The following is a 279,927-nucleotide window of genomic DNA, read 5'->3' as shown; positions in this document are numbered from 1 at the left end:
TGTCAAGCACTGTGCATGATAGTAGGATGGACAAACAGAGGCTATTGCTCAAGCCCAGGCCCTACCTCCTACTTAGTTTACTAGTATGGTCATACTCATCGAATCTGATTTTTCCAAAGTGAATTGTGTTCAACATAACTCATAGCAAAAAATGACTAAAACTAAACACTCTAAAACATATAAATAGGTGTTGGCAGTGGATGATGGACAGCTGCCAGACAGCATTTAGCAGGCAGATACAGCTAGTTAATGTAACCATTATCTGGGAGGTGAGCTGTACATCTGTGCCATCCACACATTTTCTTTCTTAAGCCTGGTCTAAGATCACCTGTATAAGTAGGCAGCAGTTCTATCAGGTTAAGTTAAAAGGAGAAGGGCCATTTAAGGAAAAAAGAACCCAGTGCAACCAATACAATACTAATTAACATAGAAAAGGAAGTGGTGCTCAAGCATAGGGTGACACCTTTCTTTTGAAGGTGACTAACACAGGACTGCTCCTCCCTTAATTCTCAGTCCAGCCCTACATAAAATATGGGGATGCTTGGACTTGTGCTACCTCTATGTACAGAGGTACTTTTCACCCCCGGTCAAAATAATTATCCAAGGGAACATCTTGCCTATGGGTACACACTAAGAGGTACATATGACTCAGAACCAGATTAGAAATGGTTGTGTGAACCCTCTGCAGCATTCATCCCTGCAACAGAGATGGAGAAATAAGGAGTATGGTTATTTTTTTTTCCATGGGCAGGTGACTCCTATTGGATTTCTGTAACTTTCCCGTGAAGATTCTGGTCCTGCTCCTAGACAGACATCTAAATTAAAAACAAACTACAGATGGAAACTCCCTTTCTCCATGGCGTCCTAGCTCATATTAAGGTGTGTATTTAAAGATGTATAAGAAATGTCCTCAGCAGCTTTGCAAAAGGCAACTACTGGCAGTGGCAAGTACCTGAGAGGTTTTTTTTACAATTTTATTCCTCCCTCGGTGCTCAGAAAGTCAGAATTCCTCTGCTTAATCCATATGCAAGGCTCATCTCCAAGCATGTCTAACCTTATCAAAGGACAGGATGAAAAAACAACAGCCTACCAATTGGAAAAGCCATTTAACCTATGTCTAACCTCAAGTTCTAATAATTTTCCTTTTGACAGCAGCCCATCTTTATCAGCAGACTACCTCAAAAACCACATTATATTTTTCATGGGAGGGAACACAATTGCTACAGCTTTTGTAATCTTTAAATATTCACTGAAGAGAGAATAGTGCCACAGCCCTTTTACTATAATATACAGATGTTGGTCCCACCACTGTCTAAATTAATATTTAGGTATGACATATGGAATTCTTCTTATATTATATTTTTCATTGAGTAATTAAAATAGAGATAAAAATAATTTTGTAATATCAGGTAACAACAGCAGTTGTGCAGATGCATAACAAGTTGAAGCCACTTTCAAAAGATTATGTTACTGTTAAAGTGAGTACAACATTTCAGTAAGTCTGATGCGACATACCACAATGCTCGAGGGATTACGTTGCGTTTTACAGATTAACTTTTGCCAGCCTAGTTTATATTTCCTATTGCTATTGCAGGTTGCCATTCCTGGGGAAGACCTTTCAGCTGCTCAAAGTAAGGTATGCAATCTGTTGTTTAACCACACCTTCCTGAATACAGGAAGAAGCACTGACAGGGCTTTTTCATATGCATTTTTTAAATGTGACAGTGCAGACATATTTTGCAGCCCATTGTTCTCCCAAAAGGTGTGGCAAAGTTCATAAACTAAAGAAGGAAATAAAAAAATTCTATAAATAGCATGTGAAATGTCTAAATCTCTTCGCTGCTTCTAGTTGTCACAGAAAATGGCTGAGCAGTGGCTTCTGTTTTCCTTTCTAAAATTCTTGGCAGAGAAAAATGCTAGTCATAGCAAGTGCCAGCATTTTTCATGGAGATCCACAATCTCCAATGTCAGTGGGCCTGATTTGCCCACAGTTTGAATACCTCTCTACTCTGCAAATGAAATATCTTGCCGAAGCCTCTGAAAGCCTGGTCCGTAGTATGCTAACTTTGTGTATCTTGATCTTGAATCACTGCTGTTATTACTTTACATAAAGAACACAAAGAGCTACTGATAAAATCAGTTATCTATAGAAAATTGTGCTAAAAATACAGCTAAATCAGGTGACATCTATGTGGTACCAGTTGAATGGCTGTAACCAGCTTTATAATTTATGTTATTGATAAATAGCTTATTTGTTAATGAATTATCTGTTATCTGTTAATGAATTATCTGAATTACTTTTCTCTCTATTTTAATTACTCAAAAGAAGTTTCATATGGGTGGCTAAAGAAACGAAAATCATATTCTGACCAATAGAAGTGGGAGTGTGAGAATTATGATTAGATGTGCTTTTTTTCATCAAAGAATATGAAAGACTATAATATCCCCATCACCTAAAAATCCTCACTGGGAGACTTCTGGAACAGAACCAAGTGTTGATCTCAGGGAAAGCCATCTTGTTAGAAGATGTTAGAGGAAGAGAAGATAAGGGGAGGAATCTTCTTCCTGCTCCCTATCTTAAATATTCTGATAGGAACTAATTGGTCATAGGCGCTGTGAATACATACGAGACACACCACACGCACACACCCAAGGCTGTTCTTTTATGGTGCAGATAAGATGATGTGTCAGATCTGCCCCATAAAATGATATCCATGTGAGGTACTTCAAATTACACCTATCTGATAGACTAGATTTCTCTCCTTGTCCTGGTATTGTGCTGGGATTATTTGCTAGGGCTAAGTAGTCTTTTCTCTGCAACGATGATCCTTTTTTCTATTATTTCGATCAAATTAGTTGACTGAAAACTTGGTTGTCATTTGAAAACCTATATGGAAATTTTGTAGCAATCACAAAAAAGCCCAAAACCACCAAAACCAGTTCACCAATATCCCACCTATTTAATGAAATCTTCATTTGACAGGTGGGTTCCACAGTTGTGTTGCTGGCACACCTAACTGCTATGCATGCCAGCCAAATGTAACAGATTGTGATCCTGTTCTCTATCCACATCAAAGCTAAATATGACCTTGGAAGAAAGGTAGGTTTTTTCCCATTCCTGGAAGATGCTGGCTCTGGTACAGTTAGCACAGAACAGTTTTCTGTAGAAGAATTGTTAGAAAATGCATTCCAAAATCAGTAACTGGAGAAATAAGACAAAGACAAGAAAATGGGAATCAGAAAGGATGGAGTAGGACTTAATAAAGGTTCAGGGAAGTACAAAAAGATTATCAAAGACACAAATTACTTCTCCACACCAGGAAAAAAAAAAGTATCAGCTTTTATTGTGGTGAAGGGATACCTGAAAGGTGCTAAGTGGTCTAAAATATCACAAACAGTATGAAAAGTGTGCATTTCAGTTCCCCCTAATGCAAGAGCTATTTGGCATCAAAATTAAACTAGTAGGGAGAAAAAGGAAAATAGAAAAGGGAAAGAAAAGAGATGCTTCTTCTACAATATCTATACAACCTGTCCTTGCTGCAAGAAGATGTTTATAATACCTTGTGAGATGCAACATTTTATTTGTATACATGTGTATCTGAACTTGTGTGTGTATATGTAGTTGTGTACATACAAAGATACTTATGTGTGCATCCATATATAAAACAGTTCAATGAGAAACAAGACAAGTTTGTAGAAGAGAAATCCATCAATGGTTACTAATTAAACAAATAATACTTGGCTAAGACCCTATCATGTAAACTGATAGAAACTGTAAGGACACTTAGGGAAAGAAATCTGTATGCTTTCCCTGTTCTTCCACTCTTTCTTGAGCATCTACTTTTGGCCATGGTTGAAGTCAGAATGTTGGGCTAAAGAGTCTTTTGGGATGAACAAGGACAGCTACTCTTGTGTTATGCCTCCATTGTCAACATTTGTATAAGGCACATAACTAAAATAGCATTAAAATTATTTCCTAATTCTGTTGATGTGAACAATTAGCAACACAATCAAAGCGATTCAGCATTGCTATTTGAGTTTCTTCAGACTGAATTTCTTCTCTAGTTACATGAGAAATGTGGAGAGTAGGTATATATTTAGAGAACCCTGTATTTTATTAGCACATATTTAAGACCCTTTACTTACTCATAAATACCTTTGCAGTCAAATAGTATTACTCATCTGTTCAAATAACAGATAAAATAGAAGGCAGATTTATGATATGTGTTGAAATGTAGGTCATCTGCAGTAGTAAAATAGAAAATGTATCACAGAAGTGTCATCTTCCCTCCATGTTCCCCTCCCAGCTTCTCTAGAGAAGAATTCAGCTGTCTCATTGTCCTTGCTTGTCGACAGAAGTAGAAAGATTAACAGCATTTCCAGGTATATTCCAAAGAATAAATTTCTTGTACAGATTTCAATCAATCACAAACAAAACTATGTAAAAAAAAAAACAAAAAAAAAGGAAAAGAAAAATCTCCTGAACTAAGAGACCTGTAATTAGGGCTTCAATGGCCTGAAGCACTGAAGAAGTAACTGAGCTCTCTTGTCTTTACAAAACACTTGTCCTTCCATAGAAACTGGCCAATAGACTGTTACAATGGTGAGAAAGTTAGTGCATTTTATGTATCAGCTCTCCTTCCCTTTTCTTCTGTGTAAATCATATTCTTCTGCATAATTGCTTTCAAAGCTGTGAGTACCTTGGAAAGAATGTTGGCAGAAACAATCTTTTACATGAGTTTTAATGTTCAGTACCCAAAGAACTGAGCTGAAGGTTTTTTTCATTTGTTTTTGTTCCTGCGGTTATTAAGTGTAATGAAAACAAGGCTGGGCTTTAAAACTGGGCAATTTCAAAATAATTTGGGTCATATTACAAAGGAAAGATCAGAACAGATTATAATTATCTGGATGTAATCATAAAGTCTCAAATCAGTTCCTGACGTTCCAGATCCAGCCATGGTGCTGTAGGAGCATACTGTGAAGAACCCAATAATTTCAAGTGTGAGTTGCTCTGGATCCTTGTGCAGGCTATTAGCCTGAGAAAATTAAATGTTAATTAATGCCTAAGTAAATAATCTGAATTCTACTCAATAAAAGCAGAAGCCAAACTGGTGACAGCTATTTTCAAATACTCGTTTCCTCAGAACTGGGCGAGACTTTCCATCATAGGCCCTATTTAACAAAAAAGCTAAGCTACATCAAAAGCTAGGCTCCTACCTCTACATTTGTCACTTAAGACACCCCTAATATAATCTCGCTCTAATGCAGATGACTAAAGTAGGTCAGAGCATTGGGCTCTACAGGTTACTATTTCTCCCCACTTTCTTGAAAGGGAGCCTAAGATGACAAGTCAGCTGTAGGCATCTACACCGTAAACACCTAGACATGTCAGATGAATCCCATATAATGGCATGATTTCAAATAAAATTCCTGCTTTTGCAGAAAGCAACGACTTCTTGCCAAATTAAAGGCAAAGGAAACAAGCATGCAGACTTTTTTTTTCCTCTGTGTCTAGCCAAAACTCAAGTCATAAAGCTCATTCTGCAGCCTCAGCAATACTACACCTATACTACATCAAAATTTGTCTCATTCTTAAGCAAACGGCATGTCCTGTGATGCATGGTAGAAAGCTTCCCTACTGCACTGTGGCCACTTACACAAAAAGTGTGACAAGGAAACTATAATCTGGCCATGTGGGAGTCTGACCCCAGAGAAACTGCAAGATGAGAGAAATCAAAAGATCATTGTGCTTTCCTGAGAGTCACATCCCTTTCATTCACAGGTACAAAGGACATATTCCTTCTATTTTTAGAATAAATACACCAGATCTTTCTGGATTTGAATCCCCTAGCTATAGCAACAGTAAGACTTGAATTTTGGGGCTTAGCTAATTTACTTGTTGGTAACTGTTTTTATGCTACTCAAACCAACGAGCTGCAGACAAACCAGTATAAATGAACCTCTAAGCAGAATGTCCATAGGATTGTGCCTAAATGACAGTATTTGAATCTTCTTAATATTCATTTTGACATATGCAAATCCTCATAATATTTGAAACTTTTAAACTCATACTGCTAAACCCAGGTTGAAGCAGAAAGCTCAGAGTTAGCGAGCTATGTTGTAGCTAAATTGGTTGGGTGTGTGAAAACAGCCATCACACACTGGAGAATAAATTGCTGGGTTTGGTTTTTCTTGATTTGCAAGTTGCTATAAGAGATGCATGTTTCCCAGGGAGTGGTGAAAAGTAGGGGTGTGTTAAACAGGTTTAAGAGCATTTTAAAGAGACACTGTCAGGTTTGAGACGTAATAGATTCTGTGTACCTCCTCCTTCCTTCCAAATAACATTTCTTGTTTCTGTGATTACAAACAGCTGAGCTGAACCCTACCTCTCTATTTGAGTGATACTGCAAAATCCAGTGTAGCAGTTACATGTCACACTGGTCACTCTCTCTTGTCTTTTTTCTCTTTTTGCCATCAGTCAGGAAATGAAATTGCCAGAATTGTTCTTTGCTCTCCTTGGCGAGCAGATTCACAGGCCATCAAGTTCAGACAATAAAATCTTGCAGTTTTCTTTAAATATAGATGTGGTCAGAACAAGCAGCACTTGGATAAAACTATTTCTCCACTCACAGTGGTACAGAAGTTATTTGCTAGTGTTGCTGGGGCCACTGCTTTAAGATCTGAAATAACCCAGCCCAAAGACTGGTTGTAAGTTCCCAGGACCTTTGGCAAAAGTCACATAATTTTGAACCTGAATTTTCATATTTCTCGTAAGTTTTACATGGAGAACGAACACAATTTAAATCTTTTATACACATAGCATTGGCTTTGAGCCTTGGAGAACTACCTGCTATTTTCTCCTTCTGGGTATCTTACTGGAACTAAGGATAATTCTAATTGAAAATGAGAGCAATCTTTCTTAAACAGATTTCACAAGAGATGACTGGAATACCCACTTCAGTCTCTTGCTTAGTGCAGCAGAATAGAATTAGCAGAGAACAATGTAAATACAAACGTCAGCCTACCATTATTGCAAATAACACTGAAGTCTATGCTTGGAAGGATTTAACCTCAGTCTCAAGGAAACATTTTTAAATTACATTTTTCCTTCAGCTTGTAAATATGCTAAATTTTGGATCTACCCCATGGCATTATACTATAATGCTTACAGTGCAATGTGACGTTCTGTATAACAGAAACATTCAAGACCAAAAGGTCCAGTATTTGGTTATTTGAGAAAATACATATTTTAAATTCCTCCTTCCTAAGGTAGTAAGAGAGCACCATGACACACACAAGAACCATTTTTAGTCAGACCAAAACTTGGTCCATGAAAAGAGCACAGCCTGGATGTGACTCGCAAGTGCCGTTGCCTGGGAGAAGCAGAGCAGACAGAGACTGAAGTTTGGAAGCAGGTGACAAGGAAACTGAAGAGGAGCTGAAATAAAAATGAGGGAGAAAGATGATGAGAAAATAGGGACAAGCAGAAAAGGATCTAAAATGTCAAAGATCAGTCTGATCTCATATACTGACAATGCAAATCTGACCAGAGCCGTGCTCATGAGTTGTTTCAAGAACTGTATCCTTGTATATGAAGATTAATGTTTCCTACACTTTTTGAGCAAAGATAGAGTGTTTGTATAAAAACCAGAACAATTATTTCCTTGGAAATTTTGCATTTTTTAGAAAACATCAATGCAATCAAATGAAGAGAGACAGGATGAGCAGTGATGTCACATGAGAACTATGTCATGGCATGTCAGCTATTACTTCCACATGGCTTGTGATTTGGGCAGAATAACATCTGAATTATGCTCCTGAAGGAGCAAATAAAAGCAAACACAAGGGATGGTTGTTTAGCTGCAAACAAGGAAACACAGAATTTGATGACAATGCCACAGACAAGGAATCCTCAGAAGTTCATGCAGAAGGGCAAGTTCAATTATATCTTTTTAACACATTTTTCTCAGGGTTTTCAGAGGTCAGTCAAAGGTATAACTGCAGAGACTAACCATTCAGGAAACAGCACAGAGATTGTTACGCATCAGTCATTTATCTAACTGTACAGTTCAGTGATCCAGTAAATCAGTGTTGACAATAGGTTTTGCAGTGAACAAGGAGGGTGTGGTTTCATTATCAGTTTAAATCGATCTTTACCACATTCCCACCAAAAGAAACGGTTGTGCCTTCCCTATCTTGCCTTTGACTGTGCTCTCCATGCTCTCCAGCTGGTTCCTTAGATCAGCAAACTACTACATCAGCTTCCCTCTCATCTACAAATCACACCTAGCTCAAATCTCTATGCATACATACATTATTAGAAACATAACTGGGTAACATGAATAATTTGTCAATTATTACCCATTCATCTTCTTTTCCTATGGAAAAAAATTCTGATCTCAGCATTCATTTTCATATTAGTGGTCTTTGGTATCTTTCAGGCACTACTGGGAAGAGTAAATCTTGAGGATGGGATTTGAATGGCAGGCACCTCTACCACTTTAGGTATTAAGGAAGTCATCTGAACTCTAAAGCAGTCAATGACTCAAAAGAAAAAATGACATACTTTCTTATGTTTCTCCACCACTACCTTTGAAGACAGACTGTACTAGTTTTGCCTGGGATAGTTTTCCTTCTAGTAGCTCATATTGTGCTGTGTTTTGGATTTGTGACCAAAACAGTGCTGATAACACAGGGAAGTTTTAGCTGTTGCTGAACAATTTATCTTCACAGCATCAAAGCCTTTTCTCTTTCTCACACCACCCCACCAGCAAACAGGCAGAGGGTGTGCAAGAAGTTGGGAGAAGACACATAACTGAGACACCAACTGAGCAAAGGGATGTCCCATACCGTGTGATGTCATGCTCAGAAAGAAAAGCTGGGGAAAAAGAAGAAAGGGTGGACATTTGGAGTTAGGGCATTTGTCTTCCTTAGTAACTGTTAGGCATGATGAAGCTCTGCTTTCCTGGAGATCACTGAAAACCTGCCTACTGACAGGAAGTGGTGAATGAATTCCTTGTTTTGCTTTGCTTGTGCACATAAAATTAATAATCTTTGCTTTATTCTCTTTAAATCTACCCATGAATTTCTCACTTTCACCCCACTTTTACCCTTTGGATGAAGATGATGAATAGTATTTACCCCAGTATTAAGCACTGGGATACACCACTAGTGACTTCCTTAGATTAGATTCAACCATCTAAAGCACAGGCGTTTCTTCTTCTTATGATGTGTTACAATTTCTCTTCTCCCTAAGTGGTATGTACACTCTAAGTTCCTACTTCCCCACAGTGAAGACCAAGCCAGAATTAATACATTTGAAAAACAGTCCAAGCTCACTCTCTGTAATTACGTACATCTTCTCTTTATAGGACAGTGCTAACTTGCTTCCTTCCTCTTTTTATCCCATCCTTGCCACATCCCATCTCTGACAGCCGTGGTAGGTAGAAAAGATTAAGTGCTTCCTTGAGCTCTTCACTTAATAACAAACAAGAAGGAAGGAGGTAATCAGCCATACATTGGCAACTCTATAATTATAAAGTCAATGAAATGTAAACTAACTCAACTTCTGCCTTCTAATTAATTTATTGTAATTACTAAAATGTACTGATTTATTTTCATTCTTTTGTTGCAACAGAGATGACTATTACAAAGTTTGAGAAAAAGAAGTACAAGCCCAAAACCTGAAATTCATACACAGGAGGATGTTTAAATGTGAGTATAAATTTGTACTTGAAGCTAAGTAGTTGAACATAATAAACAGGCATATTATATTGCAATGCTTCCACTGCAGCAAATAGGATTTAGTCACTTGCAGTTTTGTGCAAGTAATAAAGATGTTGCTCTGTGATGAACATTCACGCTAATCTGAATACGCAGGCACAGGATCTCATCAGCAGTAGTAATATGAAAGGAAATTCCATAGCAGCTTTGATCTATTCAACAAGGTACAGAATATGCATTCAGGCAAATATATGACCACATAGTAGAAGCAGACATCATAGATAATGTACAGATGAGGGAAACTTTAACCACTGCTTTACATATTTTAATTCCACAGTAAGCTTTGTGTTTGTAAAAAATAAATACCAGTTTACTGAGCTTAAATATGGTCATGGACAAAATTAATTTTCCAGATGACAAACTTTTTTTCTACAGTTGTCATGAGCAGTGTGCATACAGAGAAGTCCCAGCTCTGGCCCCTGAGCCTCTAAACACAAGCTAGCCACATGTCCCTTGTATTACTTTCTCCTCTATTTGTCTTTGATGGAGGGGTCCTTAGTCAGTACTTTGAAGTAATGATGGTGGACACCTATCTGTTTCTCGTTCCAGATGGATAGAGCTCAGAATAAGGCACCTACAAGCCAGATGTTACACATTTTCTTCCCTCAGTATTTTTGTACTGACCACTCCTAGGTGACTGTGCAAACACAAAGAGAATTTCAGGTGGCTCCATATTCTGGGTTCTCTGACCTCACACATCACTTAAGGCAGGCAGAGGCAGCCTGATTCAGACCTTTGCATGCCCATGGAAGTGGCAGACAGTTCACTTCATCTTCTGCTTATGTGTGACCTTCCCTGAACTGCTCTAATGTTGTTGGGACCTCCATAGGCTGTCCACATAAATTGAGGGAGAAACTCAGGACTAAGGCAGATGCGAGTTCTGAAATCCTCACAAAACAGCACCAAATGCAAGGGGTTAGATTATTTCCTTGTAACAGATATGAGGAATTATCTGCTTACCTCTATCAGTAGATAGGGATTGGCAGTATGTGTGCTTAGATATGACCAGGTGTGAATATTTATTGGTCTTGGGCTGGGGTTTGCCGTAGCTATTGCTGCCTCTGCCTTCCAGCCCCATGCAGTGCCTCCAAGTCACAGCACCTAATACAATTTGTTACCCTGAGGCTTCAAGGAAGAATCAGATTTGAAAGCTTCTGCTATATTTTGTGATCACTCAGTACAAAAGACAAAAAAATCTGTGAGGGTTTTTTCATTATTTCTGGTACGATAAGATGAATCTTCAGGAGGCTGCTCAAGCTGCATGAACAGATTTACTATCTTCATGCTAGAGGGAGAGTAGTGCCTTTACTTCTGACTGCAGGTCCTTGCACCTTCCTCTGAGCTCTGGGCTCTGTCAGAAACAAACTACTGCCCTGTGTGGTGTATAGGTCTAATCTAGTGTGTCCATACCTCTATAATGCAAAACACTAAAAGTAGAAGTACCCTTCTTTCCACCAACTTTCACAACAGAGCAATTGAAAATAGGATAGAGCCTTTGAAAAGTTACAAACATCGAAGTCAGGTTCCCCCTCACTTTTAACTGTAATAATTGATTTAATTGATTCAGTTTTCCACACTCTCTCAAAACACAAATATTTTCATCCAGACACTCATTAGCCCAGAGATCACAGAATAGCACAATATACACAAGCCTGAAGGTGTTTCATACTGCTAATTTAATTTAATCACAATCTATTAGGCATTTACATAAATACAATCCTACATGGAAGTATGTTTTTATTTTGCCAAGGGCAGTTCCTTGAAGGATGATAGGGTAAGAAATACTAAACATATTATTACAAATAATTACTTAGAGGTGAACATACTAATTTTAATTATATTGGGTACTCTTGAGGCTTCCCAGAGTTTTCTACCTGTGCTAGTTTATAGTTGCTTTTTGATACTGGCATTACTTGTTTTCTCCCTTAACAGAGTTATACCTTCCACTCCTTGGAAGGACACTGTTTCAGACCACTCTGCCTGAAGTAATATGAAAATTCAGATAGTCTTCATCTCATGGAGCAACTGCAGAGAATAAAACAGCCCTCACCTGACTGATCCAAGACAAGACCCTAAGCTCTTCAGAGGTTGCCTGCTACAGTGCAGAACTACATCCACAACAACCCCTTCTTTAATTTACATCTACTACCAGGTGATTTTAGGATTCAAACTAAAGCCAATCTATGTGTCAATGAAAGAAGCTCTCTTTCAGGAACAGGGCTCTTGGGTAACAACAGATAACAGTAAAATAGATGTTCATTCTCTGCTCCATGTATTCTCCATTTAAAGTACTATTCAATTAAGATTATTTCACAAATAAGGAGAATTTGCCTGTAAATAAAATTGTTTTTTCTATTCAAGTAAGAAGATTGCACAAAAGACACTGGCCCAGACTTAAGCCATTCTGTAGCTCAGAGTTCACAGTAATATTCACAGTGGAAAAAAAAATCCAATGTTTTAGAAAGGTGGTTCTGCTAGAAAACTGCTGACTTATAGAGTCCTATGCACTTAGTCTTTTGAAAGGTTAAATAAATTGTTCTATACAATGAAATTTAAATCCAAAGCTGTAACTCAAAACCTGCAACCCAACTCTTTTCTCTCTCTAGAATAATGTAAATTCCATAGGCAGGCAGTTGTATTTGCAGCTCTCTAGCCATATTCATCTATGCTCTGCGTAGGTACTTGAGTGGTTTGGAGCAGCAAAACCAGGTGAGGAATACCCAGAGGTGATACTCCCCTGACAAATACCTGGGAAGAGTTTGGTGCAACACATGTTTTCAGAGGCTGCCTAACCCAGCAGTCAGTGCTGAGCACTTCAAAAATCAGAGTTGCCGCAGACGGTTTTATTATAAAGTAAATGTGATCACGACTGGTGCAGTAGCAAGGGATCTCTCTTCTTTTGTTCATAGTTCATGACATACTGTTTCCTTTGTGATTTGTATCCAGGAAAAGAAGGTGGCCACAACTGTGCTGCCTCCTATCTAAGGAACCAGTTAGTACACTGCCTTGAGTAAAAGACACTGAAGTTTCTTCGTCTGGGCATTAACTCATTTATATTTTGCATCTGGTCAAAGAGAAAGCACAAGGGAAAAGCAGGAGCTGAAGAATTTTTTCCTAAAGAAAATGCCCAAACTACAAATTCTGAGAGCAGGAGGTTCTATCTCCCTACACATCAGATGCTCAGAGAATTAACCATCCTGTGTTTTTCACGTGGTGCCTGTGGTACAGCTAAGAGTCATAGAATCATAGAATCATAGAATAGTTAGGATTGGAAAGGACCTCAAGATCATCAAGTTCCACCCCCCCTGCCATGGGCAGGGACACCTCACACTAAACCATATCACCCAAGGCTACATCCAACCTGGCCTTGAACACTGCCAGGGATGGAGCATTCACTACCTCCCTGGGCAACCCATTCCAGTACCTCACCACCCTAACAAGAAAGAATTTCTTCCTTAGATCCAGTCTAAACCTCTGCTGTTTAAGTTTCAACCCATTACCCCTTGTGCTATCACTACAGTCCCTAATGAAGAGTCTCTCACCAGCATCCCTGCAGTCCCCCTTCAGACACTGGAAGGCTGCTATGAGGTCTCCACACAGCCTTCTCTTCTCCAGGCTGAACAGACCCAACTTTCTCAGCCTGTCTTCATATGGGAGGTGCTCCAGTCCCCTGATCATCCTCGTGGCCCTCCTCTGGACTTGTTCCAACAGTTCCATGTCCTTTCTATGTTGAGGACACCAGAACTGCACACAGTACTCCAAGTGAGGTCTCAGGAGAGCAGAGTAGAGGGGCAGGATCACCTCCTTTGACCTCCTGGTCACACTCCTTTTGATGCAGCCCAGGATACGGTTGGCTTTCTGGGCTGTGAGTGCACACTGCTGGCTCATGTTCATTTTCTCATTGACCAACACCCCCAAGTCCTTCTCCACAGGACTACCATGAATTTCCTTTTTGCCCAACCTGTAGCTGTGCCTGGGATTGCTCCGACCCAGGTGTAGGACCTTGCACTTGTCATGGTTAAACTTCATGAGGTTGGCATAAGCCCACCTCACAAGTGTGTCAAGGTCCCTGTGAATGGCATTCCTTCCCTCCAGTGCATCAACAGAACCACACAGAACCACACAGCTTGGTGTCATTGGCAAACCTGCTGAGGGCGCACTCAATTCCATTGTCCATGTCAGCGACAAAGATGTTAAACAAGACCAGTCCCAACACCGATCCCTGAGGGACACCACTCGTTACTGATCTCCAGCTGGACATTGAACTGTTGACCACAACTCTTTGAGTGTGGCCATCCAGACAGTTCTTTATCCACCGAGTGGTCCACCTATCAAATTGATGACACTCCAATTTAGAGACAAGGATGTCATGTGGGACAGTGTCGAATGCTTTGCACAAGTCCAGATAGATGATGTCAACTGCTCCACCCCTGTCCATCACTTTTGTAGCCCCGTCATAGAAGGCCACCAAATTGGTCAGGCAGGATTTTCCCCTAGTAAAGCCATGCTGGCTGTCACCAAACTATTTTGTGCTAGTTGTAAGAACAGGTAAATAAGCAGAATTGCGGCATCTAAATTTTGCTACAATGATGAATAAAATCCATCTTATAGCTATCAGAGTTACTGCCATGCTTGTGTTGTATGACGTGCTGTTTGAGATAAGCAATATCTGTAATTTTTACTTTTTTGCAAGCATATTTAACACAAAATATGAGCAATTTATTTTGTCTTAGAACATGAGATTTAAAAACATCTCTTTTACCGTCTATATATGCTTGTATCTGCCCATAAGCCTCCTGCTACATTTCACAAGGGAGATCCATGAGTTGTGTCTTCAGCCTCTTGAAAAATAATTAATCTCATAGCTCAGCACTAAAATGTCTCCTTTTTCCTTCCTGCAGCACAATTGAGTTTTTGAATCCTCCAGTTCTGTGAGTAGAGTTCTATAAAGTGTGAGAAGTACTTTATAGGCTGATATACATGGGGAAAGACTCACCAGATGAGTCCACCTCAAAAACTTCCAGGTTTTTTAGCTACCCCCCTTTAGACTTCATCTTGAGCACACAGTTGCCTGTGAGAGTAATGAATGCTTCTAAATGACCACGGTGTGGCTCTTTTTATTTTTATGAGTTAATTTCTCTTCAGTTAACAACAGAACTCATAAAAATTACATCCACAAGAGGGATTCTCACATTTAGATCAAATAACTGATCCTCTTGTTTCAGAACAGATCATGCACCAAAAGCAGTATGACAGTCTTCACAGACTTTAATCTGGGAGCTGGTGGAAACACCTTTTTATAAAAGAAATAGTTAACTATTTCTTACTATACCCATTTGCTTATTTGTAATGCAGATTCCCTAAAAACTGAGACCGATACTGATTTGCAGTTAATTGATTCTGGAACGTACTTACAATTTAGTGCAATTTTCAGTTTGAGCACTAGGTGGAAACAGAGCAAAGAAGATAAGATTCGTTACGAAATCTTCAACACAACAAATGGAAGCGCTTTCTGCAACGCACATCCCAGAAGGGAGAAATGGCAGCTTAAATCTGCTTCATTTTACTGGGGACATCTATCGTCATTTCTTGCACACAAGAATAAGAAAATATTCTCCTTAGTATTCTTAAAGTTGAATTTTAAATTTTCTTTGCTTTCCGATTGCTCTAAATGTTGCAATACATGTATTCAGAGTGCTCAGATATATTTCTATTGATTGTTGTTCAAGCATTTCAATGGAAATTCGTACCTGAATTAGCTATGTAGCAATTTTCCCTCTATTGCTAGTCCAGTTTTGAAACACTTTAGGCTGAACGTATGTTCAGAGTGAGCTGCTGTTGTCTGCTGCCATTTGCTTGTAATAGGTTGTAAATAAATAAAATAGTGAAAATATAAATGAATGCTTTCCGCTCATTTGCTGAATGCTTACGCAACGAAGAAAGTACAGCTAGAAAAGTCACCCTAATTTTACTTCTCTGTATAACCCAGTTCCTGGATATAAAAATAATTTTACTCTAATTCTATTTTTGTTTATTTATTTTTTAGCTGAAGAAAGAGAACTGCAATGATATTTAGCTTTGGGTGGTAGCCGTCTTTTAGATATCATGTTGCTTGTGGAAAACTCCAGACAAATCCATATGCAGAATGCAACTGCAGCAATATCCCTATAGAAATGAGGAGGGATGATGCAGCACTACACTGGAAGCCACAAAGCAGAACAGAGTCGCATAAGAGCAATGCTGGTCCAAGCATGCGTGATCAGGATGGGACATCCCAGCAGTCTCATCTTACTTCCAAGAAATTATTAATCTTAGTGTAAGACCATTCATATGAAAAGATACAGTCATGACTTATGCAGTCTCAAAAGAGACTGACCTAGTCATCCCCCACCAGTTTTGCTACTGTCCACAGAGCTTGAAAGGTCTGGGTTAAGAAGCTGGGATAGTAACATGGGACATCTCTAGTTTTATTTAAAGTTCATGATATGCTGTTTCATTTCGTGATTGATACTCTATTTATATCAAGAATTAATACATAACAAGGTGATGGGTTTCCTGCAATATTTTCACTTCTTTCAGATTCTTCTTAATTTTTTAATTAAAACACTGGTGACCACCAATAACTTGTTTTATTTCATTCTGCATGTTTACACAAGTTCTGCCTCTTTGCCCACCTTTTAATGCAATAAGAGGGCAGATACTATATTCACAGGCCAGTTTTACAAACAGTTTGAAACAGATTTCAACTGCCTGAGGTGACTTAGTCAAATGGCTTGGATGCCAGAGCTAGTATTCATACTGGTGGAATGTGAGTCAAAATCTTATATGAACTTGAAACCTGTTGAAGCCTGGGGAGTAACTGAGCCTATTGTTCCTGATCCAAGTAAATAGAACCTTCTATCTACTGGGTAGATATATTTGATATGTTAGATTTAATGACTTAGAGGACATTTTGTAAATGCTGTAGGAACAAATACTAAGCTAAACTCAAAGAGTAAATATCAAGTAGGTACACAAGGCCTATTGTCTGTATTCCTGCAGAAAGTGTGTGTGATGGGTATAAGGAAGCTTAGATAGGGCAAGATATAAATGCAATTATAAAGTAAAACCTTCTGGTTTGGAAGGGGGTTTAGGATTCAGTTCCCATTGCCATTGAATTAAACCTACCAGTGGGATACTGTATACTTCCTCAAAAATTTTTGAAAATTAAGAAAAATAATAAAATCTGTAGAGCAGATAATGTCTTAGGTCATTGTCCCTCACAAGATGATCTCAATTCTTATCATTAAGGTCATTTTTTGGAAGAGAAGGCATGTGTTAAATAGTGTGGAAATCTTGCAATACAATAAAACAATGTCAGTCATCTTTCAGTTACAACTGAAAGGTAATGAACTCGTAAATAAAATATATCAATTACTAAATGCAGAATAGCAACACAACTTTAAGAAACTAAGTTCTAGTGTATGGTCAGTATTATTTCTCCTTGAAACAGTGTCAGAAGACACCGGCATGTCTTTGATTTGTCCTATTATTCCAACTCTGATAAGTATGTAGGAACTGGATTTTATAACCATTGGACTTTTTAGTACAGTCTAGCTACACAACTGAATAGTGTCCTGATGCCAACTTAAAGAAGTTATGCATCAGTGCTGAAAGGAGAAGAGAAAAGAACATTTCAGGACATCAGAGCTGAGATTACAGATGGCAGAAGTTCATGGGAAATGTTACTTATAAATTAATCAGAGGTTGTATGGAAAAGTCCTGGGGTAACAGTTGGACTTGATGATCTTAAAGGTCTTTTCCAATCTATTTGATTCTACGATTTTATGAAAACACTGAAAATCAACACAAAAGCTCTTTTGTTTTAAAAAAATTTATTTCAAATTAGTTCCCATTTCCAAGTTCCACAGGTAATACTATAATATGGACTTACCAATTTTGGCACTGAAGAGTATCTCGGGAGACCTTTCCAGATGCAAAAACTTCCACTGCTTATAAAGTTGCTAAGATATTGACCACTCAGTAGAGGACTCCTAATGTGCCTCTGGTTACTACTTCTTACTTAGCTAAAATCCTTCTTCTAGCAAGATTCAAATATCAAGTGAGAGCTAACCGAAAGTTTGCCTCTGCTGTTCTCTATCTATCTTGCTGGCAGTTGCTGTTGGTGACTGAAAGTGTTACTAGGAGTGGTTTTGGCTTCGAATAGGATAGTTGTGAGTCAACGTGGGATAAATCCAGACATGCCCAGCTTTCCTCCTGCTCTGTAAACAAAGTGATCCGATACAGAAATCTGACTTTGATGATCTTTAGATGTTATAAATATATCCGCCTTTCTGACACATAAAGACTGTCTTCATACTGAACCCAATAGGCATGTGACACAGGCTATTTTTTGAGGCACTCTAAATTGCAATGACTTCCTTGCCTGCAAGGTCAAGCACGAGTGATAAGCATCAAGAGAGAGATCCTGGCTGCTCTAAAGCCAAAAGCAAAATCCTATCTATCTCAACAGAATAATGGCATTGTCCCAAGGAATTGCACACCACTTTGGAGGAGGCTTCCCACAGAGTCCATTTTCTTCCTCTCCATCTTACTCTTTTGGCCACTTTGCATCTTCTCCCATTTTCGCTTCCAGGCAGTTTCTCCTAGCAGAAAACCCCTCATGACAAATTTCCTTGTCCTGTTCCCACTGTTACCTCAAACAGGCTGCATTTATATTCTGGTTTGGTCAAGTTAAATTCCAGATAATAGAGTAATCTCCAATCCTTACACACTATTTTTTTTCAGGTAAATTACTACACCAAGGTCATTCAGCTGAGTTCTTTAGAGCATGTCTTCATGCTATACATTATGCAGATAGTAATTTGCTCTCGTGGGTTAATATCAAACATTACAAATCTTGGCAGTGTGGAATATCTTCTGCAGACAGACTGGATTTTAAGCACATGACCAGCAGGATTCTGTGTTCATTCACTGAAGCTACTAATTGCCACTGTAAAATGGAATTGCATATATAAAATTTTAAAGGAATATATTCCACAGACAAACTGAAACTGAGCTTTTGCAACAGAAGACATCAGGAATATTTCTTTCAAATGTATGAAAATAAGCTGGTTATAGACAGAAACAGACATACACAGCCATATTCTTTGCAGACTCTATCTAATCCTGCTATCTGCAATAAACTGAACATACAGAGATAAATCCAGTTTTCAGTAGGTTTGTAAGAATATTCAAGGACAAATGTAGACATGGAATTAAAGAAATAAGAAGACTGACTCCAGCGAAGACAGGACTTCTCCATAGTGTCACCTACTTATCCACTAATGAATCTGTGGGGTTTTGTCCATACAAGACTGTAGAATCACAACCATTAAAGAGCACACTTTGATCTGTACCCTGACATCCTGCAAAGACCATTGAACTGCTCTGAATTTTGTTTATATTAGAGTGTGTTTTTTTAGATAAAGTGGATAATATTATAATTTATTAGACAGTGCAATATACATTCTGCTTTATCACAGATAATAGAGAACTTGTTCTTAGCAGCAATGCTGCATTTATAACAGCTATTTGCAGAATTTGTATGCAGGGCATAACAAAATTTGCCTATTACTCAAATCAGGCCATGCAACTGGCAGGCCATGGAAGAATTCTCAAATGGTCCTCAGCTCATTTTCCATCATCCTTTAACAGTGTAAAATTTATTTGCCATTGGATCTTAGAGTAAACAGCTATAGAGTAATCTCTCCCTTAGTTGTCAGAGTTTGACAGCCCTTGATTATAACATAAGCATCTTAGATGCAGAGCTGCTGCTTCAAAGATACTTTCAGAAGTACAAGCCAGAAGTCGTTTATCTGTGTAGTTTGCTTAGCTTTTGGAAGCTGATCCTCATCTTTATAACTAAAAGGCACTGAAAGTAATTTATTTTGAGCTCTGTATGCACAGATGTATGCATGCATGCACAGACTAACTACTTGTGTTTTATCCAGTTACCACGTCAAATATCTTTTAGGTTATTTAACTAGACTGATGGACTGAATGATATTATTACAAGTGATTCTTGGATAGCATAAGCTATGACAATATTGTACAACCAAATAAAATAGTATCTGAGAATACTCAGTGGATAGTACTGAAAATACCACTTATACATTAATATATTAGGTTGACACAATAATTTCCCATCAAACTAGTTCATAACCAACAATATTTTAGAATATTTAGCACACTTGATAATAAAAGCATAGTGAATTATTAAGTAGCAGTTTTAACAACATTTTAATAATGTAACAGTGTCTATTTAATGTCAGTAATGACTGTAATTCTACAAAACAAATACTGCCTGTGAGTCTGTGATTCTCGGATAGTAATTCAGGACATGTTGATTTTATAATGTCAGTTCTTCATCACCCCATCAAAACCTTTGATTCAATGCCCCTTGCAAAATGGCAGAAGTTCAAGAGCATATCAAGGAGTGGAGAGCTTAAAGCACACACAGTCACTAACAAGTATTATCATGTACTCAGAATAATTGCTACTAAAAAAAGCCAGCAGCATTTTAATCTTAATTCAGAATAACTACATTAAGCATCTCTCTGACGTTTTTAACTTGAGGTACATAAAAACATTTCACTTCCCAACTGGAATGGAGGGAACTATTGAGGAACTCTTATTTACTGGCTTTTCCTCAAAGTACTGAAGAAATCACAACAGACTTCCAGTTAGAAGTAGACACAGCTTCTCTTTCACTGTATAAAACAATTTAAAGCCAAGTTGGATTTTGACTGCTAAAGTGTCTTCTTATAGCTGTGCTTTGAATAGACGCCTATTTATTTGGCACATGAAAAATGAAATCTCATTTTCCTACACCAAATGTGCAGAAGCCTGTGACTGCTTTGTGTTCATAGTGTTGTGCATTAACCACCTGTACCATGCCGTCAATGTCTCTAAAGAAGACTAAACTCTAATTATAAGCACACATACTATATATAAATTGAAATAGCCTGCTTTTGGTCTTGAATAAAGAAATAAGAAAATCAATTAGTCCATTACAATGCATTACGGACACGTGGTGTTTTAATACATTAATAGAAAAAATGGAAAATTTGACCTCAGGTGGTGGGATTTTTTTCTCTCATAGAGAGAATATATGCCTTCATCCATTCTTCACAATTTAAATGAGGCGTCCTAAACCATTTCAAGCCAAAAAAGTACAAGTGCCAGTCTTAAAGAAGGCAAGAAATTCTTGTAACATTTGCTGTGAACAAAGCCAGCCCCAGTAGCTAAACCAGAAGGGAATATAACGTAATTACTTCCAGTGCTCTCAGGGGCCTTGCTCATATTCCTAACCATGAGAATTAAAGCTATGCTTCACTCTTCTCATTAACTAAGCTGTTTTTTTCCACAGGTGTGATGTAAGAAATAAAATTATGGAGGCAGGAACTGGCTTTGGGAGGACTGTCACTGTGTCACTTAGCTTCACTGTGCAGAGTGGGTATATGTGAAAGCCGCTTGTTCACAAAGTAGTGGGGAGAAATATCTTTTCTCTTGCTTTGCTAGTGGAGAGCGTGCAGGCTAGCAGACAAAGAAGTCAGCTGGTCACTTCAGCTTTGCAGATCTGGTGATCTCACCCTCTCCTCCCACTATTACAGAGTAAAGAGCTGCTACAGTTTGACTGATTGGTTTCATTTTATTGCCTAGTCTCCTGACATATGAGAGAAAATAACATCCAGTTCTTGGCTGCTTGAATTAATTTTGATTTACTGGACACAAGCCAGCTGGTGATGACAGTGCTTGGGATAATCTTCTCCCTATAGAAAAAAGAAAACGATGCTGGACAGTTACATCAGAGCTTTTTAGCAAGGCATTAATAAATCATGTGAAGATTTTTGATACTAATGATTACTCACAAGCAATACTTTAGATCTCAAGTTCCCAAAAAAGAACCAGGTGCCTAAAAGCATGTATTTCAATGATTTCTTGTGAATTGAGAATGTTTGCCTACTCTGTACTCTTTGATGGTATGAAATGAATTAATCACTTATAAAAATACTATTAAAAGGTTGTTGTTTGATTCAAAGTTATACTTGTATGTAAGCAGAACTGGTACAAATAGAATCTGCATCATTGTAAGAATCATTACTTATGAGCAAAGTGCCTAGGTTCATTCACTGCTTATTTGATAATAGAGTTGAAATTTGCCTAGCAGGCAAAAATAATGTTGGTAAACACCCCTGGTGGCTAGACTGATTATCTGCAGAAACCGATGCTGAAAAAAATCTACATGCACAAAATCTATGTAAGAAATTTGTGAGAGAAAAAAATGGGGAGAATGTTGAATAAACTATTTCAGAACTGTGTCACTTGATCTACCTTGCTATTTAGTGCACTGGCAAACTGCTGCTGCAGAAAAAATGATACAGTTTGGGTCTTGTGTTTCTTCATCACTTTATGGCTTCTGTCCAATTCTGGATGTTCTGCCACCCCGTTTCTCTCTTGCTTTAAACAAAAGCCTCTTTTTTGACCAATTGTAGCATGTGCCAAGACACAAGACAGATGATCCAATGGTGCAGTTGAGCACCCTCAGAAGACATCTTCTTACTGTTGGGGAAAAAATTATCTCTGAACTTGTGATTAAAGAAAGGATTTACTCTTCCTTTATTTATTCTCATACTGCAAATGAAGGGCAGCTGCCTCAGAATGTCCACATACTCTTAATCCAGAGGGAAGATGTGTGATTAATGCAAAGGATTAGGCAGGGGAAGATACAGATTTTTATTCTTTTCCTCTACTGTCTCCTGGACAAGTCCCCCAGCTGTGAGATGCATTGCTTCCACTCCTTAGTGGAGTTGGCAGTGGTAAATCTCCATTAATGAACAGAAGCTTTAGAAACAAAATGAATATTTATGTTTGATTATTCACTGTTTTCAAAGGACATTCTCAAGTAACTTTGGTCCTCCTTTAGAAACAAAAGCATTTCACTACTTTACAAAGAAGCTGCAAGGATGGACAGGAAGAACACCATGGGATACCTAAATTTCTGAAAATTCAGTGCCCCTAGCAGGTGTCAAGCTACTAACAGCAGGGAAGGTGGAAAAGGGGTTGAAGAGTTCCCACTGTTTGCAGAACTGGGAAAATAAAACCAATTTCCTCTTCCCCACTGTTGGGAAGAAAGTCTCACTACAGATGTCACCACACTACAAAATATGTCTTTGCTGCCAAAGGGTTTTCAGGGGCAGCCTTACACTAACATGTGCTGGCCAGTGCATCCTGATACCATTTTGAGATGGCTTTTTATCAGTGTGGAATTGCGTTTCATTCATTTATTTACTGACCTGGCACTGAATTAGTCTCAAAAGGTATCTCCTCACTGCTAACAAATAAGGGTACGTGGTGGGTATGATCTATGTTGCCTAACTTCTCAATGTGGATTCATTGTGGATCACACACTAGCTCTCTCCAAAGCAAATCTGCTAGAGATGCAACAAGCCACAGGCAGGGGGGACGTGAGCCAGTCTGTAGCAATATGGGTTTGGGAACTGGTCCTTAGCCCTCTTCTTTTAGCAGTGTAAATGCAGCAAAAGAAGGAGGGAAAGGGAAGGCTTAGGATGGTGGGAAGGCTTTGGATGGTGGGAAGGCTTTATATCTTTTTTATTTTCACGTCAAACTGCATGAGTAAATAAAATGTATGAGTTAGAGCTATACAGATACTCTACAAAACAGCCTTCAAGACTGACATATTCTGGGCTTCTTTTTCTTTTAACAGTTTTTACTGTAGTAGAAATATGTGCTCCATCTCCACCCCCGAAGAGTTTCTGACATAACCATCAGGGCTGTGTTAACAACTCAGAGTGACTCAGTAATATTCTTCTGCCAGATCAAACCAAACTGTCCCAAACCAAGCACAATGACGTGTCAGTGAGACACTTCAAATATGCACTTCTGAAAATAAACATTATCCCTTCATTCCTATGACCTTACAGGAAGAGTCACATCTTAAAGACAGTCTTGAAATATTTCTAGGAAAACAAAAACAGTGATCATTATTGGCCAAAGTTATCCCCCTCCAAAATATTATTTAGCAATAGCAGTTTAAATGTGATAATAGATTTATACCAGAAATAACATTTATTGATATTTTTTCTAAAGTCTATTTTTGTACAAGTGAAATGACTCTATCCAATGACCATGCATGCAATATCACTCAAAAGAAAAAGAACAAAATGAAAAATAAACCCATTCACTTTATTATATGGTTCTGTCATCGTTTCTTCTAAATCTCAGAGATATTTATGCTTAAACAAGAGTCAGACACAGTTCATCATGTTGTTTCAGCTCTACATTCGTAGCAGTACAATGTCATTAGTCATTCCCCGAACCACAGCCATTAGTGATTGAAGTGACCTTTTAATGTCATCACGTCGTACCCTGGTTCCTACTATCCATGGCAACAGACTAATGCCAAACACACAATTATGACTTCACTGCAAAATGTAGCAAAGGAGAAGATGATTTCCAGTTGTAAGCTAAATTTCAGAAGGCATAGGCCTAGCCTTTGCCATCCAAATGAATGTTAGTTGCATTTCATCTTCAAGTCATTCAACAGTCAAGACTTTACTTTGGTACCTAAATAAAAGATTGGTTGTTTTCCTTGGGCAGAGGAGGGAAAATAAAAATGGACAAGTCATAGAGAAACTGGTGTTTGATCCAGGAAGCTTCCAAACCAATGACGGGTTTTTTTGTGAAGCTGATTGGAGGGACGTGGTTTATCTTCCTTCTTTACCCTCACCAAAAAACTGAAGGTCCTAGGCTTGTGGGGATGGGGGGTATAGAAAGGTGTGAGTCCATTCAAGATAATGTAGAGCTCCAGCTTGAACTGCATCCCAGCTGTATCCCCCATCCCCCTGAAGGAGCCACTCTACTCTACATCACTATTGTAACATGATGAGAATAATAATCAACCCTCTTTTATTTGCTACAGAAAATTAATTTCACTCACAAGAAAAAATTACATAGGAGTTTGAAATCAAAGCATAATCACATCAAGATCATGCATCAAGAACTGAGATGTGTGACTCAGTTTCATATCTGGACCTTTCTCTCTAATAGAATTTAAATGAAAATTCAGAAAGAATTAAAAACCTCATGATTATGGCAGGGGTTTAAAGGTCTATAGCATCTCATCTCTGGTATAAATCCACAGGCTATTGCGGCCAGAGTCCTGTGATATTATAGCACTAGCTAAGCACAAAGGGCTTAAAAAGACATGTGTGAAAGGGAAATTATTTTGTAATTGAGAAGGTTCATTCCCCAGTGACATTGCAATAATCAAACAAAACAAGAGAGATACATTCGTAGTTTTAAATTTGTCTTTATTCAGACCAATTCATAATGAAATAAAAGAGATATACTGAATTAGATAATTTCCCTTCAAAAGGACCAAACACCACTGTGTAAGGAATTACTTAGGAAGCTGTCCCAGAGCTTTGTAAAATGCAGTGTTGGGAAACTGAGCATCTGTGGTTTTATATTTCAGGGATGATGCAAGATTTTTCAACCTTTAAATTACAGCTTGTGCAAGCAGTACTCTGTTACTTAACTCTAACAGATTTGCAGATGTGTCCATCTCCAAGGTAATGGCCATTGCATTTCTGTCATTCAAAAGGCTGAGATTCAATGTAAAATCAAAGAATGAATTAATCCTACCCTCTCATTCTCTAAAAGGTTTAAACACCAGTTGGAGGGATTCTAGCAAAAATGATTATAATAGATTTTTAAACAGATACTCTTTAAAGGGTTTACAGAAAAAGGTAAGAATTATTCATCTCTATTTTAGAAAAAAAAAGACACAAGAGGGCTTTACTTGAGCCAGTTATACAGGCAGTGGGTGTCAAAGCTTAGTATAAATCTGGTCCAAGGTCTAGGCCTTACTATTAGTTCCCTCCCCCTCTGCCCATCCCGTGAAAAAATCCAATATGAGAAGATAGACAGAAGAAGGAAAGAAGGGAAGAAAGGGAGGAAGAAAAAGGAAGATTGGCTCTGGAAAGTAAGAGCTGACAATATTTTATGACAAGGCTAACATACATTTTTCTTTGTTGAACATGAAACTGACAAAAAGCTGCATATGTTTATAATTGATAATATCTGCAGTGATGTAAGCTAAAATAACAGTTCCTTCTCAGGAATGAAGGCTGAGTTCAATGAAAGGACATAACATAGTGTGTGTACAACCGCTGGGAAACACCGACCGGCATTTTCCCTTTTGACCTGACACGACAGTGCTACATTTCAATAGGAAACATTGCCAAGTCTCCGTTCAGCATGAAAACAACATCAAGGGAAATATTCTGTAGCAAACAAACAGAACTAAAAATTGTTTCAGTAAAAAGGAGTCATGCTTAGAGCCAACAGCATCTCTGAAAGTCTGTTTATTGTGTTGCCTCAAATCTGACAGGCCCATGATGAATTAAATGAACTACAATTAAAAGAAGTGTTTGGAGTGAACTAGAAAGGCTTTGTTTCCTTTTTTCACACTAGGACTCAGCTGATTTTGTACCTCATCACAAGATGCAAGGATGTGACTCTGCTCTACTTACTGCATGACAAAATCATAGAAAAAAGGCCATGATAAAATTAGAAATAGAAATCTTAGAAACTTAATATTATGCAAGTTACTCCTTAATACAGTAAAAACATTTTTTTGTGCACTTCAGCTTCATGATTTGGAGCTTGTGGCTGTCAGTTTACAGGAATAAATCTCAAAGGTGAGTCAGGTTTGTGTGGGGCTAAGATAGACTGCTGCCTCAGCTCTCTTAATAACCTCATTGCACTGGATTGGAAAAATCAGGCTATTAATCTGCCCTCTCTGAAATAAAGAAAATAGTATCTCTTACTTGTAAACACAACAGTTTTTGCCAGTTTGTTGAAGGTGTTAGTTGAAATGAATCTTCGGAAAATGAGACTCTCTTCAGTACTGTTTTTCCTGCTGAATGAAAATTTCCAGACTCTCCTTTGTAAAACTCTGATCCTTAAGACATGTTTTATTTCCCAGAAATGACAGAGAACAAAACCACTGTCTGTAAAAAACAAGAAGCACCACTGTCCCTGTGGAGCAAACCCAGACTTCTCTCCTGAGTAGAGAAGGGTACACTGAAGAAGTGCTTTCCAAGGGATCCCCACCTCACTTGTACTGACACTTCCTGGGCTGGAAGGGGAGAGATGAAGATTCTCCACTTGGAGGTGCTCCACCAGCTCCAGAAGAAACTGTGGATCCAGTATGACATCCAGGAATATCCTTAAAAAGAAATCCACCTGATTATTATGTCTATAGTGACAAACTGACAGACCCTGACACTGCTATTTTGCCATCTACTGTTAAACAGCTAGAACAGACCCTGGTATGGTTCTGGCTCTGACCAGCTAGCAACCCAATAAACAAACCTTCAGCATATATCCAGGGTTAGAAAAGGCTGGGGACTATTTCCCAATAGGTAGCTTGAATGTAGCAAGCTTGTTTATGAGACTTCAGTAGTACAAACAAGACTATTCTACACCAGCTGGCCAGGGGACTGATGCATGGATTCTGGCACTGCTGAATTTACAAGTACAGGAGTTGCCCTTGTGTCTCATGTGTTGATGGGACAAAATCCGTAATATTTACTGCTAGGAATGGGATGAAATCAGTATGACTCCTAACATTAATAGCACTTGTGGAAGGGCCAGGAGACTTAGAGAGGTGAAAAAAAGACCCAGTTTATATCCTGTGGGTCTGTAAGGGCCAGTGATTTCAGTAGTCATGAAAGCAGACGGAGTGAATGGATGTGCTGTTCTGAGGAGAGAGAGGAAACAGCATCCCCTGATTCCTCCCGCCTCTGAGCATTTTGGACATTTAAAAGTCTGAGGATTTTTTTATCCCACAGTGTTTGCAGATGTGGGAAATTTTCGAGATTTGAGGTTTTTTTTTTTAATGTTCCTTTCTATTTTGGTAAAGCAGCTTTCCATGCCTTTGGGAAATGTTTGCATTATAGCAAGCTGAGGTGAGCTTTCCAAGTCATGGACCTTTGCTATAAATTCAAAATACTGAACAGACACTCCCAAATTTGCCAATTTTTAGACAAACTATTATGGTAAGTCAAGGGCTAATCGAGCAGATTATCGATCATTAATCGAGCGAATGTATATTTATTATATCATCACTCTTTAAAATCCTTAAAAATAGATTTACAACTTGTAGACAAAGTTGAGCAGCAAATTCAATAGCAAAAATAAACCCGCTTTAGTAATTTGAATTTCCTGGAAACGTTAACCTCCTCTCAAGCTGCAGTTACAAATCCTAAGCAGTCAGGATGGCAAATTCTAATAATTGCTTTTTCTCCTAGAAGAGAGCGTAATTTTGTATCATTACAGCTTTTTGAGATTATTCAATTAGCCAGGTTAAAAACCTGTTTCCATTCCCTTCAAAATTACTCTGAAACAAATAAAGATTCTTTCAATTGCACTTCTAAATGAAGAAAAAACGTATTTAGACTCATTAGTTTTAAATTCCTTCCCTCTATCATTCTTACCACAACTAAGTCAAAAGAAGCTATTAAACACTGTCCCTTCTTTAGGAATTCATTAAAACAGATTAAATGCTTGGTTTTGACTGTTTCTCTCATTTAATTAGTAGATAAATTTAGTTTTGGTACACACTGAATCACTAAAGCATATTAACAGCTATTTCAGCAAGGTGTTAATTTAAACCCCCAAACAGAAAACATTTTGCATGTCCCTGAGCCAAAACTGATGTGGATGTTTTCCTTTTAAATAAAATGAGCTAAATTAAATGTTGATTTTATCTTACATTTACTTTCACTGAAGTTTCTACATTTCCTGTACTAACCTGTTCTGCAATGGCATTTTCACTAATAAATAACACACTAGATTCTAATGAAAGATAAAAGATCTTAAATAATTTCTTACTGCTGTATGAAATAATTGCTTCACCCATTACCTCCTCACCACATCTTGATTAAAATGCCACACCTATGTAACAACTCATAACAACATTATTTAGAACGGACATATTTAGGGAATGTAGGTCCCCCTAAGCAATTTGTTTCCAGCAGGAGTCTCAAGAAATTATCATTTTAATAGAGATATCTTGAATGTGGGTTTAAGATGGTCAGAGAAGAGAAACATCTATGTCCTAGTTTGTTGGTGTCATTTCTTGTGGCACCTGCTGTCCTGATGGCAGCACTGCTTTTGAACTCAGCTCTACAAGGATGCTGTACCTGGCAAACACAGGTTATGGGTACATCTGAGCTGTCAGTTGGGCTCACTCCTATTGCTCCGGATGCTCCACTACATCCTGGAACAAAGCTGATCCTGACAAGTCTGAATCAACTAATGAGTTCATACCACAGCAAGCCAAGGTGTGGAACTATGTCAGGCTACAAGGTGCCAAGTACCACAGATACACCAGAGATGTGAATGTGAAGTTAAAGATGAACAGAAAGACATCCTTCAGGACTACTTTTCTTCCTACCTGAAAGTGGCTGGGGTGGAAACAGTACTGTGACAGAGTGTATGCCTCTGTACCCAACACTACAACACCAAATTTTCTGCTTTACTGCCCCAAAAGTCATGTAGACTCACCAGTCACCTTCTGGTTTGGTTTTAACATCCTTTACACGTGTTTATCTTCCATACATATCCCAAGTGTCACACTAACTATATCCTTATGCCTTTCATCTGCTTCACCTCCTTAAGGGTCCCAATCCAGTAACTGATCAGAAAATAAATCTAACTGCAATAAAGTGAGGTTCCACAAAAACAGCAATTGAGTCTTGTAATTTTTCTTCATGTACCATCCAAAGGCAAATTATATAAAAATCAGAGCACTCACTAGGACCTGGGACATAGTTCTACCTCCCTCCTGAGCCTGATGGAGGCTCAAATCCGCATCTCCTGTCTCTGAAAATGTAACCTAACTGTTGGGCTAAGGGTCATGCAGAGAAATGAAAAACTGGCAGTTTTCTAGCTCCAAACACTAAAAGAAAGAGCATCTGAATCCAGAGCAGCTTCATAGTGAAAAGATTTATCTCGGAGGTGGAGAAGGTGGGTTTGACCTCTGACTCCCTTAGACCTAAAGCAGATGAGGGGCCTGAGTCTCAGTTTCTTAGTGCTTGGTTATGCGATGAAATGATAAAAAAGGGAATGCCTCTAGGAGGTGAATCTTAGTGGTGAATCTTATCACAAGTAAGTAGAGGTAGTTATCCCAGAGAGCATGAGAGGACTTCAGACTTAATTTCTGAGCCAGCAGTGTCTCTGCTGTCTGCTCCCTGCTCAGACCACTGGCTACTCTGGATCCCTTACTGAGGCATTTCACTGTTTAGATAGACTACACACAGAACATTAGATCCACCAGCGTGCTTGAAAGGTAGGTATTTTGCCATCTTTATGCCTGGGTTCCTAAGACCTGGATTTATCTGATGTCTCTGGGCATTTAACTGATGTGCGTAGAGGTTTTCAGTAGTCTATTAAGAGCCTGGGCTCTAGAAAGTGTCTCAAGTCTGAATTACTATCTGTAGATGCCCCTGGGAACCCATTAGACTTCCTAGACTTAGGTGCATGCCTAACCTCACACAATACATCTCTAAGACAAGCAAGACACCAAAGCAACTGCCTGCCTTGGTTTGCAGATGAATAAGCTACAGTTGCAGAACCCAGAAGGGAACTACTGTGTGCTCCAGCAGCTCTCCCCTATCGGGGCAATTAGGAATAAAGGACTGCAGAGCATGCTAACTTATCTCCCACTGCTGATTAGTTTGCTGACAGAACTTGGTTCCTAATTTAGGTATTCTAGGAGGCCAAAAGGGAAATAGAATGAATAGGCGCCTTTGTATTTATCAGATCTAGTCCTGCACTGGATTATATCACTTGAATCTGTATCACAGAATTTTCTATATTTCCCTGCCTGGTACATGAACAAATATTTCAAGCTGCTGGAAGGATTGTGTTTTGTTCTTTTGCTTATTTAAAATATAATAATTTACATATATACATAGATGTGAGTCAGAGACCCATTCTTCTGTTTATAAGCTACAATGTGATTTAAAAAAAATGCATTAATTTATTTATAATTATTATATCCTTGAGCTGAAAGACAAAGGATTAATGAAAAGTATTTACTGATGGTATGTGACATCAAAAGTGACTGGTTGCAAGCAAGGTTAAAAAATATTCTTCTAACTTCATTCTATATCTTTCTTTAAATTCCAATGGGTAAGAAGAGGACTCCCTTAGAAAATTGGGTTTTTTCATGTGTTACCTGTTTTGAGTTGAAAATTCCAAAAGTTATTGCCTTACTAACAGGGAGCTACATTTTGGCCAAAGTGCAGCAAAAATTGGAGGTCACTGCAAAACTTCATCTTACAAAAATTAATTGCAAGGACTTGTTCAAGGATGTAAGCTCTTACCAGTTGGGTGACCCAAGCCTGCAAATTAAATTCCATTCCTGAAGAACAATTCACTTTTATTGCTCAGAATTACAAGGAAAACTAAATAAATTGTTAGATATCCCACAGCTGAGCTAGTGAGAACTTTGGAATTGCTGTCAGGTACACTGAATGAGTTTGCTGAACTACCTGGCAGTGCAAATAAGACCACAGTGACACAATAGGCCTTGCACTGACTTTTTTTGGTTTAATTTAATGGGAACATTGTTGAGACTTGCAATCCTGCAGAGGCAAAAATAAGAATAATAAAAAAGGCTCTGCAATAAGAAACAAGGCACAAAAGCAACCATAGAGCGCTTGCTGTGCCAAATCAGATAATGTAGTTGGCCTGGTGGTGTCATATCGTGAAGTACTAGTCAGTCTTGCTTTAAATGCTTGCTCAATGCAGAAGCACTATTACACTTAGAAAGTAATCTAAAACCTGCAGCACCTCAGTTGTCTAGGTAGAGACCTTTGAACAGCATCAAAGGCATCAAGGGACCCCTGAACTGCACTGCACAAAGGGGTGGGTTTAGTCCATCCTTTGTTTTCTGGTCCCTCCTAGATTTTCCTTAGCTGAGGTACAAAGAAGATACAGAGCTTCATTCTGCCCCTCACATCTACCTCAATGAATCTTCTAATAAGCCCTTGTAGAACTTATCCCAGCCACAGTGCTGACACTGCAATGTGTACTTATCAGTAAGGGGTTTGGTTTTTTTTTTTGCTTATCTAGCTTCATCCTAGAAATTCTGTCTTTTAAACCATAGATATAATTCCATCGGATAATAAGGTAAGGAATATTATTAGCAGTTAATACTGAAATTAAATAGGCATGTCCTGGTCTGAATCTTACTAAGTTATTTTTCTACAAGTTTGGTGTTTATATATTTACATTCCATAGGCACATGGCAAACCACTGTAAACATTTATGGTCCTTTGAACAAGGAGACTTGAAAATTAGGAGAAAGTAGGTTTCCAGTGTTGCAAGGAAGACTGTGAACACTTGCTTTCCTAAATGAAATGTGCCTATTTTCACTTTGAAGGCTTGCCAGGTGGTAAAAGTGAATTAAAGTACCTGGCAAACACAGGTTATGGGTACATCTGAGCTGTCAGTTGGGCTCACTTCTATTGCACATGTGCACATGCTGGGTCTTTCATGGGATGGAACAACTTGGTCTCCACCCAGCTAAAACTTGGAACTGACTCAATGATAAAACCATCTCAGGGCCTGCTTCACTAAGCATTATGGGTGGAAGCAAGCCAGCTCCCACCACCTCCACCTGGCCCAGGCTTCCAACACCATGCTACTAGGCAGTGAGCTGTCATAATATATAACTCCTTATGCAAACACACCCTTGGCATCACACACAAATATACCAGTGTTAGAGATGCCTGTGAGTAAGTGGCTGCAAGGGATAGCTGCTGCCTCCGTGATAGCCAAGTGCTAGAATATGGCCAGGCTGCTCAAGGGGGTGTACAACAAGTTGCAAGATGAAATTCACTGGTTGGAGGACTGGGAATCCATCTCTGGAGCAGGTGGTAGTACCAACACAGACACAGTCATCCTTTTCTTGCTGGATCCTTACAGACAGAGGTTGTACACAAGCCAACCCCAGAAAGCCTGCAAGTGAGAGAAACCTAGTGTTGCCAACTAATGAAATTTATTTGAAGCTCCTTTCCTCCCAAGTCTTAGCTTGAGAACTAGTATCAGCTGGTCTTGTACTGAATGCCTTGCTTACTTGACTGGGGGGAGGAGGGTGTTGTTTTGTTTTTATTTTAATGAGTGAGACGGCCTGTTCTGAATGCTGTAGATCAGGTTTGGTTAACTAGCATTGCTCCAGGGCTTCACGCTGTGTAGGGATTCTGGCCGTGCACAGCTTATTTCTTGTTTGGTGACTCCTCCCTAATTCATTTTCCACTTTCACCCCAGTGCCTATTTCTATTTTCTGTGCTTTTTGTGGTTTTGTCCAAAGGCAGGTAATAACCTGCTTTTTTTTAGGATCCGAAAACAACTTTGTTATTTATATCTACTCTTATTTCTAATTGTATTTTACTCTTCTTTATGTCAACTCTGTGATAACTTGCAATGCCCCATCTCATAAGAATGCAAACACCTTGTTCAAGGGTTAGGGTTTTTTTTGGGGTCATTAACAGCTATGATGAGACAATAACACTGAACTCTAGAGAAGACTAGTAGGCATCATCTATTCAATACATTACTCAAAACTGGTACTCTGTAGCTTTATGAGATATTTTTCAATCAAGGTAACAGAATTTATTGCAGAATTATTGCATTTGGAATAAATATTTAAAAGAATAACAGATGACTTTTAAAATAGTTTATTAAAATCCACACAAGAACTGTACCACTTTCTTCCTTTCACTCAGTAATACGTTCCAGCAAACCCTTCACTGAATCATTAGTGTAATGTAAACCCACTGTGTGCAATGCTTTTCTTTTACTTTCTTTTATCTGTATATTTTTTTCTATATGCTAGTTCCATCACTAATGGAGGTTAAAACAGAACTAACTGAAATTCCTTTCAAAATGCCTTACTTCTTCATTTTTTACTGAAAGGTAATCTTTTCTGATTTTGTTAATGAGATAGCTTACCCTGTTGGCATTTTAATTTAACTTAAATTTATAAGCCCTTCCTGCTTTTACAATGTTTATAAATTTGGCGGCCTGGGGGGGTGGGGGTGGGGGTGGTATTTGGAAGCTTTGGAGCAGTCCTTGCCCCTGCCTCAACACTCTGAGCAGCTCTCTAAACTTTTATGGTTGTCCTTGCCATTTTACATTGTAGTCCCTGATCTCAGATTTCATGAACTCATTCAATCTGTCCTGGTTTTGGCTGGGATAGAGTTGATTTTCTTCCTCGTAGCTGGTACAGCAATATGTTTTGGCTGTAGTCTGAGAATAATGCTGATAACACACTGACGTTTCAGTTGTTGTGACGTACTGCTCATACAAAGTCAAGGACTATTCAGCTTCACCTGCCCTGCCAGCAAGAAGGCTGGAGAGGCACAAGAAGCTGGGAGTGGACACAGCTAGAACAGCTGAACCAAACTGGTCAAAAGGATATTGCAGAGCACCTGATGTCATGTCCAGTATATAAACTGGGGGGGGGGGGTGGGCTAGGGGGAAAGCTGGCTGAGAGCCAGATGATTTTATTAAATACAAATATTTTACTATAACTGGATACATTATTTCTCATTTTTTCACTCAGTAACACTATCATAAAGAAGCAGGTAAAGAATCTCAGAGTTCAATGGATGGGTTAACATCTATATTCTAAACTTGTTTTCTAATCAATCTTCAAAAGCCCATCCATGATGGTTTGTTAAACAGTGATTACCTAAAATTCTCTCACAAGAAAATTATTCTGTTACTAAGTCTTTCATGCTCCTCGTATGCTATAATCAAAGTCTATTGAAACTTCATTTCTCATTCATTTTATCTTTCCCGAGACATCTTCCCAGCCAGGCTTTACTTTCACTTCACATAACATTAGCAGTGCACATAACCACACTATTCTCTCTGTCTTGCACCACCTGCTTTCTCCTGCGTTGTTTAGCCAACTGTAATAAAATGTAAAAGCCCTGGAGTGACAAGAAGCTAGTGCTGACTTTCTGTATTGGTAGGTTCAAAACTAGACATTAGTATCATAGTTGTGAGGTACACACAAGCCAGCAGCACACTTTGGTAAAAGATGCCAAAGATGGCAAACAGCATCTAGAGCTGCATTAACAGAAGAGACAGCATTTGTTAGACAATGTGAATAATACTGTGTCCAATTTTGTCCAATTCTGTCCCTCAGTAGAGAAGGCATCAATAAACTGGGAGGAGTTCAGTGAGGACAACCAGGATGGTTGAAGCTGCACTTCCCCCATGAAGAGAGGCTGAGAGACTGGGGCTTGTTCAGCATGGAGAAGAGATGGCTCTTGGGGAACTTGACAGCAGTCCCTGGTACCTACAGGGGTGACAGGAAGGAGATGGAGTCAGGAGTTTCACAGCACTGCATGGCAGGATAATGAGTGGCAGCAAGCATAAACTGATGCAAGAGTGGTTCAGGCAGGATATGAGGAAAACCTTTCTTCCCCATGAGGGCAGCCAGGCATGGAGCTGGCTGTCCAGAAAGGTTGCACTATCTCCATTCATGAAGGAGACAACTGGATAAAGCCCTGAACATTCTGGTCTGATCTCAGAGCTGGTCATGCTTTGAGCAGGAGGTTGGATTAAAGACCACCCAAGGTCATTCACATCTGAATTATACTATAATTCCACGATTACAAAGATTTGCCACAGACTAGTATAATCATGTTATATCATTGTCATAGATCCCCCTATTAAAATTGTTCAGACTTACCATTTAACTAGTTAGCAAAAAATACTAAACTTATAATAGTAATAGCTCATGGTGAGATGTACAGCTCTCGCTCATTTCATATACCCTTTGCTATTGTGTAGAGACACTAGAGCACATTCATGCTCTTGTTCTTTGCCTTCTGTCTCCTAGCAACTCCATCTGCTGCCTTATTTTGTATGTTGGAAGTACAAGTCAGGTTTCTTTTTTTTAGTTCAGGGAAAGCTGCTCCTTCCCTGCTTCCAACCTCGCTTAACGCACAGTTTTATATTTTAGATACTGGCACGCCTTTTGCCCAAATAGAGTTCATTTAATTCTGCACTCTTTCACGACCAGATCCTCTTTTCCACAGATCTAGGTGAGTTCTTTATCCATGGCTTCTTGGCGACATAGGAATTCTAGTGACTATCAATATTGTCAGTTGCCTCCAAGACTCGCTAATCCACCTTGGGTTTGAAGGAATGTTTCTGTTGTTTTTTACCCCTATTGTTTGGTCTTTCATGAGCTATAATTAGACATTCTCTGGCATCCATAAGTCACACAAATCTCTATTACTCATTCCCTGGCACATGACATATTTCCTTGCCAATATTTGTGGAACGCACTGTGAACTGAGTGGCACTGAGAAGTAGGTAATAAAGAGTGCTTATCCTGTACATGCTTGTCAGTTACACATCCATTAAATTTAACTCATCCAGCTCCACTATGATATTTGTATCCTTGAGTACAAGCGATTAACCATCACTGCAACATAATCTCTTATCCATCCAATGGATAAAACTTCATAGTATTAGGTGATGGATAGAAAAAAGGAGGGAAAAAATCAGTCTGCACTTGGAGGATGACAGTGTCTCAAGAGAGCACATTTCACCTTCACTTAAAACATTTGATAATTTGCACATAGAGGGGTGACTTTTATCCACAAAATAACACGCTGATCCTAAGACTTCTTTGTGGCCTACAGAAACATTGTGATGACTTTCATACATTTTCAGCAGAATTGAAGCTACCTTTTGTTTCAGAGGTCACTGGTTCCATAGCGTGAGTATTCCCCCTTCGATATCTTTAGTCCTTTTCATAGCATGTAATGTGTATGTTATTTAGTCATCTCTCCAAAGCTCCCCTGTTGATCTTTTCAACTACATCAGGCATTGCCTTTTCTGATATCAGCAAAAAATATTGTTGGGCTGCTCAGTTCTGGATTGGAGATTATACCTAAAATTTTAAAAGATGGGTTGAGAGGGAAAAAATAGTATGTCTTTATTGAATCTAGGTTAGATTGCCCCCTAAAACAGAATCTAAAATGAGACAGCAGCAAGTGCAGCAGCTAGAAAGAATTTTTTCTGGTGAACATTCATGAAATTTAAGCTTTATAAATCATCATTCCTAAGATTCTCTTTTGAGCTATAGGACTGAATTGTAACACTGAAGCTTTATTGATGTATGGATTATAGCAGTTTTAGGAGAACAGATTAAAAGGAAAAGCAAACATCAAAGTGTGTAACAATACAGTAACCTTCCCTTATACACTGCACAGACAGTTTAGCTGCAGTCCAGCCAAAATATTTGACCCCTTTATATATGACTCCTAATAAGGAAGGGTGAGTTTCGAGAAAACCCACACAATAAAGGTGTCCAGGATTTTTATTTTAAAAGCATTTCTAAGCGTTAGTTAATGGCCAATGGTTAACAATACAGACAATTGCTGAGTTGGTATATAGGTTATGTACTCATCTATAAAACTCCACCTAATTCCAATATTCTCAAGCTCGAATATTGCTCATTGCCCCTTATGTCATTCTGGGGTCTATTGAGGTTGCATTGTACAGAACCAATAATCATATAACAGTTAGGGTTGGAAAGGACCTTAAGATCATCTGGTTCCAACCCCCTGCCATGGGCAGGGACACCTCACACTAAACCGTATCATCCAAGGCTTCATCCAACCTGGCCTTGAACACCACCAGGGATGGAGCATTCACAGCTCCCTCGGGCAACCCATTCCAGTGCCTCACCACCCTCACAGTAAAGAACTCCCTCCTTATATCCAATCTAAACTTCCTCTGTTTAAGTTTGAACCCATTACCCCTTGTCCTATTAGTAGAGTCCCTGATGAAGAGTCCCTCCTGAGGTACAAATAGAAAGAAAACAAGCATGGGATACAATATATCTGAGGGTTAACTCCTGTAGTTGCCATTAGCAACAACAAAATTAACATGTAAAATGGATATAATAAAATATATATTTATTTTAATTGACAGAGAATAGATTATTTTAAAATAAACAATCCTAGCAGGAAAAAAGATGTAACGAAAATATGATCTTTCTAAGATTTCTTTTTTAATTTGCACAGCTGCAGTCTTCTGCCATAGCGATCCAAAAGAACATTAAATACTAGGCAGCTGACACTTAAATCATATATATCTTCTAGTTCTCAGCTCAGCATCTGCTACATCATTTTAGAGACTTGAAAGTGTCTAGGAAGAGAGACCAAGGATTAGAAAAATGCATGTTTTAAATAGAAAGCATGTATTTTTTAATGACAAAAGACTATAGGCCACATTTCATTGCTATGACACAGCAGGACACTCTGAAACTCTCATTTTAACAGAAAGAAAAAACTGTCTCTACAATAGCAATTTGGAGGCAATGACTACAGGAAAAAGAAACTTGACTAGAACATGTCAATTTTCATTATCAGTGAAAATGAGCATGTCCATTTTTCCAAAAGAAGTAGTAGTGCAGACAAGCTGTTTCTGAGTGGGTAACACCCTTAGGTACCTCCAGAAATGAGCTCAGGGAACCAGTTGTCTTTCCTGTGTTGCACTGATTTGCAGTGCCAGAGAAGAGTTGTTATTTCAAGGGTTTCCTCCTTAAAGTGAAAGGATCTGATTCTTCTCGTACACCTATGGAAATCAGGGGATCAAGACAATAGAGTAATGCCAACATTAAGTAAAGGATGAGAGACAAGAGCGCGAATATTGCTTTATTTATTATCCCTTTCATTAAAAGGATTAGAGTTAATTAGCCCGGTCAGTAGTCAAATTAAGACATTCCATGCATATCTATTTAACCTTTCTATTATGTTTGTCTAGGTTTTGTCTCTATCTGTCAGGGTTTCTATATTAGATGACTTTGGCCCACATCATTAGAAAAATCAATACATTTTATTTTAGAATCAGATCAAAACACTGTAGCTCAAAAAAATCAGAACTGTAAAGCCTATTTAAAGCCTTTCCTCTGCTAAGGGAAGTTATACATTTCTCAAAGCACTTTATAAACCTCAATACTAGACTGCAAAAACACTGAAGAACTAAAATCATATTGAAGCCATATTGACAGCCTCTAGACCTTAGGTGTCCACACTGCCTAAGCAATGTGTACTCCCTGTTTCTATTTTGAATGGGTTAACCCACAATGGTTTTGCCATAGAGAGAGCTAACCCTAAGCTGTGTGGATTTCAGCCAGTCCATGCCATTTGACTCCAAGACGAGCCACAAATTTGACCCCGTTTGACCCCAAAACGAGCAATCAGTACTTCACAAAACAGACATATTCAGTGAGGCTAGAATTTAGAGGCTGGCTCTCAGCCCCCAGAATGGGGTGAAGTGGTGTGATTCCTTCACAAGTGCTCAGGGGCTAACGATGCACATGCTAACTAGTCCAGTGTGGTCAGCATATAAGTTTTCATGGAGATTTTCCTAAAACTGATGAAGTTACTGAGGCAAAAGAATAAAGATCCTTTTTCTTCCTCCAAAATTCCTGTTGAAAAAGAACAATACCCTTGTTTGTCTGTTTTTCTAGCCAAATGAGGAGAGGCTTGGTCACAGCTGGAGCAAGTGCCTCTCTTCAGTCAGAATTCATCACTGGGAAGAATTTACTGATAGTTATAAATTAAAAGCATGTCTCAAAAGTCATTCCCATTTCTTAAAAAATTGCTGGAGGGTAATGGAGCTGTGTTAGGTGATTTTGGCTGAACTTTCCACATTTATCCAAACCATTTCCATTTTTTAGACAGTAAGAAGGTCGTCTTGGCAAAGAGGGAATACTCTCAATCCTTCCTGCTCAATAAAACAATTACAACGTGGCAGGGAGTGGCAGACAGCACAAAAAGAAAACCTGGTCTCCAGTTATGTTCATTACTCTGGATCCTAGTTTAATGCAGGTACTTCATGTAACCCAGTGTTAAATTCCTATCTTTTTAAGATTACTTTTCCCCCATATTTCTTACTGACCAGTTGTAGTAGCTCTTTATTTAGCTTGCTGGGGTTTTATGCTCCCCATTAAGAAGCCCTAATTCTACACAGACATGCACATGTACATGTACACATAAACACATACACAAACACAGAAATACCTGGTGTGCTACAGAGGGATTTAACTGGGCAGCAATGTCCTTCCAGGCACGTATTGTAATAGCACATTTTGCTGTGAAACCAGACCAGCTGTAGGAAGCTAGTTAGGTGTTTTTCAAAATGTTAGTCACGTTGCTTGGTTACAACACATAATATTTAAGAACTTGAACACAATAGACCTAAGTAACCTGGTGCAAGAAATCATCTGAAAAAGAAAATCCTGTCCATCCTACCACAGAACTCCTGTTTTGGACAAATACAGACTAAATTCTACAGAAGACTGCATTTTTGCCACTCACTTTGATAAAACAAGCTTTTTATGTTACACCCTTGTTGACAGTTCACCCACTTTGAACAGTAAACATGACAACTCATTTCGGAAAAAGGTGAATTTGCACATTGATTTGAAAACTGTGAAGCACAAAGTCCTTTCCAAAAATATCTGAGGGTTTTTGCTCTCAGTGTGGCAGGACTTATTATTCCTTCTCTCTTCTGCCATTAAATGATACCTGGGAATAAGAATTCAGTTTTACAGTGCTAAATACATACCAACGATAATGAATGAAAGATCCTCAGTTTTGACAGGTTACTTTTATAGCATTAATTTACTATTTCCTTATGAAATATCTGTACACTACACACTTAACAAGGATGTCCATAATCATTCAAATATTGATACAAACCTCTGTCTGTTGCTATGATACTGCATTCATATTCCCATTTAGGTTCTAAGAACATTTGCTGTGTTGTTTGCTACAAAAAAAAGGCAAGAGAAAAAATGGCTAGTTTTATTTTCTCTCCTATTTAAGGAGAACCTAAACCAACTCATTATACTCCTCACCCTCCCTTTTCTTAGAATTGCAATGCTGAAGATCAGCATTGGGTGTGCCAGTTTATTTTTAACCTAGTTACTATAACATTGAACATTACTAAATAAAAATTACACATAAACTCATATGATGAGATCTACCTGTCTGATAGAGACCCAGCTCAGGAATGGTTAATGATGGTTTTAATTTCCTCTTCTATCTGTGCCCAACCTGACAATTAAAAGCAGCTGGTAGAATTGGGGAGTTGGGTGTGAGGATTTTCTTAGAGGTATCTTGCTGGTCTTGTGGGTTAAAATGAAAATATGGGGAAAATAACTAAGTTGGGAAGCTAAACAATAGGGGTCAGATAAGGTCCTGCTTCCCTACCCCCTCCCCTTTTTTTAACCATTCCATTTGAAGCTCGCTCTCTGGTTTGGAGTAGGTTCTTGGACTGTTTCTCCTGTATGTTACTCTGCAACTATTTTAAGGTAAGATGCCCTATTTTGAGAGGGTTGGTGATGGAGCTGCTTTAGCCTGAAAATGTGTATCTTGTCCAGTACAGCTTTCTGTTCCTCCTGAGACTGAAATGCATAGAGGACCACCTACAGCTATGCAGTGTAGCTCTGACTTTGTTGTGCTTTACCTCCTTTTCTTCTTCAGTGGGGTAGCCTTGTCATTTTTTCTCTTTTCTACAATTTGGGTAACTCTGGTGGGTGAAAAGTATTAAGCAAAGTGGTTGTTCAGATCACCACAGGAATGAGAAAGGTCTGAAAGGGAGCAGTGATCTTGGAGAGGAAAGAGGGAGGTGTACCTTTTTGCAGCATCTCAACCGTTTTTTTCTGGTTATCTGTTGGCCCTGTCTGTAGTTTCCTTAGATCCCTACAGATCTTCCCCTACCCTCTCTTACCTTACCCCCATGGGATCCCACCAGCTTCCTAAAAACCTGCTCCTCCACATAAATTGTCTGTACTGCCAAAAATGTTTGAGTTAATTCTGGTCCTTAGCCAGAAGGGAAGAGGTGGCTTTGGAGATAAGGCAGCAAAGGGCTAACAAGCATCACAGTGGAGAGAGGTCAAGCTGGCCATATAATTGCCCAGATTATATAGTAGGCATCTGCAACCCCAAATTCCCTGTTGGATGGGGATTAATCCTCTAATTATATTGACAGGAAGCATTGTGGGTGCTTGTGATAAGCACATGTAGAAGAGATCTTGTGGAGATTGTTGGAGTTCTCTGTAAATATAAAATTGAGTATTTCTCCAGTGACAGCACTAAGCAGTCTGCAGGAGGACACTTAAGCTATGTAAGAAATAAGCCTGGGGATTGAGGACTTCTGTAGGAATAGCAGTGCAGCCACCTCTCATAAGATCATACTTTCAGAACAAAGGTGCTGTCTAAAATGGATAAATTTATTGTGTAACTATTGTGGCATAACAGCATTAGCAGTGGGTTGTTACACTGGTATGATTATGGGCTTCTACAAATGCACTAGTGAATTTTCCTGTGCAAACAAGCCTTATAGAGGGACGTGCAGTATCTTTTATTGTTCCCCAATGAAAAAGTGAAATGTAAAAAGAGGAGTGTGCACAATCTGTCCTTTGAAAGGAAAAACAGCAGTTCTGAGTGTCCCTCTTCCTCTTAGGCAGACGCAAAGGACTCAAAAGCAAGCCTGTTGTATGACTTCTTCAGTGTTCCTTACCCCTCATGTTAATTAATGCATAGCACTGAGGAGGAACTAAATCCTGCTTGTTTTACTAGAGCAAATGATCCCATTGACTTGAATTAAGCTACCTGCAAGATTAGAAATATAAGGATTAAGACCTGGGTGTAGCAAATTTATTTCACTCGTTTTTCAAATGCAAATAGTTGTCTCTCAACTGTCAGCTTGATTGCCTGTTGGTTGTTTTAGTGCAGTGAGGCCCTGATTCTGCTCCCTGATTGCGTCTCCTAAACTGCTCTGTACCACAAACAGGCTGCACAGAATAATTGGCAGGGCATTGGAACAATAGGTGTTCTAACAATTTTTTAAATATACATATATATATTGATATATAAATATATCTCAAAAAAGACAGGAAAACTTTCTAACAAGGAATTTGTTTCATTAATTAGTTGAATCCCTGAGCTTCCAGCTTGCAGTGTGGTTTTAGACCTTGTATCCCTTTAATGTAGACAAGACAAGCTTTTGCTCATCTCTCTCCCCCTCTGTGATACTGAGAGATACTGATACTTGATATGCAGCATGGGAAGTCTTGCATTATTTTACAACTGATGCAACTATCTTGTGAAACCGCTTTGCAGCTCTTTCATTAGAATGTCTTCACTGAGTTAAATACATTACTCAGTGTTAACTATAACCAAGAACGTATTTTGATCTGAAATGTCATTTTAATCTGTAATCTATCATTTTAAGAGATTTAATAGTTATTTTGGGTGGAACAGCATTGGCAAGGTATTGTTGGGTTTTATTTAAATTATTTGAAAAATGCAGAACAAGAGTCTGTTACTGTGTTTATCAGAAGTCTCCTAGTGTCTTGAAACTCTGCCAAATCATTCCTAATTGTATGATGTATACCTTTTCTTTACCTTTACAGCAATGCTGAATCTTTCCTCAGCTTTTCTTCAATCATTTACTTGATCAGCCACTAAAGCTAAAGTTTAGCTTCTACTAAACAAAAAAAAACCCAGAACTACAAAGTTCCTCCCTTGGCCTTTATTAAAACATTGTTAAATAAAAAAAAAATAAAATAAAATTAATGTTATGTTTCACTGAAAATTACTGCTAAATGAAAGCAGTGACATGCTGTGATGTTATATATCGTACCACGGAGTTGAGTTCTAAGAGAAACAAATGAAAACAAACAAAAAAAAAAAGAGGAAAACCAAGAAAAAAATCAACTTAGTAAAGCACATATAAATATTGAGGCTGTTTTTAAGAAAATATGATATATATGTTGTCATTTAGAGTGTCTCAAAATTGTATTTTTAAATAACATGCTCTAAAATAGAGATCACTTCTCTACACTACAAAGTGCTTTTGGCTTTGTAGCTGGATGAGTGACTACTGCCTGTATCCTTCTGAACCTAGAAATTATTTGAAAAATGGAGCTCACTAGAAGCAGCACATTCTGTGTAACCCTCAGAAACTGAGAGATGCTCCACAGGGTGTTTAGATGTCAGGCTCACAGCTGTGTTTGCCTACTTGGATTCTCCAAAAGTCAGTACCCCTGTGTATCTGCCATCCTGCTCTTATTGAAGAGTGAGAACTCAAAAGTTGGCATGGTTGCCTGAATCAATACCTTCTTTCTTGAAGCTTTAATGTTGTTGGTTGTTTTAATGTCTTGCCAGTACAACCTTCCTGGCTTTGGGTTTATCATTGCTCTGTCTCAACTTGGCAGTGAGACTCCTTTGAGGGAACGGAGACGGTGCACCCCTTAGAAGATAGGAACCTAAGATGCCAAATCATCATCAAGTTTAATAAAAGAATAGGAAAAAAACCCAATAGATTATCTGGCAGTTCTAATTTTGCAGCAAGGAATACTGTGGAGTGGGACATTTTATGCCCATGTGCTTTCTGCAAGAGCATTTGCTGGACCAAGGGGGGAAAACCAGGCAGTACTGGGGTTGTATTCAGCACAGTGCTGTCATGTGCATGGTCACATTTCCAGAAATACCACACAGCAATTTCTCTGTGCAGCAGGTGGAAGAACTAATCTTATGTGGCTAATCATTATTTCCTTCCTTGTATTCACAGTAGTACATGGATGCTATCATGATTGTCAGCATTTACCAGCTGTGGAGAAAAAGAATGTCAAACACCTGGATCATTATTTATTATGATTGTAATTTGTAATGATATCTGTAATATTTGCAATTCATAACTCTTACTCCTGATTTGTTTCCTATCACGTGAAATAAAACTATCAATCATAGTATTTATACATCACTTCTCGGGAAGAAAGTCTTGGGAGTGTAATATTATTAGCATTGGTAATAATTCCTGTGACAGGTAAATATGAATTTATACTGACAGCAAGAGTAGCAACCTGGGAGAATGACTGAGGCTTTCACAGTTAAATTCTAAAATAACTTCCCCAATTCCTGTGTCTTTCCCTAACCTGCTAATTTCAATAACTACCAAAAAACTTTTTCTTTTTTTTAAATGGATTATTTGTAATATTATATATGGGTATTCTCTGTGCTTTTGTGCTTATTTTGCTTGAAACAGCACACTGGTGCTTAATGTAGACACCTGCTACTTTTAAGAGAAGAATAAAGGCTAGGTAATTTTTTACTACTTAAAAAATATATATGCTGTAATTAACAAAACATAAGCAAAAAGCTTCACGTGCTACTCCCTAGAAATGATCTGTATTTTAAAATAACTTCAAGTGAAAATACAAAGACCATCTCATTTAACTTAACTGATTTGCAAACAGTCTTCAGGCACGGTGTTCCATCCTACACATTAAATTGGTCTTTTAAAATATTCATAGATCTAAATTAAGTATTTGAAATAATTTCCATTTTGAGTCTCAACATGAATACTAAAATCCCAAGGCAACTCAGAACTTTAAACCATACTTTAAATTTACTGATGACTTCTTAAAACTATGGTAATGCTTGGAACTTAAAACACAACCAAACTTATTAATAGTGACCTATATTTTAGAGGAAAAATTATAGACAGATGGTTGGCTTTTAGATTAATCTTACGAATGTCCTTCTCTTCCAGTTACAATCACAAAGAAATTCTGCATCTGTCTTATTGCCTGTGTTGAATTGAGAAAGGAAAATATTTATTGTCTCTTGCATAAGTTTTAGATTTATCCTGTCAGCTGAAAATGAGGAGGAATCACAACATGGCTTCATTACTTTCCAGTGAAAACAGGGAAGACGGATGAAGCTACATGGACCACTTGTAGTACCAAATACAAGTACACGCAGACTATTTTTATAAGAATGTCTATTTCAGCTACACAGCTCCACACAATCTCAGCCCAAGCAGATTGTTAGTTCTATGCAGAACATACCAGCTCAGGTTCAAAACCAGCTTTGGCAGTCTCTGCATGAAAATATTGTAAATTGGGCACTCAAACACCCTGACCTTTTGCTGCAGGACAGAAGATAGAGCACTGGCACAAGGGCAACTGCAAGTTTCGAAAAAGGTGCTGAAAATAATGTCAATTATTTATGTGCACCTTACCCACACGCCACCACAATTCAAGGTGATTTTTTTGAGTGAACATCATGCCAGGAACTTCCCAGAAAAATCTACTGCACCACATTTGTTCTGTTGCTAATGCTGGAAATCTTTGTAACAAACTCAGAGGGCAGATTCTGACAAACTAGATGAGATTAAGGTGACAATTCATTTCCCACAGAGGTGGGATGGGTAGATGAGTTTATAGACTGCAACACCTTCCGTGAAGATGGATAAGAACAAGATGTGGCAAGTCTTTATTAAACTTAGAAAATATGCATGTCCATGACTTCTGAAATTCATTTCAGATTTTTTTGCAGTTTATACCATAGTTCTACAGCTATTTGTTTTGAGTCTAAAAGGTTAAAGTCAACTTCAGCCTAATGAATACACTGTATTACAGTTTTGCCGACTTCCACCTACTGTTATAGAAATGCTAAGAACAAGTAAAAAGATGAAGAGATATTTTTTATGAACACACCTGGGTGCTGTTCTGGGTACTGCAGTGTTGAGTTAAAAATAGTATGCAGTATAGCAAGACAGTACCAGATCTGACACCCTTTGCCCTAACAATCCTCCAATGCTGTTCCAGTAGGTATTGAATTCTTCCCTGTCACTAACCTTTAGAAGTCACCATGCCTGCCTTAATTTTATTCCATTAAAAAAACATGCTATTGGAGCCATATCACAGCCTTCAAGTTATCTCAGACACTTTCAGTCAGAGTCAGAGGCATTTGGCAGTATAGATGTGGTCATGAAGTCAAGCCTTGCAAACACAATGTGGCAATGAAGGACGAGGAGAGGGAAGGCAATGGAATTATAACTAGACACACTTCACTTCTTGTGATTGCAATGTGGTCAGGTTCTGCTTCTCTCACTTGTCATTTCTCACACCCCTCCAGCAATTCAGGGATAATTAAGCCTTTCCCTCAGCTGAGGCTTTGAAAAATTTGAAAGTCTATCTCTTGCTTAATGCAATAATTTTGTCTCTGCAAGCAGGAAGCCTGCTGCTGTAAGAAAAGACAGTTCTGAAGGACAACCTGCTTGCAAAAAGATCTCTTCTTAGGCAAAGCCAGAAGCCCTTTTGGTCTTCCATCAAAGAAAAGTGTTTGCCTGTTTTGACCTTCCAGAAGTTAAATATCCCAAGATGGATTCAACCATATTACTTTTCAGAAATTTATAATTCAGTGTTTTACTTTTTACCCAAAGATCTCATTCCTTACATTCTTAAGGGGTTTTATTTAATTAGAATTTAGCAGGGGTCTTTCAAACATCTTACAAATGTTTTATAATAGATCTGAGTGTGAAAAAGCTTCTTGTTTTTCATTGTATCAGAATTACACATTCTGTTACCCTCATCTCATGGTTGTTATCTCATTTCCATCTAAGATGCTTCAGAGGGTGGCCTCTAGTTGCAAGCTTGAATAAAGCACAGATGTAGCATGTGCTTGTTTACTTATGTTCTAAACTTGAATGGACTGTCAGTGAAGTAATTGCTGACAAATGAGCTCAGGATATAGGGATGCAGACATGCTCTCTCAGCTAATGTGGTCCACATTACATAGTCTCAAATAGCAGGGAGTAATGGTGCTTGCAAATGATCATTCTCACTCTGGTTGGGACAAGGAATTTTGCAGCAATAGTACCTTCCCAGAGAAAACCATTGATACTGCAATTCTTAGTCATTTGTCTCCAGGATGCTTTCAGGAATCTCCAAGGGAATTGTTAGCAGACTGCAAAAATCAGCTGTCAATTTGAAAGATCCCCCTTCCTCTTTTTCTCCTCTGCAGGGACCAATTCAATGATTTCCATCAAAGATTAGCTTTTAGCTGCACTTCGTACAAAATTCTCACAAAAAATAAATGAACAGAAATAACATTCATGAGCATGTTACTACCTGTTTCCTTTTTTTCCATTGGATCATGGGATGCCACATGAAGCAAGTCTTATTTTAACAACACTATTCATCTTCTCTATTGAGAGTTGGCATCAGATTTTCAGAGGTTCGAAACATAGAATGTAAATATGTATCATCTTATGTATGCGATGTCTGCATTTTCTGCATTATTAATCTCTTTCCCAGAGGAAGGTACAAGCTACCCTGCTGCTAAGTCATTAATGAACTTCTGCTATCCAATTAATCAGAGGAAATAGCTATGGGAATGGTGTCTTGAGAAGCTACAGAGGTATACCCCTGAAACATGCTCGATTTCTAAACTTTAGTGTTGGCATGAAATTCCTAATTTAAGTTTAGGTCATTAACCAGCCAGGTAATTCTGATCCAGTGTCAGGATTAGATGTCTGTGATGGGACATGGGTCTTACATCTTCTAGATGTGGGAGTCTTAATCCTAAGAGAGGAGATGCAGGTTTGAACTCCCTGAGAGATACCACAAATCTCCTGCCTCAGCACTTCTACTTTCTCAGCCCAGTTGGCTATCTAAGAGCTGCCTCCCACTGTTCTTCTAACTGCTGATGCAGTGCTTATTTCAGGAGAATTATTGATGTTGTTACTTAACTGCTGATGTTCCTAGACCAGCAGAAATATGCCCTGTACATGGAATAACAAAAACACATGTATGTTGAGGAATGGTACTGTGTAATTGTATGCTTTTGTCTATTCAATCACAATTGTCATAGGAAATAATTAAGATTTCTATTTTTGGATTATAGTTTCTTGTAGCTAGGAGTTCTATAAATAAAAGGTAAAAGGAATTATTTCACAATATTTAGTACAATAAATTGTTAGGTATTAAGAACCACTCCCATATCCAATCAGAACAGAGAAAGGTCACACATCCAGCTGGATAGACACAAGTTTTATAATTTGAGGCTTTCACAGTAGAACAGTAACTCATGTAAAAAATAATATATTAAAAAACTAAACAATTAACCAAAGTCTGTACTTTGCTCAGATCCCTGAAGACAGGCCTATCTACTCCTTTCACTCTAATCAGCTACCGAAGAACTTTCTCCTTGTGAGCTCCTTATATTAAACTGTAGCCTTATTTACATTTTACAACACATATTGTAAATTAGATCTAGCAATGGATGCTTGGTTCATTGAAATAGTTTTCAAGCATCTAGAAGGCACTCATCAACAGATGTTTTGCTCAGTCAAGCTTTCATCTTGCAGTTCAATGTTCATGATGCTTCATGAAGGATTTCTTATTAGAATGTATATTTGAATGTATGACATGTCCTCTAATCACAAGTAAAGCATGTGTGAACAAACTAATTTGTGTGCAGCAACTACTTGCTACTTCTGATTTATAGATGACTGAGACATTAAATTAGAAACAAAAATGACATCTTATTATTTGAGTTGCCAGTATCGTAGATATTTATGAATAACAAGTCAAAAAATGTGGCAGTATCTTGGCTAACCTTGACTGATACACATATGCAAATTATGATATTTTAAAATAAGCAACAGCAAAAATTACTCAGTTAAGCTAAAATTTAATTGCTAAACAAGAGTTTACATAAATCTCATCCTAATCAATAACACTCAAGGATATTTTAACAAAAGAAAACCATTAGAAATAAAAGAGTTCTTTTGTTATGCAACAAAAAATGTTTAGCTAAACACATAGACCTTTATATTAAATAGAAATATCAACTCATTTTACAGTGTGATACTGTGAAATGATCATCTCCTGGATCATCAGGACATGTTAAACTGATATCAACATGTCACCTTTCTCCTAACAAACTTTACAAAGCACATATCACACCAGAAATGTGTAAATCATTTCATGCCAAGTACACCCGAAGCTGCTATGTCCCACCTCATAAACATTTGTGGAAATTATTCTGCAAGTACTGCATGAGAAAATTCAAAGGAATTCAGTCTGAATAGACAGAATTATAGCAAGTATCAATATATTTTTATGCATACAGTCTTACAGTCTTTTACCTGCTGTAGTCTCCACAGGGTCTTAAAAAATTCCACCTGCTTTGATCCAGCTACACAAGCCAATCACACCTCCTCTGCAGTACATTCCAGTTAGAGTAACTCCATCTCTTATCAACGAAGTTTCATTTAGGCTGTTAAAAAAAACATAGAAAATATCATTAATTTTAAGTTAAAGAAAATAATACAACTTTTAGAATACATTAACTATGAGTCTTTGGTATTATTACATGATTCCACAACATATTGCCTTGTATTAACCAAAGCTAAAATTTCTCTTTCGAAACTGTAGAGAGGAGACTCAAGGGAAGGCATACAATGATAGAAGATGGCAACATGCCATTATTCTTTTGTTGTCATAGGCAAGAACACAATCATGTGCCCTTTAAGCTTTGTTATTCAGCCTGCTGCTCATATGGATAACACAATCAACCACTTCTTTCAATCAAAGGAATGGAAACAGAGTTGTCTGCATTGACAGAGGCGCTATGACTAGACTGAATTTGTGAAATCCAGCTACTATATGTCCCAGACTAACATGCAGTTCTAAGCTTCAAAGATGAAAATATTCTGTACTTTGCTCTACACTTACTGTCTTCTAGCACATCAAATTACTTATGAATATGTCGAAAACAGTGGACCAATTGATTAAAATTTAGAGAGATGAAAGATTTAATTTTACTGCTTGCTTTAAAAGATATCTTTAGTGTGGCAGAAATTTATTCCCTAGGCAATAGCTTTAACTTATTAATATATTTTACTTCCTACCTCACAAATATAGTGCACACATACTGCATTATTAATAGCAATAGTATTACTACAAACAGCAGTATACTTGATAAATTCCATTTATTCAACTTTGAAGATTTCTTTTCCTTTTGTAATTTTTCTAATGCTCAGTCCTATTTACACCTGCTGGTTATTTCAAGAGAGCTAAGAGCAAATTCTCTTGTAAATTCTAGGAAATGTTTTAGTATTCTTTGCCCCTTTTTTAACTCATCTGATTGTTTTTAAAAAATAGTAACATCTGCACAATTGATAACTGCCAATGTAAATTATTTTTGATTTTTAAAAGGCAGATAGAAATAGTTTCAGGCAGTGGAGTGATCTTGCTGAGTCTGTGTTTTTACTGTCTCTTCTAAATTGATTACAGTATTATATCAGGAAAAGGGGATTATGGCTAGATTCAGAGAAAGAACTTTAGCGCATCAAAGCACCATTACATAGACTCAGAGTCTATGTAATGCAGAGTCTGCTCTTCATGCAGAGTGCTTGAAGAGCTGCCTGAATTTAGAGCAGTAAGTAGGCTATCCTAAAGAAAGCTTTTTAAAATATATTTTAAATAACTACTACATTTGCGCATGAAATCCCATTCATCTATATGGAATTCACAGTCTACATTTTTATGCTACTAGTGTGTGTCTCCACTCTGTGTATTAGCCTTGCAGATGGAGCCTTTCCCTATGATGTAGAAGATGCATGTTTCCTTCCCTTGTGTGCCTGAGATCACACATACTTTGTACGACAATGTGTAATATTTAAGCACCTTGATTTACAGGAATTACTCAGGGTGCCAGAGATGTGATGGGTACTAATGTGGCCAGTGGGAAGGTCTAGGTGTCTCTGGACAGCAACCTAGGCACTGAATAAGTAACTAGCCTGGAACAGGGGTGAAAAGACACCCATATAAATAAACACACACAAGAGATCTCTTTCATACTGCAGATTGCATAACTATAGCCACTAAGGGCCTACAATATCTGACCCTTCGTATGAAGTAGGCAACTAGTTAGGCAGGTTTGACACTTAAAATATGCCAATGAAATTCCTCTTTTTCATAAGGACTTAACAATTGGTACAGTTTCCTTCATATAGGTCTTTGATTAGAAAGACAGCACAGGTCCCTCCACATCATCTGGGCTGAAAACCCCACTCACAGGATTACTGAGTTGTCTGACGTATCGTCTATACCTCCATTTCACATTTTTGACTGCAATATATTCTGCTTTCCAGAAGAACAGAGACACCACTCCCCAGGCAAACTAAGATACTCTGATAGTGGGAAGGTGTTATTATGAAAGGTGATCTGTGCAACTGAATCACTTCAGGCAGCAGAAAATAGGAATTCAGGTTTGCAGTGTCTTTCCTATGTGTTGCAGTGGTGAAAAAAAAGAAAAGGCACTGTTGTTCAAGTCATGTTTTTTTGAGAATGAAATCACTGACCTTCGTGCACACATCAGTGCAATTTAGACAGGTTAACTCTGACTAAAATGCTTGGGTGATTAAGTCCATGTAAGGGACCTTTTAGGCAGATTTTAGCCACCTCATTATCTAATAACTCAAATAGTTAAGTTGCTCAAAGACAGAGATATCTCATAAGTTCTAGACAGCATGATCTTTGAAGAGCTCCTGGATCCTCTCTTGAGCTTAAATTTCAACTGATTCCTGTTCAGAGCTGAGCAAGTCATGGGACAATACATAGTCCCAATTGTCCTTGGCACTGATTATTATGTAAAAGTGTTATATCTATACACATAATAGTTCTGTTTATAATTAGAATATTTTCCTTATAGAGAAACAAACTCATTTTCTCTTCACAAAATGCAGTGGCAGAAAGTTCATAAAGAATAAAAAAAAAACCCAGAAGTCAGTGTATCATCATTTTCTGTACATGCCATATTCAAAGAACCAGAAGAGTCTCTCATCTGTCAAATGCTGAGCTTGTGCTTCAGAGAGTTACTAATGAAAGTAGACTGTAGATTATCAGTTTTCTTGTTCTATTTTACTGGTTTCAATTTATTGTCAAGCATCAGACAACAAAAAAAAGTATTAATAGATATACATAGAAGTTAGGTATAAAAAAATCAGCAAAATAAAGAGATTACCATGTTGTGCATATGATCCCACTCATGATGACATTATTTAAGCAAAGGTCTTGTTCATTTAAAAATTTGCCATTGGTAACTTAGCTAAGACAAGTTTACAAAGAAAAGCAGTGGGACAAACAGATTTCGTGCATGCCATTCAATCAGAGTTGAAAATGCAAATATTTTATACAATCACAATTCACTGTTGTTCCATTTGGATTAACTATTAATATGAAATCAAGAAATAGTTTGTTATTTTGAGAGGCCAATCTTTATATAACTTTATGATCTAAAACCCCTAGTAAAAGCAAAAATACAGTCCATCTCACAGAATCCTCATCTAGACTATACTTTGTTTGAATATTATAGAATTATAAAATCATAGAAGAGTTTGGGTTGGAAAAGACCTTGAACATCATGTAGTTTCAACCCCCCTGCCATGGACAGGGACACTTTCCACTAGACTAGGTTGCTCAAAGCCCTGTTCAACCTGGCCTTGAACACTGCCAGGGATGGGGCAGCCACAGCTTCTCTGGGCAGCCTCTCCCAGTATCTCATCAACCTCATAGTCAAGAATTTCTTCCAAATATCTGACACACTGTCTAGTATATCTCTGAATATTAGGCAGTGAAAGCACTTCTGTAGAGGGTTCAGTACAGTTTCACAAAGCCTTATCTGAATATTTATAATCAAGATGAATTATGTAAATACAGTCTCTGCTCTATTTAAGAGAATGTTAATACCTCAAACTTGCCTTGAAACTATTTCAATCATTTGTGTGGAGAGCACCTTCATATTTATGTCACTGTATACAGAGCTAATCATACTAAATATTTTACACTCCCCAGTATCTTGTGTGACTCAGAGTGGAGTAATCTAATTCTCCCAGGAAGAAATCTCACTAGAACATCAGCTCAAGGAGTAAAAATGCAGAGGCCTCACATTTAAATACATGAAGGTATTCATAAGACCAGGCTTTGAATTTCAGAAATAGATGAAAATCTAGCTTAATTTTAAATCTGTTCATCTGAGATCATAGGCACTCAGTCTTATTCTGTAAAAGCTCATCTACAGTACAAACCCACTTTCATTCCTTTAATGACAGCTAAATAACTTCATGGATCATTCATAACCTCTTATTAAAGAGTTTTGACTTACAGCTTCATGTGTTATGGACTTAATGCTGATATTTTCAACACTTGACTAAATGTGTCTAGCCTAGTAAGAATGTTCACTGTCTCTACAATGCAACGTATCTCAATCCCTAGGGATTTTTTCAGTTAATTTCTTAAATTTCATTAATTTGCTTAGGGTTGATAAATAACTCTACAGATCTCAATCAGTTCAGGTATCTAGAGATACCCAATTCCTCCATTTTGATTACTGCAGATGCCACATATATGAAAATATAAATACATGCATGTCTAGACATTGTACAGATTTATGAGTAATTAAATACACAGATATTTGTTCAGTTATACAAATACATTTTTTGGGGAATGGTTTAGAACTTTATATAGGGGTGGGCCCTGGAGTTGATCTCAAGCAACTTAATCCTTTCCTGTGTCCCAAGAAATGATCAGCTAAGCCTAGTTTAACAATGTAGTCTAACAAGGGACTGCTCCTACTGTCCTGGAGACAGAAAGTAACAGTATTCACAGCAGCATTCCAGAAGCATCCTCAGTTAAACAGCCTGAGGATCAAGCAAACACAGTAGCCATCAACTGGAAATAAAGAGGGATTTGAATTTCTGCCACAGGCTACCTTTCTTGGCTGCTGAAGAAGGATGTCCAAGAAAGAAAGACTTCATAGTTCTGGAGAACAGACAGCTGAAACTTATCGTAACCATCAGATGATAAAAGCAAAGATGGATAATCCATGGTTAAACACATCTGCTGTTAAACCAGAAAATAGGTGGAAGAAGAGGCGGTACATCTGACTTAAAAGCCTGAGCACAGGAAGACACCTTTCTCGAACTGTGGATATCATCCATCTAACATGATTGTCTTAAAAATTAAAGAACTGAAAAAAGTACGATTTTAAGTCATGTTTGGTTTGTAACCAGAAAACCTTCATAGGGAAATTAAGGCCAAGCCAGCCTTTTCTGTCTTATACTTCTGTAATTGATTTTTTTCTACCACTGTATAAAGCTTCTCAATTGTCATTTTATAATTCAAACATAACTATTTCAGTCTAATTGATTCCTGTCAGTCAACATCACTTTGAATTCAAATCATGCCATCCTTGATGCTTGTAGACAGATGTATACAAATGCAGTAAATATCCTCTTTGTCCTTGATACAAGATATTAATGGTAGCAATAAATAGTGTCCAGCCCAGGATGGGCCTTTGTGCAACCTTTCTTGATATAACCCTACAGTTTGACAGCAAGCCATTGAAACCATTCTTCCAAGCTTTACTTTCGCACCTAGCTACGCAATCACCTTACAGTGGGATCATCTAGATCCCTAGCTTCTACGTGAAACTGTCATGTGAAATGGTGCCTAAAGCCTTTCAGTGGTCAAAAGAAATTATATCTGCTGCTTCTTCTTTATCTATCACCCTGTTACCCTGTCATAAAGTCAAATAATTTGGTTTGACATGATCTGTAATGTGCAAATTGATGAAGGCTGTTATTTTCCATTTTGTTTTCAATGAGTTTATTATAGTAGTTTTATAGGCATGTAAGTTAGGATAAACTGTATGTAGTTTCCTGGTCTACTTTATTGCCCCTGGTTTTGAAGAATTAGTGCTATTTTTGCCCTTTTACAGTCTTTTGGAACTTCATCCATTCTGCATGAGTTCTCAGATATACATGCTAATGGCTCTGAGATGGTCCCATTCAGTTTGCTGAACCTCCTACTGTGAATTTTACTTGGCTGAGCAGATTTGAAAATGACTCATGAATCTCTTCCCTTTTCTTTTTCTCATATTACAATGATTCTCACTTCTATTTCCATATGTGTTAATTGTATTAACCAATTAGGCTTTTTAGTGAAGTAGAGGCTAGTCCCTCACTTCTTCACAGGGAAATGCATCAGTTTTTGATTTAAGAAAATGCCTAATTGGTGGCAAGGAAATGCAGAGAGAACCAACAACCAGTTTCCACCTCGAAGTCATCCCAGTCCACTTACCTTGGTCAGCATTGTTCCTATCACTTCAATTCTCTTCTGTGCTCTCCACCATTGGATTTTACTATGTCTATCCCGTTGATCAAGGCTTCACAATAGTGGATTCACTTACTTTCTAAGAGGGTCTGCAAGCAGGTGTATCCACCCTGGCTTCAAGTCCTGCAAATCAAGGCCTTGTTAATCTGGCTTCCCACCACTATTATCCTGTTCTGTGGTTCCTGCACATTACCCTCTCCCTTCTGCCGTGAAAAAGCACTCTTTCTCACTTCATCTGACAAATTTTACCTACCTGCTCCATCCCACTCTTAATCACATTTATTCTCTTCATTTTATCTGATGCACATGAATGTACTCAACATCCCCAATGGGAACCTAACTTTCTTCTTCTGTTATAATTGTAACTACTCAAAGTACATTATTTATTCAAGAACTCTTACCTCAGTATCATGTCTCTTTTCCTAGCTGGTCATAACTAGCCCTTGATTTTTGAGACTTTTTTTCCCCTCAGTATTACTGGAGCAAAGTATAATCATTCAGGTTTCCAGCTGATGTTCATTGGTCAGATTCCTTTAAATTCTCTATTTTTTAGAGTACTTTCTTGTTAATATCTTTAGCAAGCCCTCAGAAAGCTCTCAGGATGACCTATAAATACTCAGTCCAAAGATTGTTGTGTTTAGATTTTTGCATGATATATGTCCATAGCATTTTCCTTTGCGAATACATTTCTGATAGATTTATCCATTCTTATAATGCTAATAGAAAGGAATGAAAAAATGCACCACATTTAAAGAAATAGGCATTTCTTGATTATAAAAATGGAAACATAGTTTTTTTCTCATGTTTTTATCCAGCTCCTTTCATCAGCCTTCTCTGTTAGCAATTTAAACTTGAAGTATGTTTTTTTTCCCTACTGTACTTCTAAAGTGGGTCACTTCTCTTATGGTCACAATCACCATGATCTTTTCTCAAGTTCTAGCCACTCTTTGAAATTGTTTTGCTCTATTCCACTATTTTTTTACCTGGGTTTATACTCTTACTATGTTATTCAGATACATGTTCCCAAAGCATATGAGGTCAATATAGGTATCAATTTTAAATAGTAGATCAGTAGTCTTATTACAATATTTTCTTCTCCCTCTGCTGCTGCAATATACTTTCATCTGAAACTTTTGCTGAGGAAGAGAGGAAAGAGGAAGACCTAAACTGGCAATTATTCTAGGGGAGGCACAAAACAATACTATATAGAAAATTAAGAATTAATGTGTGAAAAATAAAAATATTCAAGAGACAAATTTCTCACATGACTCAACTCATATTAAGTATGTTCACACCAAGACAGCTATGCAGGCACAGCTTCTAAGCTATATTACTGAGCAATACTGATGCCAAAAAGCAATTAGACACTTGTTGCTAAATTGTTAAGAAATGTTAAGAAAAGGAAAAATAAAAAGAGGGGATAAATAAAATGAATAATTTTAAAGCTAATAACTTTTGTATATTCACCTTTTATATAGCTCCCTGGGAAATGACTGTAAGCACCCACACAGAAGGCCATGCAAAATTAAAAGGTGTCTAAATAATTTTTTACGTTAATGAAAAAGCCCACTTAGTGGTAACAAATTGAGCATATCTCTATTTGCAAGCATGATTAAGAAAAACAGCTGAAACTGAAGAGTAGCAATAATAGCAAATGTCATTAAATCTCCTTGTTAGCAAATACTTGTTCTCCAATTAATTTCACTGGTATTACATGTGTAAATAAAACAAGTAGTATTAGGCCCAATGACATCTCTTAGGCTATGAAATAATCTCCGAAGGGAGACTGGTATAAACTCCTTTGCTTAACACACTAAAATGCTGCAACATAAAATACTGGAAAAATGTTCTAATGGACAGCATCTAAAATATTAGATGATTCACCATGAAAGGCCTTTTCCATTTCAATTTCTTTGAGTCAAGGATCTATAAAACTGATTAATTTCCAGGGACTATCACCCACATTTCATTCACCAGCAATTTCTATTATCATTACAAAACCAAAGTAAGTAATAAAGACACCAGTGACATTTTGCTAATTATCTGTAATTAAAAGGCAGATCTTTTATTCTAATGCTGCCATGACATATAACAATTTCTGAAAAACACTGATTTGCATATAATTTTATTTAAGCAAAAATATGTCACAATAAATTTTGATGTTTGTCTCTAGAAATAAAAATAGTTAATTTATTAGTTTATGTTCTCATTCTAATCTAGTATGAGGATAAAGACCCAACGCAATTCCGTCATATAATTAGATGATGCAAGACCAAATGTCTTCTGTTGCATTATTAAAAAAACCTAGGGAATATTGTTAACTAACAATGGTTCAATATGTCATGTTCCTGTGAATGGGATTTATAGCTGCATATACAGTAATGTATAATTTGGAAGTAATTGATTTGTAGTAAAAAAATAAAAGCATTGAATGTAAGGTTTTTTTTCAGACATTTCAGTTGTTCATAATTTTATCTAGTCTATCGTATTTATCTAGCTTAGAAGGGTTCTTCAGAGTTCTGCACTTTAATATTATCCATTAAAAGAATACAGTATTATGTCAACTTCCAATAAAACCACCCAGTAAAAAGAATTCAGTTAAAGGATTTCAATTAACTAAACATAATTCACAATATAAACACAAGTTTTTAAAATTAATCATATCTTTGAAGTTGCAGGACACATATCTAAGTCTTAAATACAATAACATTATGACCTAGTTCTACTCAGAACATGGGTAGAGAAGTGAAAAATAAAGTGGGAATGTCTCTTATATTCCATACATAAAATCAGTATTTGTTAACTGGAATTTATCAACACGTGCACAAGATTTGGTGAGGCTTACTCAGAATGTGAAAAAATAATAATGAGACTGATGAAAACAGAGGCAACACAAATGAAAGTTCAGGAAGATATGCTAATAATAAAACATCCATGTTAGGTAGCATTCCAATCAGAAGTAGCATCTGGTAGAATACCTGCTGTCAGAAACACACAATTGAAAAATAAGTATTAAAGAGGGTGAGATTTCCTTGTTTTATATAACATTAAAGTTATATAAAGTTTCTCATAATTCTCATGAATGCAAACTATTTCAAGCAGGTAAATCTTTTGTCTAGCTCAACAAAATTTTAGATTAATTGTATAACTGTTTATTAAATACATAAAGCATTCGAGTGTACAAGTAGGTTTAGGAATTACAAAAATGTAGCAAATTAATTGAAAGAATTATGAACCAAATTTCATTTCGGTATTGAAATTGTTGAAAGGCACACTTTCTTCTAATTTTCCTTGTGGCACTAAAAATATCTGGCTTGCTTTAGGTTTTTTATACTATAGCCTTCTACTGACTTAAACTATGAGAAATGTGTACTTCACCTTACGTTTTGTTTTGAGCTTTGTTTTCCTTCTTTCCACCTTTCCCTACCACTGCTGCTGACCATACTCACTCACTGCTTTTTTAAGCCAGAAGCGTATTCTGTACTTTCCCAGTGTCCTAGCTTGCCTATGCTATTGTTTATATTTTTAATTGTAGGAACTGGTCTTGCACATACCAAGGTCATCAGGAGTTTGGAACTGAATGGAGTAACAATAGAGTCAGGACTTCACTTAGAAAACTGTGCAACAGTCTTGTATTAAAGTTTCAAGTGACACTAAAAGGTACTCTTGTAAATTCATTTGGAGTTGAGTGGTTGGCAGGAAGACATACATGGTCAAAAATAGACTCTGAATGAGACAGGTCAGAAACAGTGGTGGAGACCAAAAAGGAAAAAATAAAAAATAAAAAAAATCACAAAGCAAGGAAGGAAAGAGAAAAGAGAAAGTAGAACTGCAGGAAGAAGAATATAAAACATTCTATTAAAGGAGTTCATAGTAACATTAAGGAAGCTAGTTTATTTATAACCATTTTTGATTTTCATGCCATTTGTTTTAATTAAAATAAAAGAATCCTGAACTGGCAGCCTTAAACACTTCTGACCAAGGAAGAAATTTTGAGAAAGAATTTTGTTTCCTGTTTTTTATTTTAATTTGAAATACTGATCCTGTTTGTATAAAATGTTCTGAGTTGATAATGTTCAGAACCCAAAGTTTAGTATCACTGAATTTAATACTGACCTTTAAACACATTTTATAATGAAGTTGAAATTCCTTATCACATGGAATCTCCAATTTTCTGTATTTTCTTTTGCTTTGCCGTGCATATTATTTGTCTTTGTGATCTATGAAGAACTTACACAGAACTCGTTAATACTTGTCTTCTTGAAAGTGTATTGACATTAGTATACAGTGTCGCCTAGGTAGCCAAGCTAGCTGTAATGAATTAATCAATCACATTGAATAAAAATTGAAGAAGGTAAAACAACCTTAATCTGCCCAATACAAGGGTAGCTGTACAACCAAAGAAAAAGATCACTTTCCAGCACCTGATTAGGAGAGATGTTTTGAGTAACTCTTTAATAGTACCCTTTGATATTAACTTTGCTATGTTTGATAGTAATGATGTAATAAAAGTTCACTGTCAGATGCAATCCTAAAGATAAAATTCCAGTGGTTTAAGAAGTTACCACCTTCAGCTTTTAGTTTAAGGTTATATGAAAATAGACTTGAATTACAGTTTTTTGATTACTCAAGCTAGCCTGGCTTAGTGTACTTTAAGAAATCTGAAGAGAATACACTGCTGCTAACATGGCCCAGTGCTGACTTTTTAACTGCCTGAACTGAATTCACCATAGGCTCTCTCCATACGTCTACCTTCAGTCTGAAAAAATGAATGAAATAATTTTTTCCCTTAAGCAGTATTATCTCCCATCTCAGAAGAGTATGAGATATGCATAAACACCAGTGACTAGTCCATACCGATTTAACACTCATAGACAAGTCAGTAATTGGAATACCAGTCTCTGCCCTCTGAGGTCCTAGCCAGTATACTAGGTTCAAAATCCCTCTTTAATTTATTTCTCAGCAGCATAATAAAGAATGAACTATTTTCTGCCAAGTAAATAGTGCAGCTTTGACAGAAACACTTTGCACCACCATCTTCCTCACATCCCGACAGTGAGGTCACTCTTCAGAAATAGGAGCTCTTGGTTTAAATCAGTGAGTCAGTGAACATGAAATTTGAGACACCAGTACCAGCTAAGATAGTGAAATCTGATGATGATTCTTTAAGACATACATGCCTACAACTTTTGCTCTGATGTGATGATACTGGGTTATGAATGACTCACCTTCCTATCTTGTGGTGTTTTTATATATATATATATTTAAAAAACTAATGATATAAACATGTATTTCCTGGTGAAGAGATTAATTCTATAAGTAGAAAACTGAAAAGTAACAATGTAATGTACCATAAAGAAATATAATAACTTTCTCTTTGTGACACTATATGTACTATATGTACTATAGGCCTTAAGATTCAGCCCCATTTCAAATCTCACCTATCTTTAATTAGGAAAATATGAGGCCATTCTCCATCTAAAATTCATCTTAGCTTTCTAAACTCAACTAGCTTGGGGTTTAACTTATAACATAGATGGGTTTTGATTGGTGTTGATTGTTTCTTTCGTAGTTCACTTCCATGTGATTCCAAAGAAGCTCTGTTTTGCTTTAAGGTCAGTAGCTGTTATCACTTCCAGATAAATTAAGAGATCATTTCTGATGACTGCAACCATTCATAGTACACAGCACTTTCTATTTCAGAATGCATGACTAATAAACTATCCTTTAACATCATTATTTTTCCCCCTAAATGGTAACATATACTTGATAATAAACTTTTGCAGTCTCACTGACAATGGAAGGATCCTGCCACCCATCTCTTGCAACATTTTTTGTTCTGTATTTGCAAGTAGTTTGTTTACCTTCCAGCTTTTTCAACAAGTATTTTGCCCTTGTCCAAGTTCCACCAGCATCCCGAATTGGAATATGACTGCAGACCCAGACAGCTCCCAGAAAAGCCTATTAGGTATCTAGATTAACACTTGGATCTTTAGAAGCTGTATAAATTAAATGTCTTCTGCACTCATCTGAAATGGCACTTACTCCTCCTTCTTTGATTAGCCTCTTGGATATCTCATGTATTCTCAAAACAACGATGAAATAGAATCAGAAATTGCAAGCAAAAGAAGTTCAGCATCTTGTAAGCAAGAACATGAATGGCTGTGCATGGATTATAGAAACTATGCGACTGTGACAAGAAGAATGTTACTATGACATTAGGTTTTCATTTTGGTGGCCATCTGAAAACCCACATAATTTTACTATACATAAAAAGACACTAATAAACTATGAAGATAAATCCATCTGACTTAAATTTTCCTGTATCAGCTAGCCTTGGATATCATCCCAAAACATGGTTTAAAAGACAGTAGAGTAAAATAATTCAGCCTACACCTCTTTTTAAATAGAACATGACTTTTGCTTAATAGAAAAAATAAGAGATTAATATTGTCTTTTACATGGAATTCAAGCCTGTACACTCCTAATATAAAAAGACATTTCTGTGCAGCCTGTGCAGGGCACCAAAGCTTCAGAGAAGAGCAGAATTCAGGTACATTTCAGAACTAAATTTCTAAATGCTTTTATCCCATAGCAACATGTTCCATGAAGCTCCATGAAAACTGGTTCCTACTTTGAAACTCCAAATTCCTTCCTTTTACAGCATAGGAAGTTCAGGTCATTAACCAAGCTTTCTTATGCACTGCTCATAGTCAAGGATGCTTAACAGTACCTCAGACATATAACTTTAAACAGATAAGTTATTTATTGCATACAGCCTTTGTCTGTAACAGCATTTCTCTTCAAAGCCCATAGAGCCTTAACATTGTAAGCCTCTTTGTGAATTTCACGTATTAGAGTAATACTGTTTTTATCTTTTTCTCCTTCAGGAACAGTGACAAAACCCTCCTGTCCAAGGAAATGCATGTTTTGGTTATATCTTATGTTTTAATTTATATATTACATGCTAACACTGATAATTAGCAGGCTAACACCGGTCCTTTCCCACTCCCAGGGATTATAAAAAATACATTCAACCTTTGAATCTTGCAGAAGTTAGCAGTTTTGCCTCCTGTTACTGTCAGACCTGTTCAACCCAGAAATCAATGAAGGTTTGAAGAATATACCTACCCTGAACACACACATATGAATGTTTATGAATGAGAAACAGCTCTAATTTAAAACTATGCGTGCAGACAGATGCCATGAATTATTTTTAGTAGTTACGATAACATCTTGGGTAGAGGCCTAGAAAGCACTTACGTATATACTTGTACATATAAATCCAAAACTGAGATTCTCAAAATCTTCCCTAGGTTTCTGCATAGCCATTTAAGTTCTGCAGGTTCCCCACATGGTTTGAGTTTAAATGAGTGCCTAGAAGTGCAACGGTCTTAAACAGCTAAGTAATTTGGCCCAAGCCTAGCTGTGATCAGCAATTAATCAGTCCTCTGCCTTTGTCCGTGACAGGCTCAGTCTCACAGGCAGTGCAAGGCACAAAATGCAGGTGTGGCAAATCCTGTATTTTGAAATAGGTTAGTGGAAGTGGCAGGCTATCAAATGTTACATCAGGGAATAGCTAATTGATAAAAGTACCTGCCCAATGATAAATGATGGAATCAGATTCCTCACAAAACGGAATGACATTTCTTGTAAAACAATCTAATGGTCATATGATTCTCCCAGGAAGAAACTCATTTATCATTTTATCATGCAACAAACTGAGGTTCTAGCTGCAATAGCTGGCACCTCTTTAGGAAATGAGATGGAAAGCATCTGCTCTCAAAACAGACCATCCGCTGTTTAGGCTGATTCTCCCTAGACAGAGATTTGAATCCCTCAGGGAAAGGATGGTATTCAGCTCAAACACCTATTTCTTTGCCAAACAATCTAGCATCTGTAGTAGTATGTAAAATGGTAACATCACATGGCACACTCTGCCAGAACAGTAAGAAGAGGCATCACTAACGTTTCATTAGGGTCTTTCTTTGCACTTTAAGAAGGGGCTAATTCACTTTGTGTATTAGGCTGCTCAGTGTGATTGTAATTGATTAGGCCAATGGGGACATTTAACATAAACATGCCTGATGTAAACATGTGGGATTCAACCTGCCAGAATCTAGGTTTCTATAATGTAGGTGGTCTACATGTTAACAGAAATTTGAGGGCTTCTATTACTTTAGTAGAGAGACATTTTGTCCAGTCAATGGACTCTAGAAAGCTATTAACCTCATCCTATGAGAGTGTAACGGCCTGTAAGTGTGGACACCTACACTTGATATCTGAATATCTCCAGTTCTCGATAGCTATCTATTACATCTAGCTTTAGATGTAATATTATTAGGTCTAAGACACCTAGTTCACACATAGACAACAGCTGTAAAATTAATCACAGCTGTACCCTACTCTATCTGCCTAAGAAAAAAAGCCCAAACAAAAAAAACATGATGGAAAAGAGTCAGCCATACCCATGTGTCTGGAATCACATGAGAATAGGTTCAACACTTTCAGTTGAAAAATATCCTCAGAGGTGTGTATGTCTATAATGGCAAAGTACAGAAGCCAGGGAATCAATCATACCTATTGAGCAGACTCAGTAGGTATAGCTCCTAGAAAGGAGACTCTTTGATTTCATAGAATTGTACAAGTTATGAGTCTGGCCCCATTACATTTGTTTAACGATCACCTTTCTTGGCTTAGAGAATGGTCCTATATCAAAGGCTGGCCTCTGATTCACCTAACACTGAATTTACTCTGTTTGGAGTCAGATAAACCCAGAACCCTACACTGGCTTTACATCAATGCTTTCAGCTCTCACTTTCTGTTTGTGAGAAAAAGGTTTTCAAGTTTTCCAGAGATTGCTGACAACCCTTTTAAGACTTGAAAAACCAGTCAGTGAGTCAAGTTTGGTGTGATGCTAATTAGTAATGATAATTAGTGCTTTATATTGCCTTTTATCTTCAAAGCACTTAAGAAATGCTGATGGCATTAACTCCCACAACATCTTCAGCCTTGCTGAGTATACCAACAGTTGAGCAGCTGATTAAATAAGAGAGCACCTCATTTTCTAGTTTCTACCTGTGCTCTGTAATATTTACATAGACAAAGTGCTCCTGGAATAGGCTACTAGTGTGAAAAGAAACTGTCCATACTGGAAGTTCAGAACAAGATGGATAAATTCCCTAAACTCAAAAGTGATACAACTGTTCTACGTATTTATATTGTGCTTACATTTCAGGGTGTATAATGCACATTATATTTGTGACTCCTCCCTTAAGTGCTGGAATACTCCAGAACTCCAGACAAAACATCATAGGCACTTCATTCAGGGCATAAATTCCAGTATCTATCAAAGAACCCAACAGCTAGATGCTGTGAAACTATTTTTTCAGAGATGGCCTTAAAGATTCATAGAAGTGAAGGTCTGGAAAGAACCTCAAAGATCTCCATGCTCAATGCTCCTAGGGAAGACCAGAGTTTATTTTTAAAACCAAAAAACATCTTGACCAACTTTCCTTCTAGAAGCATTAACAGCAAGGTTACATCAGGCTTCCAAGGGTGGAAATATCACTACCTATCTTGGCAATCTGTTTCAGTGCTTAACAGTTTTCACCCTGAAATATTTTTCCCCATATTCAGTTACAATTTTTGCTATTGCAACCTGTGACCAATACTTCTTGTCTTTTTGCTGTGCACATCCTACAAGAATATGTCTCTATAAGGCCCCTTAAGGTTACTAAATACAGTTATTTGATTCCCTTTATCTTTCTCCTTTCTGGACCCAGCAAATCCAGTTTATTCATCCTCATATATGCTCTGGACACTCAATTCATTTAATGACACTTTGCTGGACTAAATTTCTCTAGTACTGGGATGTGCAAAGCTGGACATAATACACTAGATGTGACCTTCAGAGTAAAAGGAAATAAAGACTTCCTTTGATCTGCTGGCTACGCTCTTATAAAGGTACCTTGTTATGAGATTGGCCTTCATGACCACCAGTGCACAGCAGCGATTCACATTCAATTTGTTGTCCACCAGCACCCCAAAGTCCTTTTCTGCACTGCTGCTGTGTCAGCAGCCTCTATTGCTGTGTGCAGTTGTTCTGTCTCAGATGCATGACTTTGTATTTGCCTTTCCTAAACTAAGTTCTGGTCAGTCCATTACTCCAGTATGTCAAGGTTACTCCAAATGGCAAGCCTTTCCCTCCAGCGTACTCATCAGTGTCGCCCTCCTCCCTCACTGCCCTTCTCCTGCCGTTTTAGTGTCATTCACAAACTTGCATTGTTAAAGGTTTCATCATCCAGGTCATTGATGAAAATATTAAGTAGAATCAGTACCAATACTGGGCCCTAAGGAGTATCACTGCTAGTTAGACTTCAGTCTGTTTGACCACCACCCATTCAGCCTGGTGTTCTAGAAACTTTTTCACCCAGTTTCTAGTCGACTCAGTATCTGATTTTAGGCTATACGTTTGTCATAGGAAACTATGTCAAAGGCTTTGCTTATTTTGAGGCAAATGACATATACAACTCTCTCCACCCGATCCAAAGAGTCGGTAATATCACAGAAGGCAGTCTAGCATGATAAAGGCCTTGGTAAATCCATGCTGCCTGTTCCCAAACATATTCTTATCCTTCACATGCTTGAAAATGGCTTCCATGAGATCTTTCTCCATAATCTTCTAAGAGACTAAAGGGAGGTAGACTGACCTGAAGGTCACCGTATCATTCTTCCTGCCTGTTTTGAAATGGATATAACATCTGCCTTTACCCAGTCATGGGGGACCTCCTTCAATCACCATGGCCATTTAAAGATAATAAAAGTGGCCTCAAAGTGGTATCAGTAATCTTTTCAACCTTTCCTCATAGATAAGCTTTTCTAATGCTCTTATAATTCTTTTGATTTCCTTTGAATTCTCTCTAGTTCACCTAAAGTTTTAGAAAAACACAGTGACCAAAACAAGACATGGTGTTCCTACTATTACATACCAGTACATTCTAAAATGAAAAGCAACATTGATTGTTGACAAATGCTCCATTTTTGATTCATGGTAGCTCCCACACTAGCTAATAGGAGACCTCAGTGAAGTCTGGTAAGGCAAAACAAAGATATTTCTGATTCATAATACAAAGCTCACATTACCAGGCAATACCTTTCTCTCGGGAGAGATTCAGGTTTCTAAGATATTGAGTTCAGTGAGATCTTATGATTTATAGCATCTGTCATGATCAGAATGGTAAGATTCGGTGTCCTTGACCAAGAATTTTTGACACAAAACTACTACAGATGAGCTAACAAAAATAACTCATTTGTTATAGTAGGCTCGTTATCTATGTCTGCCCTACCACAAAAATGTAAAAATATTCTATTTCTTCCTCTAATTAGGTCACAAAAGTACTTTAGCAGCTCTGTTTTAGTTAATTGCATCTAATGTTAAAGAATTACTCTAAACTCCAAAGTCTCTCCATTTATTTAATATAAATTTTAAATACCACAAAACAAACCCATACCAATTAATTAATAATAATGATCCTTGTACAATAAAACAGAGAATACAACTAGCATTGACCATCATAACAACTGCTGAAATATGCATTTAATATAATTTATTTTGATTCAAAATGTTGTGGTGGGCTAACCTTGGCTAAGGACTAAACACCCTCCCAGTTGCTCATTCACTCCCTGTCCTTAGTGGGACAGGGGGGAAAAGTGGGATGTGAGAACTTGTGGGTTGAGACAGCAACAGGGAGAACATTTACCAGTTACTGTCATGGGTAAACCAAACTCAACACAGGGAAAATTTGATGTAATTTACTGGCAATTAATAGATTCAGGTAGTGAAAAACAAAGATAGACATTAAAGCTAAGCCCTTCTTCCTTTCTCACGCACAACTTCACTTCCAATGCCTCTACCTCCCCCACCCCAAGCAGAGCAGGGAGTGTGGTGGGATGGTCAGTACATGTTGGTGCCTCTCTGTTGCCTCTCTGTTGCTACTTCCCCCTCATACATTTCCCCTGATCCAGTGTGGGCTCTCCATAGGCTGCAGTCTCTCAAGAACATCCACCTGCTATATCACAGTCCGCTTCATGACTGAAATTGAATTTCTGCTCTAACACCTGAAGCATCTCCTTCCCTCCTCTGACCTTGGTGTTCCCTCTGTTGTTTCTCATTCTTCTCACCCTTCTCCACTCTCTGTCCTGTGGTTTTGCTTTGCCTTGTCTTAAAGATGCCCCGAGGCACCAGGATCCTGGCTGATGGGCTCAGATGTGCCTTGTGGTGGGTGGATCTGAGTTGTCTGGAACTGGCTGTGTCTGACATGGAGCCTCACCTCACAGTGCCACACACTGCTGAAACTGCCATGGACAAACTTGTACACATTGAGTTAGAAGGAACATTTAATTCTGTCCTTTCACTCAGCAGCTGATGATGTCAGATGTTCATCTGACCATCTAGTTAAAACAGCAGTTCCATTTTTCCCAGACACATACCATCAATGACCATATAGCCAGGAAATCATTTGACATGGTCTTTGTACAAGAACAAGCAGGCTGTCATAATCTTAAAAAATCATCTGGTCCAACCTTACATGGGAAAGGGAGCTTAAATGAAATTATCTAGCGTCCTGTTCAATTGCATCTTGAAAAGCTCCAGTGATGGGGACCTTACCACATCCCTGAGGAGGTTGTTCCAGTGAATGATTGCTCTCACTGTAAAAAATGTCTTTCAGTTTTTCCTTTTTTTTAGGATGAAACCTCTCCTGATGCAATTTGTACCCATTGCCCCTTGTCTTCTCTATGAAGCTTCTTGTAAAGAGAGAGCCTCCACCCTCTGTAGCCATCCTTCGTATACTGGAATACTATGAGATCCCTCCTGAGCCTTCTCTTCTCCAGGGTGAAAAAAAACCCAGCTCTTTCAGTCTTCCCTCACAGGGCAGATTCTCCAGCCCTTTCATCATCTTTGTGACCTTCCTTTGGACCCAGTTTGGATCCAGTTTGTCCACATCTTTCTTGAACTGTGGGTACCAGACCTGGACACAGTACTCCTGGTGCAGCATAACACATGCCAAGTTCAGTGGGGTGATTACATCTCTATCTCTACTAGTAATGCACTGTAGACACAGCCCAGGACCCTATTTACCATTGTTACTGCAGCAGTACGCTGCTGACTCATGGTCAGCTTGCTGTACATGGGCACCCCAACTCCTTTCCAGCAAGGCTGTTCCCCAGCCACACAGATCCTACCATGTACCCTTGTATCCTGATCCTTATTATATCATTCCAAGTGCAGCACTTTGCACTTGTCTGTTAAATTTCAAACAGCTCTTGCTATTCCACTCTTCCAGCTTGTCCGTTCTGTCAGATGGCTGTCCCTTCTGTTGTCTCCACCTCACCACTCAGTTTGGTGTCATCATTAGACTTGGTGAGGGTACTTTTGATCCCACCGCCCAGATAATTTATGAAGATACTGAATGAGGCCCAGTATCGATCCCTAGGGGTCCCCACTGGTGACAGGCTGCCGGCCTGAGTAAAAACCATTGATCACCACCCTCTGAGTGTAGCCTTTTAGCAAGTTTTCTACCCATCTCACAGACCATCCCTCCAATCTGTATCTTGACAGTTTGTCTAGGAGAAGGCTGTGGGAAGCACTGTCAAATGCTTCACTGAAGTCCAACACCCACTGTTCTCCCCATGTTGGCAGAAGGTGTTATTTCATTGCAGAAGGTGATTGAGTTAGTTTGGCATGATTCACCTTTGATAAATCTGTGCTGACTTTGCAATCACATGCTTCATTTGGGTAGTAATAGTTGCTAAGAGGACTAATTCCATTATTTTCCCAGGAACTGAAGTAAGACTAAAGGGCCTGTAGTTGCATGGGTCTTCTCTTGGGGCTTTCCTGTAGATGGGTATTACAAATTAAAAATGCTTATACAAAATCAAGCTTATACTGACAAATAAAAAGTTTTGATTTGTCTTACACTTTCTAATGATAAACTTGGGGAATTATATTTTGAGTGTGTTTATTAGTTAAAAATTGTTTAATGAGCATTTATGAAGAAATTCAGTGTTTTGACAGTTATTTTTAGTCTGATCTATGTTGTAGGTAATAAGTTTCATGCTAATGTCAGATATTAACACTTTCATGTTTATTTTTAAATAATGAGTTTATAAATGTACTACTGGTTGCAATCAAAGATGGAATTCAAGCAGATCTTCATATTCAATAAAATGATCCATAGAAATCTATTTAAGTTGTAGAAGCAACATCTACAGTCGTTTATTCCTCCAACCTTCTACTCACAGAGTTTCCAAGGTAGCCATATAAGAAATAATGTGTCGTATTTTGTATGATATTGAAGTAAACTGATATGAGATGACCACTTTTTATCTATTCTGCCATCTGCAGGTGAGATAAACTTTATAAAGAGCTGCCATCTGAAATATGTCTGCATATTTGGAACATCCTGGGCATATAACCTTCATAATAATATAAAAGCCCATCTAGAATTTTCAAAATGGTCTAAATAGTTAAAAACAGAGCTGTTTTTTTTTGTTGCTGCTGTGTTTTTTCTTTTTGTTTGTTTTTGGGGGGTGGTGGTGTTTAGGGAGTTCTTCATTTATGCAAAGTTATTTTTCAGCCTTAGATTTACAATGAGAAGATTCAGGAGCAGAAACATGAAACACCCATCTCTATACCCACTGAGTTAGCAATTCACACATCCCCTCTCCAGCACAGCACCAAAGTGTCTCTCTGGCTTTGTCAAAGCTGAGAGATAATTAAAAATCCCCCAAATATTGCCATGCAACTGCCAAAAATGTATCAGTAGAATATATACATACCGTAGTCCTCTCTGCATCAGAGGGTTGTATCATTACTTTGATACATGGAAGGTGGAGGGTGCTTGAGTTCCCATTTACACAATGGATGCCTCTGGCCTGCTACATTGGTCTTTTCTAAAGTAATTTTCTCTTGATGCAAATGAACTACCTCTATCATAAACTGATTTGTTCTCTGTTTTGTTTGGGATTTTTTAAATTTCAAAACAATGAGCCACAGTTGCGCCTGAGAAGTTAAGGGGTATTTTGTATTGCTTCATTATTCACAACCATGCTTGGCCTTAATATTTAGAATAGTTAGTAATACCATTTTCTTTACTTGTAACTTTTGCTGTATTAAAAACGAATGTATTGCTATTACTGCAAGCCATTCTTGGCAGGGACTGAAGGCACCAGTTTCAGGTGCAATAAAAAATCCATCTTTTTCAGACATAGGAGAGATTCTGTTTCTTTGCTCTGCGAGAAAAAGTCAATACATTATCACCACAGCGATGCTCGCTCTGAGCTTAACAGTATCTGTGAGGAGAGGAAATAGATGTAGTGGTTTGTTATGGATGAAAAATTATTTCAGATTGGTTCCCTAAGAAATATTGCTCCCAATGCTACATCTTTCTCTGTATGTTAAGATATTAACAAGTGATAGGAGATTGTTGAAACTTGCCAGGGTGCTAAAAATCTCTGTAATCTTGTGGATTATTTAAATATCTAAACACTACAAGTCATAACTTTTTCTTTCTCTCTTCATATATTTAGTTTCTTCTCTAATACAGATGCAGGAAAAATATTCCCAGACAACAAATTCACTGAAGAATCTATTCTTTAGTATTTCTATGTTCTTTTGTACTAAATGGGAACAACTGAAGGTTATTTTAGCAAGGACAGATATTTCCTTCATTCCATTACTATCTTCCAGTTCCAGAAGGGTGAAGACCTGCCATTTACCTAAGAGCAAGTTTGCATTTTGTGCTCTTGGAAGCATGGAGAGCAAAAACCCTTCCCAAAAGCAACATTCCTCCATGATTTTTTCTAAAAAACACTCACTGCAATCTTTAGATAGTCTATTTAATTAAAACTCACTAGAATGTAGGGCATATAATGCATGCAAATAATATTGGGCTGTAATTAAGCGATGTTTGCAACAAATACACTACTCCCATTGTTCATGATTATATGGATGACAAAAACACTCTGAAAAAAATATTCCTTTTAACTGTTAGCACTGTCTGTTCTAGTTATCATACAACAATTTCTTCATAATTATTGGCAAGTAGCATAGAATAGACAGTACTCACTAATAAACCCAGTCTCCTAGCTATTTTAGACCCAAGTTACTGAGTTCTGGACACAGTTTACAGCTTCAAACTGAATACAAAGATTGAAAACATTTTGATATTATGTGACATTTTGTAACTTTTCACTGTAATAGTGAATTTTATGAATTTTATGTGCAGGAAGCCCAGAGCTTTTGGGTCTCTGAAACTGTGGGTTGACTTCCCATAGGGACTGAGATCCACCAAAGTTCTCTTCATTTTCAACTCAAGACATGAGAGAAGGTGAAAGAAATCAAGAGATTATTATGGCAGGGGAGTTGGAACTAGATGATCTTAAGGTCCTTTCCAACCCAAACTATTCTATGATTCTATGGTTCTATTATCACAGCAAAGGGAATTATAACATCATGGGATTCTGAGGTTTAAGCAATATGTGCAAAACTCAAAGAATATTTTTTTTTTGTTAACTAAACTGCTTCAGTAGGTTTAATGTATTCTAGGAATAATTGGGGGTAAAAAAAATCTACAAACTTCCAGTTCTATTAAAAGAGACACATACAGCATCAGTGAAACACTCATTAATGAAACTAATGAACCTTAGGCTTCAACATTAAATACCCTTCTGCTATGTGTATATGGCTTTTAAGAAAGAGTTTAAGAAAGAAGATTTTTCTCTGTAATTTTGGAAGAGTATCCCCATATCCAGCCTTTTGACACACATCCTCTTGGGAAGTTTTGGTTTACAGCCCTTTGAGCTAGAGGAGGTAATAGGATATAAGTCTCTCATTTCCTTGACAACTGTGCTAACCATTACGTTATTCTATAAAAGAAAACCGTGAGGTCTGCTGAGTTCTCTAAGGAAGAGACTGTTGGTGCTTACTTTCAAGTAAAAGCTTTCTCAGGTGCTCTGTGCTGCTCTGTAAGCTTTCAGCCTGCTAAATACATTCTGCTGCAAGTGGATAAGACGATAAAATAACGGAAGCCATAAAAGAAGTCACAAAACATATATTTAATGCCTTTGGCCTGGTCACTAACAGAAGAGCATTTAAGAGCGCTGTTAACAACATTTAAATAAATATGTTTAAACAATAACTTGGCTCATACTGTTAGCCTACATAAATGGCCAGGAAAGCAAGGGCAAATGGCACTATAACCATCTCAAATCTGCACTGCTCAGAGCTGGCTCCTTGATAAATAGATATGTCTTGGATGGAGTTAATCCAACACAGAGACAGCAACTGAGTTAACATTTAAGTAGCATGCTCAAGATCACTCTGTGTCCCTCTTGTATTTCACCACGGATGTACAAGAACACAGGTAAGTTAGTACTTATATTTTCTCAAAGTTTTCAAAATCTTACAAAAGCTTCAAAAAATATGTGGTTAAGAGTTAAAGTTGGGAATTTCTTAGATTTTGCTTTAATCCTTGTCCTTTTTTTTTTTTCAATTTACAATAAACATTCTGGTTCATAAAAGGGCTTCACAGTCAAAGGATGACCTTGTAACTGAATACAGTTACACCAAAGACAGTATCAGTTCAAATGTGTCCCACAATGATGAGCTAACATACTAGAGATGCGGGTTTCAACGTTTTCTACTTTCGGAAGCTTAGCTATTTTTCAGTAGCATATAGAATGATTTCAGCTCATTGAAAAATAATCATCCTGCTTTTCTGAATTACCTGGGTTTTTATTCTTTAGAGGAATTTACAGTCACCATAACTCCAGGTATCACAAGTTAAACCCCATTATGCTGTACACATATCTCAACATCTCATCCTGCAGTCCTTTCTTATGCAGTTTTTACTTATCGTTAGTTTTGATTTCAATGAGAGTTCTGCTTGATGTGGTTTTTGGGTTCAGTTGATTTCCTGTTTCTTAATTATTATTATTTTTTTTTTCATGGAGAAGGTGCTTCCTTGCAGCTAGTTTCCAGATGGTGGTTGAATTTGTCTCTTCTTTCCAAGGCACTTTCCTAAAGTCTATCACAGGAAAGCCAACTAACAGATGTGTGTAAGATAAAAGCATTCTTCTCTCATAAACACAGCAAATTAAAATTATCCAGGAACCTATATTCACCTAGTTTTATTCCACCTTTGAAATGTTCTACTTTGTATTTGATTTCCTCTCAAGGTAACATAAAATTACAGTTACATTTATTCTGAAAAGCAACTGAATAATGAGCCAATGTGAGCCACACTGAACTACCCATGGCATTTATTCAATCATTTTCACTGATTTTAAACGTAATACAGTCTTCAGGATAACAGTCTCTTCCCAGTCTTCTTATAAGAGCAGAGGGTGAGAGTCTTCTATGGCTAAGAGATGTCACTTTCACAGGAAAGAAACGTAATGGGCATAACAGAACATGAAATCTGCCTGAGAGCTCTTTTAGAGAACAAAGCTGTGGAGAAATTTTAAAAATATGACCTGTTCTTCAAAAAAAAACCCAAAGTGACAGTGGTTATTTGTCTTTCTGGGAGGTATTACAAGGGAACCCAGTCATGAGGAAGATGTGCTCAGCAGCAGTGAATGAATCCCAAATGGAAACAGGAAAGGGACGTACTAAGAAGAGCATGCCACTCTGAGAAACTTGTCCTAAATTAGTTTATCTCCAAAAGAACACGGGAAACTTTTCTAAAGAATTCTCCTTAGCCTGTACATGTAGGAAATACTGTCCTTTTTGATAAATTTTATTTTTTATTTTATATATACATATATATTTTTTTTTTCAAATTTATTGCAAAGTATTGACTTCTAAAAGTCCTTGAAAAGTTATTTGATTTCTGGAGTTTAGACCAAATCAGAAGTATAGAGTTGACATTTAACTCCTCACTAGAGAAAGTAGAGCCACCTACCAGGCTTCAACCCATAATCTACACATATCCTCTAAATTAAATGTGCAAATTTAGGATCAGCTTCTGAACAGAGCTGAGGCTAAGCTAGAACCCTAGAACCACAAAGACTGGACTCAAAAGGTGCTGGCTTTCACACTGACATCAACCAGCCTGTTGTTTCCTATTTATAGTCTTATGAAGAAATAGTTATTTGCTCCCAGCTCGCTTCCAGCTATCTGATGTTAATGCTGCCTTCCAAGTGGGCCACACAGAATAAGTGCATTGCACAACAGTAGTTTCAGTGGTTTCTTATGCTCTTAATGCTACATGGAGAGCCCAAACCATTCCTTGCCCTCATATATGAAATGCTGACATAGTCTGACAGCTGTCTCTAACTGTATATGCAATTATATGTCCAACACTTGGTATGCTTCTAGTAGCAGTCTTAAAACCACCTATTAATCTTGTCATTAACATTCTAATTGCATTTGTCCATTTCAGGAAAGGAAGAGGTTATTTTTGATGAGAGTTTACATCTTTTTCAATAAAAAATACCAATTTTGTACCCACTTAATGGCTAAATACTCCTTCAGCAATATTCTCCTATGGGAACAGCCCCTGCCTCACAAATAAATCAGGTGTCCTTTCTCCATTAAACTCTGGTATAACATGCTCCTTATCACTAAACTGACTGTCTGTAAGGCAAACTCATTTGGAAAGCTACATACAGTTGTGGACAGAGCAGCATTTCAAAGGTTTCTGAGGCTTTGTTGCAGACTTCCCTCTAGAGTACTTTCCCGAAACCATGAAGGTCAGTCAAAAAAGCAACAAGGATGTAAGTACAAAAGTTTTAAGTACAAAACTTTTATTAAAAGTTAGTAATGTACTTTTCAAGTCTTTAAGCCACATCTCCCTTAAGATATGGGTAGAATTAAAAAGTCCAGTGGGATTGTTTGAACTTTACCCCTGAGATGAGCCCCATGGCGTTTGCCTGGGGTAGAGGGCAAAGCAGATGACTGCCAAGCCAGAAACAGCTAGCTTGCAGTAGTTGCAAGCTGCAAGATACGTGACTTGCCATGGAGCATCCTGACTCAGCAAAGTAGACAAGGGACATGAACCCACATGACCAAACTCAACATGAGGTTTTATGGAGATCTGGAGAGAGGTCAGTGGTTCCCTTTCTTTGCATTCCTGGACAACTGTTGCACAATTTGAGCTGCGGCAAAATTATCGGATTGACCTTTTCAGCTTGCTAAATTGAATGAAGGTCTTGAGTAAACTACTTTCAGACTACTAAATCCCAGCACTCATTTCAGACAGCCCCAGGCAGTCTCAGAAACTCTCTGTTAAACTTGTATGGGACTAGACAAAGGGATTCCCGCAAAGGACTGTCATGAAATCATTAGTATCCAAAGAGCCTAACCGTACAATTTTTAACTGACCAAAACTCATAAAAGCAGTCTGCTTTGCAACTGCATAGGTAACTTGTGTTTTCTTTAAACTATGGGAAAACCTGCACAGTATACAGGTTCATAGATCCAGTCACATTATTAAGGCCTCTTACCTTACAGTTTACTATCAACTTTAGGATGACAAATACGGCAGAAGCACCTGAAGCCTTGTTATCCCAATGCCAGCCATTCAGACAGACAAAAAATTGTGCCAGAGAGAATCTGATCCTTACACCTCTGTATGGGACTACAGAGTCCAAATCACAGGACTCTTTAGTGACGAAGCTGAATGCAATTTATACAAGTTGTGAGAAACTGTATCCAGTTACAACAAATATTGTGCATTTCAGCAAGATCTCCCATGTGTATAGCATGTTTTAGAAAACAGATTCATCATGTAGACTTCCTCATCATCTCAAACTCTGATTGAAAAGACAGGAAGAAGCCTTCTTTCATGGGAAATATTCCAGCAGGACAATTTTTGTTGTGATATTAATTGAAAGTCCTGTCCTATCAGACTAAGATTTTATCTTTCTACTGTTGAAATGTGAGAAACCTTATCATACTTTTAAAAGATTTTTTAGTCTGAGTGACACCAGAAAAAGTCTGTGGATTTACCCTATCTAGTTCCAGAACAGTAATTTAGGTCACCATAACCTCTACTTAAAGATATGGGAGAAGAGACATGTATGTCCTCATGTACTCTCTTAGCATGTCCAGATGGCAAATTAGCCCACCTATCATCTGAGCCACCCACTGACTGTTGAGTGTCAGAGGCAATTACATTCTTGATACTGGATATTTGGTTATTTGTCTAAAATTAATTTGGAAAAATCTGGACTCTGAAATGTTTCAACTTGCTGGCTGGTTAAGCTACTGTTGACTCTTACAGAATGAACTGCAATCTGTAGAGCAGAAAGGAGAGTTAGAAAAAGTAGAAATGTCCCTGTTTCATCTGTAAAAGTAAACCAAATAGTCAGGTGAAGCAATGAAACACTGTTTCAAGTTAAGCAGTCCTGGAAGAGTTTTCCATTCTAGTCATCACCATCAGTCTTAAAAGGGGTACCTTAATTAGGATAACAATTTCTTATTTTTTTTTTTTAACAAAATTGCTGTAGGTTTTGCCCAAAGCAGTTGAGCCAATCTAGTTTGCAGCTATATCTCTTTGGCTACTTTTCTCAGATTGACTAGCAGATCTCATCTCAATTTGCTAATGTTCTTACCATTTTACTAATCCATATCTGCCTGTTCTTTAACCATTGTTTCTTGATGAGCGTCCTCGGATTTTATTATCTCCTGATAAATCATGTTGCAAGACATGTTTTCATGGTTTCTAAAAAAAATTCTGCATGTCAGTTGTGAGCACTAGCTGTACAGTTGGTACACAAATAAGTCACTTCCTGTTCCCTACACTTTCACAAACAAACAAATAAGAGGAGGAAAGGGAGGGTGGTGAAGACTTGCTCTCGATCTGACATGAAAATGCAATGCAGCTGGACCTAGATGTTGGGCTATGCCCCCACGTTCCACAGCTTAGATTGCCTTATGTGCTATCAGTACATCAGAAAGAAAGTAAAATAAGAAAATAAAGAACACATGTGTTTTTTTTTTTTTCTTCTAAGGCTTCCTGTGACCTCAAGCTGCACCAGGGGAGACTTAGATTGGGTATTAGGAAAGGTATCTTCACCAAAAGGGTGATCAGGCATTGGAATAGGCTGCCCAGGGAAGTGGTGGAATCACCATACCTGGAAGCAATCAAAAAACATCTAAATAAAGCCCTTAGTGACACGGTTTAGTGGTGGACTTGGCAGTCCTGGGGTAATGGTTGGACTTGATGATATTGAAGGTCTTTTCCAACCTAGGTGATTTTATGATTCTATGACCTACCTTTTCAAAATGTAGTAATGGCTGATCCATCTCTTTACAAAGCCAGTGTTTAAAGCTGTAAAATTTTGGCTGTCAGTTCAGATTTTGACTAGGTAGAACTCAGTCAACACTTGTTTCTTTTGCTGCATTCATCCTGGACTAGTCACTTTAGGATTATTAAGGGAAGTTACAAGTTTAATTCAGTAGAAATCAAAAGGCAAATTTAAAATTATGTAATTACTAGAATCAAAGCTCCAACCTGGTTGCTGGTTTACTTCTAAAATAACCTGGTAGAAAGCACAGCTTCATGTTAATAAAAAAGTATGGGGAAACATATTTCTTCAAAGAAATGTGTTTCTTTTCATACCTTTCAGACTTCCTAAGCTATCCAACATATTAATTTCCAAAGCACTTCTAAGACATTATTTACTAATAGCTACACTCATTTAAAATTAATTTATATTAGCTTCTATTACCAAATCGCCATGCGAAGTTACTAATGTAACTTAACTTTGAACTTGGATGCTTTCAAAAACAAATTACAAAGCATCCAAGACATCCCAGCTTCATAAATATACAGTTTTACTTTCCTTACTAGACATCAGTAAGATTTTAAAATGGTAATTAAAGTCCTTCTGCTAGTAAACTAACTTGTATTTATTAGCTTGCCCATAATTCATTTCATTTTATCAAAATAAAGTAAACTTCTTAGATCTGTATTTTCCCTCACTGCATTTCTGCAAAGCCAAATAGCCATAGTAGCTTGATCATAATTTTTATAGAGTTGTGCTAAGTAAATAAATAAATAAATTAGAAGGTCTGGAGTTTTTAAGAGCTATTTCTGGTGTGTTCTTTAATGTTAGGGAAAATTCTACTGCACAAGAAGGACCACTTTAACTTCACATATATCTAAAAATTGCATGGGGGCCAAATGCAGTGGTTGACAGCCTTAAGCATAAACATATTAATTGAGGTTCAGACAATAATAAATTAAATCCCAGTTTTCTATTTTTCCCAGAATATAGCAGAAGTAAAAATCTGGAAACTCACGAGGTAAAAAGGATCTAGAAGAAACAAAATTATAAATTGTAGAAGAAAAAGAAACATTGTAGAACTTCCTAAAACCAGGACAAGTTAAGGGATCAGCTGACCAAGGAACTTAAAGTATCAGTCAAAAGCAGTTCTTATACATAATAACTAAATAAATAAACCAAATCCCCAACAAAAAAAAAAGAAACCAAAACAAAAACAACCCCAAACAAACAATAACCAAACAAGCAAAACCACCACCACAGCAAAAATGGCTTAAGTGCAATGGAAAATTAATAAGATGAGCTGAAGCTAGGAGTGCTCTAATAATTAAGGTCTGAGGACTCCACTGGGATATAACCTCAACTAAACTTGAACTGATGTGGAAAATAAAATGACAGTAGCTGATCAGCAAGATTCTTGAATTTTGAAACACAACTTTTTCTATTGTAGAGGTCATGGAATGAGGTTGGTAAGTCTTGCTGGAAGACTTCTGGTGAAAATGACTAAGAGTTTAACAGCTAAAGAGAATAAATATATTTTCATTTTACTTGCCTTACAAAGAGAACAGAGCCATAGTCAAAGGTAATTTACATTAATTGCTCACCTATAGTCAAAGTAAATGGCCTTCTAACCATAGAAATTAAAAACATGGCTCCATCACCACATTCTAGAAAGACTTGCACCATAAACCAGATATGCTTTCATGTTTTGATGCTTTGCATTGCATCAAGATGAGTAAAGAAACTGGAAAAGCATCATAAATGCCTAATTAAAAGATGTCTGAAAAGATGTCTAAAGCTTATATGTACTATTTATCTGTATAAGCTCTAATTACAATATGGTAGGCACCTGTAGGGGGCAATTCATTCCACCATAAAAACAGATGCCTAAAACAGTGGGATGAATTGGTCTTTGGACATACACACCTCTTTTATTTTACTATGGAAATAATTTGTCTAGTGTAAGCAATATAGCTAATACATATCTAGGTGGTTAAAATGAGTGAACCCTGCCTGGAGGATATTGATTATTAGCTCCTGGTGATAGACTGAGATATGTTATGTACCTAGTTAAATTTCAAGCCAGATTAGTCTGAGATGCCTAAACTTTAGATGACTCAAGTCAGATAAAAAAGCCTATCTAATGACAAGGATGACTACCCTAGAAAAAAGATTACAAGTCATCTTCCAGCTCATTCCAAGTGTGAATGTTGTGAGCAGGAAATACTTGAAAAATTCATCAATATTTATATTATAAGTCATCATAATTATAATTCACCATAAATTTATATTTTACTTCATTGCATTAAAGTATTTTTCCCAATAACTGTTTCAAGTGGAAGGAGATGCTAAGAGACTCGTCATGTTACCCTAAATTCAACAGTTACGCATAGTGTGTCAAGATTATTTTGGGCACTGTGCTGTAAACATCCCTAGCCTCACATCACCTGTAAGTGGCTCTTGAAGAAAGCAGTGGACACAGTCCCCTGTATATGACTATTTCTTTTTTATGTTGCCCCAAATACCTGTATCTGTATGGCTTTATACAAATATAAATATATAGCATTCACAAATCTGATTATTCATTTCTTGGTAAAACTTCACTGAATATCATTCTTGTATTTCTGGTTTTGGTTTGGTTTGGGTTTAGTTAGTATATGTTGCTATACCAGTTTTAAAAAAGCAAGGGCACTCAAAACTAAAACTTAAGCTAATTGGGTAATAATCCACCTGCTCTATAGTTTCTCAGTAGCTAATCAATCACAGTTAAGAAGCTTTTTAAAAAATATAGAAGAGGAATATAGCAATATTAAACTTTATAACATATAAGTTCATTATACGTTTTGCTCTGTAGGCTATAAAACTATAGGGTATGTAAACAGATACAGATGTAACTCCAATGATACCTTTCTACTTAAAAAGTTCCATGTCTGCTCTGTCACCTGATGCCTGATGATTACTACAACACAAAATATTAGCCTGGCATTGAAATATGTAGCTCTGTGGAGGTTTCCTGGTTGGTGGTTTTTTGTTTTTTTTTTTTTTTTTTTTTTTTTTTTTCTTTTGGGGGGGGGTGTTGGTGGTTTTTTTGTTGCTGTTGTTTTTGGGTTCAGCAGTAGCAGTCATTTTTCTCCTTCTTAGTAGCAGGTGCAGTGCTGTGGTTTTGACTTTCAGCCTGGGAACAGCGAGGATAACACCAATGTTTTTAGTTGCTGCTCAGTTATGTTTACTCTGACCAAGGACTTTCTGAGACTAATGCTCTGCCACAGACGAGGGGAAGTGGTAAGAAGCAGAGACAGGACATCTGACCCAAATTAGCCAAAAAGGTATTCCATGCCACAGCACGTCATGCCCACTATATAAACTGGGGGTAGTTACCTGGAAGGGTTAGATCACTGCTTGGTCAGGCTGGTTATTGGTCGGAGGGTGGTGAGTGGTTGTATTCTCTTCCCTTGTTATTTCCTTTATCATTATTATTATTGGTGGTAGCAGTAGTGGTTTGTGTTACACCTTAGTTACTGAACTGTTCTTATCTCAACCTGTGGGAGTTGCATTCTTTCAATTCCCTCCCCATCCCCCCGGGAGCGGTAGGGAGGAGGCGGGGGGAGTGAGCGAGCGGCTGCGTGGCTGACTGGCCTTAAACCACAACAGGTTTATTTCATTGTTGTTGTTTCATACAGTATTGATTTTTTAGTTACTGTAGTTACTGTATAGTATAAGAGTGGACAATGACTGAAGTATTCACAGCAGAACTGAATTCTATTGCAGGATAAATCGCATATACTGACACATCTTAAGAAGTACTTATTAATCAGTTAATTAATACTTTATTTTACAGTCCACATAATGTTGATGTCTGAGTTGGAGTATTGGAAGCCCATATCTTTAGTTCTGTCAAAGAGGATTTATTTAATGAGACCTACTTTTATATAAAAGCATAACTAATGCTATTTCATCTTTGGTTGTCTAGCATTGCAGTCCTTTCTGTTACCTGAAGAGTGACATTAAATTAGAGAGTAATTATTCTTGTCATTCTGTTTGTACTTCTGATACTAGCACAAATTTAGTGTTCTAGTTCTCTCCTTTTAGAAGCTCTTTAAGAGCCAGAACAGTTCTAGTGGGGTGAAATAAAAATTTCTGAATCTTCAGCCAGGGCTTTTAAAGCTCTTCTTGTGGTTTGTCTCTATGACCAGTTAGTTTTAAAAAGCTTAGTCCTGTAGATCTTCCTAATATCTGTCTTAAGTGATAATGGAATGAAAAGTGCCTGGCTTCCTCATGGTAATGTAAGTACTGCAAGAAAATAAGTTTACATAGGTGGGTAAGTGGCATTTTTAGATTGAATATAAGGAAAAGTTTCTCCACTGACAGTGTGCTCAGGTATTGGAAGAGGCTGGCCAGGGAAGTGGTGGAATCACTGTTCTTGGAAGTGTTCAAAAACCACGTAGATGAGGCCATTGCTGACACCATTTAGTAGAGGACTTGGCAATCCTGGGGTAACAGTTGGATTTGATGATCTTTAAGGTCTTTTGCAACCTAGCTGATTCTATGATTTAAGTCAGAATTTAGAAATGTTAATGAATGCAGATGTTTATTTGAGTGTATGTATACATATACCATTGTGCTCTGGTGTGACCTTACTTCTTATTTGTCATTGCTCTGTTTGCAGAACTCTTTACATTGAGGGTGGCAGAGCACTGGAATAGGCTGTTTAGGACAGCTGTGGATTCTCCCTGTCTGGAGACATTAAAAACTGCCTGGACATGTTCCTGTGTAACCTGCTTTAGGTGGCCCTGCCTTGGCAGGGGGTTTGAACTTGATGATATCCAGAGGTCCCTCCCAACACTAATGATTCTGTGAATCTCCCATTTGTCTTTAGTTTGCTGCTCAGTCTTCTGTGATATCCCTCTATTTTCTTGTTCGAGCTTGTATTCTAAGATACAGTTGTGCTTGAGTAACTCAGGTTCACATTTCCCATAAGTCTAATGGAGAATGCTGATAGTTTTCCTGTCTGTTGGTTTCTGATTCATATTACAATCTGGTTCCAAATTAGAGTTTTCAAGGTACTCGAAAGTCATCTCTCTGACAGAACTCTTGAACTCTTATTTCTTTAATAAATACCTCGAAAAACCCAAGGGAGAATCTTTTATATGGATCTAGTAACTTTCAAAAGCAGCTTTCACAATACTCTTTAAATAGGTTACCCTGTTCTTCCTCATGAGAAATTGAAGTTGGATGCTTCGGATTGTACAATTTTACATTAAAAACAAACAAAACAAAAAAACAACCCAAACAAAATAATCTAAGTATTCCTTTGATCCTTGAAGCTCAGGGTATTTTTTTTGTTGTTTGGTTTGGGTGTTTTTAAAGTTGCTTGTTGGTTTGGTTTTTTTTCTTTTTTATTAGTGTGATACCTGTATGAGAGCGAATGGAACAAGGTTCTTGTTTGAATCTCTCCTGATGTAATAACTTCTATGAGAACCGTAGTTAAACTGGGTTCCTGAACTCCTGTCTTCTCATCCCTCCCCTTTTTTCAATTTTTCTACTCCCCTGTTATGGTACATCCCCCATATCCTTGTGTTTCTTCCTTGTCTTATATTACCACAGCAAACTTTTTTTGAAGGAACTGATGAGATAGATGTTTGGGAGATTTTTGGAGATGGGAAGAGAGAGATGGTTTTTTTGTTTTCTCATCTGCTGTTCTAAACTCCTGTGGGATTAGAAGGAGAGAAACACATATTGGTGTATTAACTCTACGTCTGAAAATGATTTCACTATTCACAATACTACGTGCTGAAATTTGGTGTACCTAGATTTTGCTCAGTGTAGATGTTCCTCCCTAGGGATTTGGTAGCCTAATGACTATAGCATTCTTCCAAATATGGAACACTGAGAGACACTGAAATGCACTCTGGTTCTAATCCCCAATTTTAATCAAGAGCTTGTATTTCTTGTAATTTTTTTTTCAAAAAGGTGAATAAAGAGGCTGTGGAGGTTTGTGTTTGTGGTTTGTTTGATTCTGGTTGTTGGTTTTTTGTTTTGCTTTGTGTTTCTTTGTTGGTTTTGTTTGTTTGGTTGGTTTTTTTTTGGGGGGGGGGGGAGGGAGGTATGTTTGGGTTTTGCTGCTTTTTTTTAGTTATTATTTTTTTATTTTTAATCCCCTGCCCTCTCTAGTTGTATTACCGAGGACTTCCTTCCAAACAGGGAGGAATCTTTCTTCAGTGGATCTAAGCTGGCAGTAAAGAAAGAGAAGATGCTTTCCCACCATGACCTTCAAAATTAATGTGTTATTAAATGTGACAGCAGTCTTATCAGGGAGGATCTGTGCCCCGTTGGCTTTGTAAAAAGGATAGTAAAGAAGACGAATAAGGAATGATAGAGTTATGCTCCATACCAGAGACAAAGAAATAGAATAAAACTCTGACTCAGAAAAACAAAGATGCAAGAAAGTAGCATGTTGCCATGTACTCAGACTACCCGCTTTGAAATACACATCTTGCAGAGGCTTTCTTGACGTCCTTTGGGAGATCATGGACCACAGTGGCTGTAAGAGTACCCACAGGGCTTTTTTCCCCCCTAATTTTCCAACTAAAGAAAAAGATCCTGGTAACCCATCCACAGCAGATGCCTCTTGTTATAAACCGTTCATAGGTCCTGAACATGTAGATGTCAGATTATGCTAAACTGTAAAATCTGAGATTTCAGAGTCTCCAGAAATGATGCCTCTATATAAATCATGCTAAAACTTAAAAAAACCCAAAACAATCCCCCCCCCAAAAAAAAAATCACACACAAAACCCCAACCAAATGAAAAACACAACAACAACCCCCCCTCAAAAAAAAAAAAAAAGAAAAAAAGCACAAAACAAATAGAAGAGAAGGTAAAACACACAACAGTAATAGGACTTGGATTAATCTACAGCGGGTGGTGTTCTAAGGGAAATGCTTCAAAACTGTTGCCTTCAATACTGTTGTAGGCACAGCATCTGATGCTTCTAAATACAGGCGAGCAGAACCATTTGTAACACAAGAATTTTGGGGAGCAAAGAAGAAAATTAAGTGTACTCCTAACTGTGAGTTAGAGGAATGGGAGCAGACAGGAGAACAAGGATTGAGGAAGCCAGCTGGGTGAAGGTCTATTCCCTATTTTATCAGGTCAGTCAAAAGCCTCCAGAACAAAGAACCAATTCCCAATGTGAAGTGTGTTACTAAACTGCATGAGAAACTGCAGTACCTCAGGGCAGAACTGGCAAAATCCATACACTGGAGAATGTTACACAAATAATTACCAAGTAGGCTTTGTCCAAATGCTTTGTAAAATGTTATAATCTAATTAGAATAATAAATTGTGGATTGTATGCTTGCCTCTTGGTTTAAATGCTTACTGTATTCTCCTAGAAATATCAGGAACAGTGCTTGTTCTCAGGTTTGGTTGAATGGGAAGTTCCTTTTGGCTGCCCTACTGATACATATCAGTAAGAAAATCATCTGTCAAGTGACTAGTGTAGTATTAATTAGTATTTACAAGTCTTCAGGGCAAAAACTAAACACAAAGAAAGAATCTTGCAGACAGTAATGTGACCAGTGCAGTTAACTGGTACGTGCATAAGCCTCAGAGTTCTGTAAATTCAACGTGATGATTCATGTCTAGAAAGTCTCTGTATGATTGGACTTGTAAGCCGAGAAGTTCACTGAGCTATTAATTTAACAGGACCCTGGGACTCAACATTTTAAAATCAACACAAAGCCTTAAAGGGCTTAATTTAATTTAGAGTTGCACAATAAAACAGTTTTAAATATTTTACAGTTACTAAAAATATGTCCATGGATAACTGTGTGGGTTTTTAAGCACCCTAGACTGCTTTCTTCTGTGATCACAGCACCATCCCTTCAGTTTCCTAGCTAGACTTCCAAAGCTTTCACTGACAACACAATTGTCCTAAATATAATCCCTAGCATCCTGCTCTGAGTCTGGAATTTGAATTTAAAATGGACCTGTTTTATCTGTTTGAGAAGTCTCAATAATGTGATTGCAGTCTTGTGTGAAAGCATAGCAGAAATGGAAATAACCTCATCCCATTTTTCTTATGGGGTATACAAGATTACTGTTTGCAGAGTAGCACATTTGTACTGTGAGGCTTCTTTATGTCTGCCAAGCTAATTTAGTTTCCAATAGGTGCTGGAACCGTAAGCTTTTACTTTTCACAATTTTTTTGTTTGTTTTTGGTTTTGTATGTGTACTGAGTTTTAAAGAAAGCATTTAAAGGAGTTTGGTTAAAGTAGAATTAAAGTCTACATGTTAGACAGAACAGAAAGTATGAAGACAAAAGTGGGTGAGGGGGTGCACAGAGGGATCTTTTGGATAGCAAACTCTGGGATTTGGGATGGCTGGCATAATAAATAAATAAAGATCTTGTTTATTTTCCTTCTGCATGTATCTACAATTAAGATTTGGAAAACTTGACTTTCAAAAAAGCCATGAAAAAGCAAACACATTTGGAGAGTTGAATTATTTTTTTTAATTTATTTTTAAAATATATGAGCTTTGTTTTCCTTCATTTATGCTGTATATAGAAACTAAACATATTGGTAAGCATATTGGTGTTGTTAATTGACCTGGAAAACAATCGGATAGGGAAGAACAAGCATCTCCCTTGTAGGAATGGAGAAGGCCTTGTCTCTAATATGGAGGCAGTATGGTGCCCTTCCTGTGCTTTTTATCATTAAAGAAAACCTCATAATAATAATAACAATAAAAAAAAGCCCAGGAAAAGAATTATGTTGTAAAGTTTTGTGGGTTTGGCTCCCTCCATAATAATGAAGTCTCAAAATAAATGCTGACAACTTAAAATGAAGATAAATGGGTGTTATGAAGTAAGAATGCAAAAATAAACTTTAGCTTTGTTGTAATTATGTGATGAAGTTTTTTTTTTTAACTAATCAAATTAACAGCCTCACAATGCATCTTGTTGGTGACAGAAGCTTAGTGACCAGGAAACTACTTCCTCCCCATCCCCGCCTTTCTACTGCTTTAAGTCCTATTTATGGAGAAAATGTGAATGTAAGAGCTAGTTGCTTCAGGTGAACAAAGAATTCTATTATCACCTGACTGTAGTAAATTGCAAATTCTATTGCACAAGTACTGAGTTCTGTGATTCATAACTCCCTGGCTGCAATTTGATATGTAAACTGTCTAGCTTACATACTTTGAAGTTGTCCTATTCCAAACTCCCAGCTTGCTTGTGAAGAAATTACTATATTGGTTTGTATCATCTTTTGAAAGCTTAAATAAATGAAGCCCTGGAAATACAATTGAAAAATATAAGGGTTAGGCTATGAAATTGTAGAACTTTCTCCTTTATGATCCATCACACAGGATAGAGGAGCTTTCAAATTACCTTCTTGTTCTGCTTTGTTGAAACTCACGTTGGTACAACACTGATCCATGTGAGCAATGATAGTGAACAAGACAGAGTGCCAGACTCTGATTCTGCATGACACCTGAACAATTTGTTCTGCTAAAACTTATTTATAAAGGTGCCAAGTGAATGAATGCAACTGCTGAAAACCCCACCTTACAGTAAAAGGGAGAGGCTGACTGATGAAGTGCTTCATTCTGTAACGGCAAGCAGATGTTAGCAAGCAGGAAAAAAGTTGAGTATTGTCAGAAATAAGACATGTTCTGGTTGCAAAGCTCTTAACAATGGTTTTCAGTTGACTAAGTTTGTTTTGATGGTATAATAAATCCCTCTTTCAAATATGTACTGCTAGATGCTCTGCAGCTACATGAAGCAAAAGGCTAATCTGGTGCAAACAGAGCCTTCAAAACTATACCACCATTTGAAAAAAAGCCTAACAATATACAACAAACCAAAGAAGAAAACACAAAAGCACAAAAATGCAAATAACAAAGACAAAAATTGAACAAAATATTGAACCTGCAATAATTTAATGCTAACTACAAGATCAGACTTAGCATAAGGCCAGTCCAGATGAAATGTGGCATTCTTATGTGACACAGTACTGGTATTATTGCTCAGAATCAGTCCAGAGAAAGAATATGAATTATGAGTATTGCAGCCATACTAAAAAAAAAAACCAAACAAAACATAAAAAAAACCCAACCCCAGAACAAACAAACAACACCCTTCCCCCTCCCAAAAAAAAAAGAAAAAGGAAAAGGTGGCTTCTTCAGAGGACCAAACAAAACTGGAAAATACGACTATGAATGAGAACTGAACACTCAACTCCCAACTGATGATATTAACAGCCTCACAAGTTAGAGACTACTTTGTATTTTGAGTCAAGAGACCTTGAGGTAGACTATAAAGAATGTCCAGAGTTATTATGGCTTGGCAAATCCTTGTTTCATTGTCAAAAGCTGTTGCTCATCACAGGCTGAAGCTTACGGAAGATGGACTTTGCACTGTGGACACTCAGCAAGATCACCCTAAAAGCAAAAAGGACTTGAAATTAAAAAAAAAGAGAGAGGTAGCGTAGCACTTGTAACTTGCAAAGAATAATGCTCACCATGCTGCATGTGGGTCTAAAACACAAGCCCAGACAAATACCACAGTTTGGAGCAATAGGCAAGAACTGCAATAAATTGCATCACTTTCACAAAAGTTTGCCAGCACTTGGTTTTTCTGGCACATATATTAAGATGTCTAGGATAGCATTAGTGCAGAAGAATGATTTTGGGATGTGATGGACAATGTTACACCAGAAGATCGTATATTTGTCAAGCAGAGTATGTTTGGTGAAGATTTAGATCTAAAGGAGTACAGCTTAAAACATGAAAATGAGCTAAAAGGTGTGGGGTTTTTCTTTTTTATTCTCCCTTTCTTCCTCCTCTCTTCCTCCAGTTCTTGCCTGTAGAAATGATTTTAGGTAACCCCTAGAAGATCTAGACAGACTTGTTACTCTGATTCTCAGAGGTAATGCAATCCGATGGTGATGAACATAATTCTTGTGTCTCCTTTTACCACTGTCAGATTATTATTTTCTTTTTCTCCAACTACAGTAGAAGAATTGCAATTGAAAGCTTTTGAAGTAGCATTTTAAATACTTTTTGGATGGTCTCTAGTTCCACTAACTGCATTTAGAAAGTAGCTTTTTCTTCAGTGATGGCACAAAACTGTCTTTCTGCTACCTGGACAGCTACCTTTCATAAAACTTGTATGAATTTACTGGTTTTGGCATCCCCAGTTCTCCGTAAAAAAGTGCTTGAAACTTGGCTTGAATGCTTAAGCATCAGAGGGCAATACACAAGCTTAAGAAAGAGAACAGCTGCATACTCCTTTTATATTTTCTGTTATGCAGGAGGAAAGTGTTTGCAAATATATTTATCTGTATTCAGAATCAGCAGAATTCCAGACTTTATTCAGGTCCTCTTTTGGAGGGGAGAATAAAAAGAAGAAAATATGACAGAACACACTTTCTTTGGATGTCAGTTTTCAGCAGACTGCCATCCAAGCCAAACTTGGCATGCAAACTTCTCTCCCCCTACCCCATAACATGTATTCTGGCCTGTACACCTGAAATTTTTAGCTGTGCAAAGCAGCAGAAAGTATGGTAAAACTGAAGTGCTATAATTCCAATAGATAAAAAAAAAATCAATGTATGAAATGTGAACATAAGAAAGTATCCTCCATGAAAGGATGTAAGATCTACTGCCAGGGTGCCAGCTGCCAGGCCTCCTTTATCCTCTGAAAAGCAGGCGAGGTATCCTGGAGCTGGTGATCATAGAATGGTTAGAAAGGACCTTAAGATCATCTAGTTCCAAACCCCCTGCTATGGGCAGGGACACCTCCCAGCAGAACATGTTGCCCAAAGTCCTGTCCAACCAGGACATGAGCACTGCCAAGGACATAGCATTCACAGCTTACCCAGGCAGCCTGTTCCAGTGCCTCACATCCCTCACAGTAAAGAACTTCTTCTACACAGTCAACCAAAATCTCCCATTTAAGTCTGAAGGTCCTACTCCTTGCCCTATCACTACAGTCCCTGATGAAGACTCCCTCTCCAGCATCTTTGTAGGCCCCCTTCGTATACTGGAAGGCTGCTCTGAGGTCTCCACACAGCCTTCTCTTCTCCAAGCTGCACAGCCCAAATTTAATGAACCAGTCTTTGTATGGGAGGTGCTTCAGCTCCCTTATCACCCCCATGGCTCTTGTCTAGACTTACTCTAACAGTGTCATGTCATTATGTTGGGTACACTCCAAGAGGGGTCTCATGAGAGCAGAGTAGAAAACAACTTAAGGAAATCCTGCCCCCTGTAACAACTGGATTTAGTGAACTCTGCATTAAGGAAAAGAGGCAATTGCTCCTGGAGAAGACCCTGCCTAATTAGCACTACAAAGCAAAAGCACAAGGAATGACAGGGGGGAGGAGGGAGGCATTAATGCACTGTGGCATAGCTTCTGCAGTTGGTCACACTTCTTGCACCCAAATCGTACGTTGATGCTGAGACATGGGGCCTTATGGCGACATGACGGGAATACAACGGCTGTCCTCGCTAAAACAGGGAACTTCTGTGTCTTGCCCAAACACACCAGGACACTTAAATAAAACCTGTCATTAGGGTGAAGGAGAAGCTCCTTGCGGAGCCTGACAACCTGCTCCTGCCTCCTGCCCCCCCCTCAAGAGCACGATCTCGGGGATCTCGACCTGTTCCCAGAAACCTCTCCACCCGACACCCCCTGTTGCAGGTGCGAGCTCCCACTCAGCCCCGGATTTCCCGGGAGCCGCACAAGAGCCTGGCACGGGAGGCGCATGCGGCCTATGGCCAGGCTGGCCTCGGAGGGGAGGCGGGCGGAAGGCGGGGCCGGCGCGGCTGTGCGGAGGGAGGGCGGTGGCGCTGCTGAGGCGAAATTGTGGGGGGGACGCGGCAGCCGGTGGCCTCCACCCCCAACTCCCCGCATCCCCATAGCGGGAAGGGGAAAGCGAAGGGCCGCTTCCCCCAGCCCCCTTCCCAGAGCCGCACGGTCTTGCCCAGAACTCGGCGCGGCGGCCGGCGCTGCGCTCGGGGCGGAAGGCGAGCGGGCGGGCAGCCGGAGCTCCGAGCCGCCGCTTGAGGGGAGGAGAGGGGTGTTCCTGCACCCCCCGGCCCCAGCCCGGGTGGATGTGCACCGCCGAGGGCGGCGGCGGTGGCTGTTGCGGCCTCCCCATGGCTGGGCCCCGGCGGTGAAGGCGGCGGGAGCCGCCTGTGTCCGCGCCGCGCCGGGAGGCAGCGCAGCCAGCAGGGGGCGGGCGGGGAGGGGGATGAGCGCTGCAGCCGCCGCCGCCTCTGCGGGAGCCGCCGCCGCCGCCTGCACCGGGGCCGAGGGCGGCTTCTTCTTCCTTTCCAGCGGCTCCGGCCCGGCGGGGTCCATGGGGCCCGAAGAGGGCTCAGCCAGCGGGCTGGGAGCCCTGCCTGGCGCCCTGGCGGCGCCGTCGCTGGGCTGCCGGAGCCGCTACCAGCTGCTGCTCTCCGGGAAGGCCCTGGCCGACAGATACCGGAAGATTTACACGGCGGCTCTGAGCGATCGGGAGCTGGGGAGCCACCCGGGCAGGTAACGCACGCCGAGCTCCCTCCTGGGCGAGACGGGCAGCCCTCGGCAGCCGCCACCACCCCTCCCATCGCCGGCTGGGAGCGGCCCTTCTCCCGGTCCCGTGAGTGCACCGTTCTCCCGGCAGCCGCCCTCCTTATTCTCCCTCCTCCCGCGGCTACCCCCGCTGCCTCTGCCATGTGGCTGCCGCCGGGCCCCGGGGGACGGAGGGGGCGGTGATGTAACGCGGGGGCTGCCCAGGTGCCACCGGGCCTGGACGCTAGCTTGGTCGGCGTTATCGTACAGATGGCGCTGACACCCGGCTTGCCTGGGGGCCGGGAGGGTGTGTGGTTGTGGTTACCTGTATCGGCTCCCCTCCCCCAGCACGGAGGCCGGGGACTTCGCCTCGCCCTTGTGGCGAGGGGGAGCGATGTAAAACCCCGCTTCACCCGTTCTCTCTTGGCCACCGCGGGGGATGGAGCATTTCCTCACTCTTGGTGTCCATGTTGAGACCTCGCTCTGGCCGCGGCCTGTGTTGCCACTGAAACGGACTGAACTCCGTGTTTTCTGACGAGGGCACCCGCTGTCGGGGCCGCCCAAGAGAGGTACCTTAGTGCCTGCCGTATGTCCGAGCAGCCTTTGCCTCCCCTCCTTTATTTTTCCGCCACTTTCGGTAATATCTTTCTCCGCCACCTTGGACGCGACCTCGGTAACAGTGGGGAGGCTGCGCCCTGGGCAGCGCTCTCGGGGGGTGGTGTGAGGGGTGTGCCCGGGTCCCTCCGGCCGATGGTGCCTCTCGGGACTCGCTCTCCCGCCGGTCCTGCCAGCTGGCTCTCGGGCTCCGTCCCCAGGCCGCAGCAGGGTGCCTGTTGCGCCTGCCGCTCTTTAGCCGGGATGCCCTCTCCTCCGTCTCCTCAGCGCAGGACTGGGGAGGCGGCTGTGGGCTCAGGCGGTGAGAGGTGACGAGTGTTGCCGTTACCCGCGGCCCCCGGCCCGGTCTGGAGACCGAGCGGCGGAGGCGAGGGCTGCGTGTGCCCGACCGGGGCCGGCCTGGATGAGGGGGGCGAGGGGCTGGCTCGGCTCCCCGTAGGTGCCGGGGCGCTCCCCATTGTTTCCCTCCAGAGGCGGTGGTGAGGATGCAGATCACATGAAACCGGCACCTTCCTGTGTTCTCGGCCTCTGCCGGCCTTGAGCTGTGATGTGAGTGGCCAGATCACGATAGAGCTTTGAGTCAACGTTGTTTTAACTTTGTAAATGGTTGTAAAGCACTAGGTGCTTGGAGTCTTCGGTTTAGGGTTTTTTTTCAGTCTGACTGGAACAGCAGGGCTTATCTGCTCTCCTTCCGCCCCAAAAGTCTGTGCCTGGGAGTGGTGTTAACATAAGAAGCTGAAAGAATAACATGACTTTCTCAATTTGCTTATGGCAAACGCTGCAAACGTGGACTGTTGATACTGGCATTTGACACCTTTGCAATTACTGACTACAGGGTGTATGACAGGGAAACTATCGTTCTTTTTTTCCCTGTGTAGACCTGTGAGTGTTTTCTTACCGCATGTATTCCTTAGTTCAGTGCTCATGGTTTTTCCTTTAAATCTTCTCTTCCTGCTTTTGAGCTTTGTATCATTTAGTCCTGGGTGTGCAAGGGCTAGTTGTAAGGGAACTACTAAATGCAAGGAGATCAGCTATGCGATTGCTCCATGGTATTCAGATATTTATCTGAATATTGCCTTAACGTGTCTGTGTTAAAGCTGTAGTCTTGACTTTGTTCTGCCCTCTATGTCTTTCAATTTCAAGATAAGTAAGCTGGTATCTCTTGTATGTACAGTTGTAGAAAATACTAGCTTTAGGTGGGTGTAAATGTTAATGTTTCTTTTAATTTGCACTCTTAAAAGAATTACTTTTAACTCCAAGGTACCATAAATTGCATTCTTTTGTGTTGTTTTTTTTATTGGCAGATTCTTAGGAGAATGCCAGTTAAAAGAAATAGTAACATTTGCAGTTACTGTCTGTCTTTATTTTTGAGAGCTAGATTTAGTCATCTCGGAACCATTCAAAGAAGCCAGACTCTTCCTACGGAGAAAACAGGTTTTGTTAAGCTATTGACAAGTAAATGACAGCTAGTTAATACTAGTGACTACAACCAATGTGTACTATAGGACTTTTGAGGGGATGATGTTTAATAATAGTCTGGTTGCCAGCTATCTTGTACTCATCCCCAACATCTCATGTAATAGACTGATTGCAGCCAAGGCACTGCTCATGATCACCTCCCTTTTTCCATATTAGTGTCAAAATATTGTAGTTGAAGGTTTGAGAACTTCAGCCACCTGGTTGTCTTCAACAGAAATGGTCAAAAATGCTTTTTGACAAACATGGTAAAAATCCCAAACATTTTCTAAACAGATGCTTTAAAGTTATTTGGGACTGCATTTAATTGCTGCAGTATATAACAGTGCCAGATAAATTAATTATAGTTTATAAGAGAAAATGTGGAAAACCTGAAGCCTCCTAATCTGTCAATAAATGCTTGTGACTACAAAAATATCTTGAAGTAACTTAAAAAACTAAACGGATTGGCTTACGGACATTAATACACTTCTTCCTGTGCTCCAAGAAGACTAATTTGAAGAATGATAGTGCAACCTACTTGCTATATGTCAATTTCAAAAGAATTACTGATTCAAGTCTGCAAAATTGTATTCTGCACTTCACATGGTGTCACCAGTACTTGCCTCAGTGAGTGCTTTTATTCCAAACCTGACTTTAATGTTTATGAAGAACTAGAATGCAATTTGAAAATGCCTGTGTGTAGACAAGAAAATGAAACATTGTGGAGATTATCTGAAAGTCACAAGTGAGATTACAATCACATTCACAAGGTGTTTGTGCTGGCTGTCATCTGAAAGTGATGAATATGGTATGTTGAGTAGGATGTAGTAATTGGCTTTGAAACAGAAGTAGCAGTGCTTTGCATTTCCTCATGTGGTGCTGGCTGCAGTGTTGTGAACACTTCAGTCTCCAAAGGGGACTGTTCAGTTTAGTGTGCTTTTTCCTCCTGCCACGTTGACGTAATTATATAGTTTCTTGCAGTAGCAGATTAGAGACTGTGTCTGGGTTAAAATTAACTTGGCAAAAATGGTTTGTTGTAATCCAGACTAATTCCCTGATCTGGCTGATGTTGTGGTTGTGCTTGTGACAGTGTGAGGTGAAGGGTTGCACAAAGGTGGGAGCAGAAACTGCTGGATTTAGCACTAGTGCTAAATAGTGCAACCTACTTGCTATATGTCTTTTGCTAGCTTGATGCTTTTTCTGTTTCCTTCCATAAAATTGCCTAATTCTACAATTTAATGCACAACTGTCTTTGCTCAGATAACAGTATTAAAAATCTGTTATGGTACTACCAGCAGTGGGAAATTGTCAAGATTGATTTGGAAGATAACTGCTTGTGTGCCTAATTTGTAGTCTCCGTGTCTACTGAAAAATATGAAAATGACTAGTAATGGTTTAGTGGTTAATGTAGCTATAAAAGTCCCTAAAACACTAGTAGGAAGCATGAGCTTCAGAGGGCAAGTAAAAACTCATGTTGAACTGTGGTTTTATAGGCTGGATTTTGAGTGGATGAAATGGGGAATCTGCTCTGGTACATAAGTAATGTAAGTTGTTAACTACTTTCAGTCCTGAAGCTTTGTGTTTGCTAAATAAGGTATTCACAGGTACTTATCCAATTTTCACATTCTGTTGTCTTCAGATACACAGTTCTTCTGCTGTATAACTTAATCCTAACAAACATTGCTATCCAGCTGAATTGCTGCTGTTACCAGTTGTGGATTTTGGGGTTTTCCCTGAACTGTCAGTTCCTTTACTCTTGTTTTACCTACATATGTACTAACAGAAGTATCAGTTAGGCTCAGTGTGTTCTATGAGACTTCTTGTCAAATATAGATAGAAATAAATATTTGAAGGCTGTATCTGGATTTCTGTAGTAACATTAGGTATCAGAGATGTAGCAGTATTTACTGAATAATATTAAGATTGTGGAGGGGAGATTTAGATTAGACATTAGGGGAAAAAAAAATCACTATGAGGGCAGTGAAACACTGGAACAGGGTGCCCAAAGAAGCTGGGGATGCCGCATCCCTGGAAGTGTAGAGTCAATCTGTTGATACCCCATCCCTTGTTGAGATCAAGGAACCTTTCAGTGATGACTGGAATCTTAAAATTGCTGATATTAACTAGAAATCAGATGGCTTTTTTTTTTTTTTTCCAGTCATTTTGGCTGAAGAAGAGGCAGCCAACATTCTTTCATGTTAAGCTGATTCTTTCTACTGGATGATAAAAGAAATTTTTTGGAAGTAGGCCAGCTCATCCACACTCACAGTAGTAAATTATGCATCCTCTGGAGAAAATTGATCATTAGGTGTTAGTCTTTAGGCTTTTCAAAGTTGACACAAAGTCTTCTCTTATGCCCCTTCTTTTGCTTAGTAATGCAATGTTTATTCGGCCCTGTGATGTTTTAAGTGTATATTTTTAAAAATTGATAGGAGAAATGCTACTGAAACACTTTACCCTTGTACTGTCATTTTATCACAGAATTTGTTGGAGCTAAGTTTAATAGATTTAGATATGTGAAATTTGTTGATTGTAGGCACACAGGAAAACCTTGATTTCTTCAGATCTAAAGCCTTTACAAAAGCTGTAAGGTGTTTTCTGGTTGAGATTTGATGCTTTTTTAAAAATAAAATTGTCATTGCAGAAAGTTTGGAAGCATTCATTTGATTGAAGATTGTATAAATAAAGTCTGGCAAATGCATTATTAGATACATTTTCCTGCTTATTCCTGTAAAAAGGTTTGCCCTGTAGTTCCATTCCAACTGAAATATTCTAGTCTAGTCTATTGTTCTAGTTTCATCTGTTTTGCAGTTCATGTTTTGTAAATGCTGTTGTACTGAAACAAAAGTTTGCCTTTATGTAAACTTAAAATTTCATTTTATTTTGTTGGAAAAACAATGTGCTGTTGAGTCTTTATGTTAACCTGTGCATTAGAAAAGCTGGTAGGAGTTGCTGTCTGCTGTAGGCTTTTTAGCTGAGATATGTAAGTTGCAGCTAATAGGCCAGGTTGGATGGGGCTTTGAGCAGCTTGGTCTAATGGAAGATGTTCCTGCCCATGTCATTGGAACCAGATAATCTTAATGTCCTTTACAACCCCAGCCATTCTGGGATTCTGTGAATACAGTGGTGTTATAATACTGTATTATGCTTTTGTTTTTTAGGGATTAGCTATTTTTACTTACCACCTTTACGTTATATTTTGATAAGGAAAACGGTTTTGCATGGTTGTAGTTATTCTAAGAATCTGTAGTAGTCACGTAGTCTAACATGGTTTATATTCGTGCAGAAGCTGAAAAGAAGATAATATGTTGAGAATCTTAAAATGTTTATCTGTGCATGTGTGAAAGTAATCATAATTTATATAAACTACTTGAAAAAAATATAAAAAAAACACCATCCTGAAATCCGTAAGAATATTCATTTTGGGAGCTGATAAAAACTCATTTCCTTTTCACAAAAATAGAGGCTGAGGCAGCTTTCGAAGCCAACTGGTGCTAAAAGACACCTTTGTCTTTTGTCGTCATGCATTCTGCTTTTTCATTTAGAAGGAAGGTGTGTAGTTTGGAAAAGAATTACTGCATGTGAAAAAATCACATTGTGTGATGATTATTATTTTTTTCTTGTTGTTTTGGATTATGAAATAATACTATGTGGAACCTTTTGCTCTTCAGTTAAACCTTCAATTATAGGCTAAACTTACAAAAAAACTGTTAATACTGTTTATTTTTTTAGCTATGGGAGTGTTCTTGTGTGATAGTGTGTCAAGAAGTAGCAGCAGCTACAGTGTTTGTACTGCTAAATATCTTCTCCATAGGTGAACATTCTGAATGTTCACCTATGGAGTAGATTGACATGTTCTCCATATAACCAGTTTGTTACTGAATCATTTGTATTGGGTACCTAATTATTTAGCTGTAATATTTTGGTCATTATGAGTTAAGCCTTTTTAATGTTCATATAGTAATTGCTTTGGGAAGTATCTTGTTATTAAAGTAAATACTAATGGTAGCAGATTATTACGTCTTTTTCAGTTCTCATTACCTGTTCTTGGGTTTTGGCATTCTTGTATATGCTTTTCAAGCATAGGTAAGGCTGTATGTAATTCCCCTGTATTGCTAGGTTAATTCTTGATATTTGGTGATCTCTTGGTAATGTTCCTACTTTTGTGGATCTACCATACTTATGTGTTTTAAACTTTTAAAATAAATTATCCCTTCTGAATTTAAGATTGGCGTTTGCTGATGAAAATATTTGTGGGAGTATGATTGTAGGTCTTGGTATCTATACAGTGGCAGAGGTCGTAACAGTGGCAACATACCTGGCTCAGGTATTAGCTTTATACTCCCATTAAATACTTCCATATTGAGAGAAGAGATTCAGAGCAGCCCTGTGGAGGACTTTGGGGGTGTTGGTCGATGAGAAAATGAACATGAGCCAGCAGTGTGCGTTCTCAGCCCAGAAAGCCAACCGTATCCTGGGCTGCATCAAAAGGAGCATGACTAGCAGGTGGGAGTTTTTTATGTGGATGATGAATTCTCTTCCATTTGGAACGACTAAACATTGCCTGAATGTTCTGCTGAAATTCACAAGAATATAGAATTCTAATATGAAAACATAAGTCAGTATAACTGCTAAGTGTAACTGGAGAGGAGTCAGCATATTAGATTTGCAATGATGGTGGTTAATTCTGCTTAATATTTTAAGCAGTGACTGATTTATTTGTTCTAATTTATTTCAAAATGGCTACAGCTGGCAATTTGAGAAATAAGCAGTTATTTTTTATTAACTGAAATTAGACTTTGCTTCCATTTTTTTTAAAGGTGTGTGAGCTCTGTTGCCACTTTTCGTATAAAGTCTGATTTCCTGTTCTCAGCCATCTTCAGGCTTTCTAATTTGTGTGTCCCTGGGATTCTTACACCTACTGATGTAAAAACAGCATGCATGTTCTACTTGTTTTTTTCTCTTTTATGTTGTAGGTTTGTGGTGGAGTTTTTTGGGTGTGCTTTTTGTCTTTTTTAAAAAAAGAGGAAATTACAGTTAAAGTTTCAGTTTCAATTGTGCTATCTGCTCTGGCGTGCTGATTGTCTTTTGGGTAGCAAATATAATTAGTTAGATGGGAGCTGGACCAATTTAAGAAGCTACCATTCCTCAGTGCTAGCTGTGTTAAATGCAGTAAATGTGCTTCTTAAAACTTAATGTTGAATTTGTATTTCTGCCATGTTAACTGTCAGTTGTAGAGTGTTGGTTTTGTTTTTTGTCTTGAGTAAATTTTTCTCTGAGGTATGACTATGTACGTTTCACCAAACCCATAATTTAAAGATATATGGCATATGTTATATAAGGAACATATGACAGCAGTACAGTGTTTGGTACTAAAGTACTTTGTGCAAACTGTTTTCCATGTCCTTCATTTACTTTGGGAGCTAGCCCCTTAAGCATCTCCTAAGCACATGGTTTTATTTTTGTCTTCTGCTTTCTTACCTTGCTTGCCATAAACACTGCTTCACACAGAGGTGCCGATTGGTATAGCAGCCAACTAACTAAACTTTTTATATTGTAAGTAGGCTCTTTCACAGCTAATCTTTCCCAGTGGTCTTTCTCAGATAATGCTTTTATTGTTGTGCCCCTCCAAAGGATGAATACTGGAAACTGGCACAGGAGAATGGCTCTGTGTGCCCTAAGTGGCTAAATGAAGGTATATGATGTCTGTACATTTAGATTTAATCTTTCATATGTTAATATGTTTCTGTTTTGTTTTTTCTTTCCTGGTTTTTTTTTTTTTGCAAAATACTTTGTACTAAATAGCATGTTATAGCTCATTGCATCCCTTCAGACTGATGAATGTGTTGATGGGCTTAATTAGTTTTTTTTTTTTTTTATTGTAGCTGAGTGAAACTTCTTTCTTTGCATCTAGTATATCTACAACTGATTTGGCCTGAGAATACTCTGAGGATGTGTACACCTTAGAAAAGAAACAAAAATTCAGCTTCTTTGTCCCCACCTAGAACTGGAGTTCTGTAGTTAGATTGGTACTATTCTTTTTTTTCACTTTCTTCCCTTAGCTTTCCTTGACTCACCTTCCCATGCATGATTGTCTGAGGTAATGGTTTTTGAACTCAGATTTTTGAACTCTTGGGAAATACTTTCTTAATTCTGTGACAGGGTGTCGTAGTTTAACCCCAGTAGTTAGCTCAGCACCACGCAGCTGCTCAGTCACTCACTAGCCACAGGGGCATGGAGAGACAGTTGAAGGGATGGACATGCAAAAACTTGTGGGTTGAGATAAAGGTGGTTTAATAGGTTAAGGAAAAGCTATGTGCACAAGCAAAGCAAAATAAAGAACTCATTCACCACTTTCCATCAGCTGGCTGATGCTTAGCCATCTCCAGGAAAGCAGAGATCCATTGTGCATAGTGGTTACTTGTAAGCCCCAAAACTCTGAATGTTTCCCCCTTTCTCCTTCTTCCCTACAGCTTTTATTGCTGAGCATAATATCACATAGTATGGGATATCCCTGGGGTCAGTTGTTCTGGCTGTTCCCTCTTCCAACTTCTTGTGCACTCCCAGCCTACTCGCTGGTTGGTGGAATGAGGAGCAGAAAAGTTCTTGACTGTAAGTACTGTTCAGCAACAGCTAAAACATAGGTGAATTATCAGCACTTGCTTCCATCACAAATCCAAAACGTACAAGCACCATACAGGCTACTCTGAAGAAAATCAACTCTATCCTAGCCAAAGCCAATATAAAGAGAATGTAAGTTAAGTTCAAAAAGTATAAGTCTATTTGTAGTTTAAATTCACAGGGGCTATAGTACTTAGATTATTTTGGTCATGATCTCTTGTCAGTCTGGAAAAATGTCTAGCTAAGAGTTTTGATCCTAATAAGGTCAAACCCTGAGCTTTTCACTTCTCTAGTGTTCTCCTTGTTGCAGTTGGTAAACATCACTCATCTTTTCTGTTGCTGAGCCATTAGGACAACTGTCTTTATACAGATCTGCAGTCAGTCATTTATATTACATTGAGATAAGCTTTTTATTAAATAAATACCTTATTATCTTGTTTTTATTCTTTCGACCTCCTTTCTTGATTGTTTCACCATGAATTATGTGTAGGGTTACTTATGACTCACCTCTTACTTGGTTTTGCCTTTCCTTTCCAACTAGCCAATGTATTATTCATTCTAACGGATATGCTCATATTCTTCGTTATGCCTGCATGTTTTCAGAGTAGTCACATCTCTATTCCGTTTCTCTTCAAACCAACCTGTTCTCTATCCCATTTTATTTCTAGAATATACTGTTATACAGGGTAGACCATTGACAGCTGTACGTGTGAGTTTCCAGTTTGCACTACGTGGTTGCATCTTCTGTGCTTCAGTGAAGAAAATGTAGGATTGATTTGGTTTACTTGCAACAGTAATCACTAAGGGAGTTATACTGTCATTAACCACTGGTAATGTGCTTTTCTGAACAAGTACATTACCCCCTAAACTTCATAGAGCATATTTGCTAAATTAAAACTGTGCTGCTGTGATTCTGTGTAGGATAGCATTGTATGCATTTTGGTTTTGGTGCTTGTGTTCAGCCAGGAAAGTGGCCAAAGGTGTGGATATTGTCATATTTGCTATGGTTATATGACCTTTATTATTTATTTTTCTTAATTATTCTTTACTTTTTTTAATCAAGAGTCCTAAAAACGTTTTAAGTGTAAGAGATGCAGAAGTACTTTACATTGCAAAAATGGAGTTGAATGTTTTTCTTGCATGTGTTCTTACAGATCTAATTTCATAGGTGACAATGCAGCAAATAATAAACATCAAATAATTACAGAAAAGAAACTATGAGTGTCCTACCAGTCTGCCTTTGTTTTCCTCTAAGCCTGTCTTAATTGGATTAAGATGTTCCTTACCCCGATTTGTGGATTTAGGTGACAGGATTTTGATGTTTTTTCCATTTGTAGATATACTGCTGAAGTGCTGTGACTTTCCTTTTATATTGGCCTACATGAAAATTCACATTAGAATGCTTGATTAGTAATTCAAAGAACATAGTGCATAAGCTGGTAATGGTTTGGAGGGCATACACATGGCTGTTAGAAAGATTGTTGAGCTATTGCTCTCTTTACTAAAAATCTGAGTTCCTCGAGCTTCAGATCTTAGGCTTACTAAATGAAAATGTTATTAGTAATTTTAAATAGTTGAGGTCATCTAAGCTTAATATTGCTGACAATCAAAATTATCGGGATTTTATTACTTGGGAAGGAAATTCATTGTGCTCTCTGGTGGTGTTTTGAGATCTGCCTATCAAGCTGAGCTGTTTTCTTCTTCAGTGATTCTCACTGCTGAGTTAAAAAAAATCTGTAGCCCTTGATGAAAAGTAAAAGTACTCCCAGTAGTCCACTGCCCCTGCTCAAGGAGAGCCACCTGGAGCTGGTGGCACAGGACCATGTCCAGATGGCTTTGAATACCACCAAGGATGGAGACTCCAGAGCCTTGCTGGGTAACCTGTGCCAGTGCTCAGTCACCCCCACAGTGAAAAAAGTTTTACCTGAAGAGTTTCCGTCTGACCTGAATGATTCTGTAATTCTTAGAAAAATAGGGCATAAGGAGAAAGGATCTATATGAGGTTTATTTGTCTTCTAAAGGCAGGTGTCGCAGGGAACAAATACACAGTGCCGAGCAATCAATTCTTGCGGCAGAGGTGTGTTGCAAGATGTGATCCTCGTTACTGGAAACCTAGAATCATGGGATCACTTAGGTTGGAAAAGACCTTAAAGACTGAGTCCAGCTGTAAACCTAGCACTGCCAAGTCCACCACTAAACCATGGCCCAAATGCCACATCTACACATCTTTTAAATACTTCCAGGGATGGGGACTCAGTCATTTCCCTGGGCAGCTTCTTCCAATGCTTGATAACCTTCAGTGAAGAAATTTTCCCTGTCAAATCTACACCTCTCTAAGCACAAATTGAGGCTATTTCCTCTTCTCCTGTTGCTTGTTACTTGGGAGAAGAGATTGATGCCTCTCTACTTTCAGGGAACTCTCCTCAGCCTCATTTTCTCCAGACTATAAACAGCCCAGTTCTGTCAGTCACTCCTCACAGGACTTATTCTCCAGATCCTTCGCCAGCTTTGTTGACCTTCTTTGGTCATGTTTTAGCACCTCAATGTTTTTCTTGTAGTGAACTGAATATAATTGTCATGGTTTAAGCCCAGCTGGCAACCCAGAACCATGCAACCGCTTGCTGGCTCCCTCCTCTTTCTCCCCCGGCTCTCAGAGGGAAGGAGAGGAGAATTGAAAGAATTTAACACCCACAGGTTGAGGTAAGAACAGTCTAGTAACTAAGGTATAACACAAAACTACTACTGCTACCACCAATAATAATAAAGATAAGGGAGATAACAAGGGAAGAGAATACAACTGCTCACCACCCTCTGACCTATACCCAGCCTGACCTGAGCAGTGATCTAGGCCTTCTTGGTAACTGCCTTCAGTTTATATAGTGGACATGATGTGCTGTGGTATGGAATACTTTGGTTAGTTTGGGTCAGGTGTCACAGAATCACAGAATCGCAAGGGTTGGAAGGGACCTTGAAAGATCATCTAGTCCAACCCCCCTGCAAGAGCAGGGTAACCTAGAGTACATCACACAGGAACTTGTCCAGGTGGGCCTTGAATATCTCCAACGTAGGAGACTCCACAACCCCCCCTGGGCAACCTGTTCCAGTGCTCGGTCACTCTTACAGTAAAGAAGTTCTTCCTGGTGTTCACATGGAACCTCCTATGCTCCAGTTTACACCCATTGCCCCTTGTCCTATTACTGGATATCACTGAAAAAACCCTAGCTCCATCATCCTGACACCCACCCTTTACATATTTGTAAACACTGATGAGGTCACCCCTCAGTCTCCTCTCCTCCAAGCTAAAGAGACCCAGCTCCCTCAGCCTCTCCTTAATCATTTTTGTGGCTCTGTGCTGGACTCTTTCAAGCAATTCCCTGTCCTTGAACTGAGGGGCCCAGAACTGAATGCAATATTCCAGATGCGGCCTCACCAAGGCAGAGTAGAGGGGGAGGAGAACCTCTCTTGCCCTACTAACCACACCCTTTCTAATGCACCCTAGGATGCCATTTGCCTTCTTGGCCACAAGGGCACATTGCTGGCTCATGGACATCCTCCTACCCACCAGGACCCCCAGGTCCCTTTCCCCTTCACTCCTTTCCAGCAGGTCACCCCCAGCCTGTACTGGTACATGGGGTTGTTCTTCCCCACATGCAAGACTCTACACTTGCCCTTGTTGAATTTCATCAAGTTTCTCCCCACCCAACTCTCCAGCCTGTCCAGGTCTTGCTGAATGGCAACACAGCCTTCTGGTGTGTCAGCCACTCCTCCCAGTTTAGTGTCATCAGTGAACTTGCTGAGGGTACACTCAGTTCCCTCGTCCAGGTCGTTGATGAAAATATTAAACAGCACTGGTCCCAGCACTGACCCCTGAGGGACTCCACTAGTCACAGACCTCCAGCTAGATTCTGCCCCACTGACCACAACTCTCTGCCTTCTTCCTTTCAACCAGTTTTTGATTCACCTCACTACCTGATCATCAAATCCACACTTCCTTAGTTTATCTATGAGGATGCTGTGGGAGACAGTATCAAATGCCTTACTGAAATCAAGAAAAACCACATCTACCGCTCTACCATCATCCCTTCACCTAGTCACTTCCTCATAGAAAGCTATAAGGTTGGTCAAACATGACTTCCCCCTGGTAAAACCATGTTGTCTGCTCTTAATGACCCCCTCATCCTTGATATGTCTAGAGATGGAGTCAAGAATAAGTTGTTCCATCACCTTTCCAGGGACGGAGGTAAGGCTGACTGGTCTATAACTACCCGGGTCCTCCTTCTTGCCCTTCTTATAGACTGGTGTGACATTTGCCATCCTCCAATCCTCAGGCACCTCTCCCGTTTCCCATGACTTACCAAAGATGATGGAGAGTGGCCTAGCAATGACCTCCGCCAGCTCCCTCAGCACCCGTGGGTGTATTCCATCCAGACCCATTGATTTATAGATATTCAGATTGCTTAACTGATCCCTAACCCGATCCTCATCTACCAAAGCAAACTCCTTCTTTGTCCTGACTCCTGGGGCTATAGGAATCTGGGGCCCCCCGGGGTGTCCTGTCTCTGCTTCCTCACAGCTTCTCCTCCTCCCTGGCAGAGCATGAGACTCAGAAGGTCCTTGGTCACAGTAAACATTACTGAGCAACAACTAAAAGCATTGGTGTTTTCAGCACTGTTCCCAGGCTGAAAATGAAAACCACAACACTGCACCATCTACTAAGAAAGAGAAAACTTACTGCGACTGCTGAACCCAGGACAAAAATATTTGAGTTGCAGCCTTGCCAGTGCTGGGTACAGGAGGATGATCATTGCCCTTGTCCTGCTGGCCACACTATTTTTGATACAGATCAGGATGCTCTTGGCCTTATTGACTGCCTGGGCACAAGCTGTCTCATGTTCAGTGCCTGTCAACCAGCACTCCATGTCCTTTTCTGCCACGCAGCTTTCCAGGCACTCTTCCCCAAGCCTGTAGCATTACATGGGGTTGTTTTGACCCAAGTGCTGGACCCAGGGCTTACCTTGCTGAATCTCATACAGTTGCCCTTCGCCCATTGATCCAGCCTGTCCAGATCCCTCTGCAGAGCCTTCCTACCCTCAAGCAGTGTCTTGATGGCACTCTTGCCCAGTATGGTGTCTTCTGCAAACTTACTCAGAGTGCACTTGATCCCCTTACCCAGATCATTAATAAAATTATTATACTGAACTGGCTGTAATACTGAGCCCTGGGGAACCAGTTGTGACCAGCTGCCAATTGGATTTTGCTCCGCTCACCACTACCCTTTGGGCTCTGCCATCCAGCCAGTTTTTAAGCTAGTGAGAAATTCACCTGTCCAAGCCATGAACAGCCAGGTTCTCCAGGAGAATGGTGTGGGAAATGGTGTGAAAGGCTTTACTGAAATCTAGAAAAATAACATCCACAGCCTTTCCTTCATATACTAAGTGGATCATCTTGTCATAGAAGCAGATCAGGTTAGTGAAGCAGGACCTGCCTTTCATAAACCCATGCTGACTGGGCTTGGTATGTGTTGTGTGATGGCACTCAAGATGATTTGCTCCATAACCTTCCCCAGCACTGAGGTCAGACTGACAAGCTTGGAGTTTCCTGGATCTGGATATTCCTTCCAGCCCTTCTTGTAGATGCGTATCACATTTGATAGCCTCCAGTCACCTGGGACCTCCCTGGTTAGCCAGGACTGCTGATAAATGGCTTGGTGAGCACTTCTGCCAGTCTCCATCAGTATCCTTGGGTGGATCCCATCTGGCCCCATAGACCTGTGGGTCTAAGTGGTGTAGCAGGTAGTTGACCATTTCCCCTCAGATTATGTGGGCTTCATTCTTTCTGTCTTCCAGCTCGGGGTGCTGGGTACCCAGGGAACAGCGTGTCTTACTATTACGGACTGAGGCAAAGAAAGCATTGAATACCTCACCCTTTTCCTTAGCTTTTGACACTATTTCCCCCTGTACCAAATAAAGGTTAGAGATTCTCTTTAGCCCTTACATTTTGTAATATATTTACAGAAACATACATTGAACCTCTATGCTGTAGCTCAACATAAATAAAGGGAATATGAGGGAAACTGAAGAGTAGCAACACTTGCAGGTTTAAATAAGTTTAAACTACATGGTTTTGCTAACATTCTTGTAGGAAGAGCTTCATGGTAATGAGATCTAAATGTAAGTAATTTATTACTTGGAGCATTTTAAGCTGTTTTAAGGTCTTGAGGTAGTGGGTGAGTATGTAGTAGCAATTAGTCCCCAGTTTGGGGGTATCACTACAGAAGTCTTAGCTTTCTTCTTCTGCAGCTTGTCTTCCACTCTTTTTTTTTTTTGGTTTGTTTTCCCAGCAAATGTCGTATTCAAACTTCTGCTGTATCACAACAGGCAAAAATATGGTGTGCGAGCCAACTGCCGTGTAACTGAGTGCTTTTGCTGTGATACTGGCAGAAGCAGGAACTTATTTTTCCTTCCCTGGCCACAATTGTGCAAAGAGCAAAGGAAGGTCAAAACAGTGCTTCATGGAGGTGTTTTTCATTAATTGCTTCACAAAGCAATTGTTCGCTTGTCAGGGATAGTCTAAAACCCAGAAATGCTAACCAGTATTAGCAAAAGGTGTTTTTTTTTCTGAAGAGTTCTATAGATTTTGTTGCCAAGTTACAGTGAGAAGATTTAGATGAGTGTATTTCTTCAGAAATTTTTGTGGTTTTTTCTATTTCTGTTTGTGATTTGTAAGGTAAAATTTTGGGTGTATGGTATAATATACACTTTTTGTGCATACATATTTCATAAAGCTCACTAATACTTTGTTTTGCATTGCACTGAGTTTGTGTATTTGTGATACATATTTGTGTGCCAAGTTTCAGTTTGTATTTGTGTATTATGTTTCCTGTCAATCATATTGTGGCAAGTCCTTTTGGAAACTTGATAGGTAGTATTGTAGACAATACAAGAAATGAAGCACTAAAAAGTGTTTGGAACTATTGTCTATAAGCAGACATTTTGTTTATCAGGACAAGAAGAGATCGGATTTATTTGAGTGATATTTATTTTCCTTCTTTATTCTTGCAGTCTGCTGACACTGTCTCCCTATAGTTGAAAGCATGTTGGATATTTCAGCTGTAAAAGGAATGATTACCTGTGGTTACTACTTAGTCATGAAAGGGAGGTATCTGTAAAGGCAAAAAGTAAAGCAAGGAAAGGCTTGTTCTGTTTTAGGGTACTTTAGGGTAGCCTCTAAACATGAAACATTGCTGGGTCCAGTTGACTTGAACCACTTTCACATTCATTGGTAGATTTGTGTTAAAGGGAATTAGATGGAATAACCTACAAATGAGCTAAGGGCAGAATTAAAAGTTTAGTTGGATAGATTGGACTGAGTACTTGAGCCATTTTCTAAATATCTCTGATTTTACAGTTATAAATGTAATCTTAAAGCACCTACCCGTAAGTGATACATTTTGTATGCCAACTTTGTAGAAGGTAGTGTTTTGATTATGTGAGTTGTTTACTTTGAGTTGCTTTATGAGGCATGTTGTGAGGCAGTTTCTTATTGTACATACTTTGAATTTTTGGCAGCTGAAATAACAGCGAAGAGATCACATTGAGGTTGGAGAAGTGAACGGGGATTTTCATTGGAAGGATACTCAATGCATAGCTAAATGTGGGAGGTTTTACATATAGAGGCTTTTAAGAGAAGTTGATGCTTTCAAGAAAAAGCATTCCTCTAGTTCATAGAACTAAGGCTGTGAAGACTGTAGCTTCTGTAAATATGTATATGGAGAATGCTGCAAGAAAAGCAGCAACTTTGTTTTATAGCCATATTCAGTGTTTGCATTTTGTTACTGGTACCTTTCCATCTCCTTGCCAGCATCCAGCTTCCACACATTTTTCTAGCTATTTAGTTATCTGGTCATAAAACCTCTTCTCCAGCTTTTGATTAGGCCATTAGAGCTCTGCCTACTTCCTTTGTTTTGTTTCTTATCATTGTCAACTTCCTCATGTGAGCCACGATTACAATGCAACTTATTTCTTGCAATAATACGGTCCCCCAATTTTGAGATTTCTTCAGTTCTTCTGATCAACCCTGATAACCCTTTTTATTTAGTATTCCCTTTCTTATATTTTGAAGCCCTTTCAGCTGAGCTTCTGTAGCAGTGAGGCAATGAATAGTCTCTTGCTGACATGGGCACTGGTACTTATCAGCTATGGTTCTCCATTATTGTATTTGATATTAAGATGCCTTGAAGCTAGATTACAAATTAACAGTTGTTTTGGAGCATTTTGGAGGATGACGTAAATGGCATGGGAAATAGGGAAGCCCAGCAGAGAATGCGATTGCTTTAATGTCTCTCTGCCCTTCATCTATGTGATCATATGTCGGATAGTTATCTGCTTACAGAAGATAAAAAAACTCAAAATGCACTTTGTAGTAGTTCATCAGGAGAGTACCTCCTGGTTTTCTACATGACTGAAAAGTCTGATGACAGATCTGATAGAAAAAGTAGCTCTGCCTTATAATAAGTTAAAATGATTGCAGTGATGAAGGCAAGAACAGAGAAAGAACAGGCTAGAAAGTAGTTATGTATTTTCGTAAGTATGATGAAATTCCCCCTTAGAGTGGCTGGAAAAATTGACTGAGGCAATTTTAAAGCTACTGGGAGAATTATTACCTTGGAGAATTCATAAATTGGTAAACAGTGCATGCCTAAAAAATGAGTAAAGATGGACCGAAGATACTCTAGTACATTGGAATTTTTGGGTGTGTTGCCTTCCACCTATCAATTTGGCCACCCTTGTTCTAGCTGGAACTACTGTAAGGTGGATTTAAAACTACACATAAGACCACCCTGAAAGGGGTGCTCTGGAAAGAGCTGTCAAGGGGCTGTCCAGGAAAGCACAAAAGAATCAGTAACTCTTGTTCTGCATCTGGATCTGTCCTAGGTCCTGAACTGTTAGTCTTCATCACTGACAATTCCATTGTGGGAATTGCGATTGTAGATGAAAAAGTTCATAGAAGATGCAAAACTAGGAAACACTACAGATATACTGGAGTAATAACATCAGCAAATGTGTAGCTTCAAAACCAAACAAAAATCCAATCAACAACAAAAAAACCCAAAAAAGCAAAACAAAACCCAAAGCAACTCCAAAACCCCAAACCTAACTAGCAAACACAAATGTAAAACAACATTGAATAAAAGGTGAGGTAGAAGTTCCTCATGACAGCTTCTACACATTGTGTAGAATTATAAAGTGCATGTGATTAAGCAGTGTCATGCTGTTGCAGTGTTTCAGATATTTTCCTTTTTTTTTTCCCCTTCAAAATGCATGTATTATTTTGTGTAGGAAACCTGAATTAATTACTGACCTTTTATTTGCACTTCAGGATCATGGCACTTATTTTCTCTCTCTCTCTCTCTCTCTCTCTCTCTCTCTCTGTGTCTCTCTTTCACCCCTACACCCCCTTCCCTCAACAAGAAGCACTAAGTACAAGTATAAGAGAATGGTGAAATTAGACATCAGTGATGTAAATGATTTGTGGTTTAGGCTGAAGGAACTGAGACTGCTTAATTGGCTTATTTTTCTTCAGACCTGAAAAAGAAATCTAGTTACAGGAAAGGAGGAAAATAAACTGATTTTTCTACAGTGAAGATATATATATATATATATATATATGGGGAGAGAGAGAGGCATTTAGTTGCCATAAAGACAATTTAGAAAAGCCCTCACAAAGAGCTTTCTAGTAGGATTGTTGAGAACATGGTGGAAATGTAATCATTAGCAGTGTTTAATATCTCCACAGGGAAAATGCCTGTAAAGAATGAAGTGGAATTTGATTAGTCCTGTGCTGGACCAGGGAGTGGAAAGACTGGCATTTTGGGGTCCTTTCTAGACACTGTTTTTAATGATTCTGGAGTACCCTTCTCTTGTCAAATTATATTTTAGATTTCCTGGGGACATGCACAAATGTCCTATGCCACTGAAGTTTGGAGAAGTGTTGTTAAAGGTTCTGTATTCAGTGTCCATGTGGATCCGTCTGCACAGAGAAATCTTCGGTTGTTGCATGTAAATGTGTTCTTTGCTGTGCATGTCTTATGGCATTGATTATATCCCAAGAAAGTGTAGATCAATTCAAGTGACTGGCTTGTCTTATACATTTTAAATGTGGCAGAGTGGTTTTCATACATTGTTCTCTTGTAAGGGTTATGTAGTATTGTAGGTTTGATTGTGCTGGCTAATTCCCATAGAAGTCTGCTCTTATGCCTGAATTTGCTGTATGTTTGCTGATCCAGATGGTGAACAGATGAAAAGCTCAGTATGTCTCTACTTGGAAGCATAATCAGAAACATGGCATGACACCAGGAAAAATGCTAAACGTGGAATGAGGGAAAAAAAGGTACTCTTTCCACAATGTACAAGCACATTTATTGCAGTCAAATTTTACTTTAGTGTGTAAACAAACAGTGAGGGATCACAGCATTGATGAGATTAGAAGGGATCTCTGGAGACTGTCTAGTCTAACCTTCTTGCTCAAATTAGAATCAATCAGATCAAGTTGCTCTGGACATTGTCAAATTGGATTGAGAATATATTCAAGGATGTACCTATTCAAGGAAGAATATAGCGTCTCAGGGCAACCTCTTCCAGTGTTTGACCGCTCTTATGGTTCTTACTTTTAAATGGAACTTCAGGACTTGCTCCAGTAAGTGAGTCTGTCAAGTACTGGGGAGACCAAAACTAATTATGTTACTCCATATGTAGTCTTGCTAGTGTTGTGTAGTAAGAGCCAACTCCTCAACCTGCTGGCAGTAGTTTTTCTAATGCAGCCCAGAAGTCTGTGTGCCGTCTTCGCTTCAGGGGCAGTGTTACTAGCTGATGTTAAGCATGTCTACCATGAGGACCTGTAGGTTTTTTTCTTTAAAACTATTTTCCAACCAGTTGACTGACAGTGTGTACAGGTACCTGAGGTGGTTCCTCTGCAGATGCAGGACTTTGCAATCCCCTGTTAAACTTAATGACACTACCAGTGGCCCATTCTGTTAAGTTCCCTCTGAATGGCAGCAAAACCTGGTTTATCAGCCACTCCTCAAAGTTTTGTGCTGTCTGCAAACTCTCTTGAATGTGTGCTCTGTCCCATCACTCCCAAGCCTTTGACCTTAGCAGTTTGGCCTCTTCAGGCCACATTTATCTAGCTTATACTTCTTAAGTTTATGTATGAGGGTGTTGTAATTGACAGTGTCAAAAGCCTTACTAAGAGTTAAAATCCACTGCTCTCTAGTCAGGCCCTAAGCCAGCCTTCTCATTGTAGAAGGCTACCAGGTTGGTCAGCCATGATTTCCTCTTCATAAATCCAAGATGACTATTCACTATCCTGTCCTTTGTGTGTTTGGATCTCCTGATCTTCCCTTTTGGCCTTCCTGAAGATAGGAGTGACATTTGTTTTCTTCCAGTTCTCAGGAACCTATGCTGTGACCCTTCAGAGATTGAGAGTTGCCTTGCAGTATCATCACCCACCTCCCACAGTACTTCTGGGTGCATTCCATCAGGTCCTGTGACTTACTTAAATGTTCTCTAACTTGAGCTTCCTTCACTCCACTTCCACCTCTTGTATGCTTCCTTTTTATGCTTGAACTTTGTCAGGAGCTTGTTGTTCATCCATGCAGGCCTTCTGTCTCCTTTGACTTCTTGTATGTGTGAAAGTATGATCCTTGAAACTATCAGCCAGCTATTCTGCACCCCTTTCTATCCAGGAGACTGTATCCCAGGAGGGTCTTCAAAGATTGCTGAACAGGCCAGAGTCTGTTCTTCTGAAGTCTAGGGTTATGATCCTCCTTTTGCCTTGCTTCCTTCTTAGAGCTTCCTGAACTTCACCTGCATTGTCACTGCATATATGACTGCCCTCAGCTTTTATGCACCTGACTGGTTCTTTCTTGTGTCAAGTTCAGCAAAGTGCCTTCATTCCTTGACTCCTTGACCACCTGTGTCATGAAATTACCATCCATGTGCTCCAGAAACCTCCTGCATTGCTTGTGCCCTGCTGTGTTCCTTTCCAGCAGATACTGGGATAGTTAGTTCAATTACCATCCCCCATAAGGACGAGGACCTGTCAGTGTGAGGTTTCTGATCTACTTCTCCCTGATCAGAATGTGTGTAGCAGACACTCAAAACAATATTGGTAACACCGGCCTACTTTCTCATTTTAACCCTTAAACTCTCAGTTGGCTTGCCATCAGCTGTTGCATATTCTGAGTCACAAAAAGAACAGGGACAATCCAGTTGCTGTTCTGCAACAGCTGTGATGAAAGTTCTGGTGAAGTTTGGACACGGGATGGTAAAGGAGAACCGTTAAACTAAATGGTGGAAAGTGAAAGTTGCTGTGTTTGCTGTATTCTTATGAAGTATAATATGTACCTCCCAGAGATCAAAAGAAGAGAGTATTAATGTCATCACATTTTCTGGGCAGTCATTCTGTGTTGATGCAGCTTTGTTTAGTCAAAACAGCTTTTATTCCCCACCTTCCTTTTGTATGTAAGTCTGTAGTACTTAAGCTCTCCAGTGGTGACTTAGGAGTAGTGGTATTTCTCTGTGTCTTTGGGTAATGGTAAAGAAAAGTCTGAAAAATTGGGAACAGTCAGATGTAGTATGCTTACTCAAGAAGGAAATCACAGAGGCAAATAGACTTTTGAAAGTGAGGTACTCCGGTGTCAGTTTGTGGGCAGAACTTAAGGTAGATAAGATGTGGCACTGTGGCTGATGTTGTAACTACTTTGGACCAGTTAGCCTTCCTGTAGTACCCCTGTGTTTATGGCAAACATGATATTCTATCATGTAGTGACAACCTCTGGATAATGTGTTTTGTAATTTGTAGATCCTCTATGGCAGTAATATACCTATACAAAGAAAGCTGCCAAATGGCACTAGTCTGATGTCTGTGATTTAGTAATTATGTGATTGCTGCACAATAAAATGAGTATTGCTGATCTTGCACTGTTATTCCTTATGGGTGAGGAAGCTGTGGAGGAAGCATGAGTTCATTACTTTTCAACCAGTGTCCTCATGTCAGTACTTGCATTTTACTGCCCTTGTGTAAAGTGTGTTGGTAAATTTAAAGCTTTTTAAGGAGCTTGATGCTGTGATGAAAGACCCTGAGACATGATGGTGACTACATGAGTGATAATAACTTGCCGTTGCTGGATACTTGATGGTTTCAGTTTGGGACTTTACTTTGGACTGTTCAGAAGAAAATGCTTGCTGTTTCTTGTCCAACCTAATAGACCACCACCAGCAATAACTAACCAAGTGGAGGGAATGACAGAATTGTTTGATACCACAAATGTGACTTTCATTCCACTGTTATTGAATGGTTGCTGCCTATTAAGAGCATTTTCACTAGCCCTCAAATGCTTAAGCTAACTGTGCAGAGTAAGCACCTATGGAAACAAAATAATACAGTGTATTTGTCATTTGTCTAGATACAGCATGACTTTTATAGACCTCTCTTGTCAGCAGTGTACTTCATCCCCAAGATGTTTAGCCATTGAACCAGAGCAAGCAAGTGTAGACAAATACACTGAGTCAAAGTCAGCTGGAAGCTTTTAAAATTCTCGTATGTGTTAGCATATGGCTTATTAAACTCACTCTTTTTAGAAGTGTACTCTAGGATTTAATTAACAATAGAATGACTGGGTCTAATGCTGTACTAGCTGCTGTGACCTTTGGTAGCATGTTTCAGATAGAAACAAAGGGTTTAGGTCAGGTTAAATAACACTTTTGCTGTTCTTATTCTACCTGAGCAGCAGAGACGGAATAATATTTTATTTCCACTCATTAGTGACACCTTTAGTGTAACATACAGCCTAGAAGAGCTTGTGCAGGTGTGACACTATTAACCTAAGGTTAACATGTTAACCCATATTGAGTAATTGAGTAAAAACATTGAGTGGGGAGCACACTCAACACACAAAGCTTCCTTCTCAAATTTAACCCTTTGAATTGCAATTCAGGACTAGTGTGACTTTGAGGCTCTATTTGCATTTCCCTCAGCTCTTTTGAACAGAGTAAGAGCCATGGTGTTGAGATGACTGAAGAGTGTCCCCCTAATAATGCAGCAAATATTGCAAGTGCTAGTTAATGCTGCTTCTGGTTTGAAAACAAATAAATTAAGCATGTTTTTACTCTCTTCAACGACAGATGCTACAAAACTGAGTAGAAGTTGTAATCATATTATTTAACAGCTATTTTAAGTTGTCCAGAAGTTGGTTGTTGCCCATCCTTTCCCCTTTCTTCCCCCTTTGGTTTGAGACAGTTGTTCCATGCTCCGGGCTGAACATTTGAGGCCTTTGCTTTTATTCTGAACAGATTTTTCTGTGAAGGCTGTAACTCTGTCTTTGGGTCCATTTGCCACTAGTATTTTCTTGTCAAGGAATCTTAATACTCTGCACTCATTTAACTTGCACTTCATCTGTGGTCCAATTTGAAACTGCTAACTTAGTCTCAAATGTTAAACGGCTTGAAGCAGTTTGCAGAAAACCTAGCTAAGATTTGCTGATAATCAGTGTTTGTGTGAATTAAATGTTACCAACAGCTGAGTTAAAGGCTAAAAGCCTTCTGCCACTGGAAGCAGATTGTCAGCATAGAGTTTTAGGACCTTTGCAAATGTCAGCTTACAGCAATTTACAGTTGTTAACCCAAAACATAATTAACAATTTAGCTAAAAAATCCAACTGAGCCATATCAGGTCTTGTTAATCTTCAGGCAGCAAAAAAGTCAGGCTTATAATTAACCCATGTGGTTTCCAACAGGAAATTACTCATAATCTGCTTAACATTGTTTTTCGTGAATATACTTGCCCGCATTTTATCCTTTCTATCTGAATATTTAAACCTCTTGGCATGATGGTATGTAGCAGTAGAAGTGTGGACAATCATATCCACAGTGTTGATGAGGGCGTTTAATTTTTTTAATTAATCACTAGTTCTAAAATTTCACTTGGATACAGGGGGAAAGTATGCTTCCCAACAAGAATGTTAGGGTTTCAGTATCCCTGAGGTTTTGCTTTAAGAAAAAATAGGGAGATAATGTGGATTCTTGATGTGGCATTCCTATACCCCAAGTTGTTCCCATGTGAAAAATAGTTCAAGCCTAAGACCTGCAGAAGATACTAACTGCCAGAAATAATCTAGGAAATACAAGGAATGACTAGGAAATGTTTATACTCCTGGCTTCTTTAATGGTTGATGTATGGATGATGATAGCACCACCACTTGGAATCAGAAAGAGGAAGTAAAGCCCATTGCTGATCTCATCTGTTTGCTAATTGGAGAAATGTTGTGTAGGTATTATTGACAGATGTGGTTAGTCTGTAAAATCGTGGGAGTTTTAGATGTGTACATACTTACAAATACATGCAAAAATGCAGGGATTGATCTTGTGACATATTTACAAGAAGAAAAAATGCTTGGAATGCTTGCAGACCATAATGAATTTGGAGAGTTTGCAAGGACTTTGTCAAGCAGGGTTAAATTTGAAATGTTTTGGCAACTTTAGTATCTCACAAAAAAAAAAACCGGGGAAGAAAATAAAGCAATGCTTACCAAGTTGTCTCTGGAAAGTGCAAGTTGTGCTGTGTTTCAAAGGCATAATTAGAGGCATAAAAGGCACAACTAGATAAAGGGTATTGGAAAACCAGTTTAGAGGTTTGCAGGAAAGTGTTTTCAGGTTAGTCTGGGTTATATAGGTCTGCCATAGCATATTGCTGTGAAGCTGCCAAATAATACCTGAAATACAGTTTGAAGTGTGACTTTGAAGACATACGAGGTGATTCTTCTTCCTCTTCTTGAGAGCAAATAACAGGTCCCTTTTTCAGTTCTGGTCAATGTGGTTTACTTGTGTGGACTGAGAGAGTTCAAAAGAAATCAAAAATAAATCAGGACTTTATCAGGACTTTGACAAAAGTTTATGTGGTCCAGAGAAGGAGGATGAATGGCTACAGAATGGAAAGGACTGCACTGTTCTTCATGTTCGACAGCAGAATAAAATTAACTGCATTAAAACCTCCTTAAACAGGCTGTATGTTGTTGTATATTCAAACTGTGCTGTTGAAGGAACTTTGGGAGGTTTCCTAGGTTCTCCTTATAAGCTTTAATTTACGTGGGAGGGTGAGGTGTTCCTGGGGGAGGGATGTGAGGTCCCCATCGCTGAATCACTGAACTCCTGAATTAGTCCTTATATGAAAAGTGGTCAGCTGATTTGCTTCTTTAAGAAGTGTCTTGATGAGGAATATACTCCTTCTTTGTTAAGAGGTGAAGATGGGGAATGCGATGAAATTTCTAGCGGGTAGCTTTCCTGGGATACTCTGCAGGTGTTCTTTGAGTTCATTTTCTGACTGCCAGGCCTTTGGTCAGACTTTAGTCACCAGCTTTTGACTGCTGGACCGTGAGACTTGTATACTCTTGCATTCTGAATGCTGTACAGGAGAGAGTAGTAATCAGTAGTCTTTCAAAATTATATTTAGATCAAGTATTTTTTGAATAAAATACTAAGTTTCTCCTGATGCTCAATCTCTTTCAAATTCGTTACCTGAAAGTGCAACTTCTTTCTACCTGTGGCTTTCAGATTCCATAGTTTTTCCCAACTGTTCCGAACTGTGAACTATTTGAGTAATGTTTTAAGTGGCACAGAAGAATATGTTAGTATCTGTTGCTTAAAGTCCTGTAGAGAATGAGTTGTATGCTGCACAGATAACATAAGCTTTTTCTTCAGAGAGGGTCTGTAATCTGAACAGACTAGAGAAATGCAGAGTAGGTTAAAAAGTGTTTCTCTTGGAGTAATCTCGGTGATGGTGACAAAATAATTGTGTGTGTGGTGTCTTTGGGAGGGGTGTTATAATTGTTTAACTAAGTACTAAAATGGAGAAGAGAGAATGTGACAGGAATGAGGTGTGGGCAGAAGAGAATTAGAAGAGCTTATGTTAGCTAGAGCTGTAACGTGAAGAAATGGAAATGAAAATTCTGTAAGCTGAGGGTGGGCAAGTCCAGACAAAAATTTAAAAGTTTGTGTTCAGAAATTGCGGTTTCTTCCACCAGCTGCATTTTCTGCCAAATAATACATTTTAAAGCTTCCTTTCTGTCTTGGAGGGCTTGAGTCTTTCTGGTAAAGCATTCACAAAGCATATGTGTTCTGTAGTAACAGAACAGGTTAATTTACTGAGGATCATCGGTAATTCTTGTTTCTAGCATTGGTGTGGCACTAACGGACTTCTAATAGAAACAGTAGGGTAAAACAGTATAAAATACAAGGTAAATTTTTTGTCTGTCCTAGCATATATTCTGCTTAAATTGATGAGACTAAAGGCCCCTAAAGCAGTGAAGCATTAGGAAACCATCCTTTTATGTGCTTTATACTCTGAAATTCTGCCTCTGTTGGTTTCCTTTGCTTAAGAGAAAATATTTTAGAGGACTTCTTTTCCTTTAAAAGATTTATATTGTTTAGGATTTTTTTTCCTCTGCTGTTGCTGCTGTTTACGGTGGGGCATGGAAAGGAGTTTAATTCTTTTGGCTTTTCTCCTCTTTTTCAGAAGTAAGAAACTTTTTAGCAAGAAAAAATTGAAAAGGAAACAGAAGACTAAATTGAAAGTCAAAACACGCAACAAGGTAAGTCTGTAGCTAACTGGACAAAGTTCTGACTCAAAAATTAGAGCGATTTCAACTGAGAGAAATATGAGAAAAAGTGTAACTAGCAATTTGTTTAGAAAAGATAATAATAGGCCAGTATTATTTGTATGTTTACTGTATTCTACATTACTATAATGTTAACCTTATTCAACTGTGTTTGCTACTAATGTTCATCATTAAATAATATGAAGAGCATTTTGTGTTCTCCAGTTCCTAAAGTGTAAATATAGCTAGACATGTTGGTCTTACAGTTAGGTTTTAAGAGATGCATGTCTAGCAAACAATTGGAGACAACTGCTGCAAGGAGTTCTGTCCATATCACCTAAAGGCAAAAGGGAGCATTTAGTATCTAAGAAGCTTGTTGCAGACAAGAAATCTAGGCAGAAGCAGCAGTATTTTAAAATACTGCTCTGTTGCATTCTTTCTGTATTACAGAGCTGTCATTTCTCTGTTTAAGCTGGAGTCTTGGGGGGATTTTCATGAAGGCCTACTGCAGACATATAGAGGCTTCTTCCTAGGTTCCCAGTGTAGTCAGTAAAGAAAAAGTAGCTAATTTCTGGAATAGTTCTGAAGAACCACTGGAATATCTGGTAAAAATACGGTAGTCAGTTGAATGCTCTTATAATACAAATAGACTGTAGATCAGGCTGGCCATGTTATCCCTGTTTGCCACACCTCATGTAGTTCCTCTATCTCAAGACAGATGATTTTGGGAGGGTGAAGCAAGTTCTGTATCTCTTCACTTGGTATTGCCTTTTTGGATACTTACCAGATTGTTCTACTTATCTCAAGTAGTGCAGCTCCAGACTATGGTATAAAAGGGTCTTATCTTCACTTTCTGTTCTCAGTAGTGTACAGTGAAATACTTCTGGTCCAAACTGAATTTTCCAGCCCTTTCTTCAGTTGCTATGATACTAGCAGTTTTAGCCCTGTTCCTGTCATGACATTATCAGACCCACTGTCAACACACAAAACTAAGTTAGAAATTTGAAGAAATGTTGCAGAAAGTAGTTGGTCTTTGTGTGTTCTATCTACTGTCAGAAACTTATGCTTCTAAAATAACTCTTCCATCTTTCATCATTGTTACTATATAAAGAGAACCTTGTCTTTCTGGATAGTGGTGCCCTAGTTCCACTGCCAAGTAGAAGCTAAATCCAGAACTTCTGTTCTTTGCAAGTTTGGCAGTCAAATGTGCTTTTTGGTTTCATTTGCATTGCATAAATGGATTGGTAGGATCCCTTCTGTAATGGCCAACGACTATATGAGCATCCTAAAGGCTGGGTCTTGTCAGTAGTTACAGATTTGGCACTAACTGATCATCTTTGCACTTCATGGCTATGGAGGGTTGTTTACAAGATTTTTCTTGGATTTAAGATGTCTTCTACTTGAAGTATTAAGTGAGATTTATCTGTCTTTGAAAGGCATAATGGGTTTTTGCATGTATTTTAGTGATGCCTATATTCTAGACAGCCTTTAAGGCAAGCCAGGGTTGACCAGCAGAGAGTATTGGTATTTTGAGTCACTGAGGTAGAGGAAGGTACTCCATCTTATTCCTGCATGACAGCAGGAAATTGTGTATTGCATGGAGATTGTAGATGAAAAGGAAAAGATAACCTAAAGATGTGAGGCTTTCTTTATCAAACTTTGTTTACTGATGAAATGAGGTGTGTTGGGGTTTTTTGTTTGTTTTGGTTGTTTCCTAGTTTTTTTTTGTTATTGGTTGGTTTGTTTCATTGGCTCCCCACCATGCTTTTCAATGCATCCCCCATGCTTACCAGTGCAGAATAATCACAATAGTAATTTTTACAGTGGAATGTCTGAAACCAGATGTGTGTATTGTCAGGCAAATGCATGCTTCCATTTGAAGCCTTATGATAGGGTTTATTGAAAAGCCCATCACTACTGAACATTCTGAGCAAGAGATCTTGTGTGCATTAGTTTAGTTTTTTAATAACCAGGGTCTTTCAGTCTGGAGCTTTCTCTTAATAAGATTGGTAGAGGCTGGGAAGGCCTTAAATTAAGAATAAGCCGAAGGAACCCAAAAATTTGTTCTTTATACCCTGCATTTAATAAATATGAGAATTTAGTAATTGAGGAGAACATTAAGAAAAAAAAAGGTCATTGTTGAGCAACTGGAAGAAAATTATTTCTGTCATTTAAGCATTAAATGTTACAACATTTTATGTATAAAACTTTAATTGGTGTTTAATGCAGCCCAGTAGTTAGTGCATTAGTGTTTTCCTAAGCTGTGGTCATGTTATGATCATTGTATTTGAGCTACTGTTAACTTTTGGTTTTATGGTTGATTATCTTATTTTTTTAATGAAAGTATAAAAGTTTTCCATGTGGGTGCAGTGTGTTTTGGCTTCAAAATCCAGTGCTGAATAAGAGTGACTTTGACACAAAAACAAGTATGTGGTTATTAGATGTGGGTGTAGCACCTTGGACTCCTGTCCCTGGTCCTACTTCCCTCCCCACCTTCCCCCACTTCCTTTTTTTTGGCAACAGTTATTGGTAGAAAATTGTAGGCTGTGTAACTTACCTCAACCCTATGAATATTGCTGCTTCCTATCCCTCTTCCCTTTTTACTCCTTGGAGTTTTCCCACTTTCCTTTTAACTCATGAAGGTGTTGCTTAGGGCATTTAGCTGAGAGACTGGATGGAAAGACAGAATTCACTATCTTTTGTTCTCATAATGTTGTTTGAAGAAGACTGAAAAACTGGAGTCCACCAGAGACAGGGAATGTACTCCTGCTTATCAGCTTCCACATGTTTAGGCAAAAGTTTTAAACTATGACTTCTTTAGCTTTATACAAATGGAAGGAATAAAGCCTTTGGAAAGTATCATTCATGTAGCAGGCAAATTTAAGCTAATGGTTAGATGTATAAGGTGAATCAACTGGGATAAATATTTGCCTCAGCAAGAACACTCATAGCTACTCAAATAATTTGGTAGTGTTTTCAGTGGCTTTTGTATTATTTGGTGTTAAAACCTCAAGAAGGCATCCCTTTCCAAGAGATGTTTGAACTGTCTGAAGAAAAATTTGGTGAGGTTCTATGCTCTGTTATGCACAGGTTAGATCAGATGGTTATTATAGCCTTATCTATCTTTAACAACAGATTAACTTTCATTGGCATTGCAATTTCTCAGGCCTGTATTTAGATTTCATTATTCGGTAGCTCAGGATTGAATTGTTCTTTCTTTAATTTCCCTTAAAACTTCAAGAGAAAGATTTTTCTAATTTTTTTCTTAAATGTTTGGAGAACATAATCTGCTGCTCTTTTGTCTACGTAAAATACAGAAAACTTATTTTAGTGATTTAATTAGGTTTCTTGCATTCACAAATCCCCTATCTGTGCATCTGAAAAAGATGCCTTATTCCATCTGACCATCAAAATGACCTTTCATCATTGTTACCTCACCTTGCATGGTTTCAGAATCTTTTTGAAGCCTAATATTGTACATTTTATGAGAATTACATTGTATTTAAAAATTGCTCTTCCTTTCCATTAAAATTAATTTAAAATATTTTGTCTAGCACAAATAAAGTTTTGGAGCACTTGAGACAGAAGTTGTAATGAATACTGGATATCTGTTAAGTTCTGTAATGTATGTATCATCATGTATCTATATTAAGATGTTGCATTTTCAGTTCTCGATGGTACCAAGTGAAGCAAAAAAGATAAAGATTTCAGAATGTCCCACTTTCTTAGAGCTCATGTGAAAGTCAGTAAATCAAAAAGCATCGTTATGTTTTCCAGTCTTGATACTCCATTTTTTTTAAGTGGTAGGAATTTCATATTTTGAGAATCCAAATGCTTTGGGAGAACAAAAAGGTAGAGCCTGTCATCTGGTCTTCGCTAAGACATCCTAGAAGCTGGGCTTCTAGTCGTTTTTATACTTGCTAAGTGCTTTGGATTGTAGAATTCCAACAGCTGTTAAGAAAAGGCCATTTGGAAGCGTAGAAAATATGATTGTAGCTTTTCACTGTATGCACAGTGTCATGTAGAGTTATTTCATGCTTCTGTGAATCTTGATACCCTTAATACCAAGAAACAAGCTATAGTGTGGAGTTTTTGAAATAATATATCTCCTAGCTCAAGAGCAGTTGATTGGATTATTAGTAATCCTAGATATGTGCAAAATTAATAGACTGCTTCAGTGAGTTTTTAGAAGTCGATTAACATTTTGTCTTAATCTTCCACCATCTTCCTTGGCAATGTAGAAGTACTTTGTGCCAACATGAATTGCAGTATCATTATGAGAATTGTTGTAACTTAAAATAGACTTTGTTAGTTTGATGTAAGAATTATTAAATGGGGTTCTTTAGGTATAGTTAGTAGTTAGATTTTCATAGGGATCTATTCTACGTCAAAATCTATGGGCTGGTAGCAAGACTGTACTGGTGGTAGCATAGAAGAGTAACCCAGTACCATAGCTATCATTAGTTGCAGAAAAGGAAATTTCCAGTTGATGATGAGATGAACTTAAGTCCCAGTTTCCTAATTTGATCTCATCAGTGCATTTGACCTGAGTGAGGTTAGGAATCTGTTTGTAATCTAACAGAAAAAACTTGCCTCATATGGAAAAAAATCTGATACCTGTTATTAATTTATAAGTTATTATTTATAAGTTATTAATACTTTCCACTTTATTGTTGAAGAAAATAAAAAATGGAAAGTGCTCACTGAATGAGTATTTGCATTAGAGGAGCAGAAACATTTTCTGTTTCTTTTTTGTTTTAATCAGCTCCATCTCTACCTTTTGTAAAAGAAATAAAAAAAGTGATGTTAATGCAGTCTGCTTATATACCTCCACTTTTGAACAGGTGTTTGTTTTGAAGATCCAGAAACTATAAATATTATAGTTTAAGCTCCTCAGAGACTTGAGCAAATCCATCATGAATAACTTGTCAGTGGTGTTTACCTTATGGTGAAGTTTACGGGGGGAAAGAGAGCAAGGTGATGCTTGGAAGTTCTGTTCCTACTCTCCAACCAGAAACTGTCTTGTCATTCAGCACCTTTCTTTTTGCCTTTAGGCATCCCAAGCGTCTGTATGCTTATACATTTAATGTTAATTCAGTGGAATTTTTATTTTCTCCTCAAGTGAAAGATGGTAAATGGTGAAAGTCATAATTACCCTGAATTTTTAACCTGTTCTTACAATCCTTATTGTTCAGCTTACTGTTCAAAAAGAGATTTATTTAATACAGTTGTAATGCCAGTCCTTTTAAACTGACAAAATTCTTAAGTACCCGTGTAAGGATTGCTACTGTATTTGTTGAGTGTGTAACAGAATGAAGTATAATATACTTCTAGTTTCTAAGAATTTACAGATCTCAGATATGGTATTGTGACGAGAAAATGGAGGTATGAAATAAGAAATGTAGACAATGGGTTAATATCACAGCTAGGAATAAAACTAGTGAGTCATATATTCTAGTGCTGCACTGTTCACATAGAGCAGGGTGTTTTGGGTTCTGGAGAATATTGTGCTGTTGAAGTCTGGGTAGGAGATTACTATATAAAACTGTAGTTTGCCCTGTCGTAAAAGACTGAGACCCTGAACACAGAAAGATAGAATGGTTAAAGTGCTTACTATTTTAAAGCTAGCACATTAGGTAAGGGACTTTTTAATAGTTGTATTAAGAATAAGGAAGGAGTTAATTTCTGAAAATTAGTCAGCTTTTTATTAATAGGCAAGAAACCATACATTGATATTTTGTCTAGCACTGTCATGTCTAAAATTATCTGTGCTGGCTAACTTGGCCAATCTATTTCAAAAGAGGCTATGTGAGCTACAGAACTGAGGCTGTTCTGGAACAAAGACTAAGCTGAACTCCTGACAAGAAAACCAGAATGGAAACTCTTCACAGATTTTATATTTGCAATATCTAATACTAATTAGATAAGTGAACTTCAGACGGAGATACTTCAGAGATTCCACATACTTTTGTCTTCCTGTAACTGCCAGTAAACTAGGAAATGCATAGGAAATGTTCTAAATTTTCTTTTTTTTTTTTTTAACCTGCCTCAGTTCAGCTGTGTTAGTTTTAAAGCTGAAAGCTTACCTTGTGTGTTTGCCTTAGCAGCAGCTGCAAAAACTCTTGGAGTATGTGTATGGATATTTGACATACAGAGGAGTCATATGTTACAGCTGTTTAGTTTTCTGGTGCCAAACATATTTTAAAGTATGTAGTAGCTCATTATCATTGGTGTCAGTCCAAATCTATTCTGATGTATTTCGATACTGGAATAATGTGAGGTTTGAGTTCTTGTGGGGTTTTAACATCAGCTTTATTATTTCAAAGACACTCATGCTTAACAAGGACCAAACTTATGTGGTCTTTCAAGCACTAATGGCAGAAGTTATATTGTGCTAAAAAAAGAAGTGAGAAAGCCTCCACACTTACAATAAGTTTGTAGGGAACCTTTTGCAGCTTGCTTTTTTTCTCCCCTCCTTCCTCCACTCCATCTTTATTTTTTTGTGTCTACTGCTCACACTGACATGGGTAAAAACTTTAACACATTGTCTGTGTTATATAAAATAGAGTATAGAGTAAGTCATTGCTTCTTCATGTTTTAGCTTGCAATAATTTTGTAGTAATAATGGAAAGGAAAGATAGGCAAATATGTACCAGTACAGTTAGACTAATAATATAGTCAAAAGTAAAATGAAGTGTGTAAACTGAAATATTTTGAAGCTATTCTGATTTTTTTTTCAGGTTTTGTAAAATAGGGTGTTAAATGATCTAAGTTAGAAGCCAGTGTTATTCCTGGTAATAATAACCACAGAAAAAACTATGTTGTGAACTATTGCTGTGTTTTGATATACAAAGTTGTGACTACTGTATTGCAGAATAAACCACCCTGTTAAAACATATTATCTACTTCATGGTTCTCAAACTTCTTTTCCCTTGTTTTGTATTAAAGTCCTCTTTCCTATCACTGTGCTCATAGATGTGTATTTCTGCTCTGATCAGTTTCAAATCAATGTAATACAGTTTGTTGCATACTTTCCTGCCAAATGAAGGTTGTCATTCACAATACCTGTTAAATAAAAAGAAAACACAAAAAGCCTCCACCATCACTGCCCCCCAAGAATACAACAAACCAAAATAGCCTTGTGATCATAGTTATGACCTTGACTCAGTCTGGCCTAATGTGTTTCCAGATTTTTTCCTTGCATGTTGAGGTAAATTTGTCCTTCACCCTCCAAATTATTCCTTGATGTTGAAGCAGTTTTGTCCTTCACCCTTAACCTAGGCATTCTCTCCTTAGGTAGTGTCTGTGCCTTCTGTCTTCATCGAGGTATTACAGCGAATTGCTTCCTTCTATATGCCTGAAGTGCAGTTTTTCAGAGCCTGTGTTCAAACCAGCCTAGTATTTGGAAATGCACAGTGGAATAGAAAGTATAACCTTGCCTGGGGATTTTTTGTTGTTGTGGCATTTTGGTTGTTGGTTTTTAAATCTCTTTCCTGTCGCATCTTACTGTAGCAGAAAGGAAGAGTAGAGGTCAGAATTTAAAAGATGCTTTTAGAATTCTTTTTTTTTTTTTTCGAATAATTTTCTAAGTCTAATGACAGCCTCATGGAGGCTCTTTGTCTTGGCACTGGCTGACAGTAGTGTACCACTAGTAGATACCAGGGGCAGAAGGGGCAGGGTAACAGTAGGGTAAGGACATGTGTAGTGGTAGTTTCTCAGAACAATTTCCCAACTCTTACTTTGCAGCTTGGGGCTTGTGAAAACAGGATGGTGTCCTGTTATGCCATAGGCCTTGATAGATTTTCATACTCAGTAGTTAGTCCACTAGGTATTTAGTAGTCACAAAATTGTTATCCACAGCATCCTGCCAGGGGAGTTTTTGAACTTGCCATCTGTTTTCATTTAATGACAAAACAAGTACTGGTATTTTTAATTTCTAATCTACATTTAGCTTATATTTTATTATTTTTTAATAAAGGGTTAAAATGAACAAGTAGAATAATGCTTTTAAAATCCAGTAATAATTAAAATACCCTGATAACTGACCCTGTTAAGCAGAGAATAGGCTTTTTACTGTGGCAGAGGTTTGGACCATTCCACAGCCTGAACTGCTTTTCATTTTCTGTCCCAGTGTCCTCAACAAGTTATGAGAGGCAGAGACTAAAGCCAGATGGAATATAGCGAAATATCTTCATCTTCCTCCTTTCTTGCTTCCCTGAAATAAAATTGGTACTTCAACAGGAAAGTTTAGTCTCCAGCTTGAGAATCATTTGGTTGGCCGAAATTTCAGACTGTTGAGATTACTTACATTTAGCAAAGCATGAAACTTCTGATAACTTTAAAACTAATCTTGTTTTTCAGACTGAAAACCTAGAGAGTACCATAACCATACCAGATATCAAATTACACAGCAACCCTTCAGCTTTTAATGTTTACTGCAATGTCCGCCATTGTGTGTTGGAGTGGCAAAAAAAGGAAGCATCTGTATCTCTGGCTTCAAAGAACAGTATACAGAGTGGGGATTCGGACAGTGATGAAGAAGAGGAATCCAAAGAGCCACCTATTAAACTCCCAAAGGCAAGTAACTGTATATAGTTTAAAGTGTGCCATACATTTCATCTAGTGTTCATATATTCGTTGTGGGGAATAAAGAACAGCATTACAAGCCAGATGCTCAGAAAATAGCTATAATTTATTTGTAGTCAGTCTAGTCCATAATCATCTGATTTGTTGAATTAGGAAGATCTGTATATCTCAGTAATTAATTTTAAGTCAGTTAAATGTCAGATAAACATTAAGCATGTAGTCTTTTACTGGTGGTGGAAAATAACCAACAGCATCAAAGGTCTACAAAAAATGTAAATAAGGCAGCTCTTATCTGTGAGAGGCTACTACCTGTAGTGATAAAAGCTGCTTTCTTTTGCTTTAGCCTTATAAAAGAATAAATCTTTCTGCTACTGGAATTCAACTGGCAGAGTGTTTTCTAAGATGATTTGCCAGGTATATGTGTAATTGCAGTAACTGCCTATTATTCTTACTGCCTTAGTTTTTTGATCATCCTCCGTTTTGGCTCTAGTGCCTTTTGGCACTATAGTAATGCACATTAAGAATTTGGACATTACAGTTCAACAGGGTAGGTTTTTTACTGTTCACTACTTCTGTGCTTATAATTTATAGAGGAGTTACTGATTTTTTTAATTTTTTTTTAATTTGCTGATTTACTGGTTTTGTACTATGTAACTTCTGTGCATCTAGTTTTGATTATTGCTAGCTTATTGATGCTATGAATCCTGATTCCTTTTGTTGTTCTGAGTCTAAAAAGCACATTCATGTTAACTTTTTCTTTGCCCTAAACCAAATACTGAATTAAAAAGGCTCTTGCAGCAGTGATTATGTAGAATGTTCTAGCTGCTTACAAAATTAGAATTTTATAGGTGCTTGTGTTTAGGTAGCATTATCTGAAGGGCAGAGTTGGCACCCAAATATAGCGGTGGAGAATTAAAAGGAATAAAACAAAGTCATGTAACTGCAATTTGGTAACTGAAATTTCATGGTTGATAAGTCACAGAGTAAATAGACTGGTTTGGGTTAAAAGGGGTCTTAAGGATCACCTGGTTCCAACCCTCCCTGCCATGGGCAGGGACACCTTCCACTGGGCAAGGTTACTCAAAGCCCTATCCAGCCTGGCCTTGAACACTTCCAGGAATTGGGCATTCACAGCTTCTCTGGGCAACCTGTGCCAGTATCTCACCTTCCTGTCTCTCCCCTTGCAGTTTAGAGCCATTACCTTTGTTTATGAACTGCATTTGACTCCTTGTGAATTGTGTTAAGTGAATTAGCCAGTGATTATAGATGTGTCATTTGAAATATAAATAAAAGGCAATGTAGCTGTTGGCTTTCATAAAGAATTCAGTGGAGTCTTAAAGGGATTTTGAGATGAAAGAGGTTCCAAGAAGGATGAGATTTATCAGGGGTATGAACAGAACACTTGCATGTGGAAACTAAAACACTGATATTGTTTAAAGGTGTTAGAGAGCTTATCAGAAGGTGGTTTAGAAAAAATGGTGGGAAAACTCTAGGTAGGAAACTTTCTTTTATCTCGTAATGTCTGTGTCCAGGCTAGAATTTCATGTACCTTTCATTTTTGATCTGAAGTCCCAAAGATATTGCAAAGATAATGGGAGGATGGCTGCATGGAGAGCATCGGTAAGAGCTGGCAGGTTGTGACACAGAGACTTGTACAGCAGTACTTGTTTTTGCTCAGACCTGTCAGAGAGCAGCGAGAACAAGCTTTAGATGTCTTGGAAAGAACTTTTCTTGTTCTGTCCTTCAGTGCACAGTTTGGAGGAGTTGAGATAATATATATATGTGTCTATATATATAATATACATATATATATATATTAAGGTTAAAAGACCTGTTTTAAGAAGCCTACCCAGTCTGTTGATCTCAGATACTAAAAAAAAAAAACACCCCAAACAACCCAAAACCTGTGCAGATCAGGCAAAATCCCATCAGAACTATCCATTGTTGATTCCTACTGTAGTGGAAGTTCATAAAATTATCTTTTCTATTTGTTAGATTCTCTGCTTTCTCCAGCTGCCTCTGTCAGCTGCTAGATGAGGTTTTCAGTCTAAAGATCAGGAAAAATACAATAAAATACTCAATTACATTTTATTCTTTAGCCTACTACAGTGCATTTTATATACTACAGTGCATTTTATTCTTTAGCCTACAAGATCAGCAGAGAAGGGTTTAGGTTGGAAGGGATGTTACGGATCACCTAGTTCCAAGCCTGCTGCCATGGGCAGGGACACCTTCTGTTAGACCAGGTTGCTTAAAGCCCTGACCAGATTGGCCTTGAACACTGCCAGGGATGGGGTAGCTGCAGCTTCTTTGGGCAACCTGTTCCAGTGGCTCACCACCATCATAGTGAAGAATTGCTTCCAAGTATCTAGTCTATATCCTTTTTTAGTTCAAAGCCATTCCCCCTTGTCCTATCAGTTTGCTTTTATAAAAAGAAATGAAGAGATGATAACTGAGTTTTGGATCTTGGAAAAACCACCCATGCTGTTATTTTGATGATATTTTTACCCCTGTAGATTCTATGCATGTGCTTTCTTCCACTGCACTGAACATATGAAAGGAAAGGTGTAATTTGCAGGAAAATTGCATTGCACTCTGAAGACTTAATTTGATTATGTTTCTGTTCTTCCTCCAAAAATCAAACAGGTGGTAAAATAAGTTGAGGAAGACAGGAATAAAAACAGTTGAATGACAGAAAAGACATTTTTGAGGCATCCAGTAGAACTTACTATTGCCCATCAGAATATATTTGTTTCAAGCGTGAGTGGCAGTTCCATTAACTTATTTTCATGTTTCAGTCTTTTTTTTCCTTAGATTTTAGTCAGGGGTGAACCTTCATTAAACACTCTGAGCACTGGGGCTCTGGTCCTGGCAGAAACACATGGTGAAGTTTTGAAGATACAGTTGTGTCATGGTTTAAACCCAGACAGTAACTCAGAACCACACAGCTCACTCTTCCCCACAGCTCACTCTTCCCCTTCTTCCTCCCCTGCTCCCAGAGGGATGAGGAAGAGAATCAAAAGAATGTAACTCCCACAGACTGAGATAAGAACAGTCCAGTAACTAAGGCATAACACAAACCACTACTGCTGTCACCAATAATAATAATGATAAAGGAAATAACAAGGGAAGAGAATACAACCTCTCACCACCCGCCGACAGATAACTCAGCCCGACCCGAGCAGTGATCAAGCCCTTCTGGGTAACTGCCCCCAGTTTATATAGTGGACATGATGTGCTGTGGTATGAAATACCTCTTTGGTTAGTTTGGGTCAGGTGTCCTGTCTCTGCTTCCTCCCAGCTTCCCCTCCTCCCTGGCAGAGCATGAGACTCAGAAGGTCCTTTGTCAGAGTAAACATTACTGAGCGGTAACTAAAAACGTTGGTGTTATCAGCACTGTTCCCAGGCTGAAAGTTGAAACCACAGCACTGCACCAGCTACTAAGAAGGAGAAAAATGACTGCTGCTGCTGAACCCAGGAAGGTTGCTTTTTTGTAATTAGTTAACCACCTTCTTTCACCTGCATCATTACTACATAATTTGAAAAGGAAGGAAACATTCAGTGAAGAGAAGAGTAATTGTAATCTCAGAATATTCAGAAATTCTGAAAGGGAAAGTCAGGAGTGGCTGTAACAGTGCTTTTTACAGATGTTGTATTTGTTGGCATAATGCATGTCTTAGTACATATGGAGTTCCAGTGATGAGCAATTAATCCTCATTTTTGTGACAAAAAATAATCTCAGAGGCTTTGAAGAGGAAAGTACTAGTTCTGCCAGTATCAGCTGTCAAATGCATCATTACTCAATTTGGGAATTCAGGCTGCAAGCCAATTCTAGCTTGCTGGTTCTCATTAATGAGCAAGGAAAAAGGTCTGTCAAAGTGCAAACTGCTAGAAATTAGAAGGCCTCAGAGGCACAGTTTGTCTTACATTATAAAAAAAAATAAGTAAGTTTTTCAGGGAACTATTACTCTGCTTAGATAAGCACTTTCATATGATGACATTACTTCTGGTATTTGTTAGTACAGTTGTGTAGGTGGGTTCTTGATTTTAATTCTTTTGTATTTTGTATTTAATGCCTTTGTATTACATTTTTGTTATTCAAATAACTATCTTGTTCTGTGAACGATGGGATAAACCTTATTGGTGAAGATGCAAAAATACTAACAGTCACTCTGAAATATCTGTTTTTCCTTAGATCATTGAAGTTGGATTATGTGAAGTCTTTGAACTGATAAAGGAGACAAGATTTTCTCATCCATCCTTGTGTCTCAGGAGCCTACAAGCCCTACTTAATGTGCTTCAGGGCCAGCAACCAGAAGGCCTGCAGTCAGAACCTCCTGAAGTCCTAGGTAATGTCTCATGTATTACTGTGTTTGTATTAATATGTATCTGTTACTGTGTTGGACGGAATAAAATGGTTTCTTGCAGGTATTTTTGTGAGATAGCAATGTGCTTGTTCTCAACTGACTGACTTTATTCTGGAGTGTAAACTCCTTATGGTGTAACCAATACTTTCTCAGCATTTTTTTATAGAACAGTAATCTTGGGATGTAAAAGGGTATGTGTGTGTATATATATGAAGGATTTTGTTGCTGGGTAGTGCAACATTTCAGTGAAACATAGTAAACCATAAAACCTTACAAATTCATTTGTCTTACTGAAGGTATAAAATACTTGGTCTTACTGGAAAGAAGGTAGTTCTACAGTGAACTTACCATCTGCTGTTGTAATGTATAGCTTAGCTATTTAATGTTGCAATTTATATAAAGCTAGTAAGAAAAGTGTCAGAATTCTTGCCTTTGTTTCCTCTGGTCATCCAAAAGCTTCCCTGAAAATTAATTTTGTTTTTAATGGTACTGAAAATAAAAGTTCAGCTTCTGGGAGCTTTAAGTGTATAATTATGTTGTCTAAGTTAAAATCTAATTATCTTTTGTTAATTCATAGTTTTTACTGGTTTATAGAACTGTGAGGAAGGCTAGGCTGTTGTAGCATCTTTTGTTTAAAAGTAAAATAAAATATAAAATACTTCTGCAGAGTTTTTATGTATGTTTTCCTATATTATGGCTCAACAGTATTCAATTTCCAAACATGATAGTAGTTTGCTCCAGAAGTCTTTTATTTGATGCAGAGTATTAAAAAGCTACAAAGGCGGCTTTGTTTTGATTGCTCACTCGGTGATTATTTGTGTATACAATCAAAAAAATTGAGGTGGATTTCAGTTCACACCTTGATTGTTACAGATGTTCAGTCACTACAAAGTGCTCGAAAAGAGGCACATGATCAGAATAATTTTCAAGCTTTGATTTGAAATGTGTATTTCTGAGAAATGGGATGTGCTTCAACATGGATCATGGTCATAAAGACCTACACATCATCTTAGTGATGAGGTAGACTGAATAGGCAGGTGAAATAACTCTGGCCCATTTCTTGTTAATGCGTTCCACTGTAATAGAAGGACTTTAATTTTCTTCTCTGGCTGTTGTGATAATCAAGACTCAACATTTTCTGGTGGAAAAAGAATGAAAAGTTCAGGATGTTTTAGGCCTGTTTAAATGGGATGCTTTCTTTTCTAGGGGTAAACTTATGGCTGAGGAAAGATGTATTTTTTGTAAGTTTTAATTTCACATTGACTGGCAAATTGCTTTATGTGATTTTGTGACTTGTCTGTGTAATTACTGTGTTTTATCTGCAGAATCCCTGTTCCAGCTTCTTCTGGAGATAACTGTCCGTAGCACAGGAATGAATGACAGTACAGGACAGTCCTTGACAGCACTTTCCTGTGCTTGCCTCTTCAGTTTGGTAGCTGCATGGGGAGAGACAGGAAGGACGTTGCAAGCAATCTCTGCTATCCTCACCAATAATGGCAGCCATGCCTGTCAGACTATTCAGGTCTTGCAATAAAACTTCTCTGTATCTGGGGGTTTATGTAAATGATGTGTACATGAGTTCCGAGAAGATCTATCGTGTAAATTCAGTTAATTTTTTTACCTTCGCTAGTTTTGCAATAAGAGTAGGTTTTTCTTTGTCTTTCTTGCGTTAGAGATAGAACAGAAAATGCAACATTTGAGAAACAGTTGTGTTTTTTACTCTTTATTTTACCATTTAGGTGCCAACCATTTTAAACTCTCTTCAACGGAGTGTACAAGCAGTTCTGGTGGGCAAAATCCAAATCCAGGACTGGTTCAGTAATGGGATAAAGAAGGCAGCCTTGATGCACAAATGGCCACTGAAAGAAATATCTGTAGATGATGATGACCAGTGCCTGCTTCAGAGTGATGGCTTTTTCCTCTATCTCTTGTGTAAAGATGGACTTTACAAAATTGGTTCTGGATATAGCGGGACAGTGAGGGTAATGTGATTTCTTCTTCCCTGATGATTGGCAGTTAAAATAATAACCTTTATAATGTCCTGTTTCCATGAAGAATCTTTGAGCTTACTAATGATCAGTTCTGCTGCAGTATGTCTAAATTTTTCTGATAATTTCTATGAAAATTTTACAGTATTTTCTTAAAATTTTTTGCTTGTTGATATGGTTCAGGACATCGTTAGACAGTAAATGATTATTTGTGAAATAGTTAATCTGATATTTATTAAATGATTGTATTTTTTTGCTTTCCAGGGCCATATATACAATTCTACATCCCGCATCAAAAATAGAAAGGAAAAAAAGTCTTGGTTAGGCTATGCTCAGGTAGGTGAATACTTAAAACATTCACCCCACCCCCCCATCCCTCATGAGTAATTTAAGTAGACCTCGGCTTAGAGTAAGCTTACGTGGATAATGTACTGTTGTTTTGACTTCAGTTGTAAAAATCAGGTTTTTGGTACTGACTTTTGAATTGTGGAAGATGAGGAGCATCTGATGGAGCTGACATGTAGAAATGTGTAATGAAAAGTTTCACTGGTGTTGTCACTCTAGGCTTTCTCACAATGTGATGGTTTAACATGTAAACTTATGATTTGTACAGTCAGCTGATGTATGCTTCTTGAAGAAGTTAGTGGATGTAAAAAATATGCTTTTGCAAAAAAATAGTGTAAAAATACTTGAAATATCTATTCATGAAAATAAATTGACTTTAAAACATTTGCAGTAAAATAAGGAAATGCTGTTTTGGTTGGGGGAAGATTGAGGGTGTGTAAGCCGTAAGCAGAGATAATTGTTCATGTTACCACTGCAGAGTTAACTATATTTAGATATTTTGTTTTCTTAGTTTCTGGAATATCAACCACCTTTTTTTATACCTTTGCCATTCATTATAAAAATTGTGGGGTGTTTAGAATCTTGTTATTGCCACTGTATGCGTTCTCTTTCTCACTCTCAAAAAACCCCACAACAAACTGCAAAAGAAACAAAAACAACCCCCCACCAAAACACAAATTAAATTTAAGAAAATAATTCATTTACTTGATCTTATAACTACTAAATAATTTTTATGAGTGATCTCATTGTCCCATTGTGAAATTAAGTGCACTCCTTGCCATGTTTTTGAAGTTAAATTGTTCAGTACGAATATGTATTCTGTTATGCAGTTGTCTCATATATATGCATACACACACAAAATCGGGTTTTGTTTAGTATCAGAGCAGGTCACCAAAAGGAATACTGGCACAATACACGTGTGCAGATGCATTAATTCAGGAGCCCATTTTATCAGTTTGGAAAATAATAGGATCCATACAGTTTCACTATGCAGAGTTACACATTTGGGCATTTTGTACATAGCTATAAATGTATTTGATATTCTTCTCTGAGTGCTTGTACAGGTGTATGCAGTCCCAGTGACTGTACCCAAAGATGCTGTTAGTTAGAAGAATGTCACTCTAGGGCTATATTTATAGGAAGATGTGTAACTTGCACTTATTGCTAAGTATGTGTTCATAAAAGAGGTTAAGATGTGCCTTCAGCCTCATTTCACTTCAGGTGCTTGGTTAAGTGAGCTCAAATTCAGATGACTTTTCTAACTTCATCATATCAGTTATTTTAGACTGAAACTTTTTCTTGTCTAATGCTCTTATTTTTCCTAGTTTGTGTGGTTTTGATTTTTCAAATTTCACAGAGATTGATTTATTAGGGAATTTCAAGTAGTTTTGATGGAAGTAAAAGGTTTGGCTGGATTTTTCTGTTGATGATTATAATTAGGTTTGACAGATGAAGATATTCTGAGGTTAAGCCTTAATGACCCCCCTGTGAAATGCATCTTGTATATTTTTGTATGTGGAAGCCTCACCTGAGGTCAGTTGTGCTTAAAGCAAGTGCAAGCCATTGTTGTATCTCCTGCTATGACACTGCTCTTGTCAGGATCATTACTTAGTCATTTTTCATATTGGCCTCTGCAATGCTCCTTCAGGTGAATACTATTTTTTTTTGGCCTTGGTCACCTTGAATGAGTTTGTTTATAAGAGCCCTTAAGTAGTCTTCTTCTATAGCTGCTTTTGTAGCAGAAGTGCTTTCTAAGTGTAAATTCCCCAAATGTGTTCCTTCCCTGCTCCATGAAAATCTTACAAGGGTCCACAAGCATTGTGGTATCAAAAAAGATCAGAGAGCAAAGTTGCCATATTGTGTCTCTTACGGATCTGTGCACATTATGCACAGAGGCTTATGGAGCCAATCTTGTTTAAGCTAAGAAAACCTCACTTGACTGTATTTTTTTTTAAACATGCACTCAAAATTATAGGCATAAACAATAAACCTCAAATGTGAGTTTCAGGTAGACAAATCTTTATACTGAAGAGCCTTCTAAACTGGTGACTGAATCAAACCTTACAAATACACACAAAAATGAACAGAGAGAGGATACTATTTTGGTATACCAAAGGAGACTTCCTGGCATAGACTGCTGACAAGAATAGGTAATTTTGGGGAAATGAAGGTATTCTGCACATGGAGAACCAGAAAGAGAAACTTAGTAGTCCTGAATATGTCTGTTCCCTTAGGTCTGGCTACGAACTAGGAGATGAGCAGTGTGTGTAACTCATTGTATGTAACCTTGTGTTATGGTTGCTGTCACCAAAATCACCATATACTTTGTGGGCATTTCTTTGAAGAGTTCAGAGAATAAATACACAGAATCTTGTTAGTGTGGGGTCAAAGTAGTTAATGAAGGTTTTTGAAAAATTCTCTAGTTTTTAATGCATGTATTTATTAGTGATCACCTTTCTATATAGGGTAATATATGTATCTCCTTCCTGCAATTCCTGTTAATCTTTTGTTAATTTGGAAAGTGGGAACCGGAACACTGTTTTTTACTGTGGCTGTGGATCTGAACTGTAATTGTATGCACATATGAAGAACAGCATCAGTATGTATGGCTTCAAAAGCTGTATATGATCTTTAGTATGCTGATCTACAGCATGTAAAAATGGTGGAGGAAGGAAGTCAAATTTCTATTTTTACTGTAGAATTTTATTAGTAGAAAAAAGTTGATAAAATTAAGTAACTTTAATGTAAAGCTAAAAGGTTTCCAAAATTTTTAAAAAATACCTGAGATGATTGCATTTTTTTTCACTCTTGACAATACCCTTTAATGTAATTAAGAATATTTCCATAACAATATATATATTGTTACTCTTATCAGGGTTATTTATTATATAGAGATGCGAATAATCACAGTATGACAGCCATAAGAATAAACCCTGAAACCTTGGAACAAGACGGTACAGTTGCTTTGCCAGGTAAGAACCTCCAGCTATGACAAGATAGTTATATAGCATAGCATGTTTATATGCTGTGTATTTTCAGGTAAGCAGAAGAGAAACTGAGACAGGTTTTGAGATTATGAAGAGACTGCTTTTTTATGACTTTGGTTTGCTGCGCTAGACCAACTGCAGTATTTCATTCAGAGGTCTTCCATCTTACTCTGACTGCTGCAAGAATATTACAACATTTTAGAATGTATGGTCATTTTAATTTAAATACTCCCAAGAGCTTAACTCCCTTCTTAGAAAAAAAGTTTTTGTTTCATCCCTTTTTTAAACCTTGAGCAGTTGGCTCAGATATGACCTTGTTTCCAGTAGCTCTTACATCTAGGTAGTAAACTATGGCCAAACCCATTTGTTTTTTAAGATAGGTATAAATGCATTCAGTAATCAAAGGAGGCTAATGAACACTGAGGAACTGTGCTCCTGATGTTTAAATTGCGGATTTTCATTTATCTGTTCTGGATTTTATTTTTTAGTTTTCATTTGGAGTGTTTTTTGCGAAATAGCCTCCTAACTTGGGTCTCTGTTTTGAAGATGAGGATGTTCTCAGAACGTGCTTTAATGACCTTCTGGAAAAACATATCTGTTCTTAGCCACTCACAAAAAACAGTAGGAAGGCATAAGAGTATCTTTTGATTGAAAACTACAGCCTTATTCTATACGTCAGAAGAAAGATTTTGTGTTGCATCCTGACATGAATAAAAAGGCACTGATTGAAACCTCAGGAAAAATCTCCAGGCTTTCTGTATTTCTAATACAAACAGTAATTTTCAAATTGCTTTGTAGAATTGTTTTTCTGTTTTCTTCACCTCAAGGTAGCTTCTTCAACAAATAGGGTCCTTTGAGGTTCTCAATTATGTTACCACTGGTAAACAAATCATTGCTATTCATGCAAGTCTTGAGAGACACTTGGGCACATTAAAGTCTACACCTCTGAACTGCTAGCTTTCTTTTGCAAATCTCAGTGACAAGTGTCATTCTGCAAGACAGACTGTATTGTGTTTATACTGCAAAAAGTCACAAATTAAACAAGAGCATGCCTGCTAAACAAAAATGTATTAATCTTTCAGTGCAAAAGGAAATTTTGTAACTGCAGGAATACCCATTCATAAATCCCTCTAATTATTTCACACAGTTGTATTTTGTATGGTTTCTGATTGTGTCAGAGCGGATGCTAGATGTTTTCATAAAGCCTGTCCTTTGTATTTCAGCCCTTGAACTTGCTGTTTTACTTTCTGCACTTCTCTCAGTGTGACATTGTGAGCAGAGATGGTCTTGGTTTTTTGTCTAAAACAAATTGAAAGGGGTCCACTTCTGGTTATTTCCATTTCCTGTTAGAAGGAATGAAGGGGAATGGGAGGTATCTATCTTGAGGAAACCTAAGTAGGTACATAACTCTTAAGTCGTAGTGGCTGCTAATAACTCGCACTTGTATTTTTGTAAAACCACACCAGATAGAAGTAGAGAGCAGTAACCTCACCAACAGCTGAATACTGATATGGCTCCTACTTGGTAAGGTATTCAGACATGGCTGTATCTGGAATTAATCTGTTTCAAATGCCTGGGTTGGTGATAGTGCATTTAATTCATGCAGGTATGCCTAGGAGATGAGGAGTTCATTAGGAGATATGGTTAGGAATTGATCCTAGCTAGAAGTCATGTGACTGTAGAAAACTTAGCTATGGAATGTTATCTTTTCCTTTCTCAGTATGATCCATCAGCTTCTTGAAACCATAAGCTTCTATTTCAAAGGGCAGTATTTCTGCTCTGATAGATAATCTAGCAAATCTGACAGGGTGTCTGGAGCTACCAGACTGTGTGTCAGCATTCTTGTATCTAATGCTCTTGCCAAGCTTCATACACTGTCCTTGAGCTGTGGATTTGTCTTTCCAGTTCAAATGCCATAAAGGAATCTCTTGAGTTCTATGAGATTTTCTAGGTGATTGAATCTGAATTTACAGAAGAGATTTTCATCTTGAACATTTCTTTAACTGTAATGCTTAGAAAGGTTGCTATGCTCAGGTGAAGAAGTTGAAGTTATATGTTATATGGTTTTATTGTTCTTTGAAATTGCACACGAATATCTTGGTGTTCAGGACTAGTCACTTATTCTGAGAAGTTCTGCTGAGTTTAGCTTAGACGAGCTCAAGAGTACTTACTAGCAGGCACAAGATGCTCTGTCATAGATTCACAGGATGTTTTGTGTTGAAAGGGATCTGGATCAGCTAGTTCCAACCCCCTGCCATGGCAGGGACAGCTAGACCAGGTTGCTCAAAGCCCTGTTCAGCCTGATCTAGAACACCTTGAAGGATGGGGCATCCTCTGCTCTGAGCAACCTGTTCCAGTGTCTCACCACCCTGTGCATAAATATGTAAATACAAAGGTAGTGCTTGACAGTCATCTTCTCTTTGAAACTTCTAAGGAGACTTGTGATTAACAGATGTCTGTAGTTAATGTCCTTTAAGTAAAACAGAAGCCCTTTCTGTTACAGTAATCTTCATACAGTAATCTTGGGTAGCTTTGTCCCCAGGCTAATTTCAAAAGTCAGATTGAATAGAACTACAGTAAGAGCACCTTGCTAGCTGAGATACTATAATATCCTACTTTGGCAGATATTTCACTTGCCTTCCATTTTCTGCTCTCCTCATTAATTTGATAATTAATGCTGGGCCTGGATGTTATCATCTTAAGTGCCAATTTTTAGGAATGATTCGGAAGAGCATATACATTAAACCCTCCAAATCAAAGAAAAACACACCCCAAAAACATCCCTGTTCAGATTTTCTATATGAACACACCTACAAAACATCTAAACAACACCCAAAAACGTTTACTGTGAGGCTTGCCTCTTGAAATATCTCGAGAGATTGGCCAACAGTGTAATGTGGATCTACTGGTGGCCAAAATATCATGTTTCCTTTACTGTTGTGTGAGCATTTAATTTTCAGCCATTAAAGGGTTCTTAAAGCTTAGAAATTTTCTATAACCTTTCAGAAATGTCATTTAAATTCTTTTTGGAACTTGTCTTTAAGTTATAGACAACTCTTTTATTTAATCACTAGTACCACTTTACAGCATAGAGAATTAGTAGCATGAACTGACTTTGGACAGAGATTATCAGAGATTGTTTCTGAAACAGCAGTATTTCAAACTTCAGTGTATCTGCCATTCTCCATCCTGTTTGCTGCTTACTTCGGTGTGCTCTAAGAGGGAGGTTTTCTTTAGGTGTGTTTCTTCAAGATGTGAGAATTACAGAAGGCCATCTAATGCATATTCTGTTTCTGGTAAGATACTGTATTAGACTGGGCAGTATAGCAGGAAAATGTGAACATGTTTATGGGTTTGTGAATCCTGTGGGGTTTTCCAGCTGTATTGCTTTTATTGGAACATTCCAGCTAGCTAGAAAAACTAGCAGACTTGCTGGGTATGCCAGAAAGATATTGTATGTGCTTCATTTAGCATTAAATGTGTTGGATAAAATGACTGATGCTGGATTTTTTTTGGGTTATGAAGCAGATATTTAGAGTGTAAAGTAGCTGTCCTGTAGTAGAGATCTCTTTCCTGTGTGTAATCAATGAAACGAGCACCTTACGAGCCATATAATATCATGTTAGTAGTTTTACCAGCAGAGCAGGAAGAGAAGAAAATGGTATAGAGTCGTACTTTCAGACTTGTAGAGCAAGTGGTCACTCCCCGCTCCTCACCACCACCACACCCCTCTCCCCCGCCTCCCCACCTAAAATATGGGCAGAATTCCAGAATTCTTTCCTTACCTCTTTTTCTTGGAAATAGATAACCTGTTTTCAGTAGAGGTGCAGTATATTGAAATACATGCTTTGTAGTTTTTCAACCTTCCTAGTTTTGTAGTTTGGTGAAATTTATAAACGATGGAAAAATTAAATGAATAATTAAAAGTTTGGTTCAGTTTCATTTATTTTTGTAGGGTTTATATGACAGACTGAGAAATCTTTACACAATGGCTTTATTAAAAAAAAATAAAGTCTTTGGTGAAGGATAAAGACTAACACTCTTAGAAAATTAGAATTCAGTTGTGTTGTTATAGTTTAGAATAGCCCTCACAGGTGAACACTAAATGCTTTTGCAGTTAAATTGTGTGGTAAGCTCTTAAGTTTATACAGTGGAGAGTGCTTTAATAACTCTTATGGGAACAAAGGAGTATTATGCTTTTGATGAGAGAGGAGATCCTGGCATAAAATAATATGTTATCACAATAGTAAGATCTCTCTTTAGACAAACTAAAACTCTCATAGTCTCACTGTAATGAGAATAAATTAGACAGAAGCAGAGAACAGTGTATGTTTGTTGATGTAAACTGCAGTCTGCATCTTTCTCTTACAGATTGTCATAGTGAAGGGCAAAATATCCTTTTCACTGATGGAGAATATATTAATCAAATAGCAGCATCTAGAGATGTAAGTCTTACATGTATTGGGTAAACTACTGTTCTCTGAAATGAATTGTTTTATTTTACAATACTTACAGCTTCCTTTTTGCTTCCTGTTTGGCTTTTTCTTCACTAACACTGAAATCCATATAATTAGCGATAACTAGTGAGAAACTGCCACATTTGTGCATAAAGGAGCAGTAGTTGCATATCTACCTACACAATTTTGATTTTTGATAGATTTTCCAGGTATTTTTCTATTTTTTAGGTAAGTTTTCAGGGAAAAAATGTTGCTCTTCCTGAGGAAAATAATCTTATGTGGATTGTTTTTTTAACATGTTATTGTTCAGGATCTCTATGGGATAAACTTCTTAGAGCTTAATTTTTATTTTCTAATTTAATTCCCTATAATTGCTTTGGTACCTGTTGGGGAATTTCAGCCAGATTTAATACAAGAGGTATGTTCCAATAGATTTTTTTATATGAAAACTGTGTATTGGCCAAAGCTGTAGAACCAACTAAAACCAGTTTTAGCTGTTCTCTGTATTTTCTTCAGCAGACAGTTATTAAGTTCTTAGTTTTGGACAGATCCTTGTTTTTAGAGAAAAATGTAAAACAGGGATGGGGTGAGACAGGATTGTCAAGAGATGCCAGACATGCATCCATGAGAAAACCAGGATCAATCTGTTTTTGTGCTAACAGAACAACTGTGGGTTTTTTAACATGGCCAGAATTTTGGGTTCTGAATTGGGATGATTTGAGGGCTTAAAACCTAGATGTAAATAGTTGCAAAAGCAAGATATCTGTATTAAAATTCAAAGTTAATTATTTCTATAGCAATTTACTATTTTCATAGTGTTCATAGTATTTTTGTAGAAGCTAGTATATATAATATATTTAAGGTCTGTACAGCTCATCCTGTTTGGCATTGTTTTATTTTCTCCTCTATGATAAATGTTACTTTATCAATGTGTCCTTTAATAACTTAGTCTGAAGTAGTATTATATGGATGTACTTAGGCCATGAAAAGTAAATTAATGCATTTATTCCACAGTATAAAGCAGATTTTTAAAAAATCATTTATTTATTTATTTATTGCAGGATGGCTTTGTAGTGCGAATATTTGCAACAAGTACTGAGCCAGTACTGCAACAAGAACTGCAGCTTAAGCTTGCTAGAAAATGCTTACATGCATGTGGCATCTCCTTATTTGATCTGGAGAAAGACCTGCACATTATCAGTAAGTCCTTTTCTTTGAAGGTTAATAACAAGCCTAGTAATTCAAATAATAAACTGAAACACTGTTCTTGACTTTGTTTAGCTTTACTGTGTGCAAGAAGGTGTAGCTCAATTATAAATATGTGGAGAAGTACAAGGGTTTGAAAGCGCTTATTTGATTCATAGTAATCCATGTGCCCAGTCTGAACCACCTTTTTGTCTATAGCACTATTCATGGTTTTCCAGTATTTTCCTCCAGTTCTGTAATAAATACAATATTATTTGAAGCTTGGACTTCATAATACACTCCCATAACATATTTAAGCTACAGAGCTCTTTGTTGTGAATCAAAGTTAATAAAAGTTGAAAGGGCTGCTGGCTGTATTAATGGAAGAGAAATGCACTGAAAAATACTAAATACATGAAAATTCTTAATTTTAATTCTTAAAATACTAAATACATGAAAATACATAAATTCTTTGCGTCAGAATTTCAGTTGGAAAATTCTTGGTGTCTGTGAAGGTAATCTGGAGAAATATCAGTTGCCTTTTGCTTTGGGGTTTTTTGTTTGCTTTTTTTTTTCTCTATTATCTGTCTGGTTTTGGCACGATCAGAACAAATGCATCTTTGGCTACATGGAGCTTTTGTCTGACCAGTTTCTCTTATGCTAGTGCTTTTCCTCTTTGAACAACTCTGTCAAGTCTATCCCAGTAAGCCTTCTTGTGACAGCAAAACTTTGTTTTACTTGTAACTTTCTTAGAACCTTCATTATGAGACGTTCTCCCTGGCAGATTTAGGTCTGTAAAATGGTCTGTGAAAGTGCTTGTCTAAACTGTTCAGTTAACACAGTCTTACTTGCACAGGTACAGGGTTTGATGAGGAATCAGCTGTCCTTGGTGCTGGAAGAGAGTTTGCACTAATGAAAACCGCTAGTGGAAAGGTACTGGGAATGTTCTGTAGTAAAGAACAAATTGCATCAATGTATTTCTAAATGCTTTTTAATTTATTTTCCCGAATTCCTTTCTTGCCTTTTTAGTATGTTAGAATGAATTTACATGACTGTATTTAAAAACATTTTTGGAGCCCATGTTAAAGGGAAAAAGACAAATGGTTATTTGAAAGCATAAACAGATGGTGTTGGAAACATTGAGAAATCTGTGGCTTGGGTTTATAGGAATTGCTGTAGCTGATCTCACTTAGAGACAGTATGAAGCTTTGTTTTAGATTTGAAGGGCAGAATTACCTTTTCTCTACAAGTGATGTACATTTGCAGAATTTTTTACCTCATAACTTTGCATAAGTCTAGCCACTGTAATTTGTTTAAATCCCAGCCTGATTTTTCTGATACATCAAAGAGTTACTGAGTTCCCCTATGTAAAGTTTTTCAGTACATTCCTTTAAATCTCTTTGGAACGGTTTCATATGTTGGTTCTGCTCAGTGGAGACAGTATTTCAGAGGCATTTGAATATTCATTGAAATGTAAAAATAATTTTGCTTTCTGTCACTATGACTTTTTACATGATTTACTGTGGTTCTATTTTGGTTTGGGAAACTAATGTTATTTAACTTTTATAAGCACAGTTCTTTGTTTTCCTGTGTTCATAATTTTGGGGTTTTTATTGGAATAAAGGCCTTGCTCTGCTGCTTTCAAAACAGTGAGAGTGCTGAAAATGTGCATAAATAAATGAAACCATTTTTTCTTAATAAAATGTAATGGCATGAAACAGTATTTGACCAAGCAGAACTCTTCAGACATCAGAGGAGACAGATTAGAATCATAGAATCATAGAGTAGTTAGGGTTGGAAAGGACCTTAAGATCATTTAGTTCCAACCCCCCTGCCATGGGCAGGGACACCTCACACTAAACCATGTCACCCAAGGCTTCATCCAGCCTGGCCTTGAACTCTGTCAGGGATGGAGCATTCACAACCTCCCTGGGCAACCCATTTCAGTACCTCACCACCCTAACAGTAAAGAATTTCTTCCTTATATCCAATCTAAACCTCTGCTGTTTAAGTTTCTGATCTTCAGACTAGCAAATTCCTCTTCAGTATAAAATTAACAAATTCCTAGTTTTGATATCTAAAGTTCTGTGTCTAGGTATGAAATACACTTTATAAAACAATGAAAATGACTTTAAGTGCCCACATAGGTTAACACACTCATTTTATAGTACTATTGAGAAGCATGGTTCTAGAGGAAACTTTGTTATCCATATTAGTAGTTTGTTTGTTGATGTGGAATATTTTATTCTGTGTTATGTACTCTGTGGCCACTGTGAATTTACTGAAAATAAGTTTTAAAAATGTGTTGAAGCATATTCAAGGTTGTAGCAATTTGGTATTTTAATTCTTTTTTTACTATCATAGTACCATTTTGGTTTGCACAAACCAGACATTTTTCTGAAGTCTTCTAAATGTTTAGTTTTCTCTAGGTAGTTTCTGCTGAGCAGTTCTTTCTTTTGTGTTTAATTCATCTAGCCAAATAATTATATATGAAAACTAACTGTGGCATTTTAAACCAAGCAGAATCTAATCAGAGTGTGTCTTCCATTAAGGTGAAATTCGTGGGTTTAGGGTAGAGGTACTGAAATGACAGGATTTAAAAACAGAGCAACCTGAAAAATGATGCAAGTTTTAAGTGCTGTGGCATAACTGAAAATGATAAACTGTTTTCTTCTAGATTTATTATACTGGTAAATATCAAAGCCTTGGTATCAAACAAGGTGGTCCTTCAGCAGGAAAATGGGTGGAACTCCCAATCACAAAATCTCCAAAGATTATTCAGTTCTCTGTTGGACATGATGGCTCACATGCCTTACTTGTTGCTGAAGATGGGAGCATATTCTTCACAGGTTCTGCTAGTAAAGGAGAGGATGGCGAATCAAGTACGTATTATGCTTGCTTGACTAATGGTTGGTAAAAGCCTGTTAACCACCTTTTCATTTGAAAATAAAGGGTTTAACATTTTCCAAGAACAGGTAAGCATGCCACTGGGTTTGAATTTTATGTGAGCCACAGATCGTGACTACCAGTGCCACCACATCGCCCAGCAAGAGTCACTGATCTCACTTTTACTACAGTTTGGATTGTGTGATGGGAGTGCTATTTTAGAGTTATCCTGAGAAAAGGCAGTCACAAGTGTGGTCAAGAGGCAGTGCTGTCTGCGTGGGACTTTGTCTGAAATACTGAAGAGCCAAACTTTTGCCTCTTCACAGTTCTTTTAGAGAACTTTGAAAATGGGTGTTTTGCCAGCTAATGACTCTCCATAATGGAGAAGTACATTGATTAGAAATTATAGAAGCATGGTATTCTGTCTTCAAGCAGAACTTTTTAGATATTAGACAGATTAATTTGATTAACTACACTAATGTATTCTGCAGGAATGTGCGGGGTTTCCAATGTAATGTGACTAAAATACAGTGATAAGTGTGGACTAGATTCTTGAATGTATTCAGGGAGAAGGAAGTTAATAGTAGTACTAGTAGTACTTTTACACACCTGTGTAAAAGTATTTGGATAACAAACTTGGTATGTGCTATAGTAACTTTGTGGAGTCTTCTTAAATGCAAATCTACTTAAAACTATGTGGGACAAAATCATGCTACTTTCCTTCAGTAAATGTAAAGTAAATTTAAGAGATTGAAAGAAAAAGATTGCACTAAATATACTTACAGGCACAAGTTTCAAGATTTCTTTGAGGAATTATCGGGAAGTTAGCCAAAACACAATTGGACTGATTATTTTTGTTGTGTATTTAATTAAGCTACAACTTCAGATGAAACGGAAGTTTAGCACTTTGAAGTAAATTGCTGTCACTGCTTTCGTTTGAACTACTAAAATTTAGGTGAGAAGATTTAGTGCTTTACTAGATCTTCTTACTGAAAAGTCCATCCGAGGAACTGATCAAGGTTTTTCTGAGCTCTTTTGAAAGCACAGCTCTCTTCTGACTTACCCGATTCTCTTTGTCACCTCTTAATTTGGTTCAGAGTGGATATGCACAAGTTTTGTTTTCCCTCTGATTTCTTTTAAATTTCTGTTGGGAGACAGGGGGTGTGTGTGTTCTTTGTAGAAAGTTGGTACTTGTCAGCAAATGAAAGTAGCTGGCAGTTCTCTCACTTGCATGAAAATTCACAGGCAGTAATGGCAGCTGTGAGTGGTTTATCCAGTCTTCAGCTGTGTTTCATTTGAGGCCAGATTGCAAACAATAATATTGGGGTGAGTTGAGGGGGGGGGGTTAGTACTTTTTCCTCCTTTTTTTCCCTTGTGGGAATATGTTGTGACTGAAAGTTTTCTAATCAGGGTTTTAATAAATAAAGGATTTAGTATGTTCTTTTAAAAAAAGAAAAAGAACTTGTGTAACATTTCTGTGTAGATTTATTGTAGATATATTGCTATAGATATTCTTCTCAGTTGGCATTGAGGACTTTCTTAATATGCTCTGCTTTGTGAAGTTCACAAAGTTAGTTTGGTATGTGTGTGTGCGTACATGTATATAAAAAGAAAACCTTCAAGAGTCATTCCTGAAAGTTACCTATCTAATGATGACTTCGTTTGGCATAAGATTTTTTGAGAGAAACCAGTGTAATTCAATAAAAATTAGATCAGGAGATCATATAGATGGAATTTGTTTTGGGTTTTTTTGGTCAGTGGCAAATTAACTCCTAATTAAAAACAACAGGAAAAAAAAGTTCCTGTGGCTTTGAAAGTTTGGGATTCTTTGTTTTTGGTTTTTTTTTGTAGAATGACTTATAATTTATCTGGTTTTTTTAAAGCTAAAAGCAGACGGCAGTCAAAACCTTACAAGCCTAAAAAAATTATTAAAATGGAAGGAAAGATTGTCATATCTACAGCGTGCAATAATGGCAGCAGTTCTGTAATTTCAAAAGATGGAGAACTCTATATGTTTGGAAAAGATGCCATTTACTCTGACAGTACAAGTAAGTTAATAGTTGTTTTTTTAAGTGATTTCTCAACTACAGTAATTAAGTCTGGAACGTTTTAGCCTGTGGAAGTTTGTGTGTTTCTTACTCTCCTAATAGAATTTTCTAATTTCTGCTGATTCAGCCAAGCATGACAGAAGGATAGAAAGAGAAGAGTTTCATTAGATTCTGTAAAAATATACAACAACGCTGGTGACAAATATCTGAATGAATGCTTCCACTTAGAAGAAAAAACAAAAAAAGATGATTTGTTGTATTCGTCTGACACTAAAAGGCCACACAGGGAAATGTCACAGAGATGAGATGTTATGAATAAAGGCTGTAGGAAGCCAAGCCTTAGATATTGCTCACAAGACACTCTGTTTTGACTTCACAGGTGATCCAGTACATCCCAATTTAAATGAAATATTAAAGAAATAAATTTCAATGGCATTACGACAACTTAAGAATTGTTTTTCAGACCAGGTGATTTGCAGCAGTGTTCGCTTTGGCTTTCTTCCTTTGCAGGACAAATGGTCTAGGCCTAATTCTCCTTTTACTTTTTATTCTAGCACTTGTGTTTTGTGTTTGCTGGTTTTCTTCCTTTACATTGATCTAAAAATTTATAGTATCCACCAGCAATTTTGTTATAATCAATGAAGTTTGTTTCTTATGTAGAAAGTGCAGTTTATTGCTCAACTGTTTAATGTCTTACAGGTTTAGTAACAGATTTGAAAGGCCATTTTGTGACTCAAGTAGCTATGGGCAAAGCTCACACCTGTGTGTTAATGAAGAATGGAGAAGTTTGGACATTTGGTGTAAATAATAAAGGGCAGTGTGGACGAGACACAGGCTCCATGAGCCAGGGAGGAAAAGGTAAGAGACCTAGATTTTTACTTCTGTTTGCTGGAAAAGGTTACAAGTGAAACCATAGCTAAGCATTTTATTATAATTCCAATACTAAAGCTTAAGTATATGCAGCATGCTTGCATGCTTAAAAAAAACAGATATGGATGCTTTCACTTCAACTGTTGGCTATTTAGTGTTCTGCATATACTAATAAACTTAGTTACTTTCAAAAAACAAATGTTCAAATGCTTTTCTTTAGTGGGTGAAAAAAGCTTTTCTGTTAAAAAAAAAAAAGAAAAGAAAAAAAACTAAACCAAAACTCATCAATTCTTGTCTAATTCTGTGCTGTTTTCCTAATAAGAAAAATTTTTCTACCTGCAAACAGCATTTAGTCTTGAGGCTTTTTTGCCTAAACAAGCATATATGCAAGTCTACATCTTTCTTTACACAACTGAACTTTCCCGTTACTCCTAAGTATAGATATGAAAAATCATACTGATTCACCTTTGGCTGATTGGAGTGTTTTATATATGACAAGTAAATGACCTGTTACTTGCATACCGGATATAAATGCTTCATTTCCCTCTTAGCTGTAAAACCTAGCTATATACCATGCCCATTCTCAGAGTGGTTTCAAAAGCGTCGTTTTGCTGGCAGAGAGTGCAAATCAGGCATGCTTAGCCATTCCTTTTAAAACCTGGTCTGTGAGTGTTTGTCATAGCTTCCTCAGTAGCTAATGTTGGCCACACAAAAACAGCTGTTTCTTGTTTCAATATCTTAATTAGGTTTTGGAGTTGAGAACATGGCAACAGCAATGGATGAAGACCTAGAAGAGGAGCTGGATGAAAAAGATGAGAAGTCCATGATGTGTCCTCCAGGCATGCATAAATGGAAGTTGGAGCAGTGTATGGTGTGTACTGTATGTGGAGATTGCACAGGCTATGGAGCTAGCTGTGTTAGTAGTGGACGTCCTGACAGAGTACCTGGAGGGTAAGGAAATATATGGAAATACACTTGCTATAGTGTGTGGAATGTAAACTGAGTTGATGCATTCTTAAGCTTCAGTCTGAGGTGAAATCATATCTAAAAAGAAGCTGCGCTTTTAAAATCAGAAGTAGGCTAAAATTTTTCTAAATATCTTGATGGTTGTAGGTGATTTAGTTTTAAACACATTTTTTTTTAATTTGTTTAGCCTTTATTTCTTTAGTCTTTATTAGGAGCTGTTGAATATGAGCATCAGTATATTCTTTCTCATGACAGAGCTGCTGGCTTTGGCATAACCTTTCTTAATCCTATGATAGAAGCTTTTTTATCTTGCTTTTCTAGTTGCTTTTATCTGTCACCTAAAGGTTGAGCTGCATAAAGGGCCACTGCTTTAGATATTACCATTACTATTTTTTTCAGCATTGCATGTACTTGTTTTTTCCTTGTTTTTTCATGTGGTTTATGTTTAATTAAATGGAGAAAAGATAATGCTGAGAAGTCAGTTCAGATATGCATGGTCAGTGTATGCTTCCTGGCACCATAAAACAGCAACTAGGTTTTAAACTGCTGTGCTTTCTGTTTATCTTGGGAAAATGACATATCCACAGTAGAACAAACTAATAATGTATGTTTAAGTTACCAAGGAATCAGTAATGCATGAAAATAAAAGATAGTGATGAAGCAACTCTCTTTGCTGCAGAATCTGTGGCTGTGGCTCAGGTGAGTCGGGCTGTGCTGTATGTGGCTGCTGCAAGGCGTGTGCTAGAGAACTGGATGGCCAGGAAGCAAGGCAACGAGGAATCCTTGATGCTGTAAAAGAGATGATACCTTTAGATCTCTTGCTGGGTAAGTGATACAAAATTAGCAAGATTACTTTCAATTTTCTTTCTTACTAAACCTTTTTTTTATATCATCCCCCCCCCGTACATATTTAATAGACTTAATCCCACTGCTGACTTCTGAAACATGATTTTGAACAACACATCAGTTTAGAAATAGGTTAGTTCTCTTCAGTGAGTATTTTGATTCTGTTGTATGATAAAACTATTTTAAATAATCCAGTTCTTTCCAGTAAAATTACTAAAATTTTAGGATTACAGGACAGTGTTAGTATAAAATTGTTGAAATGGATAAAATATTACTTACCAAAGAGATTTGTTTATTGGTGATATAGCAAAGTGGCATCATACTGGTAAGTGAAATATTTTAGACTTGCCCTTCCTTGTAGACATGTGCCATTTTGATCTGTGTGATTATGATGCTAATGCTGATACTATGAAGCTGTTCTTGTCCTGTTTTGATAGCCTGAAACTTTTGCTATAATCCTTTTATCAGGGATTTTTGAAGTCACATAAAAGATTAGGAATATTGTTTCTTGAAGATGCTTTCTTTTTTAGTCTTAGAAATTTTCAGAGTGAAAAAGCTGCCAGGAATGTGAAAATTGCTTTAAAAAAAGAACCCAAAACACATCCCACCCCAGTTCGTCTCCCCAAAAATACCCATCTTAGAGGAAAAGATAACACTTGGTATGATTATTGGAAACTACAGTTTTGGGATCTTTACTTCTAAGATCTATTATCACAACATTTTTAATATTGTATTCTTGGTACTGGGCAATTACAGGTGTTTGGAGATCAGACTTTCCTCCTCTTTCTTTTTTTTTGTAATGTTTAGATTTACGTAGAGCCCTTAGTCCTGCATGGATGTGTGGATACAGTATCTGGTATAGAAAAAGGACCATAAAACAGTCAGATAGGTGACTTAAAGTATTTATACCACCAGTTTATCATGGGGGTTGTGAGGGAATAGAAAGTTAGATTCTAATGCTTAGTGTGGAATTTTTGGTGTTTTTTTTCCCCAAAAATTAAGCCAAAGTTAAATGGAAACTGGAAGTGTTTCTCTTGATAAGTTAACACTCAGGACCCCAAATAACCTCAGTGTGCAGTCCTGATACTTCCATACAAGTATTTCTAAATATAATTTGGGTGTGTATGACTACCACAGAAGTAGGTTTATCCTGATAGTGATTGTGGCAATACCAGCTCCGCTTCACAGCTCTGTTCTCATGCATGACCAGAGAGTTTAGTTTTTTTGCTAACTTCTGCTTTCCTAACTCCTCTCTTAATGGGATAGACAACAGCTCTGATCCTGTGTTGGGCTGAGCATAGTTTGAGGTGAGGGCATTGACAACGTTTGTCTGGAGAAAAAAAAGCAGTGCTTCCAAATGGGGGTTTTGTTTGATATCGGAACAAGATATATATTTCTTTAGGAAAGTGCAACTTGCTTGAAAAAACATTGGAAAAAGGTTTTTCTTTTAGTAGTAGTTTTATTGTTGTGTTCAATCAAGTCGTGTTTTCTGGTTTAAAAATGTAATTTCTCAGTTTGCTTCAAATTCCTGTTAGTTGGCTAGTTTGGTAAGTCTGATTATAGACCGACATACATGTCCCTTGAAGTAATTACATGCTTTTTAGTAAGCGCAAAGCATATAGCTGTATAGCATTCTAAAACCAAAAAATACCTGATCTATTTAAAATGTTTTTAAAATAGAACAAAGTTTATGCTTGTTTTGATAATTCTTTCTGAAACTTTTTTTTTTAAAACTTAGGTAACTGTGACAGCTCATAACTAAATATAAATATATACCTAATAGAAAAAAAACCCTAAATACTATTAAGTGTTGTTGGAATTGTGGCAGGTTCATGAAAACCAGGCAATTCAGAGATAAGGCCTAAAATTCTTTTCCAGATTTATTCAACTCCTGTCTTTATTTCTAAATACCATCAGCACCATGTGAAGAGTAGAAAATAAGTAGGCTTTGGTTTTCATTTACTCTCACTTCTTCTAGGGTTTATTACCATCATAACAGTTGTTAGAAATAGGTTTACATATTTTATTTTGTTAATCTATGTAGCTGTCCCTGTTCCTGGAGTAAATATTGAAGAACACCTTCAGTTACGACAAGAAGAAAAGCGGCAACGTGTAAATAGGAGACACAGGTTGGAAGAAGGAAGAGGTAAGTGGCTTTCTTACTGATGAGAGGCTTGAATAGTGCAAGCAAACTTCTTAGTCTGTTTTCTAAGAATGGCAGTTAATTAGTTTTGTCTGGTGAGCTAATACAGTAAACAAACAGAAATTGAAACCTAAATAGCTAGTTTATTTAGCATGCTTTTGGCAAATTGTGAAAAATTTGCATGTCTACTCATAAGAATCAGAATTTTAATGGTGTAGAACAGCATTTTTGTATCACTTTCATATAGTCAACTTTTTTTTTGTCTCCCAGCTGAGTAATAGCCTTCTAAAATGTAGATGCTAACGTATATTTTCAACTGAAGTGTTTATATGCCTTTTTATACAAAGAGTTTAAATGACTGCAAGCCTGTCCAGTGCTAGTTACCCATAATACACATTATTTAATTACTATTCTAAATTCTTGAATTTCTGTTTTATAATAGTAAGCAGAATTTCTTGTTTTATAAAATAAACGTTTCGATATTTGAATAGCATAAAAAAAAGGCACACTGACTGAGTTAAAACCAAACAACAAAACACTGCATAGTTTCAACATTTTTTTACCTTGTATGTTATCTGCCTCGGGAATTGTTGATTTTCCACAAGAAATATGTTGCTGTTATGTTCCTTAACAGGTTTTCAGCACTCTCTTTAAAATACCTCAGTGTCTTAGTCTAGTAAATAATTAAACTTAAGTGATTTAGACTGATACAAATCATAATATTTTAGTGAAGCATGAAGATGTGGTTGGTAAGATTAGTGTGTTTTGAGAAGAGGAGCAACTTTATTGGAATGTTATGCTTTTCAAGTTCCTGTTGTGTTAGTGAATACCATTTTGATTCTTCTTTTAGGAATTAGATAATCAAACTTGGCTTCTCTACAGGATGCCAGTGAACCTGTGAGGCAAACTGTGACTTTATTTCAATCGCATGTAAGAAGTTACTGGTCTTGTCACAAACAAAGAGCAATGGGAAAGTTTAAGCTTATTGTGTCCTGTGCATATAGAAAAGGATTTTTGGAGGGATTTTTTTCTTTCAGTCTTCGTAGTTAATTTTAGCTGTGAGGTGAAGAGGGGAAGCCTTTTTTTCTTCCTTTGTCTAGGTCATGTTGGAGCTGCATTGCATACTGCTGGCAAATACTAGGTACAGCTAGCAGTAATTTTTTCCTTAAATCCTCACTGAATGTCTGGACATTATTGAAGCTGCTGCTGTTCAGCCCAGGAAGGTAATGATAAGAGAGCTAAGAGGCAAATTTCAGTTGGAAAAAAAAAAAGCAGAGAAACATCCCATTTTGCTTCCATTTCTGTGGTTAGCAATAGAACCAGAGTAACTTACCTATTTTGTGTACCATCTGGCTTTTGGAAGCAAATAACTCCCCACCCTCCACCCAGCCCCTCACACACACACACGCACACACAGACACACACAGATACACACAGAGAAAGTTTTCTTTCTAACAGAGTCTCAGGGAATCAATATCAGGAATGTGTTGTTAATTGTTGGCTTGATAGGTATATAGGGACTATAGCTAAACAGATACTGCCAGCGAGCTTATTGCACACATCCATTTGTATCAAAAGAACATCGAAATGTCATGCCCATGTGGCTACTGGAGCTAGTAGGGTAAGTCTAGCTGAAAGGGTTGGAGATTATTAGTCTGTTTTGCTTCAGAATGGCTTAAGTGATAAAGCTGGGGATAGTTTTTCACAAACACTTAGAGATCTCGATTTATATAATTAGGTGTGAAAATTTGATTTGATAATTAATCTTGATTTACATAATCAGATGAAAAAAATTGACTTTTGTTGCTTCTCCATCCAAGTACTGTAGGTTTCCATGAGCGGGTGTAAAGATACCACCATTCTTGAGGACTCTTACACTGCTGCTCTCTTCCTGAGAGAGAACAAGAACATTTAAATAATTATTAGGTTTTCATTTTGCTGTGCAAAAAAGGTTTTTCACTCAAAAAAAAAGCAATCTTTATATTCTTTTTAACATTAGTATAACTTAAAAAACTAGTATTTGTGCATAGGTAACTTAACAGAATGAAATAGCTGTTTAGAAATCCAAAGAAGGGTTTCAACCTTTCACTTCTCTGCAAACATTGCTTAGACAGTTCAAGGCCAGATTAGCATTTTGAGGGTCTTTCCTTCAAGTTCACAGTGTTTCGTTTGTCAGGATTATGATGTCTGGGTTGTAGTGTGTTAATGTGTGGCCTGTTCTTTTACACTTGATCAGTGAGAAACAAACTGTAGTTTTTGATAGTCAGGAGTAGGATCCATCACTGAATGTTGCTGATCATTCTTCAGTTACAAGTGGTGACCTTTATTTAGCGCAAATATTTTCAGTAGATCTTGAATGTTATATGAACAAAAGGACTATGAAAGCTTTTTAAATAAGTAGAGGAATATTTTATTTCTAAACCAAGCAAGCAAACAAAACAAACAAAAAGATCATAAAGAAACCTCTCACTCCTTTTGCCACTGAATATGTTGAAATATGGACAGAGGCATAAGAGTGCAAGTGCTGGAAGTATGCTTATTTCCACACTGCAGGCTTTTAAGTGGTCTAATTATTTGTGTGTTTTAGTCCTGGTACAGTGATTTTTGATTTAAAAATATGTTCCAATGGTCCACTTGAGTTAAGGGAGAATATGATGGTTATGTCTACAGGTATGGCAGTTGTGTAACTCACGAGGACAGTTGTGGACTCCTACATGGAAGATGAGCATGATAATTTTTATTTGCATTTTTCTGCAAATACAAAGTATGACTTTTTTTTGGAGGGGGTGAAGTAGCTTTCATGAATAGCAGCAATGTCAATGGACGAGTTAAATGTTACTGTATTTTCAATGAAGAGAAGTTGACTCATCTGTCAAACATCTTACAAGACACAGTAGCCTGCTGCTGTTGTAATGGATGTGTATATATCTGGGCTGTTCAGCAGCACCACCTTGAGTAGTAAGTAACTTTAGAAATAATAGGTGCTAATGCTGAAGATTTTTTTTTATTTTTTTTTAACTTGAAACCATAGAATCATAGAATAGTTAGGGTAGGAGAGGACCTTATTATCATCTAGTTCCAACGCTCCTGCCATGGGCAGGGACACCTCACACTAAACCATGTCACCCAAGGCTCTGACCAACACAGCCTTGAACACAGCCAGGGATGGAGCATTCAAACCTCCCTGGGCAACCCATTCCAGTACCTCACCACCCTTAAAGAACTTCCTCCTTATATCCAATTTAAACTTCCCCTGTTTAAGTTTTAGCCCATTACCCCTTGTCCTATCACTGCAGTCCCTAATGAATAATCCCCCCCAAAGTCCTTGTAGGCCCCCTTCAGATACTGTAAGGCTGCTATGAGGTCTCCACACAGCCTTCTCTTCTCCAGGCTGAACAGCTCCAACTTTCTCAGCCTGTCTTCTTATAGGAGGTGCTCCAGTCCCCTGATCATCCTCATGGCCCTCTTCTGGACTTGTTACAACAGTTCCATGTCCTTTTTATGTTGAGGATTCCAGAACTGCACACAGTGCTCCAAGTGAGGTCTCAGGAGAGCAGAGCAGAGTGGCAGGATCACCTCCTTTGACCTGCTGGTCACGCTCCTTTTGATGCAGCCCAGGATACGGTTGGCTTTCCAGGCTGTGAGCGCACACTGAAGCTGGCTCATGTTCATTTTCTCATTGGCTAACACCCGCAAGTCCTTCTCCGCAGTGCTGCTCTGAATCTCTTCTCTGCCCAACCTGTAGCTGTGCCTGGGATTGCTCTGACTCAGGTGTGAGACCTTGCACTTGTCATGGTTAAACTTCATGAGGTTGGCATCAGCCCACCTCACAGGCGTGTCAAGGTCCCTCTGGATGGCATTCCTTCCCTCTAGCGTATCAACAGAACCACACAGCTTGGTGTCATCAGCAAACTTGCTGAGGGCACACTCAATCCCGCTGTCCACGTCACCGACAAAGATGTTAAACAAGACTGGTCCCAACACCAGTCCCTGAAGGGCACTGGTCTCCAGCTGGACATTGAGCCATTGACCACAGCTCTTTGCATGTGGCCATCCAGCCAGTTCTTTACCCACTGACTGGTCTACCTATCGAATTGATGTCTCTCCAATTTAGAGGCAAGGATGTCATGTGGGACAATGTCGAACGCTTTGCACGAGTCCAGGTAGATGACATCAGCTGCTCTACCCCTGTCCATCATTTTTGTAGCCCCATCATAGAAGGCCACCAGATTGGTCAGGCAGGATTTCCCCTTAGTGAAGCCATGCTGGCTGTCACCAAGCACCTTGTTATTCTCCATGTGCCCTAGCATGCCTTCCAAGACAATCTGCTCCTATATTTTGCCAGGCACAGAGGTGAGACTGACTGGTCTGTAATTCCCCGGGTCATCCATTTTCCCCTTCTTGAAAATGTGGGTTATATTTCCCGTTTTCCAGTCATCAGGATCTTCACCTGACTGCCATGATTTTTCAAATATGATGGCCAGTGGCTTAGCAAATTCATTCGCCAGCTCCTTCTGAACCCATGGATGGATTTCATCAGGTCCCATGGACTTGTGGGCATTCAAGTTTTTAAGATGGTCTCGAACCAGATCCTCTCGTACAGTGGGCCCAAGGTCTTCATTCTCGCAGTCTCTTCGTCTGCCTTCCAAGACTTGGGTGGTGTGGTCAGAGCCTTTGCCAGTGAAGACTGAGGCAAAGAAGTCATTAAGAACCTCAGCCTTCTCCAAATGCAGCCAGTTCTTTTGATAGCTTCCGGAGAGGGCACACATTGTCCCTAGTGTGTCTTTAATTTGCTATGTACTTACAGAATCCCTTCCTATTACCTTTCACATCCCTAGCCAAGTTTAACTCTAACTGGGCCTTAGCTTTCCTAACCTGTTCCCTAGCTTCCCGGACAACATCCCTGTATTCTTCCCAGATCACCTGTCCTTGCTCCCATCTTTTATAAGCCTCTTTTTTCCCCTCGAGGTTTCCTCAGCAGCTCCTTATCCATCCAAGGAGGTCTCCAGGCCCTCCTGCTGCACTTCCTTCTGGTTGGGACGCAACACTGCTGAGCTTGTAGCAAGGTGATCCTTGAATATTAACCAAGAGTCTTGGGCACCCTTACCCTCTAGGGGTATATCACATGGAACCTTACTAAGCAGATTCCTGAAGAGCCCAATGTCTGCTCTCTTGAAGTCCAGGGCAGTGAGCTTACTGCACGCTCTTCTCACTGTCCTGAGGATCTCGAATTCGACCATCTTGTGATCGCTGCATCCAAGGCTGCTCTGGAGAGTCACATTTCGAATGAGCCCCTCCCTGTTGGTGAGCACGAGGTCAACATGGCACCTCTCCTTGTCATCTCCTTTATTGCTTGCAGAAGGAAGTTGTCTTCCACACAATCAAGGAACCTCCTGAATTACTTGTGCTGGGCCGTACCATCCCTCCAACAGATATCAGGGTGGTTGAAGTTCCTTATGAAGACAAGCGCCTGCAAGTCTGATGCTGTTCTGTCCATCTGTAGAATGCTTCATTCACAGAGTCCTCTTGATCAGGTGGTCTGTAACAGATCCCCACAGTAATATCCCCCATCGCTGTTCTCCCTTCAACCCTCACCCGCAAACTCTCTGTTAACTCATCACCTGAAATGAGTCACAGCAGATTATGATATCATTTGCTATGACAGAATTGTAAGCAGTAAATAATTTTTGTTTACAATGAGTTATTTGTGTTACTTCACTCTGGTAAAAAATGGTTTATGACAAATTAGATTTGTTAAAATGAACAGTGGCTAAAAGTGTTTCAGTTCGGGACAATAAAATTATAGTTTCAAAAACTCTGTGATTTTTTAATATTATTTATATTTCTTTGCATTTGCAGTGCAACAAGTATATGCAGTGACTTCATGTATTTTGCTTCTATTCTGTGACAGGGATATAGCTGCTTCACTCAGCTGCTTCTTTCTGCTTCTAGCGTAATAGCTGGGATGAGCAGTGAGGAGGGCTTAAAATCAATGCCACATTTTTGAGTCTGATGTATGACCTTTGGAGAAATAAAGCCAGCTATATTCATCACATCTTCTATGCTAATTCATACTAGCTCAGCATAATTATTGATGCATGCTTCTCAGTTTTCTACTGCCTCTGTTCTGGTGAGAAGTGAAGGAGCTGATGTACCATATGAAGAAATGTTTATTGTTTTTCAAGCTGGTTTAGGGCTTGATAAGAGTAGTGGGAGCTGAGTGTAGGAGCAGTTGTACTTTATGCAGTGCTAATGAGGAAATTTTGTATGTTAGAATGTTCAGAACAGTCTAACATACGTTATTTTTCCTTTCTAAGAAACACCTATGTTTTTTAGTCTTTAGTCCATTAAATTATGCTTTAATGGATTACAGAAATCCCTGGGCCACAAATACAGTTAATGTAATAAACCTAACTTGACCATTACTGAGTAAGCTAATCTTGAAAGCTGTTACTATGACTTTTTCAGACTGACATTTGAAGTAACAGAATTTAGTAGTAGTCAAAAATTTCAGCTTACCATTTAAAAGATAACTTTTTCAGAAGGCTGGATAGTGTGAAAATGTCTTTTTAAACAAAAAATATTTAGCTAATAAGCAGAAAATACTAATAAGCAAAGAAATAGCTCTTAAGATGGTGCTTCAGTGATATTTCACTACTTCTTTTTCTTAACGTATGATGTAGAAACCTTTAGGTAATCATCCTTGAGATTACAAATTTTATCTGTAATTAACCAGAAGAACAAGGTTTAGCTTTTGATGCCTTTACAGAAAGGGAAAATAATTTTCCATCAGTCTTACTCAAAACAACCAAAGAACCCACAGGAGATCTGTTAATTTTAATCAAAGGTTCTGTGTTTTGAGACTATATAATCTAAGCCTGTCTGTATTTGGGCAGGTTTTTTATTTTTCTGAAGTGTACGCGATTCACTTAATTCAGTAATGTGGGCTGAGTATCACATAAATCTGTTTAACATCTGCCGAAGCCATTATAAGCTTCGGATCAGTTTGTCAGTTACACTATTTTCTATCCATTGCAGAACATACACCTAAATATACAGCAGAACTGTGTCTTTAAATCCTTTTTTTTTTTTGCATTAAATATTAGTACAGCTTCTTTCTATGGTTCTAGTTAAATATTTATTTTGATGCCTTTAGGATCTGGAGGTTATATTTGTTTCAGAGTATTTCAAACAAACCAAAGCCAATCAAAAAGCACTACACTTTTTACTTGAAGTAGTATCAAACCCATACATGACTTTTTTAAAGATGCTTTCAAGAGAAAGCTGTAGGTTTTTGTCCTTGTTGGCCAGCAGGTATAGTTCTGTGAAATTATGTTGTTGTACTTCAGTTTGTGGTTACTGAAGGTAAAACAAAGGCAAACTATGGCCCTTTAGCCATTAGAAGCAGTTCTTAATTAACAAGGGGACCTACTCTTGGTTAAAGAGATTCCAGATAAATATGCTAGAACTAAAACAAAAAAATCTATTCTGCATGTGAAGCATACATGATTAATGAGGTTTGGGGGCATTATATTAGCTAATACATGTGCACGTAGGTACATATATATTTACATAACCAATGTATGAATCTCAAAACTGAAGGACAGTAGTGGATTTATAAAAAAATCCAACAGAAGAAAACATGTTTAAGTTAATGCTAAAATTTGGGAACTGTGTGTGAATACAAGTTTCTTCATCAGAATGTTTTATAACTGGATAAGTTTGGCCTAACTTCCGCATAAATTTCTTTCTGTACTGTTTACTATTAGTGAAGGAACTGAAGGTAGAAAGCTGACAGCAGGAAACCTGAGGCAGTGGGCATTTATGTAAAGTTAGCCTATGTTAATTTGTTAATAAAGTTCAGCTATGGAAATAGACTGTCAGTGGTTTGGGGGAATGATGAGGAATACTTGTTTTCAAAGTTTTGCATAAGCTATTTCTATCATAACACAAATATTGATTTGGGGTGTTTTGGGTGATTTGGTTTCTTTTTATTGAGTTTGTTTGTTTGTGTTTCTTCTGAAATTTGGACAGAGGCAGGGGAGAGGGACTGGATATACAAGTAAGGTCTGGGGGCCCATGGAGTGGCAAGAGTGGCACTTGGCAGACTTAGCTGATCCTGATTCATGGTTTCTATTGAATATGAGACTTCTGGAAGAAGATGATGCCTCCAGAGAAATTCTTGATGGCATGCTTATCATTTACAATAGATGAAAAATCCAGGTTTAAGGAAGAAATTGCTGGTTTATGATGTACATATAATCAGCCTCAAATAAACTTCATACAGCACTGCTTGGGTCTAGATTTTAGAAAGAAAAAGTAGTCTAGGAAAAAATGTAAATACATATACCATTGCTCTCCTCAAATACAAATCTTCTCTTGAAGATCTTCCCATAGATGGGTAGTATTTTAAAATAAATAGACTTCAAAATTTACAGGTGGTAAATAAGGAAAAAGTAATAATTATTATTTGAGTAATTTTCTTCATGAAACAGATGCTTTTGGGTAGCTATTTTCTTTATAAGTCATTTTAACTGTATTAATTAAAAACAAATGGTTATCGTTTTTAAATTTTACATTGATATGATGAGACTGCTCCAAATCACTATTTTGAATGTAATGTTGTAGAATGTTAGTCATGGTAGTTTTTTTAACTGTTAAAGACAGTATTTGGTGTTCCGTATCAAATTTGTACAATTCTTACACTGGAGTAAAACACAAGGTTCTGGAGTACATTTTTTCATTGCTTGGAGTACAGTTCCATACTTCTGAGTTCACGTAGAACTGTCACTGTGGGATATTTATTGTTTCTTTGCATAGAAATGGCAACTTTCGTTTGTTTAGTCTTTCAAATTTAGGAAAACAAGATTATTATACAGTTATTATTCATTTGTTTCATTGCTTTTTGTTTGATTTTTGTTTAACACACTGTTTCCATTTTGTGAGCTTTCCTATGCATGTGCAAAATGTTTCTCCTCAGGCCCCCTTGTATTTCCTGGTCCTATTTTTATGAACCATCGAGAACAGGCTCTAGCCAGAATCAGACCCCATCCAGCACAGCTAAAGCATAAACGGGACAAGCACAAAGGTATTTGGTCTTCCTTATTGGCTAGGGTGGAAACAAGCCCATCTTCCCAGTCACTTCTTCTGTGCGCTGAATCTGTCTTCTCAAAGAACTGCACAAAATGGGTTCTGCCTTTTCTCTTGTTAGTATCTTGTTACCTGAGGAGAAAGAAACACATTTAAATGTTGACCTTTTCTTAAAAGTGTAAATGTTTGATAGTCTGCATCATTTTTTGTTTTTCTTTTCCTTTTTTTTTCCTGAATATGCATTGTCTCTCTGTGTGTCTTTCCTCATTTCTGAAGTTGTCTCATTCGTAAGTTTTTTTAATTTCACTGTATGAAACTTAAACAGCTTCCAGTGACTTGGACTGCTGCATTGCTTTTGCATTGGTTTTTTGAACCTTAGTGTTGTGTGTCTGGGGTGATTGCTTTAATGAATCAATTCCAGCTTGTTAATTCTAGCACACAGTTTCTCATTGGTGTTATCTCTTAACCAGCCTCTTTTACAAATTAAATATTTAAAATAATGTAAATAGCAAATTATTTTTTTTTCACTAGCTTTGAATGGGGAAAATGCAAATCAGATTTTATGTTGCAATATTCTTGATTTAAATGTTCTTTTGCAGAATGTATGTAAGGGGGTGTCTTTGATATTCCTGATGGTTTTGTATGTCTGGAAAGCCACTTCATTGTACCTTGAATTTCTAAAGGTGTAATTTGTTCAGATGTGATTTCTCTCCACCCCCAACTTAGGAAGATGTAGTACATTTAAAAAAAAAATCAGCTGATTTTATTAAAGTTGAGCTGTATCACATCTGTCTGTAGTTTGTGCATATTTGTATATAGCCATGTCTGTATATATGTATATATAAGGGATAAATATGTAAAATACTGACTATAGACCTGATCGAAGTAAGCAGAAAGCTCCTAAAATGGTGAAGGCCTTGAAGTTTCAACTATTTTCTGAAGAACAGCTAAGTATGAAAAGAATTGTTGGAATGCCATTTCAGTTGAAATAGTGAAACTTAGTGGTAGTATTTGGCATGTATGCAAACAAACTGTGTGACAGCTTGAAGCTTTTTGGAATCTGATTTCAGTGTGTGGGTGATAGGTCTACCTAGTTATGAACATACTGGATCATGAAATCATCTTAAGTTTACAGAAATGAAAGCAGAATCTGGTCCTTTCTATTTGCATAACATATGTTCAATCTGTTTGGAAAACTTTATCATCTGAGGTTTAAATCTTGATGGATTAAATAGAATATCCTATTACAATCTCCCTGGGACAGATTGGATGCTGAAAGACACAACATACAGAACCTAAATGCTGTCATTTGAGTGACAGCTTGCTGATGACCAGTATTCTTTAGCTGGGTACTACTGCTGGTTTTACTGCTTGCAAGCCCTTGAGCTTATAGGCAAATGCATAAAGGAGTATACTCATTCTGTGTATATCTGTACTTTTTTGGTATGTATTAGTAGTTTCTCAGCTTTCAGCTCAACTCTCCTTACAAGAGGTATATTCATTAGTGTCAGTCAGAGGTTTACGTTGTTTCTTGGAGTTACAAGAACAATTTGAAGATCTGTATTGTGCTGAAAAATTTTGTCATATATGCTCTGAAGAACTGAGCATTTATTTTTTGTTGAGGAAAGTGATATGCGAAGAAATGTTTATTTTAGTTCTTTGTGTCTCATGCTAAACACATAAGGAAGATTGTAACATCCTTACAAGTCAACTTTGACATCCTCCTCTGCCTCAGAAGACTGCTTCTCAAAAGACAACCATAAATTCCACTAGAAACTAGAAATGCCTCTTAACTTCTGGAAGAGCTTCCAAAGGAAAAAAGGGAAATTGGTGAGGTGGGATGTTATCAAAATAATGGGAAAGGTGGGAATTGTGAAAAAGATAAGTGGTATACCTTATCCTAAAAGGCATGCCTCTCTTACTATACATAGAATGCAAAAGCAGTCTGAAATGGGGATGCTGACTACAGTAACAGCATACTATGATGTCGAAATCAGCATGTTCTTTTGTTTTACTTTTGAATATGATGCTTTCCATTCTTACTTCAGATGTTTCTGCTAAATTAGTCATGTAACTCTTCACACCAACCAGACTTTCAAGATCTTTGGGCAAAGAAAATTTATTTTGACTGGTAGTATTGATGAGGCCAGTACTAAACTTGGTGGTACCTGTTCTTGCTTCTCTGAAGCTGCAGAACTTCTCTGTAATGATACTTAAACTTGAATGTGAACAGCTCCTTCAGGGCTTACAATTGTGGCCCGATTTTAAGAGTGTATTTTATATGTATTTGTACATACTATCAAATTTACATTATTTTAAATTTGTGGAATTCTTTTGAGTTGCTCAGTTGAAAGCTCCTTCAACTTCATCAAAATACCCATTTTATGGAAAGCCTGCTATTGTCATCTCATTTCACTCTTACAGGGTCTGTGCATCAAACTCCTTGCTACTATAAAAAATACATATCAAGCATAATCATAATCTTTCTGGTCTATATCTGTGCCTTCTTTATAGATATAGATAGAAAGGAGTAGATACCACCTTCTTGGTATTCATGGAGTGCTTTGAGTACTAAGAAGAAAATGACCTTGTGCTTCATCCTCAATCTTCAATGAGCTAGTGAATTCCCAGTATGTGTCTCCAATCCCCATGGACTTCATCACTAGCAATCTGAGTAAAAAAAGATTGATGGAAGTCTATAATTTTCTCAACTGTAGAAGTGAAATAGCAATTAAAACCGAAGTAAGCTCCTTGAATCTGTTAAGATTCTGCAAGCAAATACCACTTTTTTTCCTGTATTTGGGAAAACAATGTTCTAAATAATATGAAACCCAGAACCCTCAAAAGGTTAAAGGCTACATGAAAGTGAACCTGCACTGATGGAACAAGCTAGAAGTGAACCATTTTTTCAAATGCTAATGCAAACTTATTACATGCTCAGTAAAATCTACTTGGAATTTACTTTTTACCTGTAAAATACTGCATCTGAAGGGTAGTTTGAAGCACTTATGGGAGAAAGACAGCTGACAATGAAAACTTGTGCCTAAGACTTAATAGAAATAAATGATACTGGAGTATGTCAGCATGTTCTGTATTGCCATTTCCATAGTCCAATAGTCTTGTTCTGTATGCAAAGTGTTCAAAAAAAAGTTCAAAATGCAACTAAAGGCATATCGCTTAAGACTTGTGCTCTTTGCTTGAGAAGATTGAAGTTGCACAAAAATGTTTCAGAGCCACTGGTTTTTTTTGGTAGGCTTTTACGCACTGCCATTAGTAAGGACACATGTTAGACAGGCACTTTTTTGGAATTTGAGACTTGGAGAATGTGAGAGTATGTCAGCCTTCACAAGCATACCTAATCAGCATATTAACATCACAGGTGTTAACTAGTAAGTTGACTGATATGCCTTACTTAGGTAATTGCTGCTGAACTAAACAGAGATTTGTTGTAAAATTATGTGGTCTAAAGAGACAGTTATTGTAAGAATTATTTTTTTGTGTATGATCATATTGCATTACAACTTTTCATCTTTGAGAAGAAGAAATATATTTAATGCCTTTAGAATCATGTTCTCTTTTCTTCAGAGATGGTCAGTGAGAAGTGAAATACCATCACCCCCTTACTGCAACTCGGGAAACTAACAAATTGTTTTCCATTTATTGCTGTGTTTTCTTTTTTTTTTTCCCCAGCAGAACTCTGATTTATAGTTTATGACTTTACTTGCTGTTGAGACTGAATAAGATCTTTCTTTGTTCCTTGAAAGCAGTTTTTGTTTTTTTTTCTCTCATTTCTCTTGAGTAGAGATGGTGTGACTAAAGTCATACATGAGATTTTTTTCACTGTAAAAATGCACTTTTTTTAGAGCTTTCATTGCCCACTCTCTACACAGGTATAGGTGTTTTAATGGTGATGAGCATGTTGTCTGTTTCTCTGTCAGGTTGGTTTCCAGCTACTATTGGGAAACCACCTTCCTATGTGACCCTGTGACCATGTATTTTAATTATGGTTTAATTGTTAGATGACTTAAATATTCTGATTTCTGGAGAAGATAGTGGTTTTCAGTAAGTTTATAAATTATACAATTCTTTGTCACTTTAGTGCTTAAATCTTGATGTAAAAGCAGTTTGACCATAAGCAATAACACGCTTCATATTAAAAGAAATCACAGAGACAATGTCTAAAAATGCATCTTTGATAGGAAACAGGCATGCTAGTAGTGAGCATGTTGACATTGTTAGAAATGAGCTACGTTGTTAGTTAACAAAAAACAAGGGCTATGTGGCCAAGGTGGAGTCAAGTGAAATGCTTATTAACAAGAAGTAATTAAAAAGACCCAAAACAAAAAGCTGTGTCTATCAAGTTTAACTACAGGGCTTTTTACTTATGAAAGTGGTAGTCATTAAGCAAGACTTCTGAAGTGGTTTGAATTTCCTGTTTTGCTGGTCATTTCTGCCCACTCTTCAGAAATTTCTGCTTTAGAGGTGATATTTTCCAATGTGTGAGTTTGTAGTAGGTTGTTTAGAAGTAGAGGTTCTGTCGTCTTTCGCATCTAATTTGATACCACGTTTTGAGCTGTCTCTTTTACTCATCTGCAAGCTCTTTCTCATGCCTGGCTAAAGGCAGGGTGGGGAGTTTAATTGTTCTATTTATTCTAATATAACTCTTTTAGTTATAACATGGAATATAACTAAGTTTTGTTTATAGACGGAAGTGGAGAGAGGGGTGAGAAGGATGCCAGCAAAATCACAACCTATCCACCAGGGGCTGTCCGCTTTGACTGTGAACTGCGAGCTATGCAAGTCAGTTGTGGATTTCATCATTCAGGTAAAAAACAAATTAATGTTAATTATAGAATAGGTTTGTGGGGTTTTTTAAGTTTTCATATGTGTTTTCACTGCTTTGTGTTTAATTTTCAATAAGGATGTACACATGAATGATAAAGTTTGGAAAGGTTGCAGTATCATTTTGTAGGCTGCTACACTGTCCTTCAACATTGAAGAGGACTATGAGCATCATATATTGAGTTACATTAGAGCTTTTAAACAATTTTAAGTCATTTGGAAACATCTGCATGACACTGTTCTAGCCCTTTATAGAGATGCCAGCTATGAAGGATTGTGGAATCTTAGTGTTTCAGTAGCGAACATTAATTGTGCTGCTCAGAAAGGCTAACCAGCACTGGTGCAATACAATATTAACATGGGCATGTCAAAGATATTATTCTTGTTTGTTTTCCAGTGGTTTTGATGGAGAATGGTGATGTTTACACATTTGGATATGGGCAGCATGGGCAGCTTGGACATGGTGATGTTAATTCCAGGTGAGCTGGTACTTAAAAGGATGTGATTGTGTATTGATGTACTGCTCCATAAAAAGTGGCTGAATCATAGAATCATAGAATAGTTGTGTAGTAGCAAGCATGAAAACTCAAATATATTCCAAATGAAGCTGATAAGCTCTTGTTCTGCACTTAATTTTCCAGACCCCTCTGGATATGGATACAGTAACAATACTGTTGTACTGTATAATTTAATACATAAAGGCTTTTGCATAAAGTTATTATCAGAGCTTTGATAAATGAGTTGGGTTGAAATGCTTCTGTCTCTTTAATTCTCCCTACATATGAAAATTACATTGAAATCTCATTAAGTTTCATTATTTCTATAAAATACTGCATATGCAATAATTATAATAGTATGATATTGTAAACCTAGATTAACCTGTTTCTGTTACACCATTGACAGTAGTTTAGTTATGATAAAATCTCATTTTTGTTTATTATTACTCTCCAAAGTAAGTTTACTAAGCTTGGTTCTCAGCTGCATTTCATAGACACTTATTATGGATGTCAGTATGAGAGTGATGTGTGCTTTCTTTGCTGTCAGTAGAAATAGAGAAGTCAACAGAGTGCGGAGAGCTATTTGACTAATCACCCACTACTTAACTGTTTTAGGTATGCTGTGTAGCTCTGTAAACTTCATGAGCATGATCTCCATTGACTACAGTGACATAATTAAATATAGGTGTCTGTAATGTGAAGTTCAATCTCATCCTTAGTATCTCATCCTTAGCATCTTAACCTACACACTAAAGTAAAAAATCAATGTCCTGCTATAAAAGGAAATATATTAATGTTGTTCGTGGATACATACATATACTGTATAACACGTAAGATGGGAAATCGCTAAGGGTTTGCGTATGTCCAGTAATGCGTGGTATCCTTACGTGAAAGGCAGAGTGGAGCATCTGTTACCTTCAGTTCTGTCATTTCTCTTTTAGTAGTGAGATGAAAATGACTAAACATCTATCCTCCTAATCTCTTTGGAGACTTCTAAATAATTTCTTTTGTCAAGTTTCTGAAGAAATCTTCATCATCTTAAAATTTTCATTGGTTTCACTAAACAGAAGGGGGAGAGGGAAGGAAGGAAGGAAGTTTGCCAGAAGTGTTACTCTGTATTGACAGTTGTGCATAATGCTAGTGTCTAAACTGTTACCTGTTCAGTTTGCATTGGGCTGGTGAACGCAGTCTGCATTTCTGCCCATGGTAGAGCCATATCACAGATAAGTACCCTTGTTTTCATTCCTGGAAATTCTTGGACACTTGTTCCAAGCTACAGTGGCTTTTAGCTGGCAGTTCAGGTCACTACGTAGAATAAGGCCAGTTTTGTGTTAAAAGTCTGAAGAGGTACAAATAACAGTGGCATTTGTACTTGTAACACTGTTGTCTGTTTTCAACTTTGATGAAATCGCTTGGCTTTTCTGAAGGCATCGGAACTATCTGCTGTATCAGAATTTCGGGTGTTGCTTATTTAGATAGAGACTGGATGGAGACCAAATGTAGTTCCAAATGAGATCCTAGAAGAGAACATGAAACATCCTGTACCAAAAGATAATGCTTGACCAGTCCTAGAAGCTGAGGAGGTACAAACGACCTGGCACTGACTATTATATCATTCTACAGCAGACCCTAGAGAGTGTCTGAGAAAAGCCTTGAAGAAATTTGGAGTATGTCCTGTGCATGAGAACTGGCTGTAGTACTATTTTGCTGTTTAGCGTACTCATTCAAATTATGATTTCCTCATTGATGTACTTCTTTTTCCAGCTTTAAGTAGAGATCTCTCCTCTATCCTCACAGTAAGGGATTCAGAGAAGGAAACAGGGAATCCTTATGCAGAGTTCCACCTCAGTTGGGACGCAGTGGTGCTCAGATGGCCAGCTCCAGCCAGGTCAGTGGTATGTCAGTCATGCAGTGTGTCACATTGCTTGTATTGACTTCAGGAAGACTATCATCTTCTGAATCCAGGAACTGATACTCTGCTGTATTTCTGAGAGAGAGGGAAAGAAAGAAAAAAAAGGAACCAATATTTAGACAGCCTAGCTAGTATATCTAAATATGGGACCCCTGAAAACGAGAACTTTAAGGAAAAATGCAGAAGCTCTCATTTTCATCTGAGTGAGCAATCTTCATTGCCAAATGCAGCAATTATGGAAGTTCCTGCGCAGCGATTGATGACTTACCTTTTCAGAGACTTCTGTCTTGCAGTGTAAAGATTTAATAGTGAGACCTTCTTTTTTAAAGTCTTGTAAATGCTTAACTATTTTGAATTTTGTGCACCTGTCCCGGCATGGCTTTCTCCTTAATTGAGGATTTTGGACTTCTCTATTAAAGTGTGGTAAACACTACAAATTCTTCCCCATACTTCAGTAGGAATGGGACATATTACACATCCTAGAAGGATCTACTACTTTCTTTTTTGTGCACACAGACAAACAAAACATCATATGAACAGGACAATATGATTCTTAATAAACCATTAATAGAACTGAAATGGTGTGGAGGAAAAAGCAATATGCACAAAGTGGTTTTATTTTTTTCTCCAGCGAACGCTTCAGCCATCCACAGATGGACCACTTAAAAATGTAAGTGATCTATTTCTTTGGAGTCCATCTTCCTTGCCAGTATGTTGGAGCCATTAAACTAGTCTGTGTGGGCTTTCTATTGTAAAATCCACAGAGGCAGATGCTGATGAGCTGTTCGCTACATGAAGGATTTGTCAGTCTCTGCTAATATTCTCATCAAATTAGATGCTGGTGGGTTGAAAGTGGAAGCAAGAAATGCTTTGCAGAATGTAATCTTTGTGGAAAATAGCATATATTGTATTCAAGTAAGCAAAGGCCTGTTTGTTGCTGATGAAGCTGGAACTTAAAACTCTAGGATCTTTCTATTAATGTTCAAATATCGCCTGAATTTCTTATGCAAACTGTTGTCTTCAGCACTACGTTAACAACAATATGATCTGGCAGTGAAGCTCAAGAAATGGAACACCTGAAGTAAGACAATCCTGAAGTAATTTTGCTTCTGAAGGTTCAGCGATAACATGGAAGAAAACTGAGCAGACCTTCCATGGACAGTCAGCCACGTTCTGTTTGAAGATGAAGTGTAGACACTATAGCCAATTAATCTCTAGGAAAAAAGGTGCTCCATCATCTCTGTTTGATTGGGCCATGTTATAGGTACATCATCCGACTACTTAATTCTTATGTGTGGGTCTTATTGACATCTTTCACCAGACTTCCAGTTACCTCAGATGTAAAAAAATCTAAATTTTCTTTTTAACTCCATAATGTCCAACTCTGCCTGCAACTGGCAGAAGTCACTACTGGTTTCCTTTTACCCACTACAAAGTAACAGCCCATGGTGAAACTGAATTTGCAACAGCTCTAGGATCAGTTGCCCCAAGTGACATCATTCTGGAGCAGGCAGCCAGCTATTGCCTGGATAAGTACTATGGACAGCAATTGTCCAAACAGTTACGAGGTTTCAAAGACCACATCTGCTCCTAGGAATGCTTACCTTCAGGATTTAAGAGAGTTTTGGTGTGGACAGCCATAATGCATTTGGACCTTCTGTGGTATCCTGAATTAGCTGATGCACATGTATCTGCTGGTTCTCATTCAGCAATCTTACATTTTCCCAAGACATCTTAGATTACTTTCTGTATAGTTGAGGTTGGTCTTTAGTGATTGATCTGTGCCATATCCAGAAGCCAAAGGATCTGTGATTTGACAGCAGTGTGTCTTTAAACTTCATCCCAAAAGACAGCTTCTTCCTTTCTCCCTTTCAAATGGAGAAACCCTAGTTATCAAAACTTTGTTCAAAGAGTTTCTCAGACTGTTAAGTCTTGTCTGAGCTATTCTGTGTTGAGTTTTAGAGGGAAAGAGAAATTGCAGGTTTTAAATTCCATATACACCAGTTAAACTGACTTACTGTATTTTTCAAGATCCATCCTCCTTTCATGAAGTGAAAACAATTTTTCTGTAATTTCACTTTATTTTTTTTACATAGTTGAGTGTCTTAGCTTTTTCCTTTTCAGTTCTTTAGTTGATACACTGTAGCTGGCCATTCTAAAAACTGAGTTAGCTTTTATAAAGAGCTGTTTAAGAGGATAATATACAACGCCTCTTTACATTAGTTGCTTGTCCATTTCTGTTTTGCTGCTACCAAGGGAATTTCATGCACAGCTTTTTTTTTCTTTTTTTAAAGCATAGGGTTGGTAATTCTGTGCCTGCAACTATCAGAATTTTGAGGGAGAGGAAGAAAAAAACTGTAATAAGTATTTCCCTTTAGCAGGAATGCATTTGGATTAGTTCTTAACTATATTTTGTTTCTGCATCAGTGCTTTTTTGAGCTTCCTTAAAGTTTATGGGAGGCAAATGTGACATTTTTTCTGGTTTTAAGATATTTTGTCGTTGGTGCTGCTGAACTTGCTCTGTGTGTCTGTGTATAATCTTACTGATGTCCAAACCCATGTGCCTGTAGTACAAAAAAGGCTACTGCGTATATGAATGTTATGTTGTGCATCCTCTACCAGATTTTGTGCAGCTTTTCACTCTCCATCTCCACTAGAAATGCCCACTGGAAGCTACATTCACCACAAAGCAATAATTTCTTCCTGTATACCTGTGTTCCCCCTCCTTCAAGTTGTCAACCTGTCTTCATGCTACATTCCTCTGTTCCACATCTTTGGATGTTCACATAGCTGTCCTTCCCTGCTGAACACAGTGCCTCTCCTTCCTCCTACTTTCTCAGATTATGTTCTACCTGCAATTCAGTCAAAATCAGAATATGCAGACAACCCATCTTTTTGCACATCAGCTGCTAAGCAATCACTAGATGACCGTGGTTTGACACTTGTCTTTTTTTTCATTTCATCATAAGACAAACTGTTCTTATTTTAGATTAATTTACTTTTGAAAGTGTGTGTTTAAAAGTAAGTTTAAATAGTGCTGCTGTTCTCTGGGATTAGAGTTCCCAAACACAGAGTTATTTTGGAATAACTGGTTCTTCAAATTCACATTCTTTCTAAGTGCACAATAAATTTGAAGTCTAGGTAGGCATTCATTATGGGACTCAGTCTGGTCCAGTTCTTGTAGGCTCCTGTTCACTTTGTTGGATTGAGATCATGTTTTAGTTTTAGTATCTCATACTTCTTTTTTTTTTATCTTTTCTGCTATTTGTATTACAAGTTATCACTTCAAGTTTTCTTTCTTTGCTTTTTGATCATCCTGTCGGGGTTTTTTTCCGTTATTTTTACTGCAATAGGAGATTTATTTTCTTATAACTGGGAGACACATGGATTAGACTTTTTCAGATCTTTCTGGAAAACCATTTGGAGAGGTTTGTTCTTTCTTAAGTCTGTGATTTTAATGGAGAGCAGGTTTTGAATGCATTATTCTCCATTAGAAATGGAGAATAGCGCACTATTCTACTGCATTATAATAATTCATTAGAAAGCTGATAAGGTGGGTAGTCCTCTTTTTTTATAGTTCCGTAGAAAGTGATCTCAGGAAGGCTATATAAATGCTGCTTCTGGTAATTGTACGGGTGTACTAACTGCATAAGGCTTTTGATTCTTCATAATGCAGATAGTTTGGGGGTTTTTTTAAGTGTTTCACCAGCATCCTCACAAAAGATTTTTTTTACTGCTGCAGTTCATTGCAATGTATTTCATATACACACACACATGTATATGAGTATAACTACAGTAATATTAATGGAATCCTACAACTATATATTAAATTAACTGGTTTTATTCTATGCTAATTTGAGTTTAGCTGAAGAGAGTGTGCTTGATCTGCTTCCTTGTTGCAAGATGGCATAAACTTAAGTGTCTGGTACAGTGTTTAAAACCTCTGTTTCTTTAATATGTAAGGTGTTGATTGACTCTGATACCATGTAGTATGTGAACACAGTGAATACATTTCACAGTGATTGAAATCCTTATAATACTAATGTATGTGTTAAATGTTGCATAAGCATATGTTAATACAGAATTCATTTATTTTGATATAGAGGATGTCCCACTTTGGTGCAAGCATTACCAGGTCCTAGTACACAAGTTACTGCTGGGAGCAACCATACAGCTATTCTCCTAATGGATGGCCAGGTTTTCACATTTGGAAGTTTCTCAGTAAGGAAATAATACTTACTCATGGGAATATGCTAGTATTTAAAGTTGGTTTGTTTGTTTTTCTCAAAACTGTTCATACTTGTTCTTACAGAACTACTTATGACTTCCGCTTGTCTTTTGTGTCTGTCATGTTTAAAAATGTGGCCTTTAATATTTTTGTGGTTATAACTTGTTCATTGTATTTAAATGTGTATTTAAATTTATTTAATCATTTAAATCTACTTAGAGTAGCCACTACTTTGTGAAGGTAATTTTGTGGTAAGATATCTCTTCCAGATTACTACTTTTATATATTATAACTGTCAAAGTAACTTGTTAATCTTTGAGACTTCCTGTTAATGTTATATACTAATTCTGTATTCTCTCTATAGAAAGGTCAGCTTGGTAGACCAATTCTGGATATGCCTTACTGGAATGCAAAACCAGCACCCATGCCTAATATAGGCTCCAAATATGGACGCAAAGCAACATGGATTGGAGCAAGTGGAGACCAGACTTTTCTCAGGATCGATGAAGCTCTCATTAATTCTCATGTACTTGCTACATCAGAGATATTTGCAAGCAGGCATATAATAGGCAAGAACTCTTCTATAATACTTAAATGCTTATGGATGTATTAGAGGAAAAGATAGCTTCAGTCATGTTAACAGTGGAGGAGCAACAGATCAAAAATGTGAATGGAGGGAATTAAAATATTTTGGCTGTCTAGTTATACTGCACATGGTGATCCTAGTTCCTTTAGAAATTAGTTTTATTAAAAATAAGAATGTAAAAATCTAAGCTTTTCTTGCATTTAATTCTTACTGTGGTTTATTTTTTGCAGTAGCAGTGTATCTATTCTTCTCTGCTACGTTAATGCTTGTCCTGGTTTCAGCTGGGATAGAGTTAATTTTCTTTCTAGTAGCTGGCACTGTGTGTTGTTTTCACTTTAATCTGAGAATAATGCCACATAATGAGTGGAATCTTCATGTTTTTCTGCTCTATTTGCTCCCTGATCTAGGTTTGGTACCAGCTTCAATATCAGAACCTCCTCCTTTCAAATGTCTTCTGATAAATAAAGTAGATGGCAGTTGCAAAACATTTAATGATTCTGAGCAGGAAGACCTTCAAGGTTCTGGTGTGTGTCTGGATCCTGTCTATGATGTTATTTGGAGGCAAGTGTGGATTATAGCTATTAAAGTTGTAGTATAGCAATCCTATTTAAAATATTTTGGGAGTCTGGAGATTGATTATGTTCATTTCCCTAGAAAATGAAGAACAATATTTAGTCTTCCATGTATCTTTTCTCACTTTTTTTTAATTATCATTATTTGTTCAGGTAAGCCAGAAACAAACATCTCTTGCCTGTTTTTTTTTTCTTATTCCTTTTTAATTTTTTTTTTAATTTTGCATCATTTTCTTTTTGGTCTCGTGATGTTTGCAGAACTCCAATCTCTTCAGCTTCTTTACTGTTTTCACTCTTCCCTTACTTGCTTCCATATGCTTAACACTTCACTGATTAATTTTCTTCCCATAGCCAGCTTCCACAGCCTTAAATCTTCATCCTTCTGTCTGGTATTATTGGTTAAGACTTAATAGGAGAAGGGGTAGAGTAATTGTATTCCTTTCAGTTATGACATTTTGGGAGGTCAACATAAAAATACTTTTTTAGATGGCTTAGACATTCAAATTCTGGTTGTAATTATTTCACAGTCTTCTGGGTGGTTGCTTTCAGTGGAGTCTTTGAGCAGGCATTGATCAAAAGTGCTTGTTCCAAAACAGAATTGTAACATCTAGTTCTTCTGTAATGTTTTAAATCTATGTTAGCCATGTACTGGGAGAGAAATTATACTTTTGTCCAAGTGTAGGCGATTAGTTACATTTAAATTGTTTGAAGACTTAGGAAAAACAAAAATAGTCACAGAATAAAGCAGTGAGCCAGCTGGTTTGTATTCACCTGAAAATTATAGTGTGATGTAGGATCAGATCCTTAAAACATCGTTGTGTCTGTAGGCTACTTACATCCTACTTTGTAAGTTTTCATCCAGAATTCTGTTCTTGTTTAATAGAAAATATTAAAACAGACAAAGAAGAGAGACATGAATGAATATGCCCTTCAGTAGTGAACTATCTGGTATATTAGTTATTCCTGGATGTTTTTATTCATGCCTTTTTAAATTCTGTTTCTCTGTGCAGAGAGACAGTATTCTTGATTATGTAGATTTTTCTTTATAACCTTCTTCAGCTAGTACTGAAATTCGAGTAGTTAAATAATTTTGTAAGTCTGTGTGTATAAACTTGCACATTGCTAATTTTTTGAAATCCTGAATACATATGGTTTCCTATAATACTTTTCATCAAAACTATTTCTTCCTCCATTAGTTAGACCATCTTAACCCAATTTAGAAAAGCGTACCAATTGAAAATTCTTTTTGTGCTTATTCAGAACATTCCCAGGGGTTTTGTTTCTTCCTTTTGCACAGTGACATCAATGACATAATTTTTTTCTTTTTTTATTTTCTTTTTCTCCATGTTAATCTATGTTAATCTTAATTTCTTCACATTAATCTATAATATAGAAGGTCTTTGTAGTCCCTTGTTTATGCTGTCCTTTTCTATAATCCATTGTAATATTATAAAGTGATGTTATCCATTTAAAAAAGCCCAAACAAAATATATTGGATTTCTCAAGATGTTTTTACTCTTATTTGAAGGTTACCATTTCACTTTTAGTTGGCATCTTTTTCATTTTTGAGCACACCTCCCTTTATATCTAGTACTTTGCTAGTTAATTCATGCATCTTAATAGATTATACCATTTTAATATTAGCTTTGAAAAGTGTCTGATATTTTCTGTTTGACTTGGAGTACAGTAAAAGTGTTTTTGTCTTTCCATTTCCTAGTGTGTTGTGCTAGTAAACTTTATACGTGTTTGGTGTAATGATTTATGTTTTACATTAAATGGCTTATAAAATTTAATTATCGGTTAGATGGGTTTTTTTGTGTTTTTGGGGTTTTTTTAGTAGGTGAAAGGTTTGGGGTTTTTTAACTCTATTTTGCCTTGCTCTAGGTTTCGACCAAATGCTAGGGAACTGTGGAGTTACAATGCAGTAGTTGCGGATTCCAGACTTCCCTCAGCTCCAGACATGCAATCCCGGTGCAGTATTTTGAGTCCAGAACTTGCCCTACCAACTGGTTCCAAAGCTCTGACCACGAGATCTCATGCAGCTTTGCACATTCTAGGTATACATTTATAGTTGATGAGCCAGAAGCTTAGATGAAATAAAGAAACATTCCTTAATGTATACATGAATTCTAACCTAACAGCTTTCTGACTCTTTTTTTTGAGTTAAAATCTTTGTAATCTTTCACCATTTCTCTTTAACACTTATGATCTGGCTGCTATGTATTATTTTTAATCAAAATAGTTATCTTCTGCTATCTTAATAGGGGGGTTTAGAGTTCTGATGGAAGCTGCTATTAGAGGTCAGCAAGAGACCTTCTTAGATGATTTTTTTGACTGTCTGCAGAGTAAAGTCAATGCTGATAAAAACCTGGAGCTTCCAAGAGACAGGAAAACAGTGATCTTAAATAAGCTAATTTTATTTTAAAGTAAATGCAGTACCTGAAATTATAATGTAGTCTTGTTAATTTTGTATAATGGGGCACTAACATTAATATGATTTCCTTTAGTAGTCTAAAAGGCCTAACAAAACAAAAATAATCCCATGATATTAATGTGAAAACTGGCCATATGCAACATGGACAGTTCTTCAAAGCACAGCTTTGGAAGTCATTTTGGGTCACTTGCTCGCTGATTGTGATGAGGGATCTGTTCCTTGTGTTGCCTCCTTCAGTGTGTCTGAGATACAGGATAAATTTTTAACTAGAATCATAGAATGGTTTGGGTTCAAAGAGACCTTAAAGATCATCTAGTTTCAACCCCACCCGTTATGGGCAGGGACGTTCAAATCTGCCCATAATTGTTACTACTTCAACTCTTTTTTTGGCAATATGGGAAATCTAAAAAGGGGGAAAAAAAATAAGGTGTTGCTGGTAATTTATTTACCATTGTAAAAGTTGCAAAGTAGATTTAATCACATTAATTGGTTATTCTGGAAAATGAGTAATTTAAATGAAACTGATCTTCAGTGAGGAACCTTGAGATTCTACAGCAGTGACCCTTGACCTAATCAAAGCTATCTATAATGATATTTGGTAGTGTATGTTTGGTTATTTCCATTTTGTTGATTATAACCAACAGTGAGAAATTTTGACTTTTTTGGTTTTGCTTTCTTTTAGGTTGTCTTGATACTTTGGCTGCTATGCAGGACTTAAAAATGGGTGTAGCAAATATGGAGGAAGAGACTCAAGCAGTAATGAAAGTTTATTCTAAAGAAGACTACAGTGTTGTTAACAGATTTGAAAGTACGTACACAGTATAATTTCGTAGCGCAAGCCAGTCAGCTTGCAGAATGAAAGACTAAGATAGATTAACTGTATTTTGGTCTTAATTTTTTTTTTTTCTGCAGGTCATGGAGGAGGCTGGGGTTATTCAGCCCATTCAGTAGAAGCTATCCGTTTCTGTGCTGATACAGATATTTTGTTAGGTGGTCTTGGTCTATTTGGAGGTAGGGGTGAATACACCGCTAAAATAAAGGTAAGCTTTTCAATTTGATTTTAAACAATATTATGTGTCAAAATCAGAACTTGAGAAATGCCAGCTAAAACCTGATTAATTTTATTTCTTGATGAATGAGTGGTTTGCTGTATATTAAAAGCACTTGTAATAGGACTAGAACACAGCTTTTCAGTGAGAAGTAATGAAACTTATGCAGGTAAGGTGGTTGAAATAGACATCTGAGAAACAGACATCTGAGAATCTTTTTACTTGTCAAAAATTGCCAGAGTCTTATCTTCATTAAGTGCTATGCCATCTTACAGGTGTCTTGAGCAGATGTGGTAGTGGGTTAAAAGATTCTGTGATCTATTTATACAAAGCTCGGAGGTTCACCTGCAAAAAAATGGTGTTGTGGGCTTCAAGTTAGAATTGTGTCTGGTTCTAACTAACATGAGGGACTGCTTCTCAAAACCAGGCAAAGGGTGCTTATTAGTAACTTCTTAGCTGGGAATATTTAACTGAGAGTGAATAGCATCGAAGATACTTAACTCTGGTTTGTGCCAAATGTAAGAATGATTAGGGCTGGAGTATGTGTGCTGACTTAAATTAAATAAACAAACCTGTCTTTGTATAAAAAAGCTCACATAAACACACAGTGTGATGACAGAGCTCTGGTTTCCAAAGAGTAATTTCTGTTCCAGCATTTAAATAAGGATTTCAGAAACTCCATGAAACATAATATAAGGAAGGATCTAATATCTGAGATTTTTATCTGATTTATATATTCAGAATACATTTTTGTTGCTACTTGACATTTAGTGCGTTATTGAGTTTTCTTTTTCTATTTTCAGATGACTAGGTATTCAGGTTTGTTTTAGGGAAATAGATGGCATACGCTTAGCAGTAGCATTTGTATAAGTCAACAGGAGATCCAAAATAAGTAGCTGTACTTTATCCTGGTTTAACACAGTGATTGAGTATTGCAAATGAATAAGGAAATCCAAGAAACTTTACAAAAAACCCCACGACCCATGACTAAGGTTTATATACTGAAGGTGATAAGCCTGTGGAAGCCCACTAATAATACTTTTCCAATTTGTTTCTGGTTGTCTAGGATTAGCTTGTAGCCAAAATAAGAATTGCCAGTCATACTGCGGACAAACTGAGTGTTAAACAGGTGTTTGCAAGGGAAGTCATAAATGTGTCGTGGTCCTCTTTCATACTCCTCAAACTGTAAAAATTATTTTTGCCTAAGAAACCCAAGCTCTTTTGCAGAAGGTATCATCTTTTGTCCTAGTCACTGTTTATGACACTGTTGACTAGCTCTGCTAAACAGTCAAGCTCTCCTTTCCCAGAGAAGTTGAGCAGACCTTCAGTGCATTTCAGTCTATGACAAAAGCCTGCACCTTCTGTACATCTTTGCCTTTCTTGAATGCTCTATGTTTTACCTGCCTGCAAGTAGAGTTTCTGCACTTAAGAATATATCTGGGTGTAAGGTTTGGGTGGGGGGGTCAGTGTCAGTTGCTGTTTTTTGACAGTTAATGGTAGTGAAAAATCCTGATTTCCAGGTGGGAATTTGTGTGAATCACAATTCTGTCAGTGATAGTAACTGGCAATTACTTTTGGGGAGAAGGAATAGGAGTAGACAGTTTCCAGAATGCCAGATGGGAAAAAGTGGTATTATGAGGTTTCTAACACCTAAGACATATTTTTACCTTTTCTTCTGACTCCACTAGTTGTTTGAATTGGGTCCAGATGGGGGAGACCATGAAACTGATGGAGACCTTCTTGCTGAAACAGATGTCTTAGCGTATGATTGTGCTGCTAGGTAAGATGTTTTCCATACCTGTGGCTACCTACTTCTTGATCTTTATTTTTACTCTATCTGTGCACATTTTAAAATTACTTTAAATATCAGAGATGATCTACATCACTAGAAGTTTGTAGCAGTGATGTAAAACTTACAAAGTGTATTGGGTGAGGCAGTAAAACACCAAATACCTCACCAGAACACAATGGCACAAAATTAAAAGAAGGCAAAATCATTTCTCGCTTGTTCTTGTATAAATCAAAGTCAAATCACATACTCCTGTGATGAGAAGACAAGACATTGCAGCAGCTCTTTTGAATGCTTCTATCAAAAGAATGCTTTCAGGCATAAATGGGTATTGTCATTAAACTTACTGCAGTATGAAATTATCATAACCAAAAGAAGAGTTACTGTTCTTCAGCTCATTAGAATATAGGCAGTTACTGTTTGAAAGATTTTGTGCATATGGATGGGATTAGCCATGTTTTAGCTGCTTTTTCATTCCTTGTTATGGAATAATTTAAAATTCAAATCATCCATGACTACTTCTTTTAGGTTTAATTCTTATGTATCAATACTCCTAAATATATACTTCTTAAATGTTCATGTGAATTCCTAAGAATTCACATATAAGCTCTTGCCATTTACAAGAACTTTCTGGAACTGAATTAAAATAATATGAATAATGTTTTATAATTAATACTTTATTTGCAGTATCATATATTAAATGTAATTATGATTGTGCGTGTTAATTTAATTCAATTTTTCTTGGCTCTGTTTGGCTTTTGATATCTGATTGTTTTCAAAATGCAACAGTCAAGCTAGACTTAGGCATTTGTAGGTCCTTCTGATTTATTTTTTTAATTTTAAATAAGTATTTTTCAATGAAATATTTTTACTTTCTGAGTATTAATAGATAATTGACATTACTAACCAAATTCCATTAATTCACAATTTTTTTTAGAAGCAGAGTGGCATTTGTTAAAGATTAATTTGAAAGCTAATTCATATGTGTCTTTATCCCAGAGAGAAGTACGCAATGATGTTTGATGAACCAGTACTCCTACAAGCTGGCTGGTGGTATGTTGCCTGGGCAAGAGTCTCAGGACCCAGCAGTGACTGTGGATCTCATGGACAGGCCTCTATTACTACAGATGATGGGTATACTTTTTTTTTTTTTAATGTGAAAGGATATATCTAATATGACTGACCTAATAATTGGATTATTTCTCTTTCAGTGTTGTATTTCAGTTTAAAAGTTCCAAGAAATCAAATAATGGTACAGATGTTAATGCAGGGCAGATCCCACAGTTACTATACAGGTAATATTTGGATATCTATTTAGAACAATATATTGGCATGTTTTTTTAAATAGAAGCCTGGTTAAAGTAAGTGTATGTTTCATGAAATTATTACTGTATTAGGCTAAGGAAATCCATATCTAGAAAATTTAGTGTCTTTGAGAAATGTAATAAACCAATTGCAACAACATTTGTTTCTTTGCAGTTTTTCTTGCAGTCATTCTTCATATATTATGTTCTGAGACTTTCATTTAGTTCTGTAGAGCCTAATGGTTTCACCTAATATGCTTCATTTTTTTACTAGTTAGGAAGTATTCTATTTAGTAGGCCTTAGTTTAGGAGCAGTATACTATCAAACAGATGAACTTAATGAACACCAGCCCTTCATCCTGAAAAAAAAAAACCCAAAGAAGCAAAGGAACAAACATCTAATTGTCCTTTACAATAAGTTACCATAAACTTACTATTCTCATGTTAAATGTTATCAAACTCTGTTTTCAAAAACCAGAGCTCTTTTGCTGTATTGCTGGTATATTTTTCAGACTTCCTCAGATATATACAAATTTTTATGTCTGTATATATACATATGTAGCCATCTGTCCCCACATTAATTCTGAAGCTTGGAATTTCTTCATAGCAGTTCTTTTGCTATGTCCTTTGTAAATGTGTCCTTTTCAGAGTCTCTTATCAGAGCAGCTTGCTTTGGCTAGTAAGCTTTGTGTCTGTAGACCTCTGTCTCTCCAGAGCAAAGCTTCATTTTGACTGATGCATTTAAAGTCCTAGCATAACCTATTATCATTTGAGTGATTTCCATGGATAGATGGCAGTAGGTGCCTCTGAAGAAAGGATATGGCTGAGTGGCACAAAAGGGGAAGTGCTGTAGTGATAAGTGTTGTCTATATTTTTTATATCTCCATATATATTTTACCTCCACAAAACTACTGTTCTTTAAGGAATGATGTTTCTACTCTTAAAAATGTCATCTTATTACAAGTAAATACTTGTAATCATTTCATGTATAGTTAAATCTGAACTTTATTATTGCTTGTCATAATCCTGTCAGTTGAACAAAATTCTAGATACTTCATTACTGTTCTAGAACAATTAGGAGCTGGAAGAAGTTATGCTGAAATTAAGCTTTTTTTTTTGTTAACTACCTTTAAAGTTTCTTCCACTTCTGTTCCACTTGAACAATACAAACAGTAATAACTGCTAAAAGTAGAAAGTGCAGACTTCCAAGTCAGTTCTTTAAATTGTTCTTCCAGGTTGCCAACAAGTGATGGCAGTGCATCTAAAGGAAAACAGCAAACCAGTGAACCTGTGCATATTTTAAAGAGATCTTTTGCCAGAACTGTCTCAGTGGTGAGTATTATCAAAAATCTGTGATCCTTGCAAGTTCATTCATGCTTGGAAAACAGGAAGATATAAATGTGGAAATAGCTAATGATATTTTTCTGTCTGCTTTGTCAAGCAGAAGTTAGTTAAACTGAAATATGTATCTTATATCTCAATTTTATATATTTATAACAGTCTTCTTTTAACTTTTCCTGGATATTTCAGCTGTTAACAAGCTTTGTATTGACCTGAGGGTAAGAGCCTAGAAATACACTTGTTTTACAAGGTTGAGCCTACTTAGATTTGGGAGTTCATACTTGCTGATTATAGTCAGTGTACAAGCCTTACTCCCTGCCAATCAATTAATGTTACCATGTTTTTCTGGAGTTTTGAGGGAGCTTTACTATATGCTGTCTTCCATGGCTTTTAAATTCCTGTCATTGGTGAGATTTGTCTTCCTCTTGGATGCATTCCAGTGTACACTGAGGATCAGATAGCTTTGAATTTAACATCCATATGCTGAGGAAAAGAGTATTAATAGGCACAGTGAACTGCAACTATTAATAGAAGATAATCTGCAGTTCTTCACATACAAGAAGGTTAGTCAAATTGTGAGAAATACTGCATTAATTGAAATGCAGTATTAGCGTACAGGACAAAGCAAATTCAATCATCATGTTTTTTAAAGTATGGTCTCTTCCTTATATGTTACAAGCAATGATTTTTTTCAGTTCCATCCTGGTTTATATTTTATACTGTATTACAGTACTGTCAGTATTCTCCACAAATAGTTACATTTAAGTTACTGCTTCCATATGGCCACTGTGATCCAATTTTCTTAGCCCCCTTGCTTTTATTTATGTATTCTCCATTTCTTTAGTATTTTCTGATTATCAGAATTGCCTTCTGTTCAGGTTTCTTTTTACAAATATATTATATACATAATTGCATTTTTAATAATAATTTTATTGGCATAATAATAACTACTCTTAATATATGCTTGCTTAAAAAAATGCACTAAGCTATGAACTCTTACTACTTTTAATTCTTCACATTTTATCCTTCCTCTTCATTAGTTTGCTGCTGTTATCCCTCATGATCTGACTTGGGATAAGAGGAGAGTTTTGGCTTTCTGAAGGATTAGATATTTTATAATTAACTTTTGAACAATTAACTTGATTGTTGCAGCTTGAAGGTATACCTGCAGCTTGAAAGTATTCAATACCAAATACTTCTAGTTTGCCTTCTGAGGTACAACTTTATGAAACTATCAACCATACTTAATAATACTAGAAAGCAATTTTTGGACAAACAAAACTTTGTAAGTCCTTGAGTTTTTGTGGACTATCATGTGCTTCTGTTGGACTTTCAAGTACTGTAAATGCGATATTGTTCCCATGTCCCTGCAAATGCTAACTGTTTAAAGACAAAGAGACAGGCCTGATAAGTCTTTGCTGTTATGGCAAAAATATATTCTGTTAAAAGTGAGTATTACACTATTCATATGTAGACAAAGCAAGTAAAATATATTGAAAAATCTCTATTACAGGTGAATACAAACAATTGCTAGATCTTAAATAACTAGGAGACTTCCACACACAAATAACATACATAACATATATAAGTTGCTTTTAGCATGCTATTACAGTGCAGTCTTCCCTACATTCTCAGTGCTCTTTATTCTCAAGCAGACAGGATTTGTGTGTTGTATGGTAGATGTGTAGAGACATAAATATGTTTTCATAATAAACATGGATATAAATGCTATTTGCTTCTCATCTTACACTGATGCTGAAACTTCAGGTTTTGTTTTTAATACAAAATCTGTCTTCTCCGTTTTTCATAACCTGAATAGGAATGCTTTGAATCTTTATTGAGCATTCTTCACTGGAGCTGGACAACACTGGTGCTGGGAGTTGAAGAACTTCGGGGACTTAAAGGATTCCAATACACTGCTACTCTTTTGGATTTAGAAAGGTTGCGTTTTGTGGGCACTTGCTGTCTGAGATTGCTGAGGGTTTACACCTGTGAAATATATCCAATATCAGGTATTCCTTAAACCCCAACATCATCTTAATTTGCTTATTTCATATTTATCAACAAATAATCTACAGAAGGTTCAAAATTTAATCTAAGTATTCATGTAGGGTATGCTATCAGATGAAATTGCCTGTACAGATGGTTTTATTGGAGCAATTAAGAGTCTTGCTGTCAGAAATGGGACACTTGCAATAATCTGCATAATTAAGCATCCAACACCAAATGTTTACACTAACTTTTGTATACTTAAAAGTTAATTTCTTTTTTGACTTCACAGCTGAAGTTTTTTGGACCGTTTGGAGCTTTGGGTTTTTTTAGTGTTTTGTGTGTTTGGTTGGTTGGTTTTGTACATAGTAGTTGCTTTGCTGGTGAGCACAATTTAGATTTGAGGACAGTATCTGTTTCTCATACCTGTAGGTTAACAGTGCTCATGTAAGACCAAGTTGGATGGGGCTTTGAGCAACCTCTGAACCAGAAGAAGGTGTCCCTCACTATGGGACACTGTTCTGTAATTCTGAAAGACTGAAAAATTGCAAGTTTCTGATGTTCAGGTTTCTTTGATGTAGTTTAACACACTTGTTTTCCTTCTGAAATTAGTTTCACTGAATATAGATTTATCAGTGCTGCTAAATTCTAGTTGTTTTATCTGCATGTAAAATGTGCGTTTTAATATGAAAATGTTTCATTTATTTTACATCTAATGTTGCTCTTTGTCTAACCTTCTAGCTACAGCTAAGGCAGTGGTAGAAGAAACGAGCAAATTAGCAGATTGCATTGGAAAAACAAGGACCTTGCTGAGAAAAATTTTATCTGAAGGAGTTGATCATTGCATGGTGAAGCTGGACAATGATCCACAAGGATACCTCAGTCAGCCTCTCACTCTTTTAGAAGCTGTTCTTCAGGAATGTCATAACACATTCACAGCTTGTTTTCATTCATTTTATCCAACACCAGCTCTCCAGTGGGCATGTCTTTGTGACTTGTTGAACTGTTTGGACCAGGTACATTAAAATGGCATAAATATTACAGCTTAGCTTTCCCTTTAGCACAAAGAGAAGCCAAGCAGTATTTAAAGCCTTTATGCCTTTTTTTTTTTTTTTGGTGTTTATTCTAGTTTGCAGTTCAAATTGTGTTGTGTACAAGTTCAAAAGGAGCTTAGGAACTTCTGTCTCCATTAGCAGTAAAATTCTCTCTGGGACACTGAAGAAAATTTGTGGTGCTGGTAACTTTTTGCACCTGCTTTTTCAGTGTTGAGACCATGCCTTGTATGTGATTACTCTTGCTGCATGTTGCTTAGGAGCATACATGTGGTGGCTTTTATATTCATGACTAATAGTTGAATAATTTCTCATTATTAAATGTTAACAATAGTGTTCTGATCCAGTAAGGTATATGAGAAGCTGGCAATATTAATCTACAATCAACAACTTTTTTTTTAAGTGTCTTGCTCACTGTGAATGGACAATCCCCATTCAAACAGTGTAGTTGCTTGCTTGTGTTAATTCAAGTGAGATGTTAACAACTTCCTTTTCATTTTGTATGGAAATTCATTTAACATATAAAAATTCAATGAAAAACCAGTTCTTTAATATATTATTCTAATTAACTTTTTTAAAATACATGCTTTGTATTCAAAGGGTGTCATTATTTCAGAAGTAATTTTTGATTGGTTTATTATTTAAAAACATGTCAACCAACAAATTTTAATTACTGCAGTTTGAAAGATCTCAGTGGAAGCTCATGAGAGAAGATAATGTAAAATTAGCAGGAAAGCTATCACTATATGAAATGCTTTCTCTAAATTATTCTTATTATAGAACTGGAAAGTTGCTTTCAAAAGTAGCTTCTTTGTCATTTACTTTGAATACAGCAGTACCATTCTGTTAATTTCTGTTTATGTCTTTAGGACATCCAGGAAGCAAACTTCAAAACCTCCAGTAGCCGGCTTCTTGCTGCAGTTATGTCCGCTCTCTGCCATACTTCAGTAAAATTGACCTCTATCTTTCCAATTGCTTATGATGGAGAGGCACTGCTGCGATCAATGGTTAAACAAGTCAGCACTGAGAATGACTCTGCTCTGGCCCATCGTTTTCCTCTTTTGGTTGCACACATGGAAAAACTTAGTCAGGTTAGGATATATTCTAAAAATTTAATGGCTTTTACTTTGCAACAAAACCCAGTTATGTAAGTTGAAGTTTTAGCTTTATAAGGATGTCACTGAATTTGTCTGAGCTTTTTTTTTTTTTTCCTTGAAAATCCCGTTTTAGAAACCTGTTATTTTGTCCAAATTTAATCTTTTGGAAGTATTCCAATTATTTCTTGTTTGGAGAATGTCTGAGCAATATTAAATTGGTAGCAGTACAGTTTGGAGTTGTTTTCCATTGCATAGTGTTTTCTGCAGCAATTTTTAGCTCTTTTCATAATCGCAAGAATTAACATATGAGTAGATTCAGTGGTTTTAGGAAGAGTCAACACAGCTTTGGTAATAGAGTCGTGTCTCAAACTGGATTTTTTAAAGGAGTCAGCAAGCAGGTAGACAAAAGAAAGACAGTTCATATGGTTCTATCAAAGGTTATTAAATCTTTGGGCTCCCAAATGTCGTAGTATTGCAGTTCTATTTTTTCAGAATAGATTTACAGGAATAAAAGGGTAACGATGATAATCAGAAACATGGGACTACTAAATAGTATTCTTTACTTTGGAAGACAAGAGGGGTAAGATCTTACAAAATTATAAATTATAAATTATTCATGAGAGGTAAATAAAGGATAATTGTTGAGTCTTCCAATGACAAAAGTTTGGAGCAACCAGAGACCTTAGCAAGAGGTAAGTTCAGAAGACTGCTGTTCTTCATAAAACACACAGTTAAGCTGTGGAATGTATTCCTGTAGGCCATTATTATGCTAAATGCTTTCACAGATTAAGAAAGCACCTGTGCAAATGAATGAAGAGGAAAATCACCAAAACTATTAAGTGCAAAGATAATATTTCCATCTTAGGTACTGCTGCCTCTTAGCTGCTAAAGATAGAAAGAGTTCTGTGCAGGCATTTCTACAGGTTTGCTTGACCTGATTGTCTGTTTACTACTTGGATATTTTTGGGAGACAAAATGGTAAGAAAGACACAATCAGTAGTGCTGATTTTTTTTCCTTATTGGGGATGACTGTCAGTATGGATAACTGTTTCAAAAAATAGTGGGTGTTATAGCTAGGTAGAAGATGCCTAAGCTTAGATTTTTTTTCATAGTCTACATTCAGTAAAGAACAATTGTTTTTATAAGCATCCCACCACAGGTTTTATCCTGCCTGTTTGCATAGAAGAGTCTCTTTGCTAACATCAAAGCCAAAAGCTTCTGAGTTTATTTTTAGACACTGAGGAGGACAATGACATGAAGAATTCCATAGAATCATAGAATAGTTAGGGTTGGAAAGGACCTTAAGATCATCTAGTTCCAACCCCCCTGCCATGGGCAGGGGCACCTCACACTAAACCATATCACCCAAGGCTTCATCCAACCTGGTCTTGAACACTGCCAGGGATGGAGCATTCACAACCTCCCTGGGCAACCCATTCCAGTGCCTCACCACCCTTGCAGTAAAGAACTTACTCCTTATATCCAATCTACACTTCCTCGTATTAAGTGTGAACCCGTTACCCCTTGTTCTACCACTACAGTCCCTAATGAAGAGTCCCTCCCCAACATCCTTATAGGCCCCCTTCAGATACTGTAAGGCTGCTATGAGGTCTCCATGTAGCCTTCTCTTCTCCAGGCTGAACAGCCCCAACTTTCTCAGCCTGTCTTCATATAGGAGGTGCTCCAGTCCCCTCATCATCCTCCTCTGGACTTGTTCCAACAGTTCCATGTACTTTTTATGTTGAGGACACTAGAACTGTACACAATACTTCAAGTGAGGTCTCACAAGAGCAAAGGTAGTTATTTATCTGTTGACAAAAGAATAGATACTGTAGTAGCTTTGAGAATTTTTTTTTCATACTCTCTAGACAATTTCGTATTTTTAAGAGATCAGTGGTTTCTCAGTTATCTAGTGCTTATAGTGTGTGAAAATTAATGGTTTGTTTTGTTTAAAGAATGTTGTAAAAATGATGTTATTTGTCATTTTTCTCTTCATGATACAGAGTGAAGAAAATGTTTCAGGGATGACAAGCTTTCGGGAAGTGCTAGAAAAGATGTTGGTCATTGTTGTTCTACCAGTACGGAACAGCCTTAGAAGAGAAAATGAACTTTTCTCTTCACATCTAGTTTCTAATACCTGTGGGTTGCTTGCTAGTATTGTGAGTGAGCTCACAGCATCAGCATTAGGATCCGAGGTAAAGATTCTATGAAATCATGACTAGAAGTCTTTCAGGACAAGTATATTATGAATGTGATGCACACTGTGACAGAAATTTTGTAGCTGCTAATTCATCCTATAAAATATATATTTAAATTCTTTAAAAAAAAAATCACATTTCTAACTATTCCTAGTTCATTGCCAGTTACCAGAAATCATTTTCTTTTAAGTCAGTATTGAATAGAAGCCCTGTTAGTGGCATCTTCTACGTTTTGTCAGTTGACTTTTAAAATCTACCCAGTTGAAAATCTCGTAGTTCAGTTCAGTTCATTTTATTAAAGTTACTTAATGTTTAGCATGTAATTTTTTTCTGGTGCTTGCTTTTAACATTATACAGGTTGATGGGCTGAATTCTCTCCATTCTGTGAAATCCACTCCAAACCGATTCACTAAAACAAGTCAGGGAAGAAGCTGGAATACTGGAAATGGATCCCCTGATGCAATATGTTTCTCTGTCGACAAACCCGGTGTAGTTGTAGTAGGATTTTCCGTTTACGGTGGAGGAGGAATTCATGAATATGAGTTGGAAGTATTAGTTGATGATGTAAGTACTGCATTTGCAAAATCAATTTGAACAGAAGTAACCTCAAAGTTTTTTGTAATACATTTTAGAAAGTAAGATATTATTACATTACTTTACAGTCTAGGCTACCAGTGAAACAGTACACTGGTAGTAGGGTTTTTTGTTTGCCTGTGGTGGTGATTTTTGTGGTATTGCAAGCTACATACCATATCCAGTAGCCACCTTATAGATGTCCTGATTACAGATTACCCTGATTATGGTCTCAAAATCTTAATTTATGACAAATAATATTTGGAGTATAGTGGGTCTTTCACTTCCTGGAGCTAAATGTAAATTGGTGTCAGCTGCAAAGAAAATTAAGAAATAAAGGAGATCAATTTAAAACAATTTAAACCAGTAATTGAAGAAAGGTCTTGCTACCAGCATGGTCAGGCTGTAGCTACAGATATGTCATGTGTTGTTGTTCTCTTAGAAGAAGCATAAAACTGTATTGTCTGTTCTTGTAATAAAGAAAAACCTCTGTTCTTTTACACCTTACTTGTTCGTTTTAACTGCTTGTTCTAACCTCTTCCAGAGGGCAAGCATAGATTAGTATGGGAAATTAACTTTGCTCAGTAATTTCCTTTTTAGCAGAAGGGCTTTACTCTTGACTCTGAACAGCTTTTTCAGCTTTGGTGTATTTGTAATGTAACAATTTATGCAAGAAAACATGCACAATTGCATAAATGTGTCATGTATTTACATTATAAAAGTATTGTTTCTTTGAATCAGAGTGATCATACTGGAGATTCAACTCATTCACACAGATGGACATCTTTAGAGCTGGTTAAAGGAACTTACACCACAGATGATTCTCCCAGTGACATAGCTGAAATCAGACTTGACAAAGTTGTGCCACTGAAGGTAAATAAAAGAAGTACACATCTGTAGGTTTCATATGAGTTCTCTAGATAACAAAAATCAGAATGTTCAACATAAATTTGGGGGTTTGTGTATACATTTGCTCTTGACACATTTGCTTTATCAAGTCTCTGTTTCACTCTAACTGAAAAGTTCAAATTCTTTAAAATTTTAACACAAAAAGAAATTAAATCTCAACTTTAATAATAGCATAAGATAGATTGCAGCTGCTTAGTAATTTCAGAATATTCTTGAATGTGCACCTTTTTTGCATGCAATTTGGTAGCTCATTTTCTTGGATACCTGGTCACTTTTCAAGTAATTAGGAGTAATATTTTACTTAAGTTATGGCCCATTGTTGGGGAACAAAGAACAGCTTTGACTTTTGTTAAATGCTGGATCTTTCCCAGTTAATTTCATTCGTAGTGTTTTGAGGGACTTTTCAGGCTCTTCAGTATTAATATAAAATAATAACTTTCACAATACTATGAAGTCTAAGTTGTTGTATAATCAGTAGTATTTTTGGCTCTCCTTTTTAAGGAAAATGTGAAATATGCAGTTCGCTTGAGGAATTATGGAAGTCGGACTGCCAACGGAGATGGAGGAATGACCACAGTTCAGTGTCCAGATGGTGTAACATTTACATTTAGTACATGTAGTCTGAGCAGTAATGGCACAAACCAAACGCGAGGACAAATTCCACAGATTCTTTATTACAGGTTTGTGTGTTGTCATAATCCATTTCTAAGAAAAGTAAATAAAACCATTGTAGTGCAATTATACCACAGATGTTTTTGAGAAGTAACAGAAAGAAATACATCTAGAGTGTGTTTGAGGAAAGAGTTTCATTAACAGTAGTACTGTGTTCTTCCTGTGTAGTTTCAGATTTGACAGTTTTTGCAACACCAGTTGTACTGGTGCTTCTTCCAGTCTTGTTTTAGATTCTCTTTTTTTTTGACTCGACAAATAGTTTGATGGTTGACCTCTCTTTAAGGTCCATGGTCTACTGCTTTAAAGCTGTAGTATGGGGAACTGGTAAGATGCAGCACTTCAATCTTGTGTGTTTTTCTGTAACCCATGAGATTTTTGAGAGCCCACTTGCTGGAATGTTTATCTCTCTGATTTCATTTAGTTCTGTCCTCTGTTTCCAGAAAGGATTGCATCATGTAAGGAAGAAAGGTCTGTTTATGTAAGAGCTGCCTCCTCTTACTGTAGAGTTCAAAGTTGTAGAAAGTGAAATTGCAACAGCCTGAAAAAGATAAACTGAAACATCTGACTGTCCTGCAGGGAAACTTTAATCTTTCAGGATAATAGTAGGAATTCACTTAAGGTAATGCTTTTGCAGAAAGCATTACTTTATTTTTTGAGGTGCATACATACACTGATATGCATGAAGACATGATTTTCAAAATATGTCAGCACCTGAATATATAAATTACTGCTGTCTCTACAGAAAAAAAAGGTGTCACACCTTTTACTCAAATCTCAATTTTTATCATAAAAGGGTAATCAACAGTAGGTCCAAGGAACAAAAGGAGCAAGAAATAGTATTTTACTTTGCTACTTCATTATGTGTGAGATGTACATGACTAATAAAAGATGAAAAGATGCTATAACAAGTGACATCTTTTGGACTAAATCACAATAACATGTTGCTTTTAAAGTGTTAAAGAAGATAAAATACAAAGAAATCAAATTCCCAGCAAAATGGTAGTTAACGGGTCTATTTGAAGATAAAAGATAGTTCAACACTTCTAAAACGTGTCATAGGCTATACTCAAAGATCCTGCCTGTCAGAAATAACAGTAATGGATTATGAAGGAATGGGATTGCAGTGGTGTGTATCTTACTTCTATTGATTTGGTATCCTTGAACCCTTGGACACCTGTGTTCAGGGAATTTCTCCAGCATTTTGAGTAATTTTATTATGAAGATTCGTAATTATGAAGTATCATATTATGTAAGAAGGAATTAAAAAGATAAGGAAAACATTTATTCACACTCCTAGAATATATATGCTTTTATATAAGCAAAAGTGGGAATAAAGGAGAAATAACAATTACTTTGATTTTGGAAAAGGACATAAACTTTCAGTAAATGGAAGCTTCAAGACACTCTAACTTAAAAATAAGCTAACATATGGCAAAAAACCCACACTGAAGTGCTTTCTTCAGAACAGTCTCAGTTTTTTTTTTGTTTCAACTGTGATGAAATTCTAAGAAGCTTTTGAAGGACCATAATAGCAGAACTAAGAACCGTTACAGAATAAATTAAGTTCTGTTTGGAAAATTTGCATACTGCTGCTTGTAGTCAGAATGTCTTTTGAAGTTCGCTTGGACAACAGAAACTTAAATGTTATCTGATGTGTGACTATAGTCATGGACTTAGTTTGAGGATTCCCAGATTGATATATAATGATTTGAGGTCTTGGTTTGTTTGTAGGGAAGGAACAAATGTTCAGTCAACTATTATAGAACAGAGCTTGTAAGAGTCACACTTGGTTTTTTGGGACTTTTTTTTTGTTTTTAAGGATGCTCAAATACAGATAGAATTGCTGCTTATGCAAATGCCAAGAAAGGCCGTGCCAAAAGGAGTGTGTTAACAAGGGCAGAAATGCTTTAGAAGGATTTGTGGGAAAAGTACCCAGTTGGAATTGCACCCACTGTCAGTCACTAATAAACTAAAATTAAAAAGGCTTGAGCAAAAATACAGTTCTAGGACACATTGATAAAAAAGAAAAAAAAAAAAGCTTTTTGTCAGAGTGGCTAATTTAAGTCATAGAGAAAGATAAGTATCCTTTTTGTGTACAGAACTACTCCTAGTAAAGTTTTTGAGCATTCTGGGATGCCAGTCCTGGAATCTTAATATTCTAGGATCATGTTGTCAAAGATGAGATTTATTTTTTTTTGACAAACACAGAAAATCTACAAGAGAATGGGAAGTTTTGTTTTACATGTTAAGAGGTTTTGGTTGTCTGTGGTAAGGCTTAATCACTGTCATATTGAAGGCTTGAACTAGTTTGCAATTATCATTTGACTGCTTTGAAAAAAGCTAATCAAACAGATCTTCTGTATACTTTACTGAAATAATTTTATAGATAATGTTGTTTATGAGAACCTAATTTGGCATAGAGTGGATTCCAAAGAAAAAAATACTATTTGTTATGGGTAAGCCTATGGTTGTATTTCAAAATCAAAATTAAACTTTAGAGTATGGAAGGAGAATCTTTTCTCCGGTTAAGTTACTGCAGAAGTATCCATTGAAATAGTTGTACTCATTTCTGTCATGCATTTAGTATTCAGTTTTCATCAAGATGGGTGGTTGCACTTGTAAAAGCAGAGCAATTAATATATTTCTGTGGTCTGAAAGGTGTCTAGCCAAAAGAAACAGTTCAGAAAAATGCTTTTAATATTTTCTGTCGAATTAAAAGATTGCAGAGGGCTAAAACTGAGACATTGCCTCAAAATATCCTCTGTGGTTTGTTTCCTTTACTGCTTCATCATAAATTGTTTTACTTATTCTATGTCAAAAATCAGTCAGTCACAGTTTTTTTTAATATGATTTTGTATTTTGTGAACTTACTTTAATCCACCATCCAGGAGTGAGTATGATGGAGATCTGCAATCACAGCTGTTGAACAAAGCTAATGAAGAAGATAAAAATTGTAGCAGGGCTCTTTCTGTCGTGAGTGCTGTTGTACGGGCAGCCAAGGACCTGTTGCACAGGGCTCTTGCTGTAGATGGTAAGGCTTTTGAAAATTAACTTTCAGAACTTGCTTTTCAAAACTTCTTTCTTTGATAGCAAGAGATAATGGTAGAATCAGTGTTTTGTATCAGTGATACAAAATGGTGATATCTCTCTTTGCTTTCCAAAGAATATTTTTCTAACCTTTCATGGCTGTAGGTATCAAACTGTAACTTTCTAAGTCATTTAGTTGCACTCGAGATATCATAAATAGATACCTCCTATAATTTGCACATCAATTTAGCAAGTATCATATTAAAGCTATTAAGATTCTTTATTTGCAAAGGATATACAGTATCAGTTCTGTCCCTAACTGTGGCAGTGGTTTGGAAATAGATGATATTTAAAGTCCCTTCCAATCTAAACCATTCTATGATTGTATGATATGCTGTGATGGGTAAGTTCCAAATTTTGTTGCATGCTTCGCGCATGGGTGGTAATCAGGAATGCTGGTCAATGTAGTGCATTTGCAAGCACTTAAACATCCGTTTTTGAGAAATGTAGACATTAGCCTTAAAACTAAATGTTTTTAAGCTATTGTCTTCAGCCATTTTAGTCAAAATGTCCAGAATATTCTGTAGTGCTATAGAAATCTATTCGGAGGGCTGGAAAGAGCTTATTGTGCTAGATTTTGTACCATAGAAAGTATGAGCACAGCTTTACAAAATGGTAAAGAATGTAATGAAATTATATTCTTAAGAGGAGAAAAATTTTAAGCAGAAAACTGTACGTAATGGTGTTTCTCTCAGGTGAAATTTGCAGGTTTAGAATTTGACAGTGCCTAGAATGGAAATAATTTGAAGTAAAAGCCAATGTAGAAACTTGAAGTATAACTTATAAAAATCAAACTACAAAAATGTATTTTGAATCATGGTACATCTGTTACTAATAATACCTGTATTGCAATTATCTTTGTTTAGCTGAAGACATTCCAGAACTACTCAGCTCTTCCAGTTTGTTTTCAATGCTGCTTCCCCTCATAATAGCCTACATAGGACCAGTAGCAGCAGCTATTCCCAAGGTACGCTCCTCAAAAAAAAATAACTGAAGAAATTTAAGAATGTTACACAGGGTTTACTCTGAAAATCTGAGCATTTTGATTTCTTATGACTTTATAAAGTAGTGGTTTATATTTAACCATGTGACTCGTGAGTTTTCCAGAGTCGAGAATTTTAGCAACAGAATCAAGTTTTAAAAGTTACTTTTAAAAAACTTAAATTGAAGACATAATGAAATAAGTATCTTAAGGAAGCAGAGGGAAGGATGATGGGCTTTAACAGTAGGGAAAGACAAAAAGCAAGAAGGATCTGTATTTGTGACTCATTGATGAATATTAGTGGGATGAAATGTTTCTCATATTATGTGAATTCTATATTTGCAGTAAACATCCAAAGCAGTGGTAGCGGCTCATTAAATTAGAGATTATTTCTATAAAACTTAGAAATGGGAAGTTGTCAGCTGTAAATAAAAAATAGCCTTACTTTTTAATGGGATAGTATTCTTCCATGTGCCTCATCTGGAGCACTCTTCAAATCTGTTACTAGATTTACAAATGTCATTAACTTAGCTAGTAGACACTGTTGCCTTTTACTGCTTTTTCATTAACTGTATGCTCTTTTTTTACTTCTTTTTAAAGGTGGAGGAAAGAGGACTGGCTATATAAAATCTAGCAGATTCATTTAATTAAAAATAGTTTCAAAGTTAACTTGTTACTGTGATGAACTGTGTTTAGAACCAAGTGTTTTGCTTTAGGAGTGTTCTTTTCCTTTAAAATGTCATGAAGATTACAAGGAGTAATGCAATACTTAACACTACATGCATTAAAATATGTTGAGTATTTGGAAGACACAGTAGTAATGTCATTATAAAACAAAATATAGCTGTACTATGACTTCACTATGGTATTTGCTTTCTGTCAACTCATGCTTATTGTTCGTTAATGTTAACGGCTTTTTAGTAGAAGGTATTTTGCAGTTGTGTACAGATTTTTGTTTCAGATTTGGCAAGTCTCCAAGAGGAGTAATTGAGATTAATGTAGTGATGCTTTTTCTATCAGGATCGTGTAGATGCAGAACTGGAAAATGACTGATTGAATTGTAGTAGTAGTGATATTCTGAGAATATCGAAAACAACCATTGTAGAGAAATGTGTTTGTATTGTTTTTACCCAGTCATAACTAATACTTTATTGTATGTGGTGTTTTGTTACAGGTTGCTGTTGAGGTCTTTGGCCTAGTACAGCAGTTGCTTCCTTCTGTGGCAGTTCTGAATCAGAAATATGCTCCTCCAGCTTTTAACCCAAATCAGTCCACAGACAGCACTACTGGAAACCAACCAGAGCAAGGGCTTTCAGCTTGTACTACCTCCAATCATTATGCTGTTGTAGAAAGTGAGCATCCCTATAAACCTGCCTGTGTTACACACTATAAGGTGAGCACCATTTCCAAGTGTTCATGCAGTTTCTTAAAAGATTTTGACATGGGGATTTTGTTTTGTCAATGTTTACTGTCGTTGCCATGGATGATAATTCATATTGTCTACTGTAGGAGACAGTTTTATATACAGTTACTGTAATGCTTTCCAGAGAAAAACCCCATCCAGTAATTATAATGGAAACTGGAGTGGAAACAAGTGTAGCGTTAACCCCCTAATGCAGGTATCTAGGGTTAAAGTCTTAGATTTTGCTACTGTCATGTACAGTTTCTTTGCTCTAACTGTACAGACTGTAGAAGTTGGAAGACTTTATGTACACATTATATAATCATATCTCAGTTTTTCTTACCTAATGCTAAAACAATGCTTTGTAAAAATACTTATTGTCAATTCAAGTCAAATTAATTATGGTGTAGGGATCCCTATGCTAGCTGGTTTTGGTCTGCCAATTTAAATTTTTCATTAATTACTTCGACTTGGACTGTGATTTGGCATTGCAGAAGTCTCTGAAGTCTTTAACTGTGTTAACTCACTCTTGAGTAGGATGCGTTCCACCTTACATCCATGACTATTGCAATAAAACTAGGTTTTCCTCAAGGTCAGTAGTGAAAGGGTGTTTTTTCTAGTTAAGGACTGAGGCATAAATTACTTGCCTGGGAGATAAATCTCATGTTTCAGTTCTTGAAATAGTGAGTTCTGCAGTCACATTGGTTCAAATGACTGTGAATCATGAGGCAGCAAACCTGGAATAGAGAGCTGTATGAGTTCATTAATTACTATTCCACTTGCTTCTCCTGTAAGACAGTAAGACCTTCACTGGAGAAAATGTAGTTACCATATGATCTTCCTGATGCACTGATGCTTATTATAGTTCTACAAGTTTATAGATCTCATCTGAAGCCTTAGGCTTAGTTGTTGCTGCCTTTGAATTTCTGTAGTTATCTGCTGTCATACCTCAGGCCATATTCACAAGTGTACTTCAGCTGCTGTGTACTTTCTAGGATTGCACAAAACAGATACTGAATGCATCTGTTGAAGTTTGCATTTAAAAAGTTATTTGAGAGTTAAATGTTTGTAATGGTCCATGGTTGTTTTATTTAATGATCCTGTGCAGAGTTCTTAAAAACAATCACAAAACTGTATTGCGAGCACAAATACTTAATCTGAACATAAGTTAAAAAACATAATAATAATTAGTAAGGTGTAAAGCATTTCAGGTATATCTGAACATCAAAGAATAAATTAGGATAATATTAATCTAAAACATATCAAAACAAATGTACAGAATTGCATAACTGAATGAATTCTCTAGCCTAAAGGGTTAAAACCAAATGAAAGTAAAAAAGCATTTAATTAGACTATTGTTTTGTTCTAGGTGACTTTTCCTGAATGTGTCAGGTGGATAACAATAGAGTTTGACACTCAGTGTGGCACTGCTCAATCAGAGGATGTTCTTCGTTTACTAATTCCTGTTAGAATTGCACAGAGTCTGGGATTTGGACCAAAGCATGCTTCTGTTCATGACAACCTTAATTCGTGGGTAGAGCTGAAAAAATTCTCTGGGTCTTCAGGATGGCCTACCATGGTATTAGTATTGCCAGGTAATAAATAGATACTGCAATATTTTCTACTAATGTGAATTATTAAAATAATGAAAGAAAGTTTGATTTTTTCTGCAAAATTATCTTAGAAAGGAAAGTTGAAAAAGTGTCTTCATCCATGCTGGCAAGACACTGTGAGCCATTGTTGTACATCAGTTGATTGCATTTTCGTATTAGATTTCTTGTTTGAAGTGTTGATCTACATATTATTCACGGTTTTACTTTACATGTTATGAAGCCTAGGTTTCATATGTAATCATATGAAAGAAACATACAAAAAGAGGAAAAGTATCAAATTTTTATTTATTTATTTTATGTATCCTTTTACGTCTTGTAAGGAAACGAAGCTCTTTTTTCTCTGGAGACTGCATCAGACTACGTGAAAGATGAAAAGGCTTGTTTTTATGGTTTCAAATGTTATGCAATTGGATATGAATTTAGTCCAGGATCTGATGAGGTAAGTAAAAAGTGAAATGACTACAGTTGCTGCACCTGTTAATTCACTTCTGTAAGGCTAGTTTTTTTTTGTTTGGCTTTGGGGTTTGTTTTGTTCTGGTTTTTTTGTTTTTTTAATATTTGTATTTCCACTTCTGACTAAATAATATTAGCAAAATGGTTCTAAATTAATTTCGTATAAGTTTTTACGGATTTTTTTTTGTTTGTTTTGTTACAGGCATTTGTTTGGAATTTTATAATCTGAATATTATTGGAATGGCTTTTTGTTTGGTTTGGTTTTTTATAGCTGACAGTCTGCAAATAAATAGCATGACAATGGGATATGGTATTTCCTAGAATTTTGACCTTATCTTCCATCAGAAATCCAAAGGATTGGGTTTTTCAGATACATAGTGATTAGTATTTTACTGTCACTGCTAGTCGTGGGAGGACAAACTTGCATTCTTTTTCCATGTTCATTCATACCAGACAGAGCTCTTGGACTCCCTGGAGATGCTGGCCTCATTTAGGCTACCTGAGATTTTGTGCAGTGGTCAGCTCACCTTGCCTTTAAGGACATGTGTCATTTCCACCACTGTTGCCTTGTTGCAAAGGGAAGATAAAATTTCTTCATGTTCTTGGGCCAGTTAATAATTTTGGGTTATTTTAAGAGATTAATGTTGAAAGGCTTTTTAATAATGGTAGAAAAATAGCCCCTCCCTTACCTTGGGAGTCTTTGAGCCTGTTGCAGACCTTGTGAAGTGCTTACACTATAGCCCTCACAGAAGGTTTACCTCATCTTATTCCTGGCTTCTTCTCAAGCTAAATCATGTCTTCAGGCTTTCAAAACATGGAATTCTTCAGAATGTCATAGTATTCGGATAGTAAAACATACTGCAAGATTATTAGCTGTAATGGCCGAGGGGGAGTGAGCGAGTGGTTGCGTGGTTCTGAATTACCAGTTGGGCTTAAACCACAACAGTTTCCCTTGCTTGTACAAGATCAGATTTTCAAATCCTATAAATAATTTAACTAGTCTGTGTTTGAGTAATAATGATTCTTGCTTAAGCAGAAAAAAGGATGCAGAATCACATACATCATTAATTTTTTTAAGCCATTTACAAACTAAGCTGCTGGCATGCTTTTCACACTCCGTGCTAAAATATGCCAGCCAGTATGTTAGTCAACTATACCAGCTAAAGAAAAGTTGTAAGTAATTGTTTTCAAGCATACCTTTTTATGGCCCAAAAACTAATATAAAGTTTTATAAATAGAAAAGCTACCTTGCATCTCAGGGCTAAAGCCTTAAGTTAAGTAATTGGGGTAGACAATGTGAGTTTCTCATTCTTTTGGGAACTTTTTGATGATAATTTTTGGAAGTGTTATCACTAGTAGAAAAAGAAGAGTATGTTCTGGTGACCATTGTGTTTTCTCTAGATAAAAGGAATCGGTAAGATATAATTCAAAGAAGTGGGATTAATTTTTCCATATCTGATTCTCTCTCTTTCCAGAGAGAACAAGCTTCTGGTACCATTACCAAACTATAGTATGTTGGACGACATTCATTGTTAGGGAAGTCTCTGCAAAAAATGAAAGGTGTTGTACTGTGAACTAGTGCATTAAAGAATTGGGTGTAGTTGAGCTGCTAAACTTCATTGAAAACTAGGATTTTTACGTGAATTTTAGATTTATGCTTTGAATGAAAAGGAAGGCTTTTTGCTGGTCATTATTAAATCTACAAAATATATGTAAAGTCTGCCTTCTTCATAAAGGATGTTCACACAGCAAGGACCTGTCTGGTGGGTTAATCCACATTTCACATCTTTACTTGTTTGCTGTTTCAGCACCTGCTGTTTTGAGTCCTAAAGATGCAGTTTATCAAGGTTTTAGCTTAAAATGCATTTTGGAGACTTCTCAGTGTGATTGGGATCTCAGAGGTTACAGAGCAAGTCTAGGGTTACCAATTTTGAAGGCTCTTTCCAAAAGATTTTATCTGCTTCATATGTTGCCAGTTTCTGTAAGTCTGCATAGAAAATCCATCATAGAGATGTTTCCCATCTCCCCCACTGGGTTTTGGTTTTGTTTTTCCTCTAGGAGAGGCATCTGTCAGAGGTGTGTGCTGATCCACCCACAGATTCCTTTAAAATTTCAAATTGTTGTTAGTGTCAACACCTTTTTGTGAGCAAAGTTAAGGAGGTTGTGCCTGCATGTAGCTGGGGCAAGTTGAAGGGAAAATATCAAATACATTTCTTCATGGTGTAAAAACTAGCTAGAACCTCCCTTGCCATTTAGGTGCACCCTTTCCTTGCACCCAACCTCCATACCTCCAGGTATTTGAAAATCATGTGCATGGTCTGATATTCCTGATGGAGAGACTCTCATGTGTTTTCAGTGACAATCTGATGGGTGGGAGGGAGCCTTCTCATTCCCTACAACAGCAGCGTCAATAGAAAGAAGTAACTTTGGAGTGCAAATAGAAGGGAGAAACTGTCAAGGGCATTACCCAGGATATGTAATGGAGAAAGGGAGATCATGGAATCTTTTTCCATCCTTACCTCTCCAACTAGAGAGAGGGAAGAGGAAAAAGGAGAAAGGAAAAGGTTTTGAACAGTGCTATGTTTAAACAAGATGGGAATGTGAGCCTGTGTGGTACAGCTTAGAAGAGGCATTGCTTTGCAATCTGAAAATGTATGAGTAGCACTTTTTTGTATTAGGAGCTTTCCTTTCTCTTTAATGTTAAAAATTTTGGTACCCTGGCCCATGTCACAGCAAAATATGACAGTATATTGCTGAGTAACTTCAAACTGGAACATGTACTCTCTCTGTTAGGGTAAAGTAGTGTCAATGAAACATATCCATTGTCCTGTTTTCTGAGACACTTTTTGTTTTTGAATTTGTTTCAATTTGAAGGGTATTATTCAGCTGGAGAAGGAATTGGCAAATTTAGGAGGGTCATGTGCAGCAGCTTTGATGAAGAAAGATCTAGCTCTTCCTATTGGTAAGTATTCAAAGAATATACTTTGCTATTTCATCATTACTTTGGGTTTTCTGAACTAATACCACCTTTAAGGCTTACTGTTGCTTTTAGTTATAGATAATCATATGAAATTAATTCTTAAAACTGAATTAAGTGAGCAAGATAGTAATGTCCCCTTCAAGTGTGTATGGGGAGGAGGGAAACTTAGTCCTTTAAATCTCAACCAACTCCCCCCATCCACAGGTAGTGTATCAGTGTACGAGCTATGTCTTACAGCTTCCTCGTGGCACTTCACAAATGTGCAGGTATCTTATTTGTATTTCTCTTTCACCGTTTTTTCTCCCTGCATTCCACACCTTTCTGAATGCAAAATACCTGCAGCATTGAATTGCAGGATTTAAAATTGCTAGTTTAAAAATTGAAAGTGACCATTGAGCTTATAGCCCAAAATATTGCTGCTGTAGGGGTATTTTTTTACAATTGCAAAAAAACCCACACAGTTCTACAGCAGATGCAGCAAATAAGCGTGCAGTAACCCAAATGCAATTTAAAATATAAGAAAAAAATACAAGTTGATGAAAACTAATGGATATGGAGATGAATTAGAACTCCTACTGGTGCTGCCATATTCTGTGTAATAATATTCCACCTAATTAACATTAGTGTACAGGAAAAACACTCTTATAATAGGATCTTTTTAATCATTTTAGTTTAGGAGCATGAACAAGAGCTCAGGTATTAATGACACTGAAGTGTGTATTAATAAGCTGGAAGGCATTGATCAGTGTTCAGTTACAACCACAAAACCTAATTAGAATTTTTTTTTTTTACTTGATATTTTGCTTGTGTATTTGAGTGTGCAAATTTCTTTATATTATAAATAGGCACTTCAGTTGCACTGGTAGATCTTTATTTATCTCTCAAAAGTATAAGGCAATTCTATACTTTTAATAGTGCTCTCTTCTCTTATCCTCCAGACAGCCGCATTAACTCCTTAGTTTTGTTGACTGACCCAGCATCCATTTACACTTATGTTCTGTTATGAAAAATAAAAAGGGTCTAACTTAATTTCCCAGGTTTCCTAATATATCACACTTCTCTCTAAAGCTGTTTTTTGTTTTGTTCTGATTTTTAATGTAGATGGTACATAGATTGGCTTTGTATGCTTTCAGGTAGAAGGAATCTGAAATAAAATACACAGTCAAGATTCCTCAAGCCTCAGCCATCTATAAAAGTGGCTGTATAAGCTCTTCAGGAGAGGAGGCATAGGTGCATCGGCCTGCAAAATAGCTTCTGGAGTACTGCTGTAATTGATTCATCTGACCATTTACACCAACTCGAGAACTTCAACCAAGTTCTGTTAGTGTTGCAGATAATATTACCATTCCAATGACATAGAATCATAGAACAGTTAGGGTTGGAAAGGACCTTAAGATCATCCAGTTCCAACCCCCATGCCATGGGCAGGGACACCTCACACTAAACCATATTACTCAAGGCTTCATCCAGCCTGGCCTTGAACATTGCCTGGGATGGAGCATTCACAACCTCCCTGGGCAACCCATTCCAGTACCTCACCACCCTTACAGTAAAGAACTTCTTCCTTATATCCAGTCTAAACCTCTGCTGTTTAAGTTTCAACCCGTTACCCCTTGTCCTATCACTGCAGTCCCTAATGAAGAGTCCCTCCCCAGCATCCCTGTAGGCCCTCTTCAGATGCTGGAAGGCTGCTATGAGGTCTCCACGCAGCCTTCTCTTCTCCAGGCTGAACAGCCCCAACTTTCTCAGCCTGTTTTCATACAGGAGGTATTCCAGTCCCCTGATCATCCTCGTGGCCCTCCTCTGGACTTGTTCCAACAGTTCCATGTCCTTTTTATGTTGAGGACACCAGAACTGCACACAATACTCCAAGTGAGGTCTCAGGAGAGCAGAGCAGAGGGGCAGGATCACCTCCTTCGACCTGCTGGTGACGCTCCTTTTGATGCAGCCCAGGATACGATTGGCTTTCTGGTCTGTGAGCTCACACTGAAGCTGGCTCATGTTCATTTTCTCATCGACCAACGCTCCAAAGTCCTTGTCCGCAGGGCTGCTCTGAATCTCTTCTCTGCCCAACCTGTAGCTGTGCCTGTGATTGCTGTGACCCAGGTGTAGGACCTTGCACTTGTCATGGATAAACTTCATGAGGTTGGCATCAGCCCACCTCACAAGCATGTCAAGGTCCCTCTGAATGGCATTCCTTCCCTCTAGCGTTTCAACAGAACCACACAGCTTGGTGTCATCAGCAAACTTGCTGAGGGCACACTCAATTCCATTGTCCATGTCAGCGACAAAGATATTAAACAAGACCAGTCCCAACACTGATCCCTGAGGAACACCACTCGTTACTGGTATCCAGACGGACATTGAACCGTTGACCACAACTCTTTGCGTGTGGCCATCCAGTCAGTTCTTTATCCACCGAGTGGTCCACCTATCAAACTGATGTCTCTCCAATTAGAGACAGTGGTGTGGGAGAGTGTCGAATGCTTTGCACAAGTCCATGTAGATGACATCAACTGCTCCACCCCTGTCCATCAGTTCCGTAGGCCCATCGTAGAAGGCCACCAAATTGGTCAGGCAGGATTTCCGCCTAGTGAAGCCCATATCGTTTCATCAATCAGATGAATCTACAAGACCACTAGACCCTCTGAATAAAAAAAACAGATTAATTCTAGGCATCAGTGGTTGCTGCTTTTTTGCAACAGTTGTTTGTTGTTCAGAAGTTCACACTTCATCCTTGCCAGTTCTCTTAATTTTTAAATTTAAGATGCTTCTTTCCAAGGGAGATCTGATCTGTGTCAAAGATCGAACTTGAAGAGCAATGTGTAAATATATTTAACTTTATTACTAGCAAGTAATTATTGGCATTTCAGATTTGGTATAAGTTACTTCCTAGAGCAGAGTTTTTATATATCTCTCTTTCTTTGAATTTTAAAAGTGCCTTAGGACTTGATTATTCTCCTTTCTCTTTCTCTCTTCTATCAGAATTTCCTGACATGCTTTTGAGAGAGAGTAGAAATATGGTAACCTTATCTGGTTTACTTTTCTGTTAAGAGTCTGTGATTGGCAATTCTGGTCACCCTGGAATCAGAATTTCAAGTTGCATCTGTAAGAAAGAAGTATTGTATAATAGAATGTATCTGAGTTTTATGTTTTAGGAAGAAATCAGAATTAACAAAACTGTGTGGAGTTTTCAAGTTTTCATATACTAGGGTAAGCTTGTAAAAGGGAGCAGTTGATATTGCTTCCCAGAAACTATCTTGACCTGCTAATACCTTTTTCTGAAAATTTCCAGTCATATCCAAAGATTTGCCATACATAATGTCTTGGAGATAAGAAGTGCCAATTTTCTGGTTTGTATAACGTATATTGTTGTTCTGGGCAAACAACAACTGTTTATTTGCTTGTGCACTGAACTACACAGTACTGCATGTTTACTGCATTACTTGAAAATACCCGTCTTTCAATTGCTGGATAAACAATATTACACATCCTCACGCAAGCTTAAATTTTGCAATATGAAAGATTTCACTAAACAGAGATGAATTTAACATTATATAATATGTAAATAAGTGGCAGTGTTATTGTTATGAAAAATAGATACTTATATTTTTACAGCAGGTAATGAATTTGAAGAAGATCTTGAGATACTTGAAGAGGCTGCCTTACAGGTATACTGCAGCTTTTTTTCCCTTGCAACATTCTTAAGCAAATCACTTTCAATTTTTATATAACAGGAGGGAATCCACCTTGTTATCAAACAGTTTAAGAAAGTCTTACAGAAGTCTAGTATTTACGTTCAGTCTTTTTTTTTTATCATACCTTCACTTAGAGAAAAATGCATTGATAATTACGTAGAAAGTTATATTACCAAGTATATTTCAAAATGCCTAAGTGTTTGGCTGAAGTCACACTATTTAGGAGATTTTAAATGTTACCAAAATTAATCCTTTACCCGTATTTGTAATTGCAGAAATAAAATAGCTTCTTCGGTTGAGTGATAACATTTGCCAAGTCCACAGATAATATGATTTCAGTTGTTCTGGTTTTGTTTTGGTATTTTGTTTGTTGTAATGGGACCTAATGCTAGTCAGTAACTCCCGGTCTGTAGTCCCTAGCTGATGAACAGTGAAAAGGAGTTTTCATATTCTCTCGCTTTCCTTATTATTTTCAGGGCAACTGTTTTGAAATTCAGTTGTCACAGTACTTGTTGGAAAACTGTATCAGTGCTACTGCATGACACTGTTGCAGAGGCCTTAGATGACAGAATAGTAAACAGAAACTGTCTAGGAAGAATCAGATGTTCCCTGGAAGAAGTATTTTTTCAGCAGTCTGCTCTTAGACCCACCATGTTCTAATTCAAAATGTGAGCTAGGAGTGTGCATGGAAGTAATGGATTTTCAGTTTTAGTCCTGTCTGTTCAGTATTTCCTGTACCTTCCTACCTTACTTCCCTTCTTGCAAAGAAAGGATTTATTTTACTTTGTCTCATTAAAAAAAATCTTTCTTTAAGAGATCTGCCTCTCTGTAAGTTGTATCTGTGGCCTTTTGTGTTCCTTTGGAATATGCTCATTGGTCACATTTTCAGAATGGCTTTCTTCATTCTTCTGGTCACAGTTCAGTAGTTTAAGGTATTCTTAAGATTTTTGTTTCCTCCAGAAATTCTCCCTTAACTCAAGATAGTTTAATCTCCTTTGATGTAAATAATTGTTTTATAGACTGAGATGACTTTTGTTTTTATAACTAGCATCAGAGTAAAGTTTATCCACTCCTCTCCTCCTTGAATGGTTTTCAGTGCCCAGAGTGTCTGTAATTGTGTCATATTATGGGAAAGTGCCTACATGTAAGTTACTGAAAAGCTGTTTTATGTCTCCATTGTTTCACCCCCACCTCAACCTCTGCAAAAAAACACAGGTGTGCAAATCTCACTCCGGCATTCTTGGGAAGGGCTTGGCACTGTCTCACTCCCCAACCATTTTGGAAGCTCTCGAAGGAAATCTTCCACTTCAGGTACAAAGCAATGAACAGTCATTTCTGGAAGATTTCATTGCTTGTGTACCAGGATCAAGTGGTGGACGACTTGCAAGGTAAAAGTTTGTGTGCTGCATGAATAAACCCATTGCTTTATTGTTGTGCTGTTTTAAGTTTTACAGCAAAGTAGAAAATATTACATTATCTGCTAAATTTTAAAACCTATGCACTGTTGGATGTCTGTAAAACCAGCTATAGAACTTTTAACCATCATAGTAAGTACTAGTTAAATAAAACTATTTGGCTGAATTGTTTCTATTAATATATTGGGTAAAAGTGTTTGCTTATGTATTCAGACTTTCTTCTCTTATCTGGAAGTGAAATTTGCACAGAGTAAGAATTTATCTTTTGAGGGGCTCTATGGGATTTTAATGTTAGGTTTTCTTTGCTGTAGGTGGCTTCAGCCAGATTCATATGCTGATCCTCAAAAAACATCATTGATTTTGAATAAAGATGACATTCGATGTGGTTGGCCCACTGTTATTACCGTGCAAACAAAAGACCAGTATGGGGATGTTGTTCATGTTCCTAATATGAAGGTAATTACTGTAATCTTGACGACTGTTATACTTCATTGTGCCATCTTTCAGTATTTGTTGTAGATACTTACAGAATACTCTAGTATAGGGCAGAAAATGGTATTCATAAATTCAGTGTAGTCAGACTTTCTTACCTCTAAGTCCACAACATTATCAAATTCTTTTATCATGCCAGTACCATTTTCTGCAGTTTATATCTTGTCTGTAAAGAGCTACAGTCGTGTACATATGGAAATAATCAGTTGTAGGCAATGTTTGATGGGGATGATGTGTAAGGTGACATAAGAATCCATTTTTTAACTTACTGTGTTTCCTCACAAATGTATTAAAGTAACAGAAACCTTCATTTAATCATTCTTTTGTAGTCTCTCAGTGTGCAAATCCCTGAAGTACCTTTGGTGAATGAAGTTAAATTTTGATAAAATTGTGTGAAATCTGCAGTATTTAAACGTACTTTATTGCAGATTTAGGAAGAATAATGCATAAACTTATTTTCCAGGTAGTCTGTTCTCCCTCAGCAGTCATAGAATCATAGAATAGTTGGGGTTGGAAAGGACCTTAAGATCATCTAGTTCCAACACCCCTGCCATGGGCAGGGACACATCACACTAAAGCATGCCATGCAAGGCTTTGTCCAGCCTATGTTACTTGCACTAATGGAGGTCTGTGGTACCTCTGGGGAAAAAAAGTCAGTTAAAATAATGTTAAAGAGCACAATATAAATGTACAGTGCTAATAAACTAGGGTGGCAGAGCTAGACAAGATCCAATCTCACCAGTGCTGACGCACATCTTGCAGGTCCTGATGATACACTCTGAAATCTTTGTACTCATTTGGAAGGCTTTTTTCGTATTCCGTAGGATTTTCAGTTGTGGGAAAACTTAACTAAGCAAACCAGACTACATGCTTCTTCCCAGGGGATGCTCTGGGGCTGGCAGAACTCAAACTGCCCCTTTACCAGTCATGTGCCAAGTCAGTTGGGTGCTTCTCTCATGTATATTTACATTGTTCAAAGATGCTGTACTTGGCTTTGCAGATTGTTTGGTGTAGACACAGGTTTTTGACACAGCTGGATTTATAGTGAGTTCCCTGAGCACTATATCACTGTACATTGTCAGATATAAAAAACAATGCGTGTGTGTTTTCTCCCTAAATCACCTTCTGTATTCCATATCTTACTGCAGGTAGAAGTCAAAGCTATTCCTGTTTCTCAGAAAAAAACATCTTTGCAACAAGAGCAAACTAAAAAGGTACAACGGATACCAGGGAGTCCTGCAACAGCTGCATCCCCTAACAGTGATATGACCTTTGGAGGACTTCCTTCACCAAAGCTAGATTCTTCCTACGAGCCAATGATAGTAAAAGAAGCGCGATATATTGCTATTACAATGATGAAGGTAAATTACTGTCATTTCATCAATGTAACTATAAAATTCAGTATTCAAAGTGTGAAATGGCATGTAAATGAGAGAGGAAAAAGTATATTAGTTTTTGGTCACAATCTAAAAATACATTAATTACAAATTACTTTGGTTATATTTAAGTTCAGCAGAAAACTAGGTGCATCAAAAGAGCCAATTGCCTGAACTCTAAAGCCGTTATATACTGAATTAGCATTTAAAAAGAAAAGCTGTCTGATTTTGAATCATACTGATTAACAAACTAGTCTGAACCACTCAGGAGAAATGAAAACAGCTATTGAAATGGTGAAGGGGAAGTAAAAGCAATGTATCCATATAGCGCTGGAGTGTTGTAGTGAATCTGTATTAGAAACTAAAACTGGTAAACACAGGGAAAAAATCAGAGCTCAGCACAGTAAAAAAAAGTCATGATTTCTGTATCAATGCATGACATTTTAAACAGCATCTGTTGAAATTAGCTGTTGTCAAATGAATCAGCTCTCTCTCTTCTTGTTGAAACATGCTTCTACATTTAACATGTTCCTGGGGAATCTTCCAGAGGTTCCTTTCAGGTTAGTCTTTTACATCCGAAACTTTAACATTTTTTTTTAATTCACAAGAGAGCTGATATTTTGCTGTTTAGATTAAGGGCTCTCTGACATTTTGGGAAATGCAGATGTGTTACCTGCTGTATTTGATTAGCTGATTAACAACTTTACTGATTCAAGAAAGTGTAAACATTCTCTTCTACTTTCCTCCCTGCATTACCGAGTACATTCATTTTAGTGTAAAATGCAGATGCCCTCTGACCTTTTCATACCAGCCTGCATGTTGTATCAGTACTTGATATAAACATCCACATATGATTACAAACTCTGTTTTCTCACTTCATGACAGTAAATTATAACATGTTGTATAGAGACCCAAAATGGCTAAGCTGCATCTATGTTCAAATGTTATTGAACATTTAAACACCTCTTCTTCCCCTGTTTTTAATGTAACACAGGAGTCATATAACCATTGCAGCCCAGAGAGATTGTTGCTGAGGGACTTTGTGAAATTTTAGGACTACCATTAGTTACTTCTTGTGGGGCTTTTCTGTGCATTAATTTCACAGGAAACTGCAAGTAAACCAGGTCTTTTTTGTAGTGGGAATCCGTGGAAATACCACCTCAATATCAATGTTCTTCACTTTCAGTAGAAAGAAAACTCCATTGATAAATCCACTGGCCTGGTTTGCAGTTTTTGACCTGCAACATATATTGCTTTATCCTCACATGGTCTCCAGTTCTTTACCTGCATTCAAAAGCTTTTTATACAAGCGTGAGGTAAGATAGATTCAAGGACATCACTGTGAACAAAGGTTTAGTTAGCAACACTTACGTTTATTACCTAAATAATGGCTGTTTTAAAGAGGAAGTGAAGGTACTTTTTTCATATATGTATATATGTGTCTGCGTTTTGGAATTTGTTTCTGGTTCCCTGACCAATGCTTCTGGTGAGTGTAAAGTTAAATTACTGTGTTCTTTGAGGAAATACTCTGCTTTCTTTTATCCGTAACTGTCCTATAACTGGTAACTGTTGATTTTATGCTTGTTGAATTTAATCTTTTCATAGGCATATGAAAATTATTCTTTTGAAGAATTGCGCTTTGCTTCACCAACACCAAAGAGGTAAACATCAAAAAAGTCCCTTTTTGATAGAAACTTAATTAAAATACCCTGTTATTTCTGCTTAAACACAGATTCACAAGCCTTGATTGCCAGGTAAACTTGTTTAAGGGCAGAAGCAGAAAAATTGCTTCTTTTTCTTTTTAAATTTACACGTTTTTCTTTTAAATTTAGGGATTTTGTTTAGAATCGTTAATTCTTAATTGTGCTAATGTTGAATCACTATTTGTGCTGTCTTCTCTCTGGATGTATTCTTTCATCATTTGCTGTAAATGAATGTGGCATAGAGAGTTATAACTTCATAATAAATAATAAGGGCTTAATACATTGGACAGAGAAAAAAGGTACAGATGGTTTCCAATAAGACAGTAATTGTTTAATCATTTCAATTGTTCTATTTATGTCTAGACCCAGTGAAAACATGTTGATCAGAGTCAATAATGATGGTACATACTGTGCAAACTGGACTCCTGGAGCTGTTGGTCTCTATACCATTCATGTTACTATAGATGGCATTGAAATAGGTATTTATTTTTCATTATGCTTAAGCATAAATTTATATTATATCCACTTTGTATACTGATAGATGTATGTCTTGTTGCTCACAAGGCTTTTTTTACAGTTTGTAGCAAAACTTTACACCTAAGTAATAAAAAAAAACCCTAAAGAGCTGAAGGAAAGGGGAAATTGTTCCTTACCATGCAGGAGTAAATAATATCACTTTTACTGTGGAAAACTGAGAAAATGTGGTCTTAACTGAGACTCTACCCTAGGTCTCAATTTTTTGCACTAATTTTTAAATGCTTTGGGTTTCTTTCTTGCTGAAAGTCTTTCAGTTGTCTTGCTAGTCCTAGAGATTACGTTATGAGATACTATAGCATACTGTGGAATGATTTCACCTCCAAAAAGGTCGACTGAGGCCATTAATTTGTAGTTTGGCTTTAACAGTGATTGCTGAGAGAATTCCTTTGAAGATTATTACTCGAGGTTATATCCTTCTGGTTTTGGTTGGGGTTTTGTTGTTTGCTTTTTGTTTTTTTTTCAACTTAGTCTTTGTTTGCTTATAGATGCTGGACTAGAAGTGAAAGTAAAAGATCCTCCAAAAGGAATGATACCTCCAGGAACCCAACTTATTAAACCAAAAGCAGAGCCTCAGCCAAACAAGGTTTGGAGAACTGAAAAAAAAAACCCAAACTCCACAGTCAAACAGATAGTTACATTGGGGTGGGATTTTATTGTTTACTACATACTTTCCATGTTACAGTTCTGCAGGACTTAAGGATATTTGGAACCATTTTAGTGTACTGAATGGAATTAAATTAATATACTGGATACAGTGAAAGCTGTTAATTCCATTTTCTTTCTGTCTGTCCATGAATAAAACTGTTAGAAGCTCAACAGAAGCTTCCTTAATCTTGGATTGTTGCACAAATATTGTGCAACTATTATAAAAGCCCCAGGCTGCATTCGGCACTATTATTAGTTCTTTGATACTGTATTATGAAATTCGTTCTATAAAGGGCTTTAGAAGGATTTTGTTTTGTGATAAGGATCTTCTTCAGTCAGTATGAAATCCAAAATTAGCTTATTTAGTAATATCTACATTTCTTAGAACATCATGATTTTATTTTTAATAGTTACTCTTTCTGTAGCTTTTGATTTCCCCATTTCACTTTGTCATTCCACCCTGGGGGACTAAAGTAGACATAAATAATGGAGGAAAGCCAAAAGGTGCTGTGGCAGTGCTATAAGGAAAATGTCCAGATGAGGGGACCGCATCTTCTCACTCATCATCCTCATCATCCACTTCCTCTTAAATGCAAAGGAAAAGATATTAAATGAGTCATTAAATTCTTTTTCAAATGAAGAAACCTGTATTAAAAGATGTGGAATTCTGAAATATGACAAGGTTATCCTTCCCTGTCTTGGTACAGCTGCAAAGGGGGCTAAGAAATACATGATTACAAAAATGATTGAGTGTTACAACTTTCTGAATATTCTAGTCAGCAGTTTTGTTGTACAGCTCCCCAGTCTGTAAATGCATCCAGCATCTGCTTGTACTACTAACAAGATTTTTTTCCCTGCACCCACACCTCAAAATAAAAATATTTACCTTTAGTTTCCACATATTTTTTTTTTATCCCTCATTACATTTTTTCTCTTCCTTTTTTTTTTTTTTGGTCTTTTTCCCTCAAAAAATATTTTTAGGTTTTCTCCCTTCTGTTGGAAGGGAGGCTTCATTACCTTAATTAAAACTTCCAGTTCCTACTGTGTGAGATTCATCTCACAGAACTTAATGATATCTATCCAAGCTGATCATCATATGTGTTGTTTGCTGTTACCAAAGTGAGAGAGAGACATCTGGTCTAAGATGAGATAAATTGCTGGATGGAAGTGCTGTGTTCTTTTGAATTTTTGCAGTGGAAACTGACATGACTGGTTCATACAATAGCAGCTGCGTTGTGTCAACAGTCTTCCTGACTGTTAAAAATACTTGACTAAAGTTAGACCTCTGGTATTCTGAGACGTTACTTAGTGTTTAAAAATCTCCCTGCTTTCTTCTGCTTGCATGTTTTATTTCTTGTTCCAAGTGCTAGTCTCTTTGAAAAAGGAGCCATCTTTCTGTGCTTTATGTAGTGTCTGTAGAGCCTGCTGCAAAAATACATTAGATCTTTCATGGTGAATCACGTAGTCACATAACAAACCAGGTTAGAATAATTAATTTTTTGTGTATGAACAGTAGCATTAAATAGTAGAAATAGTCTAGAAAGGTAATTATTGCACTATGCTACATGTATACGAAACCAAGAGTACAGATTAGACATGTATTAGTCAGAGGAAGTCCAATATACCAAATCACATTTTGCTGAGAGAAAGGGCATTGTTAGAAGCTTCTTCCTCTTCATTTTCAGCCTGAAATTTAATATAACCAAAGGACACTAACAGTGTCTTCTCAGTGATGATCTGTTCTTGACTAGAAATGCCAAAATATTTTCATTAAGGTAGTGGAACATTCCAATTTTGTAGTCAAACCTTACTTGAATTGCAAGATGAAAATGGAATGGTATATAGTAATACAGCGTATTACAATTTTGTAAAGACTTCTTTCTCTGCTATTTGAAGTCAGATGAAAATCTGATTTTTGCTGTCCATTCAAGTTGCTAAAGGAGATTATCATAATGATCTCTATTCAGCCTGGAGTATATGACCCATAGGAGCTGCTTCCTCCTCATTGGCTGTGAAACTTAGATAAACTAACATGCAGAAAATTCCATTCCACATTCTATTGAGGGAAACATTACCTTTCAAGCTATGTAATGTAACTCAGAGTAGCTGGAATCAAGAGGAAGGAAGCAGTTCTGATTTACCTGAATTGGAAGTGGCAAAACTGGTACCACGGCAACAAATCTCTTGAAAACTGCTGTGCACTGCAGTACCTTAATTGCTGAGCCTTTCTGCATTAGTCACTCCTTTAGTCAGGATCCACTTTGTTATGAACTGGTTATGAGGGTTACAAGGCAGAGTTACTGAACCATAGAGAAATATTCCAGGCAAAGAGGTGCAATATCAGGAAGAAGACTCAGTTAAGTTTTTCATGATGATCAGAAATGGAATATAATTTCATCTCTTTTTTTGTTGCATTGTCTGTCAGTGGATCTGATCACTAAACTGTTTGTAGTTACAGCTTGAAGTTTTCTGTTAACTAGTTAGCTGCTGCAAAGGGGAAAAATGCTCTTTCCTGGCCTGTGCATATCCACATCTTGAGTGCCAGTACTTTTTCCTCTAAATTCAAGGTTTCAATTCAAGTTTTAGCTTCTTATCGTATGTTTTTCTGAAGTAACATTTTTTACTGCAGAGACCCTAATTTGCAAGGCTCTGTTTATGGGCCTTTCTGTGTTGAAAGTGCTGTCAGCAGTGATTCAGCATTACATTTTTACAAGGACCTTGCAAGTCCTATTTTTGCCTGTTGAAAAATCTAGATCTTTGGAGTAACAGGATTGTTAGTAAGCAAAACCTTGCACATTCTGAAGTAAGTTACATTTGAAATTATTCAAGTTTCTGTCTTTTTTTTAATTAGCTTTAAAATAAATGCCATTTCTTAAAATAAATAGTTTATTTGGGGGGAGGGAGGAAATCAGGCACTTAGCTATTACCTTTCATTACATTTTCCTGTGTTTATTCTTTCCATACCATTCCGTGCTGTATGTTAAGTTAGAGTTTATACTACAGTTTATGCTTTTTTCAGTTTTGCCTGTGGAGTTTGAAAATAACCTTACAAGAAAAAAGCTTTATACTGCATGGATAGAATATATGCACTTCTCTAAAACCAAAGACCAAAAACGTAGCTTACGCTTGTTCTCTATAGGATAGGTGCCTGATAATGTGTTTGAATAGTGAAAAAAATGATGGTGAATAACAGCTAGGAGATTTTTGGGGGTGTGGTAAATCAAACTAGTTACAAGGAGCATCTGATCTAACCTTCCTGTGAAAAAGGGAGAAACTATTGAAAGAGCTATTTGAAAAATAAAGTGGAAAGATCTGTTATTTTTCTATTTTTAAATGGCTATTTAAACTCTATAGCTGAAGAAAATATCCACATTCTGGCCAAAAAGCTGACTAAAGAGCATATTGTCACAGCACAAATGAGAAGTGGTAATCCCAGGTTGATCAGTTACTGGTAATACTAAATTTGAAAAGGCAAAACCCTTGAAACTTGGAAGAATTAATAAAATGAATGGAGGGCAGCAGTTAAAGGAATCAGAAGCTTGTAGTGAGTATTGTGTGGTATAATGCAGATCTTTCTAAGGCTGAGTCAGTGCACTTTCAGGGCTTTTCTTAACTGTATGATTTCATTGGTTATAGTAAAAAAGTGAAGTTACACACAGCAGCCATGGGAAACTAGCAACAAACTGTAACTCTAAGACTGCCATCTCATCACTGGCATTTCAGAATCTATTAAACCTACTTCTTTTACTCTTCGAGAGCTCTGTTCCAATTTTTTCTTCCTTACTGTCTTCCTTTGCTTCTCTTAGGTTCGCAAATTTGTGGCCAAGGACAGTGCAGGGCTTCGTATCCGTAGCCACCCTTCCCTTCAGAGTGAGCAAATAGGCATAGTGAAAGTCAATGGATCCATCACTTTCATTGACGAGGTAATTAAGGGATTTCTGTTGAAAATTGGGCTAAGATGTGAAGTTAATTCATGCAAATAATGTTTTTTCATGTTTAGATGTTGACATACACAAATTAAGAACATAACAGTATAAATCACAAAAATCTAAATATTTACTAATTTAGTTTTCCAAGCTGTCATTTCCTTTTACTTACTTGAAAACCTGTATAACAAACTTTCAAGACTAATAAGAGGAAACAAAATTCCTAGAGTTCGTCTTATAATAATATCTCTAAGAACTAAGGTGTTCATACCTTACTATTTCAACCCTACATGAAAATTTAGATGTAGGTTTTATTTTCATTACATCTTTCGCTTACATTTCTGAAAGGTCACTAGTGTGTTAGACTACTATGCATGTATGGTTTTTACAATATAACTTCATATACAAGGAATATTTTTGCAATTTACTAAGTTATAAAAACAGTGGAAAACTGGCAAGTGGGAAACTTAAAAAAGCTTTATGAAGACTTGACTTTCCTCTTCTCTCAAAGCAACTCTTATTACTGCATGATCTGATTAAAATTTATCTTTGCACCTTGCCTTCTAAAAAGATATGCTTCCCATTGCTTTGAAATTCTGGTTTTGTTGATGTTTCTCTTTACCTCTGTCTTAATTCTGTCAGCATAGCGGTGATCATTGCTTCCTTGCTACTGTTGTCTGTTTGTCTGAAGTCTGTTAATCCTTACTAGCTTTGAACAGTTACAGAAGGGCATGGCTCGTTTTTGTTGCTTGTTTCCCATAGATCCACAATGATGATGGTGTTTGGCTGAGGCTGAATGATGAGACAATAAAGAAGTATGTTCCTAACATGAATGGTTACACTGAAGCCTGGTGTCTGTCTTTTAACCAACATCTTGGCAAGAGCCTTCTGGTACCTGTTGACGTAAGTAAAAGGTGCCTTTGAAAAATATCCAAAAGGTACACTCTATCCTCATTACAAGACTTTCTTTAATTAAGGCTGCAAATGAGTCCTGAGGTAAACAATACTTTAGTTACCAAATACTACCTTATATGTGTTTGCATTTTTGAGGGCTGTTGTGTAATGAGGGTGGAGTGTAGAAAGGTATGAGGCTTTTACGTTGAAACCTCTTGTCTTAGAAGAGAAACAAAAATACAAGGACTGCTATAACAGCATACAAAAGTATGCTAGTTTGTTGTCTGCACCAGATGTTTCTGATGCAAGATTTAATTGTTCATAAAATGTTCCACTGATGCCATGATTTCAGAGGAGTATTGAAGCCAGCAGTGAACTGATGTAACTGAGGCTTTCTTAAAAAACTGGGAAAGTTCTTTAAGCGCTGTTGCTTTTTGTGTATATTTTTGGTGAGTTTCATGCCTGAATCCTGGAGTTATCAATTTATTAACTAATCAAAGAGTCCCAGAGCATCAAGACTGAGTAAAAAATTGAATTTATAAAAAGACGCACAATGTAACTGAGTAACTTTAATGGTGATCACCATCACGACAATTCAAAGATTACTTCTTTTCTGGAAACAATATACAATTTTAAAAAGTACATTAGCCAAAGCAGTGTTTCTCAGAAAAATTGTTAAAGTGCAGGCCTTTCTGGCTCATCTGGTATTGTGCATTCCCTAAAATGGGCAGTACCTTGTTTTCTTCAGAGTAGAATGTGAGAACCTGATCTAACTGCAAATACTGCTATTTAGATCTGATTTTTCATCTTATATAAGTGAGCTGCTGCTGCTGTCCCAATGAAACAGGGCTTTTTGCTAGTAGCCAGCTGTGAAAGTTCATAAATCCCCTGTGGCTGCAGTCTGTGTTCTGACACTTACTCCCTGCCCATATCAGAGGGATTGGAACTAGAGAATCTTTAAGGTCCCTAGCAACCAAAACTACTCTATAAATCTATGATGTGACTAGATTATCTTCTTATTCACTGTCTTGTCTATAAACTATTCGTAATTTTGGGAATGACTTTAATGCTGCATTTGGGAAGGAAAGTATTTCTGTAGTCAGCCATCAGACTCTCAACACTGATGATGGGCATACTTATTTATTGTAGAATATATGAAAACATGGACAAAAATTCAGCTTTGCTTAAAATGTATTGCCTTAGAAATTGATTCACATGAGAATTGCTATATCATACTTCCACAAAACATTAATATTTTTATGCAGCAATTACCTTTTACCTGTTCACCAGTGATAAAAGTAAATTCACCTTGACTAAGTAGTTAACTTCAGTAAATGTTGTAAGTCTGGATGGGTATTACATTGTTAGATTTTATTGGTTTGTTTTGTTTTTTAGTTTAACTATTTCTAATTCTTTTTTACTTGTGAAAGGGAATAGTTTTGAGCTTAGCAGTCTGTGGTTAGCAAGAAGTTTCTGCTAACCACATACATGACTTTCAAATAGCTCTAGTACACTTTTACTTCTAGAGAACATACCCTGTGCTCCCTGAGAAAAGCCTGAAAGGAAGTGGCTGTCATAAATAATATTCAATCTTAATAATGTAATCTTGAGAATTCAAATTTTATTCGAATAAGTAGGTCAGGTGCAATCAAATGTGAAAAGCAGCATTTAATTATCACACATTTCATTATCTTCTTCTGTAAACTTAAAATCCTTTTTTACTTTTTTTCTTTTTTTCTTTTCTTAAATGGTGTTGTAAATCAGTTTTGATACCATTCAGACTATTAAGAGCTGGTAGATATGCCTGGTTTTCTTTTAAGTAGCATTACATCTTTAATAACACAAGATGAAACAACACATGCTTGCTTAGTTTCTGATAAGCAATGGCCAACATAGTAGAAGTCTTACAGAAGCAACTATTGTAACAACGTAGCTGTTTATAATGAGATGTGTTTTGAACTAGTTTTAGATGGAAGGTTTCTTTGCATCTCTCATATACTTTCAAATTTTTGAAAGGACTTAGCACATCCTGAAACTATTGGATTTCATTATGACCATCATATATAAGCATAAAGATTTGTCATTTGATTCATAATAATAAGAGATGAAAAGAAAAACTAATATTTTCTTTCTTAAAGGCCACAGAACAAAAGTCAAGGTTCAGTGGCTTACTTCTGAGTGCCTTAGTCTTTACTGCGTGCTTTTCCAGCATTATGCAACACACAACTTTATGAAATTCAAGAAACTCTTTTGTAAGCTCCTCATTTTTGTAGCTCAGCTTAAAACTCTTTTTTCTGCTAAATCTTGATCATCCCTTAAGTAAATAAAATCTCATTACATTTTCTAAAATATGTAAAAAAGTGTATTTTTAAAAGCAAGCTGTAATGCTTCGTCACTGTATTAATTGAACAGTGAACAAAAACTCCCAGCATTTTGCAGCAGTGTTAATTTTGGCTTCTTGTCCTCTTGAGACATATGTTGTATCTACGTTTTATTTATTGGCATTAACTAGATATTTTATGGTAAAACAAACATTGAATATGGTAGATGTCCTAAATATTTAGTTTCTTCTCTATATTTTGACCAAAGCTGTTATATTTAAAGACAGATGATCTTAGGATAGTGGAGATCCATTGTAGTTACTATTTATCTGAGCTGTGGTCATTTACCTGCTTAGAAAATCTGCATAGTTGAATCTCTTCCTCTTGTTGCTCTTGTGCTTTCATGAGACACTGCTAAACAGCCATTGATCTGAAACTGTGGTTCCAATCCATTGTAGGCAATGTGATTATGAGACTATGAATTTAATAGACTCTGATTTTGGATGAACTGCTTCCATCCCTAGTAGTCACTTTTCTTTTTGTCTTGTGACATTCAGTTAACTTTTTGAGAAAGTACTTGTGAAGTTCCTTAAACATTTATGTTCTTATGCTTACACACGGTACTTAATAGAAAGGCACAAACATCATAAACCTGTACACACGAGGAGGCAATAAATTTGATCTTGATTGAACTCTGGAACATGACTTCTAATAAATCATATTCTAAATACGGTTTTGTTACTTAATTTTAAATATAAAACTTTACTACAAGGCATATTTATACCGTGCTGGCCAGTTATAGCGTTATATTCATCAACCACCAGGCAGGCAAGTGGGATTGAGAAACTGCATTTTCTTAAAAACCAGTATTGCAGTAAAAGAAAAAACCAGAATTAGTATATAGACTGCAGTGTTTGGTGACAGAACCTCAGAAAGCTGAATGTGCTGTGGAAACATTGAAGGACATTTGCAAGAGATTTTTACTATCTCTTAGACATGATGGAAGGCAGTTGGAAAGTAAGATTATGTTGAATAAAATGTTGAAATGTTTTTTTCAAAGCTAAGGCTTATCTTAATCATATTGTGATTTTGAATGCTTCTCAATGATCTGCTAATTTTTGGTGGCAAATTTAAGTTTTGGGTTTTTTTTTTCCCTGAAACTTTATTGGAAAAAAAGTATGAATTCATGATTTTTTTTTTTAATGGGAAAGCTTGAAAGGAAAAAAAGGACCTAAATCTGCAGATGGTAGCATAAGGATTAAATATTGAGCTTGTATTTAGTACTTTCTTCAGAATGAAAGCTAAAATACATGCCCAGTCTGTTCATCTAAATTAGCATACAGTGTGGGAATAGCCAGGAAGCTCTGAGTCTCCCAGACAAAAGGAGAACTTCTAGTTTGATCTTCTTAGTGTTGTGAAGCCAGCATGGTCTCATTGCACTACTGTTGGTTTCTTTTGTGTTTTACATGTACAGCTTTACAACATGCAAAAACAGATCTTTAAAGTAAGTGATACTTAAATATTTTTTGTACAGGTAGTCCATATTTCTCTGTAGAAGTCCATGGCAAAATATAAGACATGCTGCAAAATAATATAATCAGTCAGTTAATCTATGTTGGATGCTTATGAAATCCACTCTCATTAGGCAAGCATGGTCCTCTGATAGTTTTTGTGGTTTTATTTCAAATTGATAAGCCTTTGCCCTGCCAGTCTTCCTATCTAAGACCCTCTCCACCTTCCCTGGTGCCTCAAACACATCTTACTAGGGCATTGGTACCTCTTTCTATTTTAAGTAGATGTACTGTAAATTCAAAAGAAACGCTGCTGTTTTGACATTTTTTCTGTTTGTCAACAGCACAAATCATTTGTGTTACTGAAACTTGTAAGCAAACAGAGCATAACTGAATGATTTGCTTCTATCATGAGACAGAAGCACAAATTTACTTACTTTTAACATGTGAATGTCTTTCAAGAAATACAGGGAAGGCATGCCAAGAGTGTTTTGTACTTGTTTCAGCTTAAAGGGGTTTGTTGCCTTTTCTTTAATTACTGTTAGATTTTAATGTGACTGCTGTCCAGTGATTTCACTTGGTTTCCCTATCAGAATGGGGATAGGAAATGAGACTTAATTTCCTGTTCATGGAGATAAAAAAGCTTGATGTGCCAAAAGGATTCTGTCATAAATACCCATTATTAGTACTACTGTATACATACTATTAATCCTTTTATTGGACAGGAAAACTGAAAAATTATTTGAAATTAGTAGAAACCAGTCTATGGAGAAAGAAATGGTTTCTTTTTCATGTTTTCCAGTGGTTAATAAATGCTGTCCTAGCTGTTCTGTGGGAGGAAAAAAATACGCAGAACAGCAGTACTCATTTCTAGAGTTTTAATTTGTTATAAAATTAATGAAGTCTCTCTGGCAGCTCTAGTTTGTGATACTTCATAACTAACTAGTAAATGCATTTTATATTTTATGAAACTGATGAAATCTTAGTATTCTCCTTACAGCACTCTGAAATCTTTGCTCTGGTGAGGAGCGCAATATTGATGTACAAACTGGTGAAATCATTCTGTGCAAGTGAATTGCTTTCAGCAACAGAGCGCTTAGCCCTTCTGCAGCTATTCAGTTCTGACTTGGTGACTAAAAGTCCATGTGCATTTGTCTTGCAATAGGTGAAATTACCTTTCAGAGCAGCAGACCATCTTGCTATACAAACCTGGGGTTTGTGGTGAGACCAACTACTGTTTCATTGTAACAGAAGCAAGGGATTCTTCTCTGCACTAAGTCTCCAGCTTTATAAGGAATGTCTGGCTCTTAATTTCAGTAAATGGCATGACACACTACATCCATTTTGAGCTTTTGACATGCTGAACTGGTTTTGGTTAATGGATGATTTGCCATGGTGAGCAATGAACTGGGGTGACTTGATCAGGAAAACAAAGTTTTTCTCCTTTTGCAAAACATTCTACCAGTAAATTTACATGTGGAGAAAGTTTGCATTATAGTACCTCGAACTTCTTCCTCCAGTGTTTCTCTGTTCCCATTTCTTTGTTGATATATGTCTTTTTTTCAAACTTTGTTGCTCAGAATATCTTTAATGCTAGCCAAGGAGTAAGGGATTTGGACTTTTTTACATGGACTTCCAAAGCTTTACCCCTTAAGGTGAGTTAAATGTCAGGAACAGTCATCTGTATCTTGTGTTTTCAGATTGTACCTTATGACACAATTTCATACTAAATATTCCGTGAAGTCTGTTTTACTTTGAATTATTTTTACAGGAAGTGGCAGATTTGCATATGGTGCTGTATCTGTGTCTCTTCCTTTAGGATGAGAAAAAATACCAGGGCAGATTATTGAATTTTCCTTAACTCATAAGTAGCATTTTCCTTTTTTAACAAACCAAATTAGAAATTGAGTGATGGCCTAGTAACATAATAAAGGCTTTCATTCTCATTGATGTTTTGTTACTGGAGTGTTCACATTAAGTTGCAGCATTTAATAAGATGATATTCCTGTGAGAAAGGCACAAACATTTAATAAATACTCAGCCCATTCTTAATCCTTTTATTTTAAAATTATAAAATGATAAGAACAATTTATGTACAGTTAAGCAGTTAAAATCATCTGCAGAAGTGCTTCTCTAAATCACTTTGTAGCTCTGTAGCAATTCAGAATCAAGGGTTTTTTCAGAAGACATTGTAATGAAGATAACATGCAGTATTTTTTTAGAGATTTAAAAACTTGTTTTTCCACTGAATCTTTTTCCCCAAAATAGCAAACTGCTTTATTATTATGTCAAAATCTAGACAATATTTAAGCTGTCTTTAAAACATACAGATTGATTTTTTTATTTTTTTTCCCATTGAACTGATTTACCTCAGCTTGCATTAACTTCCTTTGAAAATTAGGTACTTACAGAACAGATTCACTGTTTGTATAAAGGCTTTTTGTAAGGACTGCAGTATTAGTTTGGACATAGTTCACAGACCAAAAAGCTGAAAGTATGATAATTAAAGAGATTAAGAAAATACTTACGTTATTTTCTTTTTGATTAATACAGAAGTTTGATTTAAAGCAGGTGAAAGTAGTATTCTATAGAGCAGGAAGTGAACTTGTGGAAGGTGTTACAGACTGTGGATACAAAAATTATCAGCCATTCAGGAGAAATTAAACAAATTTCTATAAATCAGATCCATAAATAAATATTAAGGAAAATAGCAAATAAGCCTCCAACATCCATAATAAAAAGATATTAAATGTAGTTGGTGTATAAAGGACAGACCACTATTAAGGACTTGTATGCTAATTCTAAAGAGCATCTCCTGTTGCCACTGCTAAACACAATAAATTGGACTAGGTGATCCACCAACTTCATCCTGTAGGGCATTTCTCATTTCTAAACTCTCACTTGTTCCTTTAAAAGCAGCCAATACTTGCATTATAAGCATAATAAAGCTCGCTCCTGCTTCTTGCTTGCTTTCTTCTGAAAAAAAATGTGCATTGCTTTACTCCTGTACCTTGTATTTGTCTATACAAGAGCCTTTTTCTTCAGGCTATGGCTGGCTGAAAAATTTATGCTAATATTTCTCTCCTTTCAGTAACTACCAGTTTTCCTCAGTAGGAAACTCAAAAAGTGTGTTCTCATTTCAGATTTGAGTATAGATTTTCTCTGTACTTGGTACCTGGTGAAATAGATTTGCAGACCATTTTTATTCTCATAGTAAAAATAATAAATATGCACTAATATTGACATGTGCATTTAAGACTCTATGGTGTTGCTGTTCTTTGCCTTTACTCTAAATTAACAATGTATTCTAAATGTTAAATCAAAAAAAGCGTATCATTTGGAAAGGGACGATATTCATATTCCCTTTACACAGCCCCAAACATTTTGTCAAAATTTCAGAAATATAGCAGGAAGAAAGTGTGCATACAGATAAATGTCACTATGAGACGAGGTTTAGTGAAAGTGGTTAGAATAAATAATTTGTCTATAGTGGTAGATATGAGATACTGCTTTTATATAAATGGTTAAGTTTATACCACCTTTGTTTCAGGAGTAATATTGTGACTTTCCAGTTAATATCCAATTTACTAGTAGTTAGTTGTTCATCATTGCACATTAAAATTAGCAATATAACTAGTACCTCTTTTAGCTTTGAAATTTAGCTATTGTAGTCTTAAAATAAGTATTATCTAAAGAGTTCAAAGGTATTATTAATAGGTTTTACTCTGCTTTGTTTTGCCTTTTTTTTTCAAATTTCTCAGGAATCTAGGTGTAATACTGATGATTTTTTCAAAGACCTAAATTCACACTGCCCACAGGAAGCAGTGATGCAAGAACAAGATATGCCATTCCTTCGAGGTGGACCTGGAGTGTACAAGGTAGTGAAGACTGGCCCATCAGGTCACAACATCAGAAGCTGCCCTAACCTTAGAGGTATCCCAATTGGAATGTTAGTTCTGGGAAACAAAGTCAAGGCAGTGGGCGAGGTATGGATCCTTGTAGCTTCAGTTCATGTCTTCATAGATACCAGTATGTAACAGTAGTAAACACAACAAAAGAATCTGCCCCTGTACAGGTTTGCTTTTCCAACCCTCATGATAAATACTAACCTATGAACTTGGTTTATATTATAAGTATTAATGCAATTGTGTCTTTTGCCTTTTAGCTGTATGCATTGATTGGAATAATGTTAAAATTATGTTGCAGTTGCATATTCTTGATTATGTATTTCTGTTACTGTTATGTTACAGTATTCCTTACAAAATTGTGTTTCATGTTCAACTTTTTTCTCATATTCTTTGACAGAATTTTGTTTAATTGAAAATATGTTTTTTCTAGGATCTAACCAATTAACACATTCTGTTTCTCTCTATTGATTGTATTCATTTGTTCAGTTGCTGCACTATTGTTACTATTCCCAGCTGTGGTATTTTATGGTTAAGAAGTGCTTAAGGATGAAGTGTGTCATGCTATTTCCTAAATATAATGTCAGGGAAAAAATTAGTACTTGTACAAACTTTGCATAAAGAACTTGGTATTACAATTCTACTCTTGCAGCCACCAGTAAAAAGGCATGTATTGGTGAATATCTCCTTCAAGTTTTTATACGGCTTTTTTTGGGTGTTCTGAAGTTGTGGTGTTGGTGTTTTGCTTCTTTTGAACATAAACAGGTCTAAGATTTTTGGAAATACTCCTAACTGCAAATGTGCCATAAGTAGATTTGGTACTTCAGTCTGCCTCAGCCTGTGGCCTTAATTTAAGAAACTTTTTTTTACATTTCCTTTGTAATATAAAGATTGGAATGAGTGTGTTTTTCATGTACTGTAAGAAGTTGTTGAATAATGCTACTGAATTATCTGAAGTCAATAAATTGCACTTTTTTATGTGTGTGCATCAGGTGACTAATTCAGAAGGTACATGGGTGCAAATGGATAAGAACAGCATGGTAGAGTTCTGTGAAAGTGATGAAGGCGAGGCATGGTCTTTAGCTAGAGACAGAGGTGGAAACCAGTATCTCCGACATGAAGATGGCAAGTTGTTGTTTTGTTTTTTAATTTAACCTATTAAAAATTAAGCAATCTAAATGCGACGAAGAAGTAAAGACAGAACTGAGTTTTAAACAGGTATAACCTTAATTTACACTTTTTCATTTGAGTTACTTTACACAGTTGGACTTCAAAGTTGTTTAGAAATATACTTGAAATAATTTTTAAAAGAAGAGTTAAACTATTTCCCCATGTTTTCTTCTGTACCAGTTACCAATCATAATTTTAACCATCCTTCTCTCAGCGAAGAAGGGGAATAACCAGGAGCTTTTAACGTGTAAATTATGGACAGAGAAATAGTGTTTTCTAATACTTAGCACAGTGTCTTTTTTGTAGTCATAGATTCTCCATTTTTGGTTATGTCCAATAATGTCAAGTTCTGAGGAGTTCAAAGAGCACAAGTAGATTCTAGAAATTAAGTATTTGTGAATTAGAGCAATACCTTTGAAACAAAATTAGAACAATAACTGTTGAAAGCATATTTATTCAATATTAGAGTTAACTTCAGCATTTCTGGTTCTAATGTGAGGCTGTTTGCTTTTCCAGTAGAAAATTATTTCTCTGAAGTTAATAAATTAAGCAGCGTGCAGAAATTTCCACTCAAGAGTACTTATTTTGAGTAAATATAATCTAAATTTAAGTAACTTCACAGTATTTTCTGTATTTTTAGTCTTTTCTAGTTTTAGTAATTTTAGATGTCATTTCATCTTTTATGGAATTTCCTCAGTGCTTTAAGAAAGAATTCCCAAGTTTGGAAGAATTTAAATAAGACCATTTCTGGAAGGTCTGTCTTCAGATTCTTGATACTTCTGTACTGTTACTGAAAGATGTCTTCAAGTACATAATTGTTTTCAGAGAAAAACAGAAATGCAAACTCCAGACTTTTATGTCAAAACCCTGTAGCAGGACTTTTGCAATCCAGTGCATAGGGATACCATCTTAGAAACTTAGGGGATACCAACTTAGGGGATACCAACTTAGAAACTTTCCTGAGCCTCAACATGTCTGGTATTATTCCTTTCTAGATGAGTCTATGTTTTTATAAGTAGGGTGAAGATGGGTGTCTCTTGTGCATCTACCTACAGCAGTTTCAGTAGTTATTAGTGCAGTTACTAACATTTCAACCTATTTTATGTTCCTGGTCTATTTTAGTACCAGGTGAAACTAATGTGCTTAAGTGACATCTGAAAAATAGTTTAATTAATTGCTTTTATTTACCATTAAATTAATTAGAACTCCTCTCTGTCATCAGTTTCAATGCTCTTGCTAGAGGAAAATAATTAGTATTTGGAGGAGCTCCAACTACATTTGCAGCTATCTATATTTTTATCCAGAAATAATACCATCTTTAAAATTACTTTTGTATTTTCCTTATTTAATAAAATGATAATGAAATTCTTAGAAAGACGTAGGATTTCTGTCAGAGACAAAGCAAAAGTCTTATTGAATCCACAAGTCTTTAGCCAGGCATCCAGATACTTCAGCTGAAACACTACAGCAAGATCTCCATTTGCCTCCAATTGAGAAAATTCCAGCTGTTTTATTGGAGCTGATAATTAATTTTTTTTTCTTTTAATTTGGCTGTGTGTATCTTGTAAATGTTTGTACTCTGAAAGGCAGTTTTGGCCTGAAATGTAGTTTTCTAACATTTAACAATTGTTGTCTAATGCATAAACATTGAATGGTGTGATGTCACTGAAAAACAAAGTGTCCAGCCTGTTCCGAAGTAGCATATGACAGCAAAATTGGCAGCAACTCGGTCAAACATAAAAGCAGTCTGCATAGTATTAAGTCTTCATCTTTATATTTTTAGAGCATGAGCTCCTAAGAGAGGTGTGCTTTTCTTTTTGAAGAGAATTGAGTGTAAGTGGAAGAGTGCTGTCTGTGGGGAAAAAAATATCACTCCTTTGCTTTGTGACTCATTACTCCAATGTAAACCAGTTACGAAGAAGGTCTAATTCTGAAGTGGTATGTTGATTTATTTTCACAGAACAAGTTCTTCTAGATCAAAATGTTCAGACTCCTCCCCCAAGCCCTTTTTCAATACAAGCTTTCAGTAAGGGGACAAGCTGTAGTAATGGACAAGGGTTTGATTATGGCCTCGGAAATAATAAAGGTATGTTTATACACTCATATTTTAAAAAATCACGGTTTTCTTAACTTTGCATATATTTTTATTACTCATTTACTGCTCTTTTGGCCCTATGAGATGATCTCCAAAAAACATAAGCAGTAGCGCAATGAGTTGCAAGGTGTTTTACAAAGCACGTAGTTAGTGCTATAACTGCTTTTTTTTCTGCTTTAATATCACTCAGTCTAAATACTCTGTATAAAAAAGGGTCTTCAAAGATCTGTAGCTTACAGTTGAGGCTTTCTGTAATGGCAGGTACAACTATAATGCAGAAATCAGAAATACATACTTGTAAAACAAGATAATGAAAACTATCTGATTTAGAAAGCTGTGCTTTACGTTGGTGAGAAACATTTGTAAACATTTCTCAGCTGTCCTGACATTTTTAAGAGCCTCTAATGGGATGGCAAGATAAAAAGATACCATCTGAGATTTAAGTTGTAAAACTGAAGTTACCTTTCAATCCCAGTAAACTGAAACTACATACCTTCTGTTCATTCATTGATTAGATCTAGAAGATTTAATAATACAGAAGGGACTTCTGCTGAGGCAGATGTCCCTGAGAAATATTGCTGAAATATGGACTTTGTCATTCTGCTCTTACATTGCTGTGGTCTGTCCATGCTGCTATGAACATGGGCCTAAAGTGTGCTATGTGTTTCTAACACCAGCATATCTTTCTAGTGGTTTTCTAAATAAAATAACTTGATTTAACACTTGTTTTAAAAGAGAAAAGATGAAGGGGAGAAGATTATTCCTATATGTTCTAGTCTGATGTTTCCATAGCAGCAAAGTTTTAAACATTTCAGTGTTATACTGCATAAAGAAGCAGTTCATACTTGTCCATGCATTCCTATAGGAACCCACTTTTTATTCATTTTTTTTAAACAAAAAGCTGGAAAAGTTGAAGTGTTTTCTTTTTGATTTATAGGGTGGTTTTATAGAACTGCTTTTCCCACTTCAGCCATACTCTTTTCAAAGTAGTTGTTCAGTCACAGAAGTGGAAGTGTTTAAGATATTCAGTGTGTGAGGCAGTATTACAGGTTGTCTCTCAGCATCAATTATTCTTTTTCTGTAGAAGCATATTATGAAAATATTTTATTTTCTGTTTTCCAAAGATAAAATCTTGGAGATCAATATGCTATATTGACAGGTATCTTAGTTTTTGAAGACCTCATGATTCTTTTTAATAGATCATATCTTAAACAGTTCCTAAGGTGTTTCTTTGGGATATTACAGTTACAGAAAGTTTGGAAGCTAATCCTGGTATTGAAATCCATACCATTTTATTCACAATATTCCCTTGACATGCCCTCGGGCTGTGCTGTTTAGTTTGAGTGAGCAGTTTGGGTAGATGATTGACTTTGTTCTGTGTGCTGTCATTCTTCTAAATTGCCCAGGAGTGGAGAGTTGGTGGCAACTAGATTGGAAGAATAATTACATTTTCTTCCCCAAAATAGAATCCCTCGTCTGTATCATTACTTTGCATACAGTCATTTGCCTTCTCAGGTCTAAGCAGCTTTGAGTTTTGTGTAAAACAAAAAAACTGAAAGCACAAGCACAATCTCTTAGGGGAATTTCTGCCTGAAGCAGTTGTCTTTTTAGGTGCTTGTTTGTTATGAGACCTTCTGTTGGGATGCACTAGTTTCAATGAAAATTCAGTCACCCTCCATGAGCATTTCAAACTGCTGGTCAAATGTGAAGATCCCCATGTAATACATCTGTGTTTACATTATTACCTGTAAGGCAGAACACATAATTTCCAGAATCACCTCCCTTTAAAATAATTGCTTTATTTAGGAAATAGACCTGATGTATTTAATACTGGTAGATTGATTGTATTGCTTATCAATCACTTATTATCTGGATTATTAGGGTAGGACTGATCTCTGCTCAAGTACTGATTCCAATATGTTTGGGGGTGCCCTACCTCCAAAACAGTTACTGATATGTTTAGGTGATTATTTAGAAAGGCATTCCAGCTATTTTCTGGTTTTTTTGTTCTCTCAATTTTGAAATCAGAATAGCAGGAAAATAAAGTTAGATTTTGGACCACTCAAGTAATGCAGGGTTCCATACACTCTCTGGTCTTTCTATGATTCCATGAAAAGAAAATTGATAATCACTTTAAAGTGCTGTAAATTCAGGGAGTTGTAAATTCTGTATTAGCATCTAATTTTTTACTAGGATTTCTAGAATGCTGTCAAAGCTATATGAATTTGCAGAATAAGGTGATGCTGTTAGGATTTTCTTGGTGTTGGTTGAAATGTGAAATGCTCTCAAACTCTTGCAAAATGCTTATATTTCTAAGTATACTTCAAGTTATGACATGGACGATAACCTCTGCCTTCTTACTATAGGCTTCATGTATTTCTAATGCTTCCATAGAGTTTGTCGAGAATTGGCATAAGTAAAAACTATTTTTAACATGCTAATTTTTTGAAGGCCTTCATGTGCCTCGCAACAAATATATGTAGCTCTTCAAAAAGCCACTTCCAATTTGTAAGTGGCACTTAAGATTTTCTTAAATTATCTTCAATCTGATCTTGAAAAACAGCATGATGGGATACTTTTCAAGATACTTGCAAAATGAGCAAATATTTACCAAATCCTTGGCACAGAAATACACTTACCAAAGCCTAATTACATGTTACCTTTCCCTTCTCATCAGTTTTTCTAATCTTTTTCTGCATGTTCTGTTGCATGTGTGTATTATTGTAAATGCTAGGATTTTCTGTTTGTTTTTTTTCCTTTGGCTGCTCTTCATTTTTTAGTAAGATGAATATAAATCTCTATTTTAAAATGTTTAAAATAATTGAAATAAAATACATGCTATCCTTAAGAATCCTGCTTGTAATTTACAGTGATTTTATTGTCATGTGTCCATTCTTTCAATTCTCTTCCCCATCCATCTGGGAGCGGGGGGAGAAAGAAGGGGAGGGAGTAAGCGAGTGGCTGCATGGTTCTGAGTTACTGGCTGGGCTTAAACCACGACACCATGCATGGGGTGAGATTTTTAAGTTTAGCCACAACCCGAGTTTTATGTGGCTAAATGAGATTTATAATCTTTCTCTATTATCATCATTTAAACTTTAATGAGCACCATTTTACTCTGCCTTTCTGGAGAATGATAGGTAACAGGTTGTAGTTTTGACTGTTTTGCCCACTACAGGTGACCAACTGAGTGCCATACTGAATTCCATTCAGTCACGGCCAAATCTCCCAGCTCCTTCCATCTTTGATCAAGCTGCAAAACCTCCCTCTTCCCTAGTCCACAGTCCATTTGTGTTCGGACAGCCCCTTTCCTTCCAGCAGCCTCAGCCACAGCTTCAGAGTAAGTTTGTCAGCCTTACCTGCCTCATCAGTCCATTTCTGCAGCTTTGACATTGCTGTTCTCAGTTGCTTACCAGCTACTAATCATCCCTCAGTGCACCTTTTTGGTTTTATTTTGTTAATTTTTTCTTGATTCAAAAGCATGCGAGGTGTAATGCTCCTAAAGAAGTATACTTGTTCAACTTAAATTTCTATATTGATAATATTTTGCATTTGTATGTGTTCTGCAGTGTAGATAAGTCATGAGAGTGTTTTCAGTATTGTATGCAACTCTGGGTTTACCATTAAGGTAAATATTTTATATGGTACAAAGTGTTGATAATTCTTTTATGAGGAATGGACTGCAGTAAATTCATAGGTATTAAATTTTCTCACCTTCTGAATTCTTGGTTTTGTCATAACTCCTAACTTTAGGGATATAGCTGAACAGTTGGAACAACTTAGCACTAAATACTTATAAGTAGTCTTCTGTCTAGTAGTCTGTGAGTTTAGAGCTCACAAAGTTGGCATGGACATGAAAGTTTGCACCTTCAGGTCAATAGTAGTTAACCTATGACTGATGGGAGGACACAAAACTGTTTAGTTTTTAATTAGTGAGAAGTTAAAGCTCAGCATTTATGATGGATATCATATGTTGCAGTAAATTTTTCCTTATATACAGAACAGGTATAGCATGGATCACAGGAATACTAGTCTTCTCCTGTCTCCCATAAACTGTCCTTCAGAAATGCCTCAGTTTTTCCTGTAGGACCCTCTTAGTCAGTTCAGTCTCTATGTCTCTGCAGTCCTGGATCTAGCCAGCTCATCTTACTGAAGTAACAGTGACATGCTTCAGATAATAACTAGATTAAAATATCTAATTCACATTTATAAAGACAATCAGAAATAGTCCAGCATCCTGAAAGCAGGATATTTTAAAACCTACCCAAACAAAACTGCTGTTTGCCAGTGGCATTAGCTCACCATCACTGAGAATTTGTCCATTGTCTATTCTTTCCCATCATTTTTAGTTTTCTTCCCTTATTCAGAGTAATGAAGTCAGAGCTTCTTATTCAGCTCTGCATCAAAAATAATCCTAAATGTCTTCTTTCAAATTTCAGATTATTTGCTCATTAGCAGTTAGTCCTATACTGTATGAAAAGGAAAGCTGTCACAATTTTTTTATTGGCTGTCCAACAAGATTTTGCTCAGTTGATTTGTCTGTCCAACAGATGTAGATAAACTATTTTCAGTAAGCCTACATCCATGGTTTGTGTTTTAGTAAGGATCCTTTATTCAAAAAGGGACATTTTTTGTTAAACAGGGAAAACGTTGGTAGCCTGCAATATAAAATAATAATGAAACTGGAAAAATGTTTCAAGTTTGTGTCTGATTTGGGATCTTAGCTTAGTGTAAGATAGCAGTCAGTACGGTTCTTTGCCCTTTTACCAGATCAAAAATCATCAACCAGAATGGATATACTGTTGTACTAACTGTGATTTGATACAAGGTTCTTTCTTCCAGTTTATTACCTAATTTAAGATTGATGCAGATAATGTAAATTATGCATAAAGGAAAGAAATAGTAAAATTTTTGGGTTGGCTATGAAAATTTAAGAATATGGAGAAAAATTTTCAGTTTGAACTTCCTTTAGTCTTTTGCAAATTTATTACTCCTTCATCCAAATTCAGAATATTCTTAGGGAGTCCTAAGACTAAATTCATACAGTTTTTCATTTAATAGTCAAGGAAATTATGAGGGATATAGGACTCTAGAGTGTTTTAAGCAGTTGTTTTACTGTGACTACATAACTATGTATGACTGTATCTGTGACTTCACATTTTAGAAAGTAATGGATTGATTTGCAATATAAGGCTAATTAGAATAGCAAGACATATATGCAGTAAAAATATTTAGACAGAAAAGTTCTATTTAGGTCGAATTTTGCTGTGTGGGTTTTAATCCATGTTCAGTGCTGATGCAGTTATAATAGAACTGTAATGGAAACTGTGTAAGTGTTCAATTGTCATTCATTATTTCCAAAGTACTTTTCAGTCTCCTGTTCGCAAACATGTAGTTCAAATTTAAATCCATTAAACAATACATCCCAAAGCTCCATATGAAATCACTTGGATTTTGCCCTAGACATGCTTGCTTTTTGTTTCAAATTATGTGCTCCATCTTTAAGTGCTTCTTGCTGTAAAGTTAGATCTAAAAATTAAAATGAACATTTGTAGTTGATAACTGTTCCTTTAAAGCGCCTTAATAGTTTTAAAAGAAGTTGTGCCAGCCTAGATTTCTATGGCTGTAGAAGTTCTATACTAAATACCAGTCTTGATTGAAAATCTGCTTAAATAGTCTACCACTTAGATTTTTCTGTTCTTCCTCAGGTATCTGTCCTCCTAGTGAGAAATTTTATTTGGAAGCATGATTCTGAGGAAAATCGGGATCATGTTGAATGTCCTCTAGGATTATTTCCTTAAGTTAGATTTTTGTCATAGGAAGAAAAACATTGGTATGATTATAAAACATGCTCTGTGTCACTGAGAGATGGTAGTTTTCCTTTAAAAGTTTCATGTTTTTTACTAGAACTCTATGAAGGGCTGATTGTTCTGTGCTATTTAAGTCCTTTGCTATTTTCACACATAGTCACAGAAGGGAAAAAAGCTGGGAGATTGTTTTCTTTTTCACAGGGACAGACAAAATTAAGGTGCTCTTGCCATGTAGTTTAATTCCTTGTCAGTCTTTTATACAGCTAGAAGTCAAAAAAAGCTACAAAACATGGCATAACTTGCATGAGTTCAGGAAGAGCTGTGTTGACTTGGAAACTTAGGAGGGACTTTTTTATGTATGTTTCTTCCTTGATTATTTCAACAAAGCAGCCTGCAGTTACTCCAGCCTCTGAATGCTTGCTTCTGAGAAGTTTGTAGGATCATCCGTGACAGATTTCTCAGGATTGCAGCCCTACAGAGCTGCAAGATTATAAATGGCTGCTTGATTAATTTGTCTCTGAACTTTGTGAAGAGTACAGAAGACTCAAATTTTTCCTTGAATTCTGAATATAAATGAAGTGTGGAAACTGAAAGGGTCAAGGAAGATTTGTTTCTCGGACTTCAGCAATGAGTGCTGTGTCATAAAAGTCCTTAGACGTGACCAGTTAAGGAAACAGGATCTTGGCATGCTGTCCAGGATCAGTTACCAGATTTTCTCTGTTGGCTGTTGAACTCTGAACTTGGGAAGTGTGAGACCTTGAATTCACCAGTGTTTGACTTGGATGTGAGGAAACGTAGCATAAGAATTCCTATTGCAAATGAATAGATTTTTAGGCTGAAAAGGCTTTGGAATCCCTGTGTTAGCCTTATCGCACAGCCTCTGCCTTCCTGACTCATCTCAGCCCAGGCAGAAGCTGAACTGCTGTTCAGTACGTTCATAGTGAGTGTCCTGTCAGGCTGGTTCCTCACCAAGCCATGCTGCAGAGCTGCAGTCAAGCATATAGCCCCACTATACATGATCATCCCCTACCATTCATGTTAGGATTTCCTATGCATCCCTGCAGTACTGTGACTATTTTATTTTTGGCTTTGTTCCTTTCTTCTCTAGGTGCTAGCTATAGAGCATTTAGAACCACTGGCATTGCCTGTAGCACCTCTATCTGCATTTCTTAAGTTGGAGAGGGGAGCACAAAAGACCAGCACACATATGAAGCCTATAACCCTTCTCAGTAGTGTTTCAGTAATACAAAGGGAGAGAATATTCTCAACCAGGCACACTGGTCTCTTCCATATCATGCTTAAATGACCCAACTGTCACTCAAAACAGCCAGAGTATTGGTTTAACTTCTTGTTTTCAGATGCTGTGTATTGTTGAAGCATCATTCCTGAAAATTTAAGCTAAGTTAATGTTTCATACCTTGGGCTTTACAGACTTGATTAACAAAGATACGTACGAAGCGTACATTGTCCAAAGTCAATCTGAAACTATCCCTGGGAGACGGGGATGGTAGGAAGAGCACAAACTGTGTTGTGCTTTAGAAGCATATAAATATGGCTTGTCACATCTTCAAAAATTGTAGTTATAGTTTATAAAATCGTAGAATCTTTTTTATCTACCTTTCTAGCACAGGAATACTTCATTCAGTCAATAACCTTAAGTGGCTCAAAGTGTTGGTACTCCAAGCCCTGCCTTTGGGTAGAGTTGCTAATATTTTTTTAATGGTACTGTGTCTCAGCTTTTGCTCTCACTCACAGGCTCATACCCCTACTGCAACAGTATTTAATACTTTTCTCCCCTTTTTCTTCCTTCGCCATCTGTCCCTATTGTATTTGGCATTTCAGGGTGTGAAAAAGATACACTGATTGCAGTGCTTGAGGAAATTCAGCTAAAAGCCTTATTGTAGCTTCCATGCAAGTAAGAGCAAGTAAAAGAGGAATGTGTTCTTATGAAGCAGTATCCATTGCTTAGGTGAAAGGGAAGAGAAAGCTGGTGCTTTCCTTCATCATCATGCAGAAAAGCAGTGGCATTTTGAAAGAAACTTGTAACTTCTCTTAGCTCTCCAGAGACATTTTACCAGTTTGTTTAAGAAAGGCTAATGTGGACCAGTTGGTGGTATGTCATGCTTCTGAATTGGTTTACCAGCATTTCCTCAGAGGAAGTAAGCATGGTTATTAGAAGACTGTATCCTGCCATAGGAATTGAACTCTTATGTCTCTGCATTGTGTGGTTTGTCAAGCTGGAGCTATTTCCATGTTGAAGAAAAGCATGTGACTAAAGATAACACTGTCACATTCAAATGTGATGTGAGACAGACCTTGCCTACTTTGTATATCTAGTTTTTGTAGTATTTGAGGGTGATTCAAAAAGGAATGCTGACCAACAAGCTAGTCCCTGTGGCTGACTATGTATCATGGATAGATACAGATCATTCACCAAGGCAGCATGGAGGTTATGTGGGAAAATCATTCTCTTTGAGCCACAGTCCCCTTGAAATGCTTGAATAATAGTACATTGTTCAGTATAAAACTAGATTCTAGCAATATAGTAATCTCAGATATAGAATGAAAGAATAAAGTGTAAATGTGGATTCATGAAGATGGATTTAGTATGGATTTTCATTTAATTATTCATAGACTAGAATGCTAGTGTATCAATTTGACATTTTTAGGATTGCCTTTGCTGCTACTTTGTGGCCTTAATGTGTTTTTTCTGCATTTTAACCTTTAAAAACTGGTGGAGTGACATCCTGTTACTCAGAAACTACAGAATTAGTACTGGATCTCTCCAAATCATTCCTAGGCATCAAAGTAGGCAATACTGTTCTTAAATCTGTATTAATCCTGGATTAAGAAAATAGAGAGTATTTTGTTGTTTTAAAGACTGAAATTCTTACTTCAAATGTGTGAACACCTTGTTAGAGAGTCTATAGAATATAGCTCATTGCATGAGATAGGGAGTTTAGTATATTTATATGTACAAGTTATTGAACGTACTACCAGACAAAAAGATATCTTAAGCAGTGCAGGAATTGCAATAACTTATTTTCAATACACTTGTCTTATTCCAGTTGCACAAAGGGGTCTCACTAAAAGAATGTCTTCTAACATAAAAAATCTCTTTAAAATTATTAATGCAGTGAGAATTTGACTTATTTTTTTCTAAATGAAGGAACAGGAATTGGAATTATAACTAAAAATTATAGGAATACAAAATGATAGATTTGAAACTTAAAGTTCCTGCTGTTATCTCACTTCAAGTTTCATTTGGAGCTGTACCTCTAACAGATTCAGTGTCAGTAGCCTCTCTACTGAAATTATCTTGGATTGCATCAGATTTAACTTTTGCTTAAGGCAACATTATTTTTAAGGGTTGATACAGACTTGGGTTTATGTCTATACTGTTTGATAGAGCAACTCTTCTGCTAGTTATGTCTCTTGATAATGCTGAGAATCCACAGTTCACATTATGTACATGAAGTTTTCCAGAACATCACATTATTGAGGTGCATTCAGATTTGAAAACAGGTAGTTTTGATGGGTTTAATATATTTTCTTTATTCTTCCCAGTGAAACTTTCCAACACAAACGTCTAGATTGTCTCTAATTTTCTCAAAACCATAACTCATTGGATAATCTACACATATGCTTAGAGCCTGGAAGCTAATGCTGAAATCACAGATTATCTTTTATTATTTTAAAATTTAGTTCAGGGAAAACATTTTGAAGTAACTGTTTCTCAGTTAAAACTAATGCAGGAGTTTAAACAATGAAATCCGAACACTTAACAAAGGAGATGCGTATCATTTGAAGTGCTTGTTTTGCCTTTACTGCTTTTTCCATTGAATCTGTGCTGCTTCTGTGCAACTGTTTTCCGCTGTAGAAACTCCATCCTGCTGCCTTGCTTCTCGTGAGCGTATTTACAAAACTAGTGATGTAGCTGGGCCTGCCTCTGCTATTTCATCTCTCTCTCACAAACTGAAGGGTGGGTATGCATGTCAACATAGCAAGGTTATTCAGATTTTTACATTCACAATGGTTTTTTTGGTTGATGGTTTTGGTTTGGTTTGGTTTTGTTTGTTTTGGGGTTGTTTTTTTTTTCTTCCATTCATTTTCATTTCATTCAGTTAATAAAATAATGTTCCGAAAGGAAATGTTCAGGTTTGGTCTTTGTTGGGAGTTTGTTTGGTATAACCATTCAGTGTTGCCTTTCTGAATTGCCTCAACTTCATGATAAATGATCAGGCTAAGAGGTGACTGTTAATCTGATCTAATAAGGCCTGTTTTCAAACAGTAGGCAAATGAAATATAGAAGAAGAAAGGGGGGAAAATACAAGTATTTTTTGTTTACTTGCAGTTAAAGCAGTTTGCTACATGGTTATGCAGCTTTTCATTTGAGGGTTTTGGGTTGGTTTTTTTTGTGCTGATAGTCTAAAATTAGGATTATTTATCTGTATATGTGCAAACCCAAACCTTTGCTTTTTAAGTATTTTTTTTTCTTGCTGGAAGCTGCTGTTAAGCTATGCTTTTCATAAACAGTTTCATTCCAGATCGTTGTCCTACTTGATAGTCACAAGTCATGCATACATTTTGAGTTTGATACATTGCTGAATGCCTTGCAGTGTTTTATGTCTTTGTCAACTTTTCACTATACTTTCCTTTATAAGGAATTCTGTAAAAAGGTTCTATCTAGAGAATTTTCTCATCTGGCACATGACCAGACCTTAAATTAATCATTTTATTTGTTTGTGGGAAAAGTGTGTTTAAAGTAATTACTGTTTACATTTCTGAATTCATCTGTCACAAAGTAGACATGTCAAAATAGCTCGTCAGTAGAACTGGTGAATAAGTGAGCTGGCATGAGCAAAATGCTTGGAAAGAAACCTTTTAGTTTTGGGACTTTTTTTTTCAGCAAGAACAATCATTTTCTAAATCATGATGTACCATGCTATGTTTTCCCTTCCTCTTCCCACTCCTTCCGAAGACAAATGTAATTACAGAACTCATAAGAAAAAAGAATAAAGATGGATTAGGCTCTCAAAATTTATTATGATCATGTTTGAGATGTTCTCATTACATTCTGCTGTTTACATTTGGCATATTGTTTCTGAATATAGACAGAATATTACTTCTCTGCCTGGAGAAGTATTAACTCCTACCATGTGCTATCTCCTGGGAAGCCAGGAGAGTACCCAAGCCTTCAAGCTTGTCAAATATTCCAGTATAGGTGTCATTCACTTTTTCCTGTTACCATTTGTTTTATTATAAGCTACTTAAATACAGTGGTAGAAAAATAATAATAGTTTTGTAACTTTTGTAACCGGGTTGCTAGACTTTGCTCCAAAAAATACATTTGTTTTTGTACTATGGGAGGTAACAGTAGGAGAAACTGCTCCTATATATTTTTTAGCATACAGATAAGGCTTCATGAGTGAGAACTGGAAGAAGATGATTCAGATCCTATAATTCAAAAGAAAGTAAACACAGATTTCCCACCTTTAACTAGTGAAAACCCATCCAGATCAGAAGGACTTAACTGTACCTTCAAGACTTTGCAGTGTAAAATCTCACTTTGTGGAGAAACAGCTGTATTTAATTCACAACTGCTGCATTGCTCACAAGTAATTTCAACATTGCTTGTCTTAATTTTCAAAATGCAATTCTACGAGACTGTGTTCACAGAATTACTAGGAGCAGATTGCTTTAATTAGCTGCTACTTTGCATATACTTGAGGTTTGTGCATTTATATTAGCTACCCATAGTTTTTATAGTTCTGTGGATTAATACATGTACAAAATCGATGTGCACAGAAACAGTAAATTAGTGCATCAAAATAAGAGGACATCATAGACCACAGTTGATAGTTTAGTAGCTGGAAAAGGTGGGTTGGTTTGTTGGGTGTTTTTTTTAGTAGGTTATGTTCTGATAGCAGAACATTGACAGTTTGCGGCCTTTAAAGGGTGTATACCTCAGATTATCAATACGAATTGTTTCAGGTATGTCTGTAAACCTCTTACTCGATTTGCCTTATAGCTGTATTTACTTTCTATGTTTCCTGACTTTTGAGCATCAAAGAAAATAAGTCTGCTAATACATTTGGTCTTTCTGCAAGGCTCTTGTTGTAGTGAGGCTGTAACTCACAGAGATAATAAATAAATAATCCCTGTTTTCTGTTGCAACTGTGGTAAACTTGGATAACTCCTGACATTTGCCCAAGGATTGTGCTTCTTTTACTAGCGTTTTTGGGTACAGAGAACTGTGCCCTTTGATACCTTCATAGTAATGTTTCTCTGTAAATATTTCCTAAAACTTGTTTGCATGTATCTTTGGGACAAGAAATGGGTTAAAAACATTCTAGACGAAAAGAAAGTCCCTCTGTATTTCCTTTCATTTTGCTGTAAACAGAAGCATGTGTTCATTTTTTATCTTGTGTTTGGATCATTTTAATCCTTTTGTATTACTGTTTTCTATTATTAAAGGTATCACTGTCAAAGTATAATAATTATAAAATATACTAAACAGGTGACCGAATGAATTTCACAGGAGCTGCTAGACCAATTTCTCCATCAGGAAAATCAGACATGTCATCAAAACATCGAACTGACGGCAGGTCACCCAAGCTTGATGTGCGAATAAATAGAGCTGCTGCTGACCAGAAGAAACCTAGAAATACAGATGGCTTGTCTGCCAGTGAGTCTCTTATGCTGAAATCAGATACTGCAAAATTGCGATCAGACTCTCACAGCAGGTCTTTGTCTCCAAATCATAACACATTGCAAACACTAAAAACTGATGGTAGAACAACTACTGGTCTGAGAGCTGAATCTCCAGGGCCAGGAACCCGGTCATCTTCTCCAAAGACAAAGACACTTACAGCTGTTAGATCTGGTGCTAGTTCTCCACGATCCTCATCACCACATGACAAACCTCTACCTCAGAAAGCTCCTTCCCCTGTAAAAACAAAGCTTGATCCTCCTCGAGAACGCTCCAAATCAGATTCTTACACGTTAGATCCAGATACCCTCCGCAAAAAGAAAGTACCACTAACAGAACCGTTGAGGGGCAGGTCCACTTCACCCAAACCAAAAATTACTGTGAAAGATGGAAAACCTGTTACAGAAACTGAAAACAGAGCTCCTTCCCCTCACGTTGTACAAGAAAATCTTCACAGTGAGGTAGTTGAAGTATGTACTTCAAGTACTTTAAAGACTAACAGTATTATAGATAGTACCTGTGAAGACAACACAGAATTCAGAAGTCTGGATGATGGTTCTAATAAGGTTCATTTCAGCATAGGAAAAGCACCACTGAAAGATGAGCAAGACATGAGAGCATCTCCAAAAGTGAGCCGTAAATGTGCTGGTAGACACACAAGACCCAAAAAGGAAAAATCCAGCTTTCTTTTCAAAGGAGATGGCTCCAAGCCTGTAGAGCCTGCCAAGCAAGCAATGTCACCTTCTGTTGCAGAATGTGCTAGAGCTGTATTTGCTGCATTTCTCTGGCATGAAGGTATTGTTCATGATGCTATGGCTTGTTCATCTTTTCTGAAGTTTAATCCAGAGCTGTCCAAAGAGCATGCACCAATTCGAAGCAGTCTTACTCAACAACCTGCAGAGGAAAAAGAAACAAAGTTGAAAAATAGACATTCATTGGAAATATCATCTGCTCTTAACATGTTCAACATCTCGCCTCATGGACCAGATATATCTAAAATGGGTAGCATCAATAAAAACAAAGTCCTCTCAATGTTAAAAGAACCACCTCTGCATGAAAAGTGTGAAGATGGAAAAACTGAAACTACCTCCTTTGAAACATCAAGTCACCACACAATAAAATCCAAGTCTCCTCTTCCGTTAACATTGCAGCACTTGGTAGCTTTCTGGGAAGATATTTCTTTAGCAACTATCAAAGCAGCTTCCCAAAACATGATTTTTCCAAGTCCTGGTTCTTGTGCAGTGTTAAAGAAGAAGGAAAGTGACAAAGATAACAAGAAAACTAAAAAAGAGAAAAAGAAAAAAGAAAAGGTTGAGACTAGGCCAAGAGGAAATCTTTTTGGCGAGATGGCCCAGCTTGCAGTGGGAGGACCTGAAAAAGATACCATCTGTGAGTTGTGTGGAGAATCCCATCCATATCCAGTGACCTACCACATGAGACAAGCTCATCCAGGTAAGAGTTCATATTTTTTAATTTCCATGTCCATCTGTAAAATACATTGCACATGCACATTTTGGTATTAGTTACTGTTATGAAAATGTGTCAGGCTGTCTTGTTTAACATTATAACACAGTTTTGCTATATAAGCTAAAGTAAAACTTAAATGTAGAAATTACACGTTTGTATATGTTATCGGTAAGTAGTTATAGATCTAAGTTTTCAGAGATGCTCAGCAAATTGTTTGAAACAAGGCCAAAATAACAAGCTAACTTTACAGTAGATCTTCAGAGCAGAAATGTGCCATTTATTAAATTTTAGGACTTGAAGCTGTGCTGAGAAAATTGAAAATAAAAAATATGAGATTGATTAATTAGAGTTTCTACATTGCCAAACGTTTTTTATTACTGATCTACTGTAAATAGTAGAAAACTTCTTTATCTGCTGTGTCAAAACTGGGAATCAGCGACTTCATTTTGGAGGTTTAAAATGTATCTTAAAAAATCCAGTCCATGCCTCTAGACAATTTGTATGGTAAAACACAACCTCAGTCTCATATTTTGTCTCTTGATTTGGAATCCTGGTCTTTTTCTCAGGACTTTATTTTTAGGAAAATGGAGTAAATCAGTGCTAGGTAGGCATTATCTTAGCTAGTCAGACGAGTTCAAAAGCTACGTAAGTTGTATTTTCTTTAGAAAAGAGATCACTAATAGAAGGAATTAGCTACAATGTAGCTCATAATAAATAACCGTGTTAAAACCAAAATTATTTCTGTGTTTTCTAGTTTGTAAACATAACTAATTAATTATGTTATCAGGCTGAAGATGTATGAGCTTGTTTTAGCACTGTGTGAAAAGTAAAACAAAATTAAGGAGCCTTATTATTCAGAGTTATGAATGCTGTGAACCTTTCTGAGAAACAGTAATCTCAAAGAAACGCACTTAATTCCCTTTTAAGCCTTGTTAGGCAGGGGGTAGGTTTTCTGTGTTAAATTATATATTATCTTGGCTAATATATAATACTGATGTTACCATCCCTTAGCTCTCTGAGTAGGGAGCTGTTGATGCTTTGGATAAGTTCATAATAAAAACTTAAAAAACTAAAATATATTTGGATTCTTTGGGTACTGGTGGGACACATGGACATGCACTTCGTCTTTTAATCAGTTCAGAGATACAGAAAAAAAGAAAGGCCAGGAAAAGACAAGCATTTTCCTTCCCCTTCTCCATCCCTCTTTGACAGTAATAGATAATGTAATAATAAACCTTCTTTTGAAATAACTCTTTTTTCGTCTTTTTCTCAATATAGGTTGTGGCCGTTATGCAGGTGGCCAGGGTTATAATAGCATTGGGCACTTTTGTGGAGGATGGGCTGGTAATTGTGGTGATGGTGGTATTGGAGGAAGTACTTGGTATTTGGTTTGTGATCGATGCAGAGAAAAATATCTCCGTGAAAAGCAAGCAGCAGCAAGAGAGAAGGTATTTTAATCTGGTTTTCATATGCTTAGTGCTCTTATCTGCTTAATAGTACTGTGTTCACAACTTGAAAATAAGATAGGACCAGTTTAAAAAAATTGTAATTTCAGAATATCCACTTGTGGCATTTATAGGTTTAAAATACTAAGACAGAAACTTTGCTTATTACTTCTGAGTGGATTTCTTCCCTTCAGACAGTGGTGTTTTCAAATTTGTAATGTAATTTTATTTTCTTATCCCAGTACAACTGCAGTATAGAATGCAGTACCTAATTTTTTAAAAGCATGTGCCAGCTCATTTGTTTTATTTGTTTATTGAAATAAGAGTACTGTTTTAACTTTATATGTTTATAATTTCTTTAATGAACTTAATCCTCAATATCTTTGGATATAAGATGCCAAACACTGGGCAGACTAGAGCAGTTTTTAATGGGAATAGTACAAAAGATGTTTTGTTTGTATTCATCTTTCATGACCAATATTGAGGTTTTAAGATAAACAGAAGTATGCTAATTTAATTTTATTTTTGAAATTAAATTTGTTGAAACTTTTTGCACACAAAATTCATCCTGATGCAAACATCAAAACTTTCATCTGTTTATTAAAAGTTTGCAAAGTTATGAAAATAATAGAAGTGCCATTTGGTAATACAAAATGTTTTATAACAGGAAGAACCAAGCAACTTTAGTATAAATGACACTGTCAGCTTCCTTGTGATGAAGTATAGCTTAAATATACATTTTTCTATTTTCTCTAGATTAAACAGTCTAGGAGAAAACCAATGCAAGTTAAAACTCCTCGTGCCTTGCCAACTATGGAAGCTCATCAAGTGATTAAAGCCAATGCACTGTATTTACTGTCACTGAGTAGTGCTGCTGAGCCCAGTATCCTCTGCTATCACCCTGCAAAGGCATTCCAGTCTCAACTTCCCAGTGTCAAAGAAGGAATTTCTGAAGACTTTCCCATTAAAATGCCATGTCTCTATCTACAGACTTTAGCAAGGTAATTAAAGGATGTTTATGAATATAGATTTTAATACTTAACTATTTATAGTATTGGATAAAAATATGTGTATAAACTAAACATATACATAGAAAAATAGATATTTTCCTAATTCTTTCTGATCTTTATTCTTTCTTTTCCCTTTCCATGATTTTATTCAATTTCTTACACATATTTGCTTCAAGGATCAAATATACCCTGAGTACCTTTTGGATGCTAAATGTTTTTTTTTAGGAACAGTTTAGTTTCTACTCAAAGAAATTAGAATTTCCTGAAGAGTTTAACTTAGTGTGTTAGTACCAGACATATGTGCTGCTTTTCATCCTTCACAGTTAAAAATAGTAAGAAGGAAACCAGAAGACTTTTCCTTACTTGGTATTTCTAAGTAGATTTCACTGTAGTGGCTCATATTTATGATGGATGGACATTTGTGCATACAATACATAATGGAAATGCCTAATACTAAATTATAACAAAGGATGACTCTCTCTCCCTGTTGGTTGAGAATATTATTTTATTTTCCACTGTCACTTCAATTCACAATCAGCTTAAATGCATTAGGTGATGAGTAAAGGAATAGCGTTGGCTGGCAAAATGTATTGACAAAGGACTTGTGTGTGTGTGTTTCAGGAATTTGTAATCCTTAATCCTAATTTAAAAATCTAATTTGATGTAGGCATCATCATGAAAACTTTGTTGGGTACCAGGATGACAACCTCTTCCAGGACGAGATGCGATACCTGCGCTCAACTTCAGTACCTGCACCATACATCTCAGTTACTCCTGATGCAAGCCCTAATGTCTTTGAAGAGCCGGAAAGTAACATGAAATCTATGCCTCCAAGGTACTTCCTCGTAACTCTAGATACTACATACAAATGCTAAAGCATTAGCATAGCACCAGTTTTAAAAAGAGCAGCCCAGTTCTGTCTCTGAAATCACTTCTCTGTAGTAAAGTCTTGGGTTTACAACCTAAATATGAAAAAAGTTTGTTTTGAAATTTTTAAGGGCTCTTAGCATACCTCAGGGAAATTTATCTATCCATCCATTCCAGGCCTGCTTATTTCCCCATAGACACAAATACAATTTTTCCAGAATCTTCAGAACATCAGAACATCAGAACTGATCTAAAAAGCAATGGTCCAAGGACCATAGCTGTTGCAGTGTTTTCCCCCTGTACTTCTATAACATAACTGGCTGATGCAGATTAATGGCTTTTTTGAAAGGAAGTTGCAGTTATCTTCCTTTCAGGATTTCATTCTGAAGGGAAGTTTGAAGAGGAGGAAATTTCATCACCTTAAGTTTTTCATAGTAATGTTGCTGATTCTTTCTGTAAGAAGTTAAAATAACACTGAAGAAATTATAATTTTGTGCTATCTGGGACCAAGGGACTGTCGTGATAGGACAAGGGGTAACAGGTTCAAACTTAAACAGGGGAAGTTTAGATTGGATATAAGGAAGAAATTCTTTACTGTTAGGGTGTTGTGGTACTGGAATGGGTTGCCCAGGGAAGTTGTGAATGCTCCATCCCTGACAGTGTTCAAGGCCAGGTTGGATGAAGCCTTGGGTGACATGGTTTAGTGTGAGGTGTCCCTGTCCATGGCAGGGGGTTGAAACTAGATGATCTTAAGGTCCTTTCCAACCCTAACTATTTTATGATTCTATTCTATGATTCTAAGAGTGCTAGATGGTTTCTGTCAGGTTAAGACAGTTTCTTACCTCATTAAATTTACTGTGATCTAATTAAAACAATTAAAGGGGGGTGGGGGGTGGGGAGAGTGGGTAAAGGCTCTTATTTTTTCTTAATAATAGCCCAAAATCAACTTAGATGCTCCATGTTTTCAGATGTCAGACAGTGATTCCTCATAATGAGGATATAATGAAGAGAAAACTTGCTTTTAATCTGTTTTTATTTCAATCTGTTATATTTTATACTGATTGCAAGAGCAGTTTATTGGAATACTACAATCTACAATGTAGTCTTTTCAGAAATAGAACTTTTCTGACAAAACTCCTTAAGAGTGCATCATATTGGTATATTCCTTTATTAAAACTGTGGACACCATGGTCTCCTGAGGCCTATAGGGACAGCATAAGCTGGAAGTTCTTCTGCAGACTGTAAGAAGTCCACTGAAGGTAAGGAGTAAAACATGTCAGAGGCGTAGCCATAGCAACTGAATATTGTCTTTAAGGCTAATAATGTTACTTCACATAAAGTTCTAAATTTCAGTTGTCTTGCATATTAAAAACTCATCCCATAGGTGTTTTCACATGCATTCTCAGGACAAATTTGGTCTGAAGTGTCGATTTAGTCATGATCAGAATGTTTATGTTCCCTCTAAAAAACACCTAAATTCTTGGAACTTACCATGTACATTATTACATTTGTTTATAAAGCACTTTGCATGCGTTTTCACAATGTGTAATTCTAATACTTATTCCTTCTTCTCCAGTATTTAAACAGTTATTAGGTACATAAGACAAAGTTTCATGCAGTAGTGACATTGCCATTATGAAATGCATGTGTCTTTATTTTAATAGCTATGTCAAATTCAAGTATACCCTATATATTCATTAATGGGTCTATAACTTCACTGATTTCTTTGTAGTTTGGAAACCAGTCCAATAACAGACACAGATCTTGCCAAGCGTACAGTCTTTCAAAGATCATATTCAGTCGTTGCATCAGAATATGACAAGCAGCACTCAATTTTGCCAGCACGTGTAAAGGCAATCCCTAGGAGACGGGTCAACAGTGGAGATGCAGGTAAGAGCACAGACATCAGAAGCAGGAGAAAATGTATTCAAGGATATGGCACTGGGTTTGCAGTTCTTCTTGGAAACTGTAGACAAATAGGGGTTTTTGTAACTACATATAATGGCTTTTATTTCTATTTATTAATAAACATTATCTGTTTGTTAATCCACACAGAATTAGCTTAAAAACAGTTAAGAAATTACTATGATTCTGAAATTTGTGGTGCATCATTTGTGCTTGATGTAAAAGTTGAAGTGGTATTTTCTTTCTCAGTTGAAACACCATTTTTCCACATTGCTTTTTTTTTTAATGCATTTTCCTCATGGATAAAGTTAATTAAAATATCAGTCCTAAAATTGCTCTGTTGCTTTGTATTTTTACTGTAGCTATGCAATTAAAATGCACAAAGAATCTAATGTATGCATATTTTTATGCTTTTGAATAGAAGTGGGGTCCTCTCTCCTGAGACATCCATCTCCTGAACTTTCTCGGTTAATCTCCGCCCACAGCTCTCTTTCCAAAGGAGAGAGAAATTTCCAGTGGCCAGTATTGGCATTTGTAATCCAGCATCATGATCTGGAAGGACTTGAAGTAGCAATGAAACAAGCCTTACGGAAATCTGCTTGCCGAGTCTTTGCCATGGAGGTATTAACCTACTAATGGATCTTGTGTGATTGAAATAAGACATTTTTAAATTTTGTCTCAGATTTCTTTTAAGAATTAACTTTTGATGTGCAATAACCCTATTCTGAAACATCACTTACTAATATTAGTCACTCAAATGTTGCTAATACAGAAGTATTGCCTTTAAACCTTCAGTAGTTTATCTGTCATGTAGAAAATGTCTGATGAAAATATTAATCAGTTACAGAAATACTGTTCTCTCCTCATTTGCTGAGCATCTTCCTGCTTCTACATACCTTTTTAAGGTCTTTCTTTTTTCAACTATTGGACTGAGTATTCTTTCTGCAGAATTGTTTTGGTGTTGGTAATATCTAGATACTTCTTAACTTCCTTCTGATAAGGGTGAATGCTACCCCTGTTATGTAGATAGTGAATGAGCAGTGAAAAGATCCATTTCAGATTAATTAAAGATTAATTGCTTCAGTAAAAGCCAAGGCCATCTTCAGCATTTCTTCTGAACCTGTATACAGGATGGGTATTTTTCAGGCATTTGTAACATGTGAAAATATAGGTGGATTTTCTCAGATTAAGTACCACACCTCTTTTGTGAAACACCATCCATCAAATTTCAAGCATCAATGTGCAGCAGTATTGCAGCTTTTAGAAGAACATATGAATGTTACAGTTTAAAAAAAAAACTCTTTTTCTTCATTATGTTGATTTTTTTTTGTGTCTGAGTTTTTTTGTTAATCAATTTTGTCAGTGGCAGAGACCAAACAAGGAAACCAAATCTCAGCCAAGAGAGCTCTAAATTAAAAAGGATATTTATTTTGTTAACCAATTTGATTAGTAAGGAGTGCTTATCTCATCCTGTAATTGTGCCTTAAAATATGTAAGAACTTTGCCTTTTTTATCCTTAGAGCTTTTGTCAACTTATTTTAGTATGTGGTGCTTCTCCATTACTTTGCTATGTCCCCTGTAATATAGTTGTCATTTTAATAAACTGTTTCAGCCTCTCACTTGAAGACCTTGCTTGCGTATCCAAAAGCATCAGTGCACCTCCTTACTTACACAAATGGTTTAAGAAAAAGTTTTACTCCAGGTTTCCTTAACCAATTGGTAACTCTTTGTGTGTATTTTGTTTTAGGCTTTCAACTGGCTTCTTTGTAATGTCATTCAGACAACTTCTCTTCATGATATTTTGTGGCATTTTGTGGCTTCCCTGACTCCTGCACCTGTAGAGCCTGAAGAAGAGGAAGATGAAGAAAATAAATCAAATAAAGAAAATGCAGAACAAGTGAGCCTTCATTTTGCAAATACGTCTCTGTTGATTTTGCGGTTTATTTATTATGTGTTGAAAAAAACCCAAACAACAACAACAAAACTAATCCTCTCTTTGTGAAGCAGAACTTTAATTATGTAATAAAAATTCATAGTCTTAAATTGTAATATAGATAAATAAGTTTTTCTTTTAAATTGCCAGATAAAAACAAAACAACAATAAAACAAAAACCAACAAAAGGCAAAAGCATAAGCACATTGCTGATCCAGGAAGAAAACAAATTACTGTTGGCTTTTTATTCTTGCTTTGTCCCTTCCCTCCCTCCCCCAAAAAAAAGAACAAATGAAGAAGAAAATGTTTTGAGAGAAGCTTTGTTCTTTGGTCTGTTGTGTCTTTCCGTGCTTTAATTGTATATACACTACAGATAGAAAAATCTATAGTTAGTTCTGAAAATGTAGCACAGAAAAAGGTATAGCCTACCATGTCACTCTTCCAAAAAGTATCTTCAGTCTCTTCTAGATTTAGCTCTGATAGAAAACACAATCATGTCCACATTTAATAGCTCAAGAAATCATGCTTGTGTTTGTCAGTAAGTCAGGGTAATTTTTATCTTCAAATCTAATTCAGCTTTGAAATGAGAAGTTCTGAAATCAGTCTTTTCAACATTGCAGCCCTGGTACACTGGTGTAGTAATTTACAGAGCAACTGTATTCTCGTCTTGAATTTTATGTGGCATATCAGCTTTCCAGTGTTACTGTTTCAACATGCAGAATTATAATTCAACTTATTATCAAGTGTGCCAAATTCTTTTATGTATACATTAAAGCTGATTTGCAGTAGCTCTGTGTATTACATTCTGAAGATTGTTCCTGTGCTTGGCTCCAACAGTTTTCTGCTTGTAATAATTTCAGCTGCTACATCAAAAGCACAGCTAGAGTGAGAGAAATGTGTTGTAACTGGTCCTTTGGTCAGCCTCCAAAATAAGAATCTTTACTGTATAAAAGAAATATTGTCTTAGCTATAGTTTGGATAATTACTGTCTGAAAGATAAATGGATACTGGAAGGAAGTGTTAAGTCACTTCTGCTCTGGTGAGAATGCTGCTCCTCTTTTGATGTAATGAAGGGGAGAATTAAAAAATTCCCCCCTGGATTTTGTGGTTCAAACAGCATCAGATTTTCTTTTAATAGAGTAGCAAGGAAAAGAGTTTCTGTCCTTCATAGATGAGTCTGTCCTTGCCTTTTCAAATGGGATATCATGATCAGAACCTCCTTCTCTTTCGCTGGTAATCTTCCTCATAACACATCTCGTTGGACCTTATCCTCTTTAGTCCTCTGCCTTTGTACTTACTGCTCAGTGGAACTTGTCCCACTACACAACCATTATGATGCTGACACACCTTAATTAAGAATCATTATTTCCACAGCTCTGAAGAAATAAGGCATCTGATAACCTTAGCTTCATTACCAAGTTTGTTATGGCTGGGGTTTGCTGCTCAAAAAAGTTGTTATTAACAGCTGGATTATGTTACTTTTTTCTAGTTTGTTTATTTTCAAATTATTGCAACACAATTTTTCACATCTTTAATTCATGACAAATATATGGCAATATGCAGAATACTTCCCAAATTCCTTGTTAGGTGTTCATATATAAAATGTTATTGTAAAAATTCTCTGACAGGAGCTGCTTTGAAATTTACATTTGTTATAGGATTGTTGCAGTTACTCTTCAACCAAATACTATAAATGTTTTTATTTCTGCTAATTTAACCTATTTTCTCTAAAGTCACTTGACATACAAATTGTTTTGCATCTTAGGAAAAAGACACAAGAGTATGTGAACATCCTCTGTCAGATATAGTGATTGCTGGCGAAGCAGCCCACCCATTACCCCACACATTTCATCGCCTGCTCCAGACAATCTCTGATCTTATGATGTCTCTTCCCAGTGGTAGTGCATTACAGCAAATGGCCTTAAGGTAAGCACAAATTAAGAAAAATCTTAAAGTCTGGAAACATTGTAACATTATATATGAAAAGATTTTGTAACGTAGATAGGAAGTTTGAGGCAGCTGTGTGCATGTGTAAAAGGGAGCATCTTTCCTTACATGTAGGAAAGATATAAGATCTCTGTATGTGTTTGTACGTATGAATAATTGTATAAAAGGCTGTGTAAAGAAAAACATATTTGCTCTTACATGCTTTATTGTATCCACTATAAAAAAAGCAACATAACCAATAACCAACTGTTAAAATTTAGGAGAAGTTTATCGCTGTCTTCTTCAAAATGATGCATGGAACCACTTAAGATACTGCAAATATTTGAAGTTAAAGGTTTATAGAAGATATTTTGAGAAACAAAAATGTAATTGTTCCACTGGTGGGTTGTGTCTTTTAAACAATATGCAAAATTTAAGATTATACTTCATGTGTTCTCAGGTGCTGGAGTCTCAAATTCAAACAATCAGATCACCAGTTCCTGCACCAGAGCAATGTTTTCCATCATATCAACAATATTCTGTCTAAATCTGATGATGGAGATAGCGAAGAGAGTTTCAGTATCAGTGTTCAGTCTGGTTTTGAAGTCATGAATCAGGCAAGTATTACACCTCTCAGACGCGGAGATCAGTTGTGAACAGCCTGTACTTCCTATGATAATTCTGCTTGAATTAAACATTCTTTTTTGCACTGTCATATTTCCTTGAATATGTCTCAGTTTGAAATCTTGTTGCTGATATTCAAGTTCTCGTGCTTGGCTTCAGAGTTTCAAATATTGACCCTTAGCATGTATATCACTCAAACCTAAATTCTGGAGCAATGCTCATAAGAGTTTGTTTGCAAGTAAAGTAATTGGGGATCTCTTACAGTTCATTTAAGTAATTCATCTGAGTTCTTTGAGTTAATTCATATTTTAAATGCTGTGTACTTCTAGTTTGTACTTGCTTAGATTTTTTTTCTTATTTTATTCTGAGGAGTACAAATTAATACTCATGATGAATATCTTTAAAGTGTTTTCTTCTACCTATACTTATATTAATAAATATATTTATTAATACATTTAGTAATTTATTAATATATTCACCTGTTAGGTATTAATACTTCCTTTGTTTAAAGGGCTGAATAATTTGAACCAATAAATGAAAAATTTCTTCTATAAATCAAAGGGTGTGTTCCTCAGAACAGAAGCGTCTGTATAGTGTGTTGTAAATAATGCCTGTATTTGGGCTTACTTTCAGATATTGTAGCAATTTCCATTTGTTTTCACAGGAACTCTGTATAGTGGTTTGTCTGAAAGACCTAACCAGCATTGTTGACATCAAAACATCAAGCCGACCTGCCATGATTGGTAGTTTAACAGATGGATCTACAGAAACATTCTGGGAGTCAGGAGATGAAGATAAAAACAAAACTAAAAACATCACAATTAACTGTGTAAAAGGAATTAATGCACGTTATGTGTGTGTTCATGTAGACAATTCCAGAGATCTTGGGGTAAGAGGAGAATGAAATGAAATGTCTCTTATTGAAGGTGCATAGTCAAAGCTGCATGCACTTATCAATCAAGAACCATAATTTTCTTTGTCCAGTTCAGTTTGTAATTCTAATTTAGAATGTCGCATTTCAAAGTAAACTTTGTAATTCCTGTGGTATTCCTGGTAGAATAAGACCAAGCCAACTGAATTTGCATGAACCCATGACTGGGAAATTTCGTTTTCAGTGGCATGTTCAATTTCATGTGTTTTCAAGCATTTAATATTTTCATAAGTTACTTTTCCTGCTCACAGTTTCTATAGAAACATTCAAATAAGGAGATTTCATAAAATCCAAAATATTTTCTAGACTTCATGTTTACGTGTTTATTGATCTGTGCAGTGATGTTACAAGTCTGTCTATTTCAGCTACAACTTTTAATAAGGAAGCAAATTACTCTTTTTTTTTTTGAGAGCTGTACTTTGAAATTCTTTGTCTTGATTTTGATCATTTTTAATTTTTTTTTTAACAAAACAGCTTGTCGCTTCTATGAATGTACTCTTAATACAGAAGAAATAGTCAGAATGGTCCTCAGGTGAAGCATTTTGTTCTTATTTTGCTTGTCTGTTGCAGAACAAAGTGACTTCAATGACCTTCCTAACTGGCAAAGCAGTAGAAGATCTCTGCAGAATAAAGCAGGTAAACATTTTAATAGCTGACACTGAAAAATTGCTGTCATTTTTTTTGGCTGTATGTAGCAGAGAAAATTCTAAGCAAATTGCTTCCATTCTTTACAGTAGATAAATTACATTACAGATATCAGGCATCATAATATTCTTTGAAAATACGATATTATTAATGATGGAATTCAATCATATATACTGAATATTATAATAGAATTATAGAATGGTTTGCGTTGGAAGGGACCTTAAGGATCATCTAGTTCCGCCACCCCCCCCGCCATAGGCAGGGACACGTTCTACGAAGTGTTGATCAAGCTTTTACTCTTTCACTGAAACACAACAGGGTGATATAAAATCTTCCTTAGATTTTTTTTTAATTACTATAACTGGAAGAAAGAGCATCAAAGAAAGAAGAGGTCATCTAGAAAGTTTAAAAAAAAGACTGTTTAGGTTGTGTTTTATAAGGACCAACAAGCTGTTTGATTTCTTTTAGGGTACTTCTATCTGAATATACCTGAAATACTTGCATTATGTAGTACTACACATTGTTCAATATTCCGATGCCCAGCTTAGTGTTAAACTGTCATTGCCTTTTCTCTGCTTCATGGAATCATTTTTCATTAGAGAAGTGCAGTTTAAAAGTTAGCAGAATGCCATGAGAAAGGAGAAAATAAATCATTTATCTTCAGCAAAAGTTTTTCTAGTTCCATGATCTAATACATATTTATAGCACACATTTTATTGTGCCATTTTAATTCTTCAGGTAACTGAAGACTTCTGTACTGAAACACAAGTTCAGAATGGCATTCAGTCTTTGTACTTCTGTTGCTAAGCTATGTGAGATGTGTGGTTTTTACGCATACAAGAATGTATTTTGAACAGTGTATTTTGACACTGATGTGACCTATCAAAGTTATCTAAGGTTTCAAGCAAGCAGGTACCATATTGTGCTCAAAACTTTATTATTTGGATTATTGACAGTGATAAAATTCTTCAGGACACATTTTCTTATTACAGAGAGACAGTTTGCTTTTCTCTACCTCATAGCCTCAGAAAGGATTTCAGGCACAGATACAGCTTCAAAAGACGTTATCAGTATGAAGAAACAAAACTTGGGTATAGTGGGCTCATACTAACCTGTGGAGTGTGAGTGTGTATATAAGCAAATAGATCTAAAGTTTGTGTATGTATGTGTGTTTTTCTTGTGAGTGTATATATGTAGATGAAAAATATTGATGGACACATACACACCCCCAAAAAATATTATTTATTATTATTTTTTATTTTATTGTGAGAATACTGACATGGTATGCCTGGCCATCCAGCTAAATAAAAGAAGGCCATGACAGAACTCAAGTGCTGGACTCAGGATCATTTGTACAGCTTGTTTGTTATCTTTCTCCCTGGCCTTACTTCTGTCTGCTCAAACCCAGTGCCCAGGCATTTTTTCCACATATGGTTCACTCCCAGAAAACAGGTGGGACTTGATTCAGCTTTGCTTCTCTTTGCTGGACAGTCTTCTATCACTTCTCCAACAGGTTTTTTATCTTCAAACACACCCACATACTGTACCCTAACTCATGCATATTTCTGTCTCATGGTATTTAAAAAAATAGTCAGTCTTGTCTGCTGCAATGCATTTCAGTGCAGACACTGAGCATTAGCACAGAAATGGGAAAGAACAGATATTACCTTCATTATCATTAAGTCTATGGATGTGAGGGAGGGCTCGTAACAGCCCAACTTAGGCCAACTTTGGCTGCTCTGAGCAAAGATGTGAGGCAGTGCAGTTTTTGGCTATCAGTAGTGCCATCACAGTTTAAATCATATAACAGTATTTTTCAAAGCATATGTATTTTAAACTAATCTGAATTTGATGCAGTTCATTTGTCCTTTTTACAGTTATTAAGTCTTGCATCCCTTGATAAGGATATTGGACAGTGACTTCCACAGAGTTACAATTTCTGTGGTGGGGTTTTATGTGAACAGGAATGAAATAATTACTGATAAGTGTGTGTTAATATTTTCATTTAAATTATGGCAGTTTGGGGTTTTTTGTTCTTCTAATTAAAAATAGTGAGCAGATATTATTTCAAAGTGTTTTTGAATATGTGAACTGTTGCTTACAGGGTAAAAGGTATAGATAGGCCAGTATTTCTAATAGGCTTTAAAAACAAAACCTGAATGGCTATATGTCATTGTTTCATAATTTTAAGAATATTTTTAATTTGAATTCCTGAGGTTGAATGTTTTTATAATTACACATGATAGACTTACTGCACAGAATGAAAATTTCATTTCAGAAACTGTATTAGTTCCATTGATTCATGAAGGATTTGTTTTAGAGGTAAATTACTTCGTTTGATGTAATGTCAGTTCCCATCTTTCCCGTATTCCTGTTTAATAGGTAGACTTGGATTCAAGACATATTGGCTGGGTAACAAGTGAACTTCCTGGGGGTGATAATCACATCATCAAAATTGAATTGAAGGGTCCAGAGAACACACTAAGAGTTCGACAAGTGAAAATTCTTGGATGGAAAGATGGTGAAAGCATTAAAATAGCAGGCCAGATTTCTGCAAGTGTTGCTCAACAAAGAAACTGTGAATCTGAGACACTGCGAGTATTCCGACTTATTACATCCCAGGTGGGATTTTAATGATGTGAAATCATTAAATAATAATTTAATTATGTAAAATAATAATCATTTAATGAGGTGAAATAATTAAATACTATGAAAGTTAATGTAAATTGTAGACTTGCAGTACTTTATATTGTAATGTAAAATGTCACACTTGCAAGTTTATCTTTCAGATAAGCTAACTGTCACAGTTTTTCTTCCAGGTATTTGGAAAACTCATCTCCGGAGATGCTGAGCCAACCCCAGAACAAGAGGAAAAAGCACTGTTGTCCTCCCCAGAAGGAGAAGAAAAAGTACACAATGTATTTATTTGTATTCTATCAATAATACTTAGCTGAAAAAATTACTCAGGGTGATTTTCTGTATTTGTCCTATGCCTTATGCTAAATAATTTTCAGATCAGAACAGAAATAAAATGTCACAATTGCTTATGTTTTAAAATTAATCATTGATACTGGGTTTTATTAGTGAATTATAATTGGGGCATATCTTGTAATGGAAACATCAGTTATGCCTACAGTTACAGAAATACTTGACACCTGCAGCAATGGTCAGCCTGAAAGTCCTTCTTGCTTATTATCTTGTGCCTCAGGAGGGGCTCTGTTGGTGTTTCTAGTATTAAGAAACCACACTAGTATCCTTTTACCCAGCATAGTCTTCTGTCTTCCAGCAAGGATGGTTTCATAATTGCTCCTGAGAAAGTCCTTGTTTATGGACTGTTGTGTTTAACAGCCAAAATTGGACTGTCCCCAGTGAAAGAAATTCTGGTTTTCAGATGATAGATGGTTTTGCTCTAGCCAGAACCCTGTGACGATAAGTTCCATAACTGAATTATTAATTTCTAACAGTGTATTTTTCTCACACATGCTGTGTGGTACCTTAGTTATGTGTTCCCTGTTTCTTATATTGTGAAATGTATGAACTGAAAAGTGTATTCCATGCACTGCTTTACAGAAGTAATCAGTGATTGTATTAAGCTATGTGAAGAGGCTGAATCTTGGATAATTATACTTGACTTGTTTTGCTTATAGGTTATTTTATATTTATTTTCTGTTGTATTTTATTTCATGATCAAGTTTCCTCTAAGAAAGTAAATACATCTAAGAGGTATTTATTAACCATAGTTAAATTGATTGTGCTTAGGTATCTTATTTCTCTGTAATAGAAAGCTACAAACTTTTACAACAGCTTGTTGATATTCCATGCTAATTGCTACAGTCATTAGGAAATGTTCTTGAAACCCTTGATCTAATATTAAATGCACTTTTTGTAAAGGCAACGTCAGATGCAGACCTCAAGGAGCACATGGTAGGGATCATATTCAGCCGGAGCAAACTGACAAATTTGCAGAAGCAGGTTTGTTCATTCTGAAATGCTTTGTAGTTTAAATATTTGTGTGTTATAATAAATGTGCTCATTTTCAATGAATATAGAACCTTTTATTTGACACTCTCAGTTCTTTGTTCTTTATAACCAAATTTTTATTTGCATTTTAAATATCATGTGTTTGTGTTTTATATGAAAAGCCTGCTGAAACTGACACTGAAAAAAATCCATTTTAATAGGATTAAAAAAAATCCTATGCTATTATACTCAATTTGAAGACTTTATAATTGAGCTATAAGTGGTACTCATTCGTGTTTGCTGGTAATAATAGCATTATAGTAGGCCATCTCAAATTTCTAGGAGAGGTTTGGTGACAGTTTAGATTCTTAAGTTTGCACATTTTCAGCCCATTTCTGTAATCAAAAAGTATTTAGGTTTGATAAAATTTAATCATAAGTAATCAATGCATATACATTAAATTATTATTTCCTCCAGCCAGTGAAAGACTGGCTTTGTGGTTTTCTTACTTATCTCTGTTTTTCTTAAAAAAGTGATTTTTCTTCTTTTTTTTTGAATACTTTCTTTTTAATATTTCTAATTTTTAATATTTCTAATATTGCCTTCATTAAACCTATCATGAGACAGACATTGCCGTAAAGATTTTCACAGTAATACTAGAGGTTTTGGATTAATTTTGAAGTTTTTTTAGACTAGTAAGTCAAATCTACCTTTTTTGTCAGCCATCCAGAAAGCTTTTAAATCTCTTAAATATGCTTTTTAACACACTATTAGTAAAATAAAAACACAGTTTCTAAAATACATTTTTTAAGCTTCCTGAAGAGTAAACTAAATAAGAGCCCAAATATTTTAGTAAGTCCTTTTCTTTTGTGAATGTAGAGTAAATGTATTTCTTTGGTTGGTTTTGGAGGGGGGGGGGGAAGGAGGAAGTAGTGTTAACCTGACTTCTATGCAAAAAGCAAATTAAAAGGCAGAAACTACAATAACAAAATACTTACTTAAGTGAAATTTTCCAGAATGAAGATGGACAAATTCAGTATTAAACTAAATATTAATTCTGAAGAATTTTAATCTTTACTCTGAATTTAAATCTAAACGTTTATTCTTCATTTGAATTTATGTTGAAGAGTAATTTAAGTACAGACCAAATTTCACAGACTTCCCATCTTAGTCATAGTTGTGAAGTTACATAAAACACAATCTTTTTCTCTTTGTAAAGAGTTACTCTGTATTTGGCTTCTGTTTGGATAGGTATGTGCTCATATAGTCCAGGCCATACGAATGGAAGCAACCCGTGTGCGTGAAGAATGGGAGCATGCCATCTCCAGCAAAGAAAACGCCAACTCGCAGCCTAGTGATGAAGATGCTTCTTCTGATGCCTATTGCTTTGAGCTGCTGTCAATGGTTCTGGCACTGAGCGGTTCCAACGTAGGCCGACAGTATCTGGCCCAGCAGCTGACTCTGCTCCAGGATCTCTTCTCATTGCTACACACTGCTTCTCCCAGGGTGCAGAGACAGGTGAGTGCTGTTCATTGTCCTGGTATTCCTAGGAAAAAGGTCTTGAAAATCCTATAATCGTGTGCATGATAGTATAATATGTATTTGAGCTTTTCTTGTGTGTATTTTCTTTTAACAAATGTTTTCCCAATCATATTCAGATCATCTCTGTATTGAACATAGAGAATAACTGTAAAAGCCACCCCTTTTGCTATTGCAGTCATGAGGAGAGGGCAAAACTGATGAGCCTTTACCAACAAATTACAAAATCTTTTTTTGGAATTTAAGTGTCAGGTTTGGGTTTTTTTCCTCAGTTTTTGAATGGGGTTAAGATGATAAAGTTTTATGTGTTTGACATATAAATACATATAAAGTGCAGCATCACAAAAATTTGACTGTATAGAACTATTTGTAGGAAGCAGAGTGTTGAAGACAATGAAGGCTACAGTTATGAAATTGAAACAAATTCACTTTTGAGTAAGTTTGCAATGCACTGTCACCAAGAGCTAGAACTTGTGTGTAGGAACCCTTAATTAGCTGCTTAATTATTGCTTATGTCATTATGAACCTCAATCAGCAAACTATTCTGAAACACCTTTGAGTAATATCACTCTTCCGCTTTAATGTCTCTGTTCTGAAGGAGTTGGAATAGGGCAGGATAAATTGCTTTCACAAACCATACAATAAAGGGACATACAGTTTTCTTGGCAGGGGCTGTTACTGAAATAAAGTAGGATGCCCAAAAGCAATCAGTCATTTTATTTGTCCTAATGGGGATTTTTCACAAGCCTTCATTTTGGAGTGATGCTGCAAAGGATTCTTCAGTGAATCTAAACTTCACAGTATTCAGTGAATCTTTCTTCACAGTATCCCAGTTGTTCACATTTCAATTCATCTGTGTCCTGTTAGATATGTTCTGTTTGTCAGGTATTTCCTTTCTGTCACAATGACTAAGAAGTCTCTTTTAAGATGAAAGGTCAGATTCTGAAGTTGGCACTGCTTTGTGATGGCAGTACTTAAATTTAGACCAGTTTTATGTATTACGTTGCAAAATTGAAGTTCATGCATTGCATTTGTCTGCCTTATTTATAAATTATTACATATAATTGCAGGAACCAGAGATGCTCTTTTTAAATATAAGAGCTGTTAATTTTCTATATCTCAAATGTATGAAGTTTAAAAGCTGTTTTGTTATTGCAAATAAGAACACTGTATAAAAAGCAGAGAAGTTTTCAGGTGTGGAAGGAAACTACTGAGGTGACTGCTTATTTTTTAGTAAGGTCTCATGCCCACTACACTGTGGGGAAAGGTTCTGAGAGTGAGTTGTACAAATATCTGTATCACTGTTGTCCTAAGTCCAGTACCAAGCATATTTTTGTTATTATATGAAGACCAAATATTATTTGAGTGAGACTGGTTCTAGACTTGTCATTGTCTCATTGGGTATATTAATAAGCACTTCAAGATAGAAACCTTACAGAATTTCTTACATGTGTGATTTAAGTACAGAAAGTAGATTCAGTCCTTCTTACTGAAATGACTTGTGAAAAAACACCTTGCTTGATTTTGTTTGAAAACTCCAGCTGTCTCTGTAAGAATTGTGGTGTTCTGATTTTATTCTCCAGGTGACATCATTGCTCAGACGTGTTTTGCCCGAGGTAACCCCTAGTCGCCTGGCTAGCATTATAGGAGTGAAGTCTCTTCCACCAGCAGATATAAGTGATATCATTCACTCAACAGAAAAAGGAGACTGGAACAAACTAGGTATCTTAGACATGTTTTTGGGATGCATTGCCAAAGCTCTCACTGTACAGCTAAAAGCCAAAGGAACTACAATAACAGGGACAGCTGGCACTACTGCAGGCAAAGGAGTTACTACAGTCACACTTCCCATGATCTTCAATTCCAGGTTTGTTTAACAATATGTATATATTCTCAAGCTAAAACCACAAAATAATGACATTCTTGGAAGTCAGTTATGTTGTCTTTGTTTTATAAATGGAAAAGAATTTGTAACTGAGTATGAATTTCTCTGTGCTGGATTTTGACAAGTAGTAACTAATGACTTGAATTTATTTCATGTCCTTTGCAGCTATATTCGGCGAGGTGAAAGCCACTGGTGGATGAAGGGTTCAACACCTACACAAATTTCAGAGATCATTATTAAACTCATTAAAGACATGGCAGCAGTAAGTTTCTGTCCTTTAAATGTGTGGAGGATATTCACATATTTCTGATAATGAAGAGTAGATTTTTTAATTGCTTTCTATTACATTTAGTACTGGGTTGAGCAGTTTAAATGTGAGTCAGTCTGAAGAAGAAAAGCGTATAGTCTTCTAGGTAGAGTCTAGGCCTAGAAGCAGTAGGAACTGAGTTCTGATTCTGCTAAAGAGAAATCTAGTTTTGAAATAAGCTTTTAAATAAGTCACTTGTACCAGAAACTGAAGAAGTACACAGTAATTGTGTGTCATTTTCTACATTATTAACTTTAGAAGCCTGATATTTTTTAATCTTGAGCACTCAGAACTCCACTTGGAACCACAAAGTGTGTGTGGAGTAAGATAATAGTGTTGTTTTCATATCACTGTATGTAGATTTTATATGTGGAGTTTCTGGTAGAGACTGCATGTTAAGATTGCTGCCTTTCAGTCTTACTGCAATCTACATTTACAGTTGTGTATTACTTTAACCATGCGGGTTGAATTCTTCCATAGTTATTTCTGCTACAGGCAAGTTTTTTGGCAGAAGAAGTCAATAAAAATTGATTCACCTATTTCTGAAGTCAAAAAAACAAAATGCAACAGGATTTGTATATATTATGGGGAAAAGATTTTAGATGGGAGGTTGGTTTTGTTTTTCTTAATTCTGTACCTGTTTCAGTGAGATTCCGAGATTTTCCCCTGTGATTAACCTTTGAAAGCTTTTTCAATATGTTCAGCTTTGGAGTCCTGTTTTCTAAGCCATTCATTGTGCTTAGATTAAGAAGATCCCTTCTCAGAGTTGCTGAAGCTGAATGGGAATTCTCTGCAATTGCTACTGTTGATTCTGACCAAGATTTCAGAATCTCACAATCCCTGCTTAGTTAAGAGTTACAATTAAAGCGCGTCTCATCCCTCAGCAGTGCTGGTCCTTGCATAAAATGATCACTTAGTCTTTGCTTCCAGTGGTCCAGTGACTAGAGGGAAAGGGTCTGTTGTAGGTGCCACTGTGATTCTGCATGATGGATTTCTGTGTCTGCTTACTTTATCAACATTTTAGGAAATCACATATAAAAATTATGACCCCCCAAAATAGCAGTTGCAAAGGCAATTAAGTACTCAGAAGATAGTAACTGCCAGGATTAAGATGGTGTGCACCTGTATGTATACGCCCATATGTTTTTCTCAGGCACCCTGCTTCTTTCAGTGTGTAAGATGCAACATATATTGGATAACTTGTTCAAGACTTTTTTTAAGGGTTGTCAGTATCATCTTGTAGCCATTGTTGGTAGGTATGCTTTGGGTAAGCAGGAAAGCATCAGGAAAATGCTGGATTCTCTTCCGCTGCATTTTTAAATAGTTCTGGGCAAGTCTTTGAAGGCAAAATCTGTGGTCCTTGTTTTGTGGGATTTTGGCTCACATGATGATGGGAGAGCCTGTCCCTTAATCAAGAGCTGATTAAAACTAAGCTGAGCAGAAGCTTTTGCTAGGTATCAAAGAATGAGATTAGTAGAAATAGATAGTGGCTGGCTGACTAGAATCAGATGCTTGTATTGTTGTCTAAGCAGCTCCTCCAGCCAAGACCTTCACCAGTTAAACTTTTGTATCTGCTAATATCTGGTTCTCCAAAACAGTGTAGAATTAGTAGGAAAGTTCTTGAACCTCTGATGTTAGATATGGCAAGTTGTGTGCTTATCCAGAGTATGCTAGGCTCCATCTCCCACATACCTAATAGCTTTCCAATAGTGCTGGCTGTTGGGTCTTGAATTCTCTTGTTTAAGAGAATGTAAGTATTTATTACGAAAAGAGAGGGATCACGTCACTTGGGTAAAGTGTAGTCCTCTCAGGTGTGGATATAAATCCCTTTCAATAGATTACAAATTGCTTAAAGAGTAGCAGCTCCTAAAGGAATGACTGGGACAGAGTTTACTCTGAAGTATTTAGTAGCCAAACAATAAGGTTCTTCCTCTCCTCTTCTATGGAGATCTGAACTTTATTCCCTTCATTCTAGATGAGGGAGATCTGACTGAAGCTATTCAGGGGTGGGAGTAATAATGTTTCTCGATTATGTTTTGTCAGGGACCTCTGTGGGTTAGGCATACTCAAAACTTGTTATGGGGTTCAGCCCTGTTACCCAAAAGAGAGTGGAGGAATAGAGGGGACCTACTTTAGAAACCTTTCTCTGAAGCTTTTTAGACCTGTATCTACATCTAAGTTAGTCACTATAGCTTCCTTTTTAGAGTCCAGTGAGTCTTAATTATTTCTGTCACTTTTAGCATGAGGTTTAGAAATTTAGAGATTGAGAATTCAGCAGTCTCTGAATCAGGAACTTCGGGGTATGAGGCAGTGCTATAGGTTCTGGATCTTCAAGGCTGGTTAAGAAAGTATGCTATAGTTCTGATGTTTTCTGTGTACTCCTCTTTAGTTCTTCAAATGCTGAAACTGTGGAGAGTATTCAGGAACACCAAGCTAGGCAAGTGAAGCTGATTTCTCTAGGGATCCACTGTAATCTGTGTGTTGTTCAGTCACTTATTTGTGGTCCGGCTCTGTATCTTTCTCTTGGGGAAGCTTAGGAATATGCCTTTTCATTCTTAAACCATATGCCCTCTACCTACACCAAGTTGGTTATTGCAATAGCTGCTTAGAATGTGACCTCAGTCAGTCACATCAGTATTTGGGGGCTGATAATTGAGATCTGTCTGATTTAAAAACACATGAATTGTCCAAGTCATCCCTGACTTCCTCTTCTTCTATCTTGCGATGCTAACCCGACGTTGCTTGTAGCAGCTCTTATTAGTTTTAGTTGTTCTTACTAAAAGGTGTAATAAACTGAGTTTCCTCTTTAACAGGGCCATCTGTCAGAAGCTTGGTCCCGTGTGACAAAGAATGCTATTGCTGAAACCATCATAGCTCTGACCAAAATGGAAGAAGAATACAGATCACCAGTGAGGTGCATTGCAACAACCAGGGTAAGAATTTTACTACACTTGACATTAGTTCTCTGTAAATGTGCAGTAGGAGCCTATCCAGGAGCCTTCCTATATTTTAGAAAAACCTTCCTTATACAGGATTTTTCAAGAACCAATACATAAAGTTCGTGGTTTATAGGCTCCAAATTATGGACAGGTAGTGCTTGTCCTGATATGTCTTGTTTTTCTGTGTCACAGCAGATACAATCTTATTCTTTGTAGCAGAAATACACCAGTAAAAACTGAATTGTGATTAAATATGCATCTTGGGTACCTCCCAAATAATGATGAAAAAGTGTTATGTTTATGTGTTTGGGGTTTTATCCTTGAGGTGTAATTCTCCTTTAAGTTTGTGCTATTTGTGATAATTTTTATTCAATTTATGAGCTCATTTGTGTAGAAAACGTCATAATATGTGTCAGCTGTCTTGTTCCAACACAATTACTTTAAGTGGTTTGACTTCTAGGTCATCAGCCGCCACATCTCAAGGCTATTACAGAAACAGTAACAAACATTCTCTAGGACAATTAAGCTAAACTTCATCTTTGTCTAGTCTTAAAATGACAAAACATTTACTGAGCCCATTATTGTTTACAGGAGGTATTTGGTTTTTTTTTTTTCCTTTCCCTTCTTCCGTGAATCTTTTATAGAAGTTGGGACTAATTTAACCTTATTAGGTTGCTTGAGACAGCTTGAAAAGCATACTTATAAATTATTGCATGGCTTCTCAAGCTCAGTGACATGTAAAAGAAGAGGTTTGCAGTGGTTACAAGTATTTCACACTCATTTTCCATCTAAAAGGCTGTGCCACTTATCCTTTTCATCCTGTTGCTCATATATTCTCCGCTTTTTGGAAGACACAGTCTCAGAGTACCACCAGCTCCTGCTGTCACTGTGTTAGTTTAAGTGGGTCTTACAGGAGCCCTGAACACCAGCCTAGCTCTCCTTGTCAATGAACTTAGTTCTGTCATTGAGGTGTTGTTTTGGGGTTGGGAGTCCAACAGACTTTTTTCAACAAAAACTATTTTGTTCAGATCAAACCTCTGAGCAAAACCATTGCAAAATGCACCTGACAAGTGTGTTTCAGTTTGGGGTGCAGGCCTGACAATAAATTATCCTCAAGTAGCTCGTCTCTCTAGAATTTCACTGTAGTCATTGGAGAGGAAGAGGGGAAAGCTTCCTTTGAAGAATCCTCTTCTACATAATCTCAAAAGCCCCATGCAGCAAGGGTAGAACATAGGGAAACCAGTCTCATTGAGCTGAAGTTCTGTTGTTGACATACCTGAAAGAAACAAGGTAGTTCCCAGAAATTCAGTGAATTTTATTGTGTGCTTGACTTCTTGTGGAAAACAGAAAACTTGCATTGTATGAGCAGGCTTCAGCTAACAATGACACTGTTTACAGGTAACAGTGACATTCTTATCTGCCAAAGTTTGTATCTTTAGTGTTTGGAGTGGGGTTTTTGTTTGGGGTTTGGGTGGAGTTTTTTGCTTGAAGATTTGTTTGGATTTATATATACACATATATATTTCTAAAACATTTAATTCTACCTTTCCTTTCAATAGCTATGGCTGGCATTAGCATCCCTCTGTGTACTTGATCAGGATCATGTTGATCGACTGTCCTCAGGAAGATGGATGGGAAAGGATGGACAACAGAAACAGATGGTGAGACTGAATCATACCTTTTTGTGTTTATTTTGATTTATTCAGTAGTCAGGGAATTTAGAATGACAAGAAAAGATAGACTTGGCCTAACCTTAATGCTTCCTTTTGTTCCTGTCAAGATGTACATGCATGTTTGAAGTGTTTGTTCTGAACAAGCACTGCTCAGAAAAACAAATTTCCAACTTAAAACAGGTGGCAATTCTCCTGGTATTCAGGATGGAGCAAGGCCTTCCTAACACCTGTAGGATGGATTTTTGAGAGCAGATGTGACATGCTCTACCAAAGCTTTTTTCTCTCTGGATATCTGTCACATAATACAGTCAATTCTTTTTTTGTGCAGTAACTTCTCTGTAACTTAGCTTCCTCTTCCCCATGTCAGCAGAGTGATTACCCCAAAGAGAAACTTTCTAACTGGATTTAGTAAAGCTACCCAGAGAATTTATAACTTTAATATGGAATATGATGGATTGAATTTCTGTCTATATTTTTCCAGTATCACAAAAAGCTTACGATTTTTTTTTCAATACCCTCTGGAAAGAGCAAACTAATGAAGCTGATCTCATTATAACTTGGTCAGGTGCATCCCTTTGGGAGGTAAGGGAAGATTGTGACTTTCCACTAGCAGCTGAGGATGCTTAGAGCGAAGAAGCCTCCAAAGCAGTTTAGTATAATTAGAATAAGAATACAGGAGACACAGAGCTGCAGCAGCAGCAAGGAGTAAAACCCTGCTGAGACAGAGGTTTCTGAGGTGATATAGTCAAGGGACTTATGCAGAGCTTTAGAAATCTCAAGAGGAGTGGTCCAAGACATCATCAAGCAGGGATGCTGAACCCAGTCTGAAATTCCCCACTCCTGTATTGTACCAGGATATTCAGATGTTGAGGTGAACTATGTGTCCCCCTACCAGGACTGTTGTTGAAAGGATTCTGTTCTAAGTTGCTTGAGCAGTATCATGGAAACTGATGTTCTGGGAATACGACAGAAACTCGTTCTCAGACGTATGCATGTGGATAATCAAATCATTCATTGAATTCTTCATTTGTACAGATATTTTGAACTGCAAAACAGAACTGTGTTAAATTATATGTATGCATCAGTGGAGCAACTCTATTTTATGATGGATTTTAAAGTTTATTACTAAGCTGTATTATCTCTGAGTTATAGGTGGCCTACAGATTCGATTAATGTTTGAACAGAGTAAACATGTCATATCAAAATAAGGAAGGGTAAATATCCTGCCTGTCGACTGACCCAAGTACTCCCAGCTGAACTTTTCTATTAACATGCCCATAACCCAGTGTTGTTACCACATAAATCTTTTCAGAGACTCATTGAAAAGTGTCTCAACTATACTATTGAAAGCCACATTTTTGCTGCATCATGCAAAATAAGAGATGAAGAATATCGGAAGAACCGATATAGCAAACTGGGGGGGTTTTGTTTCCCATTGTAGTTATTTCGATACTGATGATTCTAAAGATACAATTAATAGTCTAAACAAGTTCTTTATTCCCTTTATTGGTTTGGGGGAATGAATGGGGAGAGAATAAAAACAGATGCAGAAAGGAAATGAGGGATTTAATAGAATTATTTCTTCTTTTTTTCCCTCCAGCCAATGTGTGATAACCATGATGATGGTGAAACTGCTGCAATCATTCTGTGTAATGTCTGTGGGAACTTGTGTACAGACTGTGACCGATTCCTTCATCTCCATCGGCGAACAAAAACTCATCAGAGACAGGTAGAGTACACGTGACGTCGTGTTGTGTGCACTGCATGCATTGTGTACATTTCCCCTATCAATATATAACCAACAGGCAGTAGCAAGTATCAAATCTGAAAATGGGATAGATAATTTTCCATTGAATTCTATTTATTTATTTATTTACTTACTTACTTACTTACTTTAGTTAAATTCCCTTGTCCTTTATCTTTTGAAGATTAGAAAATCCGCAGCAGTCCCTAATTCTAACACTTGCACTACGTAAGCTTTTTTCTCTTGTGTTCTGACATTGTTTAAGAACATTTTTAGGAGAATCTAGCAACTTTTTAAGTAAACATTGGTTCTTTATTTCTGTTAAATTGTTATCTCCTTTACTAATTCTGTCATATCAGTCAGTGCTTGTCAACTCCTAATTTTCAATGTAGATACCTTTTTAAATATCCAGGAAGACCAGCAGATATTCCTATTTGTTCCTTTATGTCAATCTTCTCTTATTTTTCAATATTCCTCCAGCTCTCACTGTCTTTCACAGCAAAGTATGTTGTCATATCCATAACCTTGACATTTTCCTGACTTTTGGCCTTGTTTTTAGAATTGAAACATCTCACCTGTTTGATTTAGATGAGTTTTTATAAATTGCTGTGCACTCTGCTAATTAGTTTTCTTAAGTGTTATTCTTTTTTCCTCTTCATCTCTAAACTTGAAACTACATTCTCCTTCGAGTATTTCTTTTTCTAATTGAAATTAATGTTGAAGATTCTATTACTTGTGAAACTACTGAACATTTCCCCTTTTTTGACTATTTCTCTTTTGTGATCCTTTATTTTCCCTTTTTTCTGATTTTTTACATATGTACAAAAGCTAAATATAAAACTACACATTAATAAAGTTAATTTAATAAAAATCATACCTCTTCTCCCTCTTCTAGAGTGTATCCACATCAGCTTTTTAGTTAGGATCAGGAATGGGCTTTTGAAACAGATAAATTTATCTCTCTTTAACATGCATTGATTTGTGTTATAGAGCAGCTTCGGAGTGCATGAACTGGATTCCTTTCTGGTGGGACTAAAAACAACAAAACAAGATAGAGGAAGGGACACAGTGCTAATGGTCATCAGTGCAGGGGATCAGCTAGGGTCATCCCAAGAAGATGATTTTTTAATGTCTACTCTTCCTTCATGCACAGCACAGTCTAGTCTCATTTATTTTTCTGATTTCTCCTATATAGCCTGTTCAGATTACAGTTGATAAAAAGTAAGTTCTTATCTCACAGAAGTCCTCACATCTCTCCTTTAACCTGTCCAAAATAGCTACTTATCAGATTTTTCCTATTTACTTCTAAAAGCATGTTTAAACTTTTTATTCACCACCTTTTTACCTTTACATCTCTCATGTTAAGCACCTAAATTTAAACTTTAAACTGTCATGGTCCGTGTCTCCTGTTTTCTGTTAGCTTTGTTCTTTGTCCATCTTCTGTCATACATTCCTCTCTTTAATGTATTTTCTCTCCCTTCAAGAAAGGACAGCCTGTAAGTTACTGTGATCTGCATATGCGAATACTCTGTGAAGTAATTAGGGGTTAATTTCATGATTCTAATAAGAAGTAATACAAAGTTTAAATTGAGTGTATACATCCCCATACTCAGGAAAATTCTAACTTTCATTGCATTGCAGGTGAAATGAATGAGAACAGAACTGCCTTCCAAACCTAGGAAAGGAGAAAAAGAAGAAACTGCATAAAGTCCACTAAGGATTTCATGCGGTTTTTTGATTTTGCAAAAATGTTGTATTTTCCTCATTGTAGCCAAAAGCAGCCACTATTTATCTAAAAGTCAAAAATATTAATATTACATACTTAAGTCATTGTTACTGCATAGTACATGTTATTATAATTGTAATTATCAATGTTGCTTTGATCAGCTGCTAGTAGGTCCGTAGTTTTAAAGTGGAAAAAATGTTGTGCAGCATTAATCTCACATATTTTTATTTCTAAAAACACCTTTATCCATTCTGCAATATATCCAAATTACAGAATGCCTAACGAAAAGCAGCTTGCAGTAGACATACTCCAGAGAATGTATAAAACGTCTGATGAAAACCCAAAAAAGCAGTGACAAAGTTAACATAGAGATGCTACTTATTATCTGTTTGGTTAACCTGACAGGTATTCAAAGAAGAAGAAGAAGCTATCAAAGTTGATCTCCATGAGGGTTGTGGCAGGACCAAACTTTTCTGGCTGATGGCACTAGCAGATTCTAAAACTATGAAGGCTATGGTGGAGTTTAGAGAACAGACAGGTAAAACACAACTGTTACTGCTCTTTATCCTGATGATTTTTACCTTTTAAATGAGCTTTTGTCAGGGGGTTGGGAATCAATCAGTTAGGGATTTTACCTGGTTTAGGACAATGCTTTTAATCATTTGTTAAAAATAAAATAGTTCAGCTGCATAAGAGTTGCTGGTTTTCTGGTGGCTTTCTGTGATTGTTGTTTAAACGTCTGTAATTAGAATATCAGTCTCTTCTGTTTCATTACAATTCCTGGTTTTGTTTACTCTTGTGGACCTAGGCAAGCCAACCACCAGCAGTTCTGAAGCATGTCGTTTCTGTGGATGTAGGAGTGGAACAGAGTTATCAGCAGTGGGAAGCGTTTGTTCTGATACAGATTGCCAGGTCTGTATTAACAAGTATCAAACATTATTAATTACATAAATAGAAAAGACTGTATGATCAAATTGATTTCTTCTTTTGAGTACACCTTGTTCATTGCTGTGGTCCTTTTTACATCAGTTTTCATATGAAAAGATTTTAATACTGAATATTATAATTCAAAATACTTCTGAGTTTGTAAATGTTTAGTTTAATTACAGGCTACAAACACCAGTAGTGAACTAGAATATTGGGTGGTTTCATTACTGTCTTCAAAAGTATCTTAAGTTTTCACAATTGCATTTGATTTATAAAGGAATATGTACACGGTCAACATAAAGTCTAGCGTACTGGAAATCTTGATAAAAGTAGTTTGTGTTAACAATCTATTTATTACATGAGCATAGAACATTTAGGGCTTGGCCAGATTTTTCAAATGTATCCTAATACATACATTGTACAAAAGGTGCAGTTTTTCTCAAGTACCTGCTGTAGCAGTAAGATAATGTGATTCATGATTCTTTCCTCTTCTTTTACTGCACAAACCAGAAATGCTTCAAAAAGCAACACTGTATCAAACCATCCAGTGGTCTGGTGTTTTCCAGAGGGGAAAAAAGGGATTAATTATGTACTTTCATTTACTTTTAATAGGAGTATGCTAAAATTGCCTGCAGCAAGACACACCCCTGTGGCCATCCATGTGGAGGTGTCAAGAATGAAGAGCACTGTTTGCCATGCTTGCATGGCTGTGATAAGAATGCTACAACTCTTAAACAAGATGCTGATGACATGTGCATGATCTGCTTTACTGAAGCACTTTCAGCAGCACCAGCTATCCAGGTTTATCTTTTTTGTCCCCATTTAGAGATTAATATTATGGTTGAAATGTTAATTGTGGAAGAAGTTAAAATATGAAGTCCTTCAAATCATACTCTTAAGAAATTCAAGACAGACACTGTAACAGTACATAAATTACTTAAAAAGCTTTCTTTTTGTCTGGCACTACTGCTATTTCAAGACAGCAGATTGTATCAATTTAGATCGCTGTGTCTGCTTCATTAATATATATGCTAATTTATAAATAAGTAAAACAACTGAGGTAATTAATGGATATACTTCATATATTTTGTATTTTCACTGGTAGTTTTAGAGTGGAAAGGTTATAATTTAAATAACCATTTTATATTCTTTCTCTCTGTTAAGAAGAAAATAAGTGTCTTCTAGGATTTAATTCTGTAATTGATACTGCAGCAGTTAATTGAACTGAAGTGTTCACTTACATGTATTCTTTTCTAAAGCTGGACTGCAGCCACGTTTTCCATTTGCAATGCTGTCAACGAGTACTAGAAAACAGATGGCTTGGGCCAAGGATAACTTTTGGGTTTATGTCCTGTCCGATTTGCAAGGTAAATGAGCTATGTGCTTACTGCCTAGGTCAAACAAACTACCTAATACCGTCTTGTCTCTATTTTTTATTTTTTATTAATAATATATTGCTTGTCACAATATAAATTACTTGTATGTCACTTGTTTCCTTAATTTTTCATGTCACTAAAGAAATGGTATCCTTGAGGTATATTCTTACTTTTCCATATTGTTCCCTGAAGTAAAGGTCTTCTTAAAAAGAAAGCATAATGAAGACATTATATTAATGCTAATGTATTCTTAGCATCATCAGTTTGTAAATTCTCAATATCTGGGGACAGTGGGGAGGGGAAGAAGTAATCTCAATGCACATTATTATCTGAAGCAGAAAACTTGGCTTCTTTTACTAAACCCTTTTAAAGATGCTTTGCTTTTCAGTATGAGGACAGAGCTGAAAAATACATGTACTTGGTTCAGCTTAAATTACTAAAACTTCCTCTTGTGCTCTAGAATTGTAATTGCTGTAAGCAAAAGCATATGATAGCTGCTTTGATAGCTATATGGTAGATAGGGAAGGAAGAGCACCTTAACACCCTAGGAATATGAAATTTGTGAATTACCAGCCATTCTGCATGTTCTGTTTCTTCCTTCATGCTGTGTTTTGGTAACTTACAGCAATAGCTTCTGATCATTTAATGATAAGTAGCTTGCAGTAATGAGGACTGTTAGTCATTAGTCCTAATAACTGAGCAGTAAGTCAAAAAGGACCCAAATTAGAGAAAACATACAATCAGAATATTCCTGTGCTGTGGGTGAGTATTTCATGTACCCTTTACCATCCCTCTGTGGTTGTTACAGTCTGTTGCAAGGGCTGATGATTTCATGTAACAAAAGACCATATAAATAGCATTCCTTGTTGTTCTTTTTGCAGCAAATATAGCATGCACTATATCGGTAATTTTTTGAAATGTCCATTACCTGAGTTCTTAGGTTTTATGACATTCATTACACTTTTGTGTTTGACCATAATACAGATTATCACAGCTGTTGTAATAAAGATACAAGATATTTTAATCAGCTGTTTTTTTTTATTTCAGAACAAAATCAATCATACAGTATTAAAGGATTTGCTTGATCCAATCAAAGAACTCTATGAAGACGTAAGGAGAAAAGCACTAATGAGATTGGAGTATGAAGGGTTGCACAAGAGTGAGGCCATCACAACACCAGGTGTTAGATTTTATAATGACCCAGCTGGCTACGCCATGAACAGATATGCTTATTATGTTTGCTACAAGTGCAAAAAGGTATGAGGATTAGTACTTTCTCAAATGAAATGTTACAGTTTCAAAAGTTATGTCTTGAAGAACAGAACATATATTTAATGTATTGTGTATGGAGTAGGGAAGCAGGAAAAGAAATCATTGTTAAATCATTATAAAAACAAAGTGTTGGGCAAATTAAATATACATAAAGCTCAAAGGTATATACAGAGCAGGTCAGAAACCAAAAGCATATTGAGGCAGTAGCCTTCTTAGAACAATGTGCAGATGATGCTGTGTTAGAACACCAGCTGTCCCTTTCTCTCACTTCCAGCTTATACTTTACATGACTATTAAAATAGTCTAAATACAGGTTTCATTCTAACTGTGATATGGAAAGTTCCTAATCTAAGATTCCACTGAAATACTACTTTTACCAAGTTGGAGTTCAGTGCAACTGTGGTAAACTGACTTGGAGGGAAGAAGTGTTAGAAGAATGAAAAAGGAGGAGGAGGAAATGTGTGGTCTAGCCTGATGGACTCTGAGTGATATATGCACATTTTTAATTCCCTGACACATGTTCCATAGGACTCTTCCTTTTCTTTTTAGTCTGCAAAGTCTGGGGGAAGCTGGGCTTCTTCCTTTCTCATCGTTGCCTTGAGACCACTTTCCCTGTCCTTTTTACAATCACTGCAAAAAGCGAGAATTTGCTGAGAGCAAGAACTTTCTGTGTTGTTATTAGTTAATAAATGATAACAAAGGAAGGAGGGAAGTTCCTTATTGCCTTGTCTCACCACTTGATGTGAAAATATTTTAGTAGATGAGGAAATTCATCATTGACACATTTTTGTGCCCAGTGTGTCATGGTAGAATATGATGAGAAAGTAAAAAGAATCTATAGAAAACAGCAAATCTTGTGATAAAGGATCCCACATGTGCATAAAACCTGATACTCCTTTCAGCTGGTAAAAAGCCCTGGTAGAATGCTTCTCTGCTGCTTTCAGCCTCAGTCCTCTTTCTTACATACAGTTGATAGAGCATCCAAACACTGTTTCAAAAGCCTTACACTCACTTGCGTAGGTCAGAGTATCTTGCACAGTTTTTGGTCTTGTTTATCGTGAGATCAAGAGATACTGTCTTAGTGCCTCAAAAACGTGTCTGGAATCATAGTCAAGAGATATTAGAATAGTGGAAACAACTGTAATGGCTGTTATTCATCATTTCCCTCTTACAAAGTGAATTTGTTAAAATACTAGTTGCCTGTGGTTTAATCTCCAATCATTTTTGTATAAAATTAAGGCATATTTTGGTGGCGAAGCGCGTTGTGATGCTGAGGCTGGACAAGGAGATGACTATGATCCAAGAGAGCTTATTTGTGGTGCATGCTCTGATGTTTCAAGGGCTCAGGTAAGTAAAGAACTCTGATGCCTGTTTTTATTTCATTCTGAAGCTCCAAGTGCCTGAGCTGTACAGCAATTCACAGTCATTTGTAATTATATGTATTGTATAATATTAACCACAGCATGTAGAAGTGTGTAGTTGCATTGTTGCAGCATGGGTACTTCAGTTATTGGTGTTTGTTTTCTTTTGTTTAGATGTGTCCCAAACATGGTACGGATTTCTTAGAGTACAAATGCCGCTACTGCTGTTCGGTTGCTGTTTTCTTCTGTTTTGGGACAACACATTTTTGCAATGCTTGCCATGATGATTTCCAAAGAATGACAAGCATCCCTAAAGAAGAACTCCCACACTGTCCTGCAGGTAGTATTTTTACAAAGCAAATTTACCACACTGAATTCTGAGACAAGTTCCAATTGATACCCTTCATACTGATAATTGTTAGGAAAATCATGGAGTCAGGCATATAAATTTTAAGTTCAGTACCTTGAATGATACTAGAATTTGTTTATTCTATGCGTGCTTTTGTTTTCTTTCATTTTTCTGGCAATAAAACAGGCAATGTCACCACACTGATCCTTTAAACATTAGATATTTTGAGACAGAAAGACATTTCAAATTCCCTATTCCCAATTGCAATTCAGACTCCTGATTATAGAATCATAGATTGGTTTGGGTTGGAAGGGACCTAAAGCTCATCTAGTTCCAGCTCCCCTGCCACCTTCCACTAGACCAGGTTGCTCAAAGCCCCGTCCAACCTGGTGACACAATGAATTAAATTCATATTGAAAAAATTAACATTAATTTTTACATTTTTACATTAATTTTACATGTTAATAATGTAAACATTAACATTATTAAATGCTGTATCCGTAGCTAGGTACCTGCCATGTGCAAACTTGCCCCAAGGCCTTAGTTTCTAACTTCATGTGCCACTGAATTGATCTTAATAAATCATATCATTTACTTTGCTGTTGGGAAAAAAAAAAGATCAATCTTTTTAAGGTATTTACGTGAAAGAAGTAAACAAAAAAATATGGTTCTCGATATAACCTTATTAATTATTGTTTCCTGCAGAGTGTTACTCCTTGTTCATATTTACTGGTTTTGCTTTTAGATTGTGCAATTTCTCCCACAGTATTAATGACACTAATCTTGTTTTGGTGATTCTCCAAGCTATTTTTACATTGAACTCGATTTATTTTAAATTCCATGGCACTTGGATCATTTGGGGTTTTTTTTCTTCAAATACCAATTCAACATTTGACATCAAGTGTTTTGAGGAGCTAACAGGTTTCAGTCATGTTTTGTCAGATCTGATATTGTTTCTCTTGGCTTATTAAGCCTTTAGACTTCTTGATTTTGACTGTGTGAAGGCACCTTTCTACCTGCTGCTTCTTAAGCCTTCACTTTTGATGCCTTATAAATTTATATTATGGAAGTATTACATTCACTTAGCATGGTGGTTTTTTGAGGAGATGTGTGTGTGTATATATATATATATATATATATATATATATATGTTTGTTTCCATTGTCTGCAAGCATTAATCTTTTCTCTGTTTTTTTTCCCTCTGTTTTCCCCCCTCACCCTTAAATTCACTGTAGGTCCCAAAGGTAAACAACTTGAAGGAACAGAATGTCCACTTCATGTTGTCCATCCACCCACTGGTGAAGAATTTGCTCTGGGCTGTGGGGTTTGCAGAAATGCTCACACTTTTTAGACTAGCATTTTTTTTTACCAGAGCAAAACAGGTGCCCTCATCCCTCAAGTGTCCTGAAAATAAAGTCCAGCTGGGATGAGGATGGGACCATTTCATAACCCAGGTAAAAGGAACAATTTACAGTGCAAGAAGGATGCCAAATACCGTGTACATAATTCTTGCTGTGAGATATTGACATTTTTTGAACCGAAACATCAAAACTTGTGAGGTGTTTGCATGTGGCCATTACAGTCATCGCCTAGGAAACATTGGACATTTACAAATAAATAATTACTATTAAAGGATCTGTGTGTCTGTGGACTATGAATGATGCTGGCTTTCAGGAGAAAGGAAAAAATATTGATTATTGTATACTGACTTTTTGTAATCTTGTACAATTGTAACGCATCACAAGTGGGGATGGGAAAGAGGAATATTCTGGTTTATTTCCTAGACTGTTATAAAAAACAATTGTGTTAGGAAGGCATAAATGTAACAAGTATCATGCTGTATATAAAGGTATCAATGTTTGTCCTGTATAAGAATTATTAAATTACAACAGCAGTTTCATTTAAACTTCTGGGTTATGTTTGAGCCTGAAATTTTAATGAAGTGCAATACTGAGTGTGCCTCATATCTTGCAGCTGTAAACATAATGGAATGTACATGTCAATAAAGCCACTGTACATTTTTATACAGTGAAAGTCTAATGAATGTGTAAGCCTCTCTTTTCAGATGTGTTTTTTTTTTAAATGGGAGGGGAGGTGTCATTATTACTTTAGTGTAGGCTCTCTTAGAAAGTAGTGCAGCTTGTTGGGCAAACTGGTGCTTATGGAAGTACTTAAGACATAAAAAGCGCTGCTCAAATCTTTAATAAAAAAGCTGGGTAAATGTACTAAGCATTCATGTGAAGTATTGCCATTTCAATTTCCAACATTTTAAAACACAAAAGGAGACTCCATTTTAAATTACTTTCTATCAGTTAGTTATATTTTACTTTTAGAACAAGTAGCCTTTTGCCATGAATCCCAAAATGCCTGCTGATGTATAGTGAAAGCAAAAATACAACTTCAACTAAAGGGTTTTTTTTCCTATAAGACTTTTCTCATCAGATCTTCTCTGCTGGGTATGTTCAACTCCTTTCCTAGTATTTCTTCTTCACATAGATAAAATATGCATTACCTGTAGAGATTTAAGATGGCATCCATGTCAGATGACCTTCTGCATTTTAGAATGGCTGGGGGAAAACACACACCTCTGAAGCACAATTAATCTTAGAGTAGCACAGTAGCTCGGCGGAGAGATCTGGACAGGCTGGATGGATGGGCTGTGTCCAGTGGTATGAGGTTCAACAAGGCAAAGTGCTTGGTCCTGCATTTGGTCCACACAACAACCCCACGCCTTGCTACAGGCTTGGGGAAGAGTGGCTGGAAAGCTGCTCAGCAGAAAAGGAGCTGACTGACTGCTCCTGAAAATGATCCGGCTTGTGTCCAGGTAGCCAAGAAGGCCAACAGCATTTGGCCTCTTATCAGAGATAGCATAGCCAGCAGAACCAGGGTAGTGATCATCCCCCTGCACTCGGCACTGGTGAGGCTAAAAAGGAGAGAGAGGATAAAGAAACTGCACTCAGTAAATTGACAGAAGTCTTGGGTAAGATCCTGTGGGAATCAAGTGCAACGAAAAAAAAAAGGATTTATGGGAGCTGACATTTTCTTTAGAACAACCACGATCACAGCCAGCAGCCATCCTACTGCAAACAAAGGATGTAACTTGTACTAAGCAGTCAGCTTGGCCAAGTCAGGAATTACATATTAGGAAAAAGGGAAAGGGGAAGCCCACAGATAACTACAGATGACCAGTGGGCAGGGGAAGGTACAAGATAAAACTTAATTTGCAATGGACATAAAGAATAATAAGTAGATGAGAGAAGGATTCATCCCCTACCTACAGTGATGAAGCCCTTCATTCCACAAAAAAAAACCCAACAATTTCAAATCATGTTAAGCCCTCTATTAACATGTCAGGAGGAAGCCACTGTGGGTGGTTTTCAGCATCTTGAAGAGTCAAGATTCCTCCTATGTTGTACTTCACTTACAGAAACAAGGAGTGTGACTCACCTGGCCAAATGATGTCCATATTCTGGATGTTTACTCAGACACAGTCATCTCCAGTGGGGAGGGACAGGCACTTCCAGGATGTGGTTCATTCCATCTCATCCCCATATAAAACACAAGCCACCTAAATAGCCTGGATGTAGATGACTACAGAGTGCATTTCCAAATGTAAGTCACCACAGCCTACTCTGCAGTCTGGAGAAGAAGTAATGCTTTGGAGCCAGAACACCACAAGACAGCACCTGAGGCAGATTATTTTCTCTGAAAGCATGTCAAGATACGAAGAGTGAAAACCTTTCTGGTGTTTGTGGCTCCATGTTCCCTGGTTAATGGGTTTTTTTCATAAGCCTTTCTTCTGGCATAGCATTCTGCCCCTTCTGGCATGTAAAGGGCAGACATAGTAGTCTGAGATTTGACAGTCCATCTCAGTTATCCAATACTTCCTAGAGACCTACTGGGAACCTTAAAAAGACTAAGTGTTGTCTTCTGAAAATTTAAGTTCCTTAGTACTCGCCAATCTCACATCTGCAACCTGTGAACCATCTATTGGACACGCCATCAGTCACTTCAGTACAGTAGATACAGAGCAGAAGATGCAGAGTGCTGTTCTAAGGACTCTTCTACTCAACAAGAAATGTGTGTAGGGTTGTCAGAACTATTAACTGTTAGCTGGGAAGTGCTGCAGTACGTTTGGATTATTAGATCAGTGGTTAGAGTACAACAGGGCGCACACAGGACAGAAGGAGAAAGAAAGCCGAACCCAGTGTATTTACTAAGACCTCCCTACCATACCATTCAGATACATTTCTCCACAACCCAGTGCCCTCCTCACTCTCTACCTCTCGTCTACACTAAAAGCCTCACGTCACTGCCCCTGCTCTTCACCAGGACTCCCAGGTGTTGCTTTCTGTCCTAATCCAGCACACACAAGCTCTTTTTCTCCTTTCACTGGTTTCTGGCTACTGTTTATCCATTTCAGGAGCCTCTTCCTGCCCCACAATGTGGAGGGGTAGCAGGAGGAGGCAGTGTCCTTATTCAGGCTGAGCACTGCTGCTCTTCCTCACAGACAGCAAAGCCAAGAAGACACTCACCAGGGCCTGGAGCTGCCAGATCCAGTGTACAGGGTATGCTGCACCATTTCAAAGCCAAAAAATAAGATGTTACAAAAAGGGGGGAGGTTTGGGGTTTATTTTGCTGTGTAAGTACACAAAGAGGAACCTTATTTTAAGTGCTCATAATCCAGGTGCAACCAGTATATAAAAGATATGGCTGCACTTACATCAGGGATTTCAGCACTTCCATGTTAGTATTATGTTAGTATAGAAACTGAATTCAGAGGGTATTTGGTTTAGAAGAGTCATCTTTCTGATTATGAGCTGACTTGATGAGGGATCAGTAGAAGAAAAAGAAAACAAGAAAGCTCTTGCCCAAAAACGATATTGAAGAAACACAAATTAACTACAGTGGAAGATGAAATAATGCACATAATTTGTACTGGTTTATATCTTTATGAATGAGCTCTTGACATAGGTCCTTGTGGGTCTTAAATTCTAGAAAACTGAGAGAGCAGAGAAATGAGGTGTCTGACCCACTATCCTTTTTAGAACATTTCTGAGTGTAGCACCATAATTAATAACTAAATCAAATTAAATTCTGTTTCTTAATTTTCCAGCCTTCTTTTCCATTTTAGATCAATGTGAGTACTAATTTAGGAAAGTGAGATTACAGTGGGGAAAGGACATGACACTGCTCCATTCAGTTTATTAAGTGGGCTGAGCCAGGCAGGCAACGGCAGGGACAACTTTCACACACAACTGACCATCCCCAATTGCTCCTCCAGTGAGACAGCATGGCTGAGCAGGAGCATCAGGCGCTTGGGTAGAGCTCAGCTGTAATAGTGTCAGGCATTCACATCACCACATCTCCCCCTGCACCAGTCTCTGCTGCTGATCATAGCCAGATGCCAGCGCAGGCCGCTAATCAGATCAGTTTCCTGCCAGATTGCTGTGTGCCTTTCCAGCACCTCACGTGCTTTTCTGTCAGATGTTGAGCCACAGCCCACACAACAGAAATACCCAGTTCTTGCCTGCACCACCCTGTTTGCCACCACACTCAGCTAACTACTACCAAACTCAGCTCCTAGCCAAGGCGAGTCCGCAGTGCTCCCACACAGATCATACATCATTAGTTCACAAACAGCTTAAGTTTTCACGGGCGTATCCAAACACAAAATGAACAGTAAAAGTTACTAAGGTATAGACAAATAACCAGTCACCACCCTTATGAAACAGCTTTCGTTCATCACATTGTACTTAGTTTGTTGTTTCACCTAAACAGCAGCCAGCTCAGGAGCTTCAGGACCACACGGTCATGTGCAATTCAACTCAAACTTTGTCAGTTTTTTGCCACAGCCCCTCCTTAACCCATGCCAGACACTGCAGGTGACTGAGAGCACAGTAGTTGTACCACAGATGCCCCATGTCCCTTAGCCCAAGGCATGCTGGAAGGGCCGCACTGTTACACCCCTGCTCTCACTGCTGGGGTCTAGCAGTGATGACTTAGACTAGTAAGCATTCCAGGTGGCAGGCTCTTCACTAGGTATACCTACATGGATGGCATTGAGTACAGAACAATAAACTGGTAACAACCAATATAGCACAGCAGTTGAGTGCAATGGGGCATCACAGATCATTGAAAATCCCCCAAAGATATTCCCCACCAGCTAAGTCAAGTTTCCTCAGGTAACAGCCATCTCCAGTCTGCTGGGATTGAGGAGGCACCTGAGATATATAGTGCTCTGTGCTCCTGCCAACAGATTTTGTGCAGCCTGTCTGCTGCTAGTCGAAACTGAGTCCCTTTGGACCTAAGAGTGTCTTCCCATGCTGTACCTAATAGGGTATTTGGCCACTGAAACCTTGAACAGTACTTGAGGCATTGCTTTGGGTCAGCTTCTGAGCAGTACACACAGTGTTGTTTGCTGTCACTGTCATGGCATCGCTTCTATGCTCCCACTAGGATAACCATTTGCACTGTCCTTCCTGGATACGGGTATAAAAGCTGATGCACACAAAGCACCATCTCCATTGGTCACTACTTGTATTTTTTCTTCTACCCTAGAGCACATCACCTGTCTGTAAGTCAAACTGGATGATAAAATAGGCTCTGTAAAGTAGACAATACTAGAATGACAAATGCAGTATCAACGGGTCAGTTGTTACAACTCCCGTATGTTCTGACATCAGTAAAGTCACCAGTGCAGGGCTGTGTCTGTGGACCTTCTCAGTTACCTGTGGCAGAGGAGCAAACCAGCCTGCAGGAGCCCCATCTGGCAGGGATGGCAATGAGGCAGGTAGCCCCTAAACCCCTCTCTCTACTTGTGGCCCATTACTGCTTCACCTGAGGCCCAGAAAAGCATGCTGCACCACTGAGGATCAACCAGGCCTGTGCCCTTTAGCCAAACAGCTCTCTTTTTGCATGAATGCCCCGTGCAGCTACCTGCTTGTAGTTTGGCTTCTATTGCTGTAGCTCTCGGCATGATCGAGCACCACACCTTGGCACAGGAGGAGCTCCTTATCTGAGCATGGACCAGGTGATTTCAACACCCTCGGCCCACAGTAGCTCTCAGCTAGTTCCTCCCACCTCCACTCTGTTCATTAATATTCCTTTCCTGAGACAGCATGATGCGGCTTTGTGTACATCCTCCCCTGCACAGCTTCTCCTTTCTGCTGACTCAGCTGCTCTGCAAAGGGTTCCCACTCCACCCAGTCACATTCCTATGTCTCTCCTAGGAGTGTCACCCACTCCATCTGAGCAGCCATGTGATGGCATTAAACACACTGGCACATGAAGGGAATGCCTAACCCACTGTGGCCACGTGCACAGCATTGTCACATTACTTAAAGCTGTACCACCTCCAAACACTCAGAGATTTGGATGGTTTCATATGATGGACAGGGTATGGTCCACTAGCAGTAATTCACCGTTCTAATGCCTATT

General features: G+C 37.1%; 1 protein-coding gene across 1 annotated transcript; it reads left to right on the top strand.

Annotated features, from left to right (window-relative positions):
* The first annotated feature begins 91,603 nt into the window (after positions 1-91,603).
* On the top strand, positions 91,604-274,527 carry MYCBP2 (MYC binding protein 2). The gene is made up of 84 exons (XM_034074633.1): positions 91,604-91,785; positions 118,060-118,135; positions 126,503-126,718; positions 130,923-131,076; positions 132,420-132,616; positions 132,834-133,076; positions 133,347-133,418; positions 136,303-136,399; positions 140,786-140,859; positions 141,933-142,071; positions 142,913-142,989; positions 144,734-144,938; positions 146,826-146,990; positions 147,690-147,848; positions 148,607-148,811; positions 149,506-149,651; positions 151,717-151,818; positions 160,796-160,903; positions 165,611-165,730; positions 166,145-166,226; positions 172,260-172,377; positions 172,749-172,953; positions 173,378-173,531; positions 175,427-175,599; positions 176,659-176,784; positions 176,889-177,016; positions 178,714-178,805; positions 179,814-179,948; positions 180,026-180,109; positions 181,354-181,450; positions 183,279-183,471; positions 184,190-184,464; positions 185,370-185,591; positions 187,601-187,792; positions 188,153-188,359; positions 189,110-189,241; positions 189,779-189,957; positions 192,838-192,980; positions 193,903-194,003; positions 195,193-195,411; positions 196,790-197,015; positions 197,354-197,472; positions 200,361-200,448; positions 204,085-204,137; positions 205,380-205,552; positions 205,891-206,035; positions 207,220-207,432; positions 209,053-209,108; positions 209,514-209,629; positions 210,173-210,270; positions 214,139-214,255; positions 215,021-215,161; positions 222,746-222,970; positions 223,882-224,014; positions 226,020-226,145; positions 229,333-229,494; positions 238,485-240,128; positions 241,422-241,591; positions 242,345-242,589; positions 243,266-243,433; positions 245,198-245,355; positions 245,792-245,991; positions 247,118-247,267; positions 249,069-249,229; positions 249,690-249,846; positions 250,518-250,742; positions 251,355-251,420; positions 253,812-254,051; positions 254,249-254,338; positions 255,321-255,401; positions 256,641-256,907; positions 258,512-258,795; positions 258,979-259,075; positions 261,934-262,053; positions 263,619-263,720; positions 265,333-265,461; positions 267,608-267,740; positions 268,011-268,114; positions 268,742-268,930; positions 269,389-269,496; positions 270,553-270,762; positions 272,017-272,124; positions 272,313-272,478; positions 273,723-274,527. Exons 1-84 carry the CDS (start codon positions 91,604-91,606, stop codon positions 273,836-273,838), a joined length of 14,073 nt encoding a protein of 4,690 aa, XP_033930524.1. The 3' UTR covers positions 273,839-274,527.
* The last annotated feature ends 5,400 nt before the right edge of the window (positions 274,528-279,927 follow it).

The sequence above is a fragment of the Melopsittacus undulatus genome, chromosome 2 (assembly GCF_012275295.1).
Source record: "Melopsittacus undulatus isolate bMelUnd1 chromosome 2, bMelUnd1.mat.Z, whole genome shotgun sequence".
NCBI classification, from domain to species: domain Eukaryota; kingdom Metazoa; phylum Chordata; class Aves; order Psittaciformes; family Psittaculidae; genus Melopsittacus; species Melopsittacus undulatus.
This window is presented reverse-complemented; position numbering and strand designations above follow the sequence as displayed.

What these genes read in the sequence shown, in the direction of transcription:
- MYCBP2 (XM_034074633.1), top strand. Translation starts at nt 91,604, where the DNA reads ATGGGGCCCGAAGAGGGCTCAGCCAGCGGGCTGGGAGCCCTGCCTGGC. An exon ending in ATAAAGAAAATGCAGAACAA is followed by an intron (nt 247,268 to 249,068) that starts GTGAGCCTTCAT and finishes TTTGCATCTTAG; the next exon opens with GAAAAAGACACAAGAGTATG. An exon ending in TGTCCTGTCCGATTTGCAAG is followed by an intron (nt 269,497 to 270,552) that starts GTAAATGAGCTA and finishes TTTTTATTTCAG; the next exon opens with AACAAAATCAATCATACAGT.